At 38.8% G+C, this 288,358-nt stretch overlaps 3 protein-coding genes across 9 annotated transcripts; 1 reads left to right on the top strand and 2 right to left on the bottom strand.

The window, feature by feature from the left end:
• Positions 1 to 4,215: 4,215 nt before the first annotated feature.
• Positions 4,216 to 161,342, top strand: PDE1A (phosphodiesterase 1A). 6 transcript variants are annotated; one of them, XM_057411770.1, is made up of 17 exons: positions 4,216 to 4,660; positions 4,894 to 5,007; positions 97,279 to 97,392; positions 111,126 to 111,308; positions 111,771 to 111,837; positions 112,783 to 112,899; positions 115,387 to 115,527; positions 120,059 to 120,159; positions 121,608 to 121,733; positions 127,049 to 127,150; positions 127,270 to 127,390; positions 131,346 to 131,427; positions 132,999 to 133,119; positions 134,611 to 134,795; positions 153,483 to 153,758; positions 160,191 to 160,310; positions 160,658 to 161,342. In XM_057411770.1, the coding sequence occupies exons 2-16, from the start codon at positions 4,904 to 4,906 to the stop codon at positions 160,265 to 160,267; spliced, it is 1,917 nt and encodes a 638-aa protein (XP_057267753.1). In that variant the 5' UTR covers positions 4,216 to 4,660; positions 4,894 to 4,903; the 3' UTR covers positions 160,268 to 160,310; positions 160,658 to 161,342. The 6 variants fall into 6 exon arrangements, with proteins under 6 accessions (XP_057267753.1, XP_057267758.1, XP_057267756.1 ...); XM_057411774.1 differs by lacking the exons at positions 4,216 to 4,660; positions 4,894 to 5,007 and adding an exon at positions 28,686 to 28,755; XM_057411772.1 differs by lacking the exons at positions 4,216 to 4,660; positions 4,894 to 5,007 and adding an exon at positions 41,098 to 41,707.
• A 9,984-nt stretch (positions 161,343 to 171,326) lies between these two features.
• On the bottom strand, positions 171,327 to 222,967 carry PPP1R1C (protein phosphatase 1 regulatory inhibitor subunit 1C). The gene is given in 6 exon segments (XM_057411777.1): positions 171,327 to 171,900; positions 198,509 to 198,569; positions 200,323 to 200,360; positions 220,260 to 220,320; positions 222,490 to 222,619; positions 222,621 to 222,967. Coding segments are annotated over 6 exon segments (498 nt in total). The 5' UTR covers positions 222,740 to 222,967; the 3' UTR covers positions 171,327 to 171,811.
• A 10,428-nt stretch (positions 222,968 to 233,395) lies between these two features.
• Positions 233,396 to 273,382, bottom strand: ITPRID2 (ITPR interacting domain containing 2). 2 transcript variants are annotated; one of them, XM_057411768.1, is made up of 19 exons: positions 273,247 to 273,382; positions 272,646 to 272,921; positions 272,445 to 272,493; positions 267,184 to 267,233; positions 266,263 to 266,319; positions 263,808 to 263,844; positions 262,518 to 262,616; positions 261,844 to 262,052; positions 260,241 to 260,935; positions 256,642 to 256,714; positions 250,151 to 250,242; positions 245,861 to 247,063; positions 243,382 to 243,462; positions 242,899 to 243,026; positions 241,723 to 241,873; positions 240,560 to 240,625; positions 239,464 to 239,877; positions 234,160 to 234,284; positions 233,396 to 233,774 (listed from the first exon to the last, which is right to left on the bottom strand). In XM_057411768.1, exons 2-18 carry the CDS (start codon positions 272,860 to 272,862, stop codon positions 234,174 to 234,176), a joined length of 3,732 nt encoding a protein of 1,243 aa, XP_057267751.1. In that variant the 5' UTR covers positions 272,863 to 272,921; positions 273,247 to 273,382; the 3' UTR covers positions 233,396 to 233,774; positions 234,160 to 234,173. The 2 variants fall into 2 exon arrangements, with proteins under 2 accessions (XP_057267751.1, XP_057267752.1); XM_057411769.1 differs by lacking the exon at positions 273,247 to 273,382 and adding an exon at positions 273,090 to 273,212.
• Between the last annotated feature and the right edge of the window lie 14,976 nt (positions 273,383 to 288,358).

Below are 288,358 nucleotides of genomic sequence, written 5' to 3' on the forward strand. Positions count from 1 at the left end.
GCCACGGATCGCCACAAGGAAGTGGGGTCGGTGGATGGTGAGCTTTTTCGTGTAAGTTTTATTTCTTGAGTTTTATTCCTTTCTTTTTTTTTTTTCCATAGTATTATTGTTAGTGGTAGTGTTATTATATTTTACTTTATTCTTTTTATTATTGGCTTTTATCATTTTCTGATTCTCCTCCCCATCTCACTGGCATAGAGTGAGTGTGGTACTTAGTTGCCAGCTGGGGTAAAACTGTGACAAGCAGAAAATACTAAAATAAACATTAACTAACTTAAAGAGAAAATGTTCCTTGTTGTATCTCGTTATTTAGGTCATCTAATCTTTGCTAATATGCCAATCCCAACTCTTGCCCACTTAATTGAGTCGATGCCAATGCACTGTATAGACCATATGTGTCGACCTTTAAAGTCGCTGTTGCTGAATTTGTTAATATATTCTATGGAGAATCTGAAAATCCGGGATTGCTGTAACATCGGTATTTTGCCATTGCCAGATTGCTGGAGTCCTATGTATTTAAATAAAGTAATTTAAATTAATTTTGTTAAGGCCCAATATAAGACCAACTATCCCTTTTTCCTCTGCTGCAGAAGGAGACATAGAGAACACCATCTAGCAGACCATTCCTTTTCTGCAAGCGCAGAATTTGGGTGATGGGATCTTTGTCCTCCTTTAGGTTCTGTTGACAAAGTACCATGTAACACTCGAGTGCACTGGCAGGCAATTATTCAGTGATTTAACTGTGTTATTTACTATGGTGTTGAACTCTGTCTTACCCAGCAAATAAATGTAATGCTTTACCTGCTTAAAATTAAACTTGTATTAGTGCTCGCTAGGTGAGGCCAGGACACTCATACCTGCTGTCTCTACTTACAGTTTTGTTTTGGCTTTATTTTTTTTTTCCCTTTATGTTTTCGAATTTCTCAATTGGTTCCTGGCTCTCCTGCAGTTCCACCACTGGGAGGTTTGTGTCGTCAGGTTTGGAGGGATGAATATTAGCCTGATAAGTCACCCTGCAGGCCTCTTGATACTTCCTTATTCTCCATTTGTCTTGAGTTCGATGTTTTGAAGATAGTTTCAAACAAAGCAGCATATTTAATTTCCATTCAGGAGTGATGATTTATTTAAAATAAATATCTAATTCTCCTCATCAAACCTTCATGATCCCTTTCCTGTTTCTGTAGCTAATCTCTAACTGGTCTAGCTGCAGGATTTTCCCGATCTTATTTTCATTGTAACTGTGTGATTTTGACATAACTCTAAAGGACTCTCAGTATTCAATATTGAAAAGCCAACTTGATTTCTTTACTGTTGGGTGTATTTTAAAAGTGTTTGTTTGCATTAATGTTGCTATTGAAGTGTTTTCACATAAAAGGAGTTTAGGATACATTAGCATTAAACATAGCTTCCTATCTGAGGATTAAGTGGCACAGGGACAGTTTTGTTTTTCCATAATTAAGAGTGAAAAAGCAAATCATTCCTATTTTAAATCTATCTCCATATTGACTAGCAGAGTCTATCCTTTACGGTTTGCTTTAGTATAGCAATTTTCTGTGGGCAAAGGGCAAAGAAGATTATAAGTTTGTAGGAGGAAGATGGACTGTAACAGCTTGCTGGGAATGTAGCACAAACATTGTTAGGTAGCACAAAAAAACAGAACAGCAAGTGGAAAGAGAAAAACTAGCTAACATATTTAACATGAATAGTTACATAACTATTTAACATATATTTAACGTGCTATTTCTCTAGTTGGTTTGGCTTCCTAAAGTAGCTGCTTATTGTTTAGTATTCTGCATCTTCTTTAGACCAGTTTGTCCTCCAGGGGCACAGATGTGTATTTCTGAGCAAGTCACATTGTCCATGATTCTTCCCGTGATCACCTCATTATTACGTATGGCCTGTAATGTATGGTTGTTCTATATTGCAGCGGCACACTCCTGTGCTTGCTGCCCCACATCACCTCTTGCAGCCAGAAGGGTGTGGGCACTGCTTTGTCTGTCCTTCACAGCCTCTGTGCCTGCCTTACTCTGAGTGGGAGGAAGGATGCAGGCTTGGCTGTTTCATTCGATTGAGCCTTATTTACAGAAGCTAAAGGGAGGAAGGGTCTTTCTCCATGTCTCCATGAGGATTTCTTTGCTCATGTTCCAAGATGACAGCATACCTAAAAGTTGTTTCTTTGAAATGGTTTGTTTTTCTCTCCTTAGGGACAAACAGGACACTTGCTCTGGCAATTTGCTTGATTTTTGAATGCCTTATCTATCCAGTTTTATGTGTTTCCTGCTGCTTCTTTCATTTTCAGAGGCACAATTTCATCCTTTGGTGTCATCTCTGGTGATTAGCTGTATTGATCCTCAGGATAAGTCTTTGGGGAGGAGGCTGCTTTGTTTGTGCTTTGCTTAAGCTATGCCAGGTGTTTTTGTTGTTGAAATGAAATTTCTATTGTTGCAGTGGTGTGGTCCTGCAGGGAGCAAAGTTTTTACAATTTCCCTTCATAGAGTTCTGCTGAAGTTAGCAAATGTATCTCCATTTGCAGTGATATTGTTTGAGCAATTTGTTCCTTCCTCCCTTCCTGAAGGATATTAACCTGCTCACAATACTTTTTTCCAGTAAGTCAACATGATACATTTTAAACGACTTACTTCCTTGTGAGGGAGAGTGAACAGCTTACAAACACCACTATTTTTCATTGTATAACTGGACAACAAGAGCCAAAGAAAGTTTATGAATAAAAATAGGCCCTTAAAATTCCCCTCTGTCCCTGGAGGTTTATGTAGTTTCTATAAATACTTAATTTCTTTGCATTGCTTCAGATATCTGGCAGTTAAAAGGCAGGGAAGAACCCAGATTAGTGTGAGATGTTCTCATTCCATGGGAGGATATTTATACTCTTTTTGCAAACTTTAGTTGTACTCCATGCTTATCAGGAGTGGAAAGTTTGGAAGTTTTTAAGTGGTTCCTTAGTGAAGTTTTAAAGATACTGCTGCTGGCTTTAACCAGATAAATGTTTTGCAGTTCTTGGAAAACAGCTGTTAGTATTTCTTCACTGTTGCCTTACCAAGCTGTTTGAAAATTGTGAGAGTTGTTGCTCATCCAATGAGTGTTTTTCAGATATTAGTAGTGCATTTTATGGGACTGACTCTAACATGTCTGAGCCAGGAATAGTTCTGTGAAAGTCCATGAATTAATACCATTTTAAAATTGTGTGCGTTAAAGCCATAGAAGTAAAGAAAATGTATTATTTAATTACTCACCTGAAATCAGTGTGTAAGCGCATCTCAAACTGATTTATAACTCTCATAGGGTGTGTTTTAAATCTATAATGTGCATAAAAAGTATTCTAGAGAAAGAAAATTGATCACGAAATTCTGAAGTGTTAGGATTATTTCAAGGCAGTGAGACTCTATTTTTCTGTAAGATCCTGCATATTTCAAGGTACTATCCATGTCTGCCAATCGCATCAGACAGGGACCCCTCATCATCTCACATCTTTGTAAAATTTAACACAGGTAAAACTGTCTAGTTAAATCCATACTGAGATAAGCACCTCCCAGCCCTAGGCTCCTTCTAGTTAGTATCCAAGGAGACTCATCCTCACTGTCCCATTGAGGACCCAAAGCACCTTTCCCACCTGGCAGTGACACGAGTAGCTGGCAAAGCTCAGACGTATTTGCTCCTACTTGGCACGCTGCTCTTGCCTGGCCTCTTGCACAGCTCTTGCTCTGATTGAAACAAGCATGATCTCTAAGATAAGTCTGTGGTATATTTGATTATTTGGCTGCTGCTTCAGAGATGAAGATTGTTACTGACTCACCAAAAAAGACAGGTGCTATTTACAGCGTACAGGAGCTGCTCTGCAAACCCGTCTGTGCAAGCAGTAAGGAAATCCTCTCCTTTGCTCTCTCCAAAACCCAGCTTTGGCTGTACAACTAGCTGCTTAGGTTTTCACTTGAAAGGCAGAGCTGGCAATCTGCTGCATGGCTGGCATACTGTTTATTCCTCAACCCTTTTGTTGCTTGCATGCACTGAATTGTTTTTTGCTGGCAGACACGCACAATTCAGCATCAGATTTTGACACACGCATGCTGCTGTCCCGAAGGATTCGCTGAGCGGGCTGTCTTGCAGCTGCTGCATTTTCCACCAGTTAAATTGACAGTTACCTACTGTGTGGAGTTGCTAGGAGAAGGTGTATAGTCATCATTACAGCGTATTCCTTCAATAACAACCTGTAGAGCTCTCTGATATCTCTTCTGCAGGGATTTATACATGTCTTTGCTGCCGACTTAGCATTTGTACAGTCATATTTTTATTGAGAGGCTGGTAGATATTTATTCATTAAGAAACAATTCAGGATCAACTAAAGAGAGGAAAGCTCTGGCATTTGAACATTCACTCTTTGTAGGCTGATGTGGCTGATACTGGCTTCTACCATCTGCTTTTCTGTTGCAGCTTGTTTCTCCAACCTGCAGAGCAGAAACAAGCCTTTCTTCTGGATTTCTTAAAGCCATTCACATTTATCCTGCATGGCAGTGAATTATAGTCCATTTTAAGGAATCTTTTGTGCTTCTGTGTATATTCCTACAGCCGAAAAAGTGCATGAGAAAGGAGCTTGAGCAGTCAGTAGTACAGTAGCTGGCTCACCCGTATGGATTAGACTTGTGAGGTCAGAGGAGCTGTGTGTACTTGCTCTGTGCTTGGGAGGTGGGGGGAGAGAGTGGAATTGTCTATCAAAGTGAATAGCGATTCAGGGAGGATCGCCCCTCAGCTGTTGCAATTCTGATGTGCTTTGAAATGACAGCAGCTCCTGTCTAACATGCATGGATCTTCTGACATTTGTAGTGGACTAAAGAATGCTTTTACTTGCTGCTGAGCCTGACTGTAACTGTATTACTGTAGGACAATAACGATGGGGGCTCGAGCGACGGAAACAACTCGGGAACTGGAAAGCACCTCTATAAAGTATCAAATAGGAGGACATGCAGAGAAAATGTGGCAACGGCTCAAAGGAATGTGAGTAGCTTCTCTCCTTGGCTTTTGTTCTGTTCCCTGAGAAAGATCCTTTTCATCTGTTTGTTAAAATGACTAATTAGCAAACGGGAGAGTTATCGCTAAGCTTTGAATAGCATTTGCTCTCATAACACAGTACAGCACTCTCATATGTGATGCTGCTTAGATTAATGTCAGATTTTGTATAAGGTTCAGTCACCTCATTTGAAAGATATATATTTAATGAGAGTTGTTATCCAAACTGAAATGCAGGTAAGTCTTTTCAGATTAACACTTCCATAGCTCTGATATGATTTTGTAAATGTTATCTTCAGAATCAGCATTGCTGGAGCTGTTTCATCATTCCTTTCAGTATATATAGGTAAGTGTATTATTGCAGTTCCACAGGAGGTATCCATACTTTGCCTTTTGAGATTGCTGAATCTCAAGAAGTCTATACTAAAAGGTGCTTAGCTCTTAGGAGGATGCTATGTCTCTAGTTTTTTGTCAGTTATTTTTGTGCTCAGCAATGCTGAAAGCTGATTGAAAGACTATTTGAAGGAGCTACTATGCTGCTGCGGCGACTAAGTCACTCCTTTCAAATGCAGTTTTCACTGTAGACTTTTGGTGCAAATCATCAGAAAATAAACATCTACAACCTGTCAAGAGAGAAACTCCCTTAAACTAGTGTGTTCTAAACCCTTTAAACTTCAGCGCTTCTTTTTAAGTATTTGTGTGGTGTTTGTCCTGGAGGCTGGTGTTCGGATGTTACAAATAAATACATGTTACATTTGTTGATTTGCAAGCAAGGAAATTGCAATATTGTTTTTGCTGGAAAGATTTGAAATGCAGTGCCTCAGCTGTTGAAAGAAAACGGGTTACTTACAGTGCTAAGAGGATTAGATGCATTGGCACTGCCTAGTTCCTCTATGTATTGGGTAGAGGCTGAAGCTGGCTATGGGAAGGGGAGTTTCCATCATCTGTTTTCTTTCAAGGGAAAGTTGGTTTGCTTCATTGGAAAGTCATTTTTCAGTTGTGGCCAGGGGTATATCGGAACTTCTCTGTGATATGCATTTGAATATTTGCTCTGAATCCTTTCATCACTCTATGATATGCACTTTGGGAATGATTTTGCCCCTAGAAACCCCAAAGCGTACATAGTGGAGCAAATATTTTGATCATTTTCTGAGGCTACACATCTTGCCCCGAGTTTTTGCGTCTAGAGATCTCCACCAGTTTGTGCAGACTTCCATTTGTGTAGGGTCTAAGCTGCTCCTTTTGTTTGTTCTGTAAGTTCTGTTATCGTTGGGCTCTTGGGTTGAAACATTTCCTTTCAGCTGCCTCTGGAACGGTTTCATTAAACAAACTAATGTAAATAACTAAACATTAGTGACAGTCAGTGCATCAGCTCCAGGAAATAAGGTTCGTGCTTCTTTAGGAGTAGTTAAAACAATAGTCGGAGTTTGTGGTATATCAAAATCAAATGGAGGTTGAGTGTTTGAAAACCATGCATCTTTGGCAGGTTAGTGCTAACCTCATGACTATTGTGACTGCAGGACAGGCAGTGCTAAAATACTTCTATTTAAAAGAAACAGGTTACATTATTAGATATGTGCTCAGCTGGCTGTTTTTCAGACTTCACAATGATTTAATTTTAATTATTCACTACTCTATTGGAAATCGCTCACTAGTTAATATAATAAATATTGTATGGGGAAATTTCAAAGAGTTTAATTTTTCAGAGCAGGTGCCTGTGCACAGTTTGTAGTATAAGCATCAGTCATTAAGGGAAAGCATTAATTTGGCTGATGCAGGGATATCAAAGTTGAAGGATGTTTGTATGCCGTAGGGAAGAGGGACAGAGAAGTGTTACTGCACAGATAATCTGACTTGGGAAGAATAATTTTATAAATTGTCAGGAGAATTGTTTCATCTTAGGGAGGGGAACTGTTAGTGAAACTGAGTCTGTTGCAGTCCAAATTTCTGACTTTTTAAAAGTAGTATATGGCAGTATATCTACACTGAAGTAAAGACATGGTATGAATTCTGAAGCTAAATCTGTTCTTGCTGAGAGTTCACAAGCCTACAGAGTTTTTATCAATGTATACATGTGATTTCAATACAGTTTTATAGAGTATTTTGCGTCAAAAGTGCTATCTTCCTGCAAGCAGGTAATTATTTCTGAAAGCATATTGGATTTCATGTAGGCAACTATCTAGATAGTGTTTAAAAACTGCACAGTATGTCCTTACCTAAAATGAGGTTTTATTTTCTGTTAGCATTTCTACTTTTTGCATAATAGACATTAAATCAGGGATTTGGCTCAGAATTACATATGCATTTAACCTCATTTGTCTTGGGGTGGTTTTGTTGGTTTATTGGTGTTTTTTATTTTTGTAAATGCAGACTGTTCTGTAAGACTGTTGAGCTGAATATGCTTAAGAATAAATGAAAATCCTTATTTGAATGCCCAGTAAGAAAAGCTGGGTATTGTGAATGAATGAAAGGGCCTTTCTATGGACTTTGTACTCTATAGGCTTGCATAGACCTTGCTAACCTACTGCTCTCCCTAAGTGCTGCAATAAAGTCTTGAATGTTTTGAATAAAATTAAAGCCATACCTAGCTTTCATGAGGTCCATGTGGCCCTACAGCCAAACTCTGCCTTCTGCATGGCCAATAAAAATCCAAATCTATTTTTTTTTTACATTGCAGTTGTAGCAGTGCTGAAAAGAAGGGGATTATATGGCAGAGAAGAGATTAATTTGAAATGAATAACTTGATCTGGGGTATTGATGCTAGTTTGTTGATGCCTGAGTCTATAAAACACAAGCTCACTAAAGCAGGACTTACTTGTGAAAATGAGTCATGTACTTTTCTGTCTTGAATGGAGCTTCTGGTCTTTGAATTAAGACATTTTCACTATGCAGGCTGTGAGCTTCTAATGTTTTGAACTTCATGCAGAAAACAAAAACAGCAAGTGACAGCTAAATAACTCATATAATAGTGTGGCTTTTATAATTCTTTGTTACGTGGAAAAGTAAAAACAAAAGCTGTTCAAGCCACTTCTGGAATTCCAGCTGCCAGACTGAAAGGGAGTGTTGTACACCTTCCACTTCAGAAGACATCTTGCCAGAGTCCGGCCGAGGGGCCCCTACTCAGACCATTAAATGCCACTGATCACACTTTTTCTCCTTAGCCTTTCATTCTCTGTCAGATGGAATCTTTAAACAGTAACTAAGTCTTCAGTTTATATGTATTCTGGTGTCAACAGGACCAGAAGATTTGCTGCTTAGGAGAGTTTTGCTTCAGATGCTGATAGAGCATGGTAGTGATACCCGAAAGAGAAGCAGCTTCTTGAAAATGTTTTGATTGAGAACCCAGAGAACCAGATTTAAAGCAGAGCTCTGTATGCTTTCTGGTCTTACAGTTTGATATTCTTAATCTGCAGGTAGACTTGTCTTAACTCTGTGTTCTTCAATATTGTGTGAAAAGGTGTGCTCTCTGTTTATTGTGTACATTGGCTGTCTGCAGCTTCACTCAATGTCACCAATAGAACAGTCAGACCCTCCCCCCTCCCAATCTTATTTTGCAGGTAGGCATATTCTTTGCAAGTAGCAAAGTTCCATTTCTGAGCTTTGAATACACTAATGAGAAGATAACTTGATTTTCATAGAGCTGCATAATTGCTAGAATTGTCTCTAAGAGGCCAGAAAATCTCTCAATGGAAAAAGTTAAAATCCAAGGTCCCAAGCATTTGGAGGATTGAAGTTCACATGTGGCTAGAATAGGCTACTTTATTAAATTGTTACTGATTTTAAAAGAGAATATGTGTTACTGCCATCACTGTCCTAAGCCAAATCTGTGCTAACTTGGTTGACAGAAGGGATTTGAGAAAAAGTGTGAGCTTCTTTCTTTGCCTTCTTACCTTCCTTTTCCTCCACATCCAACATAATAGACCCTGATTTCTGCAGAAAGGAGAGTCTAAACTGTTTTAGACACTAAAAGAGACTGACTTGCAGTCCCAATTTTTTGATCCTGCAATGCTGCAGTGACAAAAGCCTAGCATTGCATACATACATATTTTGTAGGAAACTTGGCTTGATGTCAGGGAAAGTAGAGGAATGGCTTCCTCCACACCTGCTGAATTACCAGAAGAGAGAATGCTTTTAAAGGTATCAAAAAGAATCCAGATTAGCAGCATGTTAAGTCTAAAAGGCACCAGAATCAGTAACTTCAATTAGGAAAGGTCACATAGTCATTCCTTCACCAGATCTATGGATGCGGATAGACGAGCTATAGAACAGTTTCCAGAAAAGCATATGACAAAGAGGTCTTTCTTTCGTTCTTCTAAGTTTCTTGTTCACATTTTATTTTATACTGGTTTTGGTATTTCTGCTTGCTTATTGTCCTTTTACGTATGCTCAATTTGACTAAACGATGAAGTTCAGTAAAGTATAACTGAAGAGATTAGAATTATCAAAACTGAAAATTTGTCTTAAAAAGGTATATATATTCAAGAACTGAACAGTCAAAGAGAGAAGGGCTAGAATTACAGGTGAATAACTATCAAAAAATGACGAGACAGAAATTGTCAGTCACTGCTAAATACATTAGGAATAAATGGATATACGGTTCAAGTAGTTTTTTCTTATAATGTTGCCTATTTCTACTTTCTCCTAATATGAAAACTTTTCTTTAAAGAAAAATCTTAAGCTCTTAAAAGTAATCCAAATGACAGCTATTTCTAAAAGGAATTTATGTAAAATTGAAGCTGTTATTTGTCAAATATGATTTCAGAAATGCTCTGAACAGAAAATTGAAGAAATTATATAATGATTTACCTGTTGATTGATATGTATCCCATTAGAGCTATAATTACAGTAAGAATTGTTCCATTATAAATTGTGAATGGCTTCTTTTGATTTTTGAAACTAAAGTCTGTTTCTGCTCCTGAGTAGTCAAGATAAATAATTTATAATTATAACTTTGTAACTTAAAAATATGTATCTAAATTTATAATATGATAAATGTTACAATTTTCAATGACTGTAGATATTTTAGCTACTTATTACCAATTTAGAGAACTCTTCTATCCAGTTGAATTAGAATAATGATATTATTTTGCTGTTACAGTGGTATTTCCATTATCATCATGTACAGGAGTCACAGAATTAATTTTCTCATTTGTACTAATTTTTACTGAAATTTGTGGCATGTATCAGTGCTTTTGATGGATTAGAGTAAATGCTAATCCTCCAATTTACTGTGGGTAGGTGAATTGCTGTGCTTATAGCAAGCTCTACTAGAAATGATTGCAAATTGAAGGAGTAGTGCACAAGCCATAATTCGCCTATATGACTAAGAACAGCAGCAGTGTGTCTTTACAGGTCTCACAATCCCTAAATAATGCAGAATAATATTGAAATTCTTCATTTGTAGACCTTTAAATGTACATACACTGTTCACCTACGCTTGCAATTAAAATTAAGTATTTTATCTAGGAACACTGCAAAGGAGATTAAAGATAACATTTTGAGAAGCTGACTGCTAAACTGCAATTAAATGAAGTCTCAAATTTCTACACTGTGTTTTTTTGTTAGCTTAGACTTCTGACTATACTTATGCTACATCAAACACTTCTAAGATTTCCTAAAATATGCTTTCTGTCCCTATTTAACTTATAAATGTTCAGTTCAGATCTCTGTTTAGAAAGAGATTGCATATAATCCACTACACAAATAATTACTTTCCTCCTATTTTTAACTCCTTCCAGCCACTTGTGCAGGGGCCCTTGCTTGCCTGGCAGGCCAACCAGTTATTAGAAATGTTTCTTTCAAAAACTTAATTCTCCAATTTAATTGGTACACATTGAAGCCTGCACAAAACAGTTAGCAGTTTCTCAGAGCTATCGGTCAAAAACTCAGAGTTCATGCTGCCCTCCCACATATACCTCTTAGTTTCTGCACCACCTCAACAAGAGAATGAAGTCAAAATATCTGGATAGGCAAAAAAAAGGTCTTTTGTCTTGCTAATTATATAGCATTGGAAAAATGCAAATGCCTAAATACTGAAATTACATAGTTACTGGTGGAAGTTAGAATAAAAATAGGCTTCCACTTCATGCATCTGAAAGAGAAACATAACCTCAGGTTTATCAAAATTGTGTCTGACAGACGTTTTCCTGTAAGATGTCAAAATAATCATTTAGGAGTGATCTAAGCATTTAGTACTGTTCTGTTTGTGATTGCCATCTGATCTGGTTTACTCCTGATACCATCTCTGGAGTATGTCTAGAACAAAACAGTTGCATTTATTTCTGCTCCCATTTACTGGAGACTACTAGAAAATTAAGTGTGCAAAAAAGCTCTTAGATCTACTGTGTGGTAGCAAGTCCTCCAGTGCTGCTGTGTTGTTGTACGTAGCATGCAGGTTTTCTTTTTATCAGAAAACCAAGCAAAACATTCAAAGTCCCCAAAAGGAAGCAAAATCAAGAAACCAACCAAATGGGCTAAGCTTGACCCACAGACTGCAGAGTGGTGGAGTACTTAATCTCCCTTAGTGACAGCAGATGTTTGGGAGCTTTTTTGGTGTTCCTTTTCTTTCTTCTCTTACAGTCGAGGGTCACCAATGCAATTTATGGAACTTTTAAAACAAGCCCTTGTATAGAGCAGCTACAGAGGAGGTCAGAAATACAAAGTCAATCCTTTATTTTTACTAAAGAGCTAGAGAAGACTGAGAAGTTGTGACTAAAATATTTAAGAGAGAAAAATGTACTCTGCTGTGGTTATGGGAAGCTGAACAGAAATGAAGTACATCAGTTATAAAGTTACAGCTGATGATAGAAGTGACTCACTTTTCATGGTCCATAAAGCTTTACAATTAGGCAGTGTTGCAAACTTGAAGAAGCAAACCTTCTACCCAGTCTTTCTTTTCTTTCAGAAAACTGCTTAGATTTACTTGTAAAGAACTACTAAAGGCATTCCGTATCTGTTAAAGGCTGCAACTGGTTGCAGAGTGGTCTGTGGCTCAGGACATAGATATATAGTCTCTGAATACATATATACAAAGAATAGTGAACTTAAAGGAGTATGTGATTTACTCCTAAAAGTTTGGGTGATACTGTGGGCCAGCCTATGTAATTTTGTAAGTCAAATACTTTTAGTGTGACATGTTGTGTTTATTCCCGTGGATTATGCTAGCAAAGTGATTTCCAATCTCATCTTTTGTGAGCTGAGGGAGTTTGTCAGCCAAGTGGTCCCTAAAAGATGAACTTTTTCAGTGGCCATCACGGATTAAATTGTTTCTCTTGATTAATTTTTGCCTCCCAACTCTCATTGCTGCTTCCATGCTATCTTTCCTAGCTGTTCTAGTATGACTGATTTTGATCCCATGCAGGGATTTCTTCTGTGTTAAAATAAACCCATAATATTACTTTTTTTTTTTAAACCCTGTGATAAATTTAAATTTCAGTCAGCTCCTAGCTTGGATTCCTTCTGTGTTTCCATGCCTAGTTGGGTCCTTACAATGGAGGAAGTTGTCTGAGGGTGGGAATACTTGAAGTGAAAGGAGATTGTCCTGCTTGAGCAGCTTTCCAACAAAATAGTCACAATCTTAAGCTGCTCATGTTTTAAGTCTTTATTCTGTGATACCATAAATCTGATTGTAAAATATCTAATAAGCGATCAAAACATGACAGAAATTGTTGATCTGATATGAACTTGTCCTGAGGGTTCAATTTAGTCCCAGCAATTTTGAAAGGTTAACTTTGAACTAGCAGATTTTATGAAGATCAAGTACTGCGTCACTCCAGCTTTATGATGCATCAGATAATATCTGTGCTCCTGTAGCCAACAGAAAGCTGGCCTGAAAGAAGGCCAGTATAAACGTCTGTGTTGTGTACTTTGGCTAATTCAAGACAATTGTAATCACGCATTTGCACCTCAACTGAATCAGTTAAGTGCTTCTAGGTAATCTATAGCCAGCAGTTGCAGAACTGTAATCTAAACCTTCCTAAGCCTATTGTTTGCCTTTGTTGCATAAAACTCTGTGCAGCCACTGGCAATATTTCGGGTGTCTGCCAATCAAAAAAAGGTGGAAACTGCTATCTTAAATTTTGATTCTTCTTGACCTGAATGCCCTGTGAATGAGTACTCATTAGCTGCCGTTGTGCTGTTTATGGGCTGTACAATGAATCTGGACAGTCATGAAGTTTTATATGAGTTCTTCAGAATGATAAGCGATGCTCATCTGAGTCAGTGTCCTAAAATAATGAAATAAAAATGGGATTCTGAAGTTGCTTTTCTATTTGGCAATTTAGGTAAATACCTCTGATTTTAGACCTTCCAGAGAAGATGATACCTTGAGGTATCATCTGGAGAACATCAAAATGTAAAACATACATTGAAGCTTTACTTTTTTCAAACCAGTAGTTCTACAAATATACCTTCAAAGTTTTAGTTATTTATTAAAAAGAAAACTAAAAAGAATGTACTTTTTCTCAAGTTTGCCTCACTGATCTCATAGCTGCTTCATGATGGCATAATTAAATGTGTGTAATCAGTCATTCAGCACTTTTGCCTGGTTTTGCTGCTATTTATTTAATGAGTTTTTCCAGCTTTAGAGACTGTTGAATTCCAGCAGTGCAACCTTTCAAGTATAATGCAGATATTATTTGATGCAGTGTTATTTAACAGAGGGAGATGTAAAGGCAGATGTTTGTCTATGCAAGTGCTTACACTCCATTATCTATTGTTTGACATTGGCTGCAGTTTGTTTGACCCAGCCCTTCTTCAGACTGTTGGCGCCCCCAGGAAAACAAGTAGCCTCCATAAATATTATGCAGACATTTAATTGTTGTGAAGTTCTCTGATAAATAGTGTTTGAAGACAGTTACATTTGAATGGTACACTGTTAGTGTAATTTATGCCAGAAAGACACTAAGGAAGAGACTACTGGGTAGTATTTGCTTCTTTCTTTTGTTCATCTGCCATACAGAACTGGTTTTCTGCCTGGGAAAACTGAAATTAAATAATATTGTTGTTTTTTTTTTCTGCTGTGTTTTCTGCAGAATGTATTGAAGAATCAACAACATATATTGTGCTTACCTGCAATTATATGTTTTGTATTTGATTTACTGTTTTTTTTTAATATTTCTTTTTAATACCTCTTACACCATTTAGTCATATTTAATAGATTTCCCTCCCATTTCTGTTAAAGACTTGATGAAGGCTTGAATTTTTTTCTTCTGAAGATTTTTATTAATGCCACTGTATTTCCTAACCCCGAATACATTCAGTTAAGATAACCAAGATACCTGTTTGGCAGAGATGCCAAATGTGCCAAGCTCAGGTGGAGCTGCAAATGATTGTCCCTTTTGACAGTCCCTTTTTATTATCAGTGTTATTTTCTGATGCACAGGCAACTGCAGTGCAAAAAGCATTACATCATTGGCATTGATTTCCATTAGGGTGGGCTGGAATGCAGAATTCCTGCTCCAAAGAAAATGAAATACATAAAAAACGCTTGAAAAGGCCATGAAGATTAAATTCTCAGAAGAATGAGTATTCTGAAATGTCTTTTGAAAAAATTGAATCAACATCTCCTTCTGATTTTTTTTTCCACTTCCCAGATCATAAACTGAGGCAGCAGTAAACTGGTTGTTTGAAAACCAGTGATCCTAGTCCCTGTGCTGCCAAATATGACCCTGGAGCACAGATCTGAGCAAGCCAGTGGAATAGCTTCCTGTAGTCTGGAAATCTCCAAGATAGTTATAATTTAATGAGCAAATTAAGCTGTGCACAAAATCCGAAAACTTCCATCAGAGAAAAAATTCAGTAAGAAAATTACTGACCGACTCTGATATAATTCTTTTTTACTTAACTAGAAAGACCATAGATTTTATTGGTAATTGGAAATTAGATATTTCTCTTTCACAGAAAACTGCTAAAGTATCACAGAAGGTTTTCTCTGATTATGTATTCATAGTTGGGTACTAGGAAATATATGTTTCAGTGGCTACTAAGACACCTTCACCAGCCGTAATGTCAGTTAAAGTTTGAAACCAGCTTTATGGGATAATCCTGTAACAGTCAGTAGCAGTAAGATGGAGAGTAAGAGTAAGATGGAGCCCTGCAATATACTGCTGTGACAAGGAAATCCTGTTTTAGTGTTATACCTTTCTCGAACAGACTCTTGGCCTTAATTCTAAACAGTTGGCACTAAAAAGAGAGTTCCAATTCATTTACATGTGAATATTGTGTGCATGTGTGTGTGTACTCACAGTTCTTTAATTTATTAAAAAATTGTATTTATCTGTATGTGTTTTACAGATAAAAATGTCAGTTGTGGGTTTTTCCCCCTTCTTTCTACTATCTGTAAGGCTTAGCTTGGTTACAAACTGAAGTTAATAATAAGAAGGAATTTGTCTCAATCTCTCCAGGCAGCACATGTATTTGATACGTTTAAGAGTGGCATACTATTGTATTGCGATGGAAAATGTTGAGCCCTTCCTTCCTGTTCCCTTCATGAAGACTTTTCAGAACTGTGTAACTGTTTTTATTTATAGAGTTAAATAGTACGCTTACCTTTAGAAGGAAAACTACAATCATTAAATGACAGGAAGTATTGCTTAGAGTGTCAAGAATATATGTAGAAGGAGTGAAAAAAATTTATACTCTTCCAAATAATATTATCTCTACTAGATACTTTCTGGTTTATGTAAATTTTGTCAGAAATGTTGCGTTCTTAACTTAAAATGCTGTAGTTAAAAACTTCAGCTCTTTGAGCCTTTTGATTTCAAAGTTCCTGTCTAAGTAATTGATTTAATATTGCTTGTTTCTCTATAAATATTAAAAAAAAATTGTCAAAGACATGTCAAAATGAAGAATATTAATAACATACACATGTAAATAATTTAGTGGTAACTGTGACAAAGCTTTGCCTTCAAGAGAGAAATATTTAATTCTATTTTCAGTTGTTCTCTTCAGTGGTTCAGCTAGCCATTATGTACCTTGTGTGAGTTCCACGTCAAAAAGGGATTCCCTCTCCACTTGGTTGCTAGAACACGCCTACTGTTCCAGAAATATTTAAATACATAATGTGTAGAAGTAACTAGGCATGAAGTGTTAAAACATTTTGGTTCAACCCACTTCTGAAGGTATATAATTAATCTGTTTCATACTTTCTAATTAAAAAAAGTATGATGCATACTTAGTAGATTTCTGCTGTTAAGTAGGTCATGTGGGATGATCTTTTTGTTAAGAAATGAAAGATTGGTAGCATATTTCTGTCCTGTGAAACAGAAATTGAATTTCCAAGGATGCCAAACAGACAGTTCATGAACACATATGACCCAAGCCTTATGACTCCTAATTCTGGTTTAATATAGCAAATTTTCTGTTTTCCCTCACCAGTAATGTTTTGGTTTTTGGTATTCCAAGAAAAAACACCTATGCCCCTGTTGTAGATCATGTGTTGTATGAACCTGAACATTGGCTAAGAGAAGAATGGTTTGCCTGCATAGCAGATAGGGACAAAAAGGTTTAAAAGTGAATGTACAACAGCTGCAAGTCTGTTTTAGAGCTGGCTATGAGGTAAACACAGGATATGAGCGTCCCAGAAGATTACGATAGTTTATAGCTCAATCCAAACTTTCTGAGTTGCTCATATCACTTTACAGGCTAAGCCAAAGTTTGTATTCAGAGAGCCTTTTAGAAGACTAAATTGTGATAAATTTAATACAACTATGACAGAGCATATGCTGATGTTTAGAACAAAGATGGTATTAGAATTCTTATAGAAAATCCTAGCTTTGATTTGGGCCTCTAATCATATTTCCGCATTTTCAGTAGAATCTTGCATATCTATTAACATTGCATGCTACCTGCTACAGACTAATTAACACTACCAAGGTGTTATGATTACTTTCTGGAAAAATTAAGTGGCTAAGGTGGGCATAAGCCTTATGGAACCACCTCTGTCACCCATATCTTTCTTGACTTACATTCAGCTTTGACCAGATTCATTCTGGCTACATGACAGGGTCAGTTTTGTCTTAGCATGAGGTCATATTTAGCCTTCTAATGCTGTGCAGATCATCTTCTCTTTATGATAAAGGGTTGTATCCAGAATGTCGTTCTGTGTAGTTTAAAATATCTTTTTATTCAGATACAGGATGCAAGTAAAATGTAAACAGTGCATAATGAGTTAATGAGAGTATATGATTTCCTTTGAGTTTTGCTTAATACCTTTTAGTTTGTAAGTTCAGAACATTTTCATCATCGGTTCAGTGCTAAAATCATCTTGATGGTTTGGGAGAAGGGGACTCAGAAGTTGCAAAGTCCTTGAATCATGTTACTATTTAAGGAAACATAATTATTAACAGAACTTCATTTTTAAATACACTTCAGTGTTTATCTTTATATGTGTAATCTCAAATATATTCTTAGATTGAATGACCAAGAGAATAGAATGAAACTTTATACTTTGAGACAACACATTCAGTAGGAGAAGATTTCAAGAGGAAGAATCTTGAGGAAATGGTAGAATTCATAGAAATTTTAGACATTAACTGTATTTTTTCCATTTCCAGTAATGAAAAACAGTATTGGAGCTTTACGTAAGGTGACTCTGCATTGAAATAGACTCAGAAAAGTACTGTGTAACGCTCCATACCCACAATGTAAAGTGACAACAGATGTGATTTCTCACACTAAAATGCATTCTTATCATTTGACAATGATTAACATTATGATGGTTCTTTTGGCATGGAACTGAAATTTTTCTACACTGTGCAAGCTATATTAAATCTGTCTTTAGCTGGCACCCATGCCTTACTGAAGTTGGCAGACGACCACGTGCATGGGACCAATTCCAGCTTTATACATGGGCATGAGTGCAAAAATCTCCATATGATAATTCACTTCTGAAAATTAGTTGATGGTTTTCACAAAAGGGGAGCTGTATAATGCAGTTCTATCTCAGCAGAAAAGTACTTTGTGGCCCAGCTATGGGTTCTACTTGCTCAGTCATCTGCTTTTATCAAATCGTCTAGAATCTAGTAACATTTAAAGGCACTCCAATTCCTGTCTGCATGGGATTTTGTGGTTCAATCTGAATATTTTACAGCTTTGCAAGACTGCCGTTCACAGATGTAAGAAAACGTTAAGATACAACATTCAATTCATTTCTACAGGTGAAATGTGGTGTTTTACTACAGATTTGTCTGAAATGGAGAATGTGAAATAAGTTTGGGGTTTTTGAATGAGGAGAGAAAAAGGTATGTAATAGTTTTTGTGTCATAATTAACATAATACAGCCAATGTCATGAGCATAGAGCATAGACCATAGAATTTCAGCCTGTGATTTCTCCATCAAATCCATAATTTAATAAAATTAGCCTGGTTCTGGTCTCACACCACTATAATTGGAAGCTATTGAATTACAACACAATAAATGAGACCTCAAACCAGATTTACTTTGTTGTGAAAAAAGAGCACAGAATTTCATAGATGCAGTGGAATTTGGCTAAGGCTTATTGGTCACTCCTTTTTATGAACAGTGGGCTATGTCAAGGAGTTTTTTCAGAGTTAGTTACTGGATGAGATTCTTCTTTTCTAGATTGCTAAGTGAGCAAGTCATCTGATAGGACAAGAATCATTCCCTGAAGCTCCACTTCTTTTTTTTTGCCTTTCTCCCCCCACCAAAGGAAAGAAACATGTTTACTTCCCTTTGTCTATCACTTGGCTGCAGCTATAGTAGTAACACAGAAACAGATTGCAATAAATTTGCTATTTATTGCTACGATTTTGGATTTTTGCCACTCTTGCTAATGAGTTATGTTTTTGCAGATAGACAAACTCAGGATGGGCTCCTCAGCAAACATGCACTCAGTTGTATCCTGGTTTGTCATTAAATTTATTTTTAACAATAAAATCACCAGATTGTAATTTGTATTATGATCATCACGAATAGATCTCACCATGTTTAATGCAACTGTGAAGCTTTGTGCAGATGAGGGAGTTTAGACATTGAAAGAAAAAGCAGTTGTACAGGATCATCTAAAGTTTTATTTTAGCAGTTTTTCTGTAGTGATTTGGGGAATGGGAACAGGGAGGAAGTGAGAGGTAGATGGGAAGGGACAGTTTTATCTAATGCCATCCCCCAGTTAAACCAAACAATTTAATTGCATTCCTTTATAGTGCAGCATGCAGCTAGCATGATATACACAATATTGTATGTTATTTTGTATAATAGCAGAAGTATATACCACATTAAGTGCTGAAGTCTTAAATGCTGTACTCACATTTTTACAGGTAGCTGAAGGCTTTTCACTATACACTCAGCACTGCTAAAAGTGTATATAACAAATAAAAATTGGAAGTTTTGTTTTTTTCCCTGCTGAGTTGCCTCGGAGGAAAGTGTCAGAAGCACAAAAGCCTTTGTTGCTTCACTTTGTGATTAAATCCAGCCTTACCATTAAAGGAACTCTGCTTTTGCATTATTGCCCTCTTACAAAAATCTGTCTTCCCATCACAAATATTTCAGTTTCCTTATGCTTCCTAATTAACACTGAAAGCATTCCTAACATTGCGAGTCTAGAAGCTTCCATTCTTTCGTGGGTAAAGAATTAAGCTCAGCAGTTACACATGTAAGAGATGTTCTACTCAGTAAACTATCTTCTCTGTACCAAAAGTAGACTGCTAATGAGCAAATGTAAGCTACCATTTTTAATTTTAAATTTCATTATCCACAAAGGAAATGATGCCTACATGTGTGATTGCAGCTATCCAGATTTCCTTATCTGTGTAAATGAATTATGAAAGTGAAAATGAGAAAAAGCATTATCTGAGCAGCAATGTATTACCAATTATAGTAATGTGATTATATAATCATAACACTCCTTTTCAGGCACTTGTACCTCAAATAGAAGGTAGCTTTTTTTTTCTGTTCACATTAAAACTTTCCTAACAGATTTAGTAAGCGTAAAAAGGTTGCATTTAACCTGTGGAAAAAAATATTAACACCAAAAGTTATCCCACTTATCTGTGTCAGCTTCAGTTCACAGGTCTGGATACAATGACACATGTTTGCTTGAGTAGTTATGCTGCTTTTTTCTGTCTTCCTTCCCCACACTCATTTGGAAAGGGTACCTTTAATTGAGATCGCTTGTAGGAATCCAGGTAATTTCAAGGATCTGGTTTACTGGCACAGTCAAAGGAGTAATGGATGTGGCATAGAGGAGAATGAACTGTCAGAGCTGGGGGGGAAGTATTGATTCATTGCTGTGACTGGTGTATTGAGAAATGAAATCCCTAAATTGTATTGAAAAGATTTTCTTTCATTGAAGTGCCAGCAATGCCAGTGCTGAAGCACTGTTAAGGAACCCATGAGATTGCTTCCCCACACCCCAGTGCAATTAGAACAATAGAAAACACTGAATCAAAGAATCAGTGTTTTACATTTGCTTGGCACAATGCTAACTTAACCAAGAATGAAATGGCTCAAGGATTTTTTCCATAGAAATAGGACAACAAGACATTCTGGTACCACTCCCAGAGCATGACTCACAAAGAGAAAGCAGCAGAGAGAGTAGGTTTTTTCTTTCACAAAGCCACTCACTTCCTTTCAAGGTTATGCACTTGTTTTTGTTTCTAAATGTGTTATTTGATTCTCTTCCTATTAATGTCTGAAAAAATAGTCTTAAAGGTAGATGACAACAATATGTATGGAGCTGGTTGTCATCCCTCTCCATTTTTGCTGAAAGATGCATGCTACATTCCTTCTGTGTATAGTCACTTCAATACAACATGAAATCCTGACATGATGGTGAGTTCTCTGACTCCTTACTAAATGGGGTGGTTCTAGCAAAATGGACCAAATGATACCAATTAATTGTTTCTCAACATTCATTCATTAGCATTACAAAGTATTGTGATGTCAAGACTTCTCTTGCTGGTTAAGGTATTTATCAAGCTAAACTGAAAGGCTTTTTCACCCCCCTGCCCCTGATAGTAATCTTTTATCAATTAGCCTCTAAACAATATATTCAAATAATACGCTTAGATTACCCTCCACTTAAAAATGCTGCTGAATATGTTTGTCCTGCTCGTTACAGAATGATTAGGCTTCAAAGTCCTAAACTCACGTTTAGTTGTTATTACTTGGTATTAGGCCATTGTTCCACGTTCTTGTTAATGGTGTGTTTCCTATCTGCTGCAGTTCATTGTGACCGTATTGCTCATACTGTCTACGTACATGGCAAACATATTTTCAAATATTTCAAAGTAGTTCCTTGAGCTTCAGTAGCACAAAAACCTTAATGTATCTGGGACTATAAAGCAAATACCTGTTCTGAGAGCAATGGAATGAACTAGTAACTGACCTAGAATAAAGGCTTAATTTTTAGTTTCAGTTGATTTTGGTCATGTCACTGTGTTTTGCTAGCAGTAGAGTTTCTTTTAACACTTCACCTCTGAGAAAAAGAGGCTGAAGTAATATGAATGACTTGTGATGCTGAGGGACTTCTTCAACAGTAAAATCTGGTAAGTAAACCTAATACATTTCAGATAAACATACGTTTTGGGGGCTTTGGAAAATGTGTGCTTTTTGTGTAGATGGCCCATTGCTATTTCTTTGCATGAACAAAAGTATTAAAAGGAATAGTTAAGACAAAAAATGAAGAAAGAAAAATATTTTTTTGAAACATGAAATATATATCTTAACACAAATTATCAGGATTTATTAATATGCCTGATATCTTGCTTTAGCTAAGAAAGTAAAACAGGAAAGTATCGCACGCATTCATACTGCTACCATGAGATGTCTCTGTTACTACTGTTGGTTCTGTATATACCTGATCACATGTATAGAACTATGAGTTGGAGATGATATGTAGTGAGGGCTATAGCTGAGGGCTGTACTCTAGATAATTCCAGTATCTGCAATGTCAGGATTGATTTCTGTGTTGTATTTTTACCCAAGAAGGTGAAGAAGGGAACTTCAGCTTTTTTTATTTTATTTCTTTTTCTCATTTATTATCACCTAAAAGGTAGCAAAACCAGCTAACCAAATCACTTGAGTAGAAAGTTACGTTGAATTCTCCTCATCTCTACTCCTCTTTGCTTCAGTGTTTTGATTATTCAGTGTTTCTCCCAGAACATGCCTGCATGAGAGTTCTTGTCTCTGTACTGACTTCTGAGGCCCTTTAAATCTAGAGTCACTGGTAAAATTGATTAAAAGCTAAAATTTCCATCCCATAAGAAATGTTAAATTCTGTAGGCTTCTTACTGGACTGTGAACTAATTCAAGGTTGGGAAGTTCAAGCATCATTTTGGTTTTCTGATACTTTATGCAATCAGTTCATCTGGGAACTCAGTAAGAACCCCAGACAAATGATTATTGATTTATTCAGGTGATATATCATGATGGGACCTGCCCAAGTCCACCTTGCAAAGATGTGGGAATAGTGTATAGTTAAAGACAACAATACACAGGGAGAAAAAGATCTGAAACCTATCCTTACTCTCCTCCCTCTAGCCTACAAAGAAAGATTCTGAAGAGTGGCCAGACTTGGAAAGTAGCTCTACGCAAGGTTCACAGAAATGGTATTTTAGTTTGATTTATCCTGGTTTGCTAATAAAGACGTTCTTTGCAATAGGGAGGTTTTGTAGTGAATATATGTGGGTGCACCACAACCTTCCACCCTCTGCATACTCATGTAGACTTACATCTCATTACTGTCTAGTTATTAATTGTATGTGTCTGTGAACAATGATGGCTTCAAGTACTAAGCTGTCAATATGACTTTCCCAGATGAACATCTGAGTAGGTGTAAATGTCATGATAAGCATGCTGCCTTCATGTATCACAGAAAGTTATTATCTCTTTTCTGCTGATTCTTATATAACTATACTTTGATAAAATAGAATAAATATATAATTTATTTTTCATAGTCAGTATGTGTGTGTGTGAAAATTTGTCTTATTAATAGTGATACTTCTTCAAAATAGCTGTCAAATCTGACTGATACTTTTTCACGTGTTGTTACTTAGGAGAGCTTGAATGCTTTAGAGCACTTGAATATGTGACGTTAAATACGCCAATAACAATTCAAGTCACCAACACTAATTGGCCCTCAGAAACTGTAAATAAAGAAATTAATTGGACACTTTATTCTTACATTTTGTTAAGTATCTTTAGAGGTAGCAGCTTTACATAGCATTGCCAAAAATGTATGAGGGGCTAGACGCAGGCACACTTTGTGAAAGCTATGGTAAATTTAAAAAGTACTATTTATATTCATTTTGGATTATTTTCTGTCAGTTTTCCAAATTTAAATAATGTTAAACCCGTAATAAATAGCAGGAAAACACAAAGGAGCACAAGTAAATAAAAAAAACAAACATGGCATGAAATTGATACTTGAGATAAAAATTAAAAACTAAAAAGGCATCAAAAGTAGAGCAATACAGTCCATGTTTAAGATAGGTATTGTAAATGCAGAATCTCACAGAAAAACATTTCCTTACCAAAATCTGAAAACAAACAAAAAACCCGCAAAACTAGATCATCAGCTCCTGTACAAGTTGTATGCTTATAAACACTTGTTCTTATTATTCACAGTACAGCAGCTAAAAAGATGTTGGAGGTTTCTGGGCATTAACCTCTGGGCTGTTTAGGTTCCTTGCTGCTGGTATAGCTTTAGGCTGCACCACTGTTAGTGGTGTTTCTTCCTGCCAGTCATGCAAGTGTGATGAAATGCAGGATATTGACAATCAGAAAATCCACAGCATTTAATTGCAACAAATGTTTGGGCATTTCATGTGTGAACTTGTAGGCTGTCAGTACTCTTTCATTCAACATTTACTGCTACTCCAAGCAGGCTTTTTTAAAAAAGATCTTTATTGTAGTTCTTTGTATTTTTGTGTCAGGGTCAGGAGCAGATGCTTGAACTTTCTAATCCCCTCTTGTCAGATCAGTATGTGGGAAAATCAAACAATGCTGCCTGCTACTTTTAAGCTTTTCAGAGACCTTCTTTTTTAGTGGCTGTTGAAGAACATAAATGTGAAAATATTCAAGCCAGATGTTTGCTGAGTATCTCTCCATGTTCATGTAATCCTCAGTGCTCAAAGGCTTTGAGGAAAAGCATGAAGAGGAAAGTATTTCTTATCCCTCTTTAAAAGACACTTCTGATTCTATTTGTTCATTAATGCCATAGTTGAATAAACCAGAAAATACTCCTTTGCTTCTGTATAACTGTTCTAAATCAAAATTTCCAAACACTGTTTTATTAGTTCACCTCTGTGAAGAGCATAGCTATAGAAACTGTGCTCAGGAGTGACTGACAGGTCTTAGTTTTTAATTAAATCTCAGATAAATAGAGAAAGAAAAGCTGACTTTTTAGGAGGTAATTGGGGTGTTTAAGTATCCAGCCTTTAACTTTTGATGTGAACTAAGCAGAGGACTTAAAGCACTTTTGATTGTTTTGCCTCAATCTGTGATATTGATAAATTTCACCATTACAAGATTCTGCTCAGATAATGGACATTAATAACAGTAATTATGTTATTAACAGACAAATAACACTAATTATTTCACTGAAGTATCAATTTGTTATAAGAAACAAATTCAACTTTATTAGCTATTCTCCTCCTCATAGATCCATTTGCATGTAACTGAGTTTGTGCAGCTCTTTAATCATATCCCGTAGCTTAAAACTTGTCTTAGTTCTTGTTTAGCATTTTTTTCTAGGCTTTATTCCATGTTTCCTCCCTGTACCACTGTGGAAGACTTAATATTCTGGCAGTTTAAGTAGACCCTCAGACCACATCTCTAGAAATTCTTGGACTTCTGTTATCATTGGCTTTTCTTCCTTTTTTCTTCCCTTCTTTGAGCAGTTGTTTTCTTGTCACATTTTTCTTGTGTCTGTTTTAACCCTTGGTCTAGAAAAATATGCTGCAGCTTTTTGGACATGTGCCAAAATAAAAAAAGCTTAAGTGCCAGGTTCTTAGTTTTAAAATAAGACCAGCAAGAGAGTGAAATGATTCATCGCTTCCTGGCAAGGGTAATTATTACTGCATTCACCATTTATTATGTATTTGCACCCCTTAAAGATGTGCTAAATATTACTGTAAGTTCAGAAAGTTATCGTTTTAACTGAATCAACTGATAAAAATCAGAGCACCGCAGGTGTGTGCTTTAAACAGGAAATGATACTATCTCCAGGACTTTCACAGAATCACAGAATCCCAAGGGTTGGAAGGGACCTCAGAAGATCATCTAGTCCAACCCCCCTGCAAGAGCAGGGTAACCTAGAGTACATCACACAGGAACTTGTCCAGGTGGGCCTTGAATATCTCCAATGTAGGAGACTCCACAACCGTTCCAGTGCTCTGTCACTCTCACAGTAAAGAAACTTTTCCTGATGTTCACATGGAACCTCCTATGCTCCAGTTTACACCCATTGCCCCTTGTCCTATCACTGGACATCGCTGAAAAAAAACCTAGCTCCATCATCCTGACACTCACCCTTTACATGTTTGTAAACATTGATGAGGTCACCCCTCAGTCTCCTCCAAGCTAAAGAGTCCCAGCTCCCTCAGCCTCTCCTCATAAGAGAGATGTTCCACTCCCTTAATCATCTTTGTAGCTCTGCGCTGGACTCTCTCCAGCGGGTCCCTGTCCTTCTTGAACTGAGGGGCCCAGAACTGGACACAATATTCCAGATGCGGCCTCACCAAGGCAGAGTAGAGGGGGAGGAGAACCTCTCTTGACCTACTAACCACACCCTTTCTAATGCACCCCAGGATGCCATTGGCCTTCTTGGCCACAAGGGCACATTGCTGGCTCATGGTCATCCTCCTATCCACCAGGACCCCCAGGTCCCTTTCCCCTTTGCTACTGTCCAGCAGGTCAGCCCCCAACCTGTACTGGTACATGGGGTTGTTCTTCCCCAGATGCAAGACTCTACACTTGCCCTTGTTGAATTTCATCAAGTTTTTCCCCGCCCAACTCTCCAGCCTGTCCAGGTCTCACTGAATGGCAACACACTTTCGGAGCTGAATTCCTTGGAATGAGCTGCAAGAAATGTGTCACATCTGTGTAAAAACTGTATATGCTGAGGTTAGGGTAGTGGCTCTGCAAAAGAAAGTATTTCAGCTGGTTTAGCTGTTGTGTTTGTCATTGTTGGAAGCTGACTGCTGAAATGTGAAGCTAGTTCCACCTCTTAGCTGAGTGTTAATTCACTGCCTAAATGGGGACACTGGAGATACAGTAATTATGTTTAGTATTCAATTTGTGTATTTATCCTGTTTCAAGCAAATTACTTGGATCTTCACTCCTACAGCTGCTCCTTGGCAATTATAAATAAACAAGGAACGTTATTGTAACAAGGTATAGTTGAAATTTCTCTGTATTTTGAACCTTATAAAAAAATGACTCAAAGCATAATTGGTTCTGCCTATAAGTCAAGATGCAGATTCATTCTCACCAGTCATTGCTAAAAGTTTTAAACAGAATTCAGACTTGATAACATATCAATGTATCATTTCTCAGATAACTTCTGTTGCAAGATCTTTGGGGTAGCAATCAACTTTTTGTTCTGTTTGTATAGCAAATGGTACGATGATGTCTGTGTCTACCACTGGGAATTTTGGGTACTATCACAGCCAAACAAATGGTTAAAGTACTTTATTAAAAAATATTACAGTGCTTAAAATTTTTTCCAGGTTGTTAAGAATACATGCTATGCTAGTGAAAAATCCTTACCTAACAAGTAAATGCTACTCTTTAGTATTTTGGCATTTATTTTTGCATGTCACCTGGGTTCTGTTCATACCCAGCAAGGGTAGGTGCAAAGAGCTGCCTTTATTTCCCCAATCCTGTGGCATTCAACTTCAGCTGAAAGTCTTTGCTATAAGCTTAATTGCTGCACATTAGAATCAAAGCCTTCCCAAAACATGCAATTAAAAATGGGGTATTCAAATGGGGTTTTAAAAGAGGCAGAAGGGTGAAGGCAATTACTTCAGTGGCAGTAGTAAGGGAGGGAGAAGACCTAAAACTCCCCAGAAGTGATGGGTGCAGATTAAAATAGATATAATTTTGTTCTTCATTACAGTAATTCGATAGCTGGAAAGGATGCTGAACACCTCCTATGTTTCTACATGTCTCTACATGTGTTTTACTGTCCAGAGTAGTTATGTCTTTGAACCTTTCTCCCCACAACCTGTATGAGACCGAGTTGTAAAATTTCAGTGCTGTTCCTCCTTACTCCTCCCCAAGTCATAGATGTTGGTGTAGAGTTTTTTAAGAAACAGTATAACCCTCTTTGGGTTTTTATCTTCAACTTATCTTCAACTTAAAGGGACTTATTGACAGATGCTGTTACTGCATTTTAATGTTGCTTAACTTGAAAGATTGCGTTGTGTTGATGGGAGAGGTTAGGTAGGTTTGCTGAACTGCAGACTCAAGATTTGTTTTTTAGTTAAAACCAAGGTTATGATTATGCAAAAGTATGTATAAGCCTGTGATTTAGGGAATCAGCCTGGTTAAGTGTAGTGGCTGCCTTCTACAAGGGTCTTCAGTATTTCTAACTGTGATGTGGAGGTTTATTTGCATTACAGACTGAGCAAAAGTCTGATATCATTGATAGCGTTTGTCAGCAATCTGGCAGAACATAATTTTTCCTTTCCTGGCACAGATCACATTAAGAAATTTATCAGGGAATATTATGCAGACTTAAAATCTGTCAAAAATATGAATGATGCTGTGACAGAAACCACCTGCATAGCTCATGATGTTCTTGGATCAAAGTAGCAGCAGGAAATTGCTGCAGTATTCCAAATAGTAAGTGTGGTGTGGAACAAAGCACAAACCTTGAGAACAAGTTGATTCTTACCCTTTGTCACTTGAAAGCAGTTTTTGAAAGCTTATACCAAAGGATATACTGAATTTATGCAAGTGCTAATAAGACATAATGAGTTACATGTCCACAAATCAACAAGCTCTATATGAGACTAGGCCATCTGATACATAAGAAGGATGAAAAAGATAGATGAGACTGCTTAGGAAAGGTTTTCAAAAGAAACTATTGCTATAAGGTCACTGAAATGAAAATTTGCTTGATACAGGAGAAGAAACAAAGGAAGAAAGGAAACCTTGTTCTTTCAGAGAATATCCATTAAAATCAAAGCACCTTTTGAAGGGCAGAAATTTCATCAGCTCCCAGTTTTGAAACTTAGGCACTCTGAGTTGAAAGTGTTCGGTCCAAGATCAGTCAATGGACTACTGAAAAGCTCAGGGCTCTCAGGTGCCAGTCCAGAGTCTTCTCTCTCAGTCTACACAGTTTACATTTGTACAACAAGGAAAAATAACCAGGTTACTTTTACCATTAATTTATTCAAAGTGCCAGTCACTTCGCTTAACAAAGGACATTCTTTGAAGTGGTCAGCTTCCACCATCAGTATGGCATAAGCATACAAAGCTTTGTGCAGTGTTAGCAATAACAGGCTAAATCTAAGTTAGAATCAAAGTTTCTATGCATTCAGATGTCACTTCAATGTCATCATTTTAGATTAATCTAAGAAAAACTGCATATATACTTGCCACTCATGATGCCTGTAGTTTATGAGGTGGTTACATGCATTTGTTGAATTTATGTTTTATCCAATTCATATTTATATTTTACTTGTCAACATCACTTTAGATGGAGTCCGAGGAAGAGTCATTGCTTACAACAGTTACCAATAGAAGGATATTTTCCTGCAAATTTGAAGGTATGCTTTTGATACTAGCTGGCCTAAAATTAGATTGCGAATGTGATTTGTTTTCTGTGTGATAGCTTTGCCTTTAGAATTAGTTTTCCTTCTGCTGTTGTTACTGTGAATTAATACAATGACTTGCTTCATCACTTCTTTTGTTCTCTGGTTCCTTGAGAAACATTCAAATAACCACTTTTAGGGCTTTGAGGAACTTTCTAAGAGTCATACACTGGCTGGCAGCTACATTTGGGAAAGGGTTATCAAAGGTTTGTTGTCAGAATAGGAAGGTGCATCCACTGGCTCTGAAAGTGCTCTGACACAGGTACATATTTGTTCTATAGTTTGGAGTATTAACTTACAGCAAGAGCTGCAAGTACAGTGAGAGCAAAATTAGAATTCAAAATACTTGTGGTCCAAAAATGCAGTGGAGTTGCCAAACTTTTGCCACACTTAGGCAACAGTAATCAGCTGTACAAACACAGGATGGGGGAAAACTGGCTGCATTGCAATACCACAGAAGAGGATCCAGAAGGTAATCACAAACTTGAACAAAAGTCAACAGTGGCCTGCTGTTATAAAACAGGTAAAATAACATGCTGGGAACTACAATCTCTGCTAGCACTTGTGAGCACTGTCACAGTGATCTGACTCTACAGTTCGTGAATCTCTTTCCAAATACTGGTTGTTGTCTTGGCTTATATTGTTTCTGATGGTTGAAAATACTGCTTATATATCTCATTTTGAGCTCTACATGCCCATCACAGTGTTACTTTTGAGAGGTTTTGTACTTTTTTTGATGTTCACAGTGTCAACCTGAAGAGCAAAATGTTCTTTATTTGCAAATCTAACTGGTCAAGAGCAAATGAACTATTTCAGTAGTATCATTCTGAGGTATTTGTCCCAGATCACCATCGTAATTTGTTTGGTTTTGTTTTCAGGGATTCATACTGCATGTTTGTGTTAATGAATCATTAGGTCTTCCCCTTTTCATTCTTTTCAAAGTTACGTGTTTGCATTTTTAAAATTTTCAGTTTTAGATGCAATGCAATTTTCTTCAGCCTCTGCGATATAGTTTTGCTAGTTAGTGTGCTTGCCTGACCTAACAGGAAAATACTGAGATGTGAAGTGCATTAGACACAGTTATTCTAAGAACTAACCCTGCTTTCTGGCTTATTTTCTCACTGCTGGCAGCCATTGCTGGAAGAGACCAATGAAGCACTATTTAAATCTGCAATTATTCCCTGTGTTTCCAAAACGCTTCAGCTCTCTGGGAGCTTTTAATGGCTCCCTTCTTGCAGTCATGTTTCTTGCTTTTGATACTCTGAGCCTTGGAAGTCTAATTGATCATTATCCCTGATCCCCCCCATGGCTTTGTAACATAAGCTTCTGTACAGCTCAGTCACTGTTTGAACTCCCTCTGAATCCTGCTCTCCCTTCCCCCAGAAAATATACTTCTGCAGACCAGAGACATCCAAATGACCAAAACAGTGATTTACATAGTAGTACGAAAGACAGACATTATCAGAAATAGAAAATGACTTGGTTTTATATAGACATATTCCTGGTATTTCCATGGTCTTCCCTGTACTTCTTTTTAAAAATGATCATGCCAAAACAGCTTTAGCAGAATTGACGTGAGTAGCCCATACTGTTTTCCTTAGGCTATATGATTTTGTGAAATGGTTTTCTTTAATCGTGGTTTCTGGGTTGGTCCCAATAATATAACTAAAAGAATAATTTCCTAAGGATCAAAGAATATAATGGAAGAATTCATGTAGCTAATCTGGATAAAGAAATAATGCAATAGCATTTTATTGATCCAAGTGAGAAGAATTCTTAGTTGTAAGACATTTTACTGACAGGAATCATGTGGGTACAGACACTTGCTTGTACAGAGTCGGGGTGAAAGCCAGGTTCATAAATGTCTCAAACACTCTGTAAGAACGGCTGTTAAATGAATAATTATATTTTAGTACTTGTCATGTAGTCATTAATTATAACATGCTCATTTCATTTTACATACTATTTTAATGCTCACCATTGTTAAATACACTCTTGATTGTATGTATCTGTAGAGTTAAGTCATTCATGTACCAAAACAGGATCATTCTATGTCATTGAATGTAAAGTTTTTAACTTACTATGTCGGCTTTGCAGTAAATATTGTGAGTTACTTCAAGTAAAACTCAAGAATAGGAGCATCTGTCTCAGTCTGAACACAAGACTTACCTGAACACAGGAAGTTCAAGCAATGTGCCTGAAGAATCTGATCAGCAGTATCAGAGAAAACGGTGCAGCCTCAGTCTTGCACCATTTGCAGTGAGGCACAGGGCATTGACAGGTGAGCACTGGATACTGAAAGGTTGATTTGACCCATGCCTCAGTTGAAGACTTGGAGAAGATACTGTGCTAAGTGCCCCTCTGAGGGCTGAGTGGTAGTACTAGATGTTGTTCTCTTTAACATCCCTGTTTCTGAGCTGCACTAGTCTGCTAACAAGGCATATGCAGGGATGTTTAGCATCTTCATGGCTCATATTATTCTTATGCAAAAGGGTGTAATTACTCACTCGAAAAATAGCAGTGAGCTCCACTAGTATTGTGGCACATCTGACAGATGTTACCCCCAGTTTCCCCAGTTCAGGGCTTTTGTGGGGAAAAAAGGTTAAAATACAGTAGAGGGTGTGTTTTTCTATAGGTTGACTTCAAGATCCACTAAAACCTGTTTCTTTAAAGGAATAGAAATAGTTCTTTCCTGATTCTATTTTAATATTGCATTTTTTATTTTCCACTGCAGATGTCCTGATCAGTTAGGATCTATCATAACTGCATAAGTCTTTTCGTTATGAGTATGGTTCACCACAAACAGTGTATTTAATGGGTAATGGTCCATCTGCTCTTTGAGAGCCACAACTGACAGTGAGTTAATCATGCAGTGAATGCCACTGATGTTGGGTGGGACTGGTGTTATAAAAACTTCTCTCTGATGTGAATGAAAGGATTTCTGTTTTCTAAAATGTCCAAGGTGACTCTTCTGCAACTTATGGTGGGAAATACTGAATTAACAGAATGTTATTTACACCCTGTCTTCAGTTCAAATAACATAAAATATTATACAGTGGTCAGTATTAATCTAAAATTATTTTCCATCTGTTGTCAATATGTTTTTACATACTGGAAAATCTTTTTCTTACCTAATATTATGTTTTAATTTAGCATTCGGTAGTGACTCATGGCAAGTTTAATAATTCCATAAAAGACATTAGTACACAGATTTTGTTAAAATTTCTGTTCTTTGTTGCTTTTAGTTCAATTTTAGGTCTTTAGTATGAAAAACATCAACTCATTCTTTGGTCCTACAGACCACAGGTAAGGAACTTAACAATGCCTTGCTGTGTGCTTTGTCTTTTTAGTAGATAAGCAAAACAGTTCATTTCCTGGTGCTGGGAGCATAGTGCATTACATGTATGCTAAATTCATATGTAAAACAATTGTATGAGTAATGAAGCCAATTACATTGCACCCACATTCAAACATCTCAGAGAATTTAACTAAGAAAATTAGTCTGCCTCAGCTCTGAGTTGAGGTAAATTGTGGTATAAATTTTATGTAGTTTCTTTTTATTTTTTTTTTTTTTTTGCAGTTGGTGGTTCTAGTACAGTTATGAAATTCATTTTTCTGAAATGAGATTTTAAGTATATGAGTGAAGAAAAATGTGTTTCCATGAAGAAAGGGAAAAGAAAAAAATCTAGGCAGAGACTTTACAGGAAATCATGACTCATTCTTTGTTTATAAACTATAATGCTTGGTGTGTTTCACATTCTGTAGTTAGGTTCCTTTTATTTTATATTGCTAGCAAACTTTGACCCTTGGTAAAAAGTGTGAGCACTGAACTACATTTGAGCACTGTTTTTATTTTAAAATAAAAGAATTGTTGACTACACAAGTGTTATTCTGGCAAGCAGATTGACTGACTGTCAAAATTTGTCCAAAGGAGTTAACAGGTCCTGAACACAAACACACTAGTGAACCCTTTTTCAGGATTGTTACCAGTGATTTCAGGAGGAGGTACAGTGTATTTCCCACACTAATATAATAATACTCACTTTCTCTTGCAAGAAACTGAAGGAATCTTTGTTGGTTTTGCATATCTGCTTTTAAAATCAAATGAGCTGATGCATTTGGCATATGTTTCAGTTTTCTCATATCTAGACTACAGTTAGAAGGCGACCCTTGTTTTCATTGTTTAGTCATACTAAAAATTAAATTTACTCTTAGGGAGAGAGAGAAATGTTGATATTCAGAAAGTCTACATTTCTCCTTTGCTTGTTATTTTTCCTCTCTGGAACTGCTATTTCCAGGTGAGTTTTCTTCTGGGTCTCCTTAAGGATTTGCTAGAAGAAACTTCCCACTAGTCTTCTGTCACAAGTACACATAAACTTGGCACACTTGGAAGAATGTTATCACAGTAAACAGAGACTTGGGAAGAAGCGTGTATTGTGTTGGGGAAATGGTGAGCTGGTATAAGGGGGAAAATAATACAAGTTATTTATATGTAGAATATAAAACTCTCTGAGTCTTCTTGTCTTTGAAAAACAGTACTGTGTATTGCAAAGGCCATAATAGAATCTAGCTAGAAAAAAAATAAAAATCAGATCATTACTGTATGCATTACATTTTGTGAATATCTTTGTAATAGAAAGATAAGAGTGATCAAAATGTTACTGTATTAGAATAATAGATTTCTGAGTCATGCACAAGACATTTTTTGTCTATGGCCATGTTACATATTCTGAGGATAGAGCTGAACTCAGAATTTCATTTATCACTATTTGTAAGACTTTAAAATGATGAATGTCAGATTTCAAGACATCTACAGGGAAACTATTATTTAAAAGCAATTTTAACAATCAGGAAGAAAAGCTCTGGTATTATTAGTGCTGGTATTTTAAAGAAACGGTTTTATAAGATAATATATAATCACCCATAGGGTTTTGGATGTTGCAGCTTCTTTTGTATGCAACCTATATGTGACTGAAGAACAAATAGTTGATAGAAAAAACACTGCAACAACTCCCAGATACTGATAATGTCTAAGGGAGAAATGCATGTGTGTATACTTCCAGGAAGTTTTCATGTCACTCAAATTGGATGCCAGTAACCTAATGACAAAACCCAGAAAGTGTCAATAATTGTGGCTAGAACTGAGTATTTTAACCAATGAAACTGAAGTTCCAGAAAACTAAGAAATAGCTGAACTTGAAGACCATGATAAAAGGCAGCGCAAAATAATTTCAGAATCAAAAATGCATCAACTCCGTCAACTTATTGTATCTAAATGAGAACTGCCTGAAAAAAAGCCCTTTGAAAAGTAATACTTATTTTTCACACACTGTTTATCAGAACAGGACTACAGTTCTTCCTGTTGTCTTGCAATGGTTTCTCTATTATGTATGACTGATGGTTGTTTAAATTTTGTTTCAAGTTCATACTCTGCCACCTACATAAAAATTTAAAATTGGATTTGAACATGAATTAAGAAGAAAAACCTATGTAGTATAGAAGTAGTTGTCATAGATTCTTGCCTGTTAGTTCCAGTCTTTTAGCTGAGAAATATTGTGTTTAGGGAAAATTGATACAGCCTGCCATATTCTTCTGATTCCTTTTAGCATAGCCTCTGTTCTGTTAAATGACCATTTATTTTCCATGGGGAACTGCAGCTTAGCAGAGAAATTATTTTGGTCATGATCTTGCTATTGCCCAATAGCCATTCTTAACATACGCCTTAGTTACTCATGTTTTCCTTTTTGGATCATTTTCAAATGATAAACTATTTTTTGCTATATTTAATTATTGTACCAAGTATTTAAATGGACATACACATGTATTTTAACCATTATCACATTATCTTGAAAGAGGTTAGCCTTTTTTTTTTTTTTTGCTTCATATTCTGTAGGCCATCTGTGCTAAGTCCCAGGCTTTTTATTACCCTTTTTCCTCATAAAGAGCAACAGTACGCTTGGTAAGTAGTTGCTCTATTGTCCAACATATAGTTGCCATTGTATGTGTACATTTAGAAAATACAATTGCAGTGCTTTCCAATAGAGACTGAAATTCCATCCGCCAGGGCCAATAATAATATTGCACTGGCTCAAAACCAAAGAATGCCATGTTTTGACTTATGTGTCTCAGTGCTAATTTAGCATCATATATCCCAAAGGAATTTCTTTCTCCTTTTCATTTCCCCTCCCTTCCTTCCCTTCTTATCCCTCCTTTCCTCATCACTAAAGACCCTAATAATATCAGGTAGAATAAAACAAAATACAGCTTCTTCAGAGGATTTTTTATTAAACGGGAAAAACCAATGTACCTAGGAGACTTTAGTATTTGTATTTTTTGGTATTTCTACTAATTTACTTTTAACTTTGTTGGAGTTTTAAAATGTAGTACAATATAAAAGAAGTAGTAAAATACTGGGAAGCTTCTTAAGCCAAGTTCCTGTGCTCCAGTCTGAGCAGGAAAGTCTTAGCAGGGAAATTAATCTCCTGTGTGACGGCATTGACGTAAATCTCTGCTCAGTTTGTGTGTGCATGTAAACAAGGAAAGCAAGAGAGAATAAAACAATTTTATAAATATTCTTACTTATGAGTGGTAAAATGGGAAGCCAGAACTTGAAGTTCTGCACAACTTTTGCACAGAGCTTTACCACATGCACTACAATAGATCCCCTAACATTTGCCAACTTTTCTATCTGCATTCTGAAGGAGTCACAATCATCTTCAGTACTGTCTATTTTTTTAAGCTTGGAGAAGTCATTAGGTTAAGTTTTAGAGTGGGTTTTGCTGAACAGCAGCATGAAGAAAGAGATTGAGACTGTCCTACACATTTATGTACACAGAGTGCAGTAAGTGGTTAGTGAAAAAGCTTTCTGCCTGATCCATACGGGAAGAACTGTGCTGAGGAATATGGGTACCTGTATGGAGAATGTAGGTAACTATAATTTATCTCTTAAATCATTACACAAACATTTTTCTGGTGGGTAGTATTCTATATTAAGCGTGATGTGCTTATGGTAAAGATTACCCTTTGTATGGCAGGCAATCACAACATCTCCTAGAGCATTTAACTTGTGTCTGGGAACAGTGCAAGACATCAGACACCTAGGCAATTTTATTAGCTCGATACAGACAGATTTAGAGACCCTGTATGTGGACTGGAAGCTAGGAAAGGGGGTGCTGAGAGACATATCCCTCTCATTATCATGAAAAGCCTGTGACAGCTATTCTGTCTTGTAGAGTGCATTCTGTCTTGTAGAGAGCATTGAGCTCTTCTTGAAGAGAAGGCTCTTCCTTGCTGAAGGGACAGTGATGGCATAGATGGATTTCACATCTTTTCCTCCAGTTTCTTTTGCATTGAGTTTAAATGCTTACCCTGTGTGCAGACTTGATGGAGTGGATATAATCCATCAATCACATGAATACCTAAATAAAAATCTTGTTGCACAAGATACACTGGTTTTCTACTGTAAAAAGTTTCCATTTCATGCACTAGTTAGTCATTTAATCACATTACAAGTTTCATAAAAAGTAAACTGGTGCAAAGTATTGTACTGAAAAGCCAAATAGGATTCTTGTCACAAGTCCTGCTTAAGATTTTTGTATTACAAACCTATACATAAAAAAAAAAAAAAAAAAGGAAAAAGAAAAAAGGAAGTAGAGAAGCATGTAGAAGTATGTTGTCTCCCCTCCCCCATTTCAGTTAGTCAAGAAAATAAATGGATGCATGAAACTTAGCTCTCTGCTTGTTCTTTTGTTGTTCATGAACAATAGGGGAAAGCCTCTGACCCCTTGCTTTCTTATAGAAGCAGGGCAGAGATTATGGCATTTAACGGATTAGCACTTTTAAGTGCTACACTTCATTGCCAGAATTAGGGACCAAAGTTCAAAATGTGGATGAAGTTGCAAGTAGATGAAAGAGTCAAAAGCCCAAATGATACGGTTTGTTGGTAAATGGTTTCACATACATAAAAATCCCAAACTAAAGAGCAGGTTCAGCTAGTAGCTGATAATAGCAGTTGGTTACCAAAGAATTTTAGAACAATGAGGTTGGTAGGTGTATTCAGAGATTATTTACTCTACTTTCTCCTCCAAGGCAAGGCTAGTAATTTCTGAAGTGTGTTTACACAGCCTTTTAAAGTCTATCCTTAAAAACCTGCTCATTGTGATTCTGTGAACAGATCCCCTCAGCAATTAATGTGCTGATTATAGAATCATAGGCTCTTAGAATAGTTAGGGTTGGAAAGGACCTTAAGATCATCTAGTTCCATACCCCCTGCCATGGGCAGGGACACCTCACACTAAACCATGTCACCCAAGGCTCTGTCAAGAACCTTGTATTTTCAATGAAAAGTATTTTTTCCACCACTGAATCTTTATTACCACAGCTTTATAGTCCTATGAGCTATTTTGCAGCCTGTTATTTCTTGACCACAAGGATAAGGAAAATAGTCTGTTTCCAAAAGCTTACACAGCTATGTTTATAATCTGGAAGATTTTTAGTTATGTTTGCTTTTACTTTTCTTTAGGGTACATTATGCATGACTTTCTGCCTCTCCTCATATGAGGTGTTTTCTAGATTTCTGTTTTCTCAAGGTTTAGTCCAGTATGTCTCTGCTGAATCATGTTGCCCCAAAGCAAGAAACAATGCGTCAGGTGAGCAGAGAGAATGGGAGGTTGTTCTTCTGGATGATACTGTCTTTTATATGTCTCAGGGTGATGCTTGGTCTTTTTTTCATAAGACTGTAATAGTAAGTTTAGTTTATTTGTGATGATTCACTGCTACTTCTCATGCATTTCTGAAGAAGTGCTGCCTAGCCAATGGCCCCTTATCTAGCAGATTATTGTGTATGCAGAGCTTGGTATTTTTTATATCCTCTTTTTTTCTGACCGTCTCTGCAGTTTATCGAGAGCATTCAGAAGAGCTTATTAGCTTAATATTGTCAGTGCTGGACTAAGTATATCACCTATCTCCATCTAAACCATTGAAGAAAATAATATTGTGTAGGGCTGGTCCTGGGAGAGCAAGCTTCTTAGATAAATTATCTTTTTAATTTGACAGAATTACTACTCTTTCAGCACAGTTTACCAATTATTTTTCTCAGTTACATTCCAACAGTTTCATAAAGATGATTTCTCCTTCCCCATATGTGGTTGATCATACATTTTTAATTTGTCTTCCCTTTCTGTTGGTCTCACACCTGTCTTTCTTTCTACAGAGGTAGATGAGCCCTTAACCAGCAATGCCTACACACATCTTCATTAACCAGCAGATATTTTAGCTAGAAAGTAGAAAGAATCAACTGTCTGACAGATTGCTGGTTCTTAAATTTACCATCTTAATTGCCCATATTTTTGAAATTAAAGTAGGAACAATAATTACATTTCCAGACTTCTGTCAAAGAGCTACAGATCAATAAGAAATATGTGGCATTAAAACAAGCAGAATTAAAATATTTTGGGTCCTAGCTCACATGTAGTCTTTTGCCTTGAGACATAGTACTAGGTATCAAATTACTTAACTATTGCTGTAGGTCTTGAGGTTATGGAAACTCAGGTTTTGTGAGTGGTCAAGTATTACATGCTTTTAGTCCCAAAAGTTTGCTTTCACATGAACATATGTGTGGGAGATGAAATAAAAATAGTTTACATTACATAGAAACGGCAATGGTCATTGGTTGCAATGGGCAAATGATAGCAACAATAACTGGAAAATAAACTGAAAAAACCCCAAACAATTCAGGAGTGTTCTGCTTGAGTTTCATCCACTGTTAGCAAGTTAAATAACATAAAACTAGGGCATCATTTAAATAGTGGTTTACCATTCTAATTACTGCTGAAAGGATTAGTCTGAAGCAAGAAATATGATGAATGTTACTTATGGAAGACTTCTGAAAGTTGCAATACTGCTTTCAAGCAGAAGGCTTTCTTATTCTAATAAAAATGCACCTCTTCAGGCATTCTGTATATCAGGTCCAGGTATATCCTGGACAGTTGACTGATATTGCTCCAATATACTCTAATATAATCTGCAAAAGGTTACCTCCTGGTAAATTTTACACGTGATTTTTCCACTGAACAATACAGGGGTAATCTCAGTGGGACTCGGGCTTCAAGCAGTCTGGTCAATCTATCATACCTTTCTGGAGTGCCCTTTCTTGGAGAATTTGTTTGAATACTCATTCAACATGTAGACACGATTAGGAAGAAAAAGTCAGTGGGTTGTTACTGTGTTGAATGAAAAAAACGGTCCAAGAAGTCTTTTTGGAAGGTGAAAACCAATGCAATTAAAGTGAAGTTCTGTGACCATTTTATATTAACATTTTCTTTCCCAGTCTTTTCTTTAACAGTTTAAAATTCCTAGAAGCCAAAGTAATTACACTGCAGGAATTTCACCTCCCCTAAATAGTACTTTTTACAGTGCCATGTTTCAGTGGAAGTCCCATGAACAACAACGTGCCTTGGACCAGGCCAGGATAAATTTACTTTTAAGATGCATAGTAGTTTCAGGACTGATAAAACTGCTAGATGAAAGGTTGGGGAGTTCAGTGGAAAAACATGTTTAGTATAGCTCTCACTGAGAGTTTGGAGATCTTTTCTTTTCTTTCTTGAAACTCTCAGAAGATCTCAGGATTTTTACCCTAATCTACAGATAATCCCTCTGAATAACAGAAGTAAAGCAGTCCTACATACATAATGTGAAGCAGAAAGGGAGGTTTCTTTGTAATTTTCAGCTTTCTCTATAGAGAGTGAGTGAACACACTTCAAAAAGCAGAAATTAGTTTGAAATTCTAAAACCCAGAGCAGGAAAACTACATGAATCTTGGCATGCAAGAATAAGTAAGATTATGACTACATGAGAGTCTTTAAAAATATGACAACGCTCTGCACACTGCATGTTGTTGAAGAAGGTTCTTCATATCGTTCAAGATCTTGGCAAAAACTAATCTGTGATCTGAAAAAGGTAATTGTTTTCCCGATGAAGGTGTATTTCTCTCCACTTCTCAAAGGAGTAGGAATGAAGAGTGGGGCAAGGTGAAACCTGAACTGACACAAAATAACTGATGGTGGCTTGACTTATAATTTTTGCTTTAGTTAATTACTCCATGGCTGCATCAAGAAAATACTTTTTTATTGTGTGGGGACCAGCTGCTGGGTCTTCTCAAGCTAACCAAACTTGACACTCTCACTATGTTGTATAAGCAGTATATATTAGGTCTAGGAAGAGATTTTACCCATTGCAGTAAAACCCACTAAACCACTAAATTTTCCTTTGTGGAAATACTTATTACTGGAATATTTGATATCTCTGTATATAGTATTTTTTAATGGAATTGTTATTAAGTTAATAATTACTTGTTCATAAAGTAGTACAGACTTTCTTGGTCATGTATAGTCGAAGACACATCTCAGTTTACTTATCTTGCCTTTTCTGCAGATTTAGAGTATCTCTCAAACTTAATTTAATACTACCCAGTGCTATGCACTTAACTGTGTCAATCTACCACTCTCCTCCTATCCCTCCAACCAATAATGCAATTGCAAAAGCTACTGACCTTCCTGATCCTACTTGCTTTGTATTAGTAGCTTCACTTAGTACATACTTAGTGCTTCTCAAGAGTTAGGCTGCAAGGAAGCTCTAGTGCTGGATCACAGGGAAGCAAGAACCATGGCAGGTCCTTTCCTTCCCTGGCAGGAAGGGGGCACATGGTGCCAGGGTACCGTCCTGCCACGGTGCGCAGCTTCACACGTGATGATGGCTTGCTGCTGGTTCAGTGCTCCTCTGGCTGGGTTCCATGTTTTCCGTCAAGCCGTCTGCCAGTACAGCTTCGTTATGGCCCTTTGACATGCCCGGGAAATGGCATCTCACCTGAACCACTTGTGACTTCAGTTTACTGAGATGCACGGTCAGCTGCTTCTGCTTTATAGTTTTGTTTACAGCCTGTGTTTGCTGCGGTTGAATACTTCCTGATTTATGTCAGTGTGATGTCAGAGCAAGCCTTTCAGTTTGGATCTCTGTTGAAATCTTATCTTGCAAACAGTAAGAGTTTGCTACTGTCAGTATCTGAACATGGTCATTTCTGTTTTCCTCACTTTAGTAGCATCAGTTTGTTTTATATAGTGATGGTCCTACCAGCTGCAAACACCATATTCTGCTTCAGCCAAGTCTAGGTTATTAGGTTATGAATGCTAAAAATTATGAGCAGTGCTTTAATTTGCATAGTTATATCCACACATCATCCAGAGTGAATAAAAGCCAGATTGCAAAATAATTACAATCTCTTGAAGTAGAGCCAGCTTCACAGAACAGATCCATCTGTCTTCATTAATTTGTATACAGTCCTTTTACCAGAACAAACTTTCTGAAGGTACTCACATGGGAATGCTGAAACAGCTGCACAACTTTTATTTTGAAGAAAAAAAAAGTTGAGCCTCAGAACAGTGTGTTTAAAGAGAGAGAGAGAGAGAGTGACTCTGCATTTAGGACTTTGACCAGCATGTGTAAGAAATGCTCTCATGGCTGGAATAATCTAACAGTTTTTTACCTGGATAGCCCTTGGCAAAGCTCCTCTTTTTCCCTTATACAGTTGAAAGGAATCCAGTGTGATTCTGTACTTCGATCAGCTTGACTCCAGTTTTGCACAGCCTGCCCGCTTTGGTAGTGCACGGCCGTGCCTGGCTTCTTGTGGCCTCTATGGCCCTTTTCTGCTCCACTGTCAGAAAGAGGGAGGGAGGCTTCCCCCAGTACCAAAATATCATTCTGTGTGCTCTCTGCAGCAGAGTAGCAAAGAACAAGTTTCCTGATTACTGCCTCATCTTTTTGGAGTTACTTGCTGGAAGAAGTCTTTTTCCCAACTTTAAATGGATGATTGTGTTACAATCAAGAAAAAGCATCTCCAAAGACCAATCTTTAGGTAAGTGATGCTATTATTAGTTTGAACTGAAAACGTGATGAGCTTTACTCTCTGCATCCTGTCTGTTAGCTTAAAGTTCATATGCAAATACACAAAAAATTGTTCAAGAGAAGGGTTTACTATTGTGTAGCCTAGTAATGTATCATGGGATTTTGGTGCTCAGAATATATTTTTTTCACTTGTTGAGACTTTATGGAAGTTCCTTTTCTTCTTCTCCCTATCATCTGCGTTCTCTGAAGTTTTGTGTGGGATTGTCTTTATTATGAAAGAGGAGCAGCATAGCTCTTGAAAACTTTTTTGTGTGTGTTTTGTTTTCCTACAGCTCTGCAGTCCCTCAGTGTATTCTGGAATTATAAAGCTGTTTTAAAGTGGAACAAGGTTCATGGTTGGTTTAGCTGATTGTGTCTGGATGGCAGAAATTTAATACTTGAAATGATACACCTTTCAGTGTAAAATAGCTTGCTTGCTGGGACATGCAGGCAAGTGCCTAAAGTATTACTAATCTGTAAGACTTTTCTGATAGAAAGGGTTGAAGTTTAAAGAGTAACAAGTTGGAGTTTTTTGTGAGGTGGTTCTTCACTTCTTATATATGTTAGTTCAATCTATGAATCATCTTTCTTATTATTCTGTATTTTAAAGGCAAATACAAAATTCTTTTTACAGATCAGGATTAGATCTAGTTTACTTGTGCTTTTTATCACGGGAGAGCCCTCTCCTTCCTTTGGCCAGACCTAGCTTCAGACCAAGTGATCTTGACCAGGAAATAATGTTTCTCAAACTATAGTGAATAAGGATGCAGTGTCAGTAAGGTTAAATAAACCTGCAATAGTTCACACTTCTGTTTATGGCTGGTGACATCTATAACAAAACTCCAGCTCTTACTGGGTGACATCAGCAGGATACTGTAACCGCAGTGTTGATATGACAAATAAATATAAGATGGTCCCAGAGCATATACAGGATTGTTATTTACTGGATAGCCACTACTGATGTCACATGTTATGGAAGTACATAACAGTTGGTATTGCAGCTCCAGAGTGAGTTCAGGCAGGTAGTCATGCCAGGATTATGTCCTACTGCTACACGTGGAGAAATCTTTCGGTAGTGTTACAGTGACAGTGCAGAAAGAGAGTCTGGACATTAAAAGGTTACTATGGGTGTTAAATGACTTAACCTTAAATCTGAAGCTCCTGTGTGGATGTGCTATGCAATTTATATCATAAATTAAACATTTTTCGCTTTAATAAAGTGGAGCTAAGGTATTTCACAGAAAGTTTATGACTGACGATTAAGAGACATTTTATATTTTCCTTGGGTGGTGTTTTTTAAGCTAGTAGTTCAGTTGAATATATTTCTGTTTAAATGTCAATCATTATTTTTCAAGGCTCTATGATAATTTTCCCATAATCTATAACGTAAGTATATTTTAAATGCACATTCTTAACAGTCTTTTACGGCTATTACAATTGTGGATGAATAAGTGCATATTTCCTGAAGTATTTGGGAATCTGCTATACAAATCTGCTGTAGCTAGTGTAGTACTGAATAGTTTGTAAGAGCTTTCTTAATGGATGTTTCCCTAAATTGTCTTGTGGGAGTGAACTTAACTCAATGAAATAGAGTAAGTTTCAACATTTCTTACCAAAATCCATTCCTGCAAATCAGTTCTAAATACAGAACAGCAACTAAATACTGTTGGCATGCTTAATCCAGAGCAAGAAAACCCCTAATATGGAAAGCCCCCAAAGAGTCATGGCTCTGCAGTGACTCTTCTGGCAAAAGATCTCTGTAATAATACAGTAAATGCTTAAGAAACGTTTCCAAGGTCAAGACCAGCACAATATTTTAGGCAGCTCAAACAGAAAGACAATCTCTGTATGCCATAAAGATAGTATCATGTACAGTAAATACAGATGCTATCATAGTACATTAAAGAGCAGGCTTTTTTAATGTGTCCATTTTTCTTATGACTTTGGAAAATATTCCTTCGGTGAAAAAGTGTTCATATATGAGAATTGTAAAGATTTAGTCTCAGTCCTTTCAATCCTGTAATTTTCTTTCAATGTAGGTGAAATAGTTTTACTGAGCAAAAACCTTACCTACTGAATCAGTAAGCTAGTCAATTTTTCTCTCTAAAAGAAAAGATAATATAAAATTACCCAGATTTTGTATATATTTATAGCTATCCATGTTTCAGCTACAGCTAACACTAATTATGGTTACTCTTAAAAATCTTTTTTTTCTTGAGAGCTATGTCAGAACTTATAGGTACATATGAATTTCTTCCTACTTAGCAAAGTTGCATATACAGTGGATCTGTACTTTTACTTGAGTTGCCTTCCCAGTAATGTAAAAAAAATAGGTTAAGTATCTATTCTAAATAATCTCTTCAATATCACCAGTCTTCTTCATAAGAGTTAGATAGATATTATTCTTCAAGATGGGAAACTCAACAATAAAAAAATTGTTTCTGACTAATTTTCAAATTTTTTATTTTATTTGAATTTATAAAGAAGCAAAACCATAAAAATACGGGGAGCAAAGTGTAACTTTTGGTATTTGCTACCCAGTAGTGCTTGGAAATAACTAAAAAATCCATTCAGAAATATAACTGTGTAAAAAAGCCAAGTTTATGAATCATGTTGAACTGATTACTAAAGCACATCAGTTTGGATAAAATTTTGTAATTGCATCAGAAACTGACTGCCAAATACTTAGAGATTCCTGCATTCCTTAACAGTAAAAGAACAGTCTGTTGTATGCAAAGATATATTTCAAGAGAACTTGTAGGTTGAATATTCACTGGCTATTTTAAAGCTGATACAAATTACTGAGATCATTCCATATTTTTATTAAGAACAGCATCTTAAGTATGTTTGCAATAACTGGAGATTGTGAAATTAATTTAAACAATAAACAAATCAGCTTTCTCAGAGAAAGCAGTGGGAGCTTCATAGCTCTGACATTTAAAATTGGAATGAATAAAGCCATATAAAATGTGCTTTAGGGAACAAATCCTTCCCTGCCAACTGCATAGATTAGATGACATAATAGGTGTTTTAGTTCTCAAATTTCTATGATTTCTGTTAACATAAGAATCTACACTGTGTTAGTCAAAGCTTATACTGAAGCTAACATTTTTCTGCAGTTTGCTTCAGTCCTTGAGGGGGTGGAGTGGGGGGATGGGATTATATGATCTTGATCTTCCTGGTCATTACTGTGAATGGAAGGAAAAGGATCAGAGTATCACAAGAGAAGTTATTCTTTCAGGGTCTGCCTTGGCAGGATCCAAGAAATCCTGGAATTATTTCAAGAAAGCCACAGTCTTTGAGATTTCCAAATAAATGGCAGCTGGATAATAACAAAGAACTTATCCTTGCTAACACCTTTGATTTAAGGCTTTTAGTGTGTTTTAAAAGTATTAATGTGGCAGCTACAAAACACTTCTCTTTTCTGTTTTGCACGTTTTCCATGGTCTTAGGCCATTCTGGATCAAGGCTTTTCCCTTAGGGTAGGAGGGACAGGAAAATAGGGCTTACGGTGCTGAAAGTAAGAAAAGAACAAGGGTGAAAACCACTTGTTTTCCAGGTCTTCAGGGAGCTCTATTACCATCATTTCTATGGTGTCTGCATATGAGAGAAGCTCCTTGTATGATTGCCGTTGTTCAGGTATCGCTGTTCATTATATGTATGAATGCTGTATTAACTGCAATTAACAAGACTGGATCTTTCTGTAACTTTGTATTCTTGATTACTAAGAAAATGACTCAGTCAGGTCCTTTGGTCTCTCACTTCTTGTCTCTTAAAAAATATATATGGCTGATTAATTATTTTATTCTATACTAAAAGCAGCTCCAAAAACTAGATGCTGATGCTTACGGTAATCCACTGGCAGAAACTATTCCAATGTGTTTTTTTAGACCACTACAGACCTCATATACACTGTATATACTGTACAGCATGTTGTAAATGTCTTCAGAGACCTGGTTTCCAGAAAAAAAATTACATTGCTGTAATTTGTAGAATAAGAATAATCAATAACTTTTGAGGGTTCTTTTCCACTTTCATGTGGTGTAATAAAATATAGAAACAGCATGTTCTGTGACTTCTAGACATTATAAGTTTTTGGCAGAGACTCTTTTCATCTTGAAAAAATGTACTAACAACTACTTTCTAGCAAAAAAATCACCACCACAGTAATGCCCTTACATGGCTTCTCTTTCTTTTCTTTCTTTTTTAACCTCCTCTGGACACTCAAAATATTCAAGAGTTTTACAAAGTAGAAGCTAATACATGCTCATGCTATGCTAATATATTTTTCCCCCTATTTGTGAATACTATCTTACTCTCTTGTGTCTTCAATATAGTATTTACTGCATAGGGATATTTGTGTTTTGTATGGGTATAACTGGTGTTTGCACCTTTTCAGTTAGTGTCTGTAGAAAAGGTACCCAATAGGAATAACATATGAAGAGGAGCCAAATCACTCAGTAAACAATAAACAAAATACGTACCTGTCGGCAGCCCAGAAAGTAGCAGATTTTAGCTGCTTAGAAACTCATAAAAAGGGGATTGTTTTTTTTCTCCCTGTACTTGTAGTGGCCTTCAATTTTTTATTTTCTTTATACAGTGTGTTGGGGATAAGCAGTTGTATGGAAAACTTTGCCAGGTTTATGTTGAATCGTGCACTGCAGTTACGATGAATGCACATTATATATCATTATTGCTAGTGATAGCTTAATTGTAAACTAATGTGGCATATTAACTTAATGAGTGACAATTTATTCCTGTGGTGTAGGAGGAAGGTGGGCAGGGAAGAGAAGATGCACTCATCCTTTGCTTCTAGCTCTAAGAAAAGGCTGGAATATAAAAACATGCTGCCACAAAAGGACCCTGAAATCATAGTCTGTTTCTTGATTGCCCCTATGTGGCTTTAATGGCTAGACTGATGGGCTACACTGGTACCCTAGAATATTGCATAGCTGTGTGCTGATTTAAACCGTTAGAGTTTGGGTTTTTGTTTTTTTTTTTTTTTCCCAAATGACAGTGCCTTAGAAGAGCTAGCTTATAAATTGGAGTGAGAAAGAGGTTGGTTTAAAAAGTTAATAATGATAAAATTAGGCTTTGGCAGGAGAATTGAGAGGACAGGAGCACCTGCTCCTCACTTGATAAGAAGCTATGAAAGGAGAATTTCATTGAAGTGGTAAGTGAAGACATTTTTGAAGAGTATCCAGAACATCACAAAGGGTGTGAAAAGTTCTTAGAAATTCAGGCTAGTAAATTACAGTGGTTTTGAGAGCCATGGCACTTCTGGAAGATGGTGGAAAGGAAGATAAAATGTAAAGCAGTACCTCAAAAAATTTTAGAGCAGTAGGTAACATTTCATAAATTAAGAAAGCAGGAGGGACAGAACAGTAGATTAAATAGGGGGAAAGGATGGAGAATCCAATTTTCAGACAGATGATACACGTTTATTCAATAAGTAGATTGAAAGGAGGCAGAAACAAGTACATTAGAAATGCGAAAGAAGAGGAGTGAATGTCTTACATTTACTTCTGCAGCTTAGAGCTCTTCATACACATTTTAACACCTATCCAAATGTTAGTATTCAACCCCTTAATCATACTAGAAGGAGGTGAATAAGTACATTTTAGAAATTTCAGCAAGAAAAACCCTGATTGAAAATAAATGAATTGGTAATACGTTATAGCATAGCATGCTCTATAATTTAGATAGCTTGCCCACAACCAGCTTGAGATAGGAAATTAGAAGAAAGCTTATTGCCATCCCAGTAGTGGTAATCAAGATTGTTACTGAATTGATAGAGAAAATTGGTTTTAAGATTGGACTTGTGAAGAGGACCATTAGTTCTGGTACTTTCAAAAGCTGAAAGCAAAAGCTTTCGATGGATAAGAATTGTTGCATTTTTTAAATTTTAGTCTATCAAACTTCCTAACTTAAGACAGTTCATTAATGAAGGCATGGTATCTGAGTGAAAAGCATTTTATTTTTTATTGCTATATATCCAGTTTTGTCCTGCTCTGAGATACACTTTCTTTGGAACATACCATACAAAAAACAGTATTACCTGGGTATCGCAAGCTTTTTCTTACAGCTTCCCCTTTTCCTCATTCCTACTTAATCAAGAACTGTTTTAACACTAACTGTGATGGTAGACTTCTGGAGTAAATATTGAGAATTGACCAATAATTCAATAATTAACTTTTTAATCTCTAACAATTACTTTTAGTTGTAATTAAAGTGTCATTTGCATGGTTTGGAAGGATATTTTCATGAAAGTCAGAATATACCTCAACCTGGATCAAAAGAAGGCAATAATTCAGATAGCAGAAAAGCAGCAGCAGATCAGGTGTGGTTAGCTGCTTTTCAGAGTAGTTAAGAAGGGAAGAGTGGAAATTCTCCTATTAACCCTGAAGAAATAGTAGTGATGAGCACTTACTATACAACTATCACCTGGCTTTGTGGTAGTACCTCAAGAAGGGGAAGCAGTGAAGAAAGTACAAGCAAAAGTTCAAAAGAAGACAGTGAATCTTTTGCACATCCTATAAAATAGAGAGGACAATAGGCAGCAAAGAAATTACATGCTGTTGAGATCTTAGGCTGAATTATTTTTTTTTCCCTGGTGGGGATTTTTTTCTTTTTTCTCCTATATTTCTCTGGAAAATCAGGAGTGAAAATATAATTCGTTCTGGGGTGGAATTAACTTATTCTGCAGGCAGATGAAGAAGTAAATTATATGTGCAAGTATCTGGGGTCCTGGCATTGTGAAACATTGTATTGGAAATATATTACATCAGACCTAGTAGCAATAAAAAAAACCAACCCTTTGATGCTGCATTCTTCAACGTGGGTAAGTGAATAAGAAACTGTAAATGGGTATGGTGAAAGGAAATGCACTGGTCCACTGCATGGGTTAGCAGTCTTACATATTTTCAAACTGGTAGGAAAAGGAGCTGTAGGAAAATGTAAGACTTGTTTCACAGACCTTGCAGCCTTCAGTTTGGTAGGAGAGATTTATTTTTACTCCTCACTTGTGTTATCCTTTTCTGCAAAGTCATAAATCACCTGGTAAGAATACTCAAAATACACAAAGCATTAGTTCCTGCAGTTCCCACAGAGTACATGGCACCTGTCTTGTCTCAGGTCAGCATGAATCCTATCAATGTAAGAAAGCCCATGATGAATACTGTGACTTGCCCAGTGCAGTGACTCCATTGAGAAAACATGGAGTTAGCAAAGGCAGTATGCCCTGTCTTGCATGTTTAAGTAATAGGCAGGTTTTACTTGTTGTAAAGGCAGAGTTTTTAATTTGAGGGGAAGAGACCTTCCCTTACACAGTTTTTAAACAGTTATTTCTATCAAACCAGGCTGAATATCTTCCAGCATAATCCTTGCTAGATCACAGACAGGATCCCAAGACCATCCGTTTAAAACCCAGATTTGGATGACTTTCTGAGTTTCCAATTTTCCTGTGTGCACGTAAATGAATTCCAAGAAAAAGAAATCCCGATTCACCTATGTAGCAAAACAATGTATGTTGTGGTTGGGCACTGTGTTGAGATGCTTGTTAGCATTTGTTCATTAATCTGCTTGGAAACTGTGTTCACTAAATAGGAGAATGACAACAGGGTATGTCAGGAAGACATGACATTTAAAGTACTTCTTTCATTTTCTCCTGTCATAGACTTAATATTTCAGTGTATTCTGTGTTTATAATATTTTGGCTTGACATTAGGGACCTAACTGATAATGTCATTAAAAATTGATTTCCAAACCAGGAGAGAACAGTAAAGAACATTTCAAACCAGTATTCTATTTATTACTGGATATTACAGGAATCTTGATTTCTGAAATGTTTAATTATCCATTAAACAAGTTTACACTTGCAAGCACTCATTTTAATTCTTCAGAATTTCTCCTTTTATGTATATAAAAAGGCAGATAATAAAAAAAATGACGGAAACTGTTTACCCACCTGAGAATGATAACTATATTGATTTACTTTTAAAATTAATCTCAAGGTGAAAACAGGATTTGGCAAAGTATTAGAAAAAATTATACATTAAATATTTCTAACTTTCTGACATGGCTGTGATGCCTGTGGATCAGTAATGACAAATTCATGAAGAAAATTAACAAAGCCAAAGGAAGGACAGTTCCGAACTTTTCCGTACTATTGCAAAATATTTTCTGAATTGTGCTCTCAAGAATGATTTTAAAGTTGTTTTAAAAACACGAGTTTTAATGACCTTTATAGACAGCTGCATAGGCTGCACTGACATAAACCTGTGATTTTCTGAGTTCAGCTGCTAGTGTGCAAAAATTGACTTATTGGTATGTTCTTTGATAAGAACTTTGTTGGCTGTTTGAACACTGCATTTAAGATGATACCACTTGCTTTAATGTTCTTTACTGTCAGTTTGGTTTTATTCGGAGTTTGGAGACTTGAAATTCATCAGGAAACAGGAGAGAATACAAAGGACATGGAAGCTTCATGCACAATACAGAATAATCTAGGAACACTAACTTGGCTAATTAATTGAAGCAATTCAGTTATTTTAGCCTTAATTAATATCTTAACTCCTATACATAAACCTGTACATAGCCTTAGATAAAGCTCTGTGTCTTCATTTATATATTGTGATCTCAGTATAAAATTAGCCTGCCCAATGTAAAATTAAATAGAACGTAGATTTTCTTCTGATATCAAACATCACTTATTTTCAGCTTCCCTATGTGTCTCCATGAGGCATTATGTTGTGTTGTGGAGACATAACAAAATCTTTATTTTTAACAAAAAGCATACTTGGAAATGTAGAAAAAGAAATATTTTCCATTGCTTCATCTTTAAGTTTTGAAATTATGATTATAATACTAGGAGTTGTAAGTCAGGAATGTTGGATGATTGCAAAAAGAGCAAGCAAAGAAATTGCAAATCATAGAAACATGATTTATTGATCAAATATTTGTAACAATTATATCCATGGTGAACTACTATAATAGGTGCTTTCTGAGATCATTGCACTATTATGAAATGCCTGCCCTCAATTTATTAATCTTGAAGATTATGCTTTACCATAATAAGAACAAACCCAACATTGCCTATTACTATTTTTTTACTATGTTATCATTTAGTGGCCTCAGTGCAGATTAAGAGCCTATTATGCTAAGTGCTGTCTTTCTAGAGAATCAGTGCACTTTGATGATAGGTTCATGAAAACTAAAAATAATAATCTCATCAAAAGGAGACGATAACTCAAGGGGTGGCCTCTGGATGAATATTCACTGAGGTACGGAGAGGGAAAGCCAGGCATGTAGTGTATGATTCTATGGAGTTGATGCTGGGGATGGAGATCAGTTCACAGTTAACAGTGGACAAGTCAAGCCTTGCTGCTTTTAAATGGAGATCACTGCATCCTTTCGGAGAGTTTTGTGTATCCCATCCGCGCACACTATTTACACTTATGCTCCTATTTTAATAGCTGATGTTATCTGGACTTTTTGCCGAAGATGGACCCTGCAGACACCCCAACAGGTGCAGATGAAGAGTCAAAACTTTACATATAGGATGTCAGCACCAGGATTGAACTTGATGATGGTTGGGGTGAATATGTCAATATATAGAATAATGCAAAAGCCAGTGGCTTTAGTGGCAGAGAAACACTGCGAAGTTGGATAAGAGTTTGTGGAATTGAGGAAGGGAAGATGATGAGAAACTTTACAAAGATGACGTGAAGCAAAAAAAAAACCCACCAAAAAACAAAAAAAAAAACAAAGAAAGAATGAAAGAAAAAAGAAAAATGGATAATAAATAAGTTATAGCAAAATTAAATGAGGAAGAGAATGAGTAACAGAGTATAATGAGTAATGTGGAAATGTAAAGATAAGGAGGTGGGGAGCTGACAAAGAAGTTAATGAGAATATGGTCATTTGCAGTTTTACATGCTTAGTCATCCATTAATACACCAAAACATGAATTGCGTTAGTTACTCCGTGTTATCTGTAGGTAGACGACAGATAGTGACGCTGGTGAAATATACTAAATATTTAATGCGGGCCTGAGGGTCTGTTTAGGATGCTGATGGTGTGCTGTTTTCTAGTATTCTTAGGCAAACTTTTCCAAGGTTAATGATGTCATGAGACATTACAAGATCAGTTGTTGAGTCATTTTCCAACTGTGAGCTTTTACTGTTTCTCGTTGTTAAAAATGTGTGACTCCTCAAGGAACTTCAATGTATTTGAAAAGTTCACTCAGGAAGCAGATCCTGATGAAGTTCGGGTTTTTTCAGCTTGCAAAAATTAAGTAACTTTAGAAAAGCCAGCTTTCAGCACCAGAATAACAGGTCTGGTTAATCTCTCATTTGAAAGCTAATCACGTGTTTTCTTGTGGTTTTGGATAGACACAGACTGGAACTTTTGCTTTATGTAAACAGGTAAAATGCATTGGTGTAGGACTAATGTATTGCAATAACCTTCTCTGTTGATAATGGACAGCTATTTAAAAACAATTGTGAAGCAAATTAATAGCTTCCTTAATGCTGAAAAAAGGATTTCACTTCTAAAACATGCTTCATAAAAATTATAATTAAATTAATATTGTAGCTGAATAACTGGAATGTTTTTTTCTAAATAACGATCAGTATTTTCTTGTCTTGAACAAAACAAATTACCAAGCCCCTGTAAAAATGCATATAGTATTTAAACAATTTTCAGCAAGACTGATCTACCCAGAATGACTAGATGACCCCTTCAGGGCCCAAATGAAAATCTACTGTTGTGTTACCAGGTTTCACCTTTTACATTTCATCCTCTTGGATTGTAAAAGCCAGTTTTGATGACTCTATTACCTGATATGAAACCAGACTATGTAAAAGTGTTCTTAGGAATCCTGAAGTCTCTGTCTCAGCGCAGGCTGAGCTCCATTCTGCTACTGGCTGCTTCCACAATCTGACTTAGCTTCTTTGCATATTCTCTCAATATCTTTGCACTACAATGAGATACACTGTAAAAGCATGACTAGTTTGAAAAGTTTGCGTCCTTGTTGTATGGAGGAATAGTTTGTCATCAACTTCTGAATAAGAACTTTTTCCATGTGTATCTCTGGCTTTTCGGTTGTCTCTTTGCCTGAGAAAACTAATCCAGTTTTTCAGTATTGCCCTTCAGGTGGCATTTCTTAAATTTCTAGGGTTTATTATTATTTTCCTTTTCAGCTTGTGTTGTATCTACAACTTTCTTCAAACTGTGATAACTCCAAATAGACAGTATTCCAACAACAAATTATTTGGGGCCTAGCTGATGGAAAAATGGTGTGTCTTCCTGTATACACAACTCTTACATCACCTCATGAAGACTTTATTTTTTATGTTATCATCTATTCTTACTTGTGTTACCGTTCTCAATGTATTTTCCAGATCATTTTTTTGCATTGCTGCTGCTTCATCAGTTGTTTCCATCTACTTTCAACAACATTTTTCAATTTTCTGTATTAAATGTTATTTTGTGTAATGAGGAACATTTCTCCATAATGAAATATTTACCTGAACTTCTGTGTGGTTGCAACTTTACCCATTTTGGTGGCTTTCACAAGCTCTTATCATTGAGCTTTATTTCTTTCTCCAAGAGAATATGCAATAGATCTAAGCTGGTATCTTATAATGCCCGGCTTGAAATGTGCTCTTTCTTTGGCAGTGAACTGTTGGTAATTATTTATTGTACCAGACACATCCTCATCTTGGGTAATTTCATCAAAAGTATATTTCCTTACTTTCTGTATGAGAATGTCTCATTAGGACAGCAGGAAAGACTTTATTAAAGTCAATATATTGCATAAGCACTTCCTCTGTACACACCAGACCAGCTAGTCTAGCAAAGAAAATTAAAGAGGTTTGACATGATTTGCTCTGGGAAAATTCATTATGGCTGTATTTTGTTACTCTTTTAACATGTATGCTTTTATAGATAGATTTATTAACTATAAGATTTGTTTCTTTCTGTGGATCTCAGTTAAATGGACAGATACATTTCCCAGGTTCTTTGCTATCTTCCCAAAGATAGGTCCTATCTGCCTTTCCTTAGCCCTCTAGTACACCCTTATTATTAGCTTGTGAAGCTACAGCTAAAGACAGACAGCAAGATTCAGCCAGTTCCTTAAGTATGTAACAATGAATTTCATCAGGCACTGCCTGTGTGATCCATGTTAGTTTAATTCATCTTATGCCTCAGCCTTTCTTCTGATTTCATTCCCATTCATACTGTATTTGTTCTGTTCCTTCCTTTTTCTTTCCTTTTCCTATAACTGACCTTCAAAGATACCATCGTTTTAAGCAAATTTGTTTGCACTTCGTATGCTGTCATAGCATATTTCTGTTATTGTGCATAAAACTGAAATAATGACCCATCATCCCTCTCGTGTAAGTATTTCTGCTTCTTGAAACAATCAGTTGCTCCCAACTTCTTCCTATATCTATGGCTTTCTGCCATATTATTTAATGTAAGAAATCTCAGAGCTCATCTCATTATCTTTGTGTGCTTTTGCCAATTTCTGTTCTTCCTCATCTTGGTAATTTTCTGTAAATTTTCTTCATTATTTGGTCCCTGTAGTAGTCATTTAATAAAGCTACTTATTCCCCAAACCCCTATATCTTTCCAGTCTTTTTATTCGACAGCATTTGTCTACATATTTTTTTCTGATATTTATTTATCTCTTTTTGGCCTTTAGCATCAGCTGGAAGTAAGAGTTAGAATGTTTGCTGTGCTGTTTATTGCTTCCCTGTTCTTAGGATTGTGTCTGGCAGTGCCATCAGTGACCAAGGATGAGCAGCAGCAAGCAGAAAACTGATCCACCTCAGGCAGAAAAATGTTTTTTGACCATTGTCTTGTGCTGACTTCTTCTAGCACAAGGGTGAGGTGTGAATTCTCTCACCAGCAGAAATCATTTGTCTTAATAGGAGATTTGGGATCTTGGTGGTTAGAAGACTTTCAATGAATGCAGAACACTATCTGACACATAAGTAAGCTGGTTTTAGGCAGCTGCTGATGTAACTGCAGTCTTCACTAGTTAGATAATTTCCTCAATCCATGCACTATGATCATCTCATTGATGAAGTCCATTACTCCAGGAAGTTTCAGACTCAGACCATGGCCTCCTGCTGATTTCCTAAGCTATGAGGGACTTCCTTGGCAGATGTCTCCCGGACTGAGTGATGCTTCTGCCCAGGTTTCTTTGTCAGGAATAGAGAGTCTGGTTATTTGCAGCAGGGTGGATGTCTCCAGTGTCAAGGTCATTGTGTGGGTCAAGACTTACCAGATGCAGACTGAAGAGGAGACAGCAGAGTTGGCATAATTTTGTTTTCCACCCATTCTGACTCTTTGTAGCATCTGAAATAGCAATGGAAATACCTGCCTCTGTGAATATTATCAATAGGTGAATTTAGTAGGCCAGCTCAGTTTGTCTCCCAGCTTCATTAGAGCACTTCTACAGAACCAGACTAGTATGACACCAAGAGCATAGTAGCACCTAACCATCCCTTACAGCATACGTTAGAAACCAGTACCTGTTAAACCTTGCTACCAGATGGAGAAACTGCATCAGGCTGTAGGACTAATACACAAGCAAAAAGGTAGAACTAGGTCCCTAGTGAAAAGACTGGGAAGACTACATGATTGTTACTGTGTCTTAGCTGTTAGGAGTCAGCTCCCGTAGGAAACCTGGTAGCAGCAACTTCTCTTTCGTTCACTGCAGTAAAAGAAAGTAGAGTAATTGCCAAAGTAGGTTGAAGTTAATGTGTTTGACTTGGCACTGGAAGAACTGCTCACATGGGCAATAAAGCCATGAGTTACCGCCTCTTACTTAAAGCTGGAATGTGACTCCAACTCAGCTTAGCATGAGCTAAAATGGGCAACCAAATGCAAATTTGTATCTACTGTGCTGGTAAATAAGTGATGAAAAAATTCAGGAATGAAAACAAAATGGATTAACCAGGCTGAAGACTCTGTAGAGAAGTGTCTAGTTTAGTTTCTTTTATGAAACTAAATGGAATCCAGAACAGTAGACAAAGAGCATGGATTACACACTTTACAAATTCTTAATGTTTAAAAGCACACCTGCTGTTCTACAAGTGTTTTTTTTTAAATTAGAGGTTGGGCTCTTTTTTTGTATGTAAAACTCTCCTTATCTTGCATAGTGAATATTCACAGAATAAAGGGTGACTATATTAATTAGATTGCTATCATTACTGTCCCAAGATTCTGTATAGATCCTGAACAGATCCATTAATGTGGCTCTTTTTAGGCTGCAGCACAGATGTTTGAAACTTCCATGTAGAGTGGTCTTCTGAGATTGCCAAGTGCACATTTATAGAAACTTGCAAACTGGTTTGTTAAAAGACATTGATTTCATTATATCCATATTTTTTCCTGATTATTCTTTGATGGTGTTTCTTTACTAAGTAAAGATGTGATCCTGCAAATAATTGTGCTGTGCGTAGTCAGTATAAGTCTAATGAAATCAGTGAAACTACACATAAGAAAACACTGTACTTGACAGGGTTTCTCAGTGTCAGTCAGTAGAAAGTAAACAAGCAATCTATCCAACACTGATTTGGATTGAACACAGTGTTATTTTTAATTCCATAATCCTTTTAATGAAAAGTAAACCATTAAGACTCCTGTAGTACTTTCAGTGATGACCAAATCCCATTTACATAAAAAGGATCATGTTTCTTACATTCTAAAAAGTTATAATGTGAAGAAAACGTCAACAACCTGGACATAATAGGAAACTTTTCTCTCCAAGGGAACGTAGTCAAAAGTTTGAGTAAGCATAGTATATAAAGCTGTTGTTAATTCAGTTTATTTTGTTAATGCTAATATTTTTATTTTAAGCTCTATCATGTAACTCTACAAAAACTATAGTCCAACTGCTGAGACAGACACTACATATCTCTCAAGACTGATGCTTCTCTGTGTGAAGACCAATTGAGAAATAGTCTGTACACTACTATAATGTTATCTTTAGCATTTACACGATGCATTATTTCAATATCAAATAATATATTGCAGAAGAAAACAAAATTAGTTTCACAGTATGCAGGAAATCTAAACAATGGAAAATGGCTGGAAAGATTGTTCACTGCTCCAAGAGCAAGAATCAGTTATTTCAGATCTTCTTTTGTGTAGTAATTTGCAACTGAACAAAGCAGGAAAATTGTTATTAGGAATGGTTTCATTATCATATATTCTTTTCTTTATTCCTAAATAAAACCTCATTTGCTTTAATTTATGCATTAATGGGTTTTACAAACAAATAGGGATTACTGTATTTACTTCTGTTGACTTCATGCATAATGGAATACATGTAGTTACTCAGAATACATCTCTGCTTCACATCCAGTAACATCTTGGGTAAATCCTGTCTTTTAGGGAAAAGAAAGGTAAAATTATCTGTGAAAGAGATTATACCATATTTTATGTAAATTATTTTAAGGCTTAATTACTTCCATTGTTAAGACAACTCTAGTGTTATTTTGTCTAATTTAAGCTTTATTTGATCCACTTCTGTAAACTTGCTAGATTGAAATACTTCTTGTTTGAAGTTTTTGTCCCTTACTTCAATGCTATAGACTGTGTGCTAGGAGCTCTTTAAACTGGCTCTATTACTATATAGGTTGGACTCCAGAAGTTTTCCTGTAAGACATTCATTCACTTACATTCATGGCTTTTCTCTCCAGTTTCATGGTCAGTTTTCAAATTTTTCCTTGAATAATGAACCTGGTTGGACTGCAGTGTTCGAATGCTGATCTCACCAGTGCCAAACACAGAGGTGTATCGCTTCTCCATATACCTAAGTTTCCCTTGATATATGTCTAAACTGGATTTTACTTGTTCTAAGTACAATATTCAGATAACTCATGTTTGGCTGTTATCCATCATGATACTTATGCAGGGCTACATGTGTATATGTATGTTTATCTGTTTATTTAAGGGCTTAACAACAACAACAAAATTAGATTGATGACATTTGATCACTCAAAATGAAACAAATATGACTTAGTTCAAGTTATCTGACCTGATACAAAAATATCTAATAATTGAATCAGAAGGTATTCTGGGCTTGGCCTCATAGTGTCTTCTTTTCATATTTTACTACTTACATATCTACTAGGATAGAAACCAAGAGTTTATGGCTCCCATGCTAATGTCTCAATCACTGAGTTAAATAACTGCTTTCAAACTTAGCTCAGTGACTAATACTCGGCAAAGCAGTGACTGAAGATCTACTTTGTGATTGTCTTATGGCATGACAATTAGAACACTTACATAGGTATCAGAGACCTCTTCCATAAATCAGATAGAGTGGATTTAATTTGAACAATTGCAAATGTAATGACCATGTGTAGATTAAACTGCATCAATTGTCCTCAGTACTTTATGAAATCTATCATTTCTGTTATGTAAAACTTTTAATCAGATTTTAGCAATCAAAATCACAATTGATATTTTTTAATTAAAAACAAATACATGCTTATCAATGAGTAATTACAATTCAATTTCTTATCCAGCCTTTTGAAACTGTGTGATATTCAACAGCGGTTTATTACACACAGTGTTATTGGACATCTTTATGTAGTTTCTTGGTGCCTACCTTGGTACTCTCCAAAGGATCTAGATTTATTGCAATACTTGTCAGATTTGCAAGGCAACAGAGAGTTTTTCCACTCCAAGCCACACAGAACCTGTCTCTCTATAGTTCCCTGAAGCAGACATTCTTCATTTCCTGCTAACAGTGATCCTTCTGTTTGGGCCTCAGCTCCTCAAGTGTTACCTCTTTTTGGTCACCATGGGTATCTCAAAACTCCATAAGGTTTCACCCCAAAGACCATGAAAGATGTATTTATTCCTATTATTGCTCTGGTTCCCTTGGAAAAGAATTCTCAGGAGGAGGAAAAGCAGATGCCAGTATATTTGTCAGCACCAGCTGAGCCAGCCATCCTTTGATTATACTCTTTTATCCCAGATGATTACAAAACCTTCCAAAATCTTATGAGAAAAGTTGCTTGACATCTATGTGGAAGAAGTCCAGGAAAATCCTAACAGTGTTGGACATATTGCATACAGCTGTGCCTAGACGGTCAGCTTTACCCATCACTGTTGGACATGGCAAAATTACTTTGGCAAGCCATTGATTCTTTACCACCAATTGCCAAGGCAGCAGACTGTCATTAGTGTGGGTCTTCATGTCAGCAGTTCTTTAGCTGTCCTCTGCTGGGCTTTCTGATGGTAGAAGCAGTGACCAATAGTTAGAACAAGAGTGGTTTTATTCTCTTCCACATATAAAAGTCCAAATGTAATTGTTCTAACACAACAACTATTGTTCCAACACCAGATTCCCAGACCCCCTTTACAAAGTAATTTCATTAGGGCCTGCGGGAGTTTGAAGTCCTTTGTTAATGATGCTCAGCTTGTAAGCAGAACATCACTGAAGGCACTTTGTGCTGATTCAGTAGATTCTCACATCCATTTCAACATACGTCAGACATTCTTCAGCATTTGAGACGGTCATTTTTCACTGAAAAAATTATGAAGCTTTACAATTTATCTTAAAGATTCCAGTGTAATGGTAAGGCTATCAGAAGTCAGATCTCCATCATCAAGAGGCAATTGGGATCACAATGTCAGGAATACCTTAAGTAGGCTTTTTATCTGTCCTTGTGTGAGAGGTGCTTCAGTCCCTTAATCGTCTTTGTGGCCCTTGTCTGGACTGGAGCCATCTTATTCCATCGGTGTGTGTCATGGTTTAAACCCAGTCAGGTAACTCGTTCACTCACTCCTCCCCTTCTTTCCCTCCCCCTACTCCCGGAGGGACGGAGAGGAGAATCGAAAAGAATGCAACTCCCACGAGTTGAGATAAGAACAGTTTAGTAACTAAGGCATAACACAGATCACTACTGCTACCACCAATAATAATAATGATAAGGGAAATAACAAGGGAAGAGAATACAACACCTCAGCACCAGCCAACTGATAACTCGCCCCCCCCCCCCCAGCCCGACTGATACCTCCTCCAACCCTGCTGTCCTCTAGCCCTTCCAGGTAACGAGAGAAAAATCAGCAAGGGAAAAAGTATCAAGCACCTACTCAGCTTAGGAAAATAAGTACCACTTCGTGTGGACTACCATATTATCATCAAATCACAGAATCAACTGGGTTGGAAGAGACCTTTAAGATCATCAAGTCCAGCCATTACTCCAGAACTGACAAGTCCACCACTAAACCAAGTCACTGAGGGCCTCATCTACACAGTGTTTGAACACTCCCAGGGGTTGGTGATACCACCACTTCTCTGGGCAGCCCGTTCCAATGACTGACCACTCTTTTGGTGAAGAAACTTTTGCTAATATCCAGTCTAAACCTCCCATGGCACAGCTTGAGGCCATTTCCTCTTGTCCTGTTAATTAGGAGATCAGCCACCTTCCCTCTCGATCCTCTCTTGCGTCAGTTGCACAGTGATAACAGTTCCATATGAAATGCTTCTGTCAAAGTGATAAAATCTCTTAAAAGGACTACCAATTACATAACGATTTTGTGAAAATCCGTAATGTTCCAGTATCATCAAACCTCGGCTTTGACCAGACAGATCCAATTGCATCAAGAAATACCATGTGTGCAACATCTAAGCTAAACAGGGACATATTTTGTTTGGTATCCTTATTTACAAATATGCAAACAGTGTTTTATAGTAATTAAAACTCAATTTTGTCCCAGACCTCTGTCTGCCAGGTTGTTGCAGCTACACAAATCTAGACTTAATTTTTTTTGTAGCTCTAGATAGGTACACATGCTTTCAAATGTAGAAAGAGTGATTTTTTTTTCCTTTGTTTTTAATTTGTTCAATGTTCAGAATATAATTTAAGCCAAGGCAAAATTGCGATGGTCTTTCTTTTCTCTAAAGTAGTCATTAAAACATGGCTACTGGTATCTTACAACAGACGTCCGTGTTATTTAATTTGAAATCTGTCAATGAAATTTTGATATTTAAGGCTTTCTGTTTAAAGTGTTCCTTATCTGAGCAGAAACAAACAGAATTCTAGATGTAGGAGTATAAAGTTGCTTTTAGTGTTAAAAAAAAGTATAAATCTCGAGATTAGAAATTAAAAGCTATTGTTAAAAATCAATAAATCAGACTTAGAAGTGTGCACTTCATTTTGTGTAAAATGCACTTACTAGCTTTTTTATTTTATGCTTTCAGAGTATTTGGCTTATTTCAGACATTTGGTACTCTACTGAGTAGACTTTGGTTTCTACTGAGCTGTGAGAATGATTAGTATAGGTTTTTCAAAGGTCCAAAGGAAAAAATTTCCTTAAGGATCTTTGAAAATGTTTCCTTAAAATAGTTTGTAAAACAGTGAATTTCAAGATGCTGAAAAATGTTTCACCATCTAATACTGGCATCAGGTACAAGATACAAAATGCGAGGAAGCAGACACAACAGAGCCAGCAGGCTTTTGAATGGAAACCTGGGAGGCATAGGAACTCTGGGGTTTTAAAATTTTGCTTTAGTCTTGACAGATCTCCTGAATGCAGTTGAAGAAATGTTCACAGGCATAACATTAATTGTAGATATTTGGGGGTAAAAATGTGGATAGCCATATGGTAGAACATGAACAAGGTAAAGGAGTGATGCCTTGTTGACCATGTGAAGGGAATGAACCTATGGAATATTGAACATGGAGCAGTAAATCTGTTCATTTAAATGAGTAACTTGCTGAGCCCTCATTTAATGACTGAAACCTGTAGGATTACCTCAATCATACTCTTAGAAGAGCAGAGGAACTTGACAGGCAATTTCTGTGAGGAACTTCTAACTATTGAATTTATTTTACATTTCCTCCCAAAATGAGCTTCTACTGAAAGTCCTCAGCAACTCCTAAAAAAATTTATGTCCCTGGCATTAAATAACAGTGGTAAAGCAGCTTTATGAAGAAACTGTAGAGACATTTAAAACATCTTCAGAACTTGAAATTTATATACATGTATATAGTATTGATAACATTAGGTTATTTTTATCACAGTATTTTAATTTAAAGCCTGTCAAGTCATACATAAAATAAGTATTCTCACTCTGGAGTCGCATATTGAGTTGGTTAGGAACATACGTAGTCTTTCTTTTCAGAGTTTTTTTTTCTTTTGAATGCTTCTCGCTTTTTATTGTGCTTTTGGGGAAGGACATCTCAAAACATTTTTGTTATTTAAGCTGGAGTCACAACATGGAAATCTTTAACAGTATCTGACCTTGGGTAAAGTGTTGTTTTTTTTTTGTTTGATGTGGTAAGTGAATAAGCAAATGTATAAAAATTATTTTATTATACTTCAAGTATTATAAGTTTATCTTTTCCTGTATGGTTTCCTCTCCATGAGTTTTAAGTACCCCATAGATATGATGAAGTTGCTTTTCTTTTTCAATATTTATCAAACATTGTACAAAGTACAAAGTGATTTTTGGCTCTGATAAATGGTGACTGAAGTGGACAGGAAAACCTTGCCTCATCTAAGGTGTATACAGGTCACCCTCTTTTCTGCTTTAGAGGTGAATACTCTGACTCCTAGTAAAAATATTTCACAATATAAATTTAACAGGCTGGAAAGCATTCCCAGAAACAAACTGTTAATATGAGCTGGAATAGCACAGGGAAACAAGCTGTGAGGAAATGATGTTTAAAGGGAAATGAAAAATACTTTAATAAATTTATATCCTATGAATGCCATTACTTGAATGGGAGATTGTAGTCTGCTAAGAAAATTATGCCCCATCTTCAGCCCTAATACAAGCCAAAAACTATGGCTCTTCTCTGTTCAGTGCTAATGCAGTACTTTTTGCATGTAGGTAGGTGCAGGATGAGATGCGTGAGAGTGAGCATTGCAGAAGTATGAACTTTTACATGCAGAGAGGCCTCCAGGCAGTAACACAATTCAAGTGGGAAATAAATAAAGATACAAATATAGGAGTAGTAATAAAGATTGCAGTTGTGCAGAAGCTGTTAAACACTTTGATTTTGAAGACCTGTTTCCTTCATTTATAAACTTTCCAAACCTATGCTGGCTTTCCCAGGCCGTTCTTTTTTAAACTCATTTGAAGGTGATGCTTCAAAAAAAAAAAAAAAAATCTTGGTGATTTTGCTTTTGAGTTCCCTGGCACTTGAAATGTGACGTAGAGGTCATTTTGTCATCTACATTGTACCTTTTACTGCCTTCATGAAGTTTTATCTCAAGTTGACAGTAATAACTTTCTACTAAATTTGAGTTTCAATAGGCTGGGTCTTAGCTTTCTAAGGTTGTTAAGCACAATCCCCAGGGGATTCTGTCCAACTCTGTCCGGTCTTCACAGCTCCTCTGTGCTGACTGGGTTGGGTTTGAAATTACAAAGCAGCTATGCTAGGGGACTTTCCAAGATAGTCACATTGTTCTCCAGAGTGCTTTTGTTAGCAATTTTGCTATGAGATTCCTGGTTCCTGCAGACCTGAAACGCAGGGCAAAACTTCAAGGTTGTCAAAACAATTAAAGCTACAACTGCTATAAAAAGCTGTGTTAAGAATCTGCTCAGTAAAGCAGATCCAAAGCCCTCACAAATTCTGGGGTTTATTTACATTTGTGTGAAAAAAGTAAAGAAAAAAAACTTTAATTTGATGCCAGCACAATTTCAGCATGTATATAGCCATTACCTGAAGTCCTGCTATGCATGCACAGCTTTCGTAAAGTGATAGTTACCTGGTTACACTTGCTGGAGAAACAAACTTCTCTCCTTTTATATTTTCCTATTAAAAAGACCAAAACCAAAACCGAAGTTTTTATAGAAATAGAGCAGTACTATCAAATATTTCCAAAATGTGTTCTGATCATGCCAAAAATGGTATTACAAAATTTGATGTTAAAGAAAAACAGAAAAACATTTATCTAGAGGCTTCTATTAAACAATGAAAATATCATGCATCCTCAGGGAGTATAAGCATCAGAAAAATACAGTGAAATACTTGATTCTGCTCTTAGTATTTGTTTTAGTTATGTTTCTCTCTGCAGTAGTTCATAAAGCTCTTTCTTCTCTCTCTTGTTAGTTACTGCAAAGAAAACTTCTAAAATCTATTTTACTACAAGAACTCAGTACCATCATCAGGGTAACAAGAGTGCATAAACAGTGTCATTGCTTGGCAAAGTCACTCACTATCCTACCCCCACTTCGCTTGGTAATTTTTGGTACGATGTGATCATCCGAGTTTTCTCAGATGAGGAGGTTTATAGCATGTAGGGAGCAAAAAGCTCATGGGAAAATTCCTTTTGTAACCTTTTCTCTGTTATTTTTCTTGACTGTTAGTCTTCTATTCTCATCTGTGTAAAATATGTCTGCCATAGTACAACTGTTCATTATTTAGGTGTTGTCTTGATTTGAAAGTCGAATAAAATTATTCATAAAATTATGTCCGTACAGTTTCTGACTGATGAAAAAAGTGAACTCAGATTTCTTTTTAAAAAACTCTAATAATAGAAAAGGGATATGAACTCAAGACTTTTTAGCCTGGAATCTGGGAATTCATTTCTGTCTGACACACAACTGGTGACGAGCCTACAGTTTGTTTAGATCATGTTAAAAGGAATTAATTTTCCTTTCTACCAATAAAGTAATCATAAAGCACAGTCTATAAAAGGGTTTGATAGGCTGATGTCTTTTTTACCATGAAACTGCCTATTTTAAAGAGAAATTACAAAGCTTTGGAAGCCTGGGCTGTTCTTCACTATATTTGGTGCATTGTTCAGATTTGAGTGTGCCTACGGTGTTTTAGGATTCCCATATGTATTCCCTGAAAACGCAGGGCAAAACATGAATTTTGTGGAATCACAATAGCACTTTAGTAGAATGATGATTTCATTTAAAGCTGCTGATTGCTTAGGTCCCATTCAAGGAATACTCAAAAAATAGTGAAAGTAAGTTACGGAGTGTGAGCTGTCCACTCTCTCAAGTCATATCTGTCTGGGTTAAGGCTGTGACCTAAAAATTGAATATCCTGAAAAAGTGCCTGAAACTGTATTCTTTGCTTCTTATCCTGTGTTAAACGTGGATGCTCATGTTCAGTGGTCAGTTTGTTATTGAGGTCTTCCCTGCAAGCATTGATCATGTCCTCAGATACGCTTTTAGAAATAATATAAGGGCTATCATTCACTGCTTTATTAGCAACATGCTAATAAGCAATATGAAGAGTAGGTATTTTCTGTCTTAAAATATTTTCTGTAGAGTAACATTCTTCTACCTTTGTTGTTTTTATGCTTAAACTAATATTTGCTCATGGAAGGGTGAAAGATTGCAAATAGCTCATGTAACATTACAAGGTTGCCTGTAGTGCTATGCAGTCCTCTTCAAAGAAATAATGTGGGCAAGAGCTGTTTGATCATTAGTGCATGCACAGGTAAGAAAAGAGTTTCATGGGAAACTGTATTAAGTAATGATTTTCCATGCTGGGCCTGTCAGCAGTTTTGAAATTTTCCCAGGGCAGAATAAAAAGGTACAAAATGGATAAAGAAGTAGATTTACTTGCAGATTTACTAACACTTCAAAACACCCTCTCTTCATGCCACTTGGTTAGGATAGTGCATATACCAAAATAAACTTCTTATGGGAAAATCAGTAATACAATCAGTAATAGAGCTACATCTGCTGTTCCTTACATGTTTCATATTAACCTTTTTGCTGAAAATGTCCCTTTGATCTTACTGATTTTAATCGGCCTTCTGTTCAAGTCCTTGTTGCTCTGCTTAATTGATGTTTTGAACACACTGTTAATATTGATTTTCTTCCTTATAGTTTAGCTCTTTGCCAACTTCTCTTTTCTCACAACTTTGTAAGTCTACTGTATTTCTTAGCATTGCCTTTTTTTTCCAGACAGAAGTAGCTTAATAAGTAGTCTAAGTGACAGCATACACAGAGTCAGTCCTTCATGTGAGCACATTTCAAGGCTCTAATGTTTAGTTAAACAATCTTTCTATAAATATAGGTACTGAAAAGAATTATGTCAAGAATAGGCAAAAACATTCACTGGCAAGGTTTTCCTCTACTGAGATCGCAAAGATTACTCAGCTAATGCAGTGTTTTCTCATTCTGACTTTAGGTATGACCTTGTGCAAAGGCCTTTTCAAAGAGTTGTATTTCTTTTCAAGATATGGCTTCTGACCATATCTAAACATGTTGGGAGTCTCCTAAATGTAAAGAAAAGCTGAACAAAAAGTGCAGTAATTTACAGCTATTGCTGGAAGTAAACAGATTTATGAGGGTATATCCAGTGTCACTGTAATGGGCAAAGATAAAAATGATTAGGTATCAAACTGGGTGGCTCATAAGCCAGAACCCATCACACTGGCTTTTATGTATTGATTTGTACTGGCATATGAATTTTAAAAGTACCTAATTCTCAAAAAAAAACCCAATTTGGTTCCAGCAGCCGTAGGACCCTCATTGTACGCACACATGGTAACCGGTAGAGTGCTGACTGAGCTTCTTATGTGTGACATAACTAGAAGTCATGCTGTGCTCAGCCTATGCTGTTGCAGGGACAGCTTTGGTAAGAAACAGCCTATTTTATGTTCCACTGAGATTGGAATAACACCCTGCAGTGTTATTAAGAGCAAGGTTTCACGCTACACCTACACTACTCCGAGGTGCTCCTGGCTGCGTGTTTCCTTCCCCTCCCTGTCACAGCAGGGTACAGCCGTAGCCAAGAGTGAGTCAGTTTAGGCAGGTGAGCTGGGAAAGCCCCATTCCCTTTTGTTTACCTGGGTTGTGGAGAGTGCTTTTGTTTTCTTCAGCTCAGGTTAGTAAACTGTGACCAACCTACAAGGCCCTTCCTAGAGAAACTGAAAGGAGCATGTGGGTGACAGGGGAGAATAGAGTACGGTCACTGCACTGAGAATCCGTCATTGTTACTGTCATTTAGTGGAATATGAAGTTAGGTCTGGCATAAGGGATAGAAAGCAATTCTGTGTGAAAAAGTGGTGAGAAGGTTGGCTCTGAAAGATACACCATTATAGTCAATAATTCACATAGATACACCATATTTTTAATAGTAAAGGCTATGGAATACTGATGTCGGTAGGTATGCTGATGCCTGTAGATATGTTCATCAATACTGATGCCTGTAGACAATGTTCTGTCACTTCTGCATCAGTGATTTAACTGCCCTTGTGTATTTAATTATGTGTACATATCTGAATATAATGCCAATTCACAGTGAAATTAGGGCCAGTAGTAGACTTTTACCATTTAAATTCTACTTTCACCCCAAATGACAGTTTCTGTGTACGTTATCTTCTGCAGAGAGGTGCATGTCCTTTACACAGCAAAAGAAACCTAGAAGGTAGACTGCGCATTCCTTTGCCATTCAGGGGACATAACCCTGTAATGGCTGTATCACAGAACAGTTGTTCACAATATAACCTATTCCCCCTGGTTCCATTACTGCATGTTTTTGTTTTTTTTTTAGCTGAAGAAAGTTTGCATAGTGCGTTGGAAATATAAACAGAGCTCTAGAAGCCACAAGGCATCCTTAACTACAGTGCCATCAAACCTCTTGTTTCACAAATAAGTATCATGTTTTCCTTGGATTTATTAGCACTTTCTCACTGTTACTTTTTCCATCAGTAATACTATCTTAGTATGTCAGAATTCATTACAACAGTTTTAGGAGGTACAAAATTACTGTATTGCAACAACGCTCTGCCTCCTAATTGTCCTCAGAATAAAAAGCTCTTTCTTATTAAGTAACTTTTATTTTAAGGAATAAATATTCCAGTCATGTGATTTGTTTTCTCTGTAATCCTGTTTCATGATAGTTGCTGAACACTGCTTCAAATATTTTGCCAGTTCAGATTTGTTTCTCAAACAAACAGGAGGTTTTTATAACTAACCCTGAATCAGCCACCTAATTTTGGAAAGTAAAATGTTTCCATGTTACAAAGATTAGCCAGCAAATGAATATTAACTTTTGTTTCCTTGTGACATAAATAACAGGCAGAACAACTTTGCTCTCAGCAATTTTTTTGTTCTTTTTTAAGACACACAAGGTAACTTTGTTTCTTAGCAGTTAACTCAAAGACTTAAATCAGTAAAGCATCTGCAAAGGAATGTCAATAAACTGCAACTTGTTAAAACATTCTGAATTGGGATAATCACAATGTTTAACGGCATATTAGTACATAGCGTACTTCTTAATTCACTACAGCTAACTCTGAGTTGCTGCTCTGTTGATAGTACACCTGTGCATTCTCACTGACGTCAGTTGGGTTTATATGGAAGTTAAGCAAGACCAGTAACCGGCACTAAACATAAAATGTTCTGTTTGTAAAGAAAACAATGTGTGCAGAAAGGAATGAGTATCAAGAGGGTTTAAAAACTTTTGGCATATTATTAGGAGGAAATATGTAACAGGATGGTTAAACTTTAAACTAAAAATATTTTCCCATTGCCTTTATTAAAAATATCTCTTTAGATCTGAAATGAGAAAGACACCTATGGACCAACTGTAGTCACCATGACAACAACTTAAATTCACAAAACATAACAGTATTACTTGGCAACATAGTTAGCTTACAAGCTAGTACATCAAATCAGCAGAGCATAGGCTAAGCCAGTTCACCTAAAATCATGTATTTTTATTTTCTCTTATTACATGAGCAAGCTATAGCACACAACAAATACGAACTCAGGCTCTGCCCTCTGTATTGAATATTTTTTGTGAATTTTGTTTGAATAACCCAAACTTTTTTTTTAAAGGCAGGTCTTTTGAGAGGGAACAGCTGCAAGTTTTGCTAATAGTTGTGAAAATAGACCAGATAACTTTCTTGCCTGTGCAGCTGGGAGTTTTATATATTTCTTTGCAGGATTATGGAAACCAGAGATGGCAATGACCTACTAGTATCAAGTCATGCAGCCATATCATTTGCCAATGCAAAAATATTCCCCAAACTACGCTGAGTGTTATTGTCTAGTCTAGTTTTAACTGATTAAAGCTATGTAGATTCCATTGTTTCCCTTGGGAGCCCAGTTTGTTTCACTGCCAGGAAGCTTTCCTGATATTCGGCCTCAATTTTTCCATGTTTAATTTCAGGCTATTAATATGAGAGTCTTATACTGAATAACTATTTTACTTTTTGTCTATGATCTCAAAATATTTGTAGATGCTGTCAGTCTAGTCATATGTGAGCTGATCTGTACTTTATATTAAACTTTCCTCTCTGAGTCTTTCAAGCTCTGGTTAAGGAGATATTTCTATTTTCCGTGGATTCACTTTATTATAGGAAAACTTAATTCCATTTTTTCTTAAACCAAAGTCATAGGAGCAGGAATACACTCTTTCTCTTCCAAGATGTAGTTAAACATCTCTGAATTACAGGATTCTTTTTAGTGACAAGTTAGCATGAATATTTGGTTCCCTGAAGTCTATCTCAGTAGGAGTGATTTTCATCTCTCTCTCCACTTGAAATGCGTACCGAAATATGTTCTCTCATATTTTGCTTAGCCTCCAATGCTGTGAGATTACTTTTGTAATGTTATTTTCTCTGCATTTCCAGTGCTTTTTAAATCCTTTTTGTTCTCACCTGGCTTGAATCCAAAAATTTCATTAATGTGTTTCCATTAGTAAATAAGTAAAAAAAAAAAAAAAAAAGCATTTTAGTCCTGGATATTAGCAAAGATACAACATCTCATCTTGATATTACTCTGTTTATGATTTTCATGCCAATTTTCAATTCTCAAAACTGCCTTCCTTTGTGAGCCAATTTGAATTACATTTCCAGGTATTCCTGTGTTCAAATCTTTCTGGAAATCGTCTCACTTGGTTTATCTACTTGTTCTACTGCTCCGTTAAGAAGGCAATTGAGGTTACTTGGTTCTGTCCTTATAAAACCCAAAAAGCTAAATTGCTCGTGATTCTGTATTTCCCCAGCTAATCAGTATGCTATTCTCTTCATGTATCATCTGAATTACGAGAGAACTACAAATTCAAATGACTTGTTGATAGCCACCCACCAGCATCACAGTTTTCTTCCTTCAGTTATAACATTTACTTTCCACAGGTCTCCAGTTGCTATTAGGTATATATTGTCAGTATACTGGCAAACTTTTCTGGGGGTTTGGGTCTTTTGTTAGTTCCTAGATAGGCATATTTGGAGCACTCATTGATAAATACGAAATTCTCCCTTCTGTAAATCTGTTCATGATGATTATTGTGTGTAAGAAGAAAAAAAATTCTGAACACCTTGCTTATAGGAAGTGCTTATGGGAGAGGGACTCAATCATCAGCACAGTTTGGTAAACGTAGTGGTGGACTTAAGGGTCTATATGGGTACATCTGTTTGTATCTGGACAGATTCATAATAATCAGCTAATTTAAAACCATACCTTTAACAGCTACATTTAGACCACCTCAATGCTCAGAAGAGACTTAGCAAATCTTACCTTTGGAGCACACAGAGTAGCTAATTATCCCAATACTGGAGTAATACAAGCAGCTGTGCTGTTGGATTTGTTGTCTCTTTAATTCTTGGACCTACCGAGCTTAGTAAACAAAGTAAGGCTTTTATACAAATCTTTATCTGAAGTATTTGATCAGTTCTCATTAGACATGGATACCTTTATCTCACTCCTCAGTCAATACTTCCTTGGAGGCAGAAGTACCCTCTGACTAGATTCTTAATTCTTAACCTGATGAAAGTCTGTGCCACTAAGGGATTCCCTCAGTAGGGCACTGGCTGTAGACGTCACCAGAATGTCAGCCCATATGGACAACAAAGTAGTTTCTTTAAGAAGATGGCAGCTGAAAGTAAGTATCAGGGAACAATTTTTGGAATAAAAGAAGTAGGTAGATGAAAGGCAGAGCAACTAGGTCTTTACTGAAGAAGTGTTTATGTGGGTGCAGGAGACTGAACAGCGTCATAGAGAAGTAATGTATTTCTAGGTACACAGAAAACATCTCTGTGTCAGGGGCCCTTTGATCCCCACACGGCTGGAGGCTGGGAGAGTATCCAGTGTCATTGTAATACTACTTACACTCTTTTTCTCTTCCCTGAACATTTGCTTTTGGCTATTTTTGAAACTGCATACTGAGCTAGATGGACTTTTATTGTGGCCCAGTGTAGACATGCTGAGCTACATGTCTACATGTAGCAAAAGTAAAAGTATATGATGTCAGTTTTTGCTGAAAAGCTCGTAAACTAGGAAAATTTCACTAGAAAGGCTGAAGAAAGAAAAAAAAAACAGGAAAGGAAGAGACCAGTGTTGCCTAAGTTAGGAAGATGTGTTTGTCTTAATAGCTAGAACTCATAAAGACCCAACACATTTAACTAGCAGTATAATCAGGTGACAAAATTTGTACCTCTTTCCTTGAAGTCTGCATAACCCAGTAAGAAACACAGAGTGATTAAAGCAGGCGTACTGTGTTTGATAACTCAAAATTAACTCATACACTTAGTTATCATTAGCAAAGATGACTTTAACTTCATTCAGTTGAAGAGATCAGCAGTTTCACATGTTCTTTTTCAAGATTCCGAACTTATTCTAGTTATTATAGCTTATTGTAATGAATTTCCATCAGTAACAGTAATTTTGCAGTGTGAGAAAGGAAAATTTAGCAACTGATCCGATAGTCGTGAAGAGTTTATGGCCTTTGCTGTGTTGCAGATCATAGAATTGTAGAGTAGTTCGGGTTGAAAGGGACCTCTACAAGCCTTCTCTACCCTCCTGACCCCCAAAGCAGGGCCCACTTTGATTAGATTTTTCAGAGTATTGTTCATCTCAGTTTGGAAGAAGGGTTGTAACTTAGTGTTGTTCTTTTTTAAGGAATCTATCATTAGCTAAAGAACTCTAGCTTTATCACCTGTTTCACGATGAATACACATACTTTAGCTGATATGTTGCCATGAAACATGATTATCAAAGAGAATTCCTCATGCTTACTGAATTCTGGGGCATGATCATCTTGGACAAGTACAGTAGTTCTCTTTCTGGAAAATAATGTAACACTGTGTTGAGAAAGCTTGGCTATTTCTTGTGTGGTAATAAACCTCCGAACAATTAGGCAAATGCCATTGCACCATAAAGCATAAATCAGGAAGTTTAAATATTGCAGTATTGAAGTTTTTTAAATAAATCCTTCAGAACATGAAGTGTACAAAAAAGACTGAAAGCATTAAAAATAATTCACAATCCTCATGTAGTTCCCCCATAAGATTCTGAATAATCCATGCTCCTGTTGTGTGATTACAGCATAATATTTTTAAAGTTCAGAAAGGGATTAAAAATAACAATCACCATTGAATTTTATTGGGTAACTCTGAAAATTAAGGCCCTCATTATAAAGCCAACCGGTTACATATATCCTTTTATTTGGGGATGCAGTGAGAGGGCACTGAGGTACACTTCTGGTATGCAGAGGAATTGGCAAGCAGACAAGCTTCTCTGTAAAGATCTCTTGCCATGCTGCCGGCTGTGTCTGTGTGCCAGCCTGCGCATTGCAGCCTGTGGTCAGTAGCTGGCGAGGTTCTGTGATGTGACTCCCAGGGGTCTGCAGAAAGTAACCAAGAAAATCCATGTGGTATCTCTTCTTGAAAAATATCAGGGGGAGGGGAAGCAGGCTGGAAATTGCTGGTGATCATTGTTTAGCTTGAGCAAGAGCAGCTGCAGAATTTTATGCACAAGAATAGGTGAGCTCAGCTATCTGTTCTGACACTCAAATCTGTGAAGTCTAACCATGGAAGTACGCTGTTGGCTTAAGTGTGCTGGTCATGACTTTATACGCATGCTTAGATAGCCTGCTGATTAAAGGACTAATTCTGTCTTTTGTTTGCTGATAACTAATTCACTTTACACATCAGGAAAACAGGAAATCTGAATTGTACATTTGAACTTCTCTGTCAAGCAATATACACCTCTGAAATAGCAGGAAATAGCATCTGGGCAGACTGAATTAGAGAAAATAAGGCAAGAGGCATCTGCCTGTCACTACTTCAGCTGTTCCTCCTTAGGTATATGGAGGACTTCTGATAGTTTCAGGAAACTACTTCTCCCACTACTGGCTTCCATATGCCTTTATCATTGCTTGTGGGTGGATTTTTCCCCATCTGCATGGCAGATGAGGATTTTGGACAAGCAGTCATCACAGGAGTTCTTAACTGAGCTGAAAAGTATCATATTTTAAGTACAAAAACTTTTCAAGATTTTACTGAAATAAGACGCATATTACAGTTTAGTTCTGTGGAGTTTATTTATAGATGGGGACAAGATTCGAGAGCAATAAATTGTGGAGACTTTTCAAAAGAAAAATGTAGCTAAATAATCAGTGTTTTTTTCATCAGTACCTTTCAGTTGGGGTTTGTATCACTGGCATGTAAATCCTAAGAAAAAAGTAAATGTTTTTAAAAGTATGTCTTAAGAATGCTTCTGAGATTAGCAGTAAATAATTGTAAAAACTGTAAATACTGTGCATAGGAAACACCATCCATTCATTCTCTGCTGCAGAGCTGTTTGTCCTGTTTGTCATCAAAGAGACACTCTTTCTCAGAGGTTTTGCAACATTACATGTGGCTTCTCTCCCACTGGCATTAAGAGCAGTTTTATTTCTGCATAACAAAAGCACTTTTTACATTATGAAAGTAAATCTTGGCAATGATACATCTCAGAACATCTAACTCAAAATATGGCAACCTGTTTAAGTACTTGATAAATAATAATAATTTTGCCTTAGTGTTTCTGTTCGCTAAGAAGCAGTAGAATTGGTGATGAGAATTCAATCGTTGTATAACAAGAGACAAATACAGAAAGGGAGAGTCAACAAAATTAGGATGTGTGTCATTTAATGATACTGAGGTATTTATCTCATCCTGTGGAAGAAAAACATCAGATAATTATTCTCATGTGTTTTGAGAAAAATGAAATGTTAAACATTATCGTGTTTTTGAGCATACCACTCATAAAATGGTTTGTAGATGGAAAAAATCCCAAACTGCTATCCTTGTTTATTTTACTAAGAAAAAAGTCAATTTGGTAACAGGATCACTGAGTTGCACAGCTATATGTTGCTTGGAATGGTCTCCAGTCTCTAGCTCTGTATGTGCACATATATTCAAATGACCCCAGCTTTCATGAGTGTAATTTGAATTTTACAATATTGGAGAGTTATCATTATTGTCATGAATTTGTTGAGAACTGAAGCACTGCCATGTCATCATGTTGAATATGATGCAGCTGAAAATCAATACTTCTTTGCCAGACTGATGATGGTTTCTGGCAGTCCAGAATCATCTGTCCTTAAGAATTACAAAAGGTAGTGAAGATAATTTTCTTAAAGTGAAATATTGACTTCACAGATTTATGACACATCGATGGTTATATGTGTCTTACCTATCTTATTTTTCAATATTATAAATATATTGAATGAAAATATACCATAGTTTCCAATAGGATTATTGCCATGTACGTTTCATATCCTTCAAAGTCCTTTACATTGAGAAGTGACTTTGTCTCACTTGGGCTACTTGAGCTGCTGCATTTTAAAGAAAAGGCAAAACATTAAGGAGTAAAGTAAAACTAAAAACCACATTTGTTTGTTTGTTTTCTTCTCCAGGTTTTCCGTATTAATTAGTCAGGAAGAGTCAGGGAGTTGAAAACAGTTTTACTACGATTATACTCCTCTGCTGATGCACCAGTTCTTTTTCTATCTTATTCTTTTCTTTTGGTACCTGTTATATGACAAAATTTTGGTAATGCCAGTAGCATTAAGTACGTAAGCAAAGCTGTAATACAATTAATATGCCAGACTGATGTATGAGCCCTGACATAAAAACGGTGAGACCCATAGATCTTATTTGGGGCTTTTTGACTGGTGAGAACACTCAAGTATTTTGGACAATGAAAGGTATGGTCTTACAGCTGACAAATGTTTCTAATCTTTCAAAAATACATTCAGACACATATTGCTATGGAGAATCTTCTTCTGAGGTCACTGAGTGGCTAAGAAGCCTTTGTATAATTACTAAGATTGGTGCAAAGTCAGAATCACAAGTGAAGAAAAGAATGTCCTCTTAGCCTTTAGCTCTACTTTTCAGCTGGCATTCAGTGAGATACAGCTCATGTGGTGCACAGAGGAAAACATGTTGTTCCATGTCATTTCTCATGTTTACCCAAACATACAGTCTTTTTCAAAATCAGCTTGACTATAGGAATTAATAGCCAAATTTAGATAAAACCATTTGCTTGGAATAACTTTGGAATCTCTTAAAATTAGTATTATAGGGCACTTGAGTTTCTGGGAAGGTTTTATTTTAGTCTTCAGTGACGTGATATGGTGTGCTGTGCAATTCTGCAGCAAAATAGCTGGCACCGTTTGAAAAGTACCGTTTCATAGTATTTTCCATTGTTCACAAATGAGGCTTTCTGATTTAACAGAAGGACTTCTTTCCCTTGGAATATTTAAATATTACAATTATACATTTTCAGCAGAGCCAGTTCAAGTGTTCTCAGAAGTGCAGGCTAAATTTATTTCTTTCTCAGCATTGGGACAGTCATGTTCAGATCTCTACTACGCAGTTGCCCCAGATGCTGTGCTGCCTGGGACCCGTGGCATTTCTGACATCTTTAAATGTGAAAGAAATATGAAAGGATCACTGGGATTTTAAAAGAGCTGAAGTGGGTGTCTGAATTATTGCCAGGCCAGCATTTTGCTCTATCTCTTAGACCTGTTATGGGTCTATGAGGCAGAGCATTTATGTTTAGATGGTTTCCTAAAAAACAGAGCAATTAGTCTAATTTTAGTGGAATAGATTATATAAAAACAGAAGGATGTGTTTATTTATATTACTTTTGTAATGACTTTTTAGGAGAAAACTTCTTCTATATGGTAATAGTAGTGACGCAGGCCAGAAGCAAAGTCAAATAACTTCTAGTGGCTGGAAGCTCTCTAAAGCACTCTGAGACAGTTGATTCACTTTTTGCAGTGTTGAGTGAGTAGTGGTAAAACAGAACTGTTTTCTTCTTCAATGAAAACCTCAAATCCAGAATAATGTCTCAACTTGAGCATATAAAGCTACTAAATTAATTGCATACACACCATAGATGTTTTCCTTCCACAGATAAAACGGCATTATATTAGAAATTCTGTTTTCTTTCAAAAAAAGATACTAAAAGTTTATATACAAGGATATTATGTACAGTGGGCATGAATCCATTCATACCTGCACAATGTATTCATGCATTTCTAATGATTTTCAGAACCTCATGAAATGGAAAGGTCATAAGTATTATTCCTCATCCCTTCAAGGATGGTATTTGTCCCATGATCATGGCAAATAGAAGGACTGTTGAATTCTGCTGTAAATTCTACATGCAGAAACTGCCTAGGAAAGTTCCTTTGATTGGTTTAAGAAATTCCTTTTATTGGCCTGTGGTATAAAGTATTGTGCATAAATTATAGTCTATAATTTTGTAAAAATGATACAGTGGAGCTAAAGAGAACTAAGACACATACTTCCCCTCAGATAAACTATATGAATTCCCTGTAGTTCTAGTTAGAGTAGGAATGCATAAAATGGAGATTCACTAAATCCAGCCAGGATATTCTGGTTGATCCATTTGAACAATCATTCAGTACCATCTCACACAGATGACTGAGAAAAAAGAATCTCAGCCAGTGTCTCCCTAGGGAAACCACAGTGTGTGTCCTCAGTTTGGAGAGGCAAGATGGGTGGCTGGGAAGATTTAATACTGGGAGACAGGAAAAGGGAGGAGGAAAATCCTTATACTGGCGCACTCACATGTTCCCTGGGTAACCTGATAATCAGACCTAGTAACTAACAGATTGGATTAGGAGCACAGAGTCCAAGCTAGGACTACAGAGCATAGTTCATCTCAAAAGAGAACAGTAAAAAATTACCATATATTTTGTTTGATGGGTTTTAATGCATTTTAATGGATGAACCCTTACCAGCAGCAGAGATGGATTTAATCTGTGCTCCTATAATACCATGCTGGTGGTGTAAAAATATTTTGGTGTTAAGAATGTATGTTTTTTTCCTATGCATGTCACTTGGGTGTCACGCTTGACTGAGTAGCAAAGTAAAACCTGAGCACGGTAGTAAATGATGAGGCCACCTTTGTTAAATCAGGTTATAATCAATTGCAAAAGGTGAAAATTCATACAAAACAAGGGATAATTGTACTCCCAGCATCTCAGAAGACTGCAGTATACATGTGTTTTCTATGTCTCTGTCTCTCTGGCTTTCTCTTTTTTTTCTGTTATCCTCACAACACATGTACGAGACCAGGCTTTTTATGTCATACTGCAGCAGTAGCACCATCCCACACACTCTCTGTCTCTGAAGAAATGTAACCCTTCTCCTGTTTATCTTCAAGTAGATTTCAGTGATTTCTGATCTGAATATCTGCTGTCTGAAGGAGCATATATCTGCATAACCTGTAAAGAAATGACAGGTTAGGCTTGCATCAGTCACTCAAATACAGGCATCTAGTGCCATTTGAGACACCTAAGGGTGTTTGAGGCATCCACCCAGGGGCTGGCAGATATGACACAGGACCTGCACGACACCTGTGCTCTTCTGGAGCAGCAGCTGGGGACCAGGTGAGATACTCCAGGGCATCTCCAATGGTGCAATATGCCTGTTTAGATAACTGATTTGAGCCTATTCTTTCTGGGCATAATGTATATTTAATGTATAAGATGACTGATCAGAAATTAAGCTCCTGGTTTTGTTTTTGTTTTTGTTCTGAGGCCAAGTTGTACAAATCTGTAATTACGTTTCTCCCTCTTGATGCTAATGGAACTGCTTATACACATAATTGCTTACTGCTGTGGGTGAAATGTGCATGACTGAGCTCTCCAGTCCCCAGTTCTGGCTATGCAGCAGCTGTTCTCGATGGGAACTTTGATAAATGACAGACCATTCAAAATTTGTGTTGGTCACAGTATTAAAGGAGCAAAGCCCAACAACTTTTAGAGCTAATAACTAAAAACGAACATGTGTATTTACGCAGAAGGCTTTGCAATTTAAGGTTTGTAAAATCTTCTGTCAATTCTGGCAGCGTACAGTTTGTGAAAGAAGCAAAAGACTAGATTATATAGCATCTCTCTCTGAGACCAGATTTATGTTTCGTGTGCCAGAACAACATTAAGCAAATCCTCTTCTTCCTGCTAAAGAAGCTAACCAGTTTGTAGCTCTCAAGAATTTTCTTTTTTTAGTGATAAACATTACTTTTAAAACTTTTCCATACACCTGGGTAGTGACCAAAGACAACAAATAATGGAACAGGAAACCATAATTCAGTTCTTTACTATATAGAAAGCTTTGCAGATGACCTAAGCAGCTACATTATTTATATGCACTGGCCTCTTTAAAGAGGCTGATATGTTTTTTTTGCTGATGGAAATGGAAAATTGTCTCTCTTGGTGTATTCTATATACATTTAATTGGCTTTTAACCCTCTTCATCTTTGCATGCCTTTATTGATTTTCCTTCTATTTCAGACAAGCAAATGTTGACGACCAAACTGGCTGCATGGCTTTAAGTTCTGAGGATTCAGATCAAAAGCAATATTAAAGTGACCTTTCTGTTATTGCTTAGACATTTCCTTGCTTGAGATGGGTATTGGCAGCAGTTGTGGTATGTCATAGTTTTATTATGAATGCTGCTTTTCTTTTTCCTTTACCATATCTAAGGTTGATCACCCATTTTGTCAATACTTTTCCAAGTCTAATTGAAGGTTTTTTATTAATTGAAATTTTAACATGCTATCAGAGCTGAAACTTATGCCAAACCTCAAACCTGAAGACAGACCGGCTTGCTCTGTAGATTGGCTCCTTTCCTTTGACCCAGATTGAGAAAACATTCAGGCAGCAAAGCAACATCTGGCACTGCTGGGTCATGGGAGGAAGCCACTTCCTTCAGTACTTCAGGTATATGCAATTCCTTGGAAGTGCTCCCTGTACAGTGATACATAGAAATATATCTCAAAGAAAAGAGGTGAAAAGTATTCATTTCCTGTGGCAGTAGTTTTCCATATTTATTTTCTTTTTGCTTGGACAGATCCTAGTGATTTTCAGCTACATGACCTCTCCAGATGATACCAATGCCCAGCTATCTGTGTTGATAGGCTGGTTAAAGGGATCTTTTGTCATGCCAGTTATGATTCTTCAAGTAGTTTACTAGTGTTTCTTTCTGACACGTATAGATATTTTCAGTTGATATGTGTCTCTCTAGAGACAAAGAACTGAAGCTGAAATTTTCTGTCATTCTGTCAAAAATGACTGAACAAAACAGGAACAAAAATCTACATTCTGCTCTTAAGGAACTTTTAAAATTTCTGTACAGTAGATGCAGTATGCTTTAGTTCTCCAGAACCTTTATTTTTTTTCCATGCATTCGATAATCCAGTTCAGAAAATCTGTCTTCTAAACATACATTGGTAATATGGCATCAAAACCTGCTAAATATAGCAACTAATATTAATTGCTGCTCCTGGCAAGAGGCATAGAATGCAGAAACCCAAATGAGTTGGCGTGACCAATGTTTAGATCAGGTACTTTAGCACAAGACAAAAGTCTCCTGCACAAACGTCTCTCCTATTCCAGAAAGGTGGCAATTAAGCGTCCAGTCTACCTGGTTTCATAGAGTCAACTGGGTCACTAGATTAAAGTTTGAATCTATTGATGGAAGTGGATAATTATTCCTATTCTGTTGGAAGTGGAGCTAGTTTAGGTAGTGTGATATGTGTATTTATGTGTAAATAGCTCTAAGTGGTCTGATCTTAAAATGCAGTATTTATCACCCTTTGTTGGAGCTGAAAACATGTCCACAGTGCTTGAAAATATTGTTGATAATGATTTATTGATTAGTGATAAGAGGAGATTTATATTTGTTAAAAGGAACATGAGTGGGAAATTAATAGGTTGCTTCTTTTCCTTATGAATTGTTAGATTTATGATTTTTGTTCCTCCTTCTCTGAGTGGCCATGAGAAACCAGATTCTGGAATCACTGAGACTAGGAACTAGGACTGGACTGTCATTTGTTGTTGGGCTGCTGAGAGTTCCCCTGATAAAAAAGAAATACAGGAATTGGCTGATATGTAATTACGTCAGCTGAGCAGTGGTTTAATGTACTTTTACTGATTTAGAGAAGCAGAACAATCCTTATCAGATGGCCTAGAAGCTGATGCATGTGAGAATCAACTGCTGAAGACATAAAGCTGTTCTGTTGTGTACCACTGTGAACATTCAAAAAAAAGTGAAGTGACTGCAAAATGCTTCCACTGTTCTGTGCTCTACTGATAAGAGCTTTTTGACAAAACACAGGCTTGCTTTTCATGAGAAAGTGCCAATTATTGAAACCCCAAAGCTTTTCTGATACTGTATAATTTTCAGTGAAATTTTGGTTGAGAGAAACATCCATACTTGCAGCCTGCTTGATAAACTCTATACTATTCAGAAGTAGATTTTTTTGTGTTCTTTTTTGGGATATATTGAAAGTTCTGGGGAAGTTCTTGTACTTTTGTTTACTCTGTTGCTATTCTGCCTGTAGCAATAAATGTAAACATAAATGTCAAATACTGAGATTGTGTCAAATCTGAATGTGGAATAGAACACGTGACTTTAGGGGAACCACTGTAACATATCCATTTACTGTGATTACTACAAAATTAGACGTTCTCATTTTAAATTTTAAAATGATAGCTAAATCAAGCAGTTAAATAAAACCAGTCCAGTTTTATAGGAGGATGGTGTAAATGATCTGACAGGTCATGTAATTATACCATCTAATCCGACAGCAGGGGAACTGCAGGGAAAAATTTTTATTAATAGAGAGAATGTACTATCATGACTCCATCTTACAACACTGTTTATCTTTCTAATAATTATGAGCAGCTAGTTAAATGCAATGACAGGTCTCATAAATAGAGATTCTATAGGTGTTGTGAATAGGATTATCGTTATATATTTATCTTAGTTTCTTTTTAAAACTCAAAATCTCCAAAAAGGTCTGAAAAACCTCTTAACTGACTTTTATGGGGTTCCTATAATCCTATTTATAAAAGAAAAGTTTCCATGTTCATTCACTGCTGTAGGTCCACAAAACAGTGTTTAAAGACTTTTCTGTTTAAATAAGATTTATGAGACAATATGTTTTGGAGAAGTGCCACAGTTTTACAAACGTGGGATTGAGAAGTGCTGACAAGATTCAGAAAGGCAACTCAAAAACTGCCTTATTCATCACAAGAAAATATTGGAGCAAATCAAGAAAAAGTAAATTACAATTTCCAAACCAGACCTAGGCCTAACATGTCTTAAATTTACAGTAGTTATAAGGGATGCTACTAGAAAACACAGTGATGCTTAAGGTAGCATTTGTTTCACCACAACCAAAGAAAGGAAAATTTGGGTGCTTCATAAGACACCTAAAATTAGTAGTTTAAGACATGTATTTTAAGCTTTGTGCTTGTAGAAATCTGGTGGAGTTAAATGGAGTATGCTTAAAATGATTGCAAAATCAAATAATTATTTTGTTAAAGATTATATGTTTTCCTCTCAGAATATTCCATGCCATATCAAAATCATTCTGCCATGTAAGTAATTTATAATTGAAGCTTATAAGAAGCTACATTGCTGAAAAAAATCCCCAAAACCCAGCATTGCAACAGAAACCACCTATCCTGATCAAGTCAATTTTTGGTATGTAACAAAACCAGCAGTGAGGAAAGGAAAGGTTGTTCTCAATGAAGTTTAGTGCTAAGTCACAGTTGCAGTTATCAGGATATGTAGATGTGAATATAGTAAGAGACAGCGTGGTACTTGTGGTGTTTGACAAAATGCTTGTGTAATGAATCCTTCCTCTACGTGTGGGAGAACTGTTCTGTCTTGCGAATCCCAGAGTCCCACCTTGCTGACACCATTTACTTGGCTCAGTTGCCTGCTTCCTTGGCTCTGGGGGATACCAGCATAGTTCTGTTCATGCTCAGGATTTTCAAAGGAGTCCATCTTTCCCATTTAGAACAGGACTCATGAAAATATGCTGTAGGAAGCTGCCTTGCCTAGTGACTCTAGTGTTGTATACTTGAAAGTGTATTCCTTTCATATTGTTGTAGATAAACATTTGAAAAGGTTTGATCAAATCATGCATCTAAACTTAAAATGGATCTGCGTATTAAGAAAATTCATCACTATGGGAGCTATACAGTTATGTGTAGTAGATGAAAGGCAAGGTGAGGGAAAATGCCCTCTCAATGAACTCCTTAGTTCACCTCTTTGGTGTTTCTGTTTGAGGGAAGGGAGTTGAATGGCAGGAAAAATAAAAAACAACCCGAAGCAAAATACAACAAACAAAACCAAACACCATGAAACAAAACTGGAAAGGACCAGGATCAGTTTAGAGCCAAAACGTTGAGCGACCTAAGTCAAGGAAAGCCTACAGGGGGAAAGGTTGTTTTTCACATGCTTGGCCCCAAGATTAGAGGGGACGTTAAAAAGGTTAAGGATCACGATTAGAACATCAAAGTGGACCGTGGGCATCTATGAGCCCTGGCAGGAATACATAGAGAGAGCAGGCAAATGCCGGTGTTTGCTCGGAGGTGGAGGGCAACCTGGAATGAATGGAAAGATGAATAGCAAAACAGAAGAAAAGATACAGGTTTTATTGCTGTAATCTTTGCACTTGTATTTATGTATGTTTGGGATAAACTGAAAAATGAGTACTGATCTCACTCTACTCAGCAGCTTTCACAGGCTTCTGAAACAAAAGACTCTGGTGGTGAACAATGCAGTTAGACTTGTGAGGTTAAGGTAATTAATGCAAAAGAATTGCAGCCTGCATTTTCAGCCTTAAAATGTTAGGACAGTCTGGTTGTAACCAGAGGTGATAAGCCACAAGGGCAAAACTCAGAAATCCACCTCATGAGGAGGAATTATTCCCATGATTAAATGATATGCTGTCAGATTTGGGGGCTCACATCAATCTCTGATCAAATATGTATCTGCCTGTCAAGCTATTCTGCCTGTGAGTGGAATTAATTTATTCCTCCTACTTAAAAAAATAATTTAAATCCATGTCAGACAAATGAGGTTGTGAAAGTTTAGTAAATTTTTATGTCATTTCTGTAATCATGTTTGTGGTTGAGGTGCCAAGATCTTTTTTTAATATATCAGGATCTAGCAGAATAGCTGTGGTTGAGTAAGTGCCTCCAACTCCATTAACACAAAATAGTTAGTTCTTCTTTTGATTAATCTTCTTTGAGAGTTAATGTCATTTCATGATATCAATTTTGAAAGGGTTTATTCTTTGTACTGTAAGAATATCTTACTCTGCTGGATTGTGTTTGTTCATTTAATGGTGCTCCTGTTTGAAATTTAGTAAGAGTATTCCAGAAGAGTATGAGATTAACTATGTACTGGTACATTTTGAAAACAAGAGTAGAAAACAGTGATTTTATTGCAAAGCATACTTTAAATTACTCCCTGGATTAACTTCACATTAAATCCGATTCACTGTAATACAAATGTCTTTCTTTAATACCTGATCTAGGATCTACAGGAGGAAAATTATTACATTTATTTTGCTTTCATTTCCTCTTCATATAAAATACATTAACATGTATCCAGCAGTAGATATTAGCAGTATTTTAAGGTATATATTGATCTACGCAAAGTTAGAATCACATTTGTCAGACAGCAAATTTAAAAGATAATAAAACCTGGAGATAGAAAAATTATACAAAATACTTATAGTCCCCTATTACCTGAACAGCTATGGCATGTCTTTTTCTTTAGGGCATATGTACACCTGCTTGTTACTGTTAGCCGTTCCCACGTGTCTCACTTCAATTTCATTTTATTGAGCCTTGGGCAAGTTTCTTCATAAAAATACATGAATATTTTTGCTTTTTTAGTTACTGTATTAAATGTCAGTGTGTCTACTCTGGCTTCGCATTTCATTCATATTCCTTGGCTGACTATGGCAGAGGAGGGCTTTAACCTGACTTTTTTGTATACTCTCAGTTAATCAGTCAGACATTCAACACAGGTTTCCTAAAAAGGAAGCAAATCCATCTTTGAACAACTGTTGCATTTGCCTTAAATGTTAAAAAGCCAGATTTAAAACTCTTCATTACTTGATTTGATCCCTCAGCCTCATGGTAAGTGCACCTTCTCTACTTCAATATATATTTCATTTATTATGTATGGGAATACCTCTAACAACTTTAGCACTACCAGTTGTTAACAAGCTGGAGCAAAGTTTTTGGCTATGCATTTACCTTCCAATTGAGTGTTTTAGAAGGCTTTTGCTTTTCCATGACTGTTTTTTTTTTTTATTTTGAGATGTATCCTTGCTATGGTAGGAAATGTGGTCATGTTTTTCTTTCTTTTTCTTCATGTGTGCATCACTGCATGAAATGGAAATATCTGGCCAATGTTAACACTGAAATCTCACACATCTTTCAAAATTGCATCCTTGAATCAACTTAAAAATTGCTTAGAGTCCACAAGTTCCTTTAACGTTCCTTACAGCTGGATTTCTAGTAATCAACTATCATAAAATGTAGCATTAAGAAAACCCCAAACTCCAGAGAAATGAGCTGAGACAGATATAAAATATCTTAGAAGACTCACATCCTAGTATGGTCAAATCTAGTGTTATTGAACGGTGTATAGCAGATAGCCAACCAGGGTCCTGACCTTGGATATTCAAGCCATGTAAGATCATAGATACTGTCATTTGCTGACCTAGAAAAGGATGGTGGCTATCCAAACATTTGATATTCATCTGATTCACTGTCAGCTTCACATTATCTTTCCAGAGCGCAATTGCACTCTATTGTGACTATTCTTAACCTGTAATGGCAATAAAATCTTACAGACTTTTTATCCCAGTGATCACAATCAAACCCTTATTAACCTTGAGGGGTTATTTTTGTGGTTTGCTTGATCAAAGCACACATGCGAAACCACATTCTCTAGAACTGAACTGTTAATTGGTGTTGCACTTTGTAGTCCTTTCACCATTATCCCATTCAAGAACATCCTGCATTGTATACTGAAGACATTATGTTGGTATCTGCAGTTGAAAGCAATACATAGATAGGAGACTACTGAACAAGGCACTTTCTAACTTGCATTAATTTTCTGAAATTTAACTCTTGTATACTTTGCTGTATTATTTCCCTGTGGCTTGTTTTTCTTGGGCAAATTACTGGTTTACTTCTCTGAATAGTGCTTTAGATTAAAGTGAATAATGTGATTTCAAAACTGAGGATTCCAATTAAAAATATGCTGCAATAGGAAAATCTGAAAAGCAATGGAAAACAAATCAGTGTATAATTTGAGAATATGACAGGGAAATCACAGTATGTAGTTACACTTTCTAACAGACTGGTTTACTTCTTATTTTGATTTTCTATACACACAAGCTTTTCCTAAATCCTTAGTAAGTGTGTAAACAAACATTATCTTGTAACACTGTATCAAGAATTTACTTGTTTTCTGGTTTGAAATTAAAATGTAGACAGGTTCTGACTTGAAAGCGTAAAGGACAGTGATTCATTCAGTAGAGCTATGAAAAATGAAGCACAATTTAGCAATTACATTAGTCATGACCATAAGAGAGCTGCACTTTTCAGGTTAGAATTCATGTCCCTAGAAAAGGACATTTAGCGATGTTTTTCTGTCATCACTTTGAAGAAGTCAGATTTTAATTTCTGAGTTCTAGAAAGGCACAGACATTAAGAACAGAATTTTATGATATTAAAAGCTGATTTTGAAATTGTCATATAAACCACTGCTTGCGTAGAAGCCCAGTAATTTTCCAGCTGAAAGCACTTTCTGGTATAGTATTTATATAGATAATAAACAGAACATTTCTAAGCAATTTCACAAGTAATTAAATGTAGCTGGATGAATTTAGTTATGTTGTTCATTTTGAAATCAGTGTAGGACTTTTTTTTTTTTGTAAATAATGGAGCAGTGTATCATTTAGCAACTAAGATGGTCATTATGTTGGACATAAAGCCTGAGAATTATTTTCAGTGTGGAGTTTGGGTTTTTTTGCTATAAGAGCACAAGAGGTGCTTTTTGTACTTTGCCTTAGGAAAGGATGCTGGATCTGATGCTCTAGTTAGCAGGGCCAGTTGTACAATGGTGTAGCTCCTTAGAACTGAGTGTTAATTAATGAAAGAACATTCTTTCTGAAATGAAAGCATGAAATGAATGAAAAGAAGCAAATGTATCTCTTCTGTAGGAAACTACACATTCTGACAAATTCTGCTGTAATCCATTTGGGCTGAGAGATATTTTTGTGTATGTTTTCTTTCACCGGGAGATATGGAAACGTTAAATAAAATGTATTCTCCAGAATTCTCGATGAACAAGTGTATTCCATGTTATTCTGATCATGAATATTCTCTGAATATTGTCATGATCAGTTTGAGCATTAAGTTCTGAACTTCCAATCTAGCCTACTTATATGTGTAAATTGTGAACAAACAGGCAAATTACAGTCATCTACATGTATTATGAGCAATAGAAGCTTAACATAATATCTTGGAGGTGAATTACAGTCTATGTTTGCTAGATTTTCTCAGTTTAAACAAAAGTAACACTTTTGATGACAGATTCTGGAGTACGCCTTCTGAGGGATGCTTTATTTCAAACCTGAAACACCGACAAATTAGAAGCTATGAAAATATTGTCACTTTTTAGTGAATAGGCTGATAATTGTGTGGTTTAATAGCATGTTTTCAAGTCAGGCAAGAAAATGTGAACAGTAGTTGGGGTAAGTATATCTTATCAGGACATATGAGTTAAAGCCCTTTGTGAGATATGAGTTAAAGCCCTCCACATGTAAGAACGAAGATGCAAACTCATCAAAGCCCTAAGTGTAGAACGGAGACAGAGAAACCTAGGCAATTCTGTGGTAAGGATAGTAGTCTGTTCCATCGTGGAGTCCTCTAGATTAGAGCAAGTCTGCAGTTTGCTACTTTCTGCATAATACTGTCACAGCCCATCAGTCTGTTTATATTAAATGTGGAAGGAGTAAGGGAAACTTACGGATAGCATGAGTTAAGGCCAAGGAAACACCAGCAACTAAGGAATGGCCTCTAATCTACTCCTACAAGTTGTGAACCCTGAATACAGAGGTACCATGCACTTTGCAGTCTGATGAAAATGGCAGCTGGATATGAGGCATTGACAACAAATGATTTTTTTATTTGTTTTTGCAATTCCTGTCACAACTTTTTCCAGAATAAAAGCCAATATACACACAGCCCAGCTGTACCATGTGCTAAATAATGGGTTTAATATGATATTGTTAACTTTTTTTTAGAAATATTTTTCCTGATGTAGGCCAGGGACTTGTTTCTGTTTAATTCCACTCACCCTGAAGTATTCAAAGATGGAGCTATTCAAGGACAGATAGTGGATTTCAGTTCCTTACCTGACCTTGATTCAAATTTAGTCTCTCATTTGGACAAATCCTAGATCAAGCTGACATGTATAAATAACAATGGTCATGTTACATTTAATCCTATTTATGATCATTATTAAAGAATATAGGGGTAAATTTTACCCACTTGATTCTTTCCTCTTTTAAACATTTATATAGCTTTCAAGTGTGTTTAAGTTTTTCTAATGTTCTACTTCTCATTACCAAGACCTACTTTGAAATACTTTGATTTGGCAAATCTTCAGCAGAACATTTATTTTTAACAATTCCAAATGCTAGAAGTTAGTTTCACACCTAACAGAGGGCTGGATTCTAGCATCTCCTGATTTTTTTTCTTTTTTTTCTTAATTTTAATTGAAGTATTGCAAATTTAAATAAAAGCCCAATTTATATTTTTACACTGTCATACACATTATATGTACTATAGCCTTTCTTCAGAACCACTGAGATGGTAATGATTTTACAGCAAAATTGTACTGTAATCACTACAGCTGTTGTGCTAAAGCATTTATGTCTTGCTGTCTTTTGAATGAAAAATTCCTTTAGTGAAAATAGATCTGTTGAAGCTGTTAGCTATTCAGTAAGAAAGACATCTGAATTAAGGTGGTGGTATTTTTTCTACATTTTAGGCAAACTAAGGTAACTCTTAAATAATTTTAACATTTTATTCAATAGTCTGCAATAGTTCATATTGCAAATATTTGTATTTTCTACATTTCACAATTTTATCCCAACAAATAGAGATCTGTACTTTGTTCCTCAGAACCCATGATACAAACCAAAATTTGAGATAAATTGGCTCTGTCATCCCATCTGGAAGGTGTGATTATATATTAAAAGTATAACTTATATTCTGGTGCTTCATGTGTTTAATTATAAGCAGGAAAGGAGGACTTCTAAACCAAATGACAGAGGTTGGATTGAAGTTGCATAATTATATCTTGGTTCTTATCTTGACTTGTTAGGCCAGCTAAACCAATTACCCTGATTCTTCTGGCAGCATAACTGCACATACACATGACCCCTAATCTTATTCTGTGGAAACAGTTCCCTTCTAGTGGAAGGTGCAGTGCCAATGGCAGGAGAGTTGAAACTAGATCATCTTTAAGGTCCCTTCCAACCCAAACCATTCCATGATTGTACAAAATATCTGGGTAGTGAATCAGATTGTTTTGGCAGTACCAGGTTGGAGACATATTGTTACACAAACACTTGTACTGTCAGTCATGGAGGTGGGCATAATTTCTACAGAAAGGGATGAAATGGGGCACAGAGAGATAGCTGTGGCACCATGTCTGAACATTTATATCTGTTGACCTGTGGTGTGCAGCAAGGAAATTCTGTCCTGAGTCTAATTTCTATCTTGGGGAAATCAAAATAGTAATTATATACAGAATATATAGTATGTAATGTAGTTTTGATTCCACAGAGAAATTACAGAACAATGTGTCATTATTTTACTATTAATGAAGGACATTTCCTGGGCTGTTTGCTCATATGTGACTTAATCAAGTAGAGAAAAGGATACGTAAAGGATGATAAGTGTCATAGATGAAGATTATTTGATCATTGGGCAATAATGATATTTTTAGTGCAGAACACTTACCAATCTTCTGTCCTTAAGAGCTGCATAAATTGCACCAAAAAGGCTTTCAAAATCCTTCACAATGACAGTAACATAAATTCTTAGTAGTAGTCTATAAAAAATTTTCCGTACAAAGTTGCCAGTTATGGTTAATGCAGTCTTAAATGAAAGAACATCAGTTGACTTTTTACATGATAGCTTGTTCTTAGTGTTTTTATAAGGACTTTCTAATAATTTGCATGCAGTTTTCAAAGGATGAGTATCAACATTCTTCAAACCAGAGTTTTTGGTCCTAAGGGATGAAGGACATGCTCAGCACATTGATTCAGGATGGGTATACCAATGACTTCAGGGTGAATAAGAGGAGAAAGAGAATAAAAGAAAGGTAACGAAAGATCCATTTTCAAACCCTTATCATTTTGTGATAATTGATAAGTTGGTAAGATGCCACTGCATGTTAGTGGCAACAGAAGGAACATGAGAGGGAGAAGAAAAACATTTTAAGACCATTTAATTTATCTAGTTGCTGACAAGAAAGACTCCATTTGCTTGGTTTTATCATGAGATCAAATAATTAGTGCATCACAATCATATTAAAAACATCTGGGTTGTGTGAAGGGAAGAGGGATTGTGACATAACACTTTAAACTGGAGAAATGCCTTCTAGGAGGAATGCCTTTAAAACAGCAAACATCTCCCATGACTCTCTGACCATCCCTGAGGCAGAAGTAGGTCATGGTGTTTCTTACAAGTATGGGAGATGCAGTTGTGATGACTGGGAACTGTAAGGTGGGGCTAAGAGAGTTCCTCTGAAGCAGTGAGATGTATCAGGTCCAGTGGCCTGATGATTTCCAGAGGCACAGAAGTTTGGATACAAGTATTTTGCTGTCATGTAGAGCTAGCACTCAAATGTGAGTGTGAGGTAATCTATTTACAAATATTCTTCTGCCATGGAATCTTTTTGTTTTAATTTTTTTAATAATGGGTGGACTACTTTGGAAAATTTTGAGGTTTAAGCTCTGTCTTTTAGCAGCTTCTTCAATCACTGTCCTCAAAGCTGCTGTCTTCAGGAAAAATAAAGCTTTTTAAATGGCTAAGGAGTATGTGCTTTTTCTGTGTTTTACTTGCTTCAGCGAGTAAGATGTCCTGAAAGTCTTTCATCATCTTCAAGCATGATTTTTGGCAGGTGATGAGTTTACATTTGATTTCCCAGATTGTTGTTGATAGTGAATTTAGCTACATTATGATGAAGACTTCGAGACATACAGACTGTTCAAGTATTTAGCAACTTTAAGATGAATAGCTTTAGCTAGCACTCTATGTAATGTATATGCAATTCAGGAGAGCCTTAAAGATTTAATTTCAATGTTCAGACAAAAATAAATATTCAACAAAAGCCATTGGAAGGATAATTTGCAATTTACAGATCAGTCCTACAGATTGTACATTATTTATATTTGTTTTCATAGACTGTGCAATGGGAATATGAGGTGATGGAAATGGACATTGGGGCTATAGAAATTGTCATAGAATTTAGGGTAAGGAAAGACTAGTTGGTTACTTATCAGATCTAGCAGAAGACAGATAAAATACCTGAATGTATATACACAGTAATTAATTTGAAGTTCGAAGATTTTTTTATTTAAGCTTCAACCTGGAAAACAATTGAACAGAGGAACCAAATTAGCATTAATGATGGTTCATTAGCAGGAACAAGAGAAAAGTTTGAAAGATACTTTAAGCTTGGCTGAAATGGGTTTTATTCTTGGGTGTACACAAAAAAAGGTGAGACTTGTGTGAGTTAATGGTTTCAGCTGGAAGGTGTGTAAGACTCCAGGGCTTTCTGTGATTTAAGCTAGGTGCTACAGAAAACTTAGGAATTTTGACTGAATTTTGATTAAGTCTTTAAACACACTTGAAACTGTTACTAAATGAGACTTAAATATTTATACAGTATTAGGGTGCTTAATGATAAATTTATAGTATGAGTTAAGGTAAAATGAAGTCTAATAGAGAATGCCTGCCTGAAGGAAACCCACTTCATCTTGTATAAACATGGTCAATATTTGAAAAGCCAAGCAATTCTATCACCATGAAAATGCAGAGTTTTATCAGTAAGAAAGTGTAAATATCAGTGTGTGTCATATAGCTGCATAACTTCTTTCTTAATTCTTCAATATGGGATTGAAGTTTTGGTATATCAAAATTTGGCTGAATTACCAGCATATTCAATATTTATTTTCTAATGACTTAATCATAATTACAGATCAGTGTGTACCACTCATATGCTTAAAATAATCATGAAATGAATGTGATTCGTGAAACCCTTAGCAACCACAAGGCTTCCTGTGCATATGCTCAGACACGGCAGTGACTAAGAACTGATTTCATAAAACACATCTGCAGCCCTGAAAATTTAATGTATCTTGCTTGCATTTCTCTGTATCCAAAATGAGAGAGAGCACCTTCAATTAGAAGAAGTTTTATGTAACTGCATTTGAAACTGCATTTTTTATGGTTTCAGGGAAGTGAAACATACATCAAGGTCTAAGTCAAGAGTTGTCAGTTCTGTTCCTTGCTCTCCACTGATATGCTGTCCTTGCCTTGCCTGGCAAAATGTGACTGTATTAGCATGTTTTTACCTACCATAATGAAACAAAACCTTGAAATAAAGTTTAACCATTTGGAAGCCATGTTAGCTGGCCACTTTGTAACTGCAGGTAGGAGCAGGGGAACAAGAGTGGCTACCCAAAGGAATTACCATAATCTGGATATTTCTCCAGTATCTCTCTTCTATTTGTATGATCGGATGTAGTCTTTCATAGCCATGTATTACAAATATTATAACTGTATCTGGAATTTTGCTTTTTCATAGTCAGTATTCTAATTCCATCTCGGACTATTTTTACTATTACATTTCTATTTAATTTCTGATATACATTATTATAAAGTATTTATTGGAGGGAATGGTGTATTTAGATGCATCTTAATGGAAAAGTGTAAAATTCAACTTATACCAATTCACATAAAAATAATTAGAATCTTGGCAATTTATGTAGGGAATTTTAGAATTCAAGTGAAATAGAGATGTGTTTTATTTGTTGTGACTTTTCTAAGATAGAAGTTTTGCTATTCCCATTTTGGATTTCTCCTTAATTCAGGTACCTTCCTGAATTTCAAATATGTAGATATGTAAAACAACTTGGATTCTGGGATTGGGTTGTTTTAAATAGATGAGCTGAACTTCCCATTGTTAATGATTTGGACTTGCTGGGTATTTTCCCATTTTTAGTGTTCATGTTTGAGTGAGGATGTAACTTCTGCCTTTGATAGATGAGGAACTACTGGGTGAGCATTACTCTCCACAGTTTTCAACTGATTATTATAAGACTCACTGCAGGTAGCAAAACTGGCTTCCAGTATTAATTCCAAATAGTTTTAGAGGAAAATTCCCCACTTCACCAAAATTTGCAAAAACTCCTGGTATTTAAACTGTAACTAACCATATTGTCTCCTTTTTACTTTTAATTTCATATTACACATCAGCCAGCCCATTTTTAGTTTATAATGTTCATTTAGAAGGTCAATTCACTTGCATAATAAGGATTAAAATTATTCATTTAATTTTATTACGAAGTACTAAATAGCTCAAATAAAACATGAAACAGCTGTTTACAGAGAATAATATTTTTTCTGTCCTTAAACTTTTTAACACATTGTCAGTATTTGCTCATAATGTTTTCAAGGAATTAAAACATTTGGCACAGTTAGGCTTTTCTCAACTAGTTCACGGGAACATAATGATTTACAACTTGTAATTGGAGTTGTCTTAACCAACACAGATAATTTTTAAGATGTCATTATGATTGTTGAATATTAATAATGATTTTTCTGTAATTAGTATTAGCATGTGTTTTTTACTTTCAAAGAATTACTATGTTCGTTGTCCATCTTCAACAGTGGCTTCCATTAATTGAAAAATACAACAGGAAGCAGGGCTAGTTTACAGTTTATTTTTTATCACTTATTTAATTTCTCCTTTAATATGATATGTGCCAAAAGCTGGTTTTTTTTGGCACAAATTTTCCAAACCAGTTTAAAGTGAAGTCCACATGTGTAAATTAAAAAGCTGTTTGTTTGCAGTGCTCGATGGTGGGAGACTCAGATGGCAGATAGATAAAGGCAGCCTTTGGGAAAGCAGACACTGGGTCTTTTTCTCAGGTTCAAAGTTAACTTCAGGCTGAATTTTTCTCTTCTTGTTCTTGAAGACTATTAACCTGCACCTTTAACTCTCATTTATTCTCAGCAAGCACTGGTAATTTGTTTCTCCTTGGACAAAGAAGAGGCTTTAAAGATCTTTAAAATCTGAAATTTAAATTGTCCAAATTGTGTGTCTCTACCTTGCAGCCTCCCTTTTTGAGTAATCCCACCCCTGGCACCTTTCTTTATCTTGTTAGTCTCAGTTTAGGACAATTATTCAGTATTTGCAAACATATTCTCTTGTTTTCTTCTTTCCATAAAGGAAAACATTTTCTCATCATGATGACATTGCAAAAAGTCTTTTTTAATCACTGATTCCTTATCTTCATTTTTTTTCCTGTAGTTACTGAAACTGTCATAGGAAGCATTCTCAAATAACCTAAAATCTACCCTCAGCTAATTTGGTACCCTCAAAGTTACAGCAGATTTATCAAAACTTTAATTCAAACATGAGAGAATTTTAATAAGGAAGGTGGAAACAATTGACTTGTGGTTTTGACATTGTTAAACAAGAACATGTTTTGATATTGTTAACCAAGAACACAGCTGCTTTGGCTACTCCAGGAGAAAATCCTTATTTTAATCCTGGCTTTCCTGTGTTGCTGGGTGGGCATTAAAGCTTAGTGCCCACAGTTGTGCGTAGGCATCAGCTGCATGGGGAGGTCAAGACTGGGGAAACACTAGTCCTAGTAACTTCACAGATGGCACTGTTAAAGATAGACAGGAGCAAAGTGCATTTGAATTGTCCATAAAAGCATTTAATTCCACAGCAATGTTAGTGGTGTTTACCCAATATGAGAGAAGATGGTTCTCCACCCACTCCCTTTATTAATTGCAGATGTCTCTTTCTCCTTTACAAACTGGGGCTGCTACTTTTAAAATGCATTTAAAATGCAGATTTCAGTTATCTTGAGAGAAATAATCTGTTTCTTTTTCCCTATAAATCTCTTTCTTTCATGTTGTGTCATATTAACTCTGCATACAGTTTTCTTTGCACCTTGAAACAGTTCCAACAATCCATTCATCCATTTCAGAAAGTGGCCCCTACAGGTTTTTGTGTTTTTTTTTTGTTGCTAATATTTTTTAGTAGCGCAGTTCACAGGAAGGGTAATACAATTAGTTCTAATTTCAAGTAGCATTTCAGCCTTTCTAATGGTATTTCTCATGTTTGTTTTCAATATATCACATTTAATTAAAGAAAACAAATAAATAAAAGTCCGGTCTGACACAGCTGGAGTACTAAATAATTCCTTTTTGTTACTTTTCCTTGCCCTTTTTCACAATTTTCTTTGTCTTGCAGTATGCTGGCCTGTGAGTACTTTAACATTTGTTAGTTTGTCATATAAATTGACATATTTATCCTTTACTGAAATGTTAGTTTAATTACTGAAATGTCAGCTTTTGAACTCTGTGGCTATTTCACTTCAATGCATAGTTTGTTGAATATATTCAGATCATTCATATACTTTTATAAGCCACTTAATTTTGCTGCATTGAAAGTCCATTTTTCTAATTTCTGTAGTAGATCTTATGATTATCACCTGACAAGTGTCTGATCAGCAGCACTATGGAAAGATTTTATCTGTGTCAGTCTTCCTAGTGGGAAGTTGTACCGTAGAGACATTCTTTTCTTGGAAGTGCACAGCAAAGGTTGGGGGCCACTGGGCACAGGTTGCCACAAAGGACATTCCAGTCAGATAATGGGAAAAAATAATCCACCATGAGGCTGATTAAACATTGAAACTGGTTGCCCAGAGGGTTTGTGAAATCTCCATGCATTCAGAGCTCAAGTGGAAGGCCTCCGAGAAATTTGATCTATCTTTGAATTTATACCTAAGTTTGAGGTGGGCCCTGCTTTGAACAAGAGCTTGAATCAGGTGAAGGTCTCTTCCAACCAAAATTATCCTGTGGTTCTATGATGGATCTGCTCTGGGTGAGCTACAGACACCCTTGAGGACATGTCTGCAAAGTGTGGATACTTGAGATGACAGGGTCACTGGGCATCATTGAATTGTATAGATTTTATTTCCTTTTGTGATTCTGTAAATCTCTTCAGAATCACTTTAACTTTGCCTGAGAAGCTTTTCCAAATTGCCCAGTCTGTTATTGTGTTCTACAATCCTCCTAGAATATGAACTACAAGGGGCAACTTATATAGGTTGTCTGCCACCTATGCAGTGAGATATTGGAAGGTTATAGTGGCTTAAAGTCTCCCCCAGGGGCTCCTTTCCTACCACAAGCATAAAAATGATCCCACTTATCTGTCATCTGGTCTGTGCCTTGAGAAAAAGTAGAACCACTGGAAATCGCATAACTTGAAACTATTTTGAGCTAATATTGCTCCACACTGTGCATTTTTAATTCATCTATGCTTCCACTTTGGAAACTGCCATTCAGAGGCATGCTCAGTTAAACATGGAGATAACAGTGCAAGTGGTAGAAGGCTATTTGCAAGTAGCAGTGATGATGCTGGCAGACTCACCTCATTTTGGTATTGCTGTTCGAGAGGGGCTGTATGCATGTTTGTGTGCATCAATGAGGAGCAGACATCTCAGGAGAGTTACAGTGTGTGTTTTGAGTACTGCAAGGTGCGTGTCTATGAATTGGCTTCTTCGGTTTATAGGTACCTCTGAATTGGAAGGAGTTATGTACTGGACCTGGCTCGCCATGCATAAGGTTATTTCTATGTAGGAGATGTGTGTCCACAGTATTTCGTCCACCCACTTCACTCCTCTGAGAAATTTTTTTAACACTTAATTTTCCATTCCATTGATACGTGATGCACTGTATAAAATACTGAGTAAATATGGTTGCTAAGAGCTTTATTTGTGTTATGTTCTATGCTAATTTGAGTTGAATTAAGACTTCAGAGAACTGAGAAGGCTGGTCTTAAAGCTCCATTTGCTAAAATTATCCTTGCAAGTTTGGACATAATCATCCCTAGGCCAAATAAATATAAAGAAAAGTCATGAAAGTGATTTCATGACAGAACTATAATCCCAATTTTATAAAAGATTTGTTTTGAATATCACTGCATTTTTAAAATTCATACATTTTAATTAGGTCAAGTCAAATATTGTATATGACCAATAAAAATAATATATAGTGTGTATAACATGTTATATAGCATATTGTATCTTATACATGCTCTTTCAATTTCATGCTGAATTTCAACTCACTGTTTCCCATGATTTTTTCACATTTCATCTATGTAAAAATGATTATTTGATGAAAATTATGTTGAAATAATGATGTGTCTTTTCTTACAGAAATCTTTATCTTACATGATACAAACCCATAGATTATTTCAACTCAGAGATATAGCACAGAAAGAAGGAAAATACCTGTGCTTCAAGCATCTATTAAGTCACAGCTCTACGCAGTTACTGATTAGATTTTCATTTCACCTCAGTGGTGTAACTACTCTGTATGGTTAAGTTGAGCAATGTCAGAAGTGTTCATCAGAGACTTTAGGAAAAATCTGGTATTCAAGGAGTTTATCTGTATAAATGTATTGCTACAGAGGCATGAGTTGATGCATTACAAAATCCCCTTTGGGCCTATCCGTGTTTGTAATGTAAAAGTAAGAGTACACTTGGGAAAATATTATGAATTTTTCTAATGCCATAGGCACCACTTTCATCTGGTATAATGATGAATTTTCTGTAAACATGGAAACAATGGTGCACCACATTAGCTCACACTAATAAGAAATACAAATTCTGCAGCTAAAACATACTGGAAGCCTAAATGAAAATGAGACATTTAAATGAAGCAAAACCAGCCTACAGTGGGTATTAAAAAAATATAATCAACCTAAGCACAGAAAAACTACTTGCAAAGTTTTATTTATTATTTAAACAAAATAGAGACTCAGGCATAGTAGTAATGTCACGAATTAATATGAGGTCACTCTGATGGCAGTTACTGAGTCCTCTCTGTCTTACTGGAAAGTATATGCCTTTTCTTAACAGATCTTACAAATTTAGCAAGCTGTAAAAATGTACAACTGGCTATTATGTGTGTTCTAAACCCATTTCAAACGGAAGACAAGAGATGCAGTGATCGTCTTTTGCTTCTACATTGGCTATTGTGTTGGTTCCAATACTTCAAATGGAAACTGCAGTCACTAAAATTTCATATAAGAACCCACTGATATTTTTATTTTCTTTTGTTTTCACAGATTAAGATGCTTGGTAAAGCAGCTGGAGAAGGGTGACATTAATGTGGTGGATTTAAAAAAGAATATTGAATATGCAGCGTCTGTGCTGGAGGCAGTTTATATTGATGAAACCAGGTAAGTCTCAGGGGGAAATAAAGAAAAAGAAAAGTAGATTGAGAATCACATTTTAGAAATCTGGTCTTTGCATGCAATTGTAGCTGCTGTGAGCTGAAAATCTCTGCACATCAGAAGAATTGTATGTAAACAAATTGTCTTTTAGTGACAAGGTTAAAGCAAAGAAGATTCCAAAGATCAGATGTAAGCATCATCTGAAGAGTTTGCCTTGCTTATTATTAATGTTCACAGTATAAAATAATAAAAGTTTTCTGAAGGATGGATTTTCTTTCCCCCACAGGCCACATACCAATAATCGTGCTGAGTAATGTATCACTGAAAAAAGTGGGCTGTTTTGGAATGAAATGCTCATGGAGATGAGTCAGAATATTCTAATCTGGCCTATAAATACATAAATTCATGAAAAGCTGTGATTTATTTTATAACGTTTGATGCTTTGTTTATGATTATTGTTACTGGCAGTATTGCTGGCAATCATCTTTAATGTGGGTTGACTCCAATTAAATCAAAAGTTCAGAGTATTTGGTTTCTTGAAAGAGTTGTAAGACATGTACTATATTAAAGTTAACTAGCTAGCTTACTGGCCTCCTTAAGATTTTCTAAGCAGAATGGTCTTGTAAAGATATCTGCCAAAGGTTCTTCAATACTGCTGGAGCATGCAGTGTATATCTTGGTTCCATGCTATATTTAAGAAGTCTGCCATCACACTGATTACTTCATGTACCTTCCTCTCAATCTACATATTTGATAGAGAGGTTAAAGTGCTGCTCTAGCTTTTTCCTATTTATTTTCTTTGATGTTTGTGATTCACACAATAAACCTTCCCTGCTGGGGATTTGGAGCAGTGGTCCATTTTTCAGAGATTATATTACAGACTAGGTTGGCAGGATCGCTTATACTGGTGTCCTGCTGTTAGGGTGCATGCTTGTCCAATTCTATGAAGCACTGACAAAACTGTGGTAACAGCGAAGACTTTCCTGAGCAGTATCCCAGCTGCAATATAGTTCTTGGGGATGGTTTCAAAAGTGTTTCTAGTGATCCCAAGTTAAATACGCAACTTGAAAAGCACTGGGAACCTCAGTGACTTCAAAAGGGCTCCTGTATTTTGAAGTTGTTTACAGATTCAGTTAAATTAAGCTTAACTGAGCAGTCTTGGGTGAACCGTCTTACATGACTTCCAGGGGACATGGGCTTCATTAGAAAACTGAATGAATTTAAGGCACAGCTACAGGCTGGGCAGAGAAGATATTCAGAGCAGCCCTGCGGAGAAGGACTTGGGGGTGCTGGTCGATGAGAAAATGAACATGAGCCGGCTTCAGTGTGCGCTTGCAGCCCAGAAAGCCAACCGTATCCTGGGCTGCATCAAAAGGAGTGTGACCAGCAGGTCGAAGGAGGTGATCTGCCCCTTTACTCTGCTCTCATGAGACCTCACCTGGAGTATTGTGTACAGTTCTGGTGTCCTCAGCATAAAAAGGACATGGAATTGTTGGAGCAAGTCCAGAGAAGGGCCATGAAGATGATCAGGGGACTGGAGCACCTCCCGTATGAAGACAGGCTGAGGAAGTTGGGGCTGTTCATCCTGGGGAAGAGAAGGCTGCGTGAAGACCTCATAGCAGCCTTGCAGTATCTGAAGAGGGCCTATAGGGATGCTGGGGAGGGACTCTTCATTAGGGACTAGTGGTGGGACAAGGGGTAACGGGTTAAAACTTAAACAGGGAAAGTTTAGATTGGATCTAAGGAGGAAGTTTTTTATTGTAAGGGTGGTGAGGCACTGGTATGGGTTGCCCAGGGAAGCTGTGAATGCTCCATCCCTGGCAGCGTTCAAGAGCAGGTTGGATGAAGCCTTGGGTGATACGGTTTAGTGTGAGGTGTCCCTGCCCATGGCAGGGGGGTTGGAACTAGATGATCTTAAGGTCCTTTCCAACCCTAACCATTCTATGATTCTATGATTCTAAGTTAAATATTTTAGAATACCGGTAGTTAGTATGCCACTGTGGATATATTTATATCAGTTTTGCTGGCTGACTTACGTTAATCCAGCTTCCTTGACATTGAATCAAGGGTCAGTTTGGGGATTCACATTAGTTTACAGTCATATTTCTGGTTAAATTGAAACAGGTTCTTATGTTGATAGATACAAGAAATGATGAACAAAATTATCTTTGGGCTCATGTTACTGCAACAGAGGCCATAAAATTTCATTTTTCAGCAATAGTTTTAGATGTAAATCTTAGCACATCTCAGGTGCTTGGGAAGCATTGGAAGATCACAGCGCTCTCTCTGCTGTAACAGGATGCTGTGTGGTCAGAACTTAAGCATGCATTTTGCATTAATAACTACGGAAGCTGTGTCAAAGCTGCATAGGGGACAAGGACATAAACCATCAATTATTCCTTCCATACACTTCCCAAACACTGTGATTAAATGGGTATAGTATTCATAGCTCTTTCTGAGCAGTAGCACCAGGACAGCAAATATATTGTGAGGTTTATTTAGTTTCTAAACTGAGGCAGCCTCTGGAAATGAATAGTATTCTTACAATGAGGAATCCAGTTTCCTGCCTCTGTGTGGGAGCATCAAGGCGAGTAACAGACATTTCAATCAAAGAGAAAACTGGTACACCTGAAAATACATAGGCTTTGGCAGTAACAGGTGCATTATTTTTGCTGTAAGCAAATCTTTAAGTAAGCTAATTGCCCTCATAGGACTTGACTGCAGGATTGTTAAACTGCCTAAATGAAAATAAACATATATTGTTTTATAGCGGTTTTGAAGGTTTTCATAGTCCTTAGGCTACTTTTTTAACCCTAGAGGCAAAATGGTGATTATTGATTTTCCCAAATTCTTCTTCAGTATATGCATGAAGCTTTTGCTTTATGCAACAGTGTTTAATCTTACTTATTTATTGCATCCAGTATTTTGCAGAATAATCTGATTTTTCACTGTACTAAGACAGAAATGAAATACCTGAGACACGTATCTTGTTTTCTCTGATTTATTGAATACTTCTGTTCTCCACCGCAACCTCAGTTTGTAAACCTACCAGATTTTGGTAGCATTCCTTATATAATTGTGCATTAAGCATACATTTTATGTGTATCATCTCTCCATACCTATAGCTGTATTTCTGAAGTATATGTATGTAGACATATAAAACAAATTTTCTTGCCCATACTACTCATGCTACAACTAATAGTTAAACATCGAGTTACTTTAATGAAATACTTTTCAACTTCTTCTGTTTTTAGTGGCTTGCATTTTATTCCCCGTATTCTTCATTTTGGTTTATAGTGTTTGATTTTGTTTTTAATTTCTCTTCCTTGGACTCATATAGTCTCCATGAAATTCAGACTTCAAGTGATGCAGTTTTGAACCTAGTGGTCTGTGTGAAATGATAAGCTCAGCTTCTACTTCTTAGTTGGACAATATTATGTGTAGTGCTGTTTTAAATTTTGACACTTCCCCACTAAAAGAAAAAATAATTAAAATATTTACTGTGTGGCAGAGAGACATTGTAGTCACCACTAGTACTTTCATAGTAAACTCTTTTGCATGGCAAACTGCAAAGATAATCAGGTTTTAAATAGCATGACCAGTATTCTGTAGTCTAAATCTTCACTAGAACATTTAAAAATAAGCACACAAAGACGGTCTTTTCAACTCTTCAGGTTCCGGGAAGCTAATCCATAAGGAATAAAGGTAGCCTATCATTGAATCAAATGGCAGTGGAGGCTGGAATTAGCTCGTGTGGTTATATTTATTCTCATTCCTACCAGATAATATGGGTTCTTTGTCCTGCACAGCGCTACCACTGTTGGGAGTCTGGAACTGAGTTAACTGAACTCATTAGTAGATTAGAATAATAGTTTAGATCAGAAGCAGAATGGCCCATTCCTGCTGAGCCTGAACATACACTTATATATACACATATATATATATAATAAAGTTAAAATTACTTCAGTAACTTTCTTACATATGAAGTGCTGTATGGTTTAAAGTAATTGCTATAGCACAGGACAATAACAATTAATACACTCAGCAGAGCAGTGAGAAAAACATCTGAGTACAGATTACTTTTATTAACTAAGTCCCAGAAGGAAGTTGCATGCTTTACAGGATATAATAGCTCCTGAGATTTGGCTTATAACATTGAAAATTTAATGATGCCTGGTTCTACAAGGTATGAAGTATTGCAGGCTTAGGACCAAAGCTTCAGTATGCAGTTTCTGCAACTCAAATGAAAATACCAATGCTTTCTATTTTAAGCCCATGAGGCTTCAGCCCTGAATTTTGTCCTGATGAATTTGCTGACCCATTGATTACATATCCAAGCAGAAGAAGACCTCAGCTTGTATCAGCCACCTAAAACTGAATCCTGTCTGTGGTGTTCTCTTCCCCACCTTTCTGGTAGACTGACTTCTGGTAGACTGATCATCTGAGAGAAAGCCCTCTTAAAAATCTCTACAATCAGATTAGGAATAGTGACTAACGGAGTTGGTTGCGAGCATCCTCCTAACTCGTCTTCCTGTTATGATGTATATCCTATTAAACAGCTAAATAACATGGTCCCACCAATGGTTCCACACCTACTGCAGAAGGACCTTCTGCAACTCTGAAGAGGCACAAAGATGAAAAAAAGCAAAATGAAAAATCAAAGCTAAGGTCAATAAAGAGATCTAAGTATGAAGTATCTAACAGAACATGTTCAATAATGTAGACAAGGATCAAGGAAGAGCCTGGCCTGTTCCACATCTCTGGGAACCATTTATGCTACTTAAAAATTAAATCTCAGGCATTAGTCTAGCAAAACTGCTGTTCTCTTTATAAGCCTGAGCTTTCTTCAGTGACCAGTTCCAATTTGACTTCTTCAAGCACGTCCAGAGAAGGGCCATGAAGCTGGTGAAGCGTCTGGAGCACAAGTCTGAGAAGGAGTGATTGAGGGAACTCAGGTTATTTTGCCTGGAGAAAAGGAGGCTCAGGGTGGACTTTATCACTCTCTACAACTGCCTGAAAGGAGGCTGAGTGAGGAGGTCTGGTGGTGGCTGGCCTCTTCTCTCAAATAACAAGGACAAGAGGAAATGGCCTCAAGCTGCACCATGGGAGGTTTAAATTGGATATGAAGAAAAATTGTTTCACAGAGAGGGTGATCAGGCATTGGAACCGGCTGCGCAGGGAAGTTGTAGAGTCACCATCCCTGAAGTGTTCAAAAACCATGAGACAAGGCCCTTAGTGACAAGGTTTAGTGGTAGACTTGGCAGTCCTGGGGTGGTGGCTGGACTTGATGATCTTAAAGGTCTTTTCCAACCTAGCTGATTATGATTGAATTTCTTACATTAGGGGATACCAATCTTTTTCCCCTGTATGTTGTTATGGGTTGATTGGAAAGCCTGTGTCATTATATAAAGTTGTGTGTGCATATAGATGTACATGCAAATGGTAAGGTGATGGCACCTTGAATTTCTATTCGTAGTGCAACAATCAGCTGTAAATGGCTGGAGAATTCAAGCCCTTTAGCAGAGTATGAAGTATTTTTCTCAGGTCCTCTTTCCTTTTGTCTGCTGCATACTGTCTCTCTGCCTTTTATCTGAGCATAGAATAGCATTTTTAAAACAATGTACACATGCTTATTGCCATATATGCACTTTCTAAAACTATATGCAGCTGGGAAAAGCCAGAGAACATTACTTTTACTATTGGTGCCCTGAGGGTAGACTACTTAGAAACAGCAATAGGCAGTAGGGATAACCTTCTAAAATTATGAAAAACTGGTTTGAGGCAATGACTGTCTATATCCCATATAAAAGGTTCTGAGCTGATGGTAATTGGAAAGCACAGAGAAATTAGATATATGTAAGTGATGCTTTCCTGTGAGTTTAATTATCTGTGGCCCCATGTCAATTAATAAGCTGGTTTAACCATCATTTTTTAGGACAGCTGCATCTCTCAGTGCTGAATAAGGTGCAATAAGCACCTCCTTGAAAGAGATTTAGCATTTTCGTATCTAAAGCAGAGGTTCACTGTCAGCTGAAAATAAGCAGTGAAGCTCCCACAGTTCCAGCCCCTCATTGGATCTCCTCTGTGGAAGAAGTTAAAACGTACTCAGTAGGTGTTATAAATAATTCTGGCAAATCTTGCAGAATTTTCTCCATTAGTACCTGCCACTTGGCTCAAGGTAGTGGAAGGAAGAGTCAAACAGGAAATAAATACAGCCTGATAATTTAGTCATGACAGCTGTTCTGTTCCTTGTAAACACAGCTCTTAATTCATTCTAACTGAGACAAAAATAAGTCAAATAAAACCTAGATGGAAATTACCAGATTAAAAAAAAAAAAAGAAAAAAAAAGTATTCCAAAGCCAGAAAAAAAACCAAACCAAGTCCCAAAAATGTAAGCTTTTGCGGAGAACATTTTTGTTGGATAAAATCAGAATATTTTATCTAATTATGGTCTTATTTTTTAAATTCTTCAATATTTTAGAAAAAAATACTTGATTTCAGGAGGATATTTATCTGTGCACTTTCAGTCCCATATATGGTTTTCATTTGGTTTAGTCTGTATAATGCCCCTTTAAAAGGCCCTAACCCTAACCTCTTGAGAGGTTTTGAGTTTGAAGAGACAGTGTTTCAGTAATGTATGAAGCGGATCCATTGCATATAGCTGGCAACTGCTTTGAGCATCTTTCTTTGATTCAACAAGGCAAAATAAAAAACATAGGTTATGGGTACACTCATAAAGAGAAAGGACGTCTCATTAAGGGTAAGAGGCATTATAAGTTTGCACAAGAGCTCTGGAGATAGTGAATGTATTTCTATAATATAATGGTAAACACAGTCCTTCTTGAGAAAAAGCTTTTACTGAAAAAACCCTGCAGTCTGATATATATAGCTAAAAAGGAGGTCATTAAATCCAAATTTTGTGACTGCTGTCCCTAACCAGCCCATGGTTAAATGTACTTTGTCTGAAGTCTCTTTGTCAGCAACAAATGTACCATTTGAAGTAAATCAATCAGTTCATCCATTAGGGGAATCTACAAATGATACTTCTGTAAAAGCTGCTACTGAGAAAAAGCTTGCTGTGTTGAGATTAATTCAGTATATCCCACCCTTATAAAAGCTTAAAATAAGCCTTTAAAATCTTCTGTACTAAGCCAAAAGGTCTTTTTTTTTTCTGAGAGGAAAGCTTCCAAAAAGCATCAAAGTTATATAAAATAAACACTTAATGTGTATATATATAAAATAACACACTTAATGCACACTGAAAATCTGTTAAATTCTCACTAAAACTCTTCAGTTCAGTTAGGATATTTAGTAAATGGCCTGCATCCCTTTTCCAAAGTTATTGGAATTTTCTTTCTCAAAGTTATTGCTATAAATTGATTTATGATTCATGCCCTGAGAGTCCCTGCCCTAGAGAGCTTCCACAATAAGGCAAGTGAGTTAAAAAAAAGGAAAATTCATTAGCTCAAGCTGTACTCCTGAAAAATGGTATTTTTTCATCATGAATATCCTAACCTGAGTCTTAATTGTTGATGGCCTTTACTATGTATGTCTGTACTGAACAGGGAATACATATCAACAAGTAAACATTTCCAGTAACAGTGGTCTTTACTCCATTACTTATCTGCTGTTGTAATAACTATTTCATCCAGAGTTTTGCCATTTAGTGTAATTAATTTGTAGTTCTTAATATGAGGACAATTCTTCTGAGAATGCACTAAATTTTAAGAGTACAACATGTTGGTAAATTTGTAATTTCCTTTAGAAAGACCTTTATGTAATAAAAATGTACCTCAATCATTTTTGCAATTTGTTTATCCTCAGTGGGAATGAAGAGAATCTTCTAGGGGATGTTAGTGGAAATTGTAATGGACTGTAGAGGATGTAAATATTGATTGAATATATTGATTCATGCTCATTCAGAAAGATAGTGAGACACCAGAATGCAAATAATTGATAAAAATGGGAAGTGGCTATTTGGACTATAAACTCTTTGCATTCTGCATTCTAGACCTAGAGGAGGAGTTTGATCAATTCACTCTTAAGGGGTTTATCATTAGCTTGATTAATTCACTAAACAGTAAAGATCTAATACCTCCTTCTCAATTCACCATCTCTATCAAGTAGCACTGACCCGCACTGTTTGATTTTCTTTTTTCCCCATAGCCATTACCTAATTTACTTTTTTTTAATGTTCTCTTTTCTCCATAGTACATCTGAGATATTCCTACGGGAAAATAAACATGCATCTCTCTAGTCCATTGCTATATTTAAAATTCTGATTAAATAAAAACAGAGCGAGAAATTATCAGTGGTTGAATTTTGAAAAATTATTCTTTGTAGTAAACCAGAGTGTGACAAGAAGATCAGGTTATTAGTTACTATGACTGCAATAGTAATTGATTGCTAAGCTGAAATGCCATGGGCCGTATCTTAATTATTTCCACAACTGTCAATGGGAGTTCCACTCATGGAATGAATAGAATTAAATAACCCAAGCCTCCCCCTCTCCTTCCCATTCATATCTCTTCCTTATAGTGCATCTACTTTATAAGCTAATGATATATGAGTGAAATAAGTGTATATAACCCTGAAATTCTGACTTTGTGTTGAAAACAAATACTTTCTGTGGCAGATTGTGTTAGAGCTTTTTTGTTTTGTTTATTAGCATTTTTAGGTGTTGCTTAGCTTTAGGGAAGAAAAAATTAAAGTGTGTGCATTGGTATATTAAAATCTGTTTAGTTCAGCTTGGAGTTCAGGATTCCCAGGTCAGTGGGGTTGATCTCAGTAGGTTTTTACTTTGGAGTAAAAATACTCTTGGAGGCTGAGTTTGTGGAACGACTTACGAAAAAATGTTTTTTGTGGAACAACAAATTAAATGCCCGCCATCTCTCACCTTCAGTGTGGTTGATTTGGAGAATTAGGCTATGGATCTTGGAGTCACTCCAAGTATTTTCTAAGCCAGAGGTTCTAGCCCTGTATTTGACAGCTATGGTCACTTGTTATTTTGCTCATTAATTCATCCAACGGCATTTTTCAACCTATGTAAAAGCTTACATATTGCAAAAATATTGCAATTTACATTACATTACATTTCACAATTTACAATTAGAAATTATATTGCAAAATCTTGCAAAAATCCCTGTAATTGGTAGGAAGTTCAGTGTTGGTGGTTTAACCATGTTTGTTTTGCCCCTGTCTTCTGATACTATTTCACATTTCCCCCTCTTACTTATTTATTCATTTTATTTAAAGGCACAGAATTATAGAATCATAGAATGGTTTGGGTTGATCATTCAGTTTTCAGCACCCTTGCCAAGGGCAGGGACATGTTGCACTAGACTAGGGTGCTCAAAGCCCCATCCAACCTGGCCTTGAATGCTTCCAGAGATGGGGCAGCCGCAGCTTCCCTAGGCAACCTGTTCCAGTGCCTCACCACCCTTGTACTGAAGAATTTCTTCATAATATCTAATATAAATCTACCCTCTTCAGTTTAAAGCCATTTTCCCTTGTCCTGTCACTACATGCCCTAATAAAAGGCCCCTCTCCAGATTTCTTGTAGGTCTCCTTTAGGTACTACAAGGCTGTTATGAGGTCTCACCTGAGCTTTTTCTTCTTCTGAACTAGCCCAACTCTCTCAGCCTGTCTTCATAGCAGAGGTGTACCAGCCCTATGAGCATCTTCATGGCCCTCCTCTAGACTCATTCCAACAGGTTCATGTCCTGAATAATCACATATAATACTAATTTGTCTACTCACCTATGATTCATAAAATGGCAAGTTAGAGCAAGAAGACTACGTAACAGTAGAGTTACAGAATGTAGACTTTATATATTTTCCATTTATCTGGGCAATAAAACTTTCCTTAGGCAAAACACAAACACCAATAACTTCCTATTGGTTCACTGATTTTACTGAAGCTTTTGGAAGTTGTCAGTTCTATGTAAATATAAAATACCAGTAATATAAACACTCAGGAATAGAAACGTTTTGAACGTACACTTCAGACTGATTTATTTTTCTCAGAACTTATAAATAGTGGTGTATTGTATTATTATTCAAATAAATGATGATGTTATGCACAGTGATTGCATCAGAGTGACGTTATAATATGTGTGCTCAAAGAGTCAACCTGTGTTGTGGTTACGCTCTTAGCAGCAGAAGTAGTAACAGCAAGGAGGACAGGCGTGTAGTGGCTCTGTGATTTACTTGATGCATTAGCTGCAGTGATGTACAGCAGTAGGTTAGGGGCCAGCAAACAAGCTGTAAAATGATTCGATATGAAAGGAACAAGAGCCGTGTGAAAATATACTCTAGTGTCTGATCGAAAACTGGTTCTTCTTGGGTGAAAAAGAAAATTTCAGCAAATACTTCAGTGTAAGTGCTGAGGTACTGTTAGTACATCTGCTTAATGTGTACAAGTTCTGATACTGCTAGTGAAGGTTCTTTTTGTTACATTTAGTAGAATTTGTATGTATATGTGCACCATCTAAATAGTAAGTACTGATAAAAGCAATTTGATGGTTTTATGACTCAACATATAAATTTGCTTTATTTGGGTTGTTTTAAAGAAGTTCTTTCACAATCAGCAAGTAAAAGGTGAGAAATCAGATGGTATTGCACAGAATCCACAGTACTGTATATGTATACATATGTTTGCACACCCATGGAAATGTAATGGAAATACTATACTTTGTAATCAAGGAATAAATAGATGAAGTGGATAAAAGTTAAAACTTACGAAATGAGTTGAATATTGGATTCTAAGAATTTGTGATATTTAAGCGTATTTTGTGCGGTACAATAGATAGCCTAATTTATTTCCCTTCCTAAATAAAATTACCATCAAATTATGTATCCATCTAACTATCCATTTATTCATATGTTTAGACCCATATCCAAGCCCTGCCCCTGTAATCACAGAAGAATGTCAGTCAATAGTGAATTTATTTGAAGGCCTTTTCTAGTAATGCATACACCATGAGTAATTTTACCCAATATAAATCTTATTCTTCAAAAGGTCAGGTAAATCTTATTCTTCAAAAGGTCAGGAAAGTGTAGAAAATAGACAGTTATGAGATGAATGACTAGCCCTTGCTTCCTCTCCTATTTCAGTTAGGCTTCTGAAAGAAACTAATTCTTTTTGAGAAATTACTAAGGTTATGTGTTGAGGGATCTGTTAAGAGCTTGTATTTACAAAGGATTGAGCCTCCAACATAATTCTATGCTGCAGTTGCTTCCCTAGTTACTGAAGTAGGAACCGGAGACACTGAAACACTCCCTCCCATAGCACATGGTTCAGTCACTTCTCATCAGAGAGCAGTAGTCTCTGATAAAAAATTACTGGTTAAATAAGCAAGTTTTTCTAAAACTGTTTTCTCTGTTCTGTCTTCACAAAGTAACTCCTGTTACTAAAAGTTACAGACTGAATATTTTAGAGGAATGTTTGAAAAGATTAGAGAAACTGCAAAACTGTGTTTTGCTAGCCTTAATTTGTACTCTAGTGGCTCATATCTGCAGAGCTGAGGACTTGGTCCCAAATTCAGATCTGCTTCAAACTACAGCAAGCTGGTGTAGAGTTGTGCTTCATGCTGCGCTGGTGATGCGGAATATCCCTGCTGTGTGCTGGCAGCCTAATTAATGCCTATGGTCCTTATATTGTTGGAATCATTTAATCTAATTTGAGTAACAGTTGGAATACTTCCAAAAATATTTTTTTAGAGATTATAAGGTTTATTCCTGATTACATTACAAATACATCAAATGTCAAATATTCTTCAGAAATATAAATGTGCTGATCTCTCCAAGGATATTTAATAATAATGTATAGACTAGTAGGGATTTAAGTGGACTGTAACATAGTTTTTAATTTAAGGAATAAAATCAATTTATAACCTTTGACCTATGGCCAATCTCAGCCTTGGCTCAGTTTTGCAAGATAATTTGCCCAAATCATTTCCTCTACACAAGTCCTGCTTCTCCAAATTAAATTGCTGAGTTTTGGCCTGGGTCCCACTGTCAGAAAACCTCTTAATACTTGTTCATTCTGCTCCTCTTGCACTCTGTGTTAAAAAGCCTACCTAGTGTGATAATTTTATGTTCCTAAAAAAACAGGAAAATCTCTGCAGTTCTTTCAATAAACAGGGGTGATGTTGGGGGCCTTTTATGTTGTTTTTTTTTTAAACCCGCATTTGAAAGTGTCATAATATGTGCTGCCAGCCAGATGAGCTGCTGAAACAAGCACTTCTGGCACCATGCTTCCTACTAGGTGTCTTCCTATAATCCCTCAGATTAGTAGGCAAGGTTCTGAAAATGCTGAAGAAGAGAAACAGAGAAAGTGAAAGGTGTGAGCCACTGAATAAATATGAGGGGAGAGTGCACTAACAAGGGAGTCAACAGAGTTATCCTGTAAGTAGAAAGACAGTGCCAGAGGTAACAAGATGAAAATGAAAAGAAGTGATAGTTTTCCTCTTCCAAATACCCATCTGCAAATGCTGGTAGCCAAATTACCACCAAATCTATTTCCCAGGAATTCTGTTCACTCAGGAGAAGAGACCCAGGTTTTAACTTGGCAATTGGATTTCCTGATAAGAAAATTACAGTAAAAATAATTTGTCCATCATTGCTTCGTGTCCAATTTATGCAGACTCAAGGGATTTCAGAAAGACAGCACAAGAGAAATAGATCCATATAATCAAATAAAGTCTGCAATTCAATCGGTACTCTATTAATAAATATTTTAAAAGGGTGGCATGTTTTACATGTATTTGGGTCTTCCTAAATCTGGGATTTCTTGCATAACTGCGTGAAGGAAAACTTTTTTTGTTACTAAATAAGGGATTTGGTTCATGGAAAACCCCAGCAGACTGAGTGATATGAGCAAATAACAAGAAAAAGTTGTGTTCTTACATCTGGTAGATTTATAGAAGTGTGGAATTGAAGTCTTGAGTCTATTTTAGGAACATATTTAATTACAGGCTTTTTCTAGATAAATTGATGTCCTCAATTCAGTACTTTTTAATAATTTTTCTATTTTACAAAAGAAATACATTTTTCTAACTTTTGAACAACTAAAACTAGTAAAAAGTGAATCGCAATCCAATCTTGTATAATATCTTTGCTACTATGAATTTGTTAGCCTAACTTCAACAGATATACAGATCTCCACACAGAGAAATTTATTCTTTTTAATACTTTTATTGCACTGGAACAACATGAGGAGCATGCATACAGGGTATTCATTGAAATGCATTTACCATAGCATTGATAAGTAATATTGTTTACTTTACATGTAAGTATCAAAACACTTTTTGTACCATTTTCAAGGACAGATCAGATGGACCACTGGTGTTCTCAGTTACAGCAGCAACCCATCTTTCTACAGATGTTCACGTCAGCCAGTTTTAAGACATCTCCTCAGGATTTTGTAACTCATTGGTTATACTTCCATCCACCATAGCTGTGACATCTTTGTAGAAAAATCTTCTCTTGCCTTCACTTGAATATCTTGCATTTGCGTATGTTTTGTGTTCTGGAACATGAACAGCATGAGAGAGAGAAGATACCTTCTGTGCTCAGCTTCACAGTGCCTTCAGTATGTCTACAAGAGAAGACATTTAGTGATGTGCTGAGTCAGTTCTACAGACAACTCCTGCTCCTGTTTTGTTAGCTGTTCACCTGTCCATACTTGTTTTGCTTCAGTCTGCCGGCTTGTTACCTTGTATTAATTTTGTTGTAGGAAGCTTTTGGACACTGAGGATGAGCTCTCTGACATCCATTCGGATTCAGTCCCGCTGGAAGTGCGGGACTGGTTAGCTTCTACGTTCACAAGGGAAATGGGAATAGTAAGAAGGAGACATGAAGAAAAGCCCAAATTCCGAAGCATTGTGCACGCTGTACAGGCTGGGATTTTTGTAGAAAGGTGAGAACTTTATTTTCCTGTTACAGCAAGTACTGCATTTAACCACAGTGCCTGTCACTGAAGATCCCTTAAGTGGTGGGATGAACCTGAAGCAAATCTTTGAGCCAAAATTTACATTTTAATTTCTGCAGCTGCTCAATTTTTCTATACAGAAATCCAAATGAACTTCTAAATTTGTAATGAAATCTCCTGAACTTTGGAAAATTCTGGGAATTAACTTGATGGCTTTGAAACTTCTACGCTAAAATGCGCCAAAGACTGCACTAACGTGAAAGAGTAATATACCATCAGAGGGGCTTTTCTCCTAAGTCGATAAAAAGATTTATGTCACCTCTGGGATCAGACCCTCAAATAGCCTAGTGTTATTTCACAAACTCTGAAAGATGAATTTCAAAAAAGATAAATTGTTCTAGTAATTTTTAAAGGAGCGCTCTTCCTTTATATTTTATTTGCTCTTTTTAGGATGTACCGAAGAACTTCTAGCATGGTTGGTTTGGCTTACCCAGCAGATGTGATAGTAACATTTAAGGTAAAATAATTCTAATCATTGTGGAATTTGAATGTATCTGTACATATGTTTAGTGATTTTTAGGGTTAGTTAGTGTATTTTTCTGCTGAACATACCCTAGACATAGTACTACAGAACTGATCACACAGAACAGAGAAATTAATAGTTAAAAATTAAAAAAATAGCATATAATTCTGTTTATTGTTTCACTGATTAAGTGTGATTTCATTACAGATGCTATTAGAGCAATAGGATGAAATTTGTATAAAAATTTGTACAGAAATGTGAGACAGTTTTATCTGCTTCCAGTGATATGGTAATCAGCATCTCAGCAGCATTTGTTTCCTTATTAGGAAAGGAAAAGGAGCAGTAGTATAGGGATAGAGCTAACAGAAGAAGCTGCAGCTTATGGAACAAGTATAGTATTTGTTGTGAATTAAAAGCATTACTGTAGTTCAGCCAAAAGGCAATCTTTTATAGCAGTCAAGTTCCTATGGCTATGTACAATTAGAAAATGCTGTTTGTTGAGAATGTAGTATTTCACCTTTTCTCCTAAAAGTTAAACGCTGTTATATTGTTCTCAAATTGCTGTATGACTATAGAGTTAATGACATTGCGTAATAGCCTGTTAAAAGATTGGGTGTTCACATTAGCTCTATGAGGTTCCATAGGCAATTTGTGCGGAGAAAGTTAAATTTGAAAGATTAAGGCTTACAGAGTTGCGTAGGTCATGTTACAAGTATTTTATTCATAACTGGCACAATGACTTTCATTGTTAATACTGAAATAGTCATTATCTACAGTAGAAGTTTCAAAGAGTTAGACGATAGAAAAACACCCAAACTCTCCATCTTCCCTCCAAAAAACCCCAAAATGTCTTTCCCAGTGATTAACTGGAAACCTGCTTAAACAGATGGAAATTATATGTTTGGTTTTGTTTTTTTTTTCTTTTCCCTTCACCTACAGGATGTTGATAAATGGTCTTTTGACGTATTTGCCCTAAATGAAGCAAGTGGAGAGCACAGTCTGAAGTTTATGATGTATGAGCTGTTTACCCGATATGACCTTTTGAGCCGTTTCAAGGTCAGAAACTAGCCACAAATAAAACTATGTATGCAAGTATAAGTATGTCAAATTTAAAATACAAGAAAGATAGGATATGTTTGAAATGGTTTTTTTTGTACAATGCAGTGGAGAATTTCAAAGAATAAGGCAAATCAAACATTGTAATATGCCAATAGTTCTACCAAATGGAACTTCACACAGAGCATGCAAGTTTTTCTGCAACCCAAAAAATGGAAATCTGTGTAGTCCCATGTCAAGTCAGTTTGTTACGGGATGTTGCTAGTGGGCAGTTAGACGCTGTAAGTATCAAATAAGTGGAGTATGCAAACAGCCTATTTATTCAGTACTGGATCAGTATCCCAGCTTCATGAAACAAAGATTCCTAATAAAACAGGAAACTTTAGTTAATCCTGAGTACTTTTTTCATGGCCTAGATCATAGTATGTTACCCACCACTGCAGGGGTTTCAGCAGAACCTTCCTTTTCTAACCAGCTTCACAATATATAAGGAGAATATATAAGGAGAACTTTTCAGTGGTGTCTGCAGGGTGTTGGAATACAATATGAAGTACTTACAAACAACTTCAAAAGGCTGAGATAAAAAATGGATCAAAATGCTGAATTTATCATAATAGTACCAAATGAATGTTTCATTATAGTTTCAAAATCTCTCCACTGCAAAACTCCATTCTTCTTTCAAAAAGGCTGACTCACCCTGAAGTCAATTCCAATATTTTAATGTTAACAAATAATCCATCAAATATTTTAACAAATATCCCATCAAGATTTTCCCTTCAAGCTCTGGGTGCTTGAAGTCAGAACCATACCAGGGCTACCATTAACAGCACGGTCAGAAAGTACATGATATTACTGTCTCAGCGTGCTTAAGCCCATTCTCAGTCCCACTTTTTAGTTTACCTTTTAGTTACCTTTATTAGTTTTAGTTTACCTTGTAGGAGTTTTAAATGAAGAAAAAAATCTTAAGGAAAGTATAATTTCATTATATGTGGGTTGTGGCTGAACCCCAGCTAGCAACTAAGCCCTGCAGAGCTGCTTGCTCACTCCCCAGCAGAATGGAGAAGAGAATTGGAAGGGTAAAAGTGAGAAAATACATGGCTTGAGATGAGAACAGTTTAAGAATTTAATAATAATAATAATAGAAATAAAACTAAGGAAAGACAAGTGATGACAATGAAAACAATTGCTCACCACCAAATGACTGATGTCTTTGAGCAGCAGCCCCCTGGCCAAGCTTCCCCCCTAGTTTTATTGCTGAGCATAGTCATGCACTATAGTATATATATCCCTTTGGTCAGTTGGGGTCAACTGTCCCAGCCGTGTCCCCTCCAAACTTCTCATACACCCTCAGCCTACTTTCTGGTGGGGTTTTATGAGAGGCAGAAAAGTCCTTGACTCCGTGTGAGCACTGCTCAGCAATAGCTAAAACATTGCTGTGTTACCAACAGTGTTAGCACAAATCCAAACTGCAGCCTCATACTAGCTGCTATGAAGAAAAATGTAGCTCAGCCAAAACCAGCAAAATGGGAAAATAAATGGGACTGTTGAATAATAAGTTGTCGGGAGGAAAAGAAGGAAGGGAATTTGTACTATCAGATTTAAGGAAATCTTGTCTCAGGCAAGGTAAAATTGGTGAAGAAAAGAGGATAATCCTATTATTAGACTCCTGTCTGTCATACCTTTATTATATGAGCAATTGGTGATCCTTCATCCTAGAGACGTGCCCTGCCCAGCGCAGCTGCAATATGGCCTCGATACTGGTGACCCCTGCCTGAGGGTCACCGCCTCCCTACGATCGTGTTTTACAGTGAACTTGCCACCGGTAGCCACAAGAGAAGTGCCCCAAAGAAGAGATACAAGGACTCCCTGAACAATACCTTAGCCTTGGCCATATTGACTACCATCAGTGGTCCACCTTGGCCTCGAATCGGGAGACTTGGAGACACACCATACATAATGCCGTTGACTCCTTTGAGAACTCACCCAGTACTAGTCTCGGGGAGAAAAGACAACATAGAAAGAATCGCGCCCCGCCTATACCACCCGAGGAGACCTTTCGCTGTGCCTTTTGCAGCCGGATTTCCCTATCTCACATTGGCCTTTTTAGTCATCAGCACGCTTGTAGTAAGCGTGGGTAAAGCCCTTCCCAAATCTTCGTTCGGAAGTCAAGCCATGATGATATGAGCAATCTATGCATTCCTGGTACAGACAGACAAGTCTTAAAAACTATTTGCTTGATAGCTCTGCTGTCTCTTGTACACTAACCACATGCTATGCATGGTGTATGTAGAGGTATATTAGATCTACAAGATTTGGGTGAAGAGTCCCTGATGTGTATGAAATATTATGTCTTTACATTTTAATTTTTTCTTTTGTTGTTTCTTAACCGAGTTCTATGGTACATTTATTTGTAATTTATTTCTTGCATGATTAATTTTGCAGCTGTTGCAGGAAAAAACAATAATTTTAATTTTTACTTCTCCCCAGATCCCTGTTCCCAATCTTATTTCATTTGCTGAAGCTCTTGAACTTGGTTATAGCAAATACAAAAACCCGTATCACAATCTGATCCATGCAGCTGACGTTACTCAAACTGTGCATTACATAATGATTCACACTGGTATCATGGTAAGAAATACTGCAAAGTTCAATCTACTTCTTTTCTCAAACCCTGCTGTTTAGAATAAATGTGTATGTGTGCCTTTTCTTCAGGAAAAAGCTCTCTTGAAAACTGTGCAGGGATAGATTCTGAGCTACCATCCAGGCTGTGAAATTTATGTCATTTCGACAGTTCTTCCAGGCTAAATTCTGCTGGTGCAGAGGAAAATAGGAGGAAAAAAATTCCTCCTTAAATTCTTTTTGCTTTGAATTGCCTTAGCTTGAGTATTACATATCATACTAAAACAGATACATTTGCAGGAGTGGCAGATGAGAATTTTTCGCTTCCACATCAGAGCCTGGGAGGTGTGAAGAGGCAAGCAAGCTTTAGTATCTGCTGAGGTGTTGGCCATTGAAAGATATACTGAATCAGTGTAGGCTTACTCAAGTACTCTGCAGCTGCTTTTTCTTTTAGTTTATAACCGTATTTAGGATTGTTCTTGCATACTTTATGTCCCTATAGTAGGTAGAGAACTGCATTTGCCTTGTACTGTTGAAATATCCCGATACTTTTTAGTATTTGCTTTGGGAACTGAAGTGAGTCTGTGCAAGCATTTTTACTCTAAACACTTAGATCTAATACCAGCAGTGGGAGTATCCTCACTGTCAGCTTGCTAGACATCTCAGTCAGTGGCCTTTTGATGTTTTGTCTTCACTCTGAATGCACTTGTTTCAAAAAAAAAAAAAAGGGTGGGAAGTGATAGTGCCTGATCTGTTGGCACAGCCATGAAAAAAATTCTGCAAGACTTGGGTAGAAAAGTTCTAAGGACTGATTCTAGATGTTTGTGCTCTAATATATCCACAATGAATGATAGTCATTCACTTATATTAAGCCTTTTTTCAGTGAAATCTTTGCCTTTGGCTTCAGTGGAGGCAAGAATGAGTCCCTAATCATTGCAGGCTTTGATTCTACTGTTTGAAGGAAGTGTTTTGCTTCTAAGCATAAAGTTTTTAAAGCTACATTTTAACAGAAGTACAGAGTGCAGAATGAACCCTGGAGTCTTTGGCCAGCCAAGATTCCTTTCCACATTGAGATGATTTCTTGAGAAAGGACTTCCATATCAGACTGAAGCACAGCTCTTGCCAAGATGACTCCAAATCAAAGTTGTTGTGTATTGTATTCACTTATCAAAATAATATTTTAATAGAAGAAGAAGCTTGAACAGATTAAATCACATTTCCTATCCTATCCTTGTCTTCTACTGTAAGATCAGCTGCAAGTGATAAGTGAAGGAAATTCTTTCCTGTTAGGAGAACTATACTAGCCAATTGGGATGTTTAGCCATTGATTAAACAGCTTTACAAAACACGTTGTGTATCACTGAACACTGAATGAAGGAACCTGCTTCGTATTTGAATTATCTGCTATTCCATCGGGTGCACACAAGAATGAGAATGGTCTCTCCAACTCAAGTATAACATTATTAGCACCTTAACCATGTAACAGCACTTTGAAGTGATTTGGATAACTATTTTTGGAGAAGGTTAGGCTTTATTGGTGTTACTTTGCTGTAAAACCTTATTAATGTTCCCATGCTGCTACAAAATATTCCTCTAAAATTAGGCCAGGTTTTAAATATTCACATTTGAATTGTTGAATTATGGCATTGAAAAGTTCTTGGAAAGATATCTAACTAGGACAACACTTAGTGAAGAGTGCCTTCAAACAGATGCAGCTTGCCAGGGAAAAGGAACATTTATAGAAATCAGCGTTTGAAAGAGGGCCTAGTGATTCTGCAGCTTGCAAAGCATTTCTGTCCCAAATGTCATTTCCCTTTTGAGAATGCATCAATATCATGAATATGGTCTACTTAACTTGCTGGGTTTTTTTCCTGTTGCCTGGTTAACCCTATCGAATCCTACTCAATAACAATTTGAAGTTTGCTCCTCAGGCTAATAGTTTTCAGAGTATGTCCATTGTAATGCTTCCTTTAATTCTGCTGTACCCTCTAACAAACACCTGGATTGAAGTCAGTTTGATGCAGTTCTATATCAAATTCCTGTGGTATTTCTGCGGATTGGCATGCAATTCTTGTGCTTTCATTGTATCTTAAGAAACTGCTATTAACTCCCAAAGCTTCCAAAGAATTTCTGTCTTACTTGTTCACTTCTAAAAAATATACTCAAGCAAATGTTTCAAAAACGTGGGCTTTAGAAAATCCTTTTCATGATTCCTGTTGTTCAAATCATACATTTTGTATCTTTTATAGGCAGTCATGTTTCAGCGTTTGATCAGAGTTTGTGCTCCTCCGCAAGCCTTTATAGAGATTCCAGTGAAGAATAACATACATTCAGAGTCAAAGCTAAAGAAATAAAATAATCGTTGTATTTTCAGAAAGTTACTGTCTGTCTTAAGAAAGAAGATCCGACCACCTCAGATAAATGTGTTAGAAAGTTACACAGATGGCATACAATCTATTAACCTTCCCAAGAGATTAAATCCCAGATGATAAGACAGAAATATATAACTCAGGCTTGCATTTATGAAGTCTCCATCTTTCTAAAGATTTAAAAATCCAAGTTCCAGGGAATACATCTTGTAAAGAACTTTTGAGTCATCGATCATCTTCCCACCATCCCTTTTCTCCTCCCACATACCTGTATTGCTCAAACTAAAGGAAAAATGTCTTTACTGTCAATAAGTGCATTGTGAGACTCCATTTCTTAATCATTTTTTAATCCATCATTGTATAAAAAATTAGTTTGAACCAGAGCTCATTAAAAGTTTATCTATTTGCTTATAAGCAATTTATAATACTGGAAAATATCAATGGAAGAGATCTTTTCTTATAGGTGTTACACCTGCATGTCATAGTGTCTTCCAGGAGGGAAGCAGGTTCCAGCTTTTCACAGTCTTGCAGACCTTCAGATACCTGCTTTTCCTTCTGCCTTTGGGAAAAACATTTGTTAACTGTCTCTGACTTCCTTAGAAATTCTTTAGGTAAAGAGTAGTTCTCTAATTCTCTGATTTGAATACTGATCTGAATTACAGCTGTACAGCTACAGTCTCTAGAATACTTGCTCTTATATACTACCATATGAAGCGTCTGTGTAGCCTATAGAAATTGTTTGTAAGGAATGCTTTTCTTCTTACAAATGCATTGTATAGCAACTAGTTTGGTTGCTTTAAAAGCTGATTGTTGAAAGGCATCTTAAAGGAAAAGTTTATGTTTAGCTTTAGTTACTAATAATTTCTGTGTTTCTATTCTATTTGGCATGTTGAAAACATTGTGAAAGTGAGGACTGGTCATGGCCTGATTTCTTGTGACACACAATGCGATGAAGGTCATCGTTTCCATTTTTAGATCTGCTTACAGTACATTCTCATTCCTCTGTTGTGACCTTTTTAAATCTATACTTCACCAACAGCCAGTACTTCTTGTTCCTTAGCAGTCTTTTTTTTTTTTTGTTGTTGACTGAATGGCCTATTTCATTATTCTCACATTGCTTATGACTCTTGACTGTTTCCTTTCTTCTTTGAAAGAAATACTACTATTGGCAGCTTTTACTACTTCTGGCAGCTTATACATATTATATCCATTCATACACATGTATGTGCATATATGGGTGAATAAGGATGAGATCATTCTTCAATCCTTTAGTACAGAAGCTTACTTTACTAGAAAAAAATCTGAAATATGTGTGGAAGTACTTGACTGGCATTTGACTTAATCAGTCCTATGACTGCGGGGGTTAATTGTCGTATGATTTTTCTGCCCCCATTTTTAGATGGAGTAAATTTTCTCTTCAAGGATGATTTATCATTCAAGAAATAGAACTTGAAGGATAAAATAACAGAGGTTATTTTACAAACTGAACAATACAGAAGAGTCTTAGTTAGCAAGAGGTATAAAAGTGCACGAAACTCTAGGGTCTGCATTATTTTGTATACATGACCTGTATTACCTTTTGTTCTGTGTAACTGTATACTAGCCTTGTACACCCATTTTTTGCATTAGTACAAACTATGATAAAATTTAGAACAGGAAAATCTTCCTTAGGCCTAATTTTAGTGCTGTGTACTCTGGTAAAATATAGTTAATGCTGATGTTGTACCTAGAATTTATTATGAGCCATATATATTGCTGACTAAAAGACAAATTATAACCTTAACTTCATATCAAGTTTTTAGATGAAAATACCATAAGTTGGTGAGGGCATGTAGGGGCTGGTAGATTAGATACTTGCTACTCAAAACAGCTACAAAATATACCATACAATTATCTTAGTAACATATTTTTTGCTGCTAATATTTGCTTTCCTAGTGACCACAAGGATGTTAATTTGGTCTTAGAAAAATCATAACAAGTACAAGGTAATTTACTGTACAGGGAGGTATTTTACTGTATAATACTGAGGTGTTATGGATATATAGTCACCTGGAATAAGATGAGAATAAAGTTTACTTGAAGGTGATACGAAACATTTCCAATACTGTAGTGTTTAATCTGAGTTAGGCTATTATAGAAAATATGATTAGAATTTGTTTTTTGTTTACTAGCACTGGCTCACAGAACTGGAAATTTTAGCAATGATCTTTGCAGCTGCTGTCCATGATTATGAACATACTGGGACCACAAACAATTTTCATATTCAGACAAGGTAAGTGAAGTGGTCTCTTAAGTATGATATCTGGAGTTTGCTGTTCATTGGTCTGAACCATTTCATGCCTCTTAACTGAAACAGCCAGGAAGTAGCCAGGTCATTCCTGATTTTACAAGTTGTTTCCTTGGCCTTTGTACAGTTAATGGGACTGCTCACATGAACAAACATAGTGTGGAAAAGTAAGGAGTTAGTGTTTGAAATCATTATAGTTTGGAGCTGATAGGTCAGGGTTAAATCCGTAACATACTTATCCCCTGAGATGTGCCCTTCAATAACGAACAAATCTAGATCTGCAGCTGAAATAAAGACATAATTCTTTTCTCCCTCAGCATAGTCTGGCTAAAAATAAACTTCATTTTGTAGTTCCAAATTTATATTACTTTTCTAGTTTTGTCATTCATGTTTTGCTCTGCAAAAGTGGAAAATTAATGTTAGCCTTTGAATTTTTCTTGGGCATACTTGCAAACAGGTATTTGTTTTGTGATGAGGCTCATTCTTCCCTCCTAGTGGAACTTGGTCCTGATGTGGCATGCCAGGGCCATGAATCCAGGCTTCTTTTACCTGAGAAAAGCTGATTAAATGGCTGTCATAGTCATAGCAGACCTTAGAGCTGTTTAAAATAGCCGTAAATAGCTGTGAGGATCAAAGTGTGCTTCATAAATATACGTGATTGGCAAATCACAGATTTTCTCATGATTTTAATGGGATTATGGATGTAAATGTGTTTAGGTAGGTTATGGTTTGTTCCCTCTAAATAAAATTTCCAATCCTGTTTTCCTTTTTTACATTCGTTGGTACCATATCATATATGTGGGTGGTTACACTCAGTATATACAATTGCTCAACAGAACAAGATGTTGAATTTACCTTATTAATATCATAGTAAACTGTGCTGCTAAATCATCACACCTTTCTTCTAGTACATACTTTTCAGCTGACCAAACTGAAATGCTCATGAATAGTTTTATCAGAACGTAAGTGTAGCAGAGAGGGGAGACCCAAGGTTGTTTAGCAAGTAAGATCAGGTCTTGAGGAAACAAATTTGCCAAGAATTAATGATGTTTGAAGTTAACTATGATAAATCCATACTGCTTCAAAATTTGTAAAGATCTGTATGTATTTTTGGTATTGTAGGTTAGACTTTAATTAAGAGGGAAAGGATACTGTTTTTTGTCAAATATAAATGAAACATTGTTATATAAATGTTATATAAATAAAACACTGTGCGTTTAAAACCATGACTTTCCCACAAACAGTACATAGAATGGTATAATATTTTTTTATGCACTTAGAATAGAAACTTTATCAGTATTTGTTACAATAAGAACAAATAAATATAGTTTGATACATGTATTCAATAGTTCTTATAGAGAATACACAGTCCTGCCTTCCCCAAGGCTGTCATCAGGATGCTACTGCAAATTTTGCCTTTATTTTAACACCAGGTCAGATGTTGCAATATTGTACAATGATCGTTCTGTTCTTGAAAATCATCATGTAAGTGCTGCTTATAGACTCATGCAAGAAGAAGAGATGAACATCCTGACAAATTTAACCAAAGATGACTGGAGGTAAGATCTACTGTGACATTCAGACTTAATTCCAGTATTTAAACATAATAAAAAGAAACAGGCCTTCCCTGTGGAGTCTGGTATAGGAGCTCAGATTACAGGAAGAAACTTTGGCACTGGAAAGTGTAATGGATATTTAGAGCTTAGGAAAGACACTGTGGTGTAAAAAAGTACTGTTTTGGAGGTACTGTATTAAGTCCAAGTGAGGTTGTGCATTTATGAGGAACAATTTGCATGGACAGTGTCAGGTGAGATATCCCTTCAGGAAAATCACTGTCTTCCCCTTCTTGAGCTAGGTTACTGCTGTCTAACAGTGGTTTAAAACCTCAGTGCAGAGTCACTCTGCTGCCAGCTTGAGCACGAATGCCTCTGGGATTTCTCCTGCGTAACAGCACAGCAGTCACATCATGCTTAAGCATTAAAAACTATTAATTGGAGAGTAAAATATAATGAATTAAAGGCCCAGGAGAAATATGTTTTTTTTTTTCTTCTCCTTCTTAGTTGTAGTGTGACTCCTGAATAAAATTTGACCAGCTGAAAGTATCGGGATCATAATTGATATGTCACAAATACCAAGACCTGTAAGACCAAAACGAACAAATGTTAGAGATAAGACTTTCTCCATTATTAAAAAGTACATCTTATCTTTGTATATTTTTAATGACTCCATGTAACACTTAAAATATATCTTCTCTGTGTTATTGTAAACACAGGTATTATTCAGAGATCCTAAAAATAAATAAGTGGCCTGTAAATTCAGAGAGGGATGTTCGACTTCCAGGAAAGTCTCCTACTGTGAATGATGCCACCATGAATAATAAAGCTATTTATATATATATATAAGTACATATTTAAATATATATTTTATATATGAATCATAGAACCATAGAATAGTTAGGGTTGGAAAGGACCTTAAGATCATCAAGTTCCAACCCACCTGCCATGAGCAGGGACACCTCCCACTAAACCATGCCACGCAAGGCTCTGTCCAACCTGGTCTTGACCACTGATTTATTTATAGTTTCACAAAACTATACTATTATGAAGGAATATGTGAATGTGACAACAGATTTTGGTGGTGTGTGTATTTGCAGATGAACTGTTACATATGCTAGATTTATGTGATTTTACTTATGTACATGATCAGAACCCCCCTAAATAAAGTCTATTGGTGTGTGACAGCCCTTTTGGTTTTCAATTTATTTATTTTTTTTTCTGTAGCTACTCCAAAACACTTAAAATATTTTTATTTTTTTTATTGAATACAAAGTGAGAGGGTCCAGTTATGGACCCTTTGCTCAATTTTTCTTGCATTTTTCTCCATGGTTTTTGAACTGGTGATAAACTACCGCATGCTTTCAGAAGCTGCTCAATCATATACAGTGTGTTTGTGCTTGCTTTTCAGTCTCCTCTCACTGTAATCCAATTAGGATTTCCTCCAGCATCTTATTTTAGCTTGCAATTATTTTTTTTTGTAGAGTGGCTGCATAGATGCAGTCCACTGTTATATGCAGCCAGTTTGAGGTTGGTATATTTGGCAATCAGAGAAAGTAATTTATTGTCTCTTGTTGGGGCTATTCAGTAAAATTTAGAAGAGATGTATGAACTGACAAATAAGATCAAGCAACTAAATTAGGACACTCAGTTCCATATTTTGTCTCTTAGCTAGGCAATTGCACAGTTCCATATTTTGTCTCTTAGCTAGGCAATTGCAGTCTGTACTTTCAAACAAACCAGTAAATTCCAAAGTGCCTGTCTGAGAACCTGCATAACCTGTTGAAGTTTGAGACTTTAATTTAGAGGGTTGGTTGTGGAAATGATGGTTTTCTGGTATTTGTTTTTAATATCCAAAAATCCCTGTTACCCTGTAATCAGACACAGTTGTTAATTGGTGCAGTGACAGATCTGTTAGCCACTTAAAAGAAGCTCTTCAATTTTCTAATTATTACTACAGCTAACTTTTGGGTCTATACTGAAAATCATGCTGTTAAACTAACAGTTTTGAAGTTTGCACTAAATCAAATTGGCAGTAAATGGAAATGATAATGCATTCAACTTTTTAATGTACTTCCTGGCACTGATTAATTTCTTGACTACTGTCAGATCTGTTTTCTTGAGTTGCAGCAATTTCTTTTTCTAAAAATTTAACACCACTACCTATTTAAACTGTGGTTCTGCTAATTATTTCAGCAAGATGAAGCAAAATGACTGAGAACGGCTTTATAGTATTACATTTTCTTTTCTACATGTTAACGTTAAGAAGATAAATGCACTAATAAACTGTCAGCTTCAGTTAAGCTTATAACGTAGGGTTTGGGTCTGAGGAGGAAAGTACTGCCAACATTCTGATGATGAGGTCCTTTGTGGATAATGCATATGACATTCATAGTCAGTTCTCACTCTTTTTCTCAACTCTGAAAATATATTCCAGTTTTTCATATTGTCTTGTCTCCCTCACATAGTGCCCCTAAATAACTAAAGGGGAATCCGTTTTGTTCCCCTTTCTCCTTTGATTTACCAGGTTTCTGGTGTTCTAGCAGCCTATGTGTTACATCAACAGATGGTCAGATGGTATTATCGCCTCAAATCATTCCAGTCATATGTCAGACTGATTATTGATATATGATATATTGCCTGATGATATTAAAACAGACTCATAAACATGCTTTATATACAGTGCGTAATGAACAGCTTTTCTTTCACAAATTCCCTTGGGATTCTTCTGTTTGAGGAAAGCAGGATCACAACAACTTGCAAGATGAACCTTAAGTCTTCAGTTCTCAACTTGCTTTTGCTCATCTGATCCTGTTCCTGCATTTTTTTTCCACATTAATTTCCAACAGACTAAATGTCTTTGACATTGACAAATCCAGGTAAAGCTAGTTTCTGTTTATTGCTTACCTGCTTTTCCAGGAAATTCAAGAGCCACTCCTTGTCTCTTGTTTATTACAGCATTATTCATGTAATTTTTTCACATCATCTTGTATCTATTTTTTTATATTATGTATTTTTTTATATCCATATCCTATCCATAGGACAGATGGATATAGGAGGGTTAAGAAAGGATAATAGTACAGGGTATGACTGTTTACTTATGAAAAAAGGAGATTGAATACTCAAAAACGGTTAGCTTCCAACTGTGGGCCCCCTAAAACCACTATACACTGTATGTGTATACAGTTACAGTTACCACATCCCATCATAGAACTAAAGATGACAAGACCTGTATATCTCTTTGCTGCAGTAGCATAAGCAGTGCTAACTATATTATCTCAATGCATATAGCTGCGTACTGCTTAATGAAATGAGCAGAGATTTCTGTCCAGGAGTTACCTATGAGACCAGCTGAGGTCTCCTTCAATATCAAATCTGAGATGGTCTTTTTTTCCCTTGGAAACAATTTGGGAATGGTTTAAGTCCAAGAGTAATCTTCTATGAAATGGTAGTAGACTGAGCATTCGTAGCTCTAGTAAAGCTACAAATATAACATTTCCCTGTCAGTTCTCAATTTTCCATCACTCTGTTGATGATGGATGGGAGTGCTGACAGGAAAAAACTGCAGACTGTAGGTGGGGAGCCTCTCCTTACCTCTTAAGCAGCCTTTTTTATTGGCCTGAACTCTTCAGAAGTGTGTGAGGAGAACAGTGTTACATTATTTGATCCTTATTCAGGTGATGGAGGTAAGAATTAGAGTTTGTCTGCTGCTGCAACACTATGAATAAACTGAAAGCAGTGTGTAGCTTCTCTGTGTGTCTTGTGAACTTATTTCTCATTACTCTTAAAAGTTCAGACATGGAAAGTTCCTAGGAAAATCTCCCATAGAATGGGGAAGTGATAGTTATTTCAGTCTTAACAAACAACGAGGTTTAGCAGTGCAGAGGTCTCAGTGTCCATGCAGTCTTAGCTGTTTGTTCCCTTTTTTTTTTTGCTTTTTTTTCTTTATTAAATGGGTTTGCTGTGTTTGAACGGTACAGTTTCAAAGCACTGTGGAGGAGGAACAGTTGGGATGCAGATTAATTAGTATCTTATTATGAGGTCAGATAAGGTAAGGCATTTTCTAAACACAGGTTGCTATGGCTGCATATTATTGAGTAGAAATGAGAGGATTGAGTCTTTACCCAGTTATATCAAAGCAAATCAGGGCTAAATACACAGAAATCAATGAGGAGTACCAGGTCAACAACAGTCTTAATAGTTTTTAAAATAAACGATTCTAACAGCCCTGAAGAAAACTGCAATTTACCTCTTTAAAACAGTCCTTTCAAGAAACATATTTGTTAGGTAAATTCAAGACATGAAACAATCTGAAAGGTCAGTGAGAATGACCAAAGCAGGATTCTAATGTTATAAGTGATACTTGGACATTCTTAAGGTTGGGATTGTGCTCATGAAGGTATATGCTACATAATAAAAGACTTAATGTGATGAATTGTCCACAGGATACATGTAAGCAACACTTGCTCATAAATCCTCCTAGGCCATGTATAAAAACATGTAAATAAAGACCCAGCAGACTCCGACATGGTCTATATACAGCCCTCCTACATTAAGGGAAGAATTCCCAGATCAGGAATTACTGTTGACAAAAGTCAATGTACATTCATACGCTATCAGAATTAATGCACTTTCTTACATGATTCATGTTTTACTATTTCATATTCATTTAATAGAAAGCTGATGGGCAAGCCAGCATCTCTGATCACAATACCAAGATATAGATAAATTATAAATCCCAAGATTGTTTTGATTTATGAAATAAGCATAAGGTATTTTTGACATGAAGGGTAGTTTGTCATAATGTTCATGTATTGGTGTATTGGTGTATTGTTGATAAGGGTTTCAGGTGTCATACCTCTTGTTCTTCTGAGTTTTCCATAGCCTTCTTCACAGGTTTAGCATTATGCCTGCTCTGCACTAATATAAGGGCAGTAATAAAAGACACAAATATACCCTCTTGTATGGTGGTAAAACCAACTGGTTTTTTGAATATTGCTGGAAAAATAAGGAAAGACTTATAATGGATGACAGACCTGCATGTGATTTTAGTTTATACACTAGAAAAGAGGAATTACAAAACAGCGTGACTCTGAAATAATTAATGCAAAGTGCATTTTCTGAAGTACATTGGTTTTGCAGAATTGTTTTAGGATACAACGTTTAAGTTGTTAATGATTTATTTAAATGTTTTTTAAAATGTAATAAACCCTGTGATGTTGTTAAAAAAAGTTATAAATTAACAAGTACTGCTTACACAAATGTACCGTACATAGAATAAATTAAATGTAATCGGTCATTTTGCTTTTAATTATTCATAGGGAATTGCGTAGCTTGGTCATTGAGATGGTCTTGTCTACAGATATGTCAGGTCATTTTCAACAAATTAAGACGATGCGACATACTCTCCAGCAGACAGAGGGGTAGGTTATTTTCCATTCTGTTCCTTATCTATAGTTTTTCAATGAGCTCATGTACAAGAGAAGAATTTAAATAGTTGCTTTTGTTTTGAGATAATTGGAGCATGTCCTTGAATTGACAGGGTAGACAAAGCCAAAGCCATGTCTTTGATTCTACATGCAGCAGACATAAGCCATCCAGCAAAATCCTGGGAACTGCACTACCGGTGGACCATGGCCCTGATGGAAGAATTTTTTCGACAGGTGCCATTTTTAAAATCCTTTAATAAGTCTAGTTCAAGAAGCAATGGTTACACAAGTAAATCTTTTTGTAAGTCTACCAGCAAGAATGCTGTTGGTTGTGATTGACAAGCATAGTCGGTAGTATATATTCTATACTCTTCACACATGCCACTGACATTAATTCAATTGATATGTGCATGAATAAGATTAAATTGTTACGGTTCTGTATCTATTTCAGCTGATACCAGGATTCTGAGTTGTAGCAGGGTTTTTTTCTTTCAGTTATAATATAACTTGTCAAGCTGTTTTCATTCTGTAGAGAGAGATTTATATATGCTTTGAGTTAAAAAAGAAGCACTAGCAGGGTATGATGAGGGGCTTGAAAATAGGAAGAATTCATTTTCAGCAAAGAAGGAAAAAAGTTGTCTCCATTTCATATTTCGGAAAGCCCTCCTATTTCTTTTCCTTGACAGTACTTGCCCATGCATATGCCACATAGATCTGAAGATTTTGCTTTCATAACAGCCTAATCGAAAGCCAGAGCGTAGACAGCATCATCCTGTTAATATTGTGCCCATACATCCTAAAACAAAAAAGAAGACACACCTTTGTGAAAGTCTTAATTTCTGTGAGATACTGAATTCAAAGAGAAAGCCCAGTAGGTGTTGGTGTCACTGTTGCCATTTTTTTACTCACCTCAGCAGGTGAAAGAACCCACATCTCTCCAAAGCAATACTCTCCCAGTAATGAATATTTGTGCCCATGCACATTTTGAACATAACAGTTACTGAATATAATTAATAATCCAAATCCAGTTTAAGTGTTACCCAGTTTCTACAGTTAAAAATGGTTTAAAAATTGGTCAATACAGATAACGGAACAGTGTATGTCTTGCTCAGGTTCATTGTATTTTGCTTTATGCTACCATTTTCAAATCAGATAGGAAAAAGGTGTCAGAAAATAAAAAAGTCAGTACGTCAGTATAAGGTTATTAGGCCCATCTGCCTGAGAAGGTTCTTGCTTGGTTCTTAGAGGTCCTTTATAAGAATTCTCAGCAGGGAGCATCAGGACAGCCTTGACTCTGGGCTTTGCACAGTGCCTTAGTGTAAATAATGAATGGACTGAGTTTTGTGGAAACACTGAGTAGAGTCATGAGTTTGTGTTTGCTTCTGTAGATGGAAATTCTGAGGATTTTGTACTTGAGAAGAAAAAGGAGGAGCAGATTACCACAGATATATATTACTTGAAAAGGTCAGGAATGACCAACTGTAAAAACATTTTAGACACAGAGAGACAGACTAGACAGCCCATGGGACAGTGAGGCAATGCGTCCAGTCTAGTGGATATAGCACTAGCAGTAAACAGTATCACACTGGTCATTGAGTGCATAGGATCAGCTAATGTTTTAGTTATTTCTTTATCCTTTCATTAGAAGTAACTGGATCCCAAATAAGCTGTGCAAACACTTGAGAAGGCATTTAACAATAGAATCAAATCACCATGTATGTATGTCTGCAGCTTAGCAATATGAAAGTCTTTCAGGCTGTAGAGGAGTGTGCAAGGAACTGAATCCCTCTTTATACATACTACTAAGAACAGTGTGTGTGGAGTAGTTCCAGCAAATGTAAAGTGCGATCAAGTAACAGTACATATATAAATGCACTGAGCAGTGCAGACACAGTAGGTCTCCTGCTTCCTGTATGTACTGGCTTGATTGTGCATCCTCTGGTCTGCTGATATAAGTGCATGGTGAAAAATCTCTGGGATTTCCAAATCTGTTTCAACCAAGATGAAGTACTCCAAATATATACAAAATCATAGAATCATAGAATAATTAGGGTTGGAAAGGACCTTAAGATCATCTAGTTCCAACCCCTCTGCCATGGGCAGGGACACCTCACATTAATTCCTCTTCTTTTCTTAAAAGATAGTAATTCAACTACTTCTACTGCTTTACAGGGAAAAGCATCAGAGTCTGAAACTGATGATGCGAAACCATTGCTTTAACAGGCAGCTTTCAAAGTAGTGTGCACCAACAAAAATGAACATTCACCTAGACAAAAAAACTTCAGGTAACAGTTGAAGCTAACAGTTAAAATGTGACAGTTGAAAAAAGCCAAACAATGCATTACGCTTAAAAGACACAACTACAGAAAGTGTGTTATAATGCCAAAAAAAAAAAAAAAAAAAGAGCTACTTGTTTAAAATAAAAATACACCCACCCATCTTGAAACCTTAAAATAAAGAAATACATAGTTCAGGACACTCAAAGAAGTATCTCAGCTCCTTTAACATTCTGCTGTCAGTGTGAATAGCTCCAAAAGCACAAAAAGAGAATTTGTCAAGATTGTTCAGCGCCTGGGAAAGTGTTTTTTTTTTTTTTACTTACTGATTTTTATCTTTATTTTAAACTCATGAAATTCTCAGGATCAATTTAAATATTGGTGCTCTGTCCGTTATTACAATTACTATAGACTTAGACTTATATGACATTTAAGTATTAATCATGTATTATATTAATTGCAAAGTAATTAATGATTGGGATAAAGAGTTGCTTGAAAACAGAAAAAAAAATCAAACTGATTCTTATGTTAAATTTTCTCTTTTTAAATACCTAGTTAAGGGAAGATCAGACAATTAATATTGCTTTAGAAATCCTGTATGTAACAATGGCTGAAATCATTAGAACTACCCCAGTTTATATTATATCACAGTCTGGCTCCTACATTTACATGGAGATGCCACTAGCACTGCTCCTAGTAGTAAGTATTCATGTGTTCATCTACACTCTGAAATCAAAGTATCAACACTTATGTGTAAAATTTAAAGGCCATAATGATAAAACTCTCCATTTCCACGTGAAACACAATCTGTGAGCTACATCTGTGCTTGTGGCTGAAGTGCATTTATTGGTATTACAGTTTTAAACTTTCCCCAAGTCTAGTTCAATGACACATGACAAAAAGGCTAAGGAATGTTGATACTGCCCCCTTCATGAATCAGCTTCTCATGAGATCTTTGGGAAAATGGTATATTCATGTACTGCTCCCCACTGAACAGTCATGTCTCCATGTCTGATGTAATATGGTGATTCATTTTACTTGAAAGACTAAGTTTTCCTATATCTGTAATGTCAGTGCTTCTGGGGACTAGGCTTCTCCAGCAACATAAATTATAGCTTCCTTTGAATGATGCCTCTTCAGGTTTTTTATAGAATCATAGAATAGTTTGGGTTGGAAGGAACTTCAAAGGTCAACTAGTCCAGCCCACCTGCAATCAGCAGCATTTGAGCCACTAGACTTTCTTTTTGAACTTTAGCAAGTCAGTTGCTGACTTGCATGTCTAACATACTGAAAATGGAGATAACACCCCCTCGTCTGTTATGACAAAACCTTCTTTTAATGTGTTAGGTGTGAAATATTCTCAGAAGTAGGTTGTACAAATCATCGTTGTAATGAAATTGAGCTTGTTCTTTTCTATGGCTTCAGCAGAAGCCATATGCCCATATGCCTGCTAGTGAGAATGAGTTCTAGTCAGGTTCATGCCCTTGTCCCATGTAAATCCATTGAAGTATGTGGTAAACCAACGTGACAGAAGGAAACATTTAGCATTTGGCCTACAGTTGCAAACATGTCTAAATCTCTCCAATCCCATTACATCTGGGGTCAGCAGCACTAACCTGTGAATACTGAAGGACTTCATATATGTTAAATCTCATCAGTAGGTGCCTTGTTCTGGAGGAGAACTTGCTTGCAATAAGTTCCTTTAGATAAAAGTTGCTGAATATAAGTTAGAGTTTGACTTTAACTTTTCCTGAAAATTTAAAGATAAAACATGAGGTTTGTGGCTTGCTTTTATTTAGGAATATAAGCGAACAAAGTAATCTGTTGAATAAATACTGGAATGTTCAGATTCCTTTGTCTCTCTGTCCCTCTGTCAAGTATGTGGTTGTAATATTAAATATTGTTGTTTGCAGGGAGACAAGGAGGCTGCTTTAGGTCTTCAATTTTCCCCGCTCTGTGACCGCAAGTCTACTTTGGTTGCTCAGTCCCAAATAGGTAATAACATGTCGTGTTTTTCTTTTTCTTGTTTGTGTAGGAGCATATAAAATCCTGTGGGCATTTCCTATACATCTGTGAATTGCAGATGTTCCAAATACCGTTACATAGAGGTATATCTTTGAAACTGTTTACCAAACTCATATGCTTTTACAGCAGAAATGTGCTGGTTTCAAAAGAACATGAAGTAATTTCAGCATGTGTGATGCCAAAGAAGGGTAAGAGAGGGATTAACCAAAGTACCGGATGTGAACCCAACATTTACTGTACACAATTTAGGGTTTGGTAGATCATGTCCTCAGAGAGTTTGACTCTTGCTCAAGAACTCACAGGTCTTTCTCTTCTCTTCTATAATCTGAAAGCTGGGTACTATTTTGTAGATGAATCTCAACTTAAAGCTAATTAATACATTAGATATCTGGACTGCAGTTAAGATTGTCAGTGTGGCAGGGTCAAGCCTTCTTGGACTGACAAGAACCACTGCATTCTGTTACTGTCAGTCCTAATTGCATTTTGGTCAAGAGTGGCCAAACTTCAGCTTCCCGTTTTCAGAAATGTGGTTCTTGGTTCTATCTCCTTTTCCATCAGCAATAATAAGAAAATAAAACTGGTAAAGATCATAAGGGCTCGTTACAAGGACCTACCCTAGAAGCATACTGGGTAAGGCAGTAGGTCCTACCAACAGCTGTACTTTTTACATGAGTGAACAGAGTATTTAGGAAGGTATTCTATAGGTGACAGTCTTACCCTTGAATTGAAGCATGTCATCGTGTCTGATCTTGTCACTCAAAATATCCTTTATTCCATTTCACTGGGACTTGAAAGGCAATGTGCTTGAGCCTCATATCATACCTATAGCGGGAGGGAAGCTGGATCCAAGGCTGACGCACTGTTGCTCACCTTTGTGCTATGTTGTATGGTTAGAGTATGAAGACATCTGGAAATCCATCGCTAGCTCGTGTTTTAGCTTTGCTTTTTTTTTTTTTTTTCTGTTAAGTGCTCAGCAGAGAATAATGCTTCATTCTCTCACTGTGTCATTCCATACCTTGATGAGCACTTTAAAATGTAAAAGACATTGTTCGGAGCTGACATCTCAGAACTGTGGGATGAACGCTGTCTTCTAAGGATATTACTTGTTCTCTTCACTGATTTGACAGAACACTCCTACACACTGTGAAATAACACTTTACCTCCACAGAATAACAAACAGCAATTTGAAATATTAACTCCTTGGCAAGAAGCTCCGAATAGCAAAAGAGACAGTATGACTTCTAGCCCCCTGACTCAATGGTAGATTCCCTTCTATTCATTCCAAATGGTAGGTGTGTTCTGCAGTGCATAAAATTTACAAGAAAAAGGAATCAAAAGCTGTAATTATTAATATCTAGTTACATTTATACAGCTTCAAGTGCTTTGTTTTTACTTGTGCTTTTTTTCTTCAAGATTATACTGCTGGTATCTAGTATATTGAATCAGGACTACAGTCAGAAAATCAGCTTGATATCAAGGGTTTTTTTAGACTTGAGAGCTGTGGAAATGTAAAATCTGTTTTTCTCTCTTTATCTTCTTAGGTTTCATTGATTTCATAGTAGAACCAACATTTTCTCTTCTTACGGACTCAATGGAGAAAATTGTTATGCCTCTTATAGAGGAAGCATCAAAATCTGAAAGTCCTGCACTTGGGGCACCCAGGTATGACTGCTCTGCTTAATTACTGAATTAGCATAAATTAACATAATAATGTCATTCTCAGAATTATTGCAATTATTTTAGCAGTTGGAAAAGTAACTTAAATAGCTGTACGGTATTGCCACCATGTGGTTTCATGTTGTATTTGCAGTATGCTATTACTCCATTGACTGTGGACAGTTGTGCATATATAAAAGCAAAAGCACAATAATGAGCAGAATACACGTGTAAAATATAAAGCTGATTTTCTACAGCATATCTAATAACAATTTTTTTCCTTTCACTATAAGCTTTGCAGTAAATTATTGGAGTTCCTGGTTCTCTTATCTTGATCCATTTTCAGTATCATTTTAATTGACAGTACCAAAAGTCACTCTTTCTCAGGGACATTTGGAAGTGGAGGTGGTGAAGGTGGTTTCAGGGTATTTTTTTCCTGTTTCTTACGATGCTGTAGGTCACTTTTCTTCTTCACCTTTCCATACTAGTATTATTTGATATATACCCTTGAGACAAAATGGATTCCACTTATAGTCCACTTGAGAGATCTAAATACAGTATAAGTGAGATGTCGCAGGGGGTGGGGTTGCCCATCAAGCTGTTAATTTTTGCATCATTATAGAAGTTATCTGTAAAACAAACTTGCTGTGACAGACACTGTTATCTGAGTGACTCCATATTGAAAGCATTGTTCAGTAATCAGATGCTGCTCTTACAAATAGTGCCTTTTACCACATTTTTTTCATTTTAAAACTGTAATTCGAGCTTTCAGAGACTACTCATATGACAACTGCTCAGGGCAGTTTTACACTTGCTGTGCATTAGTTAGAATTTAACTGTAAAATGATGAACCTAACTTTTCTGATCATGAGTTTACATGCATTTTGGTTACTAGAAGTAAGTAGAAGTTACTAGAAATAGGTATTTATGACAGGGTTCTTAGTGGTTTGGAGGACAGTGCTAAGCTAAGGCTTTGCTAACAAATTTGTTTACCTACTCTCTTCTTCACAAATTAGTTATTAGCAGCTGCAAATGATTAATAGCTCCAGGCTTCATTTTCAGTTGATCTTCCTGACTCAGAGGTAGATGAACAAAGTCTTATGATCCAGCAAAGCCTCCTCAAGTGAGGTTCAGGATAAAGCAATTACTTTCAGATGTCTTTAATGTGAGCTCCAAATATACCATTCACTGTTCAGAAACACAGCTAAGAAGCTAAATAGCTATATAAACATTCTTTCAAGAAACAACTTACAAGTATTTTCAGCTATTGCATTTGTTTCAAGAATTCCCTGGAAAAAAGTTGGTAAGAATCGGTACCGGGTTACAGCTTCATGAGTTGAAGAAATACCTTGTATCTCAGCCACTCTTTGGTGAAAACTATTATTTCAAATTACTGATTGCATGTAGGTCCTAGGGAGTTTTTTTCAAATTAGCTGTTTGTATACTATTAAAGTTACCTGACAGTGTTAATAATTTAGGGGTTTTTCCCTTCTGCAGCCAAAATATTTTGGGAGCAGTAAGCAATGCTGAAGCACAAAGACGACCCGGTTTTAAAAGTACAAGTGATGGAGGGACTCACACAGAAAATTCTCTAGCAACTGTAGATCTAACAAGCTTTAAGGCCAACTTGATGAAGATCATACAAGCAAACAAAGAAAGATGGAAAGAATTAGCAGTAGAAGGTATGATATACTAAGGTGGAAAGTTTTCATAGGTTACTCCCTAACCTTCCATTAATTTCATTTTTTAATTTCCTTCAATCTATAAAAATACATAGTTGTCTTGTATTCATATCTTTTATGTCTTTATTGTTTAGATGGTCCTGTTTTATTCTCCCAGGGGTATAAAGAGATGTAGGTGGTCAGGTGATGAGAGGAAATCTTATGCCCTGTACAATAAGCCTCTGTGTTGCTCAGCTTATCTTTAGTGGTCTGATTTAGAAATGTGCATTCTTGCACATGTAATCATAACTGATACTGACATCTGCTTTAAATGCCAAAATCAACAATTCAAAGTATTATGTTCTGCCACATTTCTTAAGAAATGTGAAAGTTGTACTTTGCTTTTAGAAATTCTATCTGTTCCCCACTGTATGGAACAAAATCCAGTATTGCATGCTTCTTGAGACTATGCTGCAGGCAGTTATTTAAATGACCCAGTGGATCTAAAAATTTGGGTATTCACAGCATGTATTAGACCCAAACAAGGCAAAAAGTGCTTCTTCATTTGCTGGTTGATAGTTAACGCAAACTTGCATCAAGCATCTTACTTCATAAGCCACACCTGAAAATTTTCTGGAGTTAGTTTTCTGATAATTTCATGATAATTGTTGAAAGCAGTTTATAGCCTTGATCCATGTTAAGTGAATGCCATTTGAGAATATTTCGTCCACAGTCTGTGTTGCTTCCAGGTAAGCACCTAGGATATTTCAGTAGTGTTTCACTGTTGTGGCTGGTCTTGCTGTACATGATCTTATAATGACTGCAGGAAATGGTATCCTGGAACCCAGGGCCAGCCCTGTCATCCAAAGCAGCATTGTTTTCCTCAAAGAGGTGTCAGACAAGACAGAAAAACACTGCTGAGCTGTGCTAAATTCTAATTTAGTGCTAAATTGCAAATGCATATCCTTGTTAGGAGAACAGTAAGTAAAAACAAGCTTCAATACATCTATTATGAGAATGATTTGACTGTTGGGTAGAAGGGAAAGCTGAGGAGATTTAACTAATATTGTCTCTTCATGAGCAACTTTACATGATTGTTTGCCTCTTTTGGTATTGTTCAACTAATACTGACTGGTCAAAAAGACAAAGCTGCTAATTGGAGATTACTGGTATTAATAGCAGACATTGGGTGCCAAAGACCACTTAGCTACAGTCTGCAGAAATCAAGCATCCCTAGGCTATCTACATGTAAGGTAATTCAATATGGAAAAATTGAGAACTTGTTATCTGGAAGTCTGCCATTTCCAGTTACAGATAACTAACTTGTTTGATTTTGGTACATCAACTTTTTGGTATATTGTTTTGGAGTACAGTGCTATCAAAGAGATAATTTCTCAGTTGCAGTGCTCTGTAAATTACTGATACATATAGACCAGTTTTACTGGGCTGTTGACAGCCTTTGAAAACACAAAGCTTCACACATCAAGAGATACAAGAATTCTTCTGGGTAAATGATTGTTTCTCTATACAGTCAATATTAATGTGAGGACCAGAAAGATCCAGGAAACTCCGGGCAAGCTTTCTGCTTTGAAAAACAGAGCTGATAATGTTCAAGACTCTATGAACTTTGTTGAGATTGTTGTTGTCCATAATCTAGGATGCCCTTCTTTTCTTCCATCAACTTGGCTAATAAAATGTGTCTAAGTATTTCCTGAACAGAGTTATGGGATTATTGTAGAATGTACATTAGGAAAATAGCTGGGTAAGTGAAAATAGCTGTTTGAGGCAAGAGCTTGATGAACAGTATCAGCTTTGTGTCATTATGTTTAAATCTGTTTTGCAAACCCTCTGCGAGAGCACGAAAGAGATTTATAGAAAGTTGTGCCCATAAAAAGACTACTTGCAGCAACATCTGCAGTTGACGAGCATGACATGGAGACCTTCAAGGTGCCTGATCAGAGGAACCCTGTGAATATTGAACATTCTTTTGAGTACAGATTTCTGTTTTGGTAGTACAGAGATAGTAAGTTGCTGGGTTTTGGTTTGGGTTTTTTTGGGGGGGTGTGGGGGAGGCAGATATTACATAGATTTTGTGAAAGTTAAAATATTTCACATGAAATATGTGGGTACTTAGTCCATATGTGGGCACTAAGGGCTGCTGGAAAAGAGGTTTCCACTAAGTGAACATAGTCCTATATAGAGCACTGGGGTAGCAGAAGTTGCTTTTCACATAATGGAAGAAGGAGTCTTCCCCAAGTGGTCCAAATCAACCATATATCTGCTCTCAAGTTGCACCCTGCAAATGTTGAAAATCCTTAATCAGACTGTGCAAAATTAACATCTAGTAAGTAATGAAAAATACTGAAATATATTCCCTTTCCACTTGGAATTTGCTTCAGTTTGCCCTTAAGTTTTACTAAGCTTGCAAGTGAATAACCTGACACCTTGAACTTCAGATTATTTTTTCCATCCTATCTGCATCTCATGTTACCTTGTCTAACTCTATTGCTTGATGAAAAGTCTTTAGGTCGCTCTAGGTATATGCATGTAGTTTTGTTTTATTTATATGTTAGCAGGAGCGCATCATCATCATCATGGCTTGACTTCCGAATGAAGATTTGGGAAGGGCTTTACCCACGCTTACTACAAGCGTGCTGATGACTAAAAAGGCCAATGTGAGATAGGCAAATCCAGCTGCAAAAGGCACAGTGAAAGGTCTCCTCGGGTGGTATAGGCGGGGCGCGATTCTTTCTATGTTGTCTTTTCTCCCCGAGACTAGTACTGGGTGAGTTCTCAAAGGAGTCAACGGCATTATGTATGGTGTGTCTCCAAGTCTCCTGATTCGAGGCCAAGGTGGACCACTGATGGTAGTCAATATGGCCAAGGCTAAGGTATTGTTCGGGGAGTCCTTGTATCTCTTCTTTGGGGCACTTCTCTTGTGGCTACCGGTGGCAAGTTCACCGTAAAACACGATCTTAGGGAGGCGGTGACCCTTCATCCTAGAGACGCGCCCTGCCCAGCGCAGCTGCAATTCCAGCAATGTGGCCTCAATACTGGTGACCCCTGCCTGTTCGAGGACAGTAACATTTGACACAGTCCAGTGGATGTTTAGAATGGTACGGAGACAGCACTGATGAAAGCGTTCGAGGAGTCACAGGTGATGATGGTAGATGACCCATGATTCAGACCCATATAAAAGAGTATACAGAACAATGGCTCTATAGACACTGATCTTTGTATCTTTCTTCAGGTGTTTATTGCACCAGACTCTTTTATGGACTTTTCTGAAGGCTCTATATGCCTTTGCTATTCTGTTGTCTATCTCTTTGTCGATTGTAGCATCTGAGGAAATGCTTCCCTGATAGCTGAGCTGCTGAACTGACTTAAGCTCTGACTCACCAATGGTAATGTGGGGATGATGGTGATCTTCTTGTGGTGCAGGTTGGTAGAGAACGACTGTCTTCTTCAAGCTGACTTCCAGCCCCAAAAACTCAGCCACCTCCACAAAGCAAGATACTAAATGCTGCAGAGCTGCTTCTGTGTGGGCAACAAGGGCGGCATCATCAGCAAAAAGCAGTTCACGGACAAGATGATTCAACTGAAGGGTCAGGAGCACATAGTGGGGCAAGAAATATCAGGGGTAAATCACTGCCAGGTGAAAGGACTGTTGTTATTGCTGTCATTGTTCCTAGCTAGATAATTTGCAACAGGGATAACTTGCAACAAGCTGCAAAGAGCTGAGCACACTGACAAAGTTATGTGTGTGAGGACAGCGTGCCATAGTAGTAAGTAAACTGACTGTTAGTGTAGACCTCCAAACATACTTCCTGATCTAACTATGATAAACAGTACTTGTGCTGTTAACAATCTGCATTCTTGGCAGTGGGCTCTGCAAACATTGTTCCCAGATTAGTTAACAGGCTCAGGAACAGTTGTCTCTATAAAATGTATATACATAAATAATATAAAAAGGAAACTAGCAACGATCCATTTAATTTGCTAGTCACGATTCAAACTCCTTCCAGCTTCTCACCTCTTCAGGATAAGGCTACTCATGTAGCACTGGTTGGCAGGCAGGGCTGGAGAAGATGATCTGATTCCTATGCCCAGAGAGTCCAGAGCAAGAAAACCAAGACACACTGACAGTGTTGTTGACAGGGCGGCTTTCTTGGAAATGCTGGTGGTACCCCTCCCTGGAAAGATTGTTGAGATTTGGTTCAGAGCAAGCAGCTTGTGCAAGGAACAGTGTGCTTTGTTTTGGAAAGGCCTGTGTTAGTAAGGAAAGCATTTATCTACCTAGGCAGCTTCCTTAACAGAAGGCTCACTAAATAAAATGGCTTCATTTTGCTAAAAAGTCCATGTCTTGTGTAATTGATGCAGAGGAGCTCAGTGCTCTATAGCCTAAGGGTTCTCAACCTTTCACCACTGGAGAATTAGAGGAATGTTTCTCAGGCCTTTCAGGGAATGCTGTTAACAGGGAATTACCATAATGATCAAACATCTGGGATTCTGATTTGAAAGCCTTGATGTTTAATTAATATTCCAAACCCCTAATCACCAGATAATCTGTCTTTGTTCAACTCAACACACAAGACACACTTCCATCCTGTGCTGCTGGTATTTGCAATTGTGCTAGTTGTAGCAAATAGACAGTAAAGATACTCAGATAAGTCTGAGAGGTTCTTCCACTAGAGAAAAACGTTTGCTAAATGGATTTTAAGGTCTGGAAATTATTGACCTACGGAGAAAGCTGTAAGAAACACACAGTTTGTTGGGAAAGATTTAAATATCAAATGAGATCCTTCATGGTCCAATTCTTAGAGCACAGAGACATTGAAACACAGTGATTAATATTTTAAAAACACAATGTTTATTTCTTATGCCTACCATGTGTATTCCATCATGCTTATTTTGTTGTATAAAAATGTTCTAAAGTTTCACTAATCAAGTTGCTAGTGGTTGGCAAGCTCAGAGCAAAAGGGTATGGACTAGTAATCATGCTTACCCTCTATTCAGTAGATGTCATTGTAAATAGAAGTACAGGGATAAATAAGTATCATTATCCTTGATTTACATTTGAGAAAAAAAAGGCACAGATAGCTTAGATCACTTACCTTGTGTCATATAATAATATGACGGAATACAACATGCAGTCAAATGGGCCTATGACAGAAGCATGCTAACATTGTTCATCTTCAGGATAATACAAGAGCAGTGTTACTTGTTGTACTCATTTTATTCTTGCATAACTCTTATGAAGAATTAACTGTTACATGACCTGACCAAAGGTTGCATTATTTGTGTAGAAAGTGATTGCTGACAAATCTTGTCCTCAACACCTTTGGCAGTGCACTGGGCTACAGGGCTCAGAGGTGGTATGTCTGACTACACCAGGACAGGGTGTAAAAAAAGGTGAGGGTGAACGAGGGTCTCACACTGTTCTGTGTTTAGTTTTGATAATAATAATATGAAAAACTGACAACTATTGCATCTTTGGAGTAGAGATCAGCTTTATTTTTATTTCCCCTGTGGGCAGCAACTTTGAATATGAAATGTCTCTTCTGAAAGACCTCTGCATGATACCTGCAGGACCCCTTCAGGCACTTTCAGTCCTGCATACTTCTAGTCACAATAACCACAGGGTTCAGTTCCATTTTGTCTGGAAGATTTTCTCTGCAGACTCACTAATAAGAAGATAGTAACATCTGCTGAAATGCAAAAATGTGAGAGTGATGAGCTGATAGCATGCTAATGTGATTTAGCAGCCGTTAGGAAGGACGGGTGGTGGGAGGATGTGTGACAGTCACAGAAAACGACTGACAGTTTGGCACATGGAATCTACCCTCCTGGACTGTTTTAATCTGTTAGATAAAACTAAATTCAGGTGGCTAAAGGAGTCCCATCTAGGACCAGTGACAGTGATTTTAATTGTAATGCTAAAACCTTTAGGTCATAAGCAGTTTTTGAGCTAATCCAGGAAAGTGTTAAGAACAGTGGGAAAAGGAGAATTTTTCACTATGATCTGAGCAATTACAATGAATGGATTGAGCTAAGAGTAGCAAGAAACATTTTGTATTAGCAGTACCTGGTAAATCACCGACTAAGGAATGATAACTGAACCTGCTCTATGTACCCCCGGAGTGTACACTGGCTGTCCTCCATGTGTGACAAACTGCATGACTTAAACCACCATTTGCCTCTACTAGGCTCAGAGCAGCATGTCCCTTCCTTCCCCTATCCTGGAAGTCCCAGCATTCAAGCCCCTGTGCTTACAGCTAAACAGTAAAAGAGAAGTAAAAGGCAGAGGTAGCCACCTTAGGAAACCATAAACTCACAAATTATTTTTAACCAAATCTTTAACCAAATTTTTAACCAAAGCTAATCAAATATTTGCTACATTTTGTATATGATGTAATGCTGTGACATCAAGTGCATTATGTGGTTTGCAGTGGCTTTATATACTCCTATATGTATGATGAAATATGTGTAAGGAGTTGAAAGAGGAAAGAGTAAGTGTCTAAATAACTTTGTATGTTACTGCAATGTATTCTTGGGTTTGAAAATGGCTGGTTGCAAAACATCACTGTTGTTTTGGAACTCTTGGACATGTCTTTAAACTTACTTCCAAGTTCCAGGGGTACCAGGATCAGTCCTCTCATTTTCTGCAAAGTTTTGACGCTTATTGCTTCCTCACCTCTGTAAAATGGCTATTGTGAGAACAGTTCTTTTAGAAAGGTGCAGTTCCTTGCCATTTTGTCTCAGTTTTGGTTTTGTCACTGCTTTCTGGAAGCAGTGGCAAGCCTAGAAAACAAAGTTTGTGCTAACATATGCAGGGAGTCCGTAATGTCCAGCAGCATGCTTCATTGCAGAATCATCAATTTAATGCTTAGTGAAGGTGAACAGCTTTGCTAATTCTTAATACTTCAGTGTCATTATGTTTTTCTGTAAGGGTAAGTTCTTGTAGCTGATCTTGTAGCATATTTTCAACATAGCCAATTAAAATAGCAATGTGATTCACCAGACATTTGCTTTACTGGGGTCTAGCACTGTGGCGGTCACTGACATTAGCTGATCCGAGATGTTCTGCTCACACCTGGCTTTTGTGTTTTTCCTCTCCACTCTTGTTAAGTCAGTACATATTCAAGTGGTGCAGCTGCTGGAGACAAAAAGGTATCTTATAAGTCCTGTAACTGTGCAGATGATAGTAGCTGAATGCTCTGTTTCTTATTACAGAAAGGCCAGGAGAAGAAAATCAATGGAAATATGTAGAAGAGAAAGTACCAAAATGTAGAAAAGCTTCCTCACCACTTAGTAGACCATGTCTTGACAGTGTTGCTGTGTACACAGGAAGTACTGTAGCTGAGCTGGTGGAAATCAGTGTTGTAGTTGATAATGAAGACTCACCAGAGCTTTTGTGGTGGCAGAACAGTGATACTTTGGAGACCACAAGGTCCTACATGATGTGAGAGCTTAAGCCGGGTGACAACTCTAGTATTTTGTGGACAACTAAGTCCTTCATTAGACTGACAGGAATTCAGTGTTCCCAGCCAGTCTGGCAAGCAATTAAAAAAAAAAACAAAACAAAACCAAAACCAAAAAAAAACACTTCAGTTTTCAGAGATTTTTTAGTCAAATAAAAGAAGTGCTGAAAGAAGAGTGGTAGCTGATGATAAAGAGAGAAATCACCTTCAGTATTTAAATGCAGTTCACTAGATCACTATGTTTTCTGTACATGTAAAATTACTAAGTACCAGAATTTTTCAACTATTCTGAAATTTGGCTATTGCCTCACAACTGCTGCCAGTTTTCCAAACAAAACAATGCATTGCAATCACCCTCCCAACAGCCAGCCTAAGCTCTAGGGAAGAAAGTCACCACTTCTACTGCGTTTATGTATCAAATGCCATTGTTGCTTCTCATGAAGGATGGTGACCTAAGGCAGGAGTTCAGAAGTGGCTCAGAAGCAGAGAAGAGAGGGATAAGATCGAGTCACCTATAACAGACTGGTAGTGAGAAGCCGTTTGGTTTACAGATGAACTCACACAAATTTTGCTGAATAACACTGGGTTCTTGTAAAGAAAACAATACCAAACAGTTGAAAATATGCAAACAGCGCTGGCTCCAGGCACTTTTAGTAAGTTAAAACAGAGAGAGCAAAACCAGTAACAACAATAAGACATACTCTTATCTGTATTATTATCAATATCTGAAGGGGGCCTACAAGGATGTGTTTACTGTGAGGGTGGTGAGGCACTGGAACAGGTTGCCCAAAGAAGTGATAAATGCTCCATCCCTGGCAGTGTTCAAGGCCAGGTTGGACAGAGCCTTGGGTGACATGGTTTAGTGTGAGGTGTCCCTGCCCATGGCAGGGGGTCGGAACTAGATGATCTTAAGGTGCTTTCCAACCCAAACCATTCTGTGATTCTGTGATACTCTGAGTTCACTGCACTGCACAACACACTTCTGTCTATCTGAATGAATATGATAATCTTTACACTGTTTAGTGCCTAATTGACATCCCCCCAAAAACAGAGGGAGTTTTCTAGAGGGTTATTTAATCTTATTAATCTTATTCATCTATTTACTCTTATTAAATATTGTCCATGTTGAAATGCCAAGTTACGTTGTTCATTTAACATACCACATTTCCTTCTCTGTCTGGGTATGTCAATGTGTGCCTATAGAGAATCATAGAATAGTTAGGGTTGGAAAGGACTTCAAGATCATCTAGTTCCAACCCCCCCGCCATGGGCAGGGACATCCCTCACTAAACTGTGTCACCCAAGGCTCTGTCCAACCTGGCCTTGAACAACCCCAGGGATGGAGCATTCACAACTTCCCTGGGCAACCCATTCCAGTGCCTCATCACCCTTAAAGAACTTCTTCCTTATATCCAATCTAAACTTCCCCTGTTTAAGTTTTAACCCGTTACCCCTTGTCCCATCACTACAGTCCCTAATGAAGAGTCCCTCCCCAGCATCCCTATAGCCCCTCTTCAGATACTGGAAGGCTGCTATGAGGTCTCCACGCAGCCTTCTCTTCTCCAGGATGAACAGCCCCAACCTTCTCAGCCTATCTTCATACAGGAGGTGCTCCAGTCCCCTGATCATCCTCATGGCCCTACTCTGGACTTGCTCCAACAGTTCCGTGTCCTTTTTATGTTGAGGACACCAGAACTGCACACAATACTCCAAATGAGGTCTCACAACAGCAGAGTAGAGGGGCAGGATCACCTCCTTTGACCTGCTGGTCACGCTCCTTTTGATGCAGCCCAGGATACGGTTGGCTTTCTGGGCTGCGAGTGCACACTGCAGTCGGCTCATGTTCATTTTCTCATCAACCAACACCCCCAAGTCCTTTTCCACAGGGCTGCTCTGAATCTCTTCTCTGCCCAACCTGTAGCTGTGCCTGGGATTGCTCCGACCCAGGTGTAGGACCTTGCACTTGCCATGGTTAAACTTCATGAGGTTGGCATCAGCCCACCTCAGAAATGTGTCAAGGTCCCTCTGGATGCCATTCCTTCCCTCCAGGGTATCAACCCAACCACACAGCTTGGTGTCATTGGCAAACTTGCTGAGGGTGCACTCAATCCCACTGTCCATGTCAGCGACAAAGATGTTAAACAAGACTGGTCCCAACACCGATCCCTGAGGGACACCACTCGTTACTGGTCTCCAGCCAGACATTGAGCCATTGACCACAACTCTTTGCGTGCGGCCATCCAGCCAGTTCTTTATCCACCGAGTGGTCCACCTATCAAATTGATGTCGCTCCAATTTAGAGACAAGGATGTTGTGTGGGACAGTGTCGAACGCTTTGCACAAGTCCAGGTAGATGACATCAACTGCTCTACCCCTGTCCATCAGTTCTGTAGCCCCATCATAGAAGGCCACCAAATTGGTCAGGCAGGATTTCCCCTTAGTGAAGCCATGCTGGCTGTCACCAAGCACCTTGTTGATTTTCATGTGCCTTAGCATGCCTTCCAGGAGGATCTGCTCCAAGATTTTGCCAGGCACAGAGGTGAGACTGACTGGTCTGTAATTCCCTGGGTCATCCACTTTCCCTGACTTTTTCCAGTCTTTGGGAGCTTCACCTAACTGCCATAATTTTTCAAATACGATGGACAGTGGCTTAGCAACTTCAGTTGCCAGCTCCTTCAGGACCCGTGTACAGATTTCCTCAGGTCCCATGGACTTGTGTACATTCAGGTTCTTAAGATGGTCTCGAACCAGATCCTCTCCTACAGTGGGCCCAAGGTCTTCATTCTCACAGTCCCTGTGTCTTCCTTCCAAGACTTGGGTGGTGTGGTCAGAGCATTTGCCAGTGAAGACCAAGACAAAGAAGTCATTAAGAACCTCAGCCTTCTCCAAATCCGGGGTAGCTAGTTCTCCCAATAGCTTCCAGATTGGGCCTACGTTGTCCCTAGTCTCTTATTTGCTACGTACCTACAGAATCCCTTCCTGTTATCCTTAACATCCCTAGCCAAGTTTAATTCTAACTGGGCCTTAGCTTTCCTAACCTGGTCCCTGGCTTCCGCGACAACATCCCTGTATTCTTCCCAAGCCACCTGTCCTTGCTTCTACCTTTTATAAGCCTCTTTTTTCCTTCGAATTTTCCTCAGCAGCTCCTTATACATCCAAGGTCTTCTGGCCCTCCTGCTGCACTTCCTTGTAGTTGGGATGCAACACTCCTGAGCTTGTACTAGGTGATCCTTGAATATCATCCAACAGTCTTGGGCCCCCCTGCCCTCTAGGTCTATATCCCATGGAACCTTACTAAGCAGGCTCCTGAAGAGGCCGAAGTCTGCTCTCTTGAAGTCCAGGGCAGTGAGCTTGTTGCACGCTCTTCTCACTGTCCTGAAGTTCTTGAATTTGACCATCTCATGATCACTGCAACCAAGGCTGCCCTTGAGTGTCACATTTCCAACGAGCCCTTCCCTGTTGGTGAGCACGAGGTCAAGCACGGCACCTCTCCTTGTCGGCTCCTCTATTACTTGCAGAAGGAAGTTGTCTTCCACACAATCGAGGAACCTCCTGGATTGCTTGTGCCGGGCCGTACCGTCCTTCCAACAGATGTCAGGGTGGTTGAAGTCACTCATGAGAACAAGGGTGAGCGAGCGTGAGGCTTTTCCTATCTGTCTATGGAGTGCTTCATCCACAGAGTCCTCTTGATCAGGCGGTCTGTAACAGATCCCCACAGTAATGTCTCCCATAGCTGTTCTCGCTTTAACCCTGACCCACAAACTCTCTATTAACTGCTCACCTGTCCCCAGACAGAGTTCCATACTTTCCAGCCTATCCCTAACATAAAGGCCAACTCTACCTCCCTGTCTGCCGGGCCTGTCTTTTCTAAAGAGCCTGTAACCTTCCATTCCAACACTCCAGTCATAGGAGCCATCCCACCATGTTTCTGTGATGCCTATTATATCATACCCCCGTAGATGTGCACACATCTCTAATTCCTCTTGTTTGTTCCCCATGCTACGGGCATTTGTATAGAGGCATCTATTCCAGCTGGCTCATTGGCTGGAGTGGCTGGAATATCTCTACATTGCTCTGAGCATTTATTATAGGTGCTGGCAACTGACTGGGTGTGTTGGGATGGAATGATGGCCCCCTCCCCTAACACATCTAGTTTAAAGCCTCCTTGACCAGTCTGGCAAGCCTCCTACCAAAATTGCTCTTTCCCTTCTTTATCAGACCAGCTCCACCAGCCTCCACTAGACCTGGCCTACAAGCTTGGGTCCTGTGTTCAAGACACCCAAACCCCTGACTATGGCACCACCCTTTTAACCAGTTTTTAACCTGGCCAATCCTCCTAGCCTTTTTAAGGTCCTCCCCTGTATCCTGAAGAACTGATGAAAAGACAATCTGAGCTCCAGAGCCCCTAACCACCTCTCCCAGGGCTCTGTAGTCCTTATGTTCTCCAGGCTACTGCTATCTGTATCACAAGCACCCACATGGATCACCAGGAGTGGGTAACAGTCCGTGGGACTTACTAGAGCAGGCAGCCTCTCTGCCACATCCCTGATCCGTGCCCCTGGTAGGCAACACACCTCCCTTGAGACAGGGTCTGGCTGGCAGACGAGTGCTTCTGTCCCTTTCAGTGTAGAGTCCCCTACTACTACGACCCGCCGCTTTTTCCTGGCAGCACCAGTAGAGATCTTCTTTACCAGTGCATCAGCCGGCTGTTTCTGGCTCGAGTGCGCTTCCTCATTAGCCCCCTGCAGGACAGCAAAGCGGTTCTGCGTAAGGACAGGGGATTTAGGGGGAAGCCCCTTGCTTTTAATTGTCCTCTTCCTCCTTTCTTTGTTGTGTTTTTTTTTTTTGTTTGTTTGTTTTTTTTTTTTGTCACTAATTCCCAGCTTCCCGGGTTAGCAGCCTCCTTCTTTCCTCCATGAGCTACAGTGGACGCTTGAGGCCCCTGCACAGTTTGGGCCGGGAGCAAGCATTCCTGCTTCCTCTCAGCTTCCCTGACATCTCGCAGTCTATTAACAGCATCCCGCAGCTCAGCCCCTGCTGCAGGAGGACCTCCACCAGGGAGCACCGAGTGCAGCCCTGCCCATCGTGCACCATTCCTTCACCAGACCAGTGCAGGCACTCTCTACACCCCGAGCTCTGCACTGCAGCCTCCCCTCTCATCGGCTCTGTCTGGGTGCCTACGCTGGCCACCGCCGGGGCAGCCAGAGCAGAATTCCTAGACCAGGCTCTGGTCATAACGTGAGTGCTCATCACCCCGCGCAAATCGCCTCGACCCGCTCTGTTCGCCGCGCTCCTGATCGCCTCCGCTCCCTGGGCAGGTTTTTAACCAGCCAGGGCTGGAGCCACTGCTTCAGGCTCCGCCCCGTGTGAGTCAGCTGCTCGCTCTCGTCAGCTGAGCTGCCGGCTCCCGGGCAGGTCCTGTCGAGGACTTGAGGCTCCCTGGGTGGCTCTTGTCGCTCTGAGTTGAGGCTCCTGGACACCAAGCTTCCCCCTGCTCCGGTGTTGAATGCGTCCTCTCTCGAGCTGCTCACCTCAGCAGCTCACCTAGAGGAGTAGGAGCTTGCTCTTCCCAGCAGCCCAGTGCAAGGTGAGGGCAGAAGCTTTGCCTGCTGTTCTCAGGAGGTACTGACAGTTCATGGATGGGTGGAGGCAGAGGCTCTGCCACAGTATTTAGTACAATCCTTACTGTCCAGCACTGCTGGACATCGTGCCAGCTCTGCTTCTCTTACACTAAGGGTATTAACTTAGCAGTGCCTTGCTTGAATTTTAGTTGTTCAGTCGCTGTCCCAGTCTGTTGTGGTTTAACCACAGCCAGCAACTAAGCCCCACACAGCTGCTCGCTCACTTTCCCCAGTGGGAAATCAAAAGACTAAAAATGAGAAAACTTGTGAGTTCATTCACTTCTTCCCATCGGCAGGCAGGTGTTCAGCCATCTCCAGGTAAGCAGGGCTCCATCATGCTCAACTGTTACTTGGGAAGGCAAACACCATGACTCTGAACATCCTCTTCCCTTCTACCTTCTTCCCTCCACTTTATATGCTGAGCATGGCATCATGTGGTATGGAATATCCTTTGAGTCAGTTGGGGCCAGCTATCCCTGCTGTGTCCCCTCCCAGCTCCTTGTGCACCCCCAGCCTACTTGCTGGTGGGATGGCTTGAAAGGCAGAAAAGGCCTTGACTCTATCCTTGACAATGTCATCTGTTGGTTCAGACAGGTCCTGCTGTAGTAATCCCTGTAACATACAACTCAAGTCCTGGGTTAAAAGTTATTTCCATTACAATCCCCAGCCCTGGTCCTTTGGACTAGACCATTGCGTTTAACACTGCAATGAAATTGCATTCACCTTGTCCCTGCTCTCACTTGGGATTATGCAGAGACTGCAGTCCCTTAGAGGTGTACCTGCTTCAAACGGAGCTCTGTCTGTGTGCTACAGTCTTTTCAGAGATACACTTGCTGTGGCATAGGGTTGTCTACTGCCACAGTTGCTTTGAGATGCCCCTGTTCCATGTGGCCTTCTCTTTGGGCCACAATGCCTTTGGAGAGATACCTGCTCCAGCATGGCACTCGCAGTCACAGTCCCTTCAGAAGTAAACCTTCTCCAACATAGCCTTGTCCCTGGCTGCAGTCCCTCCAGGGCTGTACCTGCTCTGCCATGGGCTTATCCATGGGCACATGCTTTGAGGTGCTCCAGCATGACCTCATGCACATCCAGTGATGCTTCAAGATGTACCTGGTGCAGCGTGGACTTATCCGCAGCCACAGATGCTTCAGGGTGTACCTTCTCCAGCAAGGACTTATCCATGGGCCACAGTGCCTTCAGAGGTATACCTGAAAGCACAGACATTACCATGGTTACAGAGACTTTGAGATGTACCTGCTCTAGCATGGTCTTATCCATGGCCACTGACACTTTAGGGTGTTCTACTCAACCATGTGGACTCATCCACAGGTCACAGTCCCTTCAACTCAAGTTCACACTGGGGTTCCACCTAGTACAGCAGCACAGGAGCAGCAGGAATGCTCTCCCAGTCCAGGCACATGGCCATTACTGTTACCAAAATGTGCCCAGCCACAGCACAGTAACATGATAAGCAGTACAGCAGCACAGCAAACAGTGAAAGCATAAAGCAGCCACTAACAAGCCCTAGACTAATATACAGTAAGGCAAGCTATCCCCATGACAAGCACAGGAGCCTGCTAATTAATAGCTAAACAGCTGTAACAGCTATAATTCAATCTAGCACATTCCAATCAAACCTGTTGTTACCTTGAAGCCTTTCAGCCACACACTGAGTGCCAAAAAGGACTGTCATGGTTTAATCCCAGCTGACATCTAAGCCCCACACAGCTGATTGTTCACTCCCCCATAGTGGGATGGGGGAGAGAATCGTCAGAAAACAGGAAAACTCATGGGTTAAGATAAGGGTAGTTTAATAGGTAAAGCTAAGCAAAAGAAGGTATTAATTCACTTCTTCCCATTGGCGGGCAGGTGTTCAGCCATCTCCAGGTAAACAGGGCTTCATCATGTTTAACTGTTACTTGGGAAGATAAACACATGACTCTGAATGTCCCCCCCTACCTTCTTTCCTCCTTTTTATATGCTGAGCATGACATCATGTGGCATGGAATACCCCCTGGATCAGTTGTCCAGCTGTGTTTCTTCCCAATGCTTTCTGCATACCCAGCCTTGCTCACTGGTGGGGTGGTGTGAGAAGCAAAAAAGGCCTTGACTCTGTGTAAGCACTGCTCAGCTTGTGTTGAGTGTTATCAACACTGTTTCCAGCACAATTCCAAAAAACAGCCCTGTACTACCTGCTATGAAGAAAGTTGAATCTATCCAGCCAAAACCAGCACGTGGTCTCAAGACTTTTTTAAAGGCTCTTAAGTATTTCTGTTCAATAATGATATGGCAGCAGCAATGATAGAAAATGCCAATTCTTTTATGCAACATAAAGGTCCTATATAATATAGACTACAGCTATTAGCTGTTATGGAAAGCAGAAATCTGTATTTTTCCAGCACATATAGCATATTTCACAAGTGGCTGATATACCATAAGAATCCAGTATTTTTCAGCATTTTGGCAGTAGATTTTATAGGGATTGAAGCTGAGTGGAGCAAAGCAAGATAAAACATAGTCTTAGATGTCCAGCAGATGAGAGACTTAATACCAAGAAAAACGATTTTAATGAATGTTGTGATATTGTCATAGAGGATTTTGTACTTCAGGCTTTCCAGTCTCAGTCACAATTACCAGCCACTCCTCCTAGTTGCCCTGGAGAAACTCCTCCGAAGCAGACAAGATAATTTCCTTCAAGCTTATTTAACTGACAGTGACTTTGCAATTTGATCACTATGGAGTGGTGATTATATAGATAATTTCCTTCAAGCTTATTTAACTGACAGTGACTTTGCAATTTGATCATTATGGAGTGGTGATTATCAGCATAAACCAACTAATGTTTAACAACAGGTTTAGTTCCACTGATTTTGAAATTCCACAGTATTTTTTCATGCTTAGAGTAGATACTATTTTTCTCATATATTCTTTTCTACTCACTCACTTTTGGAGCAAATAGCATTGCAGCAGTTTAAATGCAATAGATATGACTTTAACTAGGATGTTATCAGGTGTAAGTTTGTGCAGAGACCCTCTATTTCAAAGCTACATCCATCAGATGTGCGTAGACCTGAGTGAGAGTTTGGTTGTATTTTAGATCTCCTTAAACAGCCATGCTTGAGATGATATCAAGGGCGGTCACAGAAATAAAAGACCAGCATGACAGAAATTAAGAACAGGCCATCAGCATTGTTCTGATTAAACTTAATCTTCATTTGCCAGTGTATGTTTAGCAGTGAGTGAAGGGAAGCAATTTTAAGTTTAGATAATCAGCTTTCTATATGAATATTCTGAGACTTCTAAATGAGAATAAAGTGGTCAGCCACGCCGTTACACCAAGACAAATCTGAATTATGGTTAGAATTTCCTAAAACACCATTCTGTGAGAAAAATACTGTCTGTTCTTACCAGCTTCCAGGTTATAAAAGCCACCTTTTGTAGTGTGAGCTGAGTTAATATTACAGTTTTATGTGTGTTTATAGTTCAACTTTGCTTTCCTCAACTTACTAGTGGATGTGACCAGCATCTGAAATACTTTGTCTTGGAATTTCCTTGGGTCTTTTTATAAAGTTAAGGAAAATGCTTGTAGCTCTGCCATATGGAGGCAAATATGGTATGTAAATCAGTTTCTTGGGACAAAAGCCTTAGGTAGGTAGATTATACCATGAGTGACAGAATTACAGAATCATAGAATATTTAGGGTTGGAAAGGACCTTAAGATCATCTAGTTCCAACCCCCCTGCCATGGGCAAGGACACCTCACACTAAACCATGTCACCCAAGGCTCTGTCCAACATGGCCCTGAACGCCACCAGGGATGGAGCATTCACAACCTCCCTGGGCAACTCATTCCGGTGACTCACCACCCTAACAGGAAAGAGCTTCTTCCTTATATACAATCTAAACGTCCCCTGTTTAAGTTTTAGCCCGTTACCTCTTGTCCTGTCACTAGAGTCTCTAATGAAGAGTCCCTCCCCAGCATCTCTATAGCCTCCCTTCAGATACTGCAAGGCTGCTGTGAGGTCTGAGATGTTTTAATCTAGATTGAACATCAGATTTGCTTCAAGTTGCATATCTATTTCTTAATGTCTTTAGCCTATCCGTTTCTTTGTGAGAAAGAGTTGCATTAGCTGTTAACAAAAAAGTCTGTAGAAAGAGAGTACCTGTCCAAGTTTCAGAAAATTTGGAGTCCAAAAAGAGCAGCTCTCTATTTCTACGTAGAAATTGGCTCAAATTGGAAAATTCTTGATTTTTTAAAAAGTATGCCAGGAAGTAGAAGAACTGACAACAGAGGGAAATTATTTAACTTCTGCGCATCAGTTCCTTTTTGGAGATGTTCCTTTCTGTCCCATTGCACAGGCCAGATTCTACTTGAGAGGGAACTTTTTTTGGATTCAGAAAAGCGAGGTGACACAAATGCCAAATGCTGACTGTGGTAGATGGGTGATTATGGACTGAGCTGTCTTTCAGCTGTCATATGCAACCAGTTTTGGTCAGGATTTGGACTGGTTACACACATCCAGAGTTTCTGGGAGCTGCCAGTTGAACTCAATAAATAACTCTGTGTTTGGTTTCATTCCTTAATACAATGTGCGCAGCCAAGTTTGAAATTTTATGCAATATCAGGAAGCTGTTTTGTTCAGGTGTTCAAGCTGCAATGCTTTCGTTTTTTTCAATTGGTAGAGTTTTGTATTGTCTATAGTAGTATACAGAATCTAAAATCAAAATTTATGAAATGCAGATTCTAATAGAAAGACAAATATGCCCTCCATGAAGGTACAGTTATTTTTTTATCAGACTTTTCAACCTCCAGCACAAGTTTTCCATTGTCTGTTTTCTTCATCTCCTAGTCCTATTATCACCTCTCTGTGCTGCTCTGTTCTGTCTCCTTTTACGCTGGGCCATTTCATTTTTACTGTTCTCCAAGTCTCCGCAATAGAGAAGGAATAGAGCCTTCCACAAACATTATTTTCCCCTATAGCTGCTGTTCCCTGAAGCATAATATGCCTCATATATATTCCTTTCCATTCTGCATTTGCCATTAGCCGTGATGGCAAGCAGTACTGGCCTGCATGCATGTGATGTTCTATAACTTGTTCTAGATGAAGCTCTGTATCAGCTGATATTTTGGACCTTTCCAGACTGATAGGCCAACTTCCTTCAGGGCTTCCCTTTAATTCTCATGCCTCCTCCATCCCCAGCAAGGTGCTTCCCTCCATGTCCTTTCTCTGTCGCAGATCTGATGAGCTCTGCTCCTTGTAGTCCTGGAGGTAAACACCACTGCAGGGATGCGCCTGCAGGATGGGGTCCTCCTGCTCCAGTCCTTACAGTGTGTCTGATGATGCTCCTTGCTCTGTACTATGGCCAAAAAAGAGGTACATATTGCAGACTAAACCAGAAAGTGGACCACTATGGTTCAGTTGCAATAGTGTAACCACCAGTAGCAGAATCTGACTCATATTAAGCACACCCATGCACATGTCCTCATGAAGAAAGTCAATGTTCACAATGTTCTCATGTGCAGCTCTATCAGTCACTACTCTGAAATCAAACAATTGTGGCATATCCTTCTTATCTAATACACATATTTTGTTCCCTCTTTGTAGAAGAACTTGTGAAAGATGTTCGTGAAAAGGAAAAAGAACAAAGCAGAAATTCCACAGATGCACAGTTACAGGAAGAGACAACAAGGATACAAAATGAGAGTAGTCAGGGAAGCGATGGTACAACCTGTCCTCCCAGATCCATCGTTCTACAAGTAGTCTCTTTGGACACTCCTCTGAGTGATGAACCCAACTCAGAAAAGTGCACTAACTCTGATCCGAACCAGAAAGATCTCACCGATGCCCAGCAAGAAACACAGAATACAGACCCACTGAATGGTAATACTTCATCACAGAGCACCAGTCAATAATAATGAAGCTGTCCAGGGTGAAGCAGCAGCACTGTCTGGTATCTCCATGTCAAAACATTGGCAGTAATGTGACTGAAATAAGGTGTTGGGCAAACCCCCGGCATACGACACTTTCTTCAGGCATGTGTAAAACCAGCATGGTTTTAGTGTCCTAAAACCATTGAATAAAAGCTGTTTGATGTCAAAAAAAATATCATCTTCCTGATATGAACTAGTTGATGTCTAGTAGAAAATCTTTTACGTAAGGTACCAAGACTTTTAGTTAAATTGGGAGAATTATTTTAAAATAATTCAAAGATACACATTTGTAATTAAATAGCAGTTTGTTACTGGAGAATGAGGTAAACTTTCAAAACAGAATTATCTAACATTTTCTCTTTGAATAGGTAATTATTCTTATGCTATTAAAATACCCTCACCTCCTTAGTTTAGGCATCTAATATGATTATTTAAAAAAAAAAACACAACCATTTACTAAATGTAATGTGAATTTTAGAGTTAATTTTAAGTAGATGGAATTTGCTAACTGTAGTAGAATGGGACTATGTCATTCTCTTACTCCAAAAGATCAGTCTCCTGACTGTAGTTTGCAGGACAAGGGGAGCACCCAGAAAACCCTTATATTGTTTTAGAATGTAAGCATTTTATCATAAGTTGGCTATGATTTAGTATCTGGTGATTGTAAGTCAGTATCAAGTGCAAGGTGGCCAAGCAATATCAAAGTAAGAGAAAGCCTTTTTAATTTTATTTTCTCAATTTGCTTATTGTTAGACTAAGCTTTGAGGTATTAGGGTAGTAAGAATAATCCAGGCATATAACGATGCTTCTTTTCCTTCTAATTAAAATGCTAAACTCACTAATGCTTTTATGACAGTGAGTCTTGCAATATTGTGCCAGAAGTATGGCATTGTCTGAGCAGCAACACTGAAGTGCTTATAAGGCTTAGCTTAGACATAAGTATATGAGTTGGCGTATTTCTCAAGAATGCTTTTTATGGAGAACTCCCACTTATTTTGCCTTTCCACTTCCAACACTCCACGCTTTTATTGTTGACGGTTTTTTTTTTTTCCATCAGAGATAACAGATGGTGAATTTAGGGTCCTAAATCAAAATATTTACACTAAAATTAATTTCACAGCATTTGAAGTTGTCTAATAACTGACATATTTGTCTTTTGATAAGTATATTTGCACCGATTTTTGTATTAAAGACCAACTTGCAATTTCAGTGCCTTAGAAAAGTTTCCCATCACCTGGATGAGAAACAGACTAGGAAAAGCTGCATCTTTCTTACATCTTTCAAACTGTGCACAAGGCAGTTGTGGTGTACTGGGGAACTTTAGATGGCTAACCAACAAAAAAAGAATGCTGTTTGATAGGTCATATACAACTCAGCATGCAGTTGGTGTACTCAGTTGCCTTGTCAATCTTTACATTCCACATTTTATATAAGAACAGAGATTTCTTGTTTTAGAAAAAGCTATTTTGTTTTCTAAGGCAGGGAATTTTCTACAGATGAAGCTGATTTTCTGTTTTACACTATCACAGATTTTTAGTAGAGTGCATAGAACGCACAGAATAAGGGTATTTGTTAAGTGTTATTTCTAAAGGCATCTGACAGTTCAAGGCATTTTTAGCTCTCTTTTTTGTGTGAAACATCTGTTCACTGTGATATGTTGAATTTACTCGTATCCATCTCCTTCAAAGATTGTTTGTGTTCATCTCCCTGCATAGATAAATGCCCAATTAAATGGAGAGCTTGAATTTGCTGGGTTTCTGTGGCATATTAATGTCAAAGTCCAGTACTCTCTGACCAGGTTCTTTTTTGTTTAGATATTCCACACATGAAAGCCATAATGTTTAATATCAAATTTATCTGAGGACAGTTGATGTTACGTGGAATTTCTGATTTAGCATAGTTATACAAAATGTACTGATAGCACCCTACAAATGTAATGTAAGTTATATTTAGGAAAATAGAGCAATCACAATATGCAGCTCAATCACAGTGTCAGTGCGAGTCCAATTACCAGTCTCTAGAACATGCTCACTGTCAGGATTCAGTGTCCCCCTAGTCACCAGTAAGGCATACTGGGTTGAAGCCAGCTCAAGCCCATTGCTCTCTTCGGAGTTCTTTTGCTAGTTGTTTAGTTTTTGTACTTGATATTGGGGTGGCCTGGCTAACTCAGGGAGACAGTCACATTCTTCTAGTGAACACAAGGTCAAACGTACACCACTGGTGATCCTCTCAACTGTGACATGGTCCATGGATCCATTCATCTGATACAAGTGCTTATATAAACCAAAGGCCACCCTCCACTCCCCTTTGTGTTAATGTTGTCAGCTTTCTTTGCAAAAGCTCCAGTCAGTCACCCTTGCATTATCTCCTGAGCTTGACAGGCATATCACCCTTGCCCATCTTCTTCTTCCATTATAGGGATCTATGAGTCAGTCACAATGTCATTTACATTTTGATTTTATGTTATTAAATAGTTTGGTTTATACTTTAATAATATCTCATTCTTGCATTTTCCCAATATTTAAATGATACAGGAAAAATATTTTGAATATTTTATGGTCTTCTAAAATTATTTACAGAGGGACTGTGTCATCTTATTCTTAAAAATTTCTTTCCTGAGGAGAGTCCAGACATGTTACAATATAGTGAGAAACCTATCTATATATTCTTTAAATCCTATACTCTTTCAAGTCAGCACTAAGCATTTCAGGGAACTTTATGCTTCTAATAAACCACAAAGGACACCTAATATTAATTTCTCAACTCTGTCATAGCATATATTGATAAAAAAATATACAGTGGTCTTTTTGTGTGCCTGCCAATTAAAGAAGCATACTGCAGATATTTACATTACTGTAATGCACAGAATGAGACGCAGGTCCCTGTTGTTTGGGAGGAAATGGATTAATACAGGGTTTCAGCAGCAGATTTAAGTACCTCTGCAGAGATTGTGCCACTGTGTTAAAAAGCTGTAAAAAACCAAAAGGTAATGCAGGCATTTAGTATTGGAATAGTTTTCAATATTCAATACCAAAGGGAAAACTCAGGCTAAAATATTTCCCATTTGTCTTTCAGAGTGGTGAAATGATTAATGTTATTCTAAATGGAGGGAATCCATTAAACTGTCATTGTTGTTGTCTAAATGTAGGTATTTAATATTAGTGTTTTTGCAAGAGTTGTCATTGCTGCAGTATGTGTAGAAACCTTATAACTACAAATAGAACAGCAGTCTCTGTTTTCTCACTCCCCCCTCCTTTTTGTCTGTATAGGTGATGCTTGGGATGTTCAAGGGAGAGTATATTGTGTGTGATGCAGTAAGCACTCAGCACAGAAGGGAGATACAGTATAGGTAGCATCCCCCCTTTTCGCTTTTGCACTTCTATTGATGGCCAGAAAATCCAGACAGGACTCTTCTAATCAGGGTCAGATATTTTCAGTGGAATGTCACTTTAAGCAAGCAGAAAGTAACATACACAAGTCCATGGCCTTACAATTTTCCCTGGTTCCCAAATTAGAGTTATTTGACTATTCTAAGAAGCACTATACATCTATCAGGCCATTATTAGCACTCTCCGTGTGAGATTTTTCTAACTGTGTCATTCTGTACTGAAGAAGAGGGGTAGAAAGCTAAAATGATGTCCAGAGTGTTTGCTGAATTGCAGGGAGGAGAAGCAAGCACATGCAGGCACCAGGGCTGGGAGAATGAGACAGAAGGTAAGAAGAAAATCGACTTAGTTACTCAGATTGAAATTTCGTGTTAGCTGTCATTGTTCTGTCCTTTATAAAAAGCAGAAACTCAGTTTGGTTTTCTGTGAGTAAATGATTGAATTACAAGAGAGATGGGTAAAACAGGAAGATGATCTATGACTGTCACTGAGTATTTGGATTTACTATGATGAGGGCTTTTCCTTTAAAAAAAAAAAAAAAAAAAAGGATTGCTTTCCTCTTGTTGTGTCACATATCATTCCATATCATTCTAGGTGTAGTTCTTGTAGACCATTGCATTTTATTAACAGGATTAGCTCTGCCCTGGGTCCTGGTCAGCATGAAGGAAGAGCTGAGGGGTCTATTAAAAGAACTCCAGTTGTGACTGAATGTCATTTTTCTCCACAATACCTTTTATCCTTTCCATCATCTCACCTGAATTTAAGTGAATGTTATAAGAGTAAGTGGAACTATTATAAGGTGAATTTTTTTTTAAGTGATGATTTTCTTCTTCTCCTGAGTGTTTTATTAATTAGAAAAATTTTAAAAAGTGCTTATGTTTAATTAAAAAACTCCGTGTTTCAATGATTTATAAATGTTAATTGGCACACTTTTAACTTAACACTCATGATGGTAGCCACATTAATCCTTACTATTAAAATGTAAAGGAGATAATAAATCTGTGATAAAACAGATTACCAGTAACTTCAGTCTATAGGAGAGCAGAGGACTGTCCCGTCACATCAAGTTGTACAAAGCATTCAGCATCATCAACAATCAGCAACTGAAAGACTCTGAGGGATAACCAGGTTAAATAGCAGTAGACAGATCCACATCAGCAACATGCCAGTTTCATTTATGGTAAGGCAAGTAGCATCAGGTAATCTTCCATGCCATGCCAATGCTAGTGACTGTTCAGTACCACAGTGCTCAGCCGAGGGTTGAAGCCTTTCATCCATGCAAAGTGGGCACAGGTCGCTGTAGTGCCCGTTTTTTTAGCTTGTGGTCACTGTGTGGCTAAACAGAGCAACAGTAAATAGGATCCTGGTACTAAAGGAGGTCATCTGTGTTCACGCACGGGACAATGGTGGAGGGAAGACTGTATTTAAAGAGCAAACAATGTATTTATGAAAAAAATAGGGATTCTAAGATAACAGCGCGTGTTTATCATGTAAAAAAAACTGATGCATTGCCAGGAAGAAAGTTATGTATGGTTTGGAAGTTAATGTTTAGTTTTCATGAAAATTAAACATACAAAGTTTTTGTTCCAGGTCCTCCACAAACTACTCCTATCCCACTCCTAAAGCTCTATGTCAAGTATAAAATTTAAATATTTAAATAAGTAGGTTCTATTTTTATACCTCTCCCCATCCCCTTTTTTGTTTTTATGGATGATAATGAAATTTTGCTAAATCACTCTGAAAGATCTGGGGTCATTCTTGTTCTAACACATTAGTCAAATTTTGAGACTTTAAAAGCCTCTGGAGAGCTGGTTGTCTATATTCCACCTACACTAAATTGATGTACAATAAGGGGGACAGTGAAGAGTGCTGCTTGGGGGAATATGGCCTATCTGCTAGTGGCTGCATTACAGAGTGGGCAGCACCCACTCTGGCAACATTCATGGCAATGAAACCAGGAGAAAATTAGTAGCAATTCTTACTTCTTTACAGTGAAGCCCTGGTAAATTCATAGCTATTAATTTTTTTCTTTCCTTATTTTCATGAGCTCCCTTTCCTCTCTTCCCTTTCTCTTTTCTAAGCTGTGAACCTCTTGAACAACTAACTCACCATCTTTCAATGTTCTTTTCAGATCACACATCGTCCTCTTTCCCTTTAAGCTGCCTGTACCGTTATTTTCTGGCTCTTCAGAAATCTTTCTCTGCCTGTATTTTTACTTTTATATTTTACTCTTATGCCTCGCCCAGCTCATCTTCTTCACTTTTGAGATTTCTTTTTCACATTTGTCAGTTCAGCATTATTAATCGCTGATGGGATCACTCAATCAACTGGTTGAAACTGAGAAGTTATGACATAGTTAGCAAATAGCACTGTAAGTTTGCTATATTCTCCACATGCTTGCTGGCTCAGTTTGTAGTTTCCTCAAGTGTACTCATGCAAAGTTACTGAAGGAATAGTTTCAGCACAGCTAGTGTTATCATTGCTTGTTTGAAATCCATGTTGTATCACTTAGTTCAAAAGCTGCTTGTGTCACTTGGTGTCGTTGCTCCTACCTGATTAAATTAATTGAATTCTTAGAACACTGGCATCTTTCATTATCTGAGAGAAGCTTACTCTCCATTTGAAAGCCTACATTAAAGAAGATTTAAACAGCACTTCTCTGCAGAGGGTGAATTTTGACTTTCAATATGTTGGATGATAAAATAAACCGGACCCAAACCCTAACCCACTTTATAAACACTCATGTAAACATCTTTTTCCTCCTGACTTTTATAAGGTTAAAATGAGATTTCAGTCACTGCTTCCTTTAATTGCTTTCTCACTGAAGTAAGCATGGGATTGAATTAACTAATCATTATGGTTTATCCATAAAGCAAAAGATAGCATGAAAGCAATAGATCACAGCATGAAATAAGAAAAAAGTTCCTGTCTGTGTATTCGCTTAACTTGATTAAATTCCTCACTCAGGTTCCCAATCATCTTTCTCTGTCTTCCAGGTGAGCCTAAACATTGTAAGGTGTCGGAAGATATACTGAGAAGCACTGAGCAGAAAGAAGCACTGGTAGAGAACTAGCTTTGCCATTTCATAAAAGCTTCTGACATTTCAGACAGGACAGGTAATTTTGTCATTTCTTTCTTATAATGGGGAGACTTTTACACAGTAAAGACTCACCTAGTGCTGTTATTGTCCTCTTTGTTCTAGTTGTGGCTTTATTACAAAATTTTGAAGTATGGACATGGTACACCCCAGTTACTTACTATTTCCCCTTCAAAGCCATTTATCAAAGCCATTTATCAAAGCCATTTAATGAAGGGAAGAACAATACTTTTACATCCTGGAATCCTTAATTGTCAGACTAAATGATCATGAACTGAAACATCCTCAATTCATGCATATTAAATACTGGAAGTAGTAGTATTAAAAATCTATTGTTGATGAATTTTCATTTGACCTCTGTTGCAGGAGAAAAGAACTCTAGCTGTTCCTACCGTGTGCTCTCAGAGGCTGTTATCCATCAACTTGTTCTTGGTTCATTCTGTTTCTGTGGAGAGTGATTGGACAAAATGATCAAGAGTGTAAAATGTAAACCCTGAGCTGGCAACTCAAAGCACTTAACAACTTGCAAGATTTCAGTTGTATTTGTTGTTGCTATTTCCTCTTCTATACTGCTTTCTTAAACTAGCCAAAATAATTCTTCTGCCAAAGTTGGACATCGCTTTATTGCATCTCTGACACCAGACATTTCCAATTAACCACACAACATTTATCATCTGCCTGGGATAGCTGTTACATGTCACTGCTACTGGCATCCAATGGAAATGGAAAGTCAAAATGAAACATTATTGTAGATAGTTGTTCATGCAACCATGCTACATGCAACATAAAAGTCCTACTTGTTAGCTTCCTTAACATATCTGGAAATAAAAGTATAGAGAGTGTTGTTATAGGAAGTTGTAGAGTTATCCTGACCAGCCTGCATGGCTGTCATATGGAGAGAACTGCTGTGTAACAAATCAGTATTTGAAATATCTCTCTAAAATTAATTAAGTAGCATCCAATATTAAAAATTCAAACATTCTCAGCCCTACAGTATTTTGGAAGACATCAGCCGTGGTGACAGCCCTACCATGAAGTTGGTGCTTATTGTTTCGTGACAAATATGGAAATAGATGTTATGTGAAATTTTGCTTCAGTTCAGTTGCCTCTCAGGCAGAACTGTAAGGTGACCCTGAGGCCTTACAGCACAGTTTGTCTCAAATGCAGCATGGATCCTGCAACATCCTTGCTAACATTTGTCTCATTAAAAGAAAACACCAGGCCAACTTTCTCTGAGAGGCAGTGAAAGCAGAGCATGCAGGTAGTTACCCCTGCAAGAAGCCTTGCAGAGAATGAGCCCTCCAACCCCAACTGTGCCCAGAAAGAGATAATTTTCATCTCCGCTTCCCTCAAGCTGCACGTGACCCCTCCTGGCTTGCCTGGGCATCCCATGCAGCTGCAGACAACCTCATTTCTCTGTGCTCGAACCTGCCAGGAAACTTGTACGCTCCCCTTCGTGTTGTATGCGCTCAGGAGGCTTGAGTCACTGCGCTCTCAGTTCTCCTTTTCGGACCCTGTGGTTATTACCTCACTGACTGAAAAAGTCTTTACTGTCAACCATGGTCCACTCTGAAGAGGACTTGTGGGGGTAGTGGCATTCCGCTTGTGCAGAGGCTGATGAAGGATCGAGACTTACGTGCTATTCCTCTGCTGCTTCAGGGATTTTACCAGAGCTCATCAGGCATCAGGCTCAACCTCAACAAGGGCACAGTTTGTCCTGATCAAAGAAGTAATCATAAAACTATCACCCTAGACTGAGGGTTCCTTACGCATCCATACCTGGTGACTGTCTCTTTTCTGACAGTGGAGCAATCAAAATTAAGCTGTGGACAGTGCAAGCTCTGAGCCCTGCGGTAAGGGCATGCCAAAAGGTGGAATTCCTGTCATTGAATATGTAAGCCATATACACACTATGTAAAAGAAGTAGTGTGCATATTTTTAACTTAAGAAATGGTTGTGCATATAGGATGTAAAAAGTGCGTTTAAATTGTTCTGTGTATCTAGTCCAGGGCTTGTATTTAGCATGGACAAATTTCTGTACAGTGCAGTTAATGAATGAAATGTCAACAAATGAAATTGTATCATATATGTTATAACACAATCAATATTTTTTGCTAAGAGTTAAGAATTTATATATTCTCTGCTAGTGTTTGAGCAAATCATTAGTAGCCTGGATGACTCCATGCACCTTGCATCCTTTTGGGGAACGTTGACTCTTTTTTTCCCCTTTCCAATAAAATGTAAAGCATCTTACGGCTTCTTCTTGTCATTATGACAAAAGAAGAAACATAATGGTCATAATAAACTTCTTTCTAATTGTAAATTGCTATATGCTGTGGCAGTGAAAATAATCTTGTTTAAGATCTGAGAACTTGGGACCTTATGTCAGATATGTTGAGCATCTGCAGTTGCTACCAAATTTGAAAGGAACAAAAGATGACTGATATCTTTAAAAACTAGGCCAGTTAGGTATCTGTTACAGAGTGTTCTTCAACATTGTATTTTAATGTTCACTGAGACTGAAAGTCTGGAGCAATCAGAATTTAACGTTTTTATAATATTTTAAATTTCAGACTTTTACGATAGTTGAACTTGACTTTTTTCCTGTGTCTCTGTCCCATCGTGACTTATATACACTGCAAGAATTTTCTCCTGGAAATTCAAGCAGAATTTATACCAGATTCTGCAGAGTACTTGGAGCATCCTGTGGGGCCTTCAGTGTCCTGTTGTCATACCTGTCACCAAGATCTCCCACTGCAGAAACTAGGAGCTCCTGATCTCACAGGAGGTACTCATTGCCTGCAGAACTCATTCATTAATATAGAAATGTGATTTGTGTATAAATAATCCTATTTGCTCATTTGTACTCAGTTTTAATCACTGTGGTAGATGTTGCTGAAATACAAGAAGTCCTTAATTTTTCTTTAATGCCAGCTGATTTTCTTTCTTTCTTCCTTTATTGTTAGCAAGACTTTACCTGGACATGACCCAAAGCTTAGTGTGTTGTTTGGATGAGGAATTTTCTCTGGTGGAGAAGGCTGATACATCCAACGTGTTAATTAAGGCTTTGACCTTGTGTGAAATTCACGTTCAGATGGCAGAAAGGCTTCTTGAGAGGGCCTCTCCCTTAACAATAGTTTATCTTTGAAATCTGTAAGGCTGTGCTACCAAAACACTGCATGGGGCCATAAGAAATGGTGTTTGTATATGCATCTCTCCCACGGCATTATGGGCATGTACCCCTGCACTGAGCACACTGAGGAGCTGTAGCTGTAGATTAGCCCTCAAGAGTTTTATTTTGTATTTTTATCTTGAGATATCTGACAGGTATATTATGTAATATTGTTATGGGTTATGAGCTGACAGTATTTTTTTATTTAATTTTCGACAAGGCAATCTAAAACTGTGTGTTTTTATTCTGCTGTATTTGTCCGTATTTCTTATGACGATATTCCCAAATAAATATGATTTGAGGGCAAGGATCATGAAACTCCTGAGTGTTAGTTACAGATCTGCTTTCCTGAAGCATGTTTGCTCATTTGCATATGGTAGTATTTGAAAAGTAACAGAGCATAAATGGTTGTTTCCAACCCTTTTACCTGCTTGTGACTCTACACTTCCTCCGTAACTGTGTCCGTTTGCAGTACAAACTCACTCGCATCCTTGCAATTTCTTTAAGCAAGTCTTGCCTTCTTAACCTTTACTGCTAAAATAGCCCTCACATGAAGAAAACCGTAACCAGCAGAACACTTTTTTACCCCAAGAAATGCTTACTGTGGGTTCGTATTGATGGAGTTACTGGGACTGTTCATGTTAGCAACAATTCTTCAGGAAGGGCACAACTTGCATGGTATAGTGCAAATTTAATCATCCAAGTTCAGTGGAGTAGGGACAGAATGAGGCCATTCCTACTCAAATTGGAAATGACTGTAAAGAATCCTATTGACCTAGACGTGTATCAAATCCTAACAATTTATGGTGCATGATGGAAATAAGACAACTACTTTATATCACATTTTCTTTAGTTCCTTTTTCCCAGATGTTTTCCCAGCTACATGCGAAAAGGACCTTCTTCTGTTGTAGAGATTTCAGAAGTCAAACAAGCCACTACTGTGACCAGAGTAACTTCAAATTAATAAATAAATCAAGATCCCCAGTGGTAAGTCTAAAATGTACATTTTTTAACATAGACTACTGCATTATGTAACAGCTATTACATGAGAAAGAGGACAATGTAAGTACGACTAACATTCTTCAACATCAACCTAAAGAAATTTAAATTTACAGTAGCTTAGGAGACAAGTTTGTCTGAGAGGAGAGTGCATCCACTTTTAAATCATTCTTTGAAAAATCACATCCTTGAAAATTAGTATGGAAAAAATGAGCGGAAATGACATTTAATACTAAGAGGAAAAGAATGTGTCCTCTATAAAACACACTATGCAAACATTTAGGCCACTTTCCTGGGATAATTTTACTTTTCTGGTTACGTAATTGCTTACTGCTTCTCCAGAGACCCCTTTTCCATGTCCCAGGGCAAACACTCAGAAGTTTTATCAGACTGTGAATGTCTAAATAGTCCCCTGGGAACAAAGAAGCAAGTTATATCCACAAAGCTATAAATGTGAAAAATCTCTTACAAAAACTGAGTTGAACTGGTTTGGGCTGAATTGTGCTGTAAAATATAGCACTTTGGTGGAGAACTGTTGGAGAACTTTCCATTAGCTGGGCTTGGATAGATAATATCTTAATCAAATATGCTTTTCTGACGAATCACATAACGTATGAACTTTAAAGCTGAAGAGTTTTACGCATTTGCAACAACCTGTATTGATCATCCTTACAAACCTGAAAGGAGATAAAATTATAAATAAATAAGGTGGTCAGAAATCAAAATGGCAAGTACAGTCTGGGCTTTGATCTGGAATACAGGCAGAATAGATGTTTTTTCACTTTTGCTTGGACTGCAGTTATAAAGCTAGCTATCTCATCATCACACTCCAACCTGTCATTAGAGTAAGATTTTGGGATTTGTACCATAATACCATGGACAAGCATCAAATAACATGAAAGTATTTGTTATTTATTTGTATAAAGCCTGATATGATTATCTTTATCCAAATTCAATGAACCAAAGGGTCAAATTCACCTATGATGCAATTGCACCAGCCAAGAGAGCTGGTGTTAATATACCAGGAATTAATTTGATAATTGGATAGTAATTGTTTGTCTCTTGCTTTTTCTGTATTCAGCTTGTTTACTGCTTTTTGTCTTCAGTGGAGGATACTTTGGGAGTTTAATGTCTGTATACAAAGCGCTGCTCAACTTTAAGCCATCTTAAATCCTTTTATGGAAACCAGATATTCAACTTTATTGTTTGGGATACTCCAGTAGTTCACAGCTGGAATGAAGGGCAGCATATTTGTATCAAGATTGTAATATGATGCATGATGCATCTTTATTTTAGTGTACCTGTCTGAGAAGGACCCCTATTCTTTCACGACGTAGTTTGGAGTAGGGCAGAACTGTGACTGTAGCCAGATTTGTTCTGGGGTACATGTGTGTATTCTCAAGTAAATAGGAGCTACAGGAGCAGGGCTACAGAGTTGATATTTCCAGTAAATTAGAGAATAAAAATGGCACGAGCAATTTAAATATTATTTATAATTGACCTTCATGTCTGTTTTTAATATTCAATCTGCTGAGTGTTTAAAAAAGCAATTAAAAGTCCCATATAATGTTAAAACCCTTGATAAATGTAATAAACAAATGACATATTCAAAAGTGAGAATCCGTGTCCCATTAGGAAAGAAAAAGAAAGATGAGAGCAACATATGGCAGTATAATTAGCATGATTAGGGAAGCACATCAACAGAATTTATGCTGCAGGGAAAATGTAATAAGAAACCAACACACTTTCCTCACTGCCTTGAAAACTGCAAATATTGCTCTCTGAAAAGGTGGAGATGCAGAAAGGCTCTGTGGCATTTAGAGCTGTAACTTGTGTTCTTCTGTCTTTATTAAAGATGCACACAGCCATCTGCAAACCATTTAATTTTTGCAGAGTTCATATTGTCCCATTGCTTTGATTAATAAGGAGCAATATTACACCTCAGCTGCTTTTCAGAAAGATGCTATTTTAGAAACCTAATTAATACTCCTTCCACAGTTAGCTTGAGGTGTTCGTTAGTGCCAAATACTGAGTTCTTATTTGTTTCTCATTATGTGGAGAGTATTGCTTCTCAATGCCAACGGTTTTGTTTCACATTTTGGAATAACCTTTAGACACTCCTGCTTTCCGCAGCCCTCCCTTCAGAAAAGCTAGTAACACCTGTCATCATTATTTTAACATGCCTATTACGTCTGTTGAAGACAATGTGGGCTATTTACATAGATAGACTATCCTGATGCACAGCAAATTTTCCTGCCATTTCCTGAACAGTTGGGCCAAAGAGAAAAGCAAAATTTAGAAACTTGGCAAATCAATTCAAACCTCAGCTTACCACTAAGGGTCAGTATATACTAAGCAAATGAATCATCACAAAATTGAAATGGATTATGTTTGGCCTAGGAGTAGTACAAAATATTTTTTCTCCCCCTAAAAAGCCCAGATTATTTAATAAACAAAACAAGTCCCCATCCCATTCCCCCCCCAAATACAAACCTATAGCATAAATTTAAACACTGAATTTGCATAAACTTCATCAGCCAACTTTGCTGTAACTGGAGGTGAGTAACATCTTACCATGTGGACAAGGTTTAGTAGAGGGTGCAAAAATGTCTGGTATGAGATTTCCCCAGAGTGCTGCTATCCTCAGCAGATATAAACGGGAGGATACAGCAAAGCATATGAGGCATTTAGCATCCACTTTGTTGCCAAGTATAATGCTCTGCGTGAAAAGGTCAAATATAATTGCACATGTCAGGAACCAACAGAACAACTGAAGCTCTTATGGTAGCTTACCACTGCACTGAGCTGCCAAAGGGGGGAAAAAAGTGGGGAACACAGGGAACCTCCTCCCTGCAAAAAAAAGACGGGGGGGGGGCGGGGGGGGTGGAGGGAAGCAAAACAGAAAAAAGAAAAGACTAAAAAGAGAACGTTTATGGACCTGAGCACCAGCATGGATGCTGTAGGTGAGGAAGAAATGGGAGCTTTAGGGACAGCATGTTTTTGATATGCCCTTACATCGTACCCCCTGGGTTAGGGGATAGGTGATGCCTTATGTACTGCAGGAATAAGGTCCCTCATAAAACCCACTGTGTCTCAATCTGTAAGAGAAAGCAAATGAGGGGAGGAACCCTGTACTGAACTAGGGACATCTCATTGTACGGTACCAGCTGCTAGGCTTGTAGTAAAGCAGCCCTGTAGCCTGCAGAAGCCCCACTGAAGTCGCTCCCCAACCACCCGTAGCACTGCAGCCTACCAAGCCTGGCTCTGGAGAGTAGACTCGGCAGTTTGTCTTATGGAATAAAACAAAACAAATCTTTTAGAGCCAGAGCCACCACTGACCTGTCCCTCACTACTGACATCTGTTAGAGGAAATGCAGATGGACTGGAAGTCTCTTCCTCACTTACTGGCGTGACATCAGGGGAGGGCCTGGCTCAAACATGGGCAGCAGAACCTCTGCTGGCAGCTCCATCCCAGTCAGCACAATAGTGCTGGACGTGATAGGTTTTGTTCAATAACACCAGTGGTGCAAGAACTAATGGTGATATTTCAGTTTATGTTAGTGGGGAGAAATAATGACATGATGAGAAAATAGTGGGGTAATCTTTGAAGCCTTGAACAGCATTTATGGCAAGCTGAATAAAAAAAAAAAGAAATTCAATAATTAAATTGATAACAGAATAAGAGAGGCTTTCCAGTACACTACACATAGTATTTCCCCAAAGAAAAGTGTGCTGTTGGCCAAAACGTCTGGCCATTTTCAAGCCAAATTCCTCTGACTTCAGTGGAAATTATGCTTTTGAAAAGGCTTTTAAATCTTGGCTCTTACTTTTGTATCTATTTAAGTATTATCTGGCTTTGCACCTGGAGAATAAACAACATATACCATCCTGTAAGTCAAATAATGGAATTTTTCCAAATAACTTACTAGCACAACGTCTCCATAAATCTCTCTGAAGGGAAGAACCTGTCATGGAATAACAACTATAGTATAAGAAAAAGAAACAAGGCTGTAAGATGCAATAACAAAAGGCCTTAAACCACTGTACATTAACGAGTTAAGGGATTCCGGGAAAAGGCTGAGATCAGTCCAAGGAGACAGCTTCCTTTCAATCGTGCAAATAACATTTCCTGTAATACCTTGAAAGCAAGAACAACAGCAAAAATACCACTGAGTGGAAAGGCAATAGATTTAAGAACATGGAGGGAGAAAGGGGAAAAAGAGACAAATCAGAGTTTCTCATTAAGAACAAACTGTGTTCATTACTTGCTGGGTAGGTTTCTTTCTGCTTTCTTTTTCCATCAGCCTGTTTGTGGAAAATGAACTAATACAACCCATCTCTAAAAATCCCGCTCCTGCCAAACCTGCAAGACTTCTTCCCCAGCAGGAGCAGGTACTGTGAGAGGAGACAGCTCAAACAGGGAACATATCATCACAATTTTCCTTTCAGGTGTTTTCATAGTGGTGTTTTCCTTGAGACTTGGTGTTCAACTAACTTTTTGTTTGCTTTCTCAACACCCTATGGATTCATTTACACTAAAACAAAAGATTACATTAATGGATTTTTTTGTTTGTTTTAATTTTGGTGATGTAAACACATTGGGCAATGATGATTGACCACTGACTCTCACAAAGAAATCTACATGGTTCAAGTGTACCAAGGTGGAGCTCTCTACACTGTGAACCAACCAGAGCTTTCAATTACACTCCAAAGTATATGAGAGGCTCTCTGTCTAAGGCTGCTGTTTTTAAAAGTCAGAGGATTCACCAAAACTGAGAAAAGACCTAGCTTAGTACGCACGCTGCTTTTCCTGATTTTCCCTTCTTATTTCCCCACACCCAGATATTCTCTCATAGGGTTCACTGACAATTCACTGGCAATTCTTCTCTGCTTCATGCCAAGTACTTTTTTTCAGGGCTCTGTTGTTTTACTGGTTCTTTCCTTTGTATCTCCACTTACTGTATGCCTCACAAGTAGAAGATCAGACAAGCAGGGTTTGCTCAGCTTTTCAAACTAAAAATGACTGATATATAAGAAAATGTGCATCCTGTCTTTGTCCTTCAGATGAAGTCCCACCAGCAAATGGTGTTAGGGTAGATCCATAGTAAAATCTCTGCAACCGGTCCTGTCCCTTTGCTAGAAAGGAGGAGTCTATCCCTGTGATCAGAATTGCTGTTTGCATAACCTTGGATCAAGAGAAAAATAAACAGGCTTTTAACATGGTAAAGCTGAAATATTTAGAGATGAGGGGATGATAAGATCTGGATTTAGAGATGCATCTAAATACTGGTGTGGCTATCTGAGGTTCTTATCCAGATCATGGCTGTAAACCAGAATTGTTTTCCTCTCATTGCTGCAGTAACAATCCTGGAAACACTCAGATCCAGTTCAAACTAAATCTTTTTTAGTTTTTCCTGTTATCCTCAAGTCCATCTGTCATCCTGGTGTTCGGTAATGAATTCTCCAAGATCTTACCAGGTGTTTTGTGTTGCCTTTGAAATGTTGAGATTCCAAAGTGTTCAATACCTTGTCCTGGTATCAAGTATTATACATCATGCACACTTTTTCATTTGCCTGTAAGTTCTAGGCAGTCCTCATCTGAAGCCTGTGGGTAAAAATAACCAGCAAAAAGCCATTAATATAAAAAACATTTTATTAGCTAGCAACACAGATAGATGGTGTGAGGTTAAACACCAATGACTGTTTTACAACTGGGAGCACTGTGTCAATGAACAACTATGTGGAGAGCCTGGTGCTGTGCAAAAACAAAGCTGTGGCCAGAGGCCTGCTCTTCTTGCTACGATTCCAGTCTTAGCTTTGGGCTATTCAAATGGTTTCTGAAGGGTTATTTCCTTCTTTTTGTTGTTTGTGGCATAAAAAGCCTCCAGTCCCATAAGTCCTGTATTTGTTTCTGTACATCTGAAGAGTCCTTCTTTTAGTCTTTCTTCCATACCCATGCTGAGCTGGAGTCACAGATCCTTTTTGCAGCGTTTCTACAGAAAATGGCAACAAAGAGGGCAGATATAGAGAGACAGATGGAGGGCAAAAAGATGGCTCCCAGATATAAAGAAACACTTGTTGGCAGATCCTGTTCGCAGCAGGTCTTCATGGAAGACTTTGGATTGAGAGTGAAATCACCATGCAAGGCATAGACAAAAGGCTCTGTGTTTTCATACGCTTCATCTCCTTTTTTTTTTTTTTGCTAGCTCAGCCCTTTAAAAGAGACTTAAAGCAGTGGAAATTTAAACTGAAGGTAAAACTTTGTATCAAAGGCAAGCAGGTAATACAAAACGACAGTGAATTGGTTTAAAAATGGCCACTGATAAAAGAGGAAATGATCTGTCAAGTGCAACTTTGAAGAAGCACGTTTTTCCTTCTCCGCCTTATTTCATTTTGTGCCATAAAGTTTGCATGGTCTAACAAATGAAAATGCTGACCTGAACCATGCCAAACTTCACCCAGAAAACCTGACTCAGACATGTGCTAAATCCCTGCACCTTGATATGCTACCATTTACTGGCTGAAACTGTGCCAAACACAGAGTAGTCTGGCCCTCTTTCTCAGAGAAGGCTGTAACCCTATGCTTGCTGCAGGTGATGAAAGTGAGTATCAGCATTTCCTGCAGCTCAGCTGGTGCATGGGGCCCTGCTCACAGGTCTCACACACTCCTGTGTTTCCTTTGACTCTTAAATTGAAACATTTTCTAATGCCTCCAGATAAAAATTATCTTGTGAAAAGAGAAACTGTTTTGGCTGACATGGCTAGGCAACCTCAGACCAAAAAAGCAAGACTAGTACTTTAAATGTTGCATGTCCAGGGAACATGGGGAAGAGTGTCTTTGCATCCCCCTCTAGACTGAGTCAGCTCTGCTTAGTTTGTTTCTACCTGCTGCGGGTAACTCTAACAATGCTGGTAAAAGCTGGCTTTCACTGAAAGGATGATTTTATATGAACGTTTCTCTGCATGCTAGACAAACCCACTGTACAATATACAACCTTGTCTAAGTGAACATATTATTTATTTTTTAGCTTTTAAATCAGTTTTATTTACAACCGAGTACAGCTCACACACAGTAGTTAAGCTCTGGCAGTACTGATGTCAGGTCACTAACACATTTGCAAATTACATTTCTAAGTCATAGAAAATGAAAGAAAAATGACTTTTAAAGAAGTGGTTTATCTTTGGGTATAAGGATCACAGAACACAATCGCAGGTGGCTGTAAAACCCAGCCGAGGACGCTCCCCAGGGAGCCCCGGTGCCGCCGGCACGGTGTGGGGACACAAGCAGTGGCAAATGGTCTGAGGCACGCACGGCCGCGCAGTTCAGTTACTCTCCGTGATGTGGCTCCTTAATGGCCCCACTCCTCTTCCCTTTCACTAACTCCCTCTTCTTCCTCTGGAAACGCTGAGTCACTCTGACTCTTCAAATGCTTAATCCCTGAAAATACAGAAGTTATGGTTAAAGCTGTGTTGGTTTTCATCAGGCATTTTCTTCCTGAGGGAAATGAAAAACAAAAATCCAAGTTTTTTAAATGCCCATACTGACTCTGTTGTTCACAAACCTCTTAGTTCAAACAATACCATGGTGCATTTCCAACAGAAACATTCTCTTGAATATAGGCTCTTAGGAAATTTATCATGTTTTGATGGACAAATCTGCTGAAAGATGCCTTGAAGAACAGAACAGTATTTGCTTGGTAATCCTTGATTGGATTAGTATTGCTGATCTCAAGCAATTTAAAAGTTTTCAAGGCTCAGACAGTAGACGTGGGAATGATTCCACTAGAATTTCAACTTAAGCCTCTTTCTGAGACTGATCTGCTGAAGGTCAGTGCTCACATGGACCCACAGTCACAGCTCCCGTGTGCACCAGAGGCGTTCTCCAGCATATGTCACCGCAGTCCTCACATGACCTGCAGAGCTGTCCTGGTGCAAAGAGGACATTGCACTCAACAGAGAGAGAACTGCTGGCATCAAAGCCATGGCAAGTTTGGATCATTTCCCACATGGAGAATGTATTCTGTTGACTTCCAAAAACCTCATGGGCTGGATGAAAAGAATAAATACCTATAATGGGGTATGTGGAAATTTAGGTTTAAGAAGAAGTGTGAAGTTCCTTTTGCTGGCTGGTTTCAGCCAGCAAGTGAAGTAGATTCTATGAAAATAAATCAAATTCAAAGTTATTTTCCCTGTCCCATGTTCAGCACAAGCAAGCAGGACTCAGTGAATGGGCCTAATCCCATTTTCTCAGCTTTGCCTTCTGGTATAGAAGAATGCAAACTAAAAAAGGAGATAAAATCAAGCTAAAAAGATGACAGGGAGTAGAGACCCGATATGGCTGTTACTTACAAAAAAATCTAAACAGCAAATGCACAAGAATGGTTTCTAGGTGCCCTGGGTTTTGTGACAAACAGTTATGTAACAGGAACATAACTGTTAGTCGTAAATGCATGATTTCAACAAAACATAAAATTGAATCAGGCTTTCTGGTGTCATTACTGCCATAACATGGAAACATTATTGGTTTCATTACATACCATACATAGTTCTATTCACTATTCTATTTGTCAGAAAAGAAAATAGCTTTCCTTCTGCATCAGTTCCTCTGTTTGTTGAGGAGAAATTGCAGCACAGCTGCTTTAGATAACCACAGCTGGATAGTCACCCCCCCCCCCCCACACACACACACACACTTGTAGAGGCACAAAGAGGAGTGCACCCTTAAATCTTACATGGCAAGATCCAGATTACCTCAAATTCAGAGTAAGAGAAATTAATGGTCTACATCCAAAGGTTGTGGCCTAGTGTCACTTAACCTGGAGATTCCTACACTTCACTGTTTATGTCCACACCACTCCAAAATATGGAACAGTTTTTTTTTTCCAAATACCTCACTTGAAAAAAACAAGAAAATCAACAGAAGTTATTCCAATTATTCCAGTTCAACAAAGTTACAAACAACTGAAACCAGAATTTTACAATGGGTCATACAACTGGAGTGCAGCCAGCTCCGCTTCCAGCAGGAGCCCATCACTGCTCTGTGCTGGCCTCTTGGCTCCTCTCTCTTTTTGTTATTCCACACAAATGGCAGTACTTGGTTACCTGGGAAACTGTTGTTCAGATGTAAAACAAGCAAATAAATTAATGCTCCCAAGCCACAGTACTTGTAATTGTGCCCTGCAATAATCAAACCATTTCCATTTAAGTAATTGTGATACCTGAAGAAACAACTCAGGTGCTCAGCTATGACCAAGCTGGCCTCATTAGCAGGCCCTTTAATAAGACAAAAGCTTTAAATAGTATTTCACCTAACTATAGGTTAATGGACATTCATTTTAAAATTATATTGTGTTTATAGGGCAAATTTATCTCCTTCTGTTTACTTCTTGAGTTACAGAGCCATTTCTTGCACGTGCACAGTATCCATCTAACAGCTACTATTCAGTAGTCCAGGCAGGAATTGCTAGGAGCCAGAATGCATCATTTTTAGGGAATTTTTGAAAGATGAATAACAGAAAGCTGTGGACAGAAAATGTGTCACAATATACAGTTAGTATGATGAAGCTTCATGAAATAGAATTTTTGGTAGGAATGAAGACTTTTGGCAATATATTGAACTTGAAAATTGCAAGAAAGGGTGCGAAATGACATCAGTGAGCATTATCCATTGATTAGCAGGTGACTATCAATCTCATTTAATGATTTTTCATAACCTGTGTTCTACAGCCTGACTTCACAATGCCAGTCATTTAATACCACAGTGTCATTTGAATGTAAAGACTTACAGGGTTTCCTGCACTGCCCAGTAGGTGCACAAGACTCGATGTCAGTATTCATAAGGCTCAAGATTGTTGGAATTAACTGACCCTATGTGTGGCATTATGAAATAAGACGCTCAGCTACACAATGAAACAAGTTAGCATGAACAGTCAAATATTAACATACAAATATGCATAACAGAAAAGGCTGTTGGCTTTCCTGGAAGGATACACTCCATGCACAAAACATCAGACTTTTACAGGGCAAAAAGAGTCTAAGGTAATACTTCTTTAAATGATAGCTGTCATACTCTTAGATTTAAAGCGTATCTAGCACATAACGTTGCAGTAACCCGCAGTGGCTGCCAAAGGTAGTCCAGAGGCGCTTGAGATGGGCAGGCCAGGGAGAGCACTGGCACATACATCCACAGCTCAAGAGAAGAGGCAATTACAGTGGCTCTTGCATGTCACTCCAGGAGGGTTACTCGAGTTGTGTGCCCTGCTCTTTGTCAATACAAAGCAAATGATAAGGAGGTAGTGAGGTGAAGCTCTGTCCACAGAGATATTTTTTTCTAATTTGGACCTATTCATACCCAGTACCTTTGTTTAGCAATCTCTGAATTGTTTGCTGAAAGGTTACATTCTCCTAGAGACCAAGTGAAAACTCATTACTCCGGTCACCTCAACTATGGTAATGTTAATTTATCTGAAAGGTATTTCCTTCTTACATTTTCAATCTTCATACACTGGTAACACAGTTCATGCCCTCAGTGTTCTCAAATATTAATTAAGAGGCACCAGAATGCTGTTGTTTAGGGTTTGTTTCTATTCATTGATTAAGCACAGTAGTAAGGATGAGCAAGCAAATAAAGACTATGATTTTACTCATAGGAAAAAAAACAAACCAAACACAGCCAGGATATTGGGGGGATGGGTAGGAGGAGAAGAGGAAAGGGGGGGAGAAATGGGGGATATTTTAGAAGATACTGTTTGTACACACAGCTGATCCAAATTAGAAACATCAAGTTACAGGTTCCGCATAAACTGCACAAGCTTCATAATATGAGTTGCAAATAGGGAGGACTGCAAATGCTGATCCACAGAGTCACCCTGTCTCAACAATGTCCCTTATTCCAGGCAGTGGGTAACTCTGGATTTGCGGTCACCCTGACCCTCCTGAAGCACTGTGCCTACACCATCCTGATGCTGTTTCATTCCTCTCACTGCTTTGCCCCCAGCCCGGATTGCCCTGCCATGCTCTCCCCTTGTGTGTGAGGTGGTTCATGGGGTCAGAGCCATCCCACTGACTCCACCGGTCCCTGATACCCACTGTGCCAGACCCAGCTGCTGCTCCACAATATCTCACGCTCTGGATGGGGCTTTGCTCTTTGCCTGGAAGATCCGACAGCAAAAAGCCCTTCCAGCCCAAGGCTGCCCCTTCTCACAGCTTCCTGGCAATGATTTCATACCCACAGTGTGTTCAACCTCACTCTTACTCTGCCTTAAAACAAAGCCTGTCTGAACACTGCCTCCTGTTTTCTTTTTACCCACACACCCCCTCCCTCCCCCCTTCCTTTTATGCTTCTAAAGCCAACAGGACAAAAACTGGTTTTCCTCAAAGGGCTTATATTTCACTGCAGGTAATTTAATCCAATTAATGCTGATAAAGAAACCCTTAATGCCAAAGCATATTCAGTAGCTGTGCACTAATACACTTTGACCTGGTAATTCTTTTTAGATGAAGTCACTGCCTCAAAGCTTATTTCTAGATTACTTGTAAATTATGAGTGCAAATGGAACAACTTTCTGGCATTTTTGCAGTCACATAACAACATCTATGCTGTTTAATCAACAGCTGTCTTTTTGCTTCTCTCCATCTGAGCAAAGCACCGGATTAGAAGGCTAAAGAGTGTCACAAGGTATGAAATATCCAAGTGTTCCTGAATTAAATAACTCCTGGGAAAAAAATCAGATTACTTCAGTAATTAAGGTGGCTCCCCACCCTATTTAACACTTCTTCCTTCACCCCGCTTCACTGCCTCAGGAACTGTGCTGACATTTACCAAACTCTGGATTGAAGTCTGGTTGGGAATTTGAATTCCCTAAGGGTTACTTAGTTTTATGATTTGGAGCTGATCCTCTCTCTATCAAAGAAAAGCAGTGAACGGTGAAGCTGAGCCACAGACAAAGCAGCCTCATTTTCAGTTTCAGAACTCAAATCCCTTTGAAATGATTGAGGAAACAAAACTGGCCAAAGAGGATAATGGACAAATAAAAATGCCTACTTTTTGCCATGTTTTGGTTCGCTCATCAAAAACGAGAATATCAGAACAAAAAAATCATACATTCATGCCACTAAACAGGGAAAAGAACTTTTTAATGGAACATTTTGTTTCAAATCATTTGTTTCAAATCATTTAAATATGTTTTGACTTCTCTGAAACTCCTTCCTCATTTTTTTTGTCTGGAACTGAAATGCTTTTTTTAATTTGAAAACTAACTCCAAAAACCCATATAATGAACCCCCAAATATAATAAAAACCAGCATCCACCACAGGTCTTTGGCTAAGCTGGATAGAGTGGGAAGCAGTTGTGAAGGTGACAGAGCCCAGAAAAGCTGACAGGTCTTCAGGGGCAGCCCCTTTCAAGCACAGGAGTGGCCCATGCTGATATGGGAGAGCAAGTAGCTTATACTGTAATAAGGAGACCTTCTTGGCTAAGCAGAGAGCCCATGACTGAGGCCCAATGCCAAAAAGATGACATAGACAGTGTATGAAAGTCAAGACAAGGTAAAAGTGAGGAATATAGGAAAAAAATACAGGCCCATGACACAGCAGTGGTGTTAGGAAATCTCAAACTCAGCTTGAGTTGAAACTAGTAAAGGGTATCAGGGGCTACAGGAAGAGTTTGTTTCCCTATCTTCACAGGAAAAGAAAAAAAACAAGGAAAATGTAAGCCTGCAGCTGAGTGAGCTGAGTGATACAGACATAGACAAGGTTGGGGTGCTCAATCCCTTCTTTTATGCCCTTTTGGACACAGATAAGATCGAAGGAGAAGAGGAAAGGTTGAGTCAGCAATCCCTTGAGAAATCTTGACTCACAGATGTCCATGGGGCTTGTGGGCTGCATGTGAGGATGCAGAAGGACCATCTGGTGTCAGTGTGAGGCCATCATCTTTGAAGAGCTGTGGAAACCAGGAGAGGTCCTCAGTTCCTCACCAAGCGTGAGGCTGTGCCTGCAATACTGTGTTTGCCCCCTCCTGTTCAAGAACATGCTGATGAGCTTGTTCAGATCCAGTGGAGACCACCAGGATGGTCAAGGGATATGACCTGTGAGGAGAGGCTGAGGGACCTGAGCTTGGTTAGGCAGAAGGAGAGTCACCTCTGGGGCACCAAATAGCAGCTTGCCGGTACCTATGGGTGAGTTATCCAGAAAATGGAGGTGTCTGGTCACGGATTTGAAAAAGTATATTATGACTATTTATAAAGAAGAAATTATTTCATGGGATATTTGAAGCACTGTGACATGGTTTCCCAAGACAGTCTGTGAAGTCTCTCTCATAGGAGGTTTTCAGTACTAGACTAAACAAAGCCTTGAGCAATCTGGTTAAATTTTGTGCCAATTCTGCTTTGTGCATCAGGTTGGACTATGTGCTTTCCCAAGGATCCTTGCAACATAAATAACTATATGATTTTATGAAATCAAAACTCAGTAAATCAATCTTATAGTTTAGAAAAGTATATTAATATTAACTGTGACACTGAAGGTTACATTTAGACCCAGGTGGGAACTTCAAATGCCTCCTTTCTGTGGAACAGGGATGAAGCATCTAATTGCACCAGTCAGACCTATTTCAGGAACAAGGCTTCTTTTCACTGCTTAAAACCATGGGCCAGACTAAGTCAGCATTTCAGTACTGATTTGGGGAAGCATCAAACTCATAACTGGATTATGTGGCCCACTGTGATCTATATATAAACAAATGTGAGCTATATATATATATTTGTATTTTTTCCCAAATACCAGGGATGAAAACAATGGGATTAAGGGGTTGCATCAAACCACATGCAACTCTGTTTCTAAAATCAAGGAACATGGAGCATCTCTTGCATGTGACAGATATACCTACAGGCGAAATCTCACATAGAAATGACAACCCAGTCATGGCCCAGTACATAGAGATGTCAAAGAAAATACTTCAATCCAATTTTCATTGCCTTGCACATTTTTCTTGCTCAATGTGTCCATTATGGTCCTCACCTTATCTCCAGTGAAAAGAGTCATGAAAACTCTCCTTTTCCCAGGGTTCTTCACTACTACCACATCTCCTTCTCTAAGCTTTATAAGTGTACCTTTTCTCCTGCATTCAGCATTTTGCAGTTACCATCACCTGAATCATTTCCACGATTACTTCCTATGTCACCACCGAGAAACTCACTTTCCTTCTGGAGTTCCTTCCACTTATTCTCTCCAAGATATTTCAGACTGATGGCAGCCATTTATGCTTTCAAGGAAGATGAAGTTTCTTCACATATGGTGAGAACCACCCCCTCTCATCTCAAATCAGGAACCAATGCAGCTTTGGCACTTCATTTGTATAGGTTTTTAAATGAGCATTTTCATCCTTTAACACATGGTACTGAGTGCTGGAGAGATATACCTATAAGCCTAAACAGCCAGTCCTAAATCACAGAATAGTTTATGTTGGAAGGGACCAAATTATCCTCAAAATTCTGTTATTGAATTTGAGGAAAAAGCCAAGACCATTTCAATTGCCCTCATATTGACACAAAGACTGCCACATTCCTCCCTAGGACTCTGTATCTGTTCCTGGGTTTGATTCCTACACCCCAGCAGGGAGTTTCCTGGTGAAACAACCAACTTCTGTTAAATATTTGAACAAGGTTTAATGCGGCATAGCACTAATCCTTGGTGTGGGTGCCTGGGTGCTATGTGTAACATCAATACAACATGACAAGAATTGTGGCATACAGTGATCAGTGGGGATTACTGAGTATGAACTAAGTTAGATGACAAAAGATATTTGTTTGCTAAGAGAAAATGTGTTTTACTTACCTTTTCTTGTGTTTCTTCATTCCTGCTTACATGAATGGCTTCAGTCTGCCAATCTGGCAGCAACTATTTCATCTGCTGGTGTTCACGTTCATAAATCACATCACCTGTGGTAGGAGGCTAGCCCTGCTTCCAAGCAGACCCGGCACAAGAGCAGGCCAGCCTCCTGGAGGGTGGCAACCTTGGTGTCCCCCAAGGCAGACACTCTTGTAGGTGGTCCAAAGAATGTCAAAAAGTAATGTGATGTGACAGCAATAAACCACACAGAGCCAGACCTTAACAATTCCCATGTGTCTGAATGAGCAAACAGAGAAAATATGAAAGAGAGAAGACAAAATAAAAGTAAATGGATGTGGAAAATATTGCTTTATAGATGTGGTCATCTGTGAACAGTCTGCTTGATACAGACTTTAGAAGTTTTCTAAAAGTTAGGGTGTTCTTTGTTGAGAAAGACTGAAAAATGCTGCTCTGTGGAACTCTCAGTCCTCATGCCTTTAAGCTTTGTTTTGTCAACCAAGGTTTCATGGCAAGGTAAGACTAATCACTTGAAACTTGCAGTCAATGAATCTGAACACAGACAGGTCATTAGTTATTAGACAGGGCTTGGACCCACTCCTCCAGTAGTTAATGGGACTTTCTCTTACTATTTTCAAAGAAAGAAGGGTCAGCTTTTGTAACTGATCTTAATTTCCAGTTGTAAAGAAGGAATAACTTCAAACAGCTACAATTATTTACAACCAATGTATGTGACATACTATTAATTAATGTTGTACGTTGCTTAAAAGTTTGAGGTATGAGATAAACAAAGCCACACAGATAATTGGCACATTAAGTATTCTCAAACTCCTGTTTAGATTATCCAAGGAGAAGCAAAGTCAGGCTGTCACCCTGTCCTTTACAGCTGATAGAGCTGTAAAGGCCAGCAGACACGGTGGAACTTCAACATTTAAAATAAAAAGAATCTGAAGCACCAGTGTGGAGGTTTAAACTATGTTGACATTTTAGCAACCTATAAATCAGAAAAAAACCCTTGTGTGCTACATTATTTTATATCTAAACTCAGGCTGAGGAAGAGATAAACATTCTCATGTGTCTGTTACGATGATGAGACCAAGATGTTATTCAGCCATGCAATTTCATCTAGGGTTTTTTCTATCTCTAATGTGCATTTCTTTCAAGAGATGACTAAATCAAAACAAATGATCTGAAGCATTGGCAAATATGATGGGTTTATGTAGGTCAGATACCTGACCCGAAGCAAATCAGATCATCAGCATATCCATCAGGTCACCATGGCCTCATAGATGTTTGTGAATGATCTTTCAGAAACCAAGCAACAAGGACTGGCTAATTTATATATGTCTGCTGGTTGTTACTAACTCTTCTCCTAGCTCCAGTCATACAATACTCAGTCCTCATGGTGAGCCTTTGGATGACAAATTTGGGGGTTCATGCTACTTTCTTCCAGTCAAAAGACTCAGTGTTAAACTATCACAATGAAGACTGTATGAGAGCAGCAAAATTCAGGGTGCAAAATGTCTGGCTGCTTTCCACTTTATTCTCTCACACAGCACTTTCCACTCCATTTTTTGATCTCAGAAGTTGCTTGAAGCAGCACTGGATCTATAAGACAAGCACAAAGGAGCTGCTTCAGCACAGAAAGGCTTTTGTTGGTCCTCCACAGGCTGGCCAGAACATGCACCGGAGACAGAGGTCAGCTTCACTGTGGCTGAAGGAACTGCGTCTCCCTCTTACAGTAGCCAAAAGTGTAAACAGAGAGGCTTTTGTTGCCCCAGGCAACTTCTGCTAGTATGCAAACATCTCATTTTGCCGGTTCCTTCCTTCCCTCGGAAGTCCTCAGACTGCAGAAGTCAGCCAGCCTTCAGAGTTCTACGGAACAGCAGAAGCCCCTCCAGTCAGCTAAGTGGATGTGTCAGCCTGTAACAATCTCAGCCCAATGCTCATTACCCTTTGGAAAGCCAGAAAGCATTTCTTAGCTGATTCTGTGGAGGATGGCTCCTGGTCAGATACCTCAACAACTGCTTGAGCACAAAACCGTGCAGAGACGACTTCCACACTGGCAATGAAGCCAGACAGTACTTCAGGGCTCTCCTGCATGGCCCCGTGTGCTGGCCTGGCTGGGCAGCTGGAGGCTGCAACCAAGACAGGATTAAAGCTTTTCAGCAGAGATTTTTTCATCATAATTTTTCATAGGTCAGATATAGGCTTAGAGCTGTTGATAAGTGCTGATAAGTGTGCTTGAATTCAATCAGCGCAGGCAGATCTTCAAAGGTGTTGTGCTTTAACAGGTCCTGGGAAGCTCATTAGACGGTCAGAACACCCCCTCAGAAAGCAGCCGTCTGAAAGCCAGCTTTTACTGGGCAATGTGTTTGTTTGCTGGAATTGCTGAACCCTCATTTTTAACACCAGCACCACTTGCAGGCAGGCAGCTGTCTGTCTAACAGTAGATCAGAATCCCAGGACTAGCAGAATTGTTCCCCTAAGTGAAAGGATTACAGTAATTCCATCAAATCAAGGGCTATGCTTCCAAACCTGAATCAGCTGCTCCATAATAACATAAGCCAATAGCTCTGCTACTGTCACAAAATTTGTACTAGAACACACTGGCCTTAAAAGTTTATGAGTTGCATTTCCTAAGCATGGCTTCTTTAAATTAAAACATCTTACATTTTCCCAGGCAACTTCTGTCATTCTCATAATTCACCACATGCTGCTCCAGGCCACTTTATATTTCCAGTGTGAGACACTGTAGGCTGACTACCTTAAAATAAGCCATAAGGGAAAAACCAGGAAATGGGTTTTACAGCTACAAAAAATCACATCAGGAAAACTGATGCTCAAGACAACATGAAACAATGCTCAATACTTCAACTGCAGCATGTAAGTCCATTTTGAGGTTGGGACAAGACAAATGTTAGTTATATAGACTGCTATGTACAAAATAAAGCAATGTTACCATCCTTCATTCTGTAAGTAAACAAAAGGAAAGTTTAAGGATAATTAGATAAATATTAAATTTCTTATCTTCTGCATTCCAAAAGATATGCAATCATTCAACATAAATTCTGGATAAAGTATAGAGTTAGGTTGAAGGTTGTGCTTCAGGACAGAGATTCAATTATATAACAATAAGGGTCCTTTCTAGCCGTAAGATCAATGAGCATTTACAAAAGTGATCCCCCTCTTATCTCCAGGAACAAAGCTTTGCTCACAGCTACTATTCCTTTTGCTGAGGATAAAAACAGGAGTTCTTCTCCCAAGATGTTAGTATACTAAATAATGGTTTACATGTGAGAAAGGGAATTAGACAAATTTAAATTTGTCTAATCCGTTCCTGCCAGTAGTGGCAACCAAGAATATTTTGATTTTCCTTCCCTAGTTCTTAATGGGAAATCTCCAACCTGCTATCCTGGGCACTTCTCTCACTACCGTACAGTTGTTCAAGTCTTTTCTAATACAAAGCAGAAATGAGTTTTTGCCTAAAACTGCTGTTGAGGCTCACGACCGAGTCTTCAAAGCAAATGCATTAAAAGTTGCTAAAGGATTTTATTTCGGCAATTAATTTTTGGGAAAATGCTGTATTAGAGAATGAAATGAAGGAGTCTGTTTGGATCTTAGGTGGGCTCGGACTTACACCTAGTTGTGAGGTAGTTATGGTTGCCATGATATGGAAAAGTACACTGTGGTGTAGTGCATGGATAGTAGCATGGATTTTTGTCCATTCTGTACATTTCAACTTCAAGTTAAATGGCTTCCATTCAAATGACAATGTCCATTAGGGTCTTAAAGAAATTATTGGCCGTCAGAGATCTGTTTATGATGGGGAAAAGATGAAGCAGTACACCTCTGCTGGAAAACCTGCGATGAAGGCTGTGTGTGGCACTGGTGGTGTCTCAAGTGCTGGGGAGAGCAAACCCACAACATGCTGCTGTTCTGGCAGTGTATGCAGCAAAAGTAAAGCACTTAAGGAATCTGCTGCTTAACTGCAAACTTCTGAGCAGTAAGAATGAAGTGCAGCATTTCCACCTGCACTTTGCTTGCAGTGGTTTGCTCCTGAATCAAAAGAAATTTGTGATATACAGTCCAAATAGTAGAGCAGGGGAATGAAATCTTATACAGCAAAATAACCTCTCAATGTGTGGTGGAAGCATTGACAACAGTAACAAACACCTTTTCACTCCCTAGCCCGGCCCCTGCACAAACATTTTTTTTTGGAGAAGATAATTTTGTAGATTCCCTTAAAAAAAAAGAAACAAGAAACCAAACAACAAAACCCCCAGACCAAAACAGTATTTGTTTTACCACAATTTTGCACTTGGCTGCCTCTCTGGATGGCAAGGATGGGTTTTTTTTTAATCCCAGTATACTTTAATCATGTGAATAGGATTCTCATCCTGATAGCTCTGTTTGTACTGCTCGGGCAAGTGTTTTCACTGCAATACAGCTGCAGTTCACCCCCTTTGGGCAGGTAAACTTCCCTCAGAAAATTTCTCTGCAAAACTTAACTAACCTGTGTAGGAAGCAATGTCTTCATGTCCTGAATAGGTATAGAGTTCTGCTAACTGTAAGAGGTAAACTTAAAAAGTAGTATACAAAGGAATAGTGGGACATAAGTAGGCAATACTGAATACCCCGGCTGACTTGAGGAGCTGTGAGACATATTAGACCCCATCCAGACTGGATGTACTATGTATTTGACAGCTGTAATTGGATTATCATACAAGGACCAGCAGTTAAATTTTGATCCAGTCACTGGTCAGATGTAGACAGAATCTGGGATCAGATTTCACTAAGATTTTAACTATGGCCCTGTTTACTAAAATACATAATTGGAAATGCTCATCCTTAGTTACATGGAGCCAGTGTGCACAATCTCAGTAGTTTTGGACATGATGCCTGGCAGACACTTTTGCTCAATGCAGTTATTTGCTAAACATTTGTGAGGTTTCCTTTTGGTTTTAAGTACAAAAATATTTGATTCTCCTCCTTGTTGTAATAATGATAAACCATGTAAAAAGGTAACATGGTCAAAGCCATCCTTGCTTTACCTCTGCTTCCTGGGTCTTTATTTCCCTTATTTGCTGCTCACTGCTATGGTGACATCAGAATTGTCCTTGAGGGATGCTCAAGGACAGCCTGTGTTTGTAGCTAAGCACAGATACCCACCTACATTTAGGTACTTTAATATTAAATGCACTTGCCTGCAATTCCTTATACAGTCAGCACAGAGAGAGCCTTCCAGAGCTCGATTCTTCACTTGGAAGCCTATAACAAGCCCAGGGTAACTCTTTGCCTGACATGGTTTAAAGCAGCATGGATTCAGGCCAGAGCATTTATGAGGATTACAGTAGCAGACTTCAGTACCTGAATATTTGCACTTCCTTAGAGCCTTATAATTTTTGTCTACTTGTGATTAGAAAAAAACCCTGAAATTTCACAATTTCTATTATGAGGAAAAAAACCAACCCAAAAACATTTCACCAAAGCATTTAATATTAGCAGCACTGAAGCATTAGTTTGGCCTAGTTTGTTAAACATAAAAACCTATCCACAAATTAATTTAATTTTTAATAAAAGCTCAAAACACAAGGGATTATTTCTTTTTGCATTCAAAACCTTACTGAAAATGCTTTATGAAAAATTTTCAACTCCACAACTTCATGAGTCACTTATGAGCAGCCATGTTTCAGTTTTCTTTAGGCATTCTTGTGTGACTTCAGTGTCAAGGGGCAGCACTATCCAGCTGCTTGCTTTTTCCTGGGCAATGGCTCTACATTTGTATATTTTGGCTAACATGGGTATTTTTATGAGGTCATGAAACCTAAACAAACAGATGAGAAAAAACTTACTGCTACAACCTGAGGGGAGAGAATCCTTAACAGAGAAAGAGGGGCTGTAATACTGAGAAGCAGAAGCCAGAACATGATGGGGTGAATGAAGTCCTGCATGTGATGACTGAGCAGCTTTTGCTGCCTCACAGCTTCTTCTGTTTCATCCGCAGGCCTGGCATGGTACCCTCAGCATTCTGTTTGGTTTATACTCCAGATCCATACTTTCTATTTTTGCTGTTCTTTTGTGGCTGTTATTCCTTTCTGTGGTCTGGGGCAGTTACAGGGTAAAATTTGTTAATGGCAGATTTAAATCTCCTGCTGAATAGTCTGTGCAGCCTGAGATTTTTAGGGTGCAGATGAAAAGCTTTCCAGTAAGTTATACTTCTTAAAACAAAGGCATCAGCAAAATATTTGCTGGTCAGCCAAAAACCCAAGGCAGCGTTTCTCTGCCATACTTCCATGTGCTGTGAAGCTTTCACTTTTAATTAATCCAGTCTGTTTGGTTTCTGTCAGAAGTCTATAAGCTTCTCTATTAATTTGCTGGTGAATCCCTACAGAGTTACAATCTTCATTGTGACCCTTCTTATGATGACAAAGGAGATAGGGTTTTGGCATCAGCATAACCTATATATCAGTAATACTGTAAATGTTGAAATGAGGTGCTCTTTCCTTTTTTTTATAAACACCTTCAAAACTACACACACATTGTGATGATTAAACAGGTGATTGATAGATCATTGTTTACATTAAATTATCCCCTTCACAGTTGCTTCATGGGTGGCATATGAATAGCGAGCAATTACCGTTTTCTTCATATTGCAGGTACTGTAGCTTTAGTCCTTACATCCAAGCGGGGATCTGTCAAGAAGAATGAGCCTCTTCAGTTTTCACTAGCTCAGTGCCTGTGAGCTGCTGAGATTATTGCAAGCAGCTGGGATCCATTTCAAAAGACTGAAGCTGAAGATGGCTTGAATCCTGCCCCTCTCCTTCTGCAGCTGGCATTTCATGCTACCCAGGCAAAGCCTGTGATACGAGTTATGAATCAAGTCAGCTTAACTGCCTAGGAGCACCGGAGTATTTCTGGAACATCAGGACAAGTCCTTCTTCTGGTTTCATTAACACCCCCTGCTGCTGAAGAGGTTTTTATCATGTTAAGAGTTAACTTATTTGGGGCTTGCAGCCTATCCTAATTTTTGATCCTGAGACATTTTCCTAAGACACGGTATCACCCAGATAAACTGACACTGAAAGAGCACTCTTACAGACGTAGGGAGCATACTGCCACAAATTTAGATGTCATCCACTGGACTGAAAAGTGAAAATCTGATGTAAGCAGCTGTGGGACGAAGTTTTCACTGTGCTTGTCATTACCATTGTGTGAAAGGTTTACGTTTCATAAATGGTAAGTAACACAGCTATTAAATCACAGAATTGATGAGGCTGGAAGGTACCTCCATGGACAGTCTAGTCCAAACCCCTGTTCAACACACGGTCAGCTGGAACAGGTTGTCCAGTACTATACGCAGTCAGATTTTGAGTATCTCCAGGGATGGAGACTCCAGAAGCTTTCTAGGCAACTTGCTCCACTGTCTGACCACTGTCACAGCAAAAGAAAGAAAAGCTTTTCCTTATGTTTGAGTTTCCTGTGTTTCTGTTTATGACAATTGACTCTTGTCCTCTTATTATATACAAATTCCTTATTTTATAGCCAAGGGAATTGTGTCTATTATTACTGTTTCAAAAGACACAGTATATGCACATAAAATTTGTAAACATCGTATTTATATTGAATTTAAATATGGATTTAAATATAGTATTCATATTTTATTTACACATAAAATTGCTTGTCTAGTTTGGAAAATAACTACATAGAAGAGGCAGTGTGAATGGCAGATAGATTTCCCTAATTTTCAATACTGTTCCCAGTGCTCAACATAGGTTTTTCCAAAGAATCCATGCTTGTAACTCCTAAATGCATTCCAGCCTCTGAGAACCCAAGTCTTATAGGCTCGTACCTTGCTCTTCTAAAAAACACATTGTTGGGACAAGAAAAGCATGTCTAGTTTCTTTCTCTCATGACAGGTTTATGTGTTTTAAATGTGCTCAGAAGCATTAGTTTTGACCTTGTGCACAACTGCAGCTCTTCAGACTAACTAACTGAGGGACCCCATGTGATCTCCCATCATTTCTACTTACTTAACTCCCTGATCAAGTCAGAGACTATGCAAATATTTTTGTGTGCTGAAGCCTTCTCAGGCACACCAGGCTCCTCTGAACTAGCAGGTATAGCACAGCTCCATTTCATTGGTGCAGCTGCGTGTATGGCCTGAGATTTGCTATCGAAGCAGGAAAACAAACATCATGAGGTCCTGCAGCACACAACTTCCACAGGGAGACCCCATGCTTACATAGGGTCCTCACCAACCTGAAATTGAGGTGGGAGACAAGCCTGGCGAGCAAGTGACCCCTTTCCACACAATCAAATCAGAAACATCTGGTCTGGAGAACGGTTCTCCAAAACTAAACAAGCCAATGAATTAAATGGGAGAACAGCACCACTATCCTGCAAGGAACAACTTCCACAGAGTAAGGGTGCAAATCCCTTGAATCAAGGGAGGCAAAGCAAACCACTATGATTTATGGGGTTTTGCACAATAATATAGGTTTCCACCCCTAAAAGAAACACAAAACAATTTAGTACATAATGCTTATGCATAACCAAGGTGCTTCTCTATTACACAAATTCAGCCAAACCGAAGTTCTAGCTTAGACATCAGAAGGGGTCTGGGACAGTGCCTCTGCACTGATCTTTTGGGAGAGGAGGAAAGAGAAGATGGAAAGAATGAAAGGCTTATTTTGATCTCTTTAGTAATATTTAAAATCTGAAATGTTTTCATTTTAACCCATTAAGCTTACTGACAACTGAAACCACCAAATTCTTATATTTCTTTTTTTTTGATTGCTGGCAAATGATAAAACTGGCAAATTAAAAACCAGTGTTTAGAAATCAGTTATTCAACGTAAAATTCAGTAACCACAAACTATGTGTATTACAGTAGATATAACTAGTCTCACTCTGTAGTTGCCACAGGCAGCAAAACATCAGGGGCAAAATCTTTAGTGGCTCTTTATTGTGTCAGTGACTTGAGCCTGTGAGAAACCTACCTCTTCTGGCTTGCCTAAGGCATCAAAATACCCCAGAGCCGGCATCCCATACAACCAGAATGTAATTACACTGTGGAAGCACACTATCTGGCACTAATATTTACAGTCAGAGCCTGAAAACATGTATTGCTTTCAATTTTTCTGGAAAGCACAAGCAAGAATATCAGTTTACTCAATTTCATTGTGGAAAATATAGATAAGGCACAGAAAAGGCACTCTTCCCTAAAGGCTTAGACACATTTGTACCAAAGTCATAGATTCTGTAAAAATCTATTCTTAGATACAGTCTTGATCCTGATAAGAATGAATTTGAAGAAAAGTCAGGCTCTAACCACTGCAGGGATTTGGGGAAAACTGCTTGCATGCAGGTGGAATGTAGTAATAACCTCACAGGTTTTAGCTTGTAATTATAAATTGCAGGCAGACTTTAAAATAATTCCACTCTTACAATCGTTCTTGCCATTTAGTGGTTCTCCAGAGCTGGTGGTACTGAACTGCAGCTGGATGTCACCAGGGGGAGCTTTCATGCCAAAAATCCCATTGACTTCATAGTAACTCAGATTCCTTGGGGATGGCAAGGAGATTGAAAGCTGAATCTACATGATTTCTCATCATTCCTGAAAGAAAAGGAAAAACCTGCTGCCTCCCTTTAACTCTGGAGATGGTTACCCTGTGGGTGTTCTCTGGTGTTCTGGGATACAGGCAACCACTTGCTCTGACGTTCACCGTCATTCAGCCCCTCTCTTCAGTGGCGTTTCCCTGCCTCCAGTTTTCACTGCTCTCCATTTAACTGGCCTCTTCAGTCTAATGCCTCAGTCCCTGCTAACCAGGTAGGTGTGGATGGGTTTTCTATGTATTACCAGTTGCTCTCCAGGGACAAGTGCAACCATGGTGTGTCCTGTGTCCCTGACACTTAGAAAGATACCATTGGAGGGAGTAGCCCACAAACCTGCACCGTTTCCAGGGTTTACCAGACATATGTTTACATATACTTCTTGCTGTGTGCACAATGTATGCAGTAAAGGAGCACCTTGAGCTGGACTAATCACAGCAAACATTTTAGGTTTGTGGGTTTTTGCTTATGAGCAGTCATTAGATCCCACAATTCCCTTAAATGCATTCTTAAACATATTTACTTGGTAGATTGCTCAGAGCCTGCTGACAATCTCCTCTGGCTGTAAAAGGAATGGAATAACATGGAATAACACTGGTAGCAGGTTGGGTGAGCACTGAAAAGCCTGAAAAATCCTCCCAGTTTTTCAAGAGAAATGAGTGGCTACACCAGCTGAGAGCTTTTTAAACAACATCCTTCTGGCCAATGCAGCTCACAGGAAAATGAATTCCTTTTCAGATCCATATGCTTGCTGCAGTATTTCCTGTGTTTTTCTGGTCACATTCACACACATAATTCATGAGAGTGTTCAGTCCTAGCTGTGGGCCTGAAAGGATGTGGTTGAAACCTTCAGGCTGCTTATGTTCTTGTCTCCATGCCAAAGCTTTGGTGGATGGTTCTGGGAACTATGTGTTCCTGCTAAACTGGGCAATGTCACATCCAAGGGCTGAAGGAAGGGAGAAATTGTGGAGGGGAGGAGAACCACATGTCCTTCTTTAGAAAAATTTTGATTTTCAATAAATTCAGACTAATAGACATGCACTTCAAAAGGCGGTGGAGGGGGAATCAAATAATAAGAAACCCAGGCAACATCCCCACCACAAGAAACCCAACACAGATGGTCCCTAAGAATCAGAAGCAAGGTTTCTCATAACCTAACCTCAGAAATAAGGACCACATTGTTCAGAGGCCGAGTTATCACAAAGCTAACATTGGACATTTACTCAGGTCAGAATGAAATCTGGTGGTAGAAAGCAAAATAACTAATTGTAAGCTACTGCCCCTGTAAGCGCCACCTGTGAGCAGGATCTATGCTCAAGGAAATCATTGCCTATTTCAAACCTCCCAGGCCTGGTCTCAGCAGAACTGAGTGCTGGTGGTGGAAGATCTGCAGATGGGCTGTGAACTTGCACCTGCTTACATGTGCTCATAAGGACCAGCGCAGTTGATGAAGTCTTACCTGGAAGGCTGTGGAATGATTTTGCTGTATCAGGCTGATTGATACTGCTCAACACATGGTGGTGTAATTCATGTTATACAGCTTCACTCTTAACCTTGGGCTTGCCTGTGGCTTGTCATGCTATCTTTTCACAGCTGTGCCTTTTGGGGGTGGAGATTTTTATAAATGAAATCTGACTTTGTGAAGAGGAAACTTAACACGCGTAAAGGAACTGTAGAAAAACACAGATAAAGATGCAGGGAAGGCTTTTTTTTTAAGGGTAAATTAATTGAGACATGAGCCTGCATAGTACGGAGGCTTTTTAGACAGATGTTACTTAGAGAGCTATCTGTACACACTGTACCAGAAGAGTCCAGGATAAATGAACAAGCTCCCGCACCGTCTCCCCACATGCCAGACCCCCCATCAGTGCTGTAAGAGGAGTATACTCTCCCCAGCAGGGCTAATTAGTGTCACGCAGCCGAGGAGTGGTGAAGACCTGACAAATACACTTGCCCCCGCTGTACGCACAATCCTGCAGCTCCTGTCCAGGAGCCCAGGAGATGCCAAACACTGAACAGGAGCAGCAACATATTATCTGGGTATTCATTACATCCTGTTGCTTAGGATCAAAAACCAGGATTTTAAATGTCTGATATGAAACAAATGGGCAATTATTATTTATTACAATAGGACTCGCTGCCATGTGGCTTGGTTGTTAACCTCCAGTGTAGAACATACAGCTAAAGCCAGGAAATAAAATACAATGCCCTGCCAAATCACTGGCTTCATAACAACCTTACATCTTCTCCTATAAAAATATTATCTTTTCTTCAAAAGCCGTTTCAATTCAGAGCACAATGCTTCCAAAATCTTTGGAATTTCACTATAAATATGTCTTAAGATATTAAAGAACCAGAACAACATGTTGACCTTCCTGGGCTTTCTACTTTATATTTTAAAATCAGTACTATGTCTCCCACAGTACTCCCATAACAAGTATTTTATGTTGTTATCTCTTAAAAGGTTGACATTTTAATGTCATCTGTTACTGCTTAGAAGCAATTAATAATATTATGATGTTTACATAGCTCTATATTTAGTACAACTATGTTTAATAACACTGTTTTCAAGTCATAAATGCTGTTTCACTGACATTTGTAAGGTTACCCTTCTATTATAAAAATAAAGCAATACTTTTTAATGAGGCCAATCAAGCATTCATTGCATGAAGATTAGAAAGAGCTATCAGATATGTGGACTTCACGCTGAACTAAATGAAGCAGTAGAAATACTCCCCTAGACTTTGGTCTGTGTTGGATCAGGACCTGAAGCCACACATGGCAATTTACGGGTTGATATCAGTGCTCAGCACAATCTTTTCTTTTTCAGATGCCAGGTAACAGTGGTAGATGACAAGTTATAACACAAACATCCCAGTTTTGCTGTAGAACAGATGTCAAGCTTAGTCTCCACTAAACACCTCAGTCTCTCTGAAGATACTGTGGTATTTATTACAGCCAAGGCCAGAGCCATTTTGAAGCAGAAGCCGCCAGCTGTGTGAAATGAAACATATTCAAAGCTGCCAGCAGCAAGAAATTAAATACAGACTACAGCAGCGTCTGCCAACTTTTGGGCAGTAGCAGAGCGGTGGCAGCCAACTGAACTGGAGATGGCAGCAATCTAATGTATCCCATTCACCAACCCAGTGATTCACTAATTAATTTAGCTCCATTTTTTCTAAATTGAATCTACTGTCATCGTACGACCATACCAGCCTGAGGAAGGAGAAAGGAGGGTAGAGAGTGAGGAAAAGAGACTCAGCACTGGAAGGTAACATCTTGGAAGAGATCGCCAGGAAATTTGTTCAAGGCAGTACTATTTAATTGGTGCGATTGCATCCAGGTGCAGTCTGACTAAGACACTGGTAAGAATGGTATATAAATGAAGAGAAGAACTAGTTTTGAAACCAAAACTGCACCTTTCTTTTGTGACCTATTTAGGCAAAGTGAAAAAACATAATGATACAAGATTGCAGCATGAATTTTCCTTTCCCAGTGCTTCAGGGGGTACAGGCAGTCATGGGCCTTCCACCCATGAAACTAAATGCACTGATGGCATTTAGTCAATCACAAAACATGAACAACAAAACAAAAATGTGTTGAAGAACGGATGTCGCCAGTCTAAAGAAAGGATAAGCTGCTCCAGGCACACCACAGCTCTGCTAAGGGATTAGAGAAGGGCTTGGCCCCCACCTCAGGGACTGCTTCAGCTACTGCATGGTGCCTGGCTTTGTGGAACAGTCTGCGCAGTATTTATCACAGCCATTTAATCCACTGAAAAAGCAAGGAGATCTTGCACATACACATTCAGGACTGAGAGGATAGTCGAAAAGCATCTCCTTCTCTGGTTCTGACCTCATGGTTCATATGCAGCACAACCACGTAAAAAAACAGATCATCACTGGAGAGATTAGGAAAATATAGTATCCAAAGAGCCAAAGAGACTTAGCCACATCAGAAAAGTCTGGCTGAGCGCTAGCTTAGTCCGTCAACCTGGGATTGACGTTCAGAAAACTGTATAAGATGTATTATATTTGTCTAATACTAATTTCCTGAAAAACAAACTTAAGCCAGGATATGAAGTACAACTCACACAAAGACACCACATTTTTCTTTCTAGTATAATATGATACAAATACTGATGCGTTTGGTTAACGTTAGAAGCTCTTCACAGAGGTTGCCATATAAAAGGGCAGTCTGTAAAATGATACAAGTTTCTCTGGTCCCGGCTTAAGACTTACAAACCTCATTCCTCTGCCACTTGAAGTAAATTTAACCTGAGATTTTTTTTCTGTGATGATTACTGTGGCCTCCAAACTCAGTGCTTACCACACTAACAATAATCCTTTATGTCCCCAGACTCTATCCTTGTTCCTTGTTAACCTTCAGTCACAAAGTAATGAGATGCATCAGACATCACCAAGCTGGCCTAAGGGGTTACAAATTTGGATGAGGGCCACATACTGTACTAATTGCTTCTAATAAATTACGTATTTCAGGAGGGACATTGTGATTTTAATCATTTATTCTGCATGTTGTTTCCTTTGGAGAGAAAAACAAGCAGGCACTAAACAAGCTGAGCATCTGAAATTCATGGCAGAAGCTAGAAAGAGCTCATTTAATATCAACCATCATTGTAAATACTAGAATTATGCATGTATCTAATCCCTAGGCTTGAACACTTTGGGAACAGCCAGTGAGTCCTGGTTGTTTTAATGAGTCAAACCCAAACGATGTCTTTGAATGTTCCTTAGGTTTACAACAGCTCAGATTTAATCCTATTTCAAACATTTTAGCTGGGGCCTAGCTCAAGAAAAAGTCTTTGTCTCTATGCAAAATAAAATATATTAAGAGGGGAATCTAAGAAATGTATTTCCCAAAAGGCTGAGAGGGAAAAAAGTCAAATGTACCTTTCACCTCTGTGGGGAAAGAGTTTAATTATGAATTGATGGCAGCTAATTGCAAAGGTGGTCCAGTGAACCAGAAAGCTGGAAGAACTTTATTTAAAGCCTGCTGAAATTAGTAGGATCTTGATGTTGGTCTAAATATCCTCCTGCAGGTTGAACCAGGGTCAGTGAAGGTTTCCTATTTCCCTGACCTCTAGCACACCCATTCCAGTAGACTCACTGTTAATGAAACCCTCAAACCACCTGGGAATGTGCTTCCTTCACAAGGGGAGACCTTGATGGTATTTAAATAGCTGCTAGTATTAATAGCAATAGCTGGTAGTTAATGTGGAGATTTGGGAGCTCTAGGGAGCAATGCAGGTTTGGAAACAGCTCAGGCTGTCTTCTCTTTGTAAACCTTGCTTCCGGTCACTTCAGTCTGCATTTCCTTTCAAGGATGAGCTGGGATACCAAACAGAACATAACTATCTAGGTAAACGGAAACCTGCCTCAGTACAAAGTATGCCTTGGGATGGAAAGTTGTAGTTGTAGCTCTGGGACTCAAATGTGCTCTTTTGATTTTCAAGTGGTAGTGCCAAGAAAGCACAATTAGCTGGGATAAGTGCCATCTGCTTCTGCCTTAGCAGTCTAAGCTACCTTCCACTTGGTCCCTCTCTACCTAGGAGGTTTGTCATCCCATTTTAAGCTTCTATGGTGAGTGTGAGGGGGAAAGGGTGAGAATCCAGGAAGCCTTTCAGGGACTTCTCTAACCCACAGACCAGAATAATAAAGATACTTACAAAGATGTTATTTGTCAATGGATGCATGTATCAATATATGTACGTATGTATATTTGTGCTGAAACAGTTGAATGAAACAGTTAAATGTCTACTTTGACACAGAGGAAAAGGACCACGGAATTCTTCTTGGTTTTGTAATGCAGAATGAGAAGCAGAATAGTAAATAGAAGAAGCAGGCCTTAGCAATGAGAGTTGACTGGAAAAGATTGCCAAGATTGTCCTTGGTAAAACTGGTGACTTTTCCAATTGAGCAACCTTTTTCTGTTTTTTTTGGGGGGGGGATTTGTTGTTGTTGTTGTTTTTTGGTTGGTTGGTTTTTTTTGGTTTGTTTTTCTTTTTGTGTGTGTTTTTTGGGGGGGGGCAGTTCATTTTGAGAGAGTTGTTTGGTTTTGGTTCTTTTCTGGGTTTTTGTTGGTTTTTTTTTGGTTGGTTTGGGGATTTTTCTGTTCATAGGAGGTTCAAGCCAACTTCTGCACATGCAGGAGAGAAGCTTAAAATGAAAAGAAGTGATGGAGATTCAAGATTAGCATATTAGAGCACTGGAAATTATAGAAGAATGAGAGAATTTGAAGTTCATACACAAAAGCCGAAGGGTAACAGAAGAAAAAAGTGACACAAACAGGGAACATAAAGGTGGTGAATCCTCAGTTAAAGAGTGGTGCTATACCTAGAAACAAATGTGACGAGTGGTGAATCACAGCATACTGAAAATATGATTGATTTGGTGCAATCTTCAGATACTGACATTTGCCAACATTGCAGGCTACGTGAAAGCATGGAACAAACACAGTTAGAAAAAGAAGTATTTTTGAAAGCAAAATGGAAAACCTTTCTGACATCCATTAGGTTTGGTAATATAATACTAACAAGAGCACTGCACTGAGCCGTTATCTGATTCACTGTCTGATTCACTCTCCAGACTACCACTCAGATCAATAGCTTTCACATTGATTTTTCCAGCATGCTGTATTCCAGTAAAAAGAACAATGCTCTGAGATGAGTCAGATATTTGCTCCATCTGTAGAGATTCTAGTGCATTTTTGTTTAGGAAAATTGAAGTAGGACCCTTTATTTACTGCTATACATTCGTATGCACAAATGTATAGCAGTAAGAGTCTGCCTGTTGCGCCATAACATGACACTGGCGCTGCAGGCACACAGTTTGCTACAGCAGCTACAGACCTGCCTTGAGTTAAAGCAAACCATTGTAAGGATGGAATGAAAACATTTTGAGTCAATCTTAGATAATAACATTATCTTTCAATTTAGGTGACTGCTATGGCAAAGGGGAAAAATATGCTCACATTTAACTAAGAAGTTGATCTGCATATATTTACCATGACATGTAAACCTTGGCAGTGCTGCATTGTCATTTATTTCATATATTTTCACGTATTTGCATATTCCATGTAACATTACTATAGCCCTAGTACTGTAGTCATCATTATTATCTGATGTTGTTTCTGCTCCTTTTAACTGTGTTAATTTCCTATTTTGTTTGTTATCACAACATGCAGGTCCATTTACTCTTGCAGTCTCTCCCATGCCTAGCCATGAATTCATGAAACCAGCAAACTTTTTCTCGTACAGCTTTGTAACTATTTCATGGAAGTTGCAAAAAGTACAGCAATTTTTTTTTTTCAGTTCAAGGAAGAAATAGTAACCTCGAGAGCTATTTGGAGTCAGGCTGAAGCATCATTTCCCCATGGTTTCTCTTGACCACCTCTCTGCTGCAGACATAGAGCAAATCAAGTGCCATGGTCCCTCATCTCCCTCACAGCTCTCCCCACACAGCTGCTGTCTCGGCTTCCGGGCTCTGCACCCGCCTGTGCGCTTGGCTTATTTCTGGGAAATTTCAGTTAACAGCAGCTAAAAACTACTAAAATGGCAGAGTGATCAACAAATGAAAATGTTTGACCCTCTTTTCTACTATGAGCTCTGTTTTATGGAGATTTATTATCTCCATCTTTGAATGTAAGTTACTGGATTACAGTCTATCCCACCTTCCATTAACAACAGCCCTGGAGAATATGGGGCAGCCAAAGGGGGCATAAAAAAGAGATTCAGCATCTAGAATCTCATTCTTTAACTGCGTGTCGAATACCATATTGCGATTATGCTGACGGATAAACAGCCCACAAGAAATAAACACATGCAAAGCTGTGGGAATAGTGTGCAATTATGAAGCATGTTATTCTGAAGATACTGCTGGATGTCAGTATCTTCAACTGCTATAAAACTGGAATAATTTAAATCTTTACAGAAACCCTATCTCTCAACAATGCAATACACAAATAGCATTGTGTATTTCACATTGTTACGTACTTGCCTCCTAATGTCTTAGTGTAAACAAAATAAAATTCATGTTTTTATAACAGTGAAGAGGAAGGAATAACAATTTTTCTACTTCAAGTAATTTTTAAATAAAAAGGATAGTGTTTATGACAGTTGCGGTATGGGAAATCTGGAGCGATCCAGCCTGTTTACAAGGAAGGGTTATCAACTTCCAGGTGTTCACCTCTGTATGTAGGAATACTGCATAGTTTAGGGTGTTCAAGTATTGAGGAGAGGCCTTTTGTGCTCTGCTTTGTTCTGCTTACAAGATATTTCATCCTAGTTGTGGTCTATCTTGAATTACATACTTTCCTACCCTTCCCTGGGAATTAAGTTGATGTAAAAGCAAGCTATGCCAGGTGCTTCCCGAGGTCTCATCAGGGTATTAAAGGTAACACTGAGCAGGCTGCAGTTTATAGAGGAGATATAAGGACCTTCTTTACGCTTCATTTGCACGATGTTTAGTTTAGGCTTGTACAGCAAAATAATACAGCAGTGAAATCAACAGGCATTGTTGCTACCCATGCAAAGCTTCTTCTTTCCACAAATTATTACAATTGTCTGTAATAAGATTATTTCTAATATCCAGTACTCAAACTTTAACCCATTTTGACAAACAGTAAATCTTGTGCAACACCTAAATGATGTTTTAACTGTTGCTAAGTACTGGAGAAATGAAGCTACAAAATGAGATACATAGAACTGGCTGATGCAGTAAATTACCTAATGATAGCAGCAGTATTTGACAATACAAATCAGATAACCTGCCTTTTTTGCCAGGTAATAAATTCTGTTAAGCAGAAGGAATGGAAATTGAGGATATTCGTTATCTATCAAGAGACACCTGGCAGGATAGCCTGTGGTCTGCAGTCTGAAAAAAATCCTGCACTGACAAGTGTCAGCCAGAAGTGAGGGTGAATCACTAGAGATCTTGCTTCACTGCAAACACCATCAAGTCAAACTCTGTTCAGAGTCATATGAGCCTTGCTAAAATTAGCTGTTCTGATCCCAGCTAATATTCCTGCTGCTTTTACATTCATTCCTGAAAAACATGTAAGCCCTTTAAACATTTATTGGGATTTCACATTTCTCCTTATCTTCACGAGAAAGGCTGGCTTCACACTTCGTATGATCAGATACCCAGGCCACAGTATTGGCTATTTTGCTTTTCACAGCTGCCTGGAAAGGGAAGCAGAATATATGGGAGTGGTTTAAATAGGAAACAGAGAGCTGTAAGGGGCCTGCATTAGTAAAACTTATGTATTCAAGGAGTTCTCTTCAAAGTTTGACACTGAATTATTGGTTACATCAAATTAATAAAAGTATCAAGATTGCAAAAAGAAGCTTATAGATAAATAAAAAAAAAATCAAACTGGCACTGCTGCACGATTCTGTGTGAGGGTAAATGGATGGTCATTATCAGGCAGATGGTCAACAGCAGACAGTCAATTCAAAGCATCAAAACAGCGATGGCTAAGCATGAACCTCTCACAGCTGTGCTGCTTCCTTTGTGAGAGAACACACAGAACCATGGCTCAAGAGGCAGAGACAGTACCTGCACAGTACCTTTGAGGGCAGGCGGAGTGAAGACGCTCTGCTTCCTCTGCTTGGGAGAGGCAGTCTGGGACTGGGGAGGGACAAAACACAGAGAGAAGCAGTAAGAGATGGGCATGGGGAGAGTTTTATGTTCACGGCAGCTCTGGGTCTTTCAGAGGGTGGACGAACCAATCTGAGAACTTACTAAGAAAATTATAGTGCATAAATTGATGCCAACTCCCAGGCTTTCATGACTTCCATTAGATAGGCAAAATATGTGTTTAATGGGCAACCTTTATGGCTCCAGGCAAAACAGATCCAATAGTACTGAAAATTACCCTTCACTCTTAAAAAAAAATATCATTAAGTATAAAATTAAGATAGCCTGTGCTTTTAACAGGCAAATAAACTTTTACATATATTAATGTATTTTCAAGATTTACATTAACCAATATTCCAATTAAATATGGTGTAATGAATGGTTATATGTACAGGTAAGGTAGTACTGAAACTATTAACATGTAAACTTTTACATAAATAAATGGACAACCTCTCCCCTATACTTTTCCAATGTTTTCTATTACTCCTAAAATAATAATTTCATCAACCTATCAGTGTCTAACTGGACCTGATTTAAGAGGCATATTTACACATAGTTAAACTTTTTCTGGCCTCAAAATCACATCTATTCACGAAAGATAAATTATTCCAAAATAATGGTAGTAAAATTAAACATATGGTAATGGTAGTATAATTATAGCTATATATAGTAAGCAAAACTTAACTGGAATACATTTTAGTGCTAAGGCAGAGCAACTTTTGCAAAATGAAAGCAGTTAAATTGGTGTCCAATATTATACCAATTTAACTGCTTTTTCTAAGACAAAGGTTTAAAAAAGGCTGTGTGTGAGCAAGTTTTGGTTTTTGTCATATAATCAGTTCCTACTTGTATTTGGTCATAATGATGTTGCCTTTTCCCAAATATTTGCTAAAAATTCCGTTTTCCCTGGATACTTTGGCAGGTATATAGTCTGTGAATTTAAATTAGATCTATTTCTTCAAGGAACATTTGAGACAGCTCTTAAGAAAACCACTTTCACAGAAGTGGCCAATACTATTGCCTTATCACAAGGGATGGAACCATGAGATTTATAAATAAAATATTGTCTTCTTTTGAAAGAGAAAACTATTTATAAACACTGTGGGATAGTTTGTTGATCCTAGACCCAGTAAATCTTTATAAGTCTGTATTGCAGTCCAAATTTGAACCAATCAATACCTCCTACTGCTATTTAAAGGTCTGCCGGCTTCTCTGAGCAACGAGTGAAGGAGAAAGAGATCAGGTAATTGCAGGAACTATGTAAGGGGAGGTTAGAAAATGAGATCAGAGGAGCTGACTTTTAACTCATCTGCGAGCAACATCAATACACTTCCTGCTGCAGGCTTGGCAAATGATGGGAAGAGAGGAATTTGCAATGCTTTTGTTGACCAGCAGTGATCTGCAGATCCAAAGCAATGCTGGATGAGGTGAGCCGACAGGGTCACCTTGGGCCAAATTTACTGTGATTTGCCAGGGCATGGAAGCAAGGCAGAAGGGAAATTTGCCTTTCCTAGTTCCTTGCTACAGGGAGAAGGGAAAGCCAGCCATGCTGAGACACAACACAGCTTTACACAGCCCTGGCTTGAAAGTGATGGTTCCTAAAAGGCTGTGTTACTAAAGATGGTGTGACAATGCAAATGAAAACATTAACAAGGATAAATCAGTGAGTTTCAAAGGGGTTTTAGCCATGGACCTATTATAACAGTAAATATGTTTAAATAAAAAAAAACACAGCATCACTTACCTCTGCCTGTGAGATATTTGTTCTTTTCTCATGTTTTTCTAGTGGAAGAAAAGACATGAAAAAAAAAAGTTAATACAAAGAGTTTCTCAACACCTACCCTTGGGACTCTGCCCTGAACCCTACAGAAACTATTGTAAATTATAAAATACTCCTTTGATTTACAGCTTTTCTTTCTGTTTTGTCTGTCTCAGAAAACCAGAGGCCCTGATTAGCATTTAGACATAAGCACTGTGTCTAAAGCGCTTAACTCCCATTTTTTGTCTTCAAACTACAGCAAGTGATGAAGTGCCTCTACCAGCAGGTCCTTTGGCTAGGCTCTCAGCAGGACTCTGTGCTCACTGATGGGCATGGGCATATGTTTTCCTCCTGTTTTGTCCAGGGACTGTGCTTTCTTCTATGGTCAGAAAAGACTTGGTTGCCAAATAGTGTGCAAGAAGCTTACAATGATCTCTACTGGACTGAAATAATAATTTCATCTCAGTTAAGTTATTAGCATACAAATACTGGTGGTAAAGAGTGCCTTACAGTAATATGTAAAATTAGCAAACTGAAGCTTAACAAAGACTAATCAATCATCTTAAAAATTTCATGACATTATGAATTTTTTCCTTGAAACTCCTTACTTTTCTTCTCTTAATTTGTTTTGGACTATAGGCATGGCAGAAATCTCTAATTAAAATGTCTCTGAGAACCTGTCTGAACAACAAAGTAAAATCATATGTAACAGAGGAGGGTCAAGGATCTTTCTAACCATTGCACTTAACCAGTTCTTGCATGAGATTCACTTATTTTTCTGTTGTTGTCTTGGTGTAGTTAATGGCCAGAAGGTGTCTGTTTTATAATGATGATGTCCCAAATACTTGATAAAGATCATGTAAGATCTTTGATGTGCAGTAGTTTAGAGCTCTAAAAGAAGATGCCTTTAAACACAGAGATGTCAATCTCTCACTGTACCAGCACCCCTTCTGAAACTTTCCACTTGGAGATATCTCTGTGCAGTTTCCACTGGGGTGTGGCAGATCCGAAAATGTAGGTCTGAGGGAAGAATTAGGTCTAGACAATATAATTTTATCTAACTTGTTCTCTAGATATTGGCTGCTTGTACTGGGCTGTGTGTGAGGGGACGAGTCAGTCCAGACAGATGGATTGCATTTTCTATTGTATTCTTTACCATTGTATCTGTGCATCTTGCAAATATTAATTGACTTACTGATTTTTTTCAGTGTATATATTTCCCGTTACCTTTATATGAAAGACATTCAAAAGACTTATACTAAAAGTTTAAAGTGTAGCTGGAAACAGTGCTGATTACTAAAGCATGGTCCCACAGATACAGAATTAGACAGGACAATCAGGAGGCGAGTTCCTGCCACTGACATTTGTATGAACTTTGGTAAGGTGACTAATCTCTTCCTTGACTTCCCTACCTGTAAATAAGTATAGCAGTGCCTATTTAAATATAGCAGTGTCTATGCGCCTTGTAAAGCACTTTGGGGTATGAAGTTAGGCTTGCTAAGTGGGTTATTACTTCTGTTCTTGTAATCTTTCTTATTAGTTGTGTACCAAACAGACATGGGCTTCAGTGATTCAATACTGGATTGTTTTTAGCTCAGGATTTAGTTTGGAGGCTGAAATTTGAGAAAGTCAGGAACCTGCAGCAGAGAACAATGAAAAGTGAGTTATGTCCCATTCCTTCCTGAAACTCCAAAATTGCCCAAATGAAAAATATGTTTTGTAAGTCCAAGCTGACGCTTGTATAATGAACAAAAACTGCAATCAGAAGACTTGTCAGATTTCAGGTCTTGTTCCTAAGGATGTGCACAACTCCAACCCTTTTGACTTGCACATTTAGTGTCTTTAGTGCGGTGACATTACACCTAACAGAACTGGAAAGCTTCCAGCCTTTCCTTTCATGTAGCATCCCTCATATGACAGACAACTTTTTGAACAAGAACTGGTGCTGTATGAAGTTAGAGAAATCATTCATATCCAAAGGGCAAATAGTGCCAGTGAATAGCATCAGACAACATGGAAAATTAAGAATGACCTACAAAATCATATTAAATACAGTTTTTCAAATCCAGTAAAGAGAAAATTGAAAAAAAAACCTAGAGGAGCAAAAGAGACAAACTTGAAGCAACAGACAGGAAGTGTTTCAAGTGAGTTGTGAGATGAAGTGAAAGGTAGAGCTGGTTGGAGATGCAGTTTGGTGAATAGTGCATTTTGACGTGCATTAATTTTTGAGGACAGAAAGACCATTGCATACTTATTTTTGACAGGCATTTTGATGGATAAAACTCAATGGAGGGTATAGATTTTAAGGAGCGGTGACAAGGAATGGGAACAAGGGAAGCTGAGATTCCCGAGTGCCACAGACTGAGGCAGAGAGTAGAAAATAAACAAAAAATCTTTGTGTAGAGGAGGAAGAAAAGATGAAAGACGTGGGGTACATGGAAAGAAGATAGAAGTGCTTGTGTGTAGCTGAGGTAGCACTGAGAGATGGGGGTAATGGAGTTGCAGCAGAAATAAAAGGGGGAATTTAGTGGTGACAGAGAGCAGAACTGGAGTGCAGTGTGGGCTGGAGTTAGGTCAAGAGGTCTCTGCCTGAGGATATACTTAAAGCCATCCTGGTCTAACTGAGGGATTACATTAATAGTTGTGTGAACATTTTTCTTAGACAAATAGTGTTTTTCCAGTGTAAATTGTAACGATTTGAAAGCAGTCTAAATACATTAATGAAAGCGTGTGCAACAAAGTGTCCTTTTGTGAGTCAATACATGTGGGAATTGATGCACTCACTGCAACAGTTCTGGCATCAAGAGATTCCATGTAAAAAATCTCAGTGATAACAGAATTTGCAATGAGAATGGAAGACACAAAGTAAGAAAGAACATCATCAATTAGGTACATGACGTGTCCACCTAAAGAAGTTAAAAGAGCAATTCATTTCCCTCTCAGATCCATTGACAGTTAGAAGCTGAACTCTTTGGGCATAAATTCCTCTTTAGAGGGGTGACAAAATAATCAGAAACTAAATAACAATTATCATACTGTGATATCACTTGATTCACAGGAGAGAATGAAATCCCTGCTATCTCAGCATCCTTTGGTTCCATTGACTAATGTGCAGTCAGGATTCTGCTCACAAAAGAAGTCATAATTATACAGAATGAGAAATTTGCTTATCATGTTTATAACTAGGTAATTCAATAAGAATGAATTCAAGTGATCAGCTATTTCTCTCTTACATGAAACAAAACCAAAGCTCTTAGTAGAAAACTTCTCCCTACAGGTTTGCTGTCTTTTGGGGGCCAGGAGGGAAGAAGACTTTAGTGGCGCTCTATTTTCCTCCCCCACAGACCATATCATTGCTCACAGAACACAATACAGCTGTATTATATTCCAAATCTCAACACATACTTTTTTCCAGTGTAATTTATACTTGGCTGCTCTAGTTAGCTAACAGGAATCTAATCACTGAAGTAATTTCTTGACAGTTCTTGTGTTTTTCTTTTGAAGTGGTATAATAGAAATGATATGAAGAGCTGAGAACACAGATTTGTACATTACCAAGTGACTGGAAAGTTGAGGAATGTAAAAATAAGACTGGAGCTCTGTTTAGAGGTTTTTTACACCTGTGCTGAGGAAAAAGCAGTTGAGGACTTTCACCTGTGTTGCGTGAATAGTGTCTGAGGCTAGTGTGAACATTACCTCGTGTAGACTGGAGTAGGATCTGGCAAAACAAACAGGGTTTCAGGCTTTAGTCAGTGTTCTCAGGAAGAGAAACCACCCATGTTCATCAATGAATGCTTCAATATAAAGGTTATTTCCATCAGTCCAGATATGTACAGAGACTTCCTGAAATGAAGCCTTATTTCTTTCAGGAGAGGCATTTCTGAAGGTCCAGAGGTTGCACAGAGCACCTTGCAGCATAGAGATTTAAGCATTATTCTTTACTCATGACAAAATCTCACTCTGTTGCAGGGAGACCTGCAAGATTTGTCCTGGCTTTATTGCTGAAATATAGAGGAAACACCAAGGGATTTGTCTCCCAAGTGCTCTTGGTAGCAGAGCTCTTCTGAATAGTTATTAGCACATCCGCTCAGCCAAGCTGATCTAATAAGCCTTGCAACCCCAAAGGTGTCATTATATGAGGTCAGAAAGGAACCAAGTGGAAGAAGACTAGTCATGGCCAGGATGACAACCACTAGATGTTGCTGGTAGCTTTTTCTGTGAATCTCTACTGTTGTACAAATGGCATGGCCATTCTGGGGGAAGCCTTGTGGTTGTTTTAGAGTAAGATCAAAATTCATCTGCCTCTTCTCCCACTGGATAATGTTAATGCACTCGTTGCAGTTACACAGGGCAAGAGGTGACCTATTTTAAAAGACTTGGCCTCTGATATCACCCATGGGCAGTGGACTCATCCGGCAAAGGCTTATCTCATCCAGCTAAGTACCCTGCTTTCTTTCCTCTTGGCAAGAGCTAATAAAAGCCTTTTCTGTAGGGTTTCAGTCAGGCACTGGAGGAACAGAACAGGTCAGAGAGGCCGGCTTTTACACAAAGGGAACTCAGTAAGAGGGTGGTATAATTATTGGAGAAAGCTTGTAGAGAGTCTGGAATTTTCCTTGGAAAACAAAGCTGAGAAGTTTCAGATAAAAATCACAGGGGGCTGATAGGGCTTTGGATTTGGCTAGTTTTTGTCATAGTGTCTAAATTTTCACTTAAAAATTACAAATACAATATTCTTAAGTTGCTCAGATAATGGAAATAACCCGTGAGCTGCATACCTAGAACAGCTTTTAGTTAAAGAAAGATTTTGATTTAAACAAGAATGGTTTGAAACCAAAAGAAATGAGACTGAAGAGAGGCTTTAAGAACATTAGTTAGTCTGGAGCTTTTTCATAATCCTGCCCACCCCTGTAAAAACAGTGTCACAGGAGACAGCAAAGTAGATGCATTTAGAGCAGGACACCCTAAGCTAGAGAGAGAGAGAAATCAGAGAATGCTGTTGGTATGGAATAGTTCAGCCAGCTTCATTTCATTAATTTTGATGATATCTCTCCAGTACTATGTTCGTGACCAAAGCTTTCTCTCTCAAAAATTGTGAAAGAAATTAACCAGTTACTGAGTTTGGATCAGCATGCTCAATGGCGGCACATTTAGAAAAGGAAAACCACTTTCCTGGCTCCACTTAACCACCTTCTGTCATGAAGAGGAGGGTGACTCTCTCCTCCTGCTGCATATTGGGGGATGCTTGTGTGCTTGGGCAGCAGGCGGCAGAGCTCTGCTCACAGCCTTGCTGTGTGTGTGCTAATTGTGCATCACAGCAGATCACCTGTTTCAAAACTTTACATTTAAATAGCACAGACCCACACAATTTAAGGAACTAAGAAAAGAAATGGATTATTTTCCAAATTTTCTGAAAATCTGGTTTCAGTTATTTCACATTTTGATTTCTTCATCAGTAAAATGAGGAAATTTTTTAAGCTACCAGCTTGCCTTACTGGCATTTGACCATCACCATTTGTATTTGCCATTGGCATTTGTAAAACAAGCTCATTGAAATCTGATTTAGGAATTGACTGGCATAATGTTATTTGGTTTTCTCTGCTATCAAAACTACTTTTCTTTTCCTCCAGAAAACTTAAGATCGAACAATGTTTAATGCTTTGCTTTTGCCAGAGTTCTAAGCACACATTGGCAGATCAGCTAGCTTCTCATTGCTTTCTGCTAAACCACTGACATAAGAAAAGAAGTCCAAAAAGGCAAACATAAAAAATATTTATGTAGTTAATTACTTGAGGTTTGCTTACTGGTTTTCATTTTCCTGTATCTATCAACGTAAGCTTAACTATGGGTATAGATGTAATTACATTTCATTACAGAAGAAATATCCTGGTAAGCCCTCCTGGTGTGAGTATATGCTTCTGAAAATCTTGGCATTGCAAAAGCACCTCATTAAACTCCAGTATCCTGGCTGCTGCGGTAAACGCAGCTGGAAGGTCTGCTCCCCTCCTCAGTCAAGTGCTGAGAAAAGAGTGCATACGTTGTGGTTCTGCTGCATCTCACACACTATTCAGCATCTAAATTACTCTCTGGCCCTTTAGGGAACACTAATAACAAGATTTGTATAAGAAATATTAATAATTACATAGGGAAAGAGGAATTTGCTATATACACAAGCATTTGCATGCTTGTTCTGTTAGGTGTTTGCAGTTAAGTTATAGTATGGGAAAGGCCCCACATTACCCTGGCAGCACCATCACAAAGAAGCCTCTGTCACTCTGTTTTAGAGATCATAGGGTAGCTTTTCCCAGCTAGCTCTTGACTGTAACCAGCCCTTTGTAGCTGATAAAATGCCAGTTGATAAAATGCCACAGGCTGGATAAATCAGCTGCTTGGACATCTACAACTTTCTTTCCAGGTAAATTAACCCATTTATATTTACATAGCTTTGTATTTCCCACCTTCAATATTCAAGTAGCCATTGCTAGCACTGAGATTAGGGGCAGCAATCTCCTTTGTTAGATCAAATCTTTTTTAATGGTGCTCAAAGTCAGCCTCTAAATGAAAAGAATGATCATCATCTTCCTCCCAGCACACACAACAGCATTTGATCCAAACAGCATCTATTTCTCTGAACATCATACAGACAGTACCCAAGGACTCACTTTCAACTGCACAGCTATGAGAATATGAAATAAAACCACCTTTCATAAAATACACAGATCAAAATGTCCTTAAAACATACATTCTGAGACTATAATCTGGTTTGGAAGAAACTGGAGACATTACAGACCTCAAATGTGAGTCTAAATGTATTTGTTTATATCATACGAATCTCAGAAGGGAGTTATAGTGCCTGATTCACCACCTTATTTCAGTTTCATGCCAGACTCATGGAAATCAGTCTACTTTCACTGGCATTAAACTAGAATATAACAGTGATGAATCAGGTCTGCAGCCTCACCACAGAGCAGTCATGAATTATTACAAGCACAAAAAATTATCCCTCTCTTAAGTATTTTGTTTCCAACTTGTCATTCTTCATCCCTATGATGCCTGTTAAATATACAACAAATTCTAAATAAGTCCCACAAATCAAATACTGCTTCTCAAAATATACACTGGAAGAGAATTCAAATTTAATTCTTTTCCTCCCTTCTTATTAATAAGCACTGGGTTGCCCTGTCTGACTTCTTGGAGTTACACTTCTGCCAAGTAAGACCTCTGTGGTCTTCCAGCTACTGCAAGCTCTGCAAGGCATTTTCGGATACCAACCTGGCTTTGAATGGCAGAGCACAAAACAGGCTTAATGGAAAAACCTGTCATGAAAAATTACTCCATGCAGAAGTTTCTTCTCCCCTTAGCACAGGAGGCCCTGTTCTGTAGGCCTGCTCTACAAGAGGTCCAGGTGAGCAAGGAACATGGAGCAGACCTTCCTGACGGTAACTCCTTCATCCATCCGATGGGGACAATTACAGACTTGGCAGGTCTTCCCAGAGAAAGTAATCAACCAAGACAGAAATACACTAGAAATTAACATTGTTTGGGTAACTAATGGAAAGACTGACTTTAAGTCACAATATAAACAGTGGTAGGCTTGAAGTTGCTTTCTTCTAGTTGCTTTCTTCTAGTTGCTTTGTAAGAAGCACAAACTCCTCTTTGCTGAAGGAAATGGAAACAACTTTCAAAAACCAACTTACTAAATAAGAGGAGCCATAAGGAGGTAAGTAAAAGTCTTTTTTGCCTTTGATCTCTCAGATGAGACATTTTCTGGACCCAATTTAAATCTCTTACTGGATTACCAGGAATGACTCTGAGCTAAACTTTTTATGCAATCTGCAGCTGACCAGTGTGAACTCAGCATCAGAGACAGGAGGAACCTCCGCCAAGACCACAGGGTGTCACTGTGTGCAGAAACTCCAGATCAGGAACTGCCTCTATATTGCTTAAAACCACTCTTAAATTAGCTCCTTTCTAAAGAATACCATTTAGTTAACAGTAAAGTTCTTCTTTCCTTTTCCAGCACAACAAAGTTAAGGTTAATCACAAACCTGCACTTCCTATTACACTCCAGCCCTCCACAAAAATGAGCTCTGTCAGTGCCCAGCTCGGCTGGGCGTTATGGGGATCTGAGCAGTGCTCCAGACAAAATGAGTCCAGCACCCAAGTTCAACACAGTTCAAATCCTGTGGCAAACCTGTGGTCTGCACTGGCAAAACAGAGCAGGCAAAACAGAACTTTGTAGAGATTTAACGAACTAGTGCTGGGGTTAGTACAGCTGGGAAAGAACTCCAGCCAGTGCTTAATAAGAACTCTTGCTCATGAACTAAACTGAGTAATGACAGTTACATTCATATTCATGGCATCTTTGAAATTACAGGTTAATTGGCTTACCTAAGTAAAAATAAGTGAGAAAACTGAAGAAAAATGGTGAGATAAGTGATGTGAAATCTAAAATCCTTGGCTTATTGAGAAGTTGATGGTAATAAACTCAAGCCTCAAAAAGTGCAAAGTAAGACTTTAAAGGTATGTGATAACCTATATATGACTCTCTTTTATGCACACCTATTTAGGAAAAATTCAAATCTCTCTTTACAATTGAAATATACAAAAGAAAAATTTCCTTATTCTTGAAGCGAATAAAAGTAAACCAGGTAAAAAAAGTAAAGACTGATTTTTCTGGCATGAGGCAGAAGAGGAACCTGATAGCAAGCATTTCTGGGTGCCCTAGGTGGTGCTGGAGGGCCAGTCAAGCTAGAAGAAGACCTTGGAAAAATAGATTTTTCACAGAGGTATGGAACAAGGCAAAAGACAAGGACTGAAAGTTGACCTAAAACGCAATGTGGCGTCTTAAAGTTTGTCCAACTGTGCAGGAGAACTCACCTCATTGCAAGGTTACACTGACACAGAATCTACTATGACACAAAAGCAGACGTCAATAAAGATTATATCTCTTCTGCAAAGAGTAAGGGCAGTTTCCACATTCACAGGGTAACATCACCTGGCCTGAAACCTGACAGGGAAAGAAAAGACTCGCAGAAAGGAATTAGGAGGTCATAGAATCATAGGCTCATGGAATAGTTAGGGTTGGAAAGGACCTTAAGATCATCTAGTTCCAACCCTCCTGCCATGGGCAGGGATACCTCACACTAAACCATGTCACCCAAGGCTCTGTCCAACCTGGACTTAAAAAAGGTCAGTGGAGATGAAGACAGCTTTTGAGAGGTTAGAGGAGAGCCAGAGCTGTTGAGTGACTGTCAGCAAATACTTAGAAAAAGAGGTTCAAAAAGAAAAAATGTACCTCTGAAATGAATGTGCCCAAGCAAAACATACTGCCAGACTACTATATGTTTGCAAATAATGGCTACTGCTTTACCAAACATTTCCAAAGCTTGTAGACAAAACCTTCCCAAGTAATTTGTAATTACTTTGTCAATAGACTCAGTCAAAACAATGTATCATTTTGTGTAAAAGACTTACTGTGTTCATTGAGTATTTTCAAATACAGAAGGAAGCTATGTACCTTGAGAAGACAGTTACCCAGAGTTGTGAATTCATCAGTAATACTGAGTAGTATTAGTAATGTGTTACTTTCCAGCTGCTTGCTTGCTTTGTGTTCAGTTTGTCTTCAAGGGACATACTGAAGAGGTTGAAGATCAAAACACAGAGAAGGCAATGATCACGAAGAAAAATCTACGGTTACCAGAAACATAATACTAGCCAATCCTCTGATAAACATTTAAACCTTTTCCTGATAGCTTCATATGCAGGAATCAATTGAGAAGGAAAATGGCTCAGAATTGACCCACTGACTGCAACCTTTGTATTGGAGTTACAGCTGCAATAGCTATCACTGCAAGCAGTTCCTTTCCCAGTTGTGAGCTGAACCATTGCTCTAAAATAAATTTATTTGAAAATAAAACCCAGAAACAGCAGCCAAAACTAAAAAAGTCAAACATTGCTTAACATGCTATAGCTCATAAAGCCGCTATAAACTATATCACAGCTGAGCAGTTGTGTATTGCACATTCTGGAAAGTGACATTTATCAGGGGAGAAGAAAACAAATACAAAACAATAAAACTCTTCCTTAACCAGTAATTATTATTGCTGCCTTTGCAGTTTCCTTCCTTTTGGAATAATACCTCAAGGATTTCAGTCAGAATGTGTTGTAAAGCTAGTCCTGGCCAACTGCTTGTGGCTTGTTTGTGATTAGAATGTACATGTATTAAAGGTCCTAGCATATGTGTACAGTTTTATGTGTGAATCAAGTGAGCTATTAATAATAGTACTTCTTGGGGTTTATAACTCTTTTTTACAGGAAGAAGATGCAACTACCAGTTTTTTTTCTTTCATTGATGGCTTGGCTTTCTAAGCTTTCAAAGAGTCAGCAAAATTAGGTTCACAATCTCATTCTCACCAACAGCATGACTAGGTGGGATAGAAAAGATAGAGCAATCACTGTTAACTCAAAGTCAGCTGTAATTTCCAAAGGCTTTTTCCAGAATTTCTGCTAACCCCAATAAATACCAGAGACAGAGGGGACCCAGAGTGCTGTTTTATACAAATCCATCTGTAAAGTCACAATGAGAAACACCTCGCTGTGATTCCTGTGGAATGAGCTGCTCCACACCCTCCTACGAGGTGTGCCTTACACATTAAAGCCTAAGCAAGTCATGCACTAGCATCAGCATATTAGGAGGCTTGAAAGCACATTTCTAAACAATTACAACCATGCTGTCTGCTTACTGTATTTCAAAAACAGACAGTAAAAACCTAATGTTGATCTGGATCAAAAATCTTCTGAAACACAATTCTTTAAAAGGAAATTTCTTTTTTTCCCTCCTACTCCCAATCATTTCTTAGTTCACCAGCATAATTTCACTTCAAAGAGAAAAGATTATAAGGTAGCATTTAGTAATACAAACATGTTGCATTCAGAGCAGCCAGGCTTGTAGGTTAAATTCCTCCCTGATTCTGTAGCTGTCCTGCAGATCCTAATATGGATAAGGTGGAGCAAGTGCTGCAGCTACAGGGTAGCTGATTCCGGAGGTGCTACTGCTGGTGGTGATCAAAGAAAGAGCAGGAAAGTTCATTCATATCTTCTATGCTTTCTGCCACTGCCTGAGAACAGCCATGGCAGGGAATTTCCAAAAGACTTGAAGGGAATACTGCCACCACAAGCCACTGAGTGGTGGAGGCTCAGTACTGAAATGTTTAGGCTATGGGATGTCTCAGTACCAGGAGAAGCAGTACTGTAGGATGCAGTAGAGTTCACTGCTTTATTGAACTTTCTGCCTTGCTCAAGCTCATTTTCTGCCCAGTATGACTCTTCTCTGCTTGTCTCATCAGAACAAAGAACGTGGCCTCAGGTGAAAAACATGACCTTTAAAATGCACATTCGTCTACTCAGCACTGGTAAATCTGCAAGTGTGGTTTGGTTCCACAAGGTGAATAATGCCAAGGCATTAATTCTCTGTGGTACATCTGCATTCCAGGTATCTTGTGGAAAACATAAGCAAAGAGTGAGCATGTAACTTTGTGCTTCGTTCTAGTATGATATACTCTTGGTGATCCAGTGGAGCTGTTTGAGAAAAATATTAGAAGTGATGATTTCATATACAGACACATGAATAACGTTTTGAGGGGGAGAAGGAGAAAACAGAGAAACAGAGCTCCTTCCAATAAACATATAGTTGAATTCTACCCTAAAAGTGCTTTGGTTTCAGTAAAAAGAGACTTTGCTTGTCCAGCTGATCTCGTTTCCACCAGCTGGTGACACAGCTCAGACTCACGGCTGAGCAAAGCTAAGCTCTGCACCTCCCTGCACTCTCTGAATTTCTGCAACCTTGTGTAGTTGGAAAAAAACCCTTCCATGATTGGTAGCTTTGTTTCGTTTAGAATGTCTGCTAGCATTTATTCCTAACTCATGAAATTCCTGCTTTCTGTGTATTTTGAGGGGAAGCTTTAATTTTAGTTACTCCGTATAAAGAGTTAAATTTTATTTCTGAAAGCTCAATAAATGGGGCTATCTTGATTGATGCTTTAAGTGCAACCCCTTCCCAATATTCTGAACATAATGAGGTTAGTGCTAAAAGCTGGATTCTCTCTCATCTGTCTGCATTATCTATTTATTTCGCACACGTCACCATAGCAAATGAGTGCTGCATTAAGTACTAAATAGTTGAGGTCAGACAAAGCCTGGGTTGTTTTTTTCCCCCCTCACAAAGCCTCAAACATTCATTAATGGATTTTAGTTTATTACCTGAGGTTAAAAAAAAAAATAAAATATCAGTATTATCACATTATTGAAGTATCTCAAAACAAATTACTTTGACATCCTTATTCAAAACATTTTGTCTTACAATGTTTAAATGGACTTAATTTCAAGTAGCCTTTAAAATTATTTACTATTTTTAAAAAGCACTCAGAATACAAACAGAATGTTTGCCACAGGCTAAACTGGATGTATTTTGAGCCAAACATTTGCTTTTCTTTTAAAATGCTACCAACCCCCTAAATTTTGTACTCATGTAGCTGTATTAAATACTGCTTAAGTACTTTGAATAGAAGTAGTTAACTACACCTATGCATTAAATTTTTTAAATAGAAAATCCACCATCTATTTAGAATTCTCACCAGAGCAAACTATTTGAGGTATATAATGGTCTGGTGTGAAGCATCCCTGCCAATGGCAGGGGGTTGGGAACTAGATGATCTTGAGGTCCTTTCCAATCCTAATCATTCTATGTTTCTGCAACTATTTGGCACAGTGTACGTCTGTTAGGGTTTGTCTAGCAAAATGTTAAGCCTTATGAATGCAATGAAGTTAGAACCTGTCCAATTAACTTACCAGGTTAAAAGTACTTGTGCACACTGCCATTCTCTTACCCATGGCATAACCCTATGTCATGTTAATACGCACAGAGGTGATAACAGAGGTAAACATTCCGAAATCTTATTAGTCCTGACGGTGAATAATCAGGCAGCTGGAGATCTGTAGCATGAAGCCATATATATTAAAAATGATTTGCAAATAATCTCCTGGGGTGGAAGAAGGCTGTTTCTATGGTGCTTTTGTATAAGGAATGAGGAAAACAGATGAAAAGTACGAGGTTCAACTCTAAAAATACCTCCTTCACTTTCAGATAGTTCCATGGGCATTGAGCCTTCCAACACAAACCCAGCAGGAGGCAGAGAGCAAGAGGAACCAATAATGTCATGGTACACATTAGGAGCTTAGCTGCACTGATAAATGAAAAAGTACATCAATTCACTGTTGGGGATTTAAGGCCGAAATGTGGTAAACGTATTAATACAATTCCACCCATAGTGGGAGCAAGAAAAACTTACGGGTTCGGCTTCACGCCCTCTCAGCTGCACCCCTTCTCTGATCTAGGACACAAATCTGAGTCCTGCTTGTGACTATCCAACCTCTGTTTCCAGTCTGCTGGGCTAGCTCAGGCCTTTCCACATACCGGAGCTTTCTCAGGTGGTGTTTGCCTCCTATGTTCCCCTGTCTCACAGAGGGAAGGCAGGCTCCAGTGAACAAGGGGACTCATCCTTGTTTTGACTGAATTCAGTCACTTCAGCCAACTAGACCATAGTCAGGAGAAACAACCAAGCTCATAAGGACTGTGTGTTATGTAAAATGTACCTTGCAGTTGCTGTTAAAACACTGAAAACGGAGAAAGCATGGATAAAAATAAACACAAAACCCGAAGAAAAGTTAATTTTGACCAGACCACGCAGAACAGCTTTTTGTTTTGACTTTCTCTGAGTAGTTTTGGGACCCCTTTCCTCATTACAGCATTACTGACTGACTAAAGAGACAGTCCAGACTCTACCTGGATCACATAACAAATAGTATGCGTTTGCTACTGTTTCACATTGTGTGTTCTACACAATAACTAAAATGTTCCCAGGGAATGTTTCTATTTGTGAGGTAATGTGTTCATGACCTCAGAAAACAGCAAAAATGCATCTGCCTGCTTAGGTGATACCTTTTCAGATAGGCACAGCAAGTGACTGGTTCATCCCAACCAACCCAAGCCTTCTCCTCTGGCTTGTTTCCTTTACCATACCGCAGGGAGCATGACAGCTTTTTCGGCAGGTGATGGCAATGGCGTATAAAATCCTCACCCCCTCATGAAAATGAACCATTTTACTGAAATACACTAAGGAAAATTTTTTTTTCCTTTTTTAATCAAATGTTTCTGTTTGGAACCTGTGAGCTGTCGCTCCTGGGCTGTGTTATAAACAGCTCAAGCACAGTTTCCTGACGTTTTCCTTCCTTTTTTTTTTTTTCTTTTAAAGTCACTGAACTTTTTATTTTCATGGATCACATCATGGAGTCTTTACTCATACTGCATATTTGTGAGGAACTTATGCTATGGGTTGTCCCAAGGACATGTGTCAACTTGAACTGCAGAATAAATTCAAAGTAGCCCAAATGAAAGAGCGTCCAAGCATAGTGCATGTAGGTAATAAAAAAGGATGCAGCTTGCCACTGAACATTTGCAGTCAGACATCAGCATGCAAACAGCAGGATATTTTCAAGGACAGACATTTTCATCTTTGTTCTGCAATCCCTAATACCAGAGAGGTCTTATGCAATGTTTGTTTTATATATTTCATTGTTTCAGTGTCAGATAGTCCTTTCCAGCACAGGCTGAAAGAACATGAAGGTCCTCGCTGTCCTGACAAACAGTACCTGATCTCTGAGCATGCTGGTGCCATTGATAACGTACACTGAGCTGTAGAAGTCCTGTGGTGTGAGGGGATGCAAAACTTTTCGCTGCTTATTGCCATAACCCCTCAAACTCCCAGACTGAAATAAAAACAGACAGCACACTTAAATGGTATCCACAGCGTATAGAAAAGCCAACTAGCTTGACACAAAAAAATACAGCTAATGACAGATTTTATTAATGTGCTGCTTTTCTGAATGCTTTATTACCACATTAGAAGCCTAAGTTTGCAATTGGAAACAGCTGCTGTTTGGCTTACTCTCTATTTCCTGAACCAAAGTAAGCACTGTGTTCTAACAGAATCTCAAGCTTTTGAAAAACATATCAGTTTTCATGAACTGTGAGACCAAGACCTCTCTGCTGATTCAAGTTTCAATGAGACTTTTGCCTGAGAAATTGTAGCAGAACTGCTTTACAATGCCCAGAAACAGCTGCCTCCTACTTAGTAGGTCTTTTTTGATCCCAGTTTATTTTGTCTTGGGATAAAAAAAAAAGGTGACTATTAGATATAAACCAAACACATTCAATCACCTAGAAGCATAATCTAACAAATATTAGTCACAAACATTAATGTTGGGTAAAGCATGTCACATTTATCCCCTCAAGAATGGGGAGCTGGTAGAGTTTGCATCATTAGAAAAACACATCTACATGTGGTCACTATTGTACAGGGAAAGTCTAGATCCAATTTAGCATTTAAAAACCCCCAAACTCTGATCTGCTTTGGGTTGTCATGGGATCGTCACAGGTATAAGGACAGTTTTTCCTCCCACTACCAATCTGGCTGCGTCGTTTGCCTCTGCACTAAATGTTGAGGCTGCTCAGAGCAAACTTCTAGGCAATGGCAGTAAGCTGAAAGGCATGAATTCCTCTCGGAACAACAGCAAATCAGCTGGGAACAAGACAGAAAAACTGCTAGTGAACAAAGACAAGCTGCAAGCAAGTTCCTTGTCTGGAAACAGGTACAGCTTGCTTATCTTCAAGTTATTATTTCCAGCCTTCAGAAAACTGAGACATGCTGAGTTGTACTCGGAATACATGTTTTATATTGCTTTTGCAGTGACAATATACCCTTGCTGCCTTGAAATGAGATTTGCAAAATGCAAAAAAAAGGCAGCAGTTATCAAAACACATTGCTATGTTTTTCTTATTTCCAGCAACCAAGTAACATTTACATTACAAGCAAGGAAGCCAAAACAGGCAACCGAGCACAAAGGAGAGCTGGAAACACCAAATACATTAAAAGTTCAGAAATGCAAAAGTTCATCCTAGTGTTTACCCATATTCTAATACTTCAAGAAGACTGAACACTTCGACAAGTTGAACAGCCTTTGCCTGCAGGACTGTTTGATATCGCATGGCCCTGTGACAAACCAAACTGGCATTGTTTTCTGATCAAAGCAAGCCCTAATAGCATTAAAATTGAGCAGCCTGACATGTTTTCCTCTCTCAACCATCACTTCTCTACATTGCCACCAGCTTTTCCTTGAGCTGTTGCAGTATGATATTCTGCTAGTTTAAAGCATGGTCAGACTTTCGTTTCAGATTATACAAACGTTAACATCTATTCTGCTATGCTTGATAAGGTGACAGGAGGTTGTCAGTATATTATGGCAGTGCAGAAAAGGTTGCTTTCAGGGTATGGTTACGCACAGTTTCTGTTGGTTTCAATGATATTACAAGAAAAAGAGGAAGCAGGAGAGCTTTAGCAATTTTTGAATTAAGTCCTTGTGCAGCATAATAGTTAAATGTGTCTTTAAAACTAAGCATACGCTTTGGTCTTTTTTATAAAGGACAGACATGGAGCAACTGTGGTTATAGCAGGACACAAATGGATTACCCCGGTAACCCATGGAGGCATCCTGCACAGGATGAGACGCTGCACATTTTTGTAGTTCTGTCCATGAATATTTGTATTTGCTTTCACAGATAGTAAAAGGGTCTTATAACTTCAAATAAAAGTAAAACTGATTAGATATTATGAAGTCAAATCTCAGATGCTCAGGAAAATATAGCTCCATTGATGGCAAGTGGAGCAGAATAGAGTTAATTAAGTTCATAACTAGACTGAGTTTGCAAGTGCTAGCTTCTCTGCTCCGATGTGACATACAACCCATCAAAGAACACTTTACAGAGGACTTCTTACAGAAAGAGTTAAGGGTTTATTCACTTATGCTGCTTCACAAGCTCATTTTGTCCACTGCAATCACTGTTACTGCTGCAATTCAAATTTCTCTTTTATGACTTTGATTGCAATTGGATATGGTACTAACCAGAGTGAACACGAGAAAATGCACCAGTCAATGATACTAGGCTGGATATTAACTCCTTCAGTCATATCTACCACCTGGCTGTCAATCATTTAGTGTAGTCTAGCACTGTCTCCTTGGAAGTAAGGAAGCCAAGCAGACTTTTCATACAGTTTTGGAGTAGCAGTCATGGGTTTAAAATTACTTAGCCTTAGTAGATATTCTATCCTCACTTTATAGCACAATGGACCTGACTTAAATCAGTGAAGACAGATTCCTGTCAAAGTGTAGTAGACATCAGGGGTGGATGAGAAGACTTAGAAGAAAACAACTATTTTAGACGTTTGTACAGCACAACTCAAACTGAATTTATCGTGAGGTTCTGAAACGTCCAAAGACATTTTACTGCCTTCTGGTTTCCAGATGGGTCTGTATCCAGAACACCAGAATACCACAAAAATGCTGCTTTTTTCCTGCTGCAATCAGAAGCAGCTGCAACACAAGATTATAGAAAAGTCTGATTCTTAGAAAATGGTTGTCTCTGTTTTGCAAAATAAAAGTGGTTTATATATTTAAATAAACTTTGCAGGGCATCCAAACATTTAGAATTGCATTAAGACACGCATTTCAAACCCTTGCAAGCATATCTTTCACTAGCTGTTTGCTCCTAATGAGGGAATTGGGAATATTTCAGCACATAAAATACAAGATACAGAATTCTGGTATAACCCAGCTATAATTTAATAGGTGGTTTTTACAGTATCACTTAAATTTTCTGCTGCTCAGTTTCCCTATTGGTCTAGGGAACCACACTTCTAAAGTGATTGGTTGAAGTGTGAAGTCAACACCCTTACTATTATTATTTTATTGACTACAACCATATGAAGTGGTGAATTTCACTTTTTTGGAGGTAAATTGTTATTCAGCATCCCACTGAATTATATTCAAAATCCAGTAATTGACTAGCATTTTGAGCTTTAACCAGCAAGATGTCAAGAGCCCCTAGGATTAGTTATACAATGAAAGTTGAAGGTATACAATAATTTTAGAAGCTGCACAGCCCTTGCAAGACCAAGACCATAAGGAATTTTGCTCCTGTTTGTGCTTCCATTGTAGAGCTATTGTCCAATTTGATTTTGCAGCCCTTGTATTCAGCAGATTTACACAGCTACATGTGCATACTACATGTTCGAAACACTTGTCCATATCAAGCATACCATATGGAAAGATGCATGCACATGCTTATGCATAAATCACACTGTGAGGTGCAGGAAAATGAAGGTGCTTTTAAAGGTTTTATTTTTATCTGACTTTTTATAAAATTAATAAACAAGACAAGGTTATAATGTAACCAAAGGATACCTTCATTGGTATTAGTTCCTAGTATCTAGTAAGAGGGGTCAATATCTAAATAAATAATTATATATAAGTGAAGGTGAATACTAACTCTTGGGCTTATATGGAAGTTGCCCGATATTTGCAGCAATTCTGACTCATAATAAAAATGATTTATTTAAAGATTTATTATGAACATTGCAGGAAAGGAGATAACAGACATGCACCACTGTTTACAGTAAAATTTCCTGTAAATTAAAAAGAGTTCTTACTCTCTGTTTGGTTTTGATTTGGTACTGTACCAAGTATCTGTTTATAAAAGGAAATATGACAGTACAAAGTGTACAAAGTGAATTGCAAAATAGATCAACAGTCAAGGTGAATTTGCTTTAAATTAAGTCCTAGCAACACAGAGGCTCTAGATCTCATTAAGGTAAGGAAAGCAGGTCTAAGGCAGATCTTTCACGCACGGTTACTGAAAGCTGAACTGCCTGATATTCAGGCCAGAAAGCTACTCTCCAAACTAGGATTGGTGTTAGCCGCTCAGCAAATGTGTTGGTCACTCTCAGTGTCAGAAGAATATAACCTTAGCCATCTGCCATGCTTGAACCTCCCTAATCTGTGTGCTGTGCTACAGGGATCTCAACCCCAAGAGCAGGGCTCTCTAAAGGGTTTTTTCTGCACACTTTCTGAGAAAGTTCAGCTACTGGAGACCATCAGCACAGCACAGTGAGTGGAGATCCAAATAGAGCTAAGATGGTTTTATTTTACTGAGGTACCAGTGCACACAATCATGACCTTAGAGACACACCAGTGAGAAAAAGCCTGAACTGCTTGTAAAAAAAGCTTCAGGTGGTGAAGAGATAAGGCTGTGAAAAATCATTGCAGAGGACTACAAAGAAAAGTTTGGTATAAAGCAGGTAACGTGTTTTAAAGGGACTATGTCTTGTGGACTTTTTCCTGTAATTAATTTTTCTGAGCTTTCTTGCTTATAATACTCTCTAAACAGCTTATTAGAGTCTTTCTGGAGTCACATTTATGTGACAAAGTATGCTTCAACCTCAAATTGTCCCGTCCTACAGCAAATCTTCTGGAGGGGTGTTGGGTGAAGGTAGTGCATTCACAGTTAAAAAGGAATAATGAGACCAGGCATCATATGTTTCATCAGAAAACTCAAAAGCAACCTGTTCTGCAGAAGCAATTCCCTTAGTCGAATTAGCCCTGGAGCCACCCTGGTATACCTAGAGATTGGAGAAGCAGGACTAAGACTTCATAGATCTCCAAAGTATCCAGCCAAGGAAAGAAAATGCTCATGAATGGAAGTGCTGGATCTGGATCTGGGTCATGTTAATTCTCCATGTACATGCAACAAAAGATTTACATGGAGAATAAAAGCCTGAAATTATTGACACTCTGGAAGCCAGAAGTTACATGTCTTTCTGGGGTTTACTCCAAACTGTTCTAAGATCCATTATCTGATATTTAGTGCTATGAAATTAATGCTGGATTTTTAAAATCATGTAGTTACTAAAACCAATTTGCAGACAAGCCTGTGTATACAAGTTCAATGGTTTAGAAGGTATGTTGGCACTTACCTGGGGGCACATGCTCATTCATGATGACAAGTGATGCTGGTGTAGGCCGCCTTTTCCTGATCTGTAACAGGCATGAAACAAGGAGATTCATTAGTGTGCAGTTATGCACACAATGCAAAGTAAAGAATCAGGGTGTCCTCCTGAGTATAGACCAAGCAAAGTTAAAAAACTAAATACCTCAAGAACAGCAGCACATCACTGTCTTACTGACTGCTTGTCTGGTCTGACAGTGATCTGGGTCATGCTGCTGCTTGTACATGGAAAACAAAGGCATGGGGAAGAGCTTTCCAAAATACCTTTAGGATTAGCAGTCATCTTGAATAAGGTTTTGGGCATGTATTGCTGACATGAATCAGTCATGTCTTAAAATATTGCTATTTAGCTTTGAGTCAGGAAAATTATTGCAGTAGTTTGTGTGCTTATGTGCACGAATACCTTGTACTGTTACAGCTCTCACAAGTAATCATTAATAATACGGTTTTGTGAGTGCACTTGAGAGCTGATACTGTGTGCCTTCCAATGAATTTATGAAATTTCTAAGCTGTGGCCAGAGGTGTTACTATTGTTCTTTAACTAAAGAAAAGCAATACTTGACACTTTGAAAAGAACATTTTCAGAGCACGATACAACTGATCTTTCGTATCAATATATAATCCTGATTTGTATTCAGAGTTTATTTGGTTAAGTACTTTTGTTCCATTAACAGTCATTGAATTACATGATATTGGACTACCCTCTTATAATGCATACATTTGCTTTGAAAGCTTTGTGTTGCTTTGCTAAAGCATCCAAGCTATTGATATTCTATAGAATTTAAGAGAGGAACCAGGACTACTCAAGCTAGAAACCGTTCTGACACATAACCTCAATGTCAGGGCGTTTGTTCCTTTTAGTTGCTGAGCCAACATCTGTATTTAGCTGGGTTCAAATTTTGCTTTCAGAGGTGTAAGTGGAAAATTACATCATCAGGGTTAATGGGTTTATTCCAGATTAGCATAACTGTAGCTAACAGCAGAATTTACTACTATAATTTCATCACATACCCACAGTGAAACTGTATCGCACCTGGGACTAAACTCACAACAGAAAAAAAAGGACTGCCCATAAATGCAGGGCAGAATTTGGGCCACAGCATTTCAAAAGCCATGGGAATTCTGGGAAATCCTAATCCTATGGTTCTCACGGATTTCAGAAAAATATCAGAACACATCCTGCTTGAATTGATTGCAGCGCTGTTACAAAAGGCATGGACATTTTGCAGAAGTACCTATGGACAAATGAAGATCTGCAGCAATTCTCTCCTACACCCTTCTAGTATTTCTTCATTGAGTGGTCACTCAAAACTCATTTTCTAGTGAAGGTGGCTGCCTTTTAAGAGACATGACATCAGAATGTTCAGGAAATCAGATACTTGTCCTAAGGCTCAAATAATTTCATAGCTAGCGACACAGAACTGTCAAGGTTATAACATTCCCCTGCTATCATCTAAAAGTAGACTTACCAAAATAGAAGCAAATGTTGAGAAGGACTTGGACTGAGCGAATATATGGGGTCACCTAATTACAGTTTATCCAGCTTTTCTTATAAAATTCCCTGTGTCCTTCTATATGCGCATCTACGCATATCTGTACTCAATAATAGATATCTTTTCCTCCTTAGACATCTGTATTGTTATATATATATGTACGTGTAAGTTTTGTCACATATATTTCTACACATATATATTTTTCAGTATGCAAAACCCTGTAACAATGACATAAAGAAGATCGTATAAAAAAAAAGAGAAATACAGGAGGTAACTGAAGTGATAGCTATTGTGCAAAACATAAACTGTATTTTCTCATGTTAAAATGAATGGTAAATAAGCTGTCTCCTGTGCAATATTTCCATTAAGTACCTATTATCAGCGTCATGCTTTGCTTGATGTAAAAATAATATACTTCAGTTGATTTGTTGAGGATGTATATTATCTATTAGGGTACAAGTCCAGTTACAGAAAAGGCACAACATATATACTGAAAAAACCTGCCCAACGTAAAGAAGCCTTATTCTGGCTAGAGGACATATCCCCCTCCCTCTTTGGTATATCCAGACATCGCTATAACCTCCAGAGCATTTGAACTATAGTTACGCTAATGTAAGTTAGAAAAGCATTTAGGCCACAAGTATTACCTTGCCCCCATTCCTACCCCATTCCCTCAAAACAATGAAAGAAACTCATCTTCCTTACCTGCTCAGCTGCCTCAGGATCTATTTGACTCTGAAACAGCGGCACAGCAAACTGTATTTTTTTAGGGCTGTTGGGCTCCATCGTGATGCTGAGGTGAGTCAGAGAAGAGAAGAGCCTGGAGCTTGAGACTTGGTCTGCACCTCTCCCGGGCACCCTCCTCACAGCCAGGCTGTGTGCTCCTCAGTAACAGCTGCAACTCCCAACTTAGCACGGGAATCTGCGTGAGCCGAGCAGCTCCCTTATTCCACATCCACGGAGATGCCACTGGCTTGGCTATTTTCTTTTCCCCCCCCTCTCCCCTCTCTTCTGCAGTCCTTCAGATCCTCTCAGCACAAAGCTGAAAGGAACAATAAGCTAATTGTGTACCAGTTCACTTCTACATATGCCAAGCATTCACTCAGAAGCTAATTGAAAATGCAATACTAGCATTGCATGGCCTGGAGCCCTGGGATTTGAAAAAGAGGATCTCTCCATCGTACATTACTAACTGGCTGCTCAGAAGTGCAATGCAAGCTCCCTCTGAGTATTGCTGATGGGCTCTTAATTATTGATGAACACAAATCAGGAAGTTTTCAGATTTTGGGGGTGGAGGTAGCAGGAGGGGTGGATGCAATATTTCCATCTCTGTTACACTGTGCCAGAACAGCTTTCCTCTTCTCATCTATCACACATTTGCCTTTGCTCTCTCAAATCCATTCCTAAACCTCTTAAAGGAAGATTTTTGGTAGTGATGCTACGCAGATGCCTACACTTCCATGAAGCGTATCTGGTGTGCTAAGTAGATTTGCACCTTGGGCTGGGTTTTCAGATTTAGACTGTGATTTCTTCTGGTGGGCTCCATCTCACATGACTTCAGATACTGAGAACATCCGTATTTACACCAGCTATCTGGGCTCCCTCATGCTAGACACATCAAATGGCATTTCATTCTGTCCTCATTAAGTGGAATATAGTGTTTACTGGAGACGACATTTTTTTCCTATTAACCCTAGAAAAAGTGAAGATACCTCAGGCTGGTTACCTCACTTCTAGATGGCCAAAATTCAGAGGGTCAAATCCTACTTCAGGGTACAAAATCTGTGCCTTCTTCCAAGGCCATGAAAAGAATTTGGTCAATCGTACCAATAACATCCTTTGGTGAATATAATTGATTTTCACTTTTCATGTCACTTAATTCAAAAAAAAGTGTATGAAACGATACACAGCAACCACTGACTTCACCTATCTCGCTCCTTAGAGCACCTGACCACTGCCAAGCAGCAGAGCTCCTGTGACAAAGGTGTGCTTGACACCAAAACTGCAACCATGGATGGAAAATGCCGTAGAGCTAGTCCAAATGACTATGCTGAAAGCTTAGGTGTAGGCTGAAGAGCATCGAATCAATCTCCTGTTACACACTACCGCCAGCGGGGAAGAAAGAGAAAATGAGGTACGGCAGGAAAACTCAGACTGGCCCAGCTCATTACAGAATCAACTTTACTTGGGATGAGGCTACCTGCAGACAAAAAGTGCATTTTGGTCAGGTTTTTGGAGGGCCTGTGAACAAGTAAAGCAAACAAAACCAGCCAGAACAAAGAGCAAACATGGAATTCACGGAAAGGAGTAACAACTTGATTCTGCCTCTGACAGACTGCAGTGGAAACAGAGAAGCAACTGAATTCAAACCTAAGGCTGGACATCACCAAAACTCAGGAGTTTGAAAATGTGTTCCTTGTTCACCAAAAGGACTAAAGATTTTCACAGCTCATCACAGGTTTATTCAGTCACTGAGTATTTTTCCACCTGTGCCAGTAGAGGAGGCAGGGAAGGAGTGGGGATTGTAGTTAAGAACAATACACAGGCTGCACACAGCAGAACAAACCAGCAAGTCATGAAATATTTGTTTGGCTTTGATTTATACAAATGAAAACACATTATTGGAATACCAGGATATTTCTGAACAGAGGCAAGCACACCAGCTAGTTTGTTTATGAAGAACCTGGTAAAGCTCACGAGGTGAGAAGACACTAAAATTTAAACAGTCATCTCAGCGATCAAAAATAACTCTCAGTGAGAGCTGAAATTTCCCTCCTCCAAATCAAAACTGCTGTGTACCATAGTGATTTCCAGCTGGTGGCTAGTAGCTGGCATTTTTTCTGTTAGATTTATTGTGATTGTTTAGGTGGCATTAACTTAGAATTATAGAACCACGGAAGAGTCCTGCTTGGGGGGGGGGACTTTTGGAGATACCTGGTCCCACCTGCTTCTCAAAGATAACCTGATCTTGGGCCCTCAGGCTGAGTCCTGAATATTTCCAGTACTAAGGTGAAATGCTCAGTTTCATTTACCACAACAAATGAAAGAGAAGCACAAGATAGTGATGTTCAGTGTTTCATACAATCATTTTTAAGCCTTTGTTTTTTTTACAAAGACAAGTCATAATTTGCTTTACAGTCTTCCACAGACATAGCCAGAGTGCAACTGCAGCATTTCTGCTGGTACAGCTAAGAGTTTAAGACACTAAAGTAAGAGAGGCACATGCTGCTTTCACTAAGGACAATTAGAGAGTTGTTTTCAGGACAGTCCAATCATCCAATTTCACAAGTCCTTCACGAACAGACATGCCATTAACTTCAATGACAGCTTCAGACATAGCAGGTATACACAGGGATACAGCCTAGAGGGAGGACATACACAGGGATCTGAAGCTGTGGCTTTTCATACTTGGAAGAAAATAGTTTTTTATTTTCTCAGTCTTAAATAAGGTGAGGAAAAGGTCTCCCAGCTGCTTTATAATACACAGTATGCTGTTACAATATACATTAATAAACAGCACATTTTAAACATCAGGTTTCTCTATGAAAAACTGTTTGCCATAAAAAATCTATTACAGCTGTCTATGAAACTTCGAGCATTAAACTATGCTACAATTAAGGTGTATGTCACTGTATTACAGGAGCTATAATTTGTATTATGAAGGATTACAATTTTTCATGTTAATGACAAAGTTAGCTAAAAAAACACGTCCAGCTTGTGAAAAAATACTAGAACTTTAAAAGCTCAAAGGATTATAATGGTGTGTTTCAGCTCTGGACTGCTGAACACTGCTGCCTAAAAGAATCACGTCTCAAAATCATTGCTAGAAATGGTATCCGAGAAAAAACTCAACAATCATATGAAGGAACAAACCAACAAAAACAGAAGGTTCAGAAGGGAACCAGACAACAGGACAGGACAAGACACAAGGGCAAATCCTTAATGGGGCTGCTATGTCTCAGAGAGAGGCCCACCAATGATGTGATGTGCAGATACTTGCCTTTGCAGCTCCCCTCTCTGTGCCTATTTGGAGCCGGCTGCCCAGCAATCTTCACATGCACTATAACAATAAAAGTATTTTTAAAATAGTATAAGAGGCATATTTCAGAAAGCACTCGGATATAGCATTTCAGGATTACTGCATCAGCTCACCCTTACACCTAATTTGCAGCACTAGATGTCTCCGGGCAAAATGTGCTTGCATTTTCTATAGACTGCATCATAGTCTGGGGAAGAGCTGAAATGCATTTAAGTACTGCCAAATTCTTTCAGCTCATCTTCTGTTTTTAGTGCACTCCCCACAATGTTTCAAATTCCTGCATGATTCAGCTAAAAGTATCATGGAAGAAAAGAATAATAGTAACTGTCTAAGATCTTTCCTTCCTATGTCATTCACTAGGTTCTAGTATGAAGCACTGCCTTTTAATATATCCTACTGGAATGACGAGCTATCAGTGTATTCACAGCACAGATCCTGCTTGAGATATTTTCCCTGTTGTGTTAGGAGATGTTTATATTTTTTCCTCAGCCAAAACCAAGGATGCTGGAAAGGGAATTCAAGGGTCTCTGTCCTGCACTCTCTTTACACAATTTCCATTGTGGCTGTGATCTGCTTCAGCTTCCCTGCTGTGGTCAGGGACTACTGCAGGAGGAGGAGGAGGAGGAGAGGAAGAGAAGGAGGAGGAGAGGAAGAGAAGGAGAAAGAGAGATGGAGGAGAGGAGAGCTGGGGCTCATGGTAAAGCCAACCTGATTAAGGCTTTGGCTCCTAATTTCACCAGTTCACATGCAGAGAAACAGTCTGTAATAGTTTTCTGATCCACCAGGCTGCCTTTGTAGAGTGAGAACTTGGCTTGGAAGTGGCACTTCTTCCAGCATCTCTCTTTGGACGTAGCTTTAATCCCTGTTTTAGATACTGATATGTGAGAACCTTTACAAAGACGTGTTGATCATACTCTCCTTGGGCTCTCTGGCTGAGACCTCTTGCATCTCCTCAGTGCACTGCTGGGCAACCCCAGCAGCACAGGGGGAAGAAATGCTGCAGAATACATTGCTTCCCAGCTGCTGCTCGCTGGCTTTCTGCTATAGCCAAAGGGGACTTTAGCATGGCACTTCCTTCAGCCCTTTTCTAACAAACTGACAACCAAGTTTTTTCACTGCCTTTGTCCAGACAGAAGCATCAGTATCACAGCTCTTGGTGTTGGTCATGGGTAGAAGGGAGGCAGAAAGCATGAACACTGAACAAGGTCTTTGCTGTGTACACCACATCAGTTCCTAGGTTTTCCTCTTGGGGGTCCACACTGGGGATTGCTCATAGGTGCTAAGTTCAGATGCAAGCCTTCCAAGAATAAACAATGACATATTCAAAACGACCCTGAAAGTTTCCTTTCAAAATAGCTAAATGCGGGCATTGCAATCTGAGTGGCTCCCACTGAACCTCTGGAAACACAATCTGCTGTTTATATGCAGAAAATTCAAAGAATTTTAAATCTGCAAGGGTGGGAGAACGTAGAGGAGACCACATCTGCCTCATGAGCAGCAAGTGCTGCCACAGGCAGGCCAAGAAGAACAGCTGTCTTGCTGAACAACAGACTCTGTAGGACATTCAGTGAGAGTTGTTGGCCTAGCAACAGCCTAACCCAAATTTCCATTGCCAGTACCTGTCCACTGAGCACTAGGTTTGGACATACTTACATACTAACTATGCACATGGATTCATAAAGCCTAGATAAGTGAAAAATACATCTATTTCTATGATCGCTTTAGTTGAGAACATTCCTTCACAGAACAATTTTAATCATAATCAGTTTAAAGTTACCTTTATCTGAGGACATAAGAACCGATGCTATCTATTCAAGTCTTCCTCTGAGATTCGCAGGTCTCCACACTATCAAGTATTGTACAGCCATTTACTAGGTGCTATCCACTACCATCCATAGAATACACACATTCAGAACATAGGAAATGAGTTAGATTAATGGAACATAACCTGATTAGATAGTCAGAAGATCCATGTCTAATATGGACTAGCATTCAATAGTGCAGAAACCAGAATTATGGTACTGGTTTTAGGGAGGTTTTTGACCAGGAAGTCATATTAGAATTTGCTTCTTTACCAAGAATAGTGTAAATCTAATATATTTTTCAATGAAAAGAACTACTGCTGGCAGTTTACATGGACTTTAGAGTGAAATTATAGTTTCTCCGTATTAAATCTTAAATGCAAAAATCGACTGACTGACTGTTGAATTAAACAACTGAAATATAAAATTGAGTTTCTACTGTTTGGGTTTTTTGTTTTTTTTTTTTTTTTAACAAAAGTTAAAATACAGAACACAGAGAAGCTGAATAATGAAGGAAATTCTAGTTTCAGAGTCTAGGTTAGAAAACTTGGTGTACAAACACACGCTACCAGGCTAAAAAAGGAAACTCTTCAACTGGGCTATAAAAGCTCAGTATGCCAAATTCAGGGCATGTTTTTACAAGTCTGATTTTTTAGTCTGAGGCTCTTTAGATGCCCCTTCTTTCTTGCTTTCTGGTCCACCTCATAGGACAGGCTAGACCTAGAGAAGTCACAGCTATCCCCAAGGTCCTGGCTGCAGCATCCGCAAGGAAGCAACCAAGCTGGCCAGCCATGTCCAGCTGCACCCGGTGTTTGTGACCTGGAGAAGCTGGCTGGGGCACAATTGTTTGCCATTTCTTATATAAGTGTGGGAGCAGAAGGAAAAGGTCTGCTCCACGGTTAGGGACAAACCAGGAGCCAAGTGCTACACCAGTTTGGGCCAATGCCCTTCCTGCAGCCCCACGGGGCCTGAAGACAGCAGCAGAGCTAGAAGGCATCACATTAAATTATTCAGGGATTGATTCAAATAAAACCCTTCTCCATGCACGCTGTGCTCAAATTGTAGAACTCATTGCCACAGGATGCTGTGGCCACCAAAATTTTACATGAACTAGGAAAGCAATTAGATACATTCATGGAAAAGAAATCCATCAAGGATACTGTCCCTGGCCAGGGAATCCCAGAGCCACTGCCTGCTGAGAGTGGGAGGGTAGAGATGCTCCCCACACTCCCCTTGGGCTACACTGTTCCCAAGGAATAGCATTTGCTGTTGGCCACTGTGGAGGTGAAGGAGCTGAATCTTTGGTTTCATCTGCAGTGACTGCTCTTATGTTACTAACTGCAACAAAACTACAAGCATTTCATGAGCCTGTGCTGATACACTCCTTGAACTTAAGAATAATCAATCCCTTTGCTAAGCTTTTCTTTCCATCCCTTATGCTGATTCCCCCTCCCCCCTATAATAACAATACCTAATTTATTAAGTTCATATTTGAAACCTGCATTTTTCAATCTTTGGTACAGGACATTGCCCTGTCTTTATGATACTTTTAAACAAAATCTAAAACTAAAGCTGTACACACAGAAGTAACGCAAATATTTTTGTAGATGTCTTCTTAAAAGCTTCACTCTGAACCCCTCTGATATATGGTAGCAAGTAACCAATGGAAAACAGGACTACTTTAAAATAAAAGAGAAACGACATTACTACATGTAGATACATGTGAAAGCAGCTATCTGCAGCAAAGAATTCACAGTAAGTGGAACAGGTACTCACCCACTGAGGCAATTCTTGCTTTTCATCGTGCTTCCTTCTCATTGCTACCATTTAATTACTTAACCATTGTCCAGGCTTTTTTCTTCCACCCTGCCAAAAAAAGAGAAAGATATTTCTGCATATAATATTCACCATCACTCAGAAAGCATCTGTGCAGAATTGGCTCATATAAAACCCATGTGGAATTAGCAAGATTTTGTTTCTTCTTTTTTAAAAAAATTGTCGTGTCTTTTATTGTTACAACTTCTATTATAACACTGCTGTGCCTTTTTAGTCTGTGGCATGAACACAAAGGATTACCATTGCATCTGAAATCACATACAAAATATCAAAGTAAATTTGCATTATGCCAAGTTATTCCTACAAGTTTCTTGTTTTTCCTGAAAATCAGATCATGTATTAGTTTGACATTTTGATGTTAATTCAGAAGAAATTGTTGCAGTAGACTGAAGCCATTTAACTAGCAGTTATTCTATTTTATGATGTCATCCAAGTTGCAGAGCTTTGGGTTTGTTCCCTACTGAAAAATAAACTCCAAAAGAGAAATTTTCCAGTAGTTTGGGCATGGTTTTATTTTACATGGCTAGTCATGGCTTGAATTACTCGAGTTTCCAAACTGGGCTCTTGTTCCCTCTTCCTGAACAGTATCTTCCCGTGGGCAGTTTCATTGAAACAGATTCATCTGTGGTGTAACTGAATTAAAATGTTCTGACCTATGCTGTATTTCAGGTGTAAGCCATTGGCTCAGCAGTACACAAAGTCCAAAGGCAGCACAAATGTTGCCCCTAAGGCTCAGTAGATTAGTGCTGGTGAGCATCAGTGGGTGGATGTATCAGCAAGGCTTTAAATACTCACCTTGAAAGGGACAGCAATGACAGCAAACCGGTCCTTAGGAACTTGGAACACCTTGGGCACCTTGCTTTCTAACAGAGGCTACCAAGGGCTTGCACATCATGCAGTTTTAGAGAGAACAGAAGATACAAGGCAGCCCTCCCTCTATGAAGGTAATGGTCAGCAAAAGGGCCTGAAAGAGCTCCCAAAGCCCATCAATTCTCTCAGGGGGGCAGAGCCCCTTATGAATCCTCTCTTCGGTCAGAAGAGTGTTTGTTGCATGAACTACTAGCAAGCAGGAGGCCTCTCTTGCGTACTCACCCCCTGCCACATAGCTGGGTCTGTGGCAATCCTCTGTCCTTTCGTTTTCAGGTCTTACACGTGGAGCTGTGGGTGAGCAGCAACAGCACCTCTTGGGCATCACAGCGCTAATGCAAGCGGTGCAGGGGGCTGCTCAAAACTTTGCAGCTATTGCCTCCAGCTGCTGAATGCTGAGATGTGGCTGCATTTCAGCAAAGGTCATTTATGCAGCTTTCACTGCAACAATGGGGTTAGAAACATACTTTTACTCACCTAAAAAAAAATAAAAATTCTCCATGCACCAGACCCCAAACCTCTGCCTGATCTGAGCTGTGCCATAGGCACCCATTGCTCTCCAGCAGGCTAAAGACAAGTCTATTTTGCTGCCAAAAGGGATACAGCTGTCCTTTAGATATGGAAAAAAACCACCTCTTAGGGTTTCCAAAATACAGTCTTTGGCTTTATATTTCTGAAGCCAATTGTCAGCCACTAAGACCACTATCACAGTGAAGTTTAGAAAAGCATCCAAAATACCTCTGGCACTACTGCCACCTTTATTCACTGCACCAATATTTACCAGCTGCTAATAAAGCTATTTTAATCTGCATAGAATTCATAATAAACTGGAGGCTGGCAAAAAAAAAAATAAAATAAAAAGACAACACTGATTTGTAAGAAAAATAGCAGTTTCAGCCATTAAAAAAGAAAAACCATCCATGCCCAGAAAAATCATTACAGCTGAACTTACATTACTAAAGGTTAGGCATGTGTCCTACAGTAATGACAGCTCTTCCTAAGGCACAAGCAGAAATGTCAACAGTGGTTGATACCAGTTCAGCTTAACTTACATGACAACAGAGCCCAACATCTTTTTTAAACAGGAGTTTATAGACATTCTTTTATCTACATAAAATGTCACTCAGAAAATATTAGCTGGAAGTGTCTTTAAGAATGCAAAGATCTGTTACCAGGATTATGAAAAAGTAGTTGCTTGTATTTTCATTAGTTTCAGGACATAGAAATGTCATTTGAAATGTCCTTAAATTATGCCAGAACCTCACAAATCTGCCTTCCATCAGCTGGATGAAAAATTGGCACTATTTTTCATTTCTCAGGATACATTAAACACCAGACTCTGCATTGCTAAGATCAAATGTTCTTACAAGCTATGAGTAAGAACACTGAAGCACCCCAGACACTGGGATGTTACCTACAAGTGACTTTTCTTGCCAGAGCAGCAAGCAGACAGGCTGCTGCACTCGCAGAGGATGTTGCTGGCGGCTGCTGCTTGACGGCCACCAGCTCCTGAAGTTCTTTATTGCTCCAGGACAGCCACAGTTGCCACCTTTCTTGGGACACCACTATAAGTAGCACATGGGCACATGATGTATGTTAATGGTTGAGTGTCCTAATTAATCTGCCTGGGGGACAAGGGGAGTATCTGCTGCTGCAACTATTTGAGTAGATTTTGGGTTTACACATTTGCAAAGTGAAGTTGCAGGCACTTGGGTCTGGCTGGTTGTTCTCTGGTGGCATTCTGGAACAGAACTGTGAACTCATGCAAGCTGTAAAGGAAAGCAGAAAACTACTGCAGCTTACCACCTCATATGCATTGGCATGCATAAGTGCTGCCAGGAGCTTGTATTTCAACTTTCAAACATATAGGATGAGACTTTCAAGAAAGCTCTGGCTGTACTCACATGGACCAACCAAATTCTTGCAGCTACAACAGCAGCCAGTGACTTTAAGGGTTTGATTTTAAGTGCCAACATTTCTCTCAAATTTATATCTTACACTGCCTAAGCACATAGGGTCCCCTGAACATCTGAAAGCTTTTGGAAACCCAAGTCCTGCAATTTCCTGCTGTTCTCCATTCCGTGTACCACTTAATCAAGTCTATGTTATTTATTTTAAGAGTAAGCCACACACAATGAAAAACACTGACACAGACTATAGGCAAAATAAATATTTTATTGGTTTAATGTACACTTTTTAAAGAAATCAGCCCTTGTGTGTCTTCCTAACACAATTTAAAAATCTTATAAACTTTCTCATATAATATTGTTATATTTGAAACTATTTTTGATTAAAGACCTTGACATAGTGTAAAGAGTCTTAGTAGATGGAAACGGCAAAGGAGTAAAGACATTCCAAGCACAACAAAATGGGATATTACATACCCACTAAATGTCTATTTGACCACATAAAACCTCCGATGACTTCCAATTTGCTCCACTGGAACAAACGCATGTTCACCAGGCTAACTGAAAATACACTCAGCGAGGGATGGGGAAGGAAAAGCGATTTTTTCCCATTTTCCCCATGATACAAGCAAGGTCGTTCATCCATTTTAAGTTGCACATTGTAATCGCTTTCTGATCAGTAATTTTTATTGCATTTTGGTTAATATGAAGCAGAAGAGAACCTCTTTTGGTATGACTGAGTGCAGTCAACACAAAGACAAAAAACAGTGCTTAAAATAAGGCACTTTTCTATAGAGGGGTGGGCAAACAGTAAGGAAGCAAATAAAATTAGTTAAAAAGTTGTTTTCTACACAAAGATAAGGCTTTCAGTGTCAGAACTTTAAGTAGTTTTAAGTAACCTCCTAGCATTCTACCACTCTGCTAACAGTAACCGCGGCGAGAATTAACAGCAATTTTTACAACAGGATCATTTCCTTCTTCTGAAGTGGCACTAAGTAACAGCAGTGAAACCATTATTGGTTGTTTCAAGCTCTTAAAGTGGATCAGTTATTGCACAATAAATACCTCACAGAGGTCAGTGTTTTTGCGGGCTTTGTGTTGTGTTGGGGTTTGGGGGGGATCTCAGGGGAGGTTTTTTTGTTTTTTTTTTCTTTTTGTTAAAAAAAAAGCTAGGCTGAACACATGTATGTTAGTTACAAATTGGTTACGTCTGGAAATCTTCAAGTTTCATGATGTATCATTAGACAAAGAAATTAGCTACACAAAAATTTACAACAGGGACATACAAATAAATACAAAACCTTTCAGAGAGCCACAGTTTTTTAAGGAAAACTTGCTTTCAGGAAAGTAAGCAACTAGGTAAAGTGTCTAAGTCTTTACAGATGAACACAAGGAAAGGTACACATCATAGAACCAAGCGTCGAGTACAGTAGCCTATCTCAGCAGCTTTAACATCTCCTGAAGCAAAAATAACTTGACACTTTCGCCAGTGTATGCCGCCCCAAGCAGAATCCCACAGCATTTCAGACTACATCCAACCTTATGGAAAAGAAAAAGCAAGACAAATAGCTAAATTAGATCTTTAGAAGTCTGCTCTATATGCTTAAGTATGTATTTTGATAATAATTAATACCTAAGGCAGGCAAACTACACAAATTCTCTTGAATGATGCATTTGCATGCAAAGTTATCACAGAGCACACTGAAACCAAAAACCAAAGACCACTGACAGCAGACAAACCAAACTACAAATCAGCTGATTTTGTGAAGCTATCCAGGATTATCAGTTTGTTCTGCATTTAATGAACTTCAAATTTGATCACTTATATTTCAAAGGGCAAAATGCAAACAAAGAAAGGTTTAATATAACCGTGATATTTCATGATTAAAAAAAATAATAAATGAATCTGGCTCCCAAGCATTACCTGCAGTACCAGTTTCATGGCTGTGTATCTTGTTTTGCAGTTGCAGATCTGCTTTGGGGTGATACAGCTGCTAACAATCCACTTACTATTTCTCGTCTTATTTCACCAACAATAGATTCCTTTATCTGAAAGGGATTAGCCAAAGTTTTACGGTCAGTAAGTTATATAACCAAAGGATAAAACGAAATGATACTGCAGATACGTTTGACATTATCAGCATATGAAAACACATACCATCACAATGTCAACTTTCAAAAAATGCAAATAGAAAAACATGAGAGGTTCTCTTGGAAAAAATAAATAAGTAATTTTAAAGTTATTTCAAATCATATAATTACAAACCAAATAGTTTTGTTTTTCCAGATGGTAAATATATAAATGCATGTTTTACCCTTAGGATAACTAGTTTTATGTTAAGAAAAAAAAATACATTTCAACTATGTAAAGTTCTGAAAATTGCATTTCAGGATATAAATGCCAAAAGCACCCCAAATGCACTGCTTTTTGCCATTAAGCATTATCTCCTGAAAAGAAGGCAGGACTGATCTGCCTCACAAATGGATTATGCAGTAGGAAAGGTCCAAGTCCATGAACATGAGCTGCTGTTTTCATATAAATCAAAAGCAGACAAATCCTAATTACATACTTTTAGCTGCACAGGGAACTTCAATAGTTGCTGACATCACCAGTTGGCCACTATGATATGCTCTATGCCAGCAAACACTATTTTTCATTGGATTGTGACAGAGCATTTACCCATTAAGTTTTACATAAAACAAATCTAGGCGTTACTAATAGCAGGCACCTGAGTGTGGCTGAGGCTAGAACAAAGGAAGAGCAGAGCACCAATAGCTACAGTAAAAGAAACAAATGAGAAAAGGATGCAAACCACCGTTCTGCAAGAGCATGTTCCATTGGAAAGGAGCAGGGCATTACAAAGAAAAATACTGCCTGCTTGCAAGTGCAAGAAATCTTTGGCACCAACACATATTCTGGATAGTCTTCAGGAAGGACTAACAAGCCAGATGTGTCTTCAAGGACAGGCAAGGATGACAATGTGAGAGAGTGCAGCAGGGTATGAGCCAGAGCCTGGATGCTGGGATCACTCACAGAGACCCTCATCAGCCCAGTTAAGCAATACAGTTTTCTTTTTCTTTTAAGTCTCCCCTTTTCCTGGTGCGTCAAAGGGATTAAGCAACAACGTCAGAAGGGTGGCAACAGCATTAGCAACAGGTTATTTATCCCTTGTTCTCACTGGCAAGCAATTCAATCCCTAACCTATTAGTGGCAAAGTTCCTCGTTTCATTACTGCTTTGCATCAAGCAGAAATTCAGAGACTGTAATATTACTGGGAAACAGGTTTCCAGTTGGACTGCTTGCTGATTAACTGACTAAAGAAAAGCCAGTGTGCAACAGGACCTGGTTTACCAACAGCCACGAGTCCTGAGGATGTCTATGCCAATGCACACAGAGATATACAAAGGATGCCTTTAGAACCACTGTAAATGCAGTAAGGGCTTTGTATTTTAGAAACACACAGGGAAACCTGTCACACTGCACCCAGCAGGTCACTGTCACGAGAGGTTCCTGCACTGCTCTCTCCACTTTTCTTCCCCAGTATCACATGCGGTAGGCCTGTGGGTACACTACAAAACGGCCATTCTGCGCCCTTGTCTCACCAGATAGACAAAAATAAACCTCGCTTTCCAAAGAAAACTGATAAAAGCTTCCCAAATTAGCAGGTAAATGGTCTAGTATGACAGACAGTCTTACGGCAGGGTGGAGAGTGGAAGGGAAGCGGCTCATGTTCTATTCTCATCTCCTCCAACAACTTCTGGCTTGACCTTGGTGAATTACTTGAGCCCTCCCACTCTCACCTTCCTGCCCAGAAAACAAGGCCACTCTCCATTGCTTCTTTTCACTGCTACTGCTTCCTCCCTCCTTTCCAGACACATCAAGGTAATTCTTGCATGGAGAGTGTGGCATCGATTCCTGCAGTGACTCAGTCCCATGTGTGTGTCATGACAATGGCCAATGTTTGACTCATAAATGATTTAGGGCAAGGTACACCTTCCATTTGCTCTGCAGAAGGCAGAGTTAGCTGCCAAGGCTTCTCTATACAAAAGACTGAAAGCAGTCAATGAACACTCTCCACTGGTATTTTTAGCAGCTGAATGAGAAATTGATCATTTGAAATAGGAGAGAACCCACTCATTTATGGTACATATGTTGATACAACACCAATATTCAGTATCGCATCAATAACACAGTAGCACATTCACATATAGTTTTACTACAATAAACCAATGGTCTTAGATCTCCCTATCAACGAATTGTCTTTACTGTAATACTGTGTTGCTGCTAAATAATGACCTGATTGAGAGTGAAATGTGCCACAGTGTCAATTCTGGAGATGGGTGTTCTTCACCTACTGATGGAAAATGGGCATAAGGCTTTTCACAGTCCTCATACATTTCCTATAATTACAATAAATATTTTCTATGCTTTTTTCCCTCTTGTGCCACTTTATGGCACAAGCTGGTGGGTTTTTACACTCAAGATAGTAAGAGAAGGAATACAACGCCTGCACAAGGGAAGTATGAACAACCAACAGACATTTTTGATTGGTGCTGAGCTAACATAGATTTGAATGGAAAACAGAAAAGGGAAGATTGTCTATCAGACTATCTGTCCCATAAAGACCCATTACAGCCTCTGAAAACAGATGTTGACAGGAAAATCATAATTCTTTTAAAGTATAACTTCATTAAATGTAATTCACAATGGAGAACTGTTGGGAAAAACAAAAACTGCATTGCTCTTAAGCAGAAAGCTTTTTAAACGATCACATCTTTTAAACTGCAGAAGAGCAGAGTGAGAGGGCCTAGTGGCACTCCTACCAACACTGTGACCTAAGAGCCAAGCACTAAGTGCTTCATGTGATACTCCAGCGGAGTTTCATCAAAACAAGAGGGCCACTGTTTGGTGTTTTAACATTTCATGTTGTTGAATGCTTTTCCGTGGGAGCTAGTCCATTAACACTAGAGGTTAACACCATGGATTTTTTTAGTGCCAGCAAATAGTTACAGGTCAAAGCTCACATGCATTAAGACCCACCCAGGCATATTCTGAAACACTGCCTGACTCTTCTTTCCCCAACACGAGGTCACACAGCTACAGAGAATGGGAGGAATAAGCTGGGGTTTTAACATTTCGTGAGTGCATACATCAAGAATGCATTCTACCAGATTTCTTTCTTTTGCAAACAAAATTGGAATTCCTTTGCTAACACCAGGGCTACTTCAGGAAAACACATTTCAATTTATGCTCTGTTTTAGCTCTTATGAAATATAAAAGATTTTCCTAACCAGTATTTAGAAGCATATTCTAGATCTGGGAAAAACTACCAGGTGCTTTGAGCCAATGCATCTTCACTCTGCCCTGTAAAACGTCTCGTGTTGAGAATCCTGAGATGACCTGAAACAGGCTGACAATGAAGTTAAACTGAGGGACAATCTCTCTGTGTGCTCAAACATTTGCAAAGTGAGTCAGGCTCAGTTATTTGCTTACTGCTCATCTTTGAATAGTAGCCTCCCAGTTCAGTGCGGATTCTTTCAGCATTACAATGTCCTCAGTGCCACACAACCCAAAGTACAATCTCTGTGTAAAAAAGTACACAACTTTATTTGCTATCAATTAGTGAAGTTAAAGAGAAACTTTCACACAGGGTAACCTCAGAAAATATTGACTGAAATAACTCTGACTCCAGCTCCCTTTATTGTCTCTTCTGCTTTTACAGTACATTTGAATTACAGCTCTCTCCTTCCTCTCAGCTTCTCCTTTAGCAGACCTCCACCATGACAGCACTCATCTGACATGCAGGTTTTAACAGAAGGGCTGGACACAAATGCAATATCATGGCTTCACTGCAAAGTCAACAGCAAAGTTCAACGCATGAAAAATATCTCATGTGCAAGTCTTCTCTGAGCATTAGGCAAGGAACCGCTTTAAAAAGGCATGAAAGGAAAAATAATGGACCAGAAATAAAATACTCCCAAATGTCCCAAATTCTGGCATCTCCAAAAAAGCCTTTCCCAAGAAACCTTCCAACTTTAGTTACTTTAGAGAAGATGGCAACAGGAGGGTGGCAGAGGGGGAAGACATTTCAAAATTGAATGTTTGCCCCCCTCCCTTCATTATTTTGCTTTTAAAGTAGAGGTGTAAATTTGCAGCATCACAAGCTCCACTCTAAAGATCAGTGATGGACAGAAGGTGTTCAGCTCCTAATGCTGACCACAGTAATGATGAGGTCTTTGGTCTGGTGGTACCTCACCATGAGCTGACTGCGGTGCCCTTCCCCAGAGAACCCACAGGTACCCACAGGATAATGTTGCGCTCTGTAACTCACGAGGCTATCTATTCAAAGTTGGCCTCCATTTCACCTCACTGCCAAACTTCATCCTCTTTTAACACCAGCAGTTCACCGATGGTTAATGCTTTTGGCTATGTATTATTTTTTGCACTCTCAGCTCTAGTTATTTATGGAGTTACCCAAAGGTAAACAAAGTAAGTATCTTCATATGCTTCCAACCATCATCTTTCATTAGAACACTCCTTAGTAATGCTCTACTGCTTCACAGTCTCACTGTGCAAGTGTAAAGTACCTACAACAGTGAGTTGGCCAAGAAAACACTTCCACTTTGCAGAGAGAGACACAGCAGAGTCTTGTGGTCAGATGATGAATAAAAGGATCTAGTACACCCTGCATCTTTCAGCACTGACAGAACAGGGGTGAAGGTGTGGCAACCACACAGGTGTGGCTGGGATCACAGCTCCTGTTTTATCATGAGATGACTGGCCTTCCTCTCATCTGACTTCAGCCTGCTTCACTTACACTCCTACAGGCCTTAGTGGTTTGGGGTAGAGAGACTGAGAAAGTATTTTTAAGGTTATTATGGAGTTGTTTCAGAAACATTATTTCATCAATCTGTTGTTTTAGCAAGCAAACACAGATTTTCACCTGGGAATCTGCAATACTGCTGTGTAACCAAGTAGTAGAGGTGGAAAATTCTTTCTCACCTGGACTTAGAGTAGCAACTAATAATTAATTTACATGCTAACCACTATTATGGAAAACAACATCTACTGCTTTGCACAAGCATATAACTGTAGCTTGAATATCCAGTGACAAGCTCTGAGCCTTCAGATGGAGCCCTGGCCCAGTGGCCAAGAGTTACAGATAGGAGGTCTTTAGGTTTCAGTAGGATGTTCAAACATCCTAGACCCCAGCCCCTCCCTCCTCACCTCCCGTATGACTTGCTGCAGCTCCTCCTGCTCCACTGCTTTGTGGATTTCATCAACCGAAGGCACGAGAGGGACTTTTTCAAGTTTTTGCTCCACCTCTGGCTTGGAGCCTGCAGGCTCCTCAGAGCTTTCCACCTGCTGCCCGGCGCCTGCTCTCACTGGTGGAGTTGGTGTTAAGGCAACAGAAGCTCGGTATAACTTCTTGCTTTGACTCTTAGACTTTCCTGTAAATTCAGAGGATCCAGCACCAGCTTTTCTACCTGTGTGACCGGAGCACACTGAAGAGGAATCAGAGTTTCCATGGGAGAATACAGACTCTGCACCCTCTGCTGGGAGAGTTTCCAGTCCAAGATCTCCCAGTCCTAAACCCAGCTCAGACTTCAGAAATGACTGCTCTCTAATAAGTTCGGAGACCTGAGGATTCAGAAAAGAAATGGTCCTGAATAAGCATATAAAAAAGTCACACAGAGACACAACTATACTTTCCTGTTATTTATTCAATCACTTACTCATTCCCTCCATGCAACAAACATAGCTATAAAATAAATATACGCTTTGCCTTTATGACTGCAACAAAGAGGATCATAAAAAGGAATGGTTTTTTTTATAAGCCAACATAAATACAGATTGTGGCAGTTCCCCAAGTCCCTGACTTTTGTAATATGGATGCGTTCTGCCAGAGCCATTGACAGAGACACACGTAAAGGCTTGATTTTGTTTTTCTTTGCACAAACAATTCAGGTTTGTTCTTCCTTTTCTGCAGTCTTTGAACTGCTTGTTTTCAGCAGCATAAAATGCATAGAAAAAAAACAAGAAATAATTTTCCCTAGAAAACTCACCATGTAGCCATTGTATCAACTAAATGCAAACGTCTTACTTTTACATTTTCCTCTTAAAAACAAGTAAGATTTCACAGCTACTTACACCTATGGTTAAATTTTCTTAAGGGAAAATGCAGCTGTTCTCAACAGAACAACTCAAGTGTGTAAAGTATTTCCAAGATTATGTGTCAAATGAATCTCCTGAAACCTTGTTTAGGAACTCCCTTCCTGGTTCTTTTTCTTAGTAAAGCATACAGCACACAACAATTACTTACTGGTTCAATGACATTCAACGGAGAAGGGCATGATAGATTGTCAGCGCTTCTGCTTCCATATATACCCTGAAAAATTAAGGCAAGTTAATACATTGAGGGTTTTTTTTAGAGCTGAAAGAAGCTAATATAAACATACTGCGTCTCAGACTGCTTTCTCTAAAAGCAGAAACTGGGAAACAGGAAGCAAAGCTGGTTGGAGAAAGTTTATTTCAGTCATTTTTAAAGCTGGCCCTCTTCTATAAAAGGATTTACAAATAAAGAGATATTTATATGGTTCAAAGAATGCAAGTTTGGCTTGGGATCACAGTAGAATCAAATTTTCCTGTTCTTGGGTTTCAATTTTTTTCCCATGACAAAATACTGAAGAGGAAGATGTTGCCTGTGCCTATGCTGCTTCTACAGAAGAGAATGGGACAAGAAAGAGGAATGAAACCCAGGAAGAACACATGATACTTTTTGCCTGCATTTCTTTTGTCTGGCTGATGACAGAATTGCAGTGAAAAAAAAGAGGAAGTCTTCCACTGACTGAAAAAGAAGAGAAAGTTTATCAACATGCCACCAACAAACATATGCAAGTGTCTCTCTTATCCCCATTCTTGTACTTCTGGGGAGTGCTAGTGGGAGCAGAGCTTCTCTGACTGTTTGGTGGGGAGCCACATGTTCATCTGAAGAAGTTACAAAAGGCAATGGAGGGGAACAAAAATAAAGATGGCAACTGGATTTTCCTGGGTTATTTTGTTCCATGGATTGGCAGAAGTAGAGGGGAAGCACACCCGACTTCTCCGGAGAGAAACACTCTCATGCATCCAGTGTAGGGGAACTCCAGAAAGACCATCACCATTCCCCAAGGATTTTATACATGAGAACTACCTACCAAAACTGTGAGAATTCAGGATCATGACAAGGTAAAAGAAGAAAGCACTGACAAAAGAGGTCTGAAATCTCAGACCTAAAAGCCCCAGAAGATATGTATGTCCCCCTATTCACACATCTCTTCTCCCAGATGAAACACTGACTGAAAATAAAAAACATATGTCCCCTGATAATACACAAGTCATCAATAGATTCTCCGGATATTATCCCACTGTAAGAGTTTTAACAGTTATGAGTTATTAACATTACACCGAGAAAACATATAATGGTGTTGCACAGGTAATACTTACTACATGTGTTTGAGGTCTGTAAGGTGAAGACATGTGAAGACTTCTCAACTGGTCCTCCAAAGCAAGCAGGCGTTCTTCTAACTGCATCTCTAACTCCTGTAGCTCCATGCGGACAGACTTTCTCAAGCTCTGTAGCTGATCTGCTTCATATCTATACCAAGTCCATCACAGAAAGAACAAGGGAATTCACTGCACTCAGCTGCACACCACCAAGGGGGAACTGAGCAGGACAATCCCATGAGTAAAAGACTTCATACAAGGGAATTCAAAATGGAACACAGAAAATTCCTCTTTCTTGGAAAAATAACGCTTAAATGGAGCAAAAGTCTTTCTCCATTTATAGAAAATATGTGTCACTTCATGGAGACAACTAAACAACATAATGTAACTGGACATCCTCCAAAAATTTGAGCTTTAGATGCTTAAATATATGCAAGCAGATGAAACTGGCATTTATAGATTATCTAATGAAATAAAATTTAAAACCAGTAACAAATACAATCACAAAGCAATGCAGTAATTGCATATTAGATCTCCTGTGTGGTTCTAGATTCCCACACTGTTGTAGCTACATTTTGGCCAGAATACCACTGTCAAAGAAGGCTAACTGATTTCAAACATGTTTACTTTAAAAGTGATTAGTCAAAAGATGATTCAACTTAACTAAATTTATAAGCAGTTTTGAAAACTGTTCCAGATCAGCTGCTGCTGTGACTCATGGTGATTCCAAACACAAAGACCCAGAACATGAATGCCATCTGTAGTGGCCACTCTATGTTGGAAAAGAATCTGAATGCTACAGTGTTAATTCTTTATTTACATCTACAAAGATGGAGGGTGTGGGATGCAAGCTGAAAATCTTTAAGGCTTTCTCCCCTGCCAATATCTTATGTTCACGTGTCCTATGAAAAAAGTCTTTAAAATCTAAAGCTTTAAAATCACTTTGGAGAAACTAAGAAGACAAAAAATAATCATCAATTAATGAGAATTGGAGATTAGAAAAACAAAGAAGAAAAAACTTTAGAGTGAAGTAGTATAAAGAAGGGAGAAAATAAGTTTTTGGCAAAAAGTCAGCTCCAACCCTGTTCAAATTGAAACTAACAGATTACTTGCTCTGATTTCAGGCACAATGGCACACTACCCAAAGAGTATTTTCCCTTTTTAAGTCTATTTTACCTTTCTTCTTCTGTCATGTGCTGATAAACTGTTGTTTGTTGACGTAACATCGTCAACTCCAGATCCATCATTTGTGTTCTGAATAAGTTTAGATTTCGCCTGACCACCTGTAGCTCCTGGAAAGTATTCTGAGGGTAAAAAGAAAAAATAAGAAGAAAAGTGCATTTAGTGACAATTACCTGGATGTGTCCTTTCAGTCAAGAAGAACCTCAGCAACTTCAGGATACTAGGGAGGCTGCATGTTGTGAACTCAAAGTAATTCAAGAAAACATTTTCAGATGTATCATAGAAGCAAACACGAGAAAGGATTTCCACACATCTAAAATAATTCCTTTTTAAACGTTATTTGCAGGATACTGACATCTGTTTCTCTTGAGAGCAAAGAGAGGCAACCCCCATAGTTAGCACAATATGTGGCACATTTAGAATGTTTCTTTGTATTTTATTTTGACTAAGTACCACTATGTGAACGGGATCACTTACTTCGTAGAGAGGTAGAATCGATGATCTCTGAGTAGTGTAACCAGTGGCAGCAGAAAGGTCCTGACCCCTCATCACTGGGTACTGGGGAAGAAAAAAACGATTTGAAATTGGAAGGTCAGCAATCTCCTTTATGAACTCATGTGCCCAAACATGCAGATACTCCAAAGGCAGCCACTGCTAAAACACTACCTTTCTGGTATCGTGATTTCTGCTATCTATGTAAATATTGTACTGGGACAAGGAAACCTTACAGAATGGCAGCAAAAGCTCTTAACTTGAAGCATGTGCACCAAAGCTGTGTAATGCAAATGTGCTGTAGGTGAAAAACCAAATTAATCCTGTCTGATGCATTAATTACATATAAAAGCTAACTTTCTCCTGCACCAGGCATTTTATGCCTGAAAATTCAGTAGTCCCACTTGTCTTAGCTAATGATAAAAAGAACAACTCCAAAACCAGAACTAAGCAAATTAAATTGAGTCCCATTTTCAAATCATGATTATAGTCACATTTGTTGTGAGGTTTTGTTCAGCTCTTACTTTAGTTGTTTCTTTTTGTTGCTGTTGATTCTGGTTTTTAATCCCACTATATTGCCTACATCCAAAAAACCCCTCTGTGCTAATGATCTCTCATGAAAACAGTTTCCATTTGCATTTGCACCAACATACAAAGTAACCAGATAAAATTATGGGGCTGCTACCTGTAGTGACATGGCACAACAAAGAACAGTAGAAACAACAAAAACCTGTACCTCTTCAAATGTAAAAAAGACAGCTTGTCCAATTTAATTTTGAGAGAATTCAAAGGTCTATTTACATGCCATGGAAAATTTGACCCATGCCCATTCATCCACAGGAGTTTTGCTCAAACATGATCACATCAAGGGGAAATTTTGTTCTTCCTCTCCCAGTTTTCTCTGTTCCCTGTTCTACCAGGAATTTATCTACTCATCTTTATTCCTTCCTAAAATCAGAATCATATATTTGAAATATCTCAACATTTTCTTTAGCAGCCAATTATGCTGTATGCCAAACTCAATTCCAGCTGCAGGAAAAAGCAGAACTAGGGAATACATTTTCATACAAACCTCCGCAATGAAAAGGACCAAGCCCCCAAAATGGAACTAAACAAAATATGCTGGAAGCAGAACAAGTGGGCTAGGAGATTTTATTATCCCCTCCCATACTATTTTTTTTTTAAATTGAACCAGCTTGAGCATGAGTTTTGGATCTAATACAGATCAGTGGGTTTAGTTAACATGGTATGTGAAGCACAAGTACTGTAGCACACTGTAACCTTACACAAATCAAGGCCACAACTGGTACACATGAGGGAATTTTACAAAGAAGGATCAATTCTGCAAACACTCTCAGGCACACCATCCACTACCTTGAGCAATGGCTGACTTAAACCACAGCTGACTGCAGCTTTACACTGCTGAGCTGGTCACAGTACCAAAGTTTGATCTGAGAAGCAGGGCCATCTGATATAACCAAATTCATGCTGGACTAGCCTCTAATTTTTGACAAACGGAAAAAAAACAAAATAACAGGGGTTTAAAAAAGCCCACCACAGCCTACAACCTGCAATAGGGTACAGGCAGGCCCATGCTTGTTCTTGGGTAAAACCCACAGAAATTGTCAAAACCCCACAACTGAATAGTCTTCATATGCTCATACATAAGCAAGGAGAGACTGCTGCAACTGCCCTGCCCACGTAGCCTCCTGCAGCAGCTTGCAGGCTTACAGGCTGGATCATCACCTAGGAGAGCAGCAGTACAGGAATGGCAGAAGAGGGAGAGCTGGCAATCAGGGGGGAAACAGCAGAAGGTGTGGCAGAAGCCAATAAGGGAAAAAAGTGTTCTTGCATTTTAAAACATTTCTTCTCTGAGTGATGAGACAGAGAAAATTTCACATGCTCTGACAAAATCAATTCTTAATAAACGACTGATGACATCAGGAACGTTTTGACTAGTGCCAGAGCTGAAAGCGCAGAAAAGTGGCAAGAAACAGCACAGAACATGCAGGGATCAATCAACACTGATAACATTAGTGAAGCCATGCAACTAGCAATCAAAAAACACCACATTTTTATCAGTTGGATGGAAAGTACGTCAAAAGGAAGACAGAGGTCAAAGGACTGTCAATATGTATTTTCAAATCTAAAGCCAATGACCCTCACCTTAAAATAATAGATTATAGAATACATTGTTCCTCCCTCCCACCCAGGAATATCCATAAAGGTAAAAGAAAGAAAAATCAATCTGGGTCAACTACAACAAAAAGAAATGCAAAAGTAGCAGAGCACTGGAAATAATAATTTGCCACTTCAAACAGAAGCTCTTAAAATAGTAGCAAATCAAACATACACAAAATGTCATTTTTTTCCCGATCCACTATATTCATGAGGGCATCTTGGTTCTGTTAAGGATAAAATAAGAATCCCCTTTGCCGAGGGGCAAAATTTGATTTCCTCATACCTGTGAGAGGTTCTGCAGAGAGTTTCTAATGTCATGTAGGACCCTGCGCAGCTGCATCTCCACAGTGGAGGGTGGGTTGATGGCATGAGGTCGATGAGGAAATCCAGCATGCCTTGGAGAGAAGGGACAGCTGAAGGGAGAAAAGAAGGTGCTGCAGGAAGAGCCAGAGATGCTTGGGATGCTGTGGGTGCTCAGTGTCCTCACGTGCTCGCAGAGCGGTCTGTCCTGCCACTCAGCAGGGAGGGAATGGAGGGAACATGTTGACTGGGACATGTGTGCTGGTGTGTGCAGTGGGCAGCTCTGTACCCTGGTGGGATTGGGCTCCTCAGATGGCTCAGTCTGGGGCGTTTCTTTTTTGGAGGATGAAGGTCCAATAAACAGTGTGGATTTGCACACTGGCTGACTGGAGGCTGCCTCACCCTCAGTTTTGTCTTTCTCAGACATTGCCTTCTCATCTTCCTCCACACGTGTGTACTTGTAGGTAAAAGAAGGAGGACTGCACAGAGTCTCTTTTCCTGGAGTTAACTGGACATTCACAGAGGACACCACTTTCACTGGATTCAGCAATGCAGATGGGAGAGACTGAGACCGTCTCAAAGGATAGCCTGATTCAGCAAACCAGAGTCTCTGCTTTCTCAGGAGTTCTTTTGACTTCCCAGCCCTGGAATCAGATGTACTGACAATCCTCATCTCAGCTCTTTGCAAGGCAGTATGAACTTTGTCCACAGATGAAGTGGAGGAGCCACCACCTTCCAGAGATCCCACTGACTTGAGGATATGGTGCGTGTGGTACTGAGGAAACTCAGACACACTGCTTTCCTCCAACAGGTCTGATTGTTTTTGCTCACTGGAAATGTCTTCCTCTTTAAAGCTGACCTCTCCTTGGACTGTCTCCAATAAATGAGATGACTTGCTTTCTTGCTCTTGATTTTGCTCAGTTTCATAATCAACAATTTTTCTGTCTTCACCCCTTCTGTTTTCAGAAGGTGACCCTACCTTTCGTCTCTCTACTTGAGAGATAATATCCTCCTCATCATCTTCATCATCATCCTCATCATCATCATCTTCTTCCTCCTCAAACTTATTGAAACAGGGCAGTTCCTTGGCTATCGGTGTCCTCTGTTCCTCACTATGTGACGTCAGCGTTGTCTCACTATCACAGCTGTCAGCGCTGCTTCCCATGCCCTGCAAAGACTCCTGAACCTAGGAAAGACACAAGTCAACAAAGGTGTGAACATACTGAAGACTCATCTACTGCCTTCTGAGGACTTGGGCTAAGAATCCAAGTCCATATTCGTCAGGCATTGTGGTAGGAAGCAGGGATAGTAATGCAATTAGTAGGCAAGAAAAACAGTGAAGGAGAACAAAGAAACCATAGTGTCAGATAAGTTAGAAGCATATTGAAGTATGGCACCAAAAGGAGATGTGGGGGTTTTTAATTAAAAAAAAAAAAAAGAGCAAACTATTCAACATTTTTTTGACAATAAACTCTTTATTGCCAGAACAATAGAAATGGCAGCAGAGTAAAAAGAGTAAAATGCTAGTATTTTAGGTAGTGATGAGAAAGGGGTAGCAGGGTGGCAGTACATGACATCTCCAATATATAAAGGTTCAGCCAGTGCTGAAATAAAGGGTGGTATTAGGGAATGCATACAGAGAGGTGAGGAGAACTGTAGACTGTAGTGAAACTAGTACTACAGGACAACACCAAGAATGGGAAAACCAGTCTGCCCACATAGTTGTCCCATTTTAAGTCACCGAATTGTTTGAGATGCTGAATCTCATATTAGGCTGCTAATCTCTATTGAAGACTGCATCCAGTACTATTATGCCCCTTCTCCTCCTACTTCTTCCCCTTTATATTCTAAATCACAGGTTAAACAGAGCACATGTATGAAGGAACTGCTAATTTAATAGGTAACAAATGGCAGGAAAAGCATCTATAAGAAAAGAAAAAAAAATCCATCTGTTAATTGCACAGCATATCCATCAGGCTGGCCTGATTCACTGGTATGTTTACAAGAGGACAACACATTTCAAAAGAATTTGTGGTATAAAGCACATTCTTGGAAGTTTACCACAGTTGACACATGAAATGCAAATTTAGAGAAGCTTTCCCATCTAATTTCTGCAGCTCTCACTGTGATTAGAACACTAATTATAGTTCCTTCTAGAGACATAACTTATGGTGTATGACAGGCAATAGTTCCTTCTCCAGCCATCTAGTAGATTTCAGTCATGAAGGTCATCTTCATAAGCTCATACTTAATGTTGCACTCACTGGCACAGACACAAATTAGTATGAAAGATTGTGCAGGTTCAGATACTGATCAAGTAAAAAGAACCAAAAGAACACAATAGTGTAATGTCTAGGTGAAATTGCATGTGCTACACGTAAGTATATCTGCATCTCTAATCCTCATCACCTTGTTCAACACAAGTCAGGCAAACAAAACTTGGATGGAGAATTTTTTTAGCTTCTTTGGTAACATGCAAGTCCCCTGCAGAATATCCCATCTCAATGCCAAAATCTCCCTTAGAAATCTTTATTATGGGTGTCAGAGATGAAAGGCAATATAGTTCCAGTTTTTGAGGTTTCTCCTGAGTTTCAGAGGAATGCTATAGCTGCTAGAGTCAATTATTTAACAGTAGATGGCACTAACTTACCATACTTTAAAGAAACAATATGCACCCCTCTGTATCCCCTTCATCTTTTCACAGGTTTTCTTCACTAGCTGCCAAGTTCTCATTTCCACTATCTCATCATTCACCCCCTATTTTTTTTTTAATTTAGCTCAACACTTGGTCTGAATAAAGCAGTGAAGAGAGCCTAGCAACTCCATGGCACAAATCTCGCGTAGTATCAATACATCTTTTCAAAACAGCATAACAGAAAGCAGAAAAATCTCATCCTTTTACAGCCAACACAAACTCCACCAGTCTCCAGTGAAGAAGCATAGCTGCAACATGCTTTTAATGGACTCTTAGTCAGGTTGCAACCAATATAAAGATTGGAAGTGAGCAGCTCTAATCTGAGTCACCTTCTAATATGCCTGCCAATTTCAGTGCAGTCCCAGTTTAGTAGACAGCAGAACCAGTATCTCAGACTATTATGCTCATTATAGAGACTCAAGTTCATGATTTCCTTTATTCACTCTCTTGCTCTTGGAAAGAATAAATTGATGTTTAAGAAAGACAGAAAGGCTACCACCGTGTTGGCTTTCACTTTTGGTACTTAATTGAAAAACTAAAACAAAAAGCATAAAATACCAGTACCAAAATGGAAAAGCAACGTTGATGGATGGGGAAGGTAGGAATTTATTCCTATTAAGTGCCACACATATTAAAACGTTTGGTGTGTCACAATGAAAAAAAAAAAGATACAGTAGCATTAAAAAAGTTCAGCAGCTGCAAACCACAGAAATGAAACTACTGGTGATAGGTTATATCTAGAATACCATCTCTGTATTCCTCTGGATGTGGTTTAGATGCCAGACAGCTGACTGATGGCCTTGAGGCCAGGAACCAACTCAAGACTTTTTTCTGGCTGATTGACAGAGAATCAAATCATGGCTATTACTGTGTGAATGTTTTAGGAGAGGCAAGAGAACACCTCTCATAAATACAAAGGATAACGCTGTGCAGACATGTGCATTGGGCAGACACTTAAACATCATGCTGGAACAAAAGCCTCCCTTTAGACATGCCGTCTCTGGTCAGTATCATGACAAGTTCTGGCACTGAGATCAAAGGAACTGGAACAAGAAAGAGTGTGGGAGCTCAGGATCGACTAAACATTAGTATACTTTCACAGCAAAGTTAATATGGAATTATTTTCACCGTCAGCTGCTAACTAAAAAAAAAAAATAATAGAAAAATAAGAAAAAAGTGGCAAAGCAAAAATGATACAAGAAGTTAAATGATCAGCAGAAAAGCTACAGTCTTTTATAACCTTAGTCTCTACTCACTGCAGTCGTGAGAGGAATGGACTATGATTCTGGAGCCTCAGTCAGTGAGAAATGATACACCAGAAACGGCAACCAGGACATACTGAACTTAGAGCTTATTCCAGGCCCAAGTATACCCAGATTATCCTACCAGAAAGGCTTTCAATTTCTAAGACAGTTCTTTCAGTGACTCAGCAGGTCCAGCTCTGAATATTAGAAGTTTTATAGAATCTAGACTGACAGTTATGACCTCAGTCAAACATCAACACCCCTCCTGCCCCCCTCAGGTCCCTCCTGTCCCGCAATAATCAGTTATATTTCAAGCACAGTTTAAAAGCCTTACCTGAAGCTGATTAAATGGAGAACAATCTGTGGAGGAGTCCTCAGCAAAGCCACTGCTGTCAGAGTGCTGACTGGCAGTCCGTAACAGCTGATCTGTTTAAAACAAGCAAAACCCAACTACAATTACTTTTCAAATCACAACCTTCCAAGCACAATCATATTCAACACATGCTTTCCTTTTACATCAAAGTAACATTAAGTGAATAACACAATTCCTTTTCAAGTCCCACTTTGAACAATACAGAGAAACAACTTGTTTGTTTCAATCAAAAACCTCTTCTCATGCAAAGCCCTACTTGCGAAACTTCAAGCAGCAGTGGAAGAGGAACCATCTTTTACATCTTTCTTTCCTGTGCTGTGTAAAAAAAACCCCACTTTGCAGATGTTGCCACCGATGGAGTTTTCCCTTTGTAAAACAGAATCACTGGTTAAGTCACATGCAAGCAGTGGAAGAGGTGCTTTTGTATTGACATGTACAGATTCACCACCCCTCCTGATAATGGAGATAAAGGAGATCACTCACCTCCTGCCAGCCTACACCACCCCATACACCCAGAAAAACAGCATCACGTGAGCAAAGAGGGTGATGCGCAGAACTTTTCAAACTGCTAGAGATGGTCCTAGTGGTCAAACACAAAACATCCTGACACATGAGTGGGCAATCTGCCAAAGCACACTCCCAGCACTTATTTTATATACTCAAGATAAGATCTGCCCCTCGTTCTTTTCTACTTCCATTAGGTAAGTGCTAAAATAGCCTAAAGAGGTTCTAAAATCCTCAGTGCCACCCAGGAGTGGTTTCCCCTGGTGCAAGCACTATACTCACAGATCTGCTTTTCAAGAAGATCTTAGTAAGCTCTGCAGTGCAATATTGCATGTACGTTGCTTTCAAACAGACATAGGAGGCACCCACCAAGTGTGGGGTTTACCTTACAGCACCATAAACACTTTGCTTAGCCAGATGGCAGCATGGGCAACAACCATATCTCACCTCCAGTTCTCAGCAGAAGCGTAAAAGTTTGGAGATGGAATGCGGCCACAGCAGTCTGTAGTCCCCAGACCTCTCCTCATCATCTCGGGGCAAGAGCTCACTATTGTCTTCTCAGAGGCTCAGCGCAGAATTTTGCCCCACATTCCTTCAACCACTTAACTGTCATCACATAATTAATCCCAGTTCACAGCTCAGTGCTTTGGAATGCATTATGAAAACTGTTTTGAAACTTGGATATTCAGAACTAAATTTTTCAGTATTCCTTTTGACCAATGTTTCACTAATATACAAACAAAAGTCTGCACAGGCCCAGAAGTTTGTGAACACCAGGAGGCGCAAACTGCCTCTGTATCAGCAATTTCACACAGCTTTTAGGGAGTGCCTTTCAAATTGTGCTGCTGTTCTGTTATCATGGCAGTCACAATATCCTGCGATGATAAAACAACTTTTCTACCTCAAGACAGACATCCCCACCCAGATTCCAGTAAAGACAATGGGAATTACTTCCCTGAGAACTGGAATACCTCTTATTAAATGCCCAATATAATTAATACGGCTGACAGAGCATGCCATGAACAGGTTGCTACTACAGCTGAGGCTGGTGGGAAGCTGCCACCTCCTCCAAGGTGAATAGTCTTGTACACAGTACAAAAGTAAAATTCAGTGGTTTAGAACATCTTCTATAGGATCTGCTACTTATGCACATGCTTTGACAGCATTACATGACAGATACTGCCAGTCAAATGGTCAGTCTAGAGCAGAGGCACTCATACCTGCCTCATCGTCTTTATCCATGGCAAGAGACTAGCACAGCATAAACAGATTCAAACTGCCTTGGTTACATCTAAGGCGACATCCCCTTAATACAGTCATCTCTTGTTTTCTGTGCTGCAGACCTGCTAGGATTTATTTTTTTTTTACTGTTTTAAAAGCAAAGAAGAGAAGACAACTTTACTAAGTATAAGTGATCTTCTGCCATACCTTACCCTTGTCTCTTGCAAGTTCTCAGAGGTCTCCACTATACCACTATCATGTTAATGTAGTAACAACTTTTAAAGAATAGGAATCTCTACTACTTCAGTAGTAAAATGACAAGGTTTGCCTCTGTAAAGATGAAATATCAAGTACTACATTGGGATATACTGATAAATAATGGTATCTACACTCCTTGACAACTATTGATCCAGATGTACAACCTGCTCTGTGGCACCTGGATGTCTCTCAAGTTCAAGCAGACAAGGGGAAACTATCTTTTGTAAAAAGATCACTGCATGATACCAATCCTGCAGCCCAAAGCTATTATCAACACTACACAGAGGAAGTCTTCTGAGCTACAGGGAGGTCAGAAACCACATAATAAGGAAAGCGTGGGAGAAGGAACCAGCCAAGATGAACAAGATCAGGAGGAATAATCAAACATCTCACTTCAACACAGCACAAATTAAAATGCCCCTTGGATTATTGTTTTAAGATGTATAAAAAAAAAATCAAAATACATTTAGGCACTGAATACAAGACAGAGAAATGTGGGTATTCAGAAATACATCAAATAAGATGACAAAGTTCTAAACAAGAACAGATGATCAGGGGACTGGAGCACCTCCCATATTAAGATAGGCTGAGAAAGTTGAGGCTGTTCAGCCTGGAGAAGAGAAGGCTGCATGGAGACCTCATAGCAGCCTTCCAGTATCTGAAGGGGGCCTATAGGGATGCTGGGGAGGGACTCTTCATTAGGGACTCTAGTGACAGGACAAGGGGTAACGGGTTAAAACTTAAACAGGGGAAGTTTAGATTGGATATAAGGAAGGAGTTCTTTACTGTAAGGGTGGTGAGGAACGGTAATGGGTTGCCCAGGGAAGTTGTGAATGCTCCATCCCTGGCAGTGTTCAAGGCCAGGTTGGAGAGACCCTTGGGTGACATCGTTTAGTCAGAGGTGTCCCTGCCCATGGCAGGGGTGCTGGAACTAGATGATCTTAAGGTCCTTTCCAGCCCTGTTCTGTTATTCTATGATTTTATGATGAAGAAAAAGGTCTATGGTTCACAAAACATGAGAGCACAGATTTATCAGAGAACCATTATCTAATAGCGGAATAATTAATCTACTGTAAAATAATATTCAGCTATCAATGGACTGTTAGTCTCACCAATCCAAATAGTCCCATCAGGTGCTTATCTTACATTTTCTGTGTCACCTGACTGCTTACATGGAAGAAGAGAAGAAATATGTGGAAACTGCCCATGAAGTAACATCTATGGCTTTTACACCTGTAAAGCTCTAATGCACTTTGTATTTCACAAGATTAGTAATAAATTCACATTCGCAACTTAGATATAAAGTATTCCATTACAGGATTAAGTATCTGCTGACTCTTTTTCATGTATTGATCGTACCCTGCTCCCCAGCACTGCCAAAACCAGCTCAGTAGGGAGTCCTGCTGCAGAAACTCCTCAGATTTCCTTGGGATTTCCTAGCTTCTAGAAAGATAAGCACAGACTCCCAACAAATACTAAATCTGTTCCAAATGTTTTCTTCTCACTCCCCCATCTCCAATCTCCTGTGGAGCTGCACCCAGAGAGAGCTATAAATACAATAATGTATTGAGGACAGGAAGTGCTGATGATGTGCTTTCTTCACTTTCAAGAACTAGATTTTCAAAATTTATCACTGCTTTTGACTATCAATGTCAGATGCCTTAACAGAAACAGTTATGTGGCTATGCAAAATTTCACAGAGCCACTGATATCAGCAACCAGACACGAATTACAATGCCTCAAGAACAACTTTGTTCTCTACACATTACCTATATTTGTCTTGTTTGTTGTTTGGGCAAAATGTTTGGGCATTTTGGGAATGGAAGAATTTAGAAATATGTCAGGAATAATTTTGTTTTCCACCTAACAAACCTTCCTTCCAGATAACTTTACAATAAGCAACTGAAGCTTTTCATTCCTGCCTACTGCATTCTTAAAAAACCCCACATGAACAAAAATATATCCATATTTGAGGTTTGCAACAACAAAGAACAGGGTGCCAGTTTTAGGCACAATGGATAAACCAGTTCAGTAACATTTGGAATACATAACCTAAAAAGTACATCAAGATAGCCAATATGATACAGAATTCTTTGTATCCCCATGAAGTGCTTAACAGACAGTACTACAGCAAAGCAAACACTTGCAAACCACTTTGAAAATCTGATCTTACCAATTTTAAACAAAGCTAATCTCAAATGAGAAACGTCCCTTAATGGGAAGTCTAAGCAGCAGTAGACTCTGTTGTTCAAGCTTCTATAAGTCTCCAGATTATTTCAGTAGAAAGAGAGTATTTTTTTTTTATTCAAATACATTACATCTAACTATATGCCCGCTTAAAATGCCTTACAAACAGTTGTAAACATCAGAGAAAGCATCCACAGCCCTCTGTGTGGATGTGAAATGGCACTGCAAGGTTTGAAACAGTCTGTACTGCAGAGCACTAACTCTGCTAATGACACAGAAGTACCCCTACATGAAAAAAAAAAGAACGAACAAAACAATACAAATGTATTCCTTCAGGGGAAGCATTCACTTGGAAAAACTTTTTTGTTTATGGGTTCTTATGTATAGTAGAGCCAACAGCACTGAAAAAGGTGGATTTTTATGAGGCCCATCAACTGAAATCACACTGCAAGAGACCACTGCCTGAATTTCATGCGGATCCCATCTCAAGAGATTGCTAGCGAGAGTAGCATTTCACATTTAGACACAATGGCCAGCATTTTCAGTAAAAGACCATTAAATCTGAATGCCTTCAAACTTGGCTGGCACCCACTCTGAGAAAACAGGCCTCTAGGTTGTCTTAGGTTGGACAATTTGCAAAAAAAAATTGACTACCATTTTTTAACATTTTGGGTAAGTTCTCCACCAAATGCTCTTTCTCTCAGTTTTTACTGAAACCCGTATAGAACAAAGTCCTAAACTTTCTGCATCTTAAAGGTGAAATAAAATACTGGTCTCAGACACTTTTAGGAAACATGCAGGCTTACCATAAGTATTTGCATTCTTGTTAAATAAGTTATAGAAAACTCTAGGCAATACTTGCATGGTAATAAAGGGTCACTGCTCATCTATGACAAGTGTATTCAGAAACGGGTGGGATATACTAGCTGGAAAAAATGAACCAGCATATCCCACTTCTGCCACACGGAGGACCCACTGCTAGGACTGCTGGTACCTTTCAGTAGATACACGCAGGACCACCTGACTCTTTTTTTCCTTGCATGGAGGAAGAAGAGGGTCAGAAAGCTACTGGGAACAGAAAACAAAGTTAGCATTTCAGAAGGTGAAAAAATGTATTTTTCTCCTCCTTGACTGCAACCCCTGGTTCCTTAGAATGCCTTTCTCTGAAAAAGCTCTTTCTGAAACTGCCAAGACCAGGCAAACAAGAGAACTGACCTGTAAAGACTGCATGTCTTCATGTGTAATCACATAAAGCCTGTAATCATGAACTTTAAAATACAGCCAAGGGAGAAATGCTGGCAACAGTTACAGATTGCAGTTTCTGGCAGTCCTTCTTCACGACCTTTGTTTGTAACAGAGGAAGACTAGCAAATGCAGTGCTTTGTTGTGCAAAACACCACTGAATTAGTAGCACAAGCTATCCCTAATAACCAGGCATTAACTTCCAGTGCTGAGTCCAGAGCATTCTCAACCATGTTAATGCAATTCAGCTGACAGTTCACAAGACTGTCAGTTCATTTGTGAAAAGGCAGGTAAAATGATCTCTGTTTCTTAAGACAGGTTTTCCTGACTCCCTTTAGTATCTAGAGATGCTAGTCATGTTTCACCAAGATACAACATTGCAAGTAAGCATCTCACAAAATGCAACAAGCTCTGCTCTTTAATTACACGTAACAGCTAGAGAATAGACTTCACTTGCCAATGTTGGGCAAAGTAACGATCACAGAATGAACCAGCTTCATCCCTCTCCCAAACCATAATATACATAAATAAGAATTTGATATGAAAGCACAAACTAAGTGAGCCACAAGAGCCAGTGCACAGTTTCCCATATGAAAGACGACAAACTCTGTGCGGGTGCGGACAATAGTCTTCTGTGCATCCAGTTTGCAGACAGAGCAGTAATGCATAGGAAAAAGCTGGATGTATCATGCAATTTAGGTTTAAAACAATATAATTTTAGTTTAAATGGGTATCTTAAATTACAGGATTTGCCAGGGAAAAAAAAAAATCCCACACAATCTGAATTAACATTTCAGTTCCTCTGAGCTATCATCAATTGAACAAAAGTGAAAACAGCCAGTGAGGTTATAAGACTGTTGTCTTGCCTGTAATTTGGTTGCCACTTCGCAGTAATGTTCCATGATTTAGCTGAAAAAGAAACCCAGACCTTTTTTATTTCTAAAGAGAAGAGGAACTTTAAAAGTTTTAAATATCTGAATCAGCATTTCAGAGAGGGAAGGACACTCAGCAGACTGCTATCTCCTGGGAAGTCTACTCACCTTTCCTTGACTTGGCCACTGCCAGCTGGTGAGAAGCTGGAACATGTGGTAGATCCCCCTCTGTACTCTGGATCTATCAGGAAGAGGAGATGAATATTTCGTCAAGCCAACTGGGATATGTTTCTGTGCTTAAGAATACCGAAGCCTCATACACTGCACATGCTGGGGAAGGAGAGGGTGAGTTCTGTGGATTTTTTTCTCTAGTCCAACAGCCAATACTGATTGAGAAAACAAATCCTGTCACCTTGAACTAATGTATTATTTCACTGGCTACTCAGCAATGCTCCTGTAAACAGTGATCCTTAGGACAGCACCTCCCACTCACAGCACAGGGCTCCCCTCTGGTTATATTCATCACATCCTGTGACAACACTGACAATTCTTGGCTCCTCTTCTAATAAAGACTAAAATAACTGTGCGGAAACACCTTTACATTACTGTCTTTTCCATTCAGCACTCTTGGTCCTTCCTTTAAACATAAAGAACAAGCAAAATACATTTAGAAAACTATATCAAGAGGTCAGCACATAAGGATTGTCATCTGCTGTCCTACCAACTATTTTTCACAAGCCACCAATCCTCCTGAAGGACTCCAATCCTGCCAGAACCTATTCCAGACTTCACCATGCACTATGCAAGGGAATACTTCTTGTGTCCTCCAGTACAAAAAAAAAAGGAAGATAATGCATTCAGAGCCATGCAGATTTCAGCTGGGAAGCTTAAAAATACTTAATAACTTTGCGAAAGAGCCTAAGGCAGCAGTTCTCAGACAACCATTCAAACAATGAAAAGAATACACCTAAAATCTCAACAGGGAGGCCTCTGCTTAGCTCAAAACTTGAATTTGTTTTCTCATTCGTGCACTCCAGAAAAAATCCTAATGGTTCACATGCAAGTCTACATGAACAAAACCCCCAATCCAACTACCTCCAACCCTGACCTCTATAACAGGCCGCCTGCCTAATTTCAAAATTCCCAAACAATGAAATTTTCATCTCCATTTTCGATCAACTTAAAAATGTTGACTGATAATTGTCCCAAAGGGATTTTAATCCAGGATACTGATGGTTTTAACCCAAATTAGTATTTGGCTAAAGAAGTAGTTATATTTGCACTGATATCATGTATATAGTAACCGCAAGGGTGCATTATTCTCATTTACAAGGGTTTTGAGAAGTACTTGGCCTGAACTTTTCACTATTAGCAAGTGAACAGCATTACTCTTGCAAAATAAATCACAAGGCTTCTGTTCCTCTAGGAGATGAAAGCTGTACCATCAAGTAATATTACAAGCCTTTTATAGGATTGCCCTTGCAGGAAAGGTATCTTGATTCTCCCAAACCTCTCAGTTTTCAACAGGTACATTTGCTAAGTCTCTTCTCATCTAAATACCCTCCACGTTCTGTCCTTGGCTGGAAGACAGCACCCTGGCTGTGTCTGCAGCATGGCGCAGCTCCATGAGCACACAGAAGCACTTCTTTCTCCCTCCCCACCCCTCAGCCAATATTGATACTAGTATACAACCTTCGGGGCTGTAATTGGCCACCTCAGGAATGGGTGTCTGAGGGAAATCCTGCCCTGACGCACTCCAGCACTCCAGCTATCTTCACCACTACAGACTTCCGAAGGGCACGCAAACCTCTGAGGCATTTGTAGGCATGGAAAGAGCTTCCTTGATATATCTGTCATCTTTCTTATGTGTATGAATGCATTCCAAGCCAAGCTGGGAAAGTGGGGGGAGGAGTTATTATCACTTTCTCTAATACATTTCATTGTTCATTATAGCCTGCTTAGAGGCACACAAAAATAAAATGCTGCCAGGTATTGTTCTAAAGTTTCTTCAACAAACCCAAATCCTTCCCTCCCAGGGATCTGTAGGCAGCTGATATGTACGCATTATATTGTGCAAACAAAAATTCACCAAAATCCCATCCCACATCACATGTCACCTTGCCAAAACAGCTGTGTTTATGCCCTGGCATCATTGCAAAGTGTGTCAACTGAAACTTCACAATGCATCACATTTAGCTTGTGCAGAATTCAGCAAGTCTTCTTTATGTCATAACCCTTTACAGTCCAACTTACTCTGAAGGAAAATGCCATTCCTTTTATAAGATATATATACATGCACATATATATACATATATATATATATACATATATATATATATATATATATATATATAAAAAACAGCTGTTTCAACTTTTCCCAAGAGTACCAAACAAAATAATTTCTCCTCTGGGATATGTTGCAGAACGCATTGCCTCTCAAACCCCTCCCATTGTGCTAATGAAAACATCTGTGCAGCTACAAACAAACTAGATCAAGAAAATGATCTGTCTGAAAACTAAGCCAGGAAAAATAAATAAATCAAAATACAACATACTTCTTTTTCCCCTCTCAATTGGACCAGTCCTTTGTTCTGGTTCAGTAAATGGCCAAACATGATGTAGGTAAGGACATACTCACACAAGAAAGTGAGAAGAACTATAAACTGGATTACGTTTTTCTAGTCAGTGACTGCCTTTAGCTACAATGTTATTTGATCTCAAAGAGCTTGTAATAACAACATGACACTAGGCACAGTATCTGCTAAATCATCACACTCACTGTAAAACTCTGGGGTTTTTCCATTCACTTGCTTTCTTCACTCATTTCACCAGTGAAATCACAATCTTTCATTTTACGTATTTATTTCACAAAGACAAAAAAGCTAACTGCTGAACTGGTAAGAAGAGCCCACTGTCAAACTGTGTCCACAAAAGCATCTACTAATTTAAGACAGATCTTACAATTCAAGGTGAGAGTCTACACAAAAAAAGTGCATTCTTGAATATGTAGGCTGTGCATTTACTAGCCTAATAAATAAACAAAGCAATTACAGAAACATGGGAAATAAAATCCCCTTGGGGCAATTATCAGTCAGAAATGGAGACGTGCATTTATGAAGATATTAAAAGGCAGAGAGTACAGAATGTGTAGCTAAGCCATCACTAAAGTGATGTGACTAAAGAAAGTCACGTCAAGCAGTGACTTTAAGGGTTCTAATTTCCAGAGAACAAATGAAATCAACATACAGTAGATTGTCATCAAAACCAAAAGTCGCACAAGATGATCACCTCACCCTATAGCCCCTCCCCCTTTCCTAGAACAGCACTTTTGCTCCATCCACAAATTTATTTTTAATCGATATCAATTAATAAACTAAATTGACTTTCAGGCCATAATGACTTCAAGTTAGCAATTTAAGCAAAATTCGAAACCAAAGTCTCTAATACATACAAGATCTATTTCCATTGGAAAAGCGCCTATCAGTTACACCAGCGATTGCAATTACCTGAGCTTGATGAAAAAAGAATGAGAACTTTCCTGCTGACTCTCAGGAACAATAGTAACAGCAGCAGCACCAAGTTATTTCATTAAAAGGCTCAATTAAAGCAGCCTAATGAGAGAAAGCGACAAGTGTCCTACCACAGGGAGAATTTAAAGTATTCCTGGAGAAAACATTGTCAGCTACACAGGAGGGAACATTCCTCTGCTGGCAGCCAGCAAACTATGTAAACCGTATGCAAAAACAAAGTCATATATCTCCACCTACCTCTTCCATCTCAAAGGAGTCTTTCTGCTGCAGCATTAGATTCATTATAGATGGGTTTGCGAGGGGAGTGCAGGGGTCTCTGCCTAGCGATGCTGTGGGCAGCCTTTGCGTCAGGGTGCTGCTGTTGGATGTACTGGAACTACTGCTGAGGCCTGGCGAGTCCAAAGGACCAGATTCTTCATACAGTCCATCCTGGGCACTTGCCAACCTGTTGCCTTCCACATCTGCTGGAGGCACAGTACCCACTTGCGTATCAGCAGCAACAGCAGGAAGGTTTGCAGGTTTATTTGAGTCTATAGCATTTGTCTGACTAGTGGCTATCTCCTCCTTTACAGTAGCCAAAGAAGAGGGAGAATCTTTCTTTTTAGAGTATTTTTGTAATTTAGGTTCATTTTTAACATCATTTTCCTCTTTCCCTGGTTCAGCTGGACTTTTCCCTTTTTCAATAGGTGAAGGAGTTGAGCAGCCACTACCATCGGCTTGCTGTGTGCTGCACAGATTGAGCTTTGACAAGGTCTTCATTAACCGACTGGCAGTATTGCTGCGATTTAAAGGAGGAGGGCTGGATGCCTCTTTGCTGGAAGACACTGAATTCATACTACCAATTTTCTGCAAAGGAGTCCCAGAAACTTGAGAATACAAAGAAGAAAAAGCATTGGCCACAGTAGTAAGCACTTCAATTTGACGAAAACGACCTGCACAAGAATGAAATGTAAGGCAGAGTTTATGAGGACGTTTGCTCATCACATCCCAGACCTATTGATCCACACAATGGTTTGAATTCTCAGAGACAGCTGTTCATATCTGAAGATGGAATTTTCATCATAATTTCTGACCACCCTCCTCCACCCCCCCCAAATCTCCTCCTACTTCTGACATGGGCTGCAAAGGCTGACTGTAAACTGCCTAGTACTGTGATGTGAAATGGATACCACACACTATGAAAAATGGAAAAACCTTTGCTAGAGTCTTTACTAAATGCACAAGAACAGCATGAAAAGCCTTCACAAAATAAAAAGGAAACACAGGCATGCAAATGCAAGTTAATCTGCAATGTGCTAGGAAGAAAAGGGTTACTCACATTTCTGTCCATCTAAAGCTACAAGAGGACATTTCAGCTATGCCCTCATTTCAGCAACATTCATTACTGACCTAACAAAGCTCCTGTTCAAGTCAACAGAAATATTGGCCCAGATTTCAACGACAGAAGTAGGTCGCTGCTAGCAGCTTTCAAAAATCCCACCCAGATACTGAAGAATACAAGAAACATTTTTTATTGCTGTTTGTTTCAGTGCTCTAAAGCAACAACAGAAGACAAGCTTAGGAGCAAGAGGCAGGAATGGTACAAACCAGAAGGCAGTATATCTTACAGGACGCCTTTCATTTCCCTCTCCCACTATAAACCCCTACCCCAAGGTGTACAACATGATGGTAACCTTTTGCTATATTTAAGACCAAGCAACAGCTTTACTACAGATTCCGAATGGAATTTTGCTGATGGCTGAAAAGGGGTTTGGCAGAATATTAGATACACACCTTCTTTTGGGGTTATTTACACAGTTCAAAAACTTCAAAATAAACTTTGCTTCAGAAACATACTTACTTGTTAAAGCAAAATTTGGATTTTCCACTTCCATGCGCTGTATTTGGGCATTCAAAAACACTTTGATATCTATCCCTCTGGCAAATGATGATGAATTAAAAAATCTCGCTGGAATTTTTGAAGCAATATCTGGTTCATCTCTTCCAAACCCAAGGTTATAAAGCACCTCTTCAGGATCTTCCTCGTAAAGTTCCAGTAATTCAGAAACACTAGACAAATGAAAAGATGTTTACCATCTACTTTTCTGCTTTTAAGGCCCAGTCCCTTTTGTCCAACTACCAAACTGGCCCAGTAGCCAGCTTAGTCTACTGAACTTTTGACTCCTACAGCTCAGCCTACTTTAGGAAATAACTGAAAACTCTGCATCTGAAGTTTTGGTTCCTATCACTAGACCCATTGGCCCAGACACATCTCAGCTCCATTCCGTAACTTATGAAGTCAGCCCTCATTCTGAAGTGCTCTGATTTTAAAATGTAGTTAAAATTACAGACATTTCTAACATTTAGGCCCATTTGTTAGTATTTACTGCAAACCACAACTGAAAACAAGTAGCAATTTTTTAAGCAACCAAATGAAAATTCCCTTCTCGGCTACTGAAGGGAAAGCCACAATGCACATAAATCAAGCCAAGTCCAGACAGTCAAACACGCCTTCAAAGCATAGTACTCTTTTACCTTGAAACAGTCGCACTGCTTTTTCCAGACCCAGTAGAATTCATACTTCTCCCCTTCTGGTGAAACTGCAGCCTCTTCTCCTTCGCCAGCACACCATTGCTGTCAATACAAATGGAGAAGACACCTGCAATAAATCACTTTCATTCGGGGACTCGATTCGCCTTCTCAGAGGAGAGCTAAGCTTCCAGTGCTGCTGAATTTCTCTTTTCCCCTTCAGTGTTATCTGGTTTATATTAGCCATGTCATTTAGTGAAATACAATAACAAAAGTGAACCCTGGGACGCCTCGGTAAAGACGTACGTAGACGGTAAGAATTTGAAGGCAAATGCAAGCTGAGAAAACAAATCTCTGATCTCCCCTTGCTGCCCCACCCTCCCCGATCCCTCCCTCGTCCAGAGAGGAAGCCCAGCTGCCCTGCCCTGCATTTCCATGCCTTCCTTGTGCCGCTGCCTCATCCAGCAGGACCACCTCTCCATGGCTCCAGCTCCCTTTCTCCCCCAGTCACCACCCACCAGCAGTGCAAAGCTGCAAGCTGCCCGAGAGGTGGCCGCTGGGGAAGCTGAAGAGGCTCCAGGTTGGAGAAAACAGAGTGAAATGAGCTCCAACCCAGACTGCCGGCTAGTTTCTGTCCCAATCCCAAACTATTTCCTCCCTGCACCTGAAGAAGACACCTCAGCATCAGGTGGTATCTTGGTCTCAGAAGTACTTTACTGCCAATCTCTCAGGGGGACAAACATTCCCAAGATGGATTTTACTATACAAATCCTAACACACATACACCAGCCACCAAGAAACCAAATAATACAGAGGATTCACCAGAAAGTGCACTTAGGGAGCCCGGCTCAGCACAATGCTGCCCACAGAGGCTGTGCCAGTATTTGCTGAAGTTTCAATGGGGCTTTAGTTTCAGCACATTTTAGTCACAAGCTGTCCCTATAAAGCATGAGCCTCTCCTCTCTCAGTCTTTTCTTCCCTACACTCAAAGGACATCTGCTCTGAAAGATAAAACTAATTTTCCCTTGAAATTTCTGAAAATTCTGAAATTCCCTGAAATTTCTGAAATCCTACTACCCCAAAAGCTACATCAGGTCTGCTGGAAGATTTTTTTCTGCATCTCCTAATGACTGTTTCTGTGTTTTCTGGATCTTCTCCTTCCCTCTCATCTAAACAGATGAGAGCAGAAGAACTTTAGCTACGAGGTAGCCTTCACAACTTCCACTGCCCCCTCTCCCACTGGCCAGTAAAAATATTTCCCTGAAGCAAAGAAACAAACAAAACAAAGATGTTTACCATGTTTCCATTTGTGTATCACTCCGTAGATGATTAGCTGTAGAGAAAAAGAAAGTTACACACAGACCTCTTCAGAATTGCATTTCCCACAAGCAGTACGAAGAAGCATGCAGTGAACTTGTTTACCAATACTCCCGCATAGGTCAAATTTTTCTCTTCCTATGTAAACATGATTGTCAAGAGTTTCTAGTATACAGCTAATATAAAGGTGATTTGGTTATTCTGTTTAAAATAAAATCTCAGATGGACACATGTTTATATATTGTCATTAATCATATTAACTTGAGATTTAATGTGTGGTAAAGCAATGATGGTTACATACACCATTTATTGCTTTGCAATTGAAGATGTGATTACCAGGTGCAGGGCTGTTCCCGGGCAGGAAGGGGAGAACGGGAAGCAGGTATGCAGACAAAGTAAAGAATGTAAGAAAGGCAGCTGGCCCCACAGCCCAGTACTGAGACTAAAGTCACTAGTCTTTTCATCAGCACAGACTGCTCGTTACATGGGGCAAGGCCCTGGCTGCCCAAATAGTGCAATCCTAGGTGCAACAAGGTGGAGGCTGCAGTGCTGGTGGGACCAGTGGACACCCTCGGAGATGAGAGGGCTCTGCCAGGAAAACCCTGCATCTCAACTCACAGTGCCAGCAGGGAGCAAAATATGGAAATCTCACAGCCTCTCTTATTTTTAGAGGCATCATGAAGAAACTGAAATGTATACAAAATGCAGATGACACATCTCTTTTTTTAGTATCCTTGCCTATAATTTGAAGGTAAGACTATATATATGGATTAACTGGTGACTAGTTTGAACAGCTAAACCATAGGTTTTAAAAGCTTAGAAGGGGACTGGGGTTACAAGACCCTGCTCAATGCCCTCCATACCATTCACACAGGGCTCTGGCTTGTATCTGAATTCAGTCATGGATGCACAAGAGAAGGCCATTCATACCAGCCTCAATGGGGCTGCCTGTCCAACAGCACACGCAGCACTGCTCCAGCAGCTCTGTTGATCCCTTGTTCTCTGGTGGGAAGCAAAGCCCAGAAAGCAGAAAGCCCAAAGCAGAAACACTCACATTCTTACCCACAAAAATCAACCAGCGATTCTAGTATTGGGACCTTTGTTATGCGAAAAGGAGGGAAACAACCTTCTGCCTAAATCATGCTAAATGCTCACAAAAAAAAAACAGAAATCTTTGGGAATTACAAAGGGGGAAAAAATTAAAATAAAAAAGTGACATGATACTTTAAAATATACTGACTCTTGCATTCTTAGTCGTATGATCAGGGCTTGGATTACTGTTACAAGGAAGCTTTTCCTATGAAATATTTGCATTGCAGGCAGTCTAGCAAATAGAAAAGACCATCAGAAAGAAAATTTAATCCCAGTTAATATATTGCAGTAAGGGACTCATTTACTTCTTCTCCATCATTGTCAGACCAAGCTCATTATCAGATCAACTATTTTCCTTAGAAGTCTTGAATCTTTAAAAAATAACGATAATTTCCTTCCCCCAGACCCTGTTCCACTAGTTTGACACCATTGACAAGACTACTGTGGAAGAAAGGGCTTTCTACTACAGAAGTTCTGACACTTTGAGCTATAGCTCAAAAAAACATTAAAAGCTAAGGGGGGGGGGGGGGGGGAGTGGTTTTGCCTTTTTGTTTGTTTTTACACTGAAAGCAAATATTGTCTTGTACCCCGTGCAGATAACCCCAGGACCCAGTTTGTGAGACTGTTTCTATTTTACTTCAAAATGCTGCTGTTAGACCAGGAGCAACAGTAGTTCTGTTTGTAAGCCTGTTTGTGGACACCTCTAACCCCTGATAAAGAGAGGCTGAAAGTCATATTCTACGATGAAGTCCACCATGAACAGCTACATCTCCTTCCCCTTAAAAAAGGGAAGAGAAAGAGAAGGCAAGCAGCTAGCAACAGCAAAGTGCCTATCGTGGCTGATCCAAAATACTTACTCAGCCTTGGTGCTTTTCATTTTTAAAAGCACATAGCCCTTAACAGGTTTGCCTTGTGGCTGACAGAATTTCAGTCCTTCTTTCTCCTCCAAGCGATTCAGTGGAAGTGGGGCACGCACAGCTACCAAAAGTAACCCATGGACAAGAAAAGCAAGTAGGAGAAACAACTTTCTCACAGCCTCAGGGAGTGCTCCAGGCTGTGCTGCTGCTGTGGTCATTAAGATGAGAAGGCAGAAGTGAATTTCAGGGATGCCTCTGACATTTGGGTTAGGCCAGAATGTTCAACACCAACAACAGTCTAACAAACTCAAAAGCAAACCTTCCTGCATTTTTCTATGTCCTAGGCTGGTTTTCCAGCCAGGTTTTCAACTGCCTTTGGCTAGAAGGGAAATGCTGTCTTTCAAAATAAAAATCAGATGACTTGAACATAAAGGGGTTTGGGTTTTTTTTTGCTAGAAAAATAGTCATAATCCTGCCACACCCACCTTCGGCTCCCAGGGATAAGTCATCTTCAAAACTTCCTCCACTTCTCACCAGCATGCCTGAAAACGTACAGTTAGCAGTTCAACAATGAGACTTCTGCAGTGTTTTCTTTTCAACAGCTTAACTAAAGACATTAGCAAGACACATTGGTTGATGCAGCAGGATATAACCAGACTGTATTTACAATCCCTGCATTATTCATATGGTAAAAATGCACTAAGAAGTGCAAAGTTACATTTGAGAACATAGAAAAATTATTTTGATAGAGAACAACTACAACACTGTTTTGTGCTCAGGAATATCCCCGAGTCAACCTGCAAGCAAATTAACTGCAAGTGGGAACCTGGGCGTACCACCCAACACATCTGCGCCTTCTGCTGCTACGCTATCTATCCTCCAGACATCTTACCATGGGGATCCAGAGTCTGAGTCAAATTTAGGCATTCTCCTCTCTCTCCTTGTACCAGATTAAGAGCTGAAGCGAAGACTCCGGGCACAGCAAGTAATTCCTCTGCACCCTGTCACTCACTACCTGCACATTCTTGCTGTACTTTGTGCTTCAGCATTCAGTCCTGCTCAGGCAGTAAAATTTTCAGGTGTGGCAACCAGAGTTATGAGAGGCAGAGACGGCCTAATGCTGGCCAGCTGGGAGAGGAAATTACATCCTCCCCTTTCTGCACACTTTGTGGTTTTTTTAGGGCTTCATAAACTCTCCAGAAAGACTTATCAGGATCTCTTCCCCCTTCTCCAGTTTCTCAGGCACAACCGCTTCACAGTGAGAATAACTCAGCAACGCCGACTAGGTTTGTGCTGCTGCTAAAGATACAGGGTCTCAGGTGAACATCCACAAAAGCACCATTTCCAGCAAGAGATTTCAATAGGTAATTGAAAAATTTGGAGAGAAGATAAAGGCTTTTCCTTACCCTTCAACAGAGGATTGCTTTGCTCATCCAGGGAGGCTCCCAGAGGCGTTCTGAAACCACAGAAGAGATTAATGCTACTTTAAAAACTTGCTGCTTCATGTCCTTCCTTACAGTGTGTAACAAGCTTGTGATAGCAGCAGTTGTCCCTCCCTCCACCCCCAGAAAGCACAAACATCTGACTGGCAATAACTTCCTAAACAATCACCAACCCTCTGAACAAATACGCCTTGTAGGGAAAAACAACAGAACAGGTTAATAACTGCAACACTCAAACACTGGGCAGTGGCAAAGCTTCAGGGTCACAGCCCTCTGCAGAAGGAAATCATGGGCTTTTCAGCAAAACACCCAGAAAAAAAAATGAGCATGGGTTTCTGAATGGGCTAACTCAATCTCATTTATATGACAAAAACTGTTGTCATTTTTGTCATTCAAAAGTTCTTGGAGAGAGGGGTGAAAAGCTATATTTGGTGATCAGGAACAAGATAAAAATCTTGACAGCTATGTTAGCTGTCACTTGCTGATTCTGATATTTTATAGGCTCTTAACATTGCCTCTTACTTGGATTATCCCTCCCATTGCTGCTCCGTGAAGGGCAGAGAGCTTGCTGAACCTCACAGTGCCCAAGAGGAGCAACAGAAACTGCACAAATGGCAGGTCCAATCCCTCTCTGGGCTCACGCTACACTTGTTGACACTAGCTGGATGTTTCCATATCTTGTCTCTGAGACATGTTTAACCAAAGGCCTGTCACTGTTAAGTACTAAAGCATTAACCCTCAAAGCCCAAAACAAGTTCAGAAATACAATACTCAAAGAAGGGGAAAGTAGATTATTTATGTGCCTATATTCTATATGTTTCATTTGGGTTTTTAATTAGACAAAAAACATAAACCTGCCCAAAGACCTGAAAGTAAACAGTGCTCTGATACAGTATTTGGTTTGGTGCCATGGCCAAATTAAGCAAGGAAAGGTTGCATCTGCTTTCTAACAGACCTTACACTTCACAACCTTATTTTTCTTTCCCCTCTGAAAAGAGTTCACTCTTCCCACGTATGGCCTGCTGATAGGGAGCAAGCTCACTTCGATGTGTCTTTTTGTGAAGCAAAGCCCCACCATGGTGAGACACCCAGGCAAACAGCCAGAGCATCCATGTGCATATATGTGTTTCAGGTGACAGGACAGACTCTGCAGAGGCTCAGATCTCCCAGGTTTCTGCCTGTCTGCCCTGCTGGGGTTTGAAAAAACTTAGGGCAGATTGTCTAAACCTGTCACGCTACAACAAGCCTTATGTTCTGAGGTAATAACTATGCCTGTTTACTCCTTTGCTTTGATGGGTGCGCCCCCATACTCCTCCTTCCCTAGTGGCTGCTTTCACGTCTCTACCTTTTTGATGCAAGGTCTCGCTGGTGGTGACTTTAACAGCCAAGGTCAGTGCTGCACACACCAGCTGGCAGAAAATAGTAAAGGCAACCACTGAAGCTGGTGTTTTCTTTTAGGAATTAAGTCTGCCACCTCTACAGCATGTTAGCAGCCACCAGAAAAGCAGCCCTGTCAACCACCCTTCTGCTGCCCTGCTTGCACTGCTGCACACAGGCACATCTGCCTTATACCCCTGCCTTTGAAAAACTTGCATTTAAGAACTAGACATGACATAAGTTTAAACAAGGGACAAGTACCCATACAGAAATCCTTTTGGACAACAGAACAGACAGCTCTGCCTTTCTGCGCCAGTTTGTTTTTCACCAGAGAAAAAGAGAGCAGCCCTGTGCACTTGGGAAGGTTAGGGCTGGGGGGATCCTTTCACTTGCTGGGTCCTCAGGATGAGGTCTCCCTGCCCAAGACACATCACAGCAGGTCCCAAGCATGTCCCGACAGCCTCTGCACTGTGGTCAGGGAGGCCAATAGCAACCTGAGGGCAACCAGATCAAAGAGCAAGTAAGCGGACATGCATCTGGATCAAGAGATGCTACAGTTTTCCATTTGCAGTCACTCATTTATTATTGTAGTCTAACATATATGACAATAAATTCTCTCAATGTCAGTCCACAAAAGAACTGAATGAACTCTCAAAGCCCACATTGCCATGGGATGCTGGTACTAAGCAGGTAAAAAGACGTTATGCAGCTTCAAGGCTTTCTCTCACATCACAGAGGTTTGTTTGCTCAGCTACTAGTTGAGGTAGGGTGGTCTTCAGGAACAGGATAAGGGTTTTGCGCTGTGCTGCGAAAGTTTAAACATCAGCTTTTAAAGCCTTAATTGGGCAGGAGCCATGTTTATTTTAAACTTGAAGGAAAAAATCTTCTTTCTGAGGCATTTCAAGAACTCACTTCCTGCATATCTACAGGAGATGGCTCCTAAATACCTCCTGTATCTCCTGTATTACTGGCAGTGTTTAAATACACTCAACCAAAATAACACATGTCACCATAGAGCTGACAAAAATTTCTTCTTTTCTATCAGTATAATACAAACACTTGTGTTTCCTGTCTTAGCTTTACAAGAGTTGAAATGGAAAAGCTTTGTCAACTTTCTTATTATTTCAAAATGCCTTTTCAAAGTACCAGGGAGAGGGCAAAGAATGCCTTTCTCAAAGCATGTGATTCCTAAAACACGAATTAACTAGACAGTTTGAGTAAGATCTGACACTCCTTAAGCCTCTATAATTCTACCACAGTATGATATATATATGTTTTTTTGTTCTGTTTTGCTGTTGGTTGGGTTAAAAAAACCCTCAACAAAACAAACACAAAAACCAAAACACGTATGTCCACCAAGTTAATTATCATGGGATATTAGGAACCCTCCTCTCTCCTCCAAAGCAGATGTGAAACAGAGATGCCAAGTAGTAAGAGCCCAAATCACTAACATGAATATCAAGGGACAGCTAGTAATTATTTTTATCCATATTATAATACTGTGGATGCTTTTGGAAACAAACAATGGAATAAATCTTATAAGCAGATCTATTTATGCAGTGGGTTGATACTAAGTTTTTTTGTGCTGCTGCCAACTGAAACCAGAAAATGAGATTTCAGAAGCGCCAATTTTCTTATGATGTATATTTCACAAAAGCTCATAGAAACTCTGACAAAATGGGAAGGACTGCTTTTAGAAAATAGGTAACAGAAAATACTTTATTTTAGTAACTGAATGTTCACTTGCAGTAATGGTTATACTTGCAACAGAGCTAACTTGCAAGAATAAGGCTCCGAGACAGAAGCTCAGCGTGTGTATGTTGCCCACACCTTGTAGCAATCAAAGCTCCACCAGTGTTATTAAACAAGTAACAGTTTTCAGGGAGGACAGCAATCATTAATTTCACAAGAACTGTTGGGTTTAAGTATTCTTTTTTAAACACCACACTATAGTACCTGTATGGCTATTCTGTCATCTGTTTTTTAACTACGCATTGTTACCAAGAGACAATCAGCGCAGCGTTTCTATACATACATTCACTTTGTAACAGTGCAAGTTGAATAATCATTTTACTGCACATACAGCTATTGTTCACATGCATCTTAGATACATCCTGCAGTTTTAAAACACAAGGGAGTGTGCATCACTTCAGGCAGCTGGGATTACACCTCCCAGATATGAACCATATATGCATATATGCAGATATTGTACACATTACCGAGCCAGAGCCTAACTCCAGTCTGAGTAGCTTGGTTTAAGAGATTTAGGAAAGGAAAAAAAAAAAGTGGCAAATTTTATCTTTCTGAGGAGAACACAAGATTCTTCTGTAAAGATTTACGACAGTTGACAGCTGCACTTTAAAAGACTTCTATGGAAGAGTCACAGTGGGTTTCACAAACATGCATTAACTAAATTTGCATCTCTGTATTAGAAAAAGAGTAAACTTATGCTTTATTGCCTTACGTGTAAAATATGACAATAGAGTGTAAAATAAGATTTCAATATTTTGGGAATCAACTGCCAGAGATGCAAACACATTCCACAGAAGCATTTGTTGCCAGTTTTAAGAACAGAGCTATCAGAGCACTGGAATAAGCCTTCAAGCTTTTTGCTGTTACTCAAGATTTGTGACCACCTATTAGAAGTTCAAGCTGTCGGTTTGCAGTTTTGTGCTATTCCCTAAATTCTGTATGGAAATGGTAAAGATCACAGGGCCAGGGAAGGTTCTAGAGAGAAATCCTGCAGATACGGAGAGAAGTGGCAGTGCAGCATTAGGAAGATTTTCTCCTTCAGGAGCCTCGTCCCCCACTACTCCTCCAACACCCCCTGGAAGGCAGAGCCTGGAAAGATCTGAAGAAAACTATACCAAGGACCCTTTAAGCTATACAGAAACCCACACTGCAGTTACAGGAGTAAGCTCAGTCAGTTACTTTCGGGATCAAAAGATCACAAAGGCACGCCTATTCTCAGGTGTATATTTTCTTCTTAACATAGCTGCTCTCAAAAGAAGGAAACCAGAAACATCAAGTTGGAGATGTCTTTAAATGTCATTGTTACTGGAAAACTAATTGTCAACTTCTCCCCATCAAATCTGGCTCAAAGGGCTGCTAGGATTGAATGCAGAAAAAGACAAGACAAAATCAGCTGCTACTGCATGTAGCATTTATGCTGTTATGTGACTGAGGATGAAGAAAAAGTAATGCTGCCAGCCCATCACAAACGCCAAGGAAGTATTTTGTAATAGTAATAGAAATGTGCAATATATATACACCATGTCTCAAGTTAAGGACATTGGAATAGTCTTGGATAAATCACGTTAGTCTAAATCATGCCGTCACTCCTGAAGACCCCTAAGCATAGAGGCCATTGCTGTGAAAACACCATTTCTTCAAATCTGTAGCAAAAATCAGGCAAGCCAATGGGTGGCTTTAAACTGGAGCCCCTCGGTGAGAGATAAAGCAGCTTCCAAACCAGTGCAGCCTTCCTTCCCCTCAACTGAATTCCTCCCTTCGTGACTGAAAGTCTTCAGACTCGTTAATGAGGCAACAAGGAGAGAAAAGTTGCCAAAAGTCAGCTCTTCCCTAGCCATTCATAGGTATGCTACTGCTCTCCTTGCAACCCCAGCTAAAGGCATAACCCACCCAATACCGAAGGGTACTTCTATATACTCCAGGGAGGCTTGGGAGAGCGCCGATGGCCAATTTGGCTCCAGAGCGCCGAGGTGTCCCCGATGACCCACACGAGAGGACCCCGCCGGGACCTTCTCTCCTCCACGACGTGGGAGCTGCCCGGCCCGTCACCCCGCTAGAGGACCGTGGGCTCCGGCCCCGCACCCGCAGTGACCCACCTGCAGTCCTTCAGCCATATCGCGATCTTCTCGTTGGGAACACTGTGGCCTTAAGGGCAGAGTAGGAGAGAAAAGTCGACAGTCAGTAACAGCCCCTCCGCCAGGGACGGCCCACCGCAGCACCCCTGGCTGCCGGCCCGCGGGGGTCCCCGTGGCTCACGGGCTGCTGCCGTCCCGGCCCCGCCACCCCCTGGCACTGACCTGCTTCTGCGGTCAGCGGCAGCTCTCCGCGGGCGAGATCCTCCTCCTCTTCTTCCTCTTCCTCCTCTTCTTCCTCCTCCTCGCCGCGGGCCAGCGCCGCCGCCGCTGCCGAGAAATCCTCCGCTTCCGACGCCTGCCAGGAGTCGCGGCTCTTGGCCCAGGCCTTCCTCTTCTGGGTCGCCCCTTGCCACTCCTCCGCCGCCGGGGGCTCCTCCATCAGGACGGCGGTGCCGGCGGGGGCTTCACGCCGGGAGGGGACTGCCGGAGAGAGCCAGCCTGCCGGCGGAACACAAAGGGAGCCGAGCTGTGCCGCGCCGTCCGTCCGGGGACCGCCAACGGGGCCGTGCCGCCGGGGGGCGCGGGGCCGCCGTCCGCGTAGCCCCGCGGGAGAGCCGCTGCCCCGCCCCGCTCTCACACCCCGGCCCACCCCTCAGACCCGCTCACCGCCTGCCCCCGGACCACCGCCTCCGACCCCGCAGGTGCCAGCCGCGGCGCCGCCGCCGCCCGGAACACAGCGGGAGGGCAGGGGCGGTACGGCTGGAGTCGGCCCTGCCCGGCCCGGCGCCCTGCCCGGCCCGGTGCCCTGCCCGCGGTTACTCACATATCGCACCGCGGGGAGGCGGCGGCGGAGGCTGCGTCCGCCCCGGCTGCGGGCGGCGGCGGCGGCTCCGACTTCCTCATACCGCTGCGGGAGAAAACTCGGCGGCCACGTGACGGGAGCAGGGCCGGCGGCAGCTCGTCTCCTGACGGGGCCGGCAACACCGGGCCGCGACGGCGGAGGAGCATCCAAGGGCAGAGATGCAGGGACCGGGGTTTGGAGCCGGCTGATTGCTGGGGCAGCAGGGCTGTGGTACCCGGTGAGGGCAGCCCGCGCTACGCTGGGCTCAGCGTTGCTCCTTGGCCCGGCACGCACAGGATGTGTCCAGACAAAAACACACGAGAGCAGGCAGAACGGTATTTGTGACTTCTTTTTTTCATGGGGGAACTGGAGCACCGAGACAGGAAAGGCATCGGGAGACAAATAGCTTGGCTAGGCACATGCAACTTTCTGTCTCGTTTTCAGGGGTTTGAAATCAGATAAGCCTCTGCTCGGGCACAGACAGACATCTGCAGGGATGCCGGCAGTACCAAACAAGGCCTCTTAAAATCTTAGCCCCCTCGAAGCCATTATCATCTGCTTCAGGATGTACTCAAGCAACCAGAATCAACTGAAAACCCAGGAAAAGACGAGTTCCCATGTCTGGGAAGGACGGGTCGCACGAAAGGCCACTCACCGCTGGGGACAGAAAGCTGTTTCTCAACCACTGTCTCCTGTTTGCTCACTTAAACACGGGGCGAGGTCTGTGCAGCGAGAGCCCTGTCCCAGGGCTGCACAGACTGCCTGCTCTGGCTGCACGCTACGGGACAGTGGGTCAGCCCCTGCGGCTTAAGGGGCCGGGCTGCCGCTTGGGGAGTAGGACCCTGCCACTTCCTCCTGGGTCAGGCTGTCACCCCCTGACACTTCTGAACGAGCCCTGCAAGCTCACCTCAGCCGTGGCACCTGGAAAAATAACCTTTTTCAAAGGTCTTTTACAGCACCTTCAGGAAAAGGTGCTGAACTACTAAGCACAAACAGTAAAGAGGACCAGAGTCACCTGGAAGTTTAGAACTGCTGTCAACAGGCAGGCAAATAAGATATTGTTTTGCCTATTCACCTTTTGTTTAAAGGCAGATCTGCCTATGGAAGAACCAGGTTAATGGTAAATACCCATTTTCCAGGCTTTCATTGGAATTTCTGTGGCATTTTCCCTAGCCCCTCCAATGCGTCCACTACTTTATATATCTAGTCTTCCTAAAATTAATTTCTCGTCATCACGCAAGCTATTTTCCTAAGCATACACTGATTTTCTGAATTCATTCTATTGAAATTAAAACAGAAGAACAGCAGCACAAAGAAAGGTTATTTGTATTTAATTTGTCCTTGAAAGTGCTCATTACCATACATGTCTGGGGATTGTATTTCTAAATGCCTGTACTTTTTTTTAAAGGACCAAACTGCATTTGAATCTTTCTTGTTGATCCTCAAAAGGATCAACAATTTCTCAGCAGGGCATGTTTCACACTCAACATGTTTTCATAAACTAATAGGGAGCATGTGCTAAGCCATGGGTGTCCTGAGGGGTGAGTTAGAGTGTCAGCAAGTGTTCTGTGCCCTCCACCATGGTGGGCTTGGGGTTCAGCCTCCAGCTGAAGCTCCTCAGAGGTGTACCTACTGTTCTGGAACATTGAAATCTGACTTTTGGGGGCTTGTTGGCGAGAGCCTAACACAGCATTACTTTGACATAATGGCCAGTAGTTCTGGTTTATGCATATGCAGGAATAGATGTACCTATTAGAAATGACTCGCTGAGGTTAAGCTGTCTGGCAGAAAGATGGTAGGGAGGCCTGGGGCGGGAGAAAGGGAGGGAGGACTGGGAGAAGTTTAAATCCCACCATTGTTTTGCTGCCTGGGAAGGAACACAATAGCTTCTGGGAAGTAACAGTTTCCCTGGCACAGCAAAGGGTGAACAGTTGCAAGCTAAAAGCAGCTACTGTCTGCTGTGCCAATACATCTTTAAGGAGTTCTTAATCCACAAATTACTGACATTATTGTCTATAATTGCTTGTCTGTTGTGACAACACTTATTCAGAGAATGCTTGAAATGTAAACAGCAGCCTGTAGCTTTTTGCAATGAAGTCCTGCCAGTGCAGCACTGGGCTCTCACTTGCTTTTCCCTACCATTCCAGCAAGTTCCCTTTTCACTCTATATGAATAAGGATTGCATCCTTCAATCCTACATTAAGTAGAACTTTTTTTCTAAGAAAAATACCTTGCTTGTTGTTTCTTTCAATACTTGTCATCAAAACATGGGTTTGTTCTGTAATAAAAACTTCTCTTGCTTCAGAATGTAATATATTAGTTGCACTTCAAAGAAATACATGATTGGGAAATAAATCCTGTCAAGTAATCTTGTCATTTAAATCATCCCAACTTCTTTTTTCCCGAATTATTTTTGAAACTATTCAAATAAAAATGCATAAGCAGTAATTAGATAAGGGAGAAACTGTGGTTTACACTACATTATAAAGTCCTAAAAGAAGATTTATAACCATGGCACCATCAGCAGTACTACCCGGCATTGCAGTAAAATCGCACACAGATTTTAATAATGATAATAAAAGAACTCTCACATTTGTAATAAGGATATTGGCCCTGAATATATGAGTGTGTATATAAATGCACACACAAAGTAGAATTTAGCCCAAAGAGTGCACTAAGTTGCTGACTTTTAAAGAGCAAAAACCTTTGAAGAGGTCTTAATCCGATTTTTGTGTGTACTCTTTCAGGTACAGGATTCTCTAAAAAAATGCATTTCTACATATTGAAAGGTATCAATGGTTATGTTTCTACATTATGAAGATATCAATGAGGTGCTTCTGCTGATTTCCATGGGGACTTGTTCCCAACTCCAGATGCATCGTAAATAGCACTCCCCTGCTATAGTAGGGCTAGGCTTCCCCATGCTTTTGAGCAGAACATTTCCCTGTTATATCTGCACGTTAAAAGATCCTTCATGTTCAGGAAGGATTACACTATTTATCTATATCCCTGCATATATTATGGAGAGGTAGGGATAAGGCTGTGGAAACCAAAGAAATATTGGTGCAGCTGAACCCTTGATAAGCATGGTCAGAGCCTGCACTTCTTCCTCTGCTGCTTCCAGAGGAACTGCAGATACCCAGTGCCAGAGGAGGATGTGAGCAAGCAGGATCAGGAGGTGCTGGTGAGGTCTGGACTGACCAGATCTGGAAGCTGTTCCATCTGTTTCCCAGCTCAGCAGAGGACTAAGGACAACGTGTTATCAACCAGCCCCCAAAGCCCCACTGCGAAGATCTAGCCACAGAGGTAATACTATGACCGTGTAAGTGGATAACACAAACAAAAGCTATTAGGGCAATTGGGAATAGCTTTACACCCCAAAATGACAAACATAAAACAAAAACCCAAACAAAACTGTCTGTGCGCCTAGTGCCTTCCTTTGACAGAAGAAATAGGACTAATTTTAAAGGCTGAAGCATTTAGAGAAGTGGTGCAATATGACAAAAACCTTCTGTTGGACTTTTACATGGCAGTGAGAACTGGTTCTTGACAAGAGGAGAAACTCGACACTGCTGACTAATATAGGGCTGATCATGGGACTTGCAGCTCCAAGTCAGTGATGTTTCATGACCACAATTGCATTTCCATGTTATTGGCTTTTTCCAGACAGAAGAGAGGAGGAGCTAACAAATAGTTCACCTTAGCAAGCACTGTAACAAAAATTCCTACATAGTAACAAAAGTATGATAAATACTGTGCAGTTATTTGCTTTGGCAGGGTCTGTGTTTAATAGCAGGAGAATGCATGAAGAAACACACAACCCAGTGTCATGTACATCTTTAAAGTTTCCACAGCTCCATTTTAGTAAATGCACTTTATTAAATTAAATTTCTTTCTGAGCCAAGGCTATTAAAAAAAAAAAAAAGTCTACTGAGGCCTCTGCTACACTATAAATGAAAAAGACAACCTGGCCAGAAATGGGTAGTATCTATTACATGTCAAAAGAAAGGGCCTGTCACTGCCTTGTAGTTCAGATGGCTCATCGCAGGGATGGGCTGTTTGGTCTCTTGACTTTTCCATTACATATCCTGCATCTGCAGATGAAAGGAAAAGGCTGGAAGTCAGTCTTTGCAGAGCTCCTCCAAGGAGATGGTGGTTGGGAAGGTACTGCTGGCTTTCTTCAGGTTTCTTCGGCAACTTCCCAATTTCTCCAAGGGTATCTCACCTCCCTGGTCCTTCCATTCTAGTGCTGGCAGGAGACCATGAGCACCTCCTTCTCCTTCAGAGCATCTGTAGGCTTCTGCTCCCTGCCAGTGGAAATGCCTCACTTTATTTTTTTTTTTCCCTTTTTTTGTTGTTTTTTTTTTTCATAGGCCATTATCTATTGTTTTAGGCCTTTTGAGAGCCTTGCTTCTCTCACAATGCTGACACAAAGCATGCCAAAAATATCTGCCATTTTAGACCTTTGAGGATTTTCTTAACATACTTAAAAATGGAAACTTACTTGTTTCATATTGTCGCAGCTTGCAGGAACCAATTGGAGTAACTGGAATACTACACTGCTAAGGCATAACAAAGGTCTACTTGTATCCTATGAAATACATATGCCATAAGATAATAAATAATGAAAATTATGCCATGAAACAATAATACTATGCATATGGTATTTTTTCTAAATTTTCATTTTTTAAATCACATATTAAAAGTGAAGTGCTGGAAGTTAATTACATTTGGAGTGTCATTCAAGTTATCTTTCCTCCTAAAGAAGAAAATCATATACTTGATTTGGAACCATTGCTGTTACCAGACAGCTGTTCCCCCTCAAATATATAGAGTTGAAAAGATGGAAAATAACCTGAAAGTTTTGCTCTAATAAATTATTAGGACAGCCTTCATGGTTTTGCCAGTCATTTTGTTTATTCCTGAGTGATATGCATGGGGTTTCTGTAAGGTAAGAAACAAATGCATTAAAGTTAATGCAAAACTACGTCTCTTTAGGCTCATTTCAAACCAAATGTTGTCAGCTTTATGAAGTGCCTTGTATTTCTGGGCAGTAGGAAGGAGAAAAAAACCCACTTCCGTCAGGGCGTTTACAAGAGCTATAGCATAGCAAGAGGAAGTTTCTAAAGGAAGAGCCGGATATCTGTACTGAAGTGGATTACAGCTGCACCACCAAATCAGATGGAGGGAACTGATGCCAAGTATACATAAATGTGAGAAAACAAAAACCATGGACAAGAGGGAAGAGTAAAAGTGGCTTTAAATCTCCTAAGATGTAAATGTACTTCATGTCATTGAATTATGTCAGTGAGTAGTTGTAATTTATGAAGATGTTAATTGTCATCAAAAGCTTTATCTTTTCCAAGAGAGCAGGCTAAGGAAGGAAATCCACAGTTGCAGGAAGTTAAGGTTGTGGTTCATTTTAATCTTAAAGCCAAATCTGTGAATTTTCTCATCCAATGCTGTCTTTCTTTAAAGTTAGCAACTGTGTTCATCCCCTTTCTGAACACCACCCTTGCAAGACTATGACACTGGGACAGTGTCTGTTTATGCATCTGTATCCTATACTACAGGATTCTCTGCTCTGCTTTTACAGCTCCAGAACTTTAAGAGAGTTACTTCATTTACAACTACTGTTCTTCTTCACAAGTTTTAAATGCTGTGTGTTCCAAATGGCTGATAAAGGAACTACCCATAAAAAATAGAGAAGAAGGATATTTACCTGCACTTGGAAGATCTTTCTTTACTTTATCCTTCACACTGTGTGTATTTAGAATAATTAAACTTTTTAACATGCATTGAGCTATGGAGGAGCTGTTATATTGCCCACTGACAGTTATCTGCAGGAAGACAAAACAAGGGAACTCAGGACACCCAGGTCTGAGGAATGTACCATTTCCGTCCAAATCCATTTAGGAATCCCACTGGATGGACTTTTTGCAATGAATTAGTAAAACAGAAGTTTCACCAGCTCCATAATGAAGGCAGTCAATTTTTTAGGTTTTGTGGTTGGATATTTTTGCTTCCACTATTGAAGCATCTATAATGTGTCTCTCTTATGTATATTGCCTATTGTGTATGATAACGAGCAATTTCATGGCACAGCCTTTGCCACCCAACTGTCCAACTATATTTCATGAAATGTGCTTAAAACTTAACATCGAGTACTCTTCCCTCCCCAGAATTGGCTTGAAATTGGCCAGTGAGTTCAGAAAATATGACAAGAGGAAGAAAGAAAATAATCTGTATTATCTCTGTTTTCTTAGGAAATTAAGATTTTAAAAGAAACAGCATGAAATATGAGCTTGAGAACCATTCCCCATCACAAAGTCCACACAAAAGCTATGCATAAGCAAGCCCAGAGGACACGTCCCCTGCCTGTCATCTGGAACTGTATAGCTCAGTGTGCGTGACTAGTTACTTCTAAAAATGTGCTGTCAGATATTTACCCAATGTGCCAGTTCTTTTGTGGGCTTGACTCAGCTCTAAAATTAATGCATTTCATTTCCTTGGGAAGTACAAGAAATTCCAGAATGATAACAGTATTGACTTTAAGGCGTTGACCAAGTTACCCTATAGCTGTGACAAGCAACAGCACAAAAAGCATCAGGAGAAAATTCTAAATAGAAACCTGTAAGAGTCCCCCAAGCAAAACCACAGCTAAGATGGGCTAGACAGCCTTGGCATATTCAGATTACTTGCTATAAATCTCATTCACTCAGTATTGAGACATCAGTTCAAACAATACAGCTCAGAAGGGCATTGGTATCTACTCAGTCCTTGGCAGTGGGATCATGGGAGGTAGATGGGCGGGTGAGAGGGGATTCAGGCATTACAGCTTCTTGAGCTAACACTTGTCCAACAACAGGCTGTCAATTAAAGACTATTGCAGCAGGACACAGATGAATTTTTCTTTTCCCATAAAAATGAATCTGGTATAAAAAGAAAATTTTGGTCTTTCTCTTGCTGTATACATACCATAAATACTTCTGAACTTAGGGGAAGTCAGAGAATTGTGCAAAGACCAGACTTCCTGCATGAAGCTGCTTAAAGACAAAATGGCGTATTTGACTTCATGAGCTCTTCTACACTGATCAATAAATTCTAAAGAAAGTTTTATTTATACAGTTTAATAACTCCTTAATGAGTCACTATGCTATTTGAACCCTTTTCTGTAGACATTTAATGGTCAGATGGTATCATGCTAAAGAGGATTTTCCAGTCTAACAACTCCATCTTGCCATATGTAATTTTAAATGTTTATAAATGGATACTTCAGCGTCTGGAGTACAGGACATTTCTCTAGCTGACTGGCCAGAAGCTGGGCTGGTCCAGTAGCAACCAACAGCCATCCCTGGCCCGCAATCCTTCAGTGGCTTGTGTGAATTCATTTGATGTACTCAACTGAAGTAGCTCCCACCCAGCAAAAGCCCAAGTTGCAAAAGCATCACATTTTGTACTAATCAGGTACCTCATTGCTGTCTATGGTCCTGGCTGGCAAACTCTTTGTGCACTCAAGTCCCATTAACTTTAAACTTAGCTCCCTAAAGAGCATAGCAGGACTGGTAGTGGTAAACATGACACCAAAAATAAATGGGAACAGAACCTGTGCTGCCCAGAGAAATTATTCCTTTACATGGAAGTTCAAGCCTTCTGGTGCTAAATTATCAGAGGGCTCTATCTGTTCAGCCCCCTTTAGATGCAAAATTAATACTGTCTTTGAGAGCATTAATTAATTCAAACTCACGTTGTTCCAAGCCCTGAACCCTGCCATCATTTTTTTCTGTCCACTTAATAGATTAAAATATTTACTGGAAGTCAAAGTACAGTGTCCAAAATATAAACTTATCTCTTTAAAATTACTTGTCAGCCAGAGGAAATTTTCCTTCTTTGCTGTACACTGGCAAGAGTCAATGTCTTCATGCTCCCTACGAGGCTGGTTAAACCTACAGAGCTCTTTCCTTCTGCACTATTTCCCAATTCCCTGCAGTTAGCCAGCCCTTTCATACCTACCCTGGTACCTGTGCCTCTCTCCAAGTACACAGGTACTTGCTATGGGACCAGTTCAATTATCACAGGTAGAAAATTGAGGGTAGTAGATATGAAGGGGCGAGAAAAACTTCCCTGCTAAAAATAAGGACTCTGCCTTTGTGTAAAAAGTCAGGAGTTTGATTAAGAGAGATACTCCGAACACACCACCTAAAGAATAAGCAATGGCATACTTTACCAAGGCTCTTATCACTGCTGTTAGAGTGGGATGTGCTGGACTTTGATGGTGTATTTGATACACATTCCCCTTTTCAACAGGCTTCTAACCTCACCATCGGAAGGTACGGGCCAGTGTGTCTTGAATCAGGGCTTCCTGACAGGAGCAAGAATTTGGTTTTCAAATGCTGCTCATATATCCATTAGACTTACTAGCATTGGAAAACTTGAATCGCGTGTCGTCCCCGTCCCCCCCCCCCCCCCATTGTTAATGTTTAAAATTACTTTGACCCTTCCATGAATGAAGGCAGTTGTTTTGTACTTGGAAACATGTCATTTGTGGTCCTCCCTTCCTCTCTTCCATACTCTGGTGGCTGTACAGAAGTTTTGTACATTAACCTCTAACATGTATTGAGTGTCACTGCTGTTATGCTGACAGCTATCAATCCTGTGAGCTCATCAATGCCTGTCATTCCATGTGCACACCACTTTTAGAGCTTTTGACTCGTGCCAAGCTTGAGGAGGGCTGTGCATCCTCCTATCTTCCTACAGAAAACAGTGCTCTTTGCTCCTCAAAACACACTGGGACACAGTAAAGTGCCACGTGTGCAACAAACATAGGCCTGGGTGTGGGAAGCTGTGCTGGGGTCTTCTTCCCCAGAAGCGGAAGGAGGATGCTCTGGAGACCACCATTGCATGCTGCAGCCTCCATGAAGAGCTGACATTTCTGAGGGATAGGAACTGCCCACAGAGTGGTCAGAGGAAGGTAAGAAAGGCTGATAAGGGCAAGGAAGAACCCCTTCCTCTACCCACCAGCCTCTGAAGTCCCCTGATACCATTCAGATGGTTTGGTAATGCCATGGTGCTAAATAACATGTGATAACTTTTTTTTGTAACAATATTGAGAAACATTCAAATGGTGTTGCCTGTCACTGAAATAATACACATAAAGCAATTAAAATGCAGAGAAACATCAGAGTGACCTGTCATTTGAAGCCACATCAGCACCCTTTTAGAGAATAGCATGAAAAGATCTAGATATTTTTCCCCTCGCTCAGTAGATGAAGTGAATTAACAGTGCACTGCCACAGCCAAAATCACATGCTAGAGTTGAGAACTACTGAACAATAGCTTGGGATATCATGGATCAATAAGCTTTAGTTTCACAAGGTGGATTTTATCAGAGCACCAAGCTTACCATGCAGGAAAACTCATCATTTTAATAACCATTACTGGCCATCTCAAAATCTTTCCTTTACAGAAAGCAATGGCATCTCTAATGAGAAAGTGCTCCAGCACCTCAGTCTCACTGCCAGATTTATTACCCACCCTTTCTGATGCATGTTTTTCTGTGGTCTTGCTTTTATGCAGACAAATCATGAAGGAAGAATGTCAGAGTATTTTCAGTTATGGCATTCTTTGTTTTAATGATTACATGTGAAGGAATAATTATCCTGGCACTACTGACCAGAGCATAGGCTAGGAGCTTTTTATTTGCCAGTTATTGTTTGTATTATAAACGCTAAAGCGAAATGACGCAAGTGCCCTTTTCGTTGTCATATTGTTTGCTTTAGCTTTCATTGGATCCAATCCAACAGCACCTTTACGTAGGCTCCTGTATAATTAAGATAGTGTGCACAGCCTCTAAAAGGAAATCATTAAGAGCCTCTTGTGGAGAATGCATTGATTTCCATGTCTGTGCCTTTTAAGTGTGTATAGCTCACACTCCATCGATTAACTACTTGATAGTCCAGATATACTTCAAATATTAATCTCATGGTAAGCTTCCAAAACAGCTATCAGCTGAAAAAGCTCAAACCGGTTTGTAGGCTGCTTCTGCATTGAAACAGCCCTGTTTCTTAGGCTACACCTCACTCTGGAGAATATTCCTCTCTTCTGGATCTAAGGGGGCAGTCAAAAGAACACTGTAAAATTAAGCCACACCTGTGATATGAGGGAAAAGCTCTGCTACTGCTATGCTCACCTGCCCATGAGCTCAAGATGAGGATGATTTCTTTCATCTTTAAAACCTATCAAAAATTTGGAGACCCCAGGGGAGATTTGTCATCTGAAACTGGTTACTGAAGTAAAAAAAAAAATCAAAATACAACATACAGTTTCTATATGCATGTTTTTAGGTGATCAATGCACCACAATAAAAATGGTTATTGAATAGGTATTTGCTAAATTCTTAAATCTGCAATTTAAGACTAAACATTAAGTGTGTTAAACCAGGAATTGCTTGACCCAACATGTTTCAACTAAAATTGTATCAAAGTAATTATAAAACCTGATTAAACAAGGCTTCATTCCCACATGCAACTCCACCTTACTGCCTTGGCAAAGCTGTAAGCTGGTAACACCCTTTTCACTGGTTTTCACAAAGCACATTAGCAATTAATGAAAGCAGAGCGGAGGAGTTCATGTTTATTTCCAACACTCTGATGGTGTTTAGGGAATCAGTGCTCTCTGACCAAGGGTGGTGGTTCCAAAAGCACTTTGAAACAGCTCCTGTTTTCTGTCTGACTTCAAAGGCAGCAGATTCAGCCCAGTGCTGAGGACCTGTGCCAGTCATAGCCATAATGCCAAAGCCTAAACCACCCTCCTCATCCTCTCCTACCAAGTAAGACCTGATTTGCTTCACAAAAGGTCCTGGTGCTCTCAGTAGCAAAGTTCTGATAAAGTATTCCCAATTCAGAAGACAATTAGAAAAGCAAGTAAGTTGCTCTAAAGATAACTATTTTTCACAAAGTCCAAACTGCAGCCACTTACAAGTCTTTTGTGCATTGATGTGATTCTAATACATTGGTTCTTGAATGCAAATGCTTTGATAGGAATTACACTGTGAACAAATCCATCATCTGAGTTTACTGCTTGTTGGAAAATTTAATACTAAGCATTCGACAGAGTGAGCTTCCAGCTGAGCTCATATTCACCCCCAAGTAGACTGTATATGAGGTTTAAAAAACTGTGATTAAAGCAATTGAAATAAAGTAGTTTGAAACTCCATCCAAATAGGCTTCATCTACCATCAAGGACCAGCTGAACAGTCTAATTTCAATTGTATTCCAACCTCTCACCCACTTCTGGAAAACAGCAAACATTTCTTCCACCCCCGGCCTTTGCAAACTTTCCATGCTTCTTCTATTTAAATGAAGAAAGAAGAATGCACAACATTTTTTCAGACTACTCACAATATCCCAGCCTCAGGAATTTGTCTTCATATAAAGCCACCATGGCTGCAGTGCATTACCCAAGTATTTTTTACCCTTTGCTAACACATCGGAAACAGAGAAAGGAGGTGAATGACAGCATGCCCTCTTATTTATCACAAAAAAAAAAGCTACTATAAAAAATTTTGCAAGAATATATTAAATACAGCTGGTTTCTTGAGTCCCCTATTCTTTCTTGACTGCTTGAGTTTTGTGATATGTATGGGACTTTAAGTAATTTGGCATTTCCAAACAGTTAGCTCTAGGGACAGCATTCTGCACTGCTCCAGAGGCTTCTGGGACTGTCCTGTACCAGTTTCCAAGGGACATTATGCATGCTGGTGCTCCAGAAGGATTTTGGCAAGGAGGGCTTGTCCTTAGGCACAGGTGAGCTTCACTCTTTCAATGAGCAGGGGTGGAAACATCTTGGAGCTCTGGGCACACTCTTCAGCATAAGGCAGCTTCAGAGAAAAACCATTAAAGTTGTTCAGGTTAGCCTATTACCTGGAACTTACAAAACACCATAGGAACCCTGGTGGAGTAGTGGCGTCTTTAGGAAACTGATATATTTTTACTGTCTCCGAACAACAGATAGCAAACCATTATTAGAAATCCAAACAGCATGAATACAGTGAATGACTACTGGAGCATCATCGCTGTTCCTGACTAGGAGTGGCAAGCTGCCATACCTGAGAGGATATAGTACCCCATTAGGGGTAGTTTTAGCAGGTGTAAAATGTACCAGGTGACTTGATTTCTGCTATTGCTTTTCTCTAAGAAATATACTAAAGTAATTAAAAATCAAGTATAAGTCCTTTCTTCCAGATCTGAAATGGACCAAATTACTGCAGCTATGGTTGCTCCCCAGAGAGAAAATAGCATGTGCTTGTGCCTGAATTTTGAATTATTCAACAAGGACTACCAAATCTTTCAATTATACAGATCCAGAATAATTTTTTTCAACGAAGCAAAAGGAAGGAGGGAAATCAGTAAACTAAGTCCTTTTAAAAATGGTGCAGCATTAACTCCCTTGAAGAGACACTGAATGTGGGCAGCAATCTGGCAAATGTCACAGGCTCTACATAAATCTCACAAACCTGTGCCCCCCATCTTTATTTGTACCCATGGCACCCTAGCTCAGGCGCTGGCCTCTCCCCATCATCACCAAGCAGTAGCTCTGGCCCCAGGTGTCAGTAAACCTGGTGTTCTGACCAGGAACACTTAAGGCTTTGAAGGGAGAAAGTAACTGTTTTCAGATACCTGAAAAATTGTGCCAGAAGAGGAGAAGGATGTTCAGAGTGCAAGAGTTTGTTTCCTTGTATCACAAGCGGAAATACTGTCATAAACCAGTACTATTTGAGAAAAGCGTTAACTTTCAATTTTCCCTAATTAGCTATTTCCATGATTAAAATGTTAGTAAAGCTTCAGTAATAAATTGCTGAAGCTGTGAAGTCAGATGCACGCTCATTAGCACAGATGTTTAACTCAGCCTCTTATTCTCGTGTCTGTTAGTAAAAAGGTGAAAATACAGAAATCAAAGCTATTGATTCAAAATTACTGCCCATGATAAGGGAGTTCTAGTCACACGGTTTACAATACTAAGTAGAAATAGTCAGCACCTTCCTAGTAACTTTGGAGAATTAAGGTGCGTAATCTACTGGCATAACAGTTTTCTTCCCAGGTGGAAAATGCTTCCTGACTCATGGACCATGCACAGCTGCTTTTTGTCCCGTGCTGTGACCTGTCTGGGATATAAAGTAGCTGTTGTAGCAGCAGGCACAGCTGCACTAGGTCTGAATGCTCTCACCATGAACTCTAAAGCTGACAGTCATGGTAGAAAAAGCACAGAACACGAAAATCTTTGGCACAGGGCAAGTCAATTGGCCCGCGTGCCAGAGAGCAGGCTGGACACTGCTCCCGACAGTGTGTGAAAGCATTTGCAAGCAGAGATGTTCCTGCATCTTCAACTGCTCCTGCAACAGGAAATTAGTGAAAGAAAAATAGATTAGTTTTGTATTTGGAAGCCAAAGGCAAAGAGTTGAGATCGTGGGGTCTCCATGAACATCAACCGGTGATCACATCCAGGAGTCACTGCGTTGCAGCTGTGCCGTGAGCAAACCTCCACAGCTCTATCTGACCCTACAAGGAGAGGCTGAAGAGCTGCCCTGCCAAGTGGGAGAGAGTCGCACTCATTTTCTTTCACATTTTGTGCAACAGAGCCCAAACCTTTTCATTTGGTTTGGTGGTAGGACACTGAAGTCCTACCTCTCTATTCTGAGGAAGGGCAATGGATTATTTTCTATTTTATGCGTGGACTTTTTTTCTCAGCAGAACTGCTGGGGAAATAAAACAAACAAACAAACAAACCCCAAACCAGCAAAAAAAAAAAACAAAAAACAAAACAAAACAAAATTAAAAAAAAACAAAAAATCCCAACTCCAAACCAAACCTACATTAATTTTTAAAGTTCATATTTCTCAGTATTTACACCTAGTTCCTGTATTTGTAATGGTGATAGTTCCTTATGGGTTTAATATAGGGGATACACCATCCAGTGATCATGAGATCATAGCATCCTGCCAGGTGGGCATATAGAAACCACGTTTTATGACTGAATAAGTGGTGAAATGCCCCTAAGAACTTAAGAACATGAAACTGGAGTTCTGAGCTTAACCTGCTTATCATGCTGCTCTTACATCTTCAACCTCTGAAAGTCCCTCCGACAGGAACAAATCCCAAAATAGCTCCTGCAGAGTGCAGAGGCTGCTGAGCACAAGGACATCATGCTCTGTGGCTGCCCAAACCAAGATCTTAGCACATCAAAATATGCAGCTAGGAGAAAGGACATGGAGGACATTTTTCAGTATTACTCTGGAAAAGGAGTCTTAAAGCTGCCAGTGTTATTACTGCTTCATCAATCACTAGTATCACCTTGGGCTCAGTTTATACAAGAACAAACCAACCCTTCCCCCCTTTTATTTTTTACCCAATACACAATACAGAAATTAAGTATGCTGTGGTAATGACAACAGCACCACGTACAGTCCTGGTTCCAGCTGGGACAGAATTAAATCTCTTCCTAGTTAGTTGCTGGCTGGGGTTAAACTATGACACATACTCAGAAAAACATGGCATGGTATTGAAATGAAAACTCCAGCCCTTTCTTGCATTCAGAAGGAAAAAGTGATAGAAATGGATTTTAATTATTAACCTGGGTTAGCTATCACAGTACCCGAGAAACTGCCATATGGAACATATTCCAATAGTTCCTACTCTTAACGGCCTTGAGCCTTCCAAGAAACAAATTTTGTGTTACATAAACTGATATCAAAATGGCCTTGCTTTTCCCTTCCCCTGCAGCTACAAATACATCAGCTGTGCATGAGCCATTAATGTACAGTTAAAGTGTCCAGTAAAACCTTTAGTGAAACATACTGTGGTTACTTGAAGTAAGAATTTGGATGGAATAAGATGTAAAGTAGTGGAGACTTGAAGGAGAAATTCCAGCTATGTTACCCTCCCACATTCATTTCTTCTCAACAAAGCTCCTGCTGTGATTGTGACTGTGCTTTAGACCACAGTGTGAAGGATGCAAGGCATGAAGAACTGTGCTATTCAGCCCTTTAATTATTGAACTCAGCTATCCCTAAAAAGATTACTGTAGTAATAGCCATGAA

The sequence above is a fragment of the Pezoporus wallicus genome, unplaced genomic scaffold, assembly GCF_028554395.1.
Source record: "Pezoporus wallicus isolate ANWC-B61680 ecotype Strahan unplaced genomic scaffold, APGP_CSIRO_Pwel_v1 contig_6732, whole genome shotgun sequence".
NCBI classification, from domain to species: Eukaryota; Metazoa; Chordata; class Aves; order Psittaciformes; family Psittacidae; genus Pezoporus; species Pezoporus wallicus.

Coding starts and splice junctions, on each gene's coding strand:
- PDE1A (XM_057411770.1), top strand. CDS start 4,904: ATGGGGGCTCGAGCGACGGAAACAACTCGGGAACTGGAAAGCACCTCT. Junction 115,528..120,058: donor TGATTCACACTGGTATCATG/GTAAGAAATACT, acceptor TTTGTTTACTAG/CACTGGCTCACAGAACTGGA. Junction 121,734..127,048: donor TTAACCAAAGATGACTGGAG/GTAAGATCTACT, acceptor AATTATTCATAG/GGAATTGCGTAGCTTGGTCA.
- ITPRID2 (XM_057411768.1), bottom strand. CDS start 272,862: ATGGAGGAGCCCCCGGCGGCGGAGGAGTGGCAAGGGGCGACCCAGAAG. Junction 250,243..256,641: donor AGTGGCCAAGTCAAGGAAAG/GTGAGTAGACTT, acceptor TGTTTTAAACAG/ATCAGCTGTTACGGACTGCC. Junction 241,874..242,898: donor CACATGACAGAAGAAGAAAG/GTAAAATAGACT, acceptor GACTTGGTATAG/ATATGAAGCAGATCAGCTAC.